Source organism: Gossypium raimondii, chromosome 3, assembly GCF_025698545.1.
Source record: "Gossypium raimondii isolate GPD5lz chromosome 3, ASM2569854v1, whole genome shotgun sequence".
NCBI classification, from domain to species: Eukaryota; Viridiplantae; Streptophyta; class Magnoliopsida; order Malvales; family Malvaceae; genus Gossypium; species Gossypium raimondii.
Genome location: NC_068567.1, coordinates 2,720,112 through 3,003,773, shown reverse-complemented (window position 1 = coordinate 3,003,773; position 283,662 = coordinate 2,720,112). Strand labels below are relative to the sequence as shown.

The 283,662-nt window shown below is 31.3% G+C and overlaps 30 protein-coding genes, 3 long non-coding RNA genes, 2 other non-coding genes and 2 pseudogenes across 63 annotated transcripts in view; 18 read left to right on the top strand and 19 right to left on the bottom strand.

Moving 5' to 3' along the window:
* LOC105796535 (cytochrome P450 CYP749A22) overlaps positions 1–2,484 on the bottom strand; it is a 2,521-nt gene extending 37 nt beyond the window's left edge. Inside the window, exons 1-5 of the mRNA XM_012626281.2 lie at positions 2,126–2,484; positions 1,816–2,039; positions 1,218–1,450; positions 702–1,080; positions 1–622 (exon numbers count right to left, since the gene is read on the bottom strand). The exon at positions 1–622 is cut by the window's left edge and continues 37 nt beyond it. Coding sequence (XP_012481735.1) covers positions 182–622; positions 702–1,080; positions 1,218–1,450; positions 1,816–2,039; positions 2,126–2,399 — 1,551 coding nt within the window. The 5' untranslated portion in view covers positions 2,400–2,484 and the 3' untranslated portion in view covers positions 1–181. The remainder of the gene's footprint in view (positions 623–701; positions 1,081–1,217; positions 1,451–1,815; positions 2,040–2,125) is intronic.
* Positions 2,485–8,667: 6,183 nt separating this feature from the next.
* On the bottom strand, positions 8,668–9,251 carry LOC105796547 (cytochrome P450 CYP749A22-like). The gene has a single exon (XM_052627964.1). The coding sequence runs from the start codon at positions 9,234–9,236 to the stop codon at positions 8,787–8,789; it is 450 nt and encodes a 149-aa protein (XP_052483924.1). The 5' UTR covers positions 9,237–9,251; the 3' UTR covers positions 8,668–8,786.
* Positions 9,252–14,708: 5,457 nt separating this feature from the next.
* On the bottom strand, positions 14,709–16,496 carry LOC105796542 (cytochrome P450 CYP749A22). The gene is made up of 5 exons (XM_012626290.2): positions 16,176–16,496; positions 15,868–16,091; positions 15,451–15,680; positions 14,937–15,313; positions 14,709–14,857 (listed from the first exon to the last, which is right to left on the bottom strand). The coding sequence occupies exons 1-4, from the start codon at positions 16,474–16,476 to the stop codon at positions 15,121–15,123; spliced, it is 948 nt and encodes a 315-aa protein (XP_012481744.2). The 5' UTR covers positions 16,477–16,496; the 3' UTR covers positions 14,709–14,857; positions 14,937–15,120.
* Positions 16,497–25,711: 9,215 nt separating this feature from the next.
* Positions 25,712–28,132, top strand: LOC105796546 (uncharacterized). 2 transcript variants are annotated; one of them, XR_001134470.2, is made up of 3 exons: positions 26,088–26,660; positions 26,986–27,069; positions 27,769–28,132. It is a non-coding gene; the product is annotated as an uncharacterized LOC105796546 (long non-coding RNA). The 2 variants fall into 2 exon arrangements; XR_008194182.1 differs by having other exon boundaries at positions 25,712–26,660; positions 26,986–28,132.
* Positions 28,133–37,107: 8,975 nt separating this feature from the next.
* LOC128039712 (cytochrome P450 CYP749A22-like) lies at positions 37,108–39,352 on the bottom strand. Its single transcript, XM_052627960.1, has 5 exons — positions 39,079–39,352; positions 38,770–38,993; positions 38,182–38,414; positions 37,665–38,043; positions 37,108–37,584 (listed from the first exon to the last, which is right to left on the bottom strand). The coding sequence occupies exons 1-5, from the start codon at positions 39,350–39,352 to the stop codon at positions 37,144–37,146; spliced, it is 1,551 nt and encodes a 516-aa protein (XP_052483920.1). The 3' UTR covers positions 37,108–37,143.
* A 3,403-nt stretch (positions 39,353–42,755) lies between these two features.
* LOC128039713 (cytochrome P450 CYP749A22-like) lies at positions 42,756–45,357 on the bottom strand. The gene is made up of 2 exons (XM_052627963.1): positions 43,589–45,357; positions 42,756–43,430 (listed from the first exon to the last, which is right to left on the bottom strand). The coding sequence occupies exons 1-2, from the start codon at positions 43,943–43,945 to the stop codon at positions 42,990–42,992; spliced, it is 798 nt and encodes a 265-aa protein (XP_052483923.1). The 5' UTR covers positions 43,946–45,357; the 3' UTR covers positions 42,756–42,989.
* A 691-nt stretch (positions 45,358–46,048) lies between these two features.
* LOC105796539 (cytochrome P450 CYP749A22) lies at positions 46,049–48,492 on the bottom strand. The gene is made up of 5 exons (XM_052627957.1): positions 48,181–48,492; positions 47,873–48,096; positions 47,453–47,685; positions 46,937–47,315; positions 46,049–46,857 (listed from the first exon to the last, which is right to left on the bottom strand). Exons 1-5 carry the CDS (start codon positions 48,479–48,481, stop codon positions 46,417–46,419), a joined length of 1,578 nt encoding a protein of 525 aa, XP_052483917.1. The 5' UTR covers positions 48,482–48,492; the 3' UTR covers positions 46,049–46,416.
* Positions 48,493–57,405: 8,913 nt separating this feature from the next.
* LOC105796537 (cytochrome P450 CYP749A22) lies at positions 57,406–60,341 on the bottom strand. Its single transcript, XM_012626283.2, has 5 exons — positions 59,984–60,341; positions 59,128–59,351; positions 58,761–58,993; positions 58,274–58,649; positions 57,406–58,117 (listed from the first exon to the last, which is right to left on the bottom strand). Exons 1-5 carry the CDS (start codon positions 60,255–60,257, stop codon positions 57,677–57,679), a joined length of 1,548 nt encoding a protein of 515 aa, XP_012481737.1. The 5' UTR covers positions 60,258–60,341; the 3' UTR covers positions 57,406–57,676.
* A 4,855-nt stretch (positions 60,342–65,196) lies between these two features.
* Positions 65,197–67,412, bottom strand: LOC105796545 (cytochrome P450 CYP749A22-like). The gene is made up of 5 exons (XM_012626292.2): positions 67,139–67,412; positions 66,830–67,053; positions 66,234–66,466; positions 65,717–66,096; positions 65,197–65,636 (listed from the first exon to the last, which is right to left on the bottom strand). Exons 1-5 carry the CDS (start codon positions 67,410–67,412, stop codon positions 65,197–65,199), a joined length of 1,551 nt encoding a protein of 516 aa, XP_012481746.1.
* A 3,783-nt stretch (positions 67,413–71,195) lies between these two features.
* Positions 71,196–74,077, bottom strand: LOC105796536 (cytochrome P450 CYP749A22). The gene is made up of 5 exons (XM_012626282.2): positions 73,701–74,077; positions 73,394–73,617; positions 73,078–73,310; positions 72,010–72,388; positions 71,196–71,851 (listed from the first exon to the last, which is right to left on the bottom strand). The coding sequence occupies exons 1-5, from the start codon at positions 73,972–73,974 to the stop codon at positions 71,411–71,413; spliced, it is 1,551 nt and encodes a 516-aa protein (XP_012481736.1). The 5' UTR covers positions 73,975–74,077; the 3' UTR covers positions 71,196–71,410.
* Positions 74,078–76,610: 2,533 nt separating this feature from the next.
* On the bottom strand, positions 76,611–79,014 carry LOC105796538 (cytochrome P450 CYP749A22-like). The gene is made up of 5 exons (XM_012626284.2): positions 78,658–79,014; positions 78,340–78,563; positions 78,025–78,257; positions 77,509–77,887; positions 76,611–77,431 (listed from the first exon to the last, which is right to left on the bottom strand). The coding sequence occupies exons 1-5, from the start codon at positions 78,917–78,919 to the stop codon at positions 76,991–76,993; spliced, it is 1,539 nt and encodes a 512-aa protein (XP_012481738.1). The 5' UTR covers positions 78,920–79,014; the 3' UTR covers positions 76,611–76,990.
* A 2,713-nt stretch (positions 79,015–81,727) lies between these two features.
* Positions 81,728–84,149, bottom strand: LOC105796541 (cytochrome P450 CYP749A22-like). Its single transcript, XM_012626289.1, has 5 exons — positions 83,756–84,149; positions 83,441–83,664; positions 83,103–83,335; positions 82,586–82,964; positions 81,728–82,379 (listed from the first exon to the last, which is right to left on the bottom strand). Exons 1-5 carry the CDS (start codon positions 84,015–84,017, stop codon positions 81,939–81,941), a joined length of 1,539 nt encoding a protein of 512 aa, XP_012481743.1. The 5' UTR covers positions 84,018–84,149; the 3' UTR covers positions 81,728–81,938.
* A 987-nt stretch (positions 84,150–85,136) lies between these two features.
* LOC105795596 (cytochrome P450 CYP749A22-like) lies at positions 85,137–87,682 on the bottom strand (annotated as a pseudogene).
* A 3,361-nt stretch (positions 87,683–91,043) lies between these two features.
* Positions 91,044–94,401, top strand: LOC105796534 (PLASMODESMATA CALLOSE-BINDING PROTEIN 3). The gene is made up of 3 exons (XM_012626277.2): positions 91,044–91,440; positions 91,549–91,582; positions 93,769–94,401. Exons 1-3 carry the CDS (start codon positions 91,128–91,130, stop codon positions 94,016–94,018), a joined length of 597 nt encoding a protein of 198 aa, XP_012481731.1. The 5' UTR covers positions 91,044–91,127; the 3' UTR covers positions 94,019–94,401.
* A 362-nt stretch (positions 94,402–94,763) lies between these two features.
* On the bottom strand, positions 94,764–99,822 carry LOC105796532 (purple acid phosphatase 15). Of its 3 annotated transcripts, none has more exons than XM_012626272.2 (6): positions 99,376–99,818; positions 97,463–97,654; positions 96,190–96,523; positions 95,695–96,103; positions 95,327–95,611; positions 94,764–95,219 (listed from the first exon to the last, which is right to left on the bottom strand). In XM_012626272.2, the coding sequence occupies exons 1-6, from the start codon at positions 99,653–99,655 to the stop codon at positions 95,091–95,093; spliced, it is 1,629 nt and encodes a 542-aa protein (XP_012481726.1). In that variant the 5' UTR covers positions 99,656–99,818; the 3' UTR covers positions 94,764–95,090. The 3 variants fall into 3 exon arrangements, with proteins under 3 accessions (XP_012481726.1, XP_012481730.1, XP_012481729.1); XM_012626276.2 differs by having other exon boundaries at positions 98,965–99,515; XM_012626275.2 differs by having other exon boundaries at positions 95,103–95,219; positions 95,798–96,103; positions 99,376–99,822.
* Positions 99,823–101,535: 1,713 nt separating this feature from the next.
* Positions 101,536–104,990, top strand: LOC105796528 (ER lumen protein-retaining receptor). Its single transcript, XM_012626267.2, has 6 exons — positions 101,536–101,846; positions 103,155–103,420; positions 103,593–103,708; positions 104,418–104,491; positions 104,649–104,712; positions 104,793–104,990. The coding sequence occupies exons 1-6, from the start codon at positions 101,756–101,758 to the stop codon at positions 104,827–104,829; spliced, it is 648 nt and encodes a 215-aa protein (XP_012481721.1). The 5' UTR covers positions 101,536–101,755; the 3' UTR covers positions 104,830–104,990.
* Positions 104,991–106,542: 1,552 nt separating this feature from the next.
* On the top strand, positions 106,543–181,297 carry LOC105796523 (receptor like protein 21). Of its 15 annotated transcripts, XM_052627940.1 has the most exons (14): positions 106,543–107,008; positions 136,142–136,373; positions 136,517–136,675; positions 136,870–137,028; positions 137,142–137,213; positions 137,634–137,792; positions 137,906–137,977; positions 138,431–138,583; positions 138,805–138,879; positions 140,949–141,104; positions 177,549–177,623; positions 178,543–178,641; positions 178,735–178,872; positions 178,976–181,297. In XM_052627940.1, the coding sequence occupies exons 1-14, from the start codon at positions 106,835–106,837 to the stop codon at positions 181,153–181,155; spliced, it is 3,903 nt and encodes a 1,300-aa protein (XP_052483900.1). In that variant the 5' UTR covers positions 106,543–106,834; the 3' UTR covers positions 181,156–181,297. The 15 variants fall into 15 exon arrangements, with proteins under 15 accessions (XP_052483900.1, XP_052483899.1, XP_052483898.1 ...); XM_052627939.1 differs by lacking the exon at positions 136,142–136,373 and having other exon boundaries at positions 106,543–107,240; XM_052627938.1 differs by lacking the exons at positions 136,142–136,373; positions 136,517–136,675 and adding an exon at positions 107,384–107,542 and having other exon boundaries at positions 106,543–107,240.
* Positions 113,837–114,925, top strand: LOC128039708 (receptor-like protein 56). Its single transcript, XM_052627955.1, has 2 exons — positions 113,837–114,623; positions 114,718–114,925. Exons 1-2 carry the CDS (start codon positions 113,990–113,992, stop codon positions 114,867–114,869), a joined length of 786 nt encoding a protein of 261 aa, XP_052483915.1. The 5' UTR covers positions 113,837–113,989; the 3' UTR covers positions 114,870–114,925.
* LOC105796527 (vacuolar protein sorting 38-like) lies at positions 122,584–125,759 on the bottom strand (annotated as a pseudogene).
* Positions 131,707–133,139, top strand: LOC128039709 (receptor-like protein 56). Its single transcript, XM_052627956.1, has one exon. It carries the CDS (start codon positions 132,176–132,178, stop codon positions 132,917–132,919), a length of 744 nt encoding a protein of 247 aa, XP_052483916.1. The 5' UTR covers positions 131,707–132,175; the 3' UTR covers positions 132,920–133,139.
* LOC105796530 (uncharacterized) lies at positions 150,436–151,373 on the top strand. Of its 2 annotated transcripts, none has more exons than XR_001134467.2 (2): positions 150,436–150,819; positions 151,116–151,373. It is a non-coding gene; the product is annotated as an uncharacterized LOC105796530 (long non-coding RNA). The 2 variants fall into 2 exon arrangements; XR_001134468.2 differs by having other exon boundaries at positions 151,110–151,373.
* LOC105796531 (uncharacterized) lies at positions 170,406–171,857 on the bottom strand. Its single transcript, XR_001134469.2, has 2 exons — positions 171,057–171,857; positions 170,406–170,774 (listed from the first exon to the last, which is right to left on the bottom strand). It is a non-coding gene; the product is annotated as an uncharacterized LOC105796531 (long non-coding RNA).
* A 7,555-nt stretch (positions 181,298–188,852) lies between the features above and the next one.
* Positions 188,853–194,746, top strand: LOC105796529 (receptor-like protein 9a). Of its 2 annotated transcripts, XM_052627952.1 has the most exons (9): positions 188,854–189,362; positions 189,506–189,664; positions 189,849–190,007; positions 190,483–190,635; positions 190,854–190,928; positions 191,026–191,181; positions 191,268–191,342; positions 192,258–192,404; positions 192,527–194,746. In XM_052627952.1, the coding sequence occupies exons 1-9, from the start codon at positions 188,966–188,968 to the stop codon at positions 194,659–194,661; spliced, it is 3,456 nt and encodes a 1,151-aa protein (XP_052483912.1). In that variant the 5' UTR covers positions 188,854–188,965; the 3' UTR covers positions 194,662–194,746. The 2 variants fall into 2 exon arrangements, with proteins under 2 accessions (XP_052483913.1, XP_052483912.1); XM_052627953.1 differs by lacking the exon at positions 189,849–190,007 and having other exon boundaries at positions 188,853–189,362.
* Positions 194,747–196,321: 1,575 nt separating this feature from the next.
* Positions 196,322–197,467, top strand: LOC128039826 (receptor like protein 21-like). Its single transcript, XM_052628446.1, has one exon. The coding sequence runs from the start codon at positions 196,322–196,324 to the stop codon at positions 197,465–197,467; it is 1,146 nt and encodes a 381-aa protein (XP_052484406.1).
* A 3,560-nt stretch (positions 197,468–201,027) lies between these two features.
* On the top strand, positions 201,028–209,943 carry LOC105796522 (receptor-like protein 1). Its single transcript, XM_052628445.1, has 10 exons — positions 201,028–201,534; positions 201,671–201,829; positions 202,014–202,172; positions 202,284–202,355; positions 202,668–202,820; positions 203,033–203,107; positions 203,205–203,360; positions 203,443–203,517; positions 207,525–207,671; positions 207,794–209,943. Exons 1-10 carry the CDS (start codon positions 201,123–201,125, stop codon positions 209,941–209,943), a joined length of 3,558 nt encoding a protein of 1,185 aa, XP_052484405.1. The 5' UTR covers positions 201,028–201,122.
* Positions 209,944–210,706: 763 nt separating this feature from the next.
* LOC105796525 (vacuolar protein sorting 38) lies at positions 210,707–217,117 on the bottom strand. 2 transcript variants are annotated; one of them, XM_012626265.2, is made up of 6 exons: positions 216,659–217,117; positions 214,962–215,168; positions 214,446–214,626; positions 213,096–213,244; positions 212,609–212,836; positions 210,707–211,028 (listed from the first exon to the last, which is right to left on the bottom strand). In XM_012626265.2, exons 1-6 carry the CDS (start codon positions 216,857–216,859, stop codon positions 210,912–210,914), a joined length of 1,083 nt encoding a protein of 360 aa, XP_012481719.1. In that variant the 5' UTR covers positions 216,860–217,117; the 3' UTR covers positions 210,707–210,911. The 2 variants fall into 2 exon arrangements, with proteins under 2 accessions (XP_012481719.1, XP_052483914.1); XM_052627954.1 differs by having other exon boundaries at positions 214,962–216,088; positions 216,659–216,792.
* Positions 217,118–220,496: 3,379 nt separating this feature from the next.
* LOC105796521 (pentatricopeptide repeat-containing protein At1g04840) lies at positions 220,497–224,076 on the top strand. The gene is made up of 4 exons (XM_012626256.2): positions 220,497–221,774; positions 221,855–222,691; positions 223,365–223,635; positions 223,734–224,076. Exons 1-2 carry the CDS (start codon positions 220,499–220,501, stop codon positions 222,685–222,687), a joined length of 2,109 nt encoding a protein of 702 aa, XP_012481710.1. The 5' UTR covers positions 220,497–220,498; the 3' UTR covers positions 222,688–222,691; positions 223,365–223,635; positions 223,734–224,076.
* A 2,302-nt stretch (positions 224,077–226,378) lies between these two features.
* LOC105796520 (uncharacterized) lies at positions 226,379–231,734 on the top strand. 2 transcript variants are annotated; one of them, XM_052627936.1, is made up of 9 exons: positions 226,379–226,846; positions 226,923–227,015; positions 227,143–227,247; positions 227,641–227,793; positions 228,769–228,867; positions 228,982–229,110; positions 230,492–230,677; positions 230,765–230,881; positions 231,312–231,734. In XM_052627936.1, exons 1-9 carry the CDS (start codon positions 226,514–226,516, stop codon positions 231,474–231,476), a joined length of 1,380 nt encoding a protein of 459 aa, XP_052483896.1. In that variant the 5' UTR covers positions 226,379–226,513; the 3' UTR covers positions 231,477–231,734. The 2 variants fall into 2 exon arrangements, with proteins under 2 accessions (XP_052483896.1, XP_012481709.1); XM_012626255.2 differs by having other exon boundaries at positions 226,380–226,846; positions 230,498–230,677.
* Positions 231,735–232,192: 458 nt separating this feature from the next.
* LOC105796518 (O-fucosyltransferase 1) lies at positions 232,193–237,876 on the bottom strand. Its single transcript, XM_012626253.2, has 10 exons — positions 237,731–237,876; positions 237,491–237,647; positions 236,362–236,440; positions 236,190–236,260; positions 235,955–236,043; positions 235,723–235,846; positions 235,331–235,614; positions 234,702–234,831; positions 233,888–234,590; positions 232,193–232,563 (listed from the first exon to the last, which is right to left on the bottom strand). The coding sequence occupies exons 1-9, from the start codon at positions 237,736–237,738 to the stop codon at positions 233,973–233,975; spliced, it is 1,560 nt and encodes a 519-aa protein (XP_012481707.1). The 5' UTR covers positions 237,739–237,876; the 3' UTR covers positions 232,193–232,563; positions 233,888–233,972.
* Positions 237,877–241,511: 3,635 nt separating this feature from the next.
* Positions 241,512–245,715, bottom strand: LOC128039825 (uncharacterized). Its single transcript, XM_052628444.1, has 5 exons — positions 245,498–245,715; positions 244,760–244,939; positions 244,446–244,581; positions 243,510–243,698; positions 241,512–242,039 (listed from the first exon to the last, which is right to left on the bottom strand). The coding sequence occupies exons 1-5, from the start codon at positions 245,713–245,715 to the stop codon at positions 241,878–241,880; spliced, it is 885 nt and encodes a 294-aa protein (XP_052484404.1). The 3' UTR covers positions 241,512–241,877.
* On the bottom strand, positions 244,773–253,165 carry LOC105796516 (uncharacterized). 5 transcript variants are annotated; one of them, XM_052627935.1, is made up of 16 exons: positions 251,891–253,165; positions 251,081–251,130; positions 249,734–250,375; positions 247,827–249,630; positions 247,667–247,701; positions 247,448–247,562; positions 247,267–247,296; positions 247,072–247,154; positions 246,940–246,988; positions 246,710–246,852; positions 246,536–246,618; positions 246,339–246,450; positions 246,046–246,137; positions 245,877–245,957; positions 245,498–245,727; positions 244,773–244,908 (listed from the first exon to the last, which is right to left on the bottom strand). In XM_052627935.1, exons 1-13 carry the CDS (start codon positions 253,023–253,025, stop codon positions 246,048–246,050), a joined length of 4,371 nt encoding a protein of 1,456 aa, XP_052483895.1. In that variant the 5' UTR covers positions 253,026–253,165; the 3' UTR covers positions 244,773–244,908; positions 245,498–245,727; positions 245,877–245,957; positions 246,046–246,047. The 5 variants fall into 5 exon arrangements, with proteins under 5 accessions (XP_052483895.1, XP_012481701.2, XP_012481702.2 ...); XM_012626247.2 differs by lacking the exon at positions 244,773–244,908 and adding an exon at positions 245,165–245,404; XM_012626248.2 differs by lacking the exon at positions 244,773–244,908 and adding an exon at positions 245,165–245,404 and having other exon boundaries at positions 247,072–247,142.
* Positions 253,166–256,890: 3,725 nt separating this feature from the next.
* Positions 256,891–259,830, top strand: LOC105796515 (uncharacterized protein At4g04980). Its single transcript, XM_012626246.2, has 5 exons — positions 256,891–257,215; positions 257,959–258,124; positions 258,306–258,470; positions 258,866–259,018; positions 259,642–259,830. The coding sequence occupies exons 1-5, from the start codon at positions 256,959–256,961 to the stop codon at positions 259,828–259,830; spliced, it is 930 nt and encodes a 309-aa protein (XP_012481700.1). The 5' UTR covers positions 256,891–256,958.
* A 1,013-nt stretch (positions 259,831–260,843) lies between these two features.
* On the top strand, positions 260,844–260,937 carry TRNAY-GUA (transfer RNA tyrosine (anticodon GUA)). Its single transcript has 2 exons — positions 260,844–260,880; positions 260,902–260,937. It is a non-coding gene; the product is annotated as a tRNA-Tyr (tRNA).
* Positions 260,938–261,972: 1,035 nt separating this feature from the next.
* On the top strand, positions 261,973–262,066 carry TRNAY-GUA (transfer RNA tyrosine (anticodon GUA)). Its single transcript has 2 exons — positions 261,973–262,009; positions 262,031–262,066. It is a non-coding gene; the product is annotated as a tRNA-Tyr (tRNA).
* Positions 262,067–263,464: 1,398 nt separating this feature from the next.
* LOC105796514 (actin-related protein 2/3 complex subunit 4) lies at positions 263,465–269,277 on the top strand. Of its 2 annotated transcripts, XM_052627934.1 has the most exons (9): positions 263,465–263,670; positions 264,024–264,089; positions 264,179–264,273; positions 264,792–264,844; positions 265,800–265,827; positions 266,447–266,521; positions 267,219–267,323; positions 267,929–268,018; positions 269,016–269,277. In XM_052627934.1, exons 3-9 carry the CDS (start codon positions 264,265–264,267, stop codon positions 269,100–269,102), a joined length of 447 nt encoding a protein of 148 aa, XP_052483894.1. In that variant the 5' UTR covers positions 263,465–263,670; positions 264,024–264,089; positions 264,179–264,264; the 3' UTR covers positions 269,103–269,277. The 2 variants fall into 2 exon arrangements, with proteins under 2 accessions (XP_052483894.1, XP_012481695.1); XM_012626241.2 differs by lacking the exon at positions 264,179–264,273 and having other exon boundaries at positions 263,472–263,670.
* A 1,169-nt stretch (positions 269,278–270,446) lies between these two features.
* Positions 270,447–273,800, top strand: LOC105796512 (protein GAMETE CELL DEFECTIVE 1, mitochondrial). 3 transcript variants are annotated; one of them, XM_012626239.2, is made up of 4 exons: positions 270,447–270,593; positions 270,710–271,334; positions 272,311–272,500; positions 273,298–273,800. In XM_012626239.2, exons 2-4 carry the CDS (start codon positions 270,739–270,741, stop codon positions 273,514–273,516), a joined length of 1,005 nt encoding a protein of 334 aa, XP_012481693.1. In that variant the 5' UTR covers positions 270,447–270,593; positions 270,710–270,738; the 3' UTR covers positions 273,517–273,800. The 3 variants fall into 3 exon arrangements, with proteins under 3 accessions (XP_012481693.1, XP_052483893.1, XP_012481694.1); XM_052627933.1 differs by lacking the exon at positions 273,298–273,800 and adding an exon at positions 272,916–273,285; XM_012626240.2 differs by having other exon boundaries at positions 270,514–270,597.
* A 1,949-nt stretch (positions 273,801–275,749) lies between these two features.
* LOC105796511 (thaumatin-like protein 1) lies at positions 275,750–277,828 on the top strand. The gene is made up of 3 exons (XM_012626238.2): positions 275,750–276,290; positions 277,047–277,323; positions 277,410–277,828. Exons 1-3 carry the CDS (start codon positions 275,801–275,803, stop codon positions 277,552–277,554), a joined length of 912 nt encoding a protein of 303 aa, XP_012481692.1. The 5' UTR covers positions 275,750–275,800; the 3' UTR covers positions 277,555–277,828.
* The last annotated feature ends 5,834 nt before the right edge of the window (positions 277,829–283,662 follow it).

Below are 283,662 nucleotides of genomic sequence, written 5' to 3'. Positions count from 1 at the left end.
TTGTGTGTTTTACCATCTTGGAAATAAGTAGCTACTTGCATTTCATTATGTATGAAGGTGGGCATACTATAGGATAGGGAAGGGGTTGCAAATGCTAGAACCTTATACATATTAAATGTCACCTTTTAAAACTAAAATACATGAACCATGTTAAACCTTTATTTCTTAACAGCTATGTACTTCAAGCATTACTATGTATCGGCTCAAGTATTACCTGAATTCCATGTTGTGGTAGAAGGGTGAGAATAGGTATTGGAGAGTGGACATAGGCAGGGGAGAGGGTAATGGTGTAATGTTGTAGAATCATGGAGAGAGCAACCTTTGTTTCTATTGATGCAAATGTCATACCAACACAAGATCGAGGTCCCAATCCGAAGGGAATAAATGCAGCCGCAGTGTAATTGGTAGCTTTGGCAATCCCTTCAGCGAATCTCTCGGGTTTAAAATGATGCACATCATCTCCCCACAATTGAGGGTCACGGTGAAGTCCAATATTTAGAGGCAGAATATCTAATTTAGCAGGCAAGACTAACTTTCCCAATTGTACTTCTCTTGCAACTGTTCTTGCCAAGCCATTTGGCGGACCATACATTCTTAGAGTTTCATTGATGATCATGGTCATCTGTTTAGGAAATAGACAAATATGTTAGATTGCATAATGTTGATGGCTATTTGAATTCCCAGTTAGATAGTTTTCTTACTATTTTGAGTTTCGCAATGCCTTCGAGATGTGGATTTTGGTTACCAAATATGTCAATCACCTCTCTTCTCGCTTTTTCTTGCCAATCTCCATGGATTGCCAAATGCAAGACTATCCATGCAAGTAAGGAATTAACAGTTTCTTGTCCAGCAAAATAGAATGTTTTGCATTCAGCTACCACGTCTTCCAATGAAATCCTGTTTTTCGCATCCGAATCATGATAGGCATTTAGAAGTAATCCAAGAAAATCACTGCCGAAGCTATTGACTTCTCCATTCACAGCTTTGTCTTCTCTTTTCTTAACAATCTTCATCAGACGATCTTTTATTTCTTTTGAAAGTTTTTCAGACTCTAGCAAATCAGCAGATTTCCACAACTTGCTGCAAAAGCAAACCAGGGTCAGCTATATATAAGGAGAAAACCAAATCCATGGGGAGTGAAAGTCTAAAAGTTGCATTCAAAAGCTAGTTGAAATCAAGGTAAAAGTTGGGATTAATTAAGCTTAGAGGGAAGATACCTGATCAAAGGAATTCTAGTCTTGGAAAGATTTCGACTCATAATTACTGTCAACTTTCTCAAGATGGCAAATATCTTCTCCCCTTCCATGTAATTGCTACCAAATGCTGTTCTGGAAATCACTTCTGAAGTTAATAACCTAAATTCTTGGTACACTTCAATCTCTTTGCCTTCTTGGCCTTTCCACTTTTCTAGCATTGTTTCAACACTAGCAATTATTGCTGGAGTCATGTTCTGCCCAAACAATCCTCCAATATGTAAGTAGTAGTGACATATATAATTGTCAACACAAAATCATGATTTCAAATTAAAAAATTTGACAAATAAACACCTTTTCAAACTAAATCTTATTTCAAACTAGATTTTAATCTTTTTTAAATCTCTGATTTAATCTTTTATTTTACAACATCAAGTTTAAAATTGACCTCTTAAGTAGTAAACGGTGTTAAATTTTTCAAAAGTAGGTTTTTACTACACTTTTTCAACGTCCATAATAAACTTATCCTTAGCTAACAATACAAAATTTTACCAAAATATTGTAGTCTATGTATAATTCTTGTAAATTAATTACACCTAGTTTATATATTTGGAAGACTTACCTTTAGGCTTTCCCCATGGAAAGTGTGATTGGCCAGCTTCCGATGCTTTGCCCATTTTCCCCCCTCAATGAATATAAGACCATTCCCCAAGAACTTCCTACCAATATCTGAAAGTTTCTTTTTCTGAAAAATTTGTTCACTATTTTTCAGAACCTCTTTGACTAATTCAGGCTCTGAAATCACCAATTCAGGTCGAGCACCGTTCCAATGAACAAAATTCTTCCCTAATAACATGAAAAGAAAAAAGGTCTACCTTTTCTTAGAACTACAAGTTATAAATCATAGTGACAAAAACAAGCATGGATCTTACCATATCTGTTGGTCCAGGTGTAAATGTGTGGATGTACTTTGGGAAATAGATCATCTGTCAAGCCCACAGATTTGCTTAAAGCTTTTTGTTTCATTTTGGTAACTTCCTTGTTGTTGCCATGGATGAATCTGTAAGGAGGTCCTTTGATCCCCTCTGAATTCAGCATATGCTGAATACGGAGGGGTATCCATAGGTAATCATAAAGTAACTTTATTAAAGCTATGAAGAAGAAACAACATGGAGCAAGAATTAGAAGCTTCATCAACGCATTCATTTTTCTTGTCTAAACCAGAACCATTTCCCCCTTTATTATTGCATAAGGACCAAAATTGCGTTTGCAATGACGCAAATGGGTGCGTTGTACGTTCAGAGTAGCTTGGCCGTATATATGTGAGAAATTAATATTATAAAAGATAATAAATTCTTTCTTGTTTTTTTTTTTTTTTAGTAAGAGTAGATTTTGAAGCTATTTTTGCATTTCTACTTCTTGAAAAACTTTCTCCCATTATTTTATTCATTCTGTCGCATTTGTTTTACTTTGAATTTGGATTTAAGTGAGAATTTAAATTTAATTGAATTCACTGTGGTCTTTTATTTGTATCCTTCAGTGGCGGATTTTGAAATTTTTATTGGGAGGTCGAAATTAAACTGTATATTTTTATAATAATAAAAAAATAAATTTATTATTTTAATAGTCTATATCTTTGTAATTTTTAAAGGGTTAAATTAAAATTTTCTCATCAGTAATATTTTTTTCACGTAATTTTAATTGAGATCTTATTCTGAATACTGTAGAGTTATACTCACTGTTTTAAAAAACTTGCAACTTCAGTTGCATCCAACCATAGCAAGCTTTAGATAGAATTACCATATTCTATTGCTCAAAAATAGATCTTTCACAGTTAAATATTTTGCTTTCAACCCCTTAATGGGGATGATGACAAAAGAAGATTACAAAGATAGTCACAATAAATTCATTTTAATAACAAGATTAATTAATAACTCAATCCTCCTTTTTTTAATCCTTTTAAAATAGATATTTATAGCAATAATGATTCATATGAAATATAAGATAAATATCTTTATATGATCCATTACAATGAATATCTTTTAAAACCTATGGATTAATTATCACAATATATTAATAAATTAGCTCTTCCGAGTCAGTAGACTAATTTTGTACTACAAAATATTTGAATAATATTTGTTTATTTCAGTACCAAATAAGATAAATATTTTATATCTGTAATAATAGAATTCATTTCAACATTCTCATATCATTCCTCAAAAATATTAATGAAACAAAATATTTGATATACGTATGTGGCCAATAATATTTCATATCATATCGATAACATAAGTTATCTTTACCCTTTGAAGAGTTATCTTTAGAACTCTCATTGTTCTCTTATTTATTACTATGTTCCCACTTTTAGTGGTCTGTGATTATATATTTTATTTTCTTTATGTTTGTATTCACTTCAAGGAATGCAACAAATCTAGTAGGACATACTTCTAAACGCCTCCATTGATTTTTTTATTTCATAATCACCATCACAAACAGGCATAGATTTCAAAACAAAATCTATCTATTCATGTTGTTATGATTAGTCTTCAATTATAATAAATATGATATAATAAATTATAATAATATATACGAGATTCTTTAACATCATTGTTACCACCACGGCTATTATCACGAGCACTATTAATTACAAGTAGTAAAACAATTTGTTTTCGTAATAACATTTATAATCTAATAGTAAAAAATCATTTAATAAACAAAATCAAAATGTTTGTGTACAATGCTTGAAAGTTATCTAATACACATTGTACCAAATTTCAATACCACATATATGTTATAAAGTCTTTGAAGCTTCTAATCAAATATTTATAAATTCAATTTAAAAGATATAATACAATCATTCAACATTAGAAAGTTAGTAAGACTCAATAGATCAACTATGGTAGGTTAATAACACTTTCCACTATAATTTTAATCAAATTACAAGAATATTTAATGACAGAATTTAACAATCAAATATTTAAACATCTAAATATTATTTTAGTTTAAAAGAAACCTTAAAGTAATAATACTTTTTTTCATAAAATAAATTTTCCGAAAATCAATAAATAAAGGAGAAAAACATACCACGGATTATATAAGTTTCTTTGCATAAAAGGACATAAATAAAATTTAGAGATTTAGTGTACCTAATTGGTTAAAAGCTCTAATGATTACCCATAGTGTGCGCAGCAGCTCTAGGAGGCAATCGGCAACAATAAATTTTTGGATATTTTTGTGACTTATGGAGAAAAATAATTAAAAAGAGAATCGTGCTAATAACGTGTTATAAAATAAAAGACAAAGAATAAAGAACAAGGAGAATGAGAATGAGAGTCAGATAGCAAAGAGAGAGCGTATTTTATTAATGACTCAATTAGAATATTTACAAAGCCTACTTCTAATGACTATTATAATTTAAAGTACATCAAAACTTATATTAGTCTTGATGGACATCCACTTAGTAATATATTCATAACACTATTTAAATAGTGACATTTTTAATAATAATTATAACTATTTATTAAAATAATCATATCTCTTAATTATTAATCGATAGATACAATTATAATTTTTTAATAATTATTAATCAATTGATAGAAAGAGTCAAAAGTTGGTTGCTGATTGTTTTAATAAATCCATCACTCGTGTAAGTTTATTGTTATTAGTGGATACTATTTCTAGGAGTTGTTGGTAGCATTAATTTCTATTTTTCAACTATATTTTTAGCTCATTTAAGTTTGAAAACAGTTTATGCAAAATTAAGATTATACATCAACTTTTACATTATTATAATTATATTCTTTAAATTTAAAGTTGGAATAAATATATTCCATTATCAAATCTATTGAACATCTAAAAAATTTAATGAACCAAGAAATTTTAATTGAAATAAAATATTAATAGTTTTACAAATTTCAAGTTAGGTCACATAACTACAAATTTTCAAAAATAAAATGACCAAATGTGTAATTTATTTAACTACTATAATTTTTAAAATATATATTAAAGGTTCTAAAATATCTAAAAGGTTTTCTTTTAAAAAAAATCAAAAATATGAAAGAAGTAAAAACTCTTTGAAATTCAATAAAAAGTAAAGTGAAAAAAATTGAAGATTATAAAAGTTTCTCAAATTTTGAAGAAATTTTTATTTCATATTTAAAAAATTATGCAATGTGAAATATGAAAAATAAAGTTGTACTTCTTTCATAAAATTATTTTCATTTCTAAAATTAATTTTCTAAAGAAATTATTGAAAAATTATCGTGAATTTGCAATTTACTCTTTTATTTTTATTTTTAAGAATTTTATCTTATTTTTGAATTTAAAATGTAAGTCTACTAGATAATACTGCTAAAATTCTTTCTTTAAATACAAATATTTCACAAACATCATATTTTGTTACATAACTATTAAATTAATAATTTCTTTTAATTTTAAAATAAAACAGTTAACAAATTTAACAATATTAACGAATAAATAAATAGGATGAATAACTATTTAAAGCCAAAACTTACAATTAACGGCGTGTAACTATGTTGAAAATAAAATGGCCTTGGCGCCATATAGACAACGTATCGTGGCAAACACTAGAATCGGCATCTTTACCACGTGGGTCGATTTTAACACGTTTATTATTTAATGATATTTTTTGAATTCTTCTGGAAATTTAGTTTTTTTTTTTATACTTTTACTGTCAATATAATAATTAATTTTAATGTATTTAAATATTTTTTAAGTGTTGATTGAGTCTTTAACTCAATTGATATGGGTATGTTGTCAATGTAGGAGGATATGCACTGAAGCGCATTATCTTCCTTTTTATGAGTTTGGGAGCGGTTATGCTTAGTTTTAGATATTGTGTTAAAAAAAATATGATCAGAACTTGTAATAAGATTATTCAAAAATTATGTCAAAATTTAGTTTAAATTTTCTATTAGGATTCTATCATTCTAAATTTTGAATTGGACAAATCGTTTTACCGTTCATTTTCGGATTCATGATTATCCTATTTAATTATGTCATTTTCAATGTTTGAACGTACATTATTTTCTTAAAAGTGTGAAATGTAATATATTTGAGATTTTTAAAAGAATTTTTTAAATTTAAAATAAATTTGAAAGAAAATCAAAACATGATAGAACATTGATTTTAAAACTTGAAGGTGAATTAGATAAGAATAGTGGTGAGGATGGAGATTTTAGAGAGAGAATGCTTCATTAAAAATAGTTAATTCAACTCTTAATAATTAAGCTAATTATTGTTTATTAATGAAATGTATTCAACATTGAGTGATGTATTATAAAATATCAATTTTAAAAGAATTTTTATAATAATTCTTTATAAAAATAATATATAAATATTAAAAGTTAGTGTGAGAACAAATAGATATTCTTTTCTAATTATACCAATTTTTATTATTGATTATTTCTTTTCTACACCCAAGTGATCTATTTGTTTAAAAAGTCAAAAAATTTTTATGATTCTATATCATGAGTTGCAAAAACTTCTGGATAGGTATCGTACATCGAAACTAAATTCTTTCTAATTAAAGAATTTCGTTCTAGGTACTCTTGAACAATTAAGAGATTCTCAAGAGAAAATACGAGATTCTGCTTTTGGAGGCAACATTATGGGGTGGTGGTCTTGCTTATGGGGTTAAATCAATACGTTCTAAGAAGAAATATTTGAATATCAATATCATTGATATCATTGATCTCATAAATATCGTACCAAATCTCATCAATCGAACCATTATTTTGAGAGATACGAGATATCTAAGTCATACAAGTAATTAGATCTATTTATTGATAAGAAAAAAAACGTGAACAATGATTGGATTGAAGGCAAAATAGAACCCCGTGAAATCATCTTTCCCGCGAAGTAAATCCTTGCCCACTATGCAAGAGGGTAGCAAGTTAAAAATTGTGTTCTGGTAGGACATATATTTCTATTACTATGAAAGTCATAAATGAAGTAATTAATTGTGGGGTTACCATTATCTTGTTTGAAGTGACGAATCTTGTATGTGTTCCTAATAAAAGAAAATAAATTTGTCAAAATTTTGATGTCTTAAATGGTCGTAGAAACACATAAGAGCTTGAATAGAATTGAAAAAGAGATGTAATTCCAATTTCTTCCGAAATGGTAAGATCTTTGGCGCACGAAGAAGGGGTTGATCTGTGTTATCTTGACTTGGTTTTGATTTCTCTACTTTTTTTTTTTAAGAATACCGCTTCTACTTTTATCGAATTGAACATGTTGAGGCAAACCTTCTTCATGTAAAACTTGCTTGATTTAGATCAGAGAATCATACGGTTTTATGAAACCATGTGTATATGACTCGAATATCTAGTCAATCCTATTTTTGATAGGAGCAGTTGACAATTTACATACAATACTTAGTTGGCATTCATAAAAAGTATCTACTAAATTATGAATTCAATACATTTTGTTTAGCAGAAAGGTGGATATTCCACTTATACAAAAATTTCGTATAAAAATATAAATGAATTAATTAAATGAATTAACATATTTATTATTTAATTTAATTTAATTTAATTCATCTTTAGAACTATTCATAGTCCCTCCCCATCCTTAATTAAGAGGATAATAACTTCAGCGCACTCGAACTCGCATTCTCCTGCATGCCAATGCCAATCGAGTTAAGACTCAATCGGTGACTTTAGATAACTTGATATTTGAATATTTGTAAAAAGAATCATATTATTACAATTTGATGATTTTAACTTGTTAAAATTATGTTTTTGTGGAACCAATGTATCCTCATGTTCGGTTTATGATCCAATGAGACTAACTTTTTTGGGGTTTGTGATTATTCCTTCAAACAATGTCGTCCTTAAAATTGGAACTTGAGTTCTCCCCTTGATATTGCAATTATCATTCCACCCAACGCTTGTTGGTTACTCTTTTAAGATTTTAAGAATATACTTTTTGTTAATATATTTTATTTGGATATCCTATTTTAGCTATAAGCTTGTTAAACAACTTTTTAAAAAGTAAATTTTATATTATAGATAATATAAGCAGAACCAATCTGAAGATTATCATAACCTTAGCCTCACACAGTCACTTAACACACATTAACCTTTTCTTTCCGAATGCTATAACAACTCTCGACCATCTTCCAACTGAATGCTTAAATGGGCTAGGAATAGCAAAAAATATAGTTTAGGAAAAGAAAACAAAGCACCAAGGTGGATTAGCTTAAGTAGTCTATTAGAACTAAATTTATCAGAAACTTGCAACCTCATTGCTTGCTAGAGTGACTTTAGGATGATAACACTGCAATTCAAATGAAATATGAGCAGAATGGTGAAGTAAAATGCACTATAATATAACTGTTTACTTGCTGGAATATGCGCCATATGAAGGATGTATTGTTTAATCACATGTTTTACCATCTAAGGAAACTAGCAAATGCATAGATTTCTTTTTGTTTAGAGGAGGGCGTAGCTTAGGAATAGGGAAGGGGTTGTTAATACTAAAAACCCCGGATATCTTAAATGCTACCTCTTAAAGGTGAATGTTGGAACAAACAGAGTTGAATCCCATGTCCTTAGCTGTTAGTGTACATCAATCATTGTTATGCAGTGGTTCAAGTATTACTTGAATTCCATGTTGCGGTTGAAGGTCGACAATAGGCATTGGTGAGTGGACATAGGCAGGGGAGAGGGTAAAGGTGTAGCGTTGTAGAATCATGGAGAGCACAATCTTCGTTTCTGTGGTTGCAAAGGACATACCAACACAAGATCGAGGTCCTAATCCAAAGGGAAAAAATGCAGCTGCATTGTAATTGGTAGATCTGGCAATCCCTTTTGCAAATCTCTCTGGTTTAAAAAGATGCACATCATCTCCCCACAGGTAAGGGTCATGGTGAAGTGCAATATTTTGAACCAGAAGATCTATGTTAGAAGGCAAGACTAGTATTCCCAACTGCACTTCTCTTGCAACTCCTCTTGGTAGGCCATTTGATGGACCATATAATCTTAGAGTTTCATAATAATCATAGTGATCTGTTTGCATAACAGGAATATGTCAAATCAAATTAAAGAATATAATGTCCTAAATGCATAGTATTTGTTGAATTAGCAATTGCGATAAACATGACCTGACTAAAAAACCTGAGATTGAGATACAAAATATTTTGGAATGTTTGACAGTATGCTTACAATTTTGAGTTTAGAAATGCCTTCAGAATCTGGATTTCGGTTACCGAATATGTCAATCACCTCTCCTCTAGCTTTCTCCTGCCAATCTCCATGGGTTGCTAAAAGCAAGACTATCCATGCATGTTTCTTCTCTTAACACTGAATCCAGATGGTCCTTTTGTTTTTTTGTTTTTTTTTTTTTGAAAAATGTAATTTTGTGATGGCACCTGAATGTCCATTACGCTACGCCATTGTTAAAAACATCAAGATTAGATGTGAAAGTAAATGTGAGACATTATTATGAGCCAAAATATCAGGTCTATTACGAGTTACAATTAATGAGGAGGACTGAACTAATTATTTAAGTGTTTTTCATCGTTGTCTTGCAAGTAAAAGTTGCCAAATATTAGAAAACACATTTTGCTGGAGATAGACGGAAACAATATTGTCGGGAACTATGGACAAAGAGCAATATCACCACGTGGGTGCGCTTTAATATTTTTATTTTTTTTAAATAATATATATTTTCTATTATTGGCTACTAGGATTTTTTCGGCCCACTTTGTCATTTGAATTTAACAATTAGGTCTATTTTAATTTTTGAACATGAAAATTTTAAAAGTTTGATGATGTGACATGATTATATATATTACTTGAAAATTAAAAAAAATTATATAAATTTTCAGGTGATGATATGATACAATCTCACAGTATTGCATTCAGTGTTTTAATAATCGGACCAATGGTTAAAAGATCAAACCATTGATTTCTTATTCAATCGGTTCGACTACTAGACCAATAATAATTAATTAATTAATTAAAAATTCCTAAAAATCTAAAAATAATTTTAAAATAATTTTTTAAATTGTCGATTTTTAACTAATTCCCGATTCAATCAATTCAACCCCTTTGTTTGGACCGTTATACCAATCGCTTTTCAGTCTAATTAATTTGACCGAATGATCTGATTTTGCTTCAATAACACCGATCACATCTTCAAAAATTGATAGAATTCAAGTTCAGTGACCACTTGAATTTACTTGCCAAGCTTAGTTATAAAATTGGACAAAAATAATACAATATTAAAGTGCATCTAATTGCCAAGTTGAGGGCCAAAAATTATATTATCTATACTATTATTTAAGTCTCTAACTGAATTGGTGTCACGAGTCAACCGAACACCAATTCAGTTAGAGAAATTACGAAAATATTCTTCCATAATTAGAATAAGTTATATTGTTCGAGGGTAGTTTAATCTTTTTATTTTAAAAAAATAATTAAAAACGAATATGAGGGGATTTGAACCTATAACAATCACAATAATAAAACTTCAAGTTTATCACCATCAAAACATTATTTTAATATTGTTTATGTATTTTTATTTTAATATGCATATTTTATTATATTCATCAATTGTATCTATAATTATTGTCGAAACTTTTTTTTTTTTGAAATTGACTTTATTTTGAAAACGAAGATGGAGTTGCCATCAACATTTTTTACTTAGGTGTGATTGGATCACCTCAAAACTCAGCCATTTTAATAAAACGTTAGATTTGTTAAAACGATAATATCCAGTCTTACAAATCTGGAAAAAAAGGGTTCAGGAGTCAGTTACGTATGAGGAAGGATTACCACTCTCATAACGCCCAAAATTGGTACCTAGTTGATTACTTGATGTTTTGATGTCGGAAGTTGAAAATTCGAAGAGAAATTAAACTATGATCCCTCTCTGTTTGCATGATGTTCTTTAAAACCAATTAGCTAAATTAAATTTTACGAAAAGGCATTATTATGAGTTAGTTGAGGAGAAAAGATCGTAACCCTTGAGTTAAGACACGATGCTTGGAATCCTCGGAAACCAGAACAATCACCATTTGATCTTATTTTAAGTCTTGTTTTTATTTTTTTAGAAAAATAAATAAATAAATAAATAAAATGGATATTCGATTACTTTGGTTTTAGAAAGATGTCATTCTCCGTAAGTTAAGAGCACAACTCCTCGAATCCAAAAAATAATGAACATTGCCTTGATTTTAAAAATTTATTATGTATTACGTAAAACGAATGTAACTTTTAAAACGATATACATTTATTTGGGCAAAGTAAAAATGATAAATACATTGTGATATGACCCATGGAATAGTGATAGCAAAATAAAATGAAATAGTCATGTAGGTAAAAAAAAGAAATGACGATATTAGGATAATAAGCAAAAAATTAAATAAAATGAAATAAAATAAATGAGAAAATTAAAATTAAAAATAAAATAAAAGAAACATGTTGGTAAATAATAATAATGCAACTATAATAGTAATAAGAATATCGATTTATAATAATAATAGTGATAATCATATCGTAACTATTATCATAATAACAGAGTAAATAAAATAATAATAACTATGATAAGATAAAAATAAAATGTGTAAATAAAAGAAAATATAAATAACATAAATGTTAAATACTAAAATAAATAATATAGTAAATAAAGAGGCAAAATTAACCAAATAAGGGATTAAATCAAAATTTAAGAGAAACTTGAAGCATAAATCGCAAAATAAATAAAGAAAACGGAATAAAGAACTAAATTTAAAATATAACAAAACTAACATTCTAAATTATAAAGAAAAAGAATTTGAAGGATTAAATTAAAATAAGATAAAAATTAGGGGGTTATATGGAAATTATCCCCCATATATAGACACGTGTCACTCCCCCAATGGGTTTATAGTGGGTCAGGGAACTAAATTGCACAAGGATTTAAATTATGGGGCGAAAATTAAAACGAATAAAAATCGATAGGACTAAATTGAAAATTACAAAAAACTGGAAGGGCCAAAGAAGGAATTAGACCCCCCATAAAAAGCGCGGATCCTGAGGGGGTCGGGTCGGGTCGGCGAATCTGGACCAAAACGACGCTGTTTTGGTTTTATGGAACCAGGCCAAAACGACGCCGTTTCAATACTCTATTTAAGTTAAAATTTTCCCAAAAAATTCATTTTTCATTTGTTTTTTTTTTTAAAAAACCCCTCCCTTTTTTTTTTCTCTCTGATGTTTTTTCTTAGGCAGGCTATGGGGACGGCGGACCTCCGTCGTGGCCGCCGGTCGTCGGCGACGGTGACCGCCGTTTCTGGTGGACGAAAAATCACAAGTTAATAAAAATCAATAAAAATATATTTATAGTGGGTTTGAACCCAATATTGATTATAACACCATGATAAACAAACTTTATGTTGTTGAGGTTGGATGATGCATTATGGTGTTTTGTGCCTTTTATGGGCCTACTGATTGGTTGAGGCTGTTATTTTATTGAATATGGCTTGTCTTTTTTTGTATGTTGTGATTATAGAATTGAATTTGAGTCTATTCATTGTGTTATGGTTGAAGGTGTCTCTCGAAGTGGATGCTTTGGTGATTTTAAAGTATGGTTATCGTCAGTCTTAAGAGCTACAGTGGGGTGGTTTGAAAGTTTTATGGGAGCCGATATGACATTGAGTTTCCTTTGCTATCGGTTCCATTGAGATTTTTTCTAGGCTGTTGGTCTTGATAAGGTGTTGCTGGTGTTGGCTCTGTTTTAGGTTTCTTATCTGCTGATAACTGATGGTGTCTAAAGCTTTTTCAAGGTTTGATGGATCGTTTTCTTACTTGGGGTGAGGCCCAATGCTTGCTCGTTGATTTATGTAAAGTTTTTTTTTTAAGCAAGGGCGATCACTATAGTTAGTTGCTTGGTTCTGGATTATGGGTGGAGCTGCTGTTGGTCATAGTTTCTGATATGGTGTTTGCCATGTTGAGAAGGGTTTCGTAGTAGTGCTTGTTTCAGATATAACTTGCTCTCTCGCTTCTTGTTTTCTGCTCCGGGCTATGGTTTTCTGGCATTGGTAAAGTGTGCTTTTCTTGTGGTGATGTCATATTGGTGTATGTTAATTGTGCAGTTCAGCAGATTTTGTAATTGCTCTTGCAAGGACTTGTATCATCCACTGTTAAGTGGTTGCCTCTTTTAATAAATTTATTATCTTATTTCGAGTTCAAAAACTTATTTCTGAATAAGAATTTTACGGGAATTACGAGTTTCATTCTTTGATTCAAGTTTAAATCATATTTAGTTCGATTTAATATTTAATTTTGATTATATATAATCACATTAATGTATTTATGAAATTTTATATTTTAGGAATTTATTTCGACTTTATTCATATTTTAGCTCTTAAACTATACTCGTTTTCTCACATTTATGTTTAAATTTTTTTACTCGAACTTTCTTCTAGTTAATATTTTTAGTCTAGAAGCCAATTAGATTTAACCATGTGTTTCATATTTTCCAGGTGTGTATGATAATTTTTAATAAAAATGAAATTATTTAATTCAATAATATTATTTCGTTTTACTTATTTCTACTTTATTTTCATTTTAATTAATTTCGGTTGTTTATTTATTTTTCAGATTTAACCCCTCTTATTTTTTGTACAGGTTCGCACAAGTCATGGGCACAAAAACTACTTGGGACACGTTCTAGTTATAAAGAATATAGATTTGGATAGATTAACTTTTGTGAGATCGATTCAACTCTCTATACTATAAATTTAATTTCAGTATCAGGCAGAAAAATTTATTTTTAGTAGATTTGACACCAATCAAGGAGAACATATCTACATCTATTATGCTTTGCCCAAAGTTTAAACAAGCCTTAGTATAACCAGTAGTTTAAGAAAAACCAATCCATTAATAAACATGAAATTGGATGTACAAAATCTTCAAGCAAATAATCAAAAATATTTATTTTAAACAAGCTAACAAATAAGGGACACGTGCCAAGTGCAGTTGTCATTTTTCAAGTCACTGCTCCCAAAACTTGCCTCAACATATTCTTCTTTATTGATTGCGTTTTACCACCTTGGAAATCAGTAGCTATTTGAATTTCATTATGTATAAAGGTGGGTATAGCTTAGGATAGGGAAGGGGATGCAAATGCTGGAACCTTAAACATATTAAATGTCATCTCTTAAACCTAAAATACATGAACCACGTTAAACCCTTAGTTCTTAACAGCTATGTACTTCAAGCATTATGATGCAGTGGTTCAAGTATCACCTGAATTTCATGTTGTGGTCTAATGCTGAGAATAGATATCGGAGAGTGGATATAGGCAGGGGAGAGGGTAATGGTGTAACGTTGTAGAATCATGGAGAGAACAATCTTGGTTTCTATTGTTGCAAATGTCATACCAACACAAGATCGAGGTCCCAACCCGAAGGGAAGAAATGCAGCCGCGGTGTAATTGGTAGCTTTGGCAATCCCTTCAGCGAATCTCTCGGGTTTAAAATGATGCACATCATCTCCCCAAAAGTGAGGGTCACGGTGAACTCCAATATATAAAGGCAGAATATTTATATTAGCAGGCAAGAGTAGCTTTTCCAACTGAACATCTCTTGTAACTGCTCTTGCCAGGCCATTTGATGGACCATACAATCTTAGAGTTTCATTGATGATCATGGTCGTCTGTTTGGAAAATAGAAAAATATGTTAGATTACATCATGTTGATGGCTATTTGAATTCCCAGTTAGATAGTTTTCTTACTATTTTGAGTTTGGCGACGCCTTCGAGATGCGGATTTTGGTTACCAAATATGTCAATCACCTCTCTTCTCGCTTTTTCTTGCCAATCTCCGTGGATTGCCAAATGCAAGACTATCCATGAAAGTAAGGAATTAACAGTTTCTTGTCCAGAAAAATAGAATGTTTTGCATTCAGCTAACAAGTCTTCAATGAAAACCTGTTTTCTCGTCCGAATCATGATAGGCATTTACAAGTAATCCAAGAAAATCATTGCCAAAGCTATTGACTTCTCCATTCACAGCTTCGTCTTCTCTTTTCTTAACAATCTTCATCACACGATCTTTTATTTCTTTTGAAAGTTTTTCAGACTCTAGCAAATCAGCAGATTTCCACAACTTGCTGCAAAAGCAAACAATGGTCAGCTATATGTAAGGAGAAAACCAAATCCATGGGGAATGAAAGTCCAAAAGTTGCATTCAAAAGCTAGCTGAAATCAAGGTAAAAGTTGGGATTAATTAAGCTTATAGGGAAGATACCTGATCAAAGGAATTCTAGTCTTAAAAGATTTCGACTCATAATTATTGTCAACTTCTGTAACATGGCAAAATCTTCTCCCTTCTAAGTAACTGCTACCAAAAGCTGTTCTGGAAATCACTTCTGAAGTCAATAACCTAAATTCTTTCAACACTTCAATCTCTCTGCCTTCTTGACCTTTCCACTTTTCTAGCATTGTTTCAACACTAGCAATTATTGCTGGAGTCATGTTCTGCCCAAACAATCCTTCAATATATAAGTAGTTGCCACATACTATTTAGACTTTGCTTACTATTGAGGTTAAAAAAATACTTTTCTACGAATACTTTCAACTTCGACTATAAACTGGTTGTTAGCCAACAATACAAAATTCTGTAGTCTGTATAATTCTTGTCAATTAATCACACTGGAGGATTTACCTTAAGGCTTTCCCCATGGAAAGCGTGATTGGCTAGCTTTCGATGGTTTGCCCATTTTTCCCCCGCAATGAATAGAAGCCCATTCCCCAGGAACTCCCTACCAATATCTGAAAGGCTCTTTTCTTGAATTTTTTTTTCGCTAGTTTGCAGAACCTCTTTGATTAATTCAGGCTCTGAAATCACCAATTCAGGTCGCGCACCGTTCCAATAAACAAAATTCCTCCCTAATCACTTGAAAAGAAAAAGGTCAATCTTTTCTTAGAACTACAAGTTATAAATCATAATGAGAAAACATGCATGGATCTTACCATATCTGTTGATCCAGGCGTAAAAATGTGGCAGTACTTTGGGAAATATATCATCTGTTAAGGCCACACGTTTGCTTAATGCTTCTTGTTCCATTCTGGCAACTTCCTTGCTGTTTCCATGGATGAATCTGTAAGGAGGTCCTTTGATTCCCTGTGAATTCATCATATGCTGTATACGGAGAGGTACCCACAGGTAATCATAAAGGAACTTTATTAAAGCTACGAGGAAGAAACAACATGGGACAAGAATTACAAGCTCCATCAAGTCACTCTTTTTTTCTTCTCTTACCACTGAATCCATATGTGCCTTTAGTTTTATAGCCAAACTGAACAAAGGATGTAAATGGTAATCTAATGTGAAATAATTTATAAAATTTTAAATTAATAAGGGTAAAATTGTACTTTGATCTCAAAATTGATAAAAATTTTATTTAATCATTTAAAATTTATAAAGATATTAAAATGATGACAGGGATGCTGCTGGTGTTTTGAGAAGTTGAGAGAGCATAAATTTGTCATCTTTCAGTTCACATGAATTACAATAATAAGTTAACAAATCAATACTTAAAAACATAAAATCAATACTAACTCTATTTGCTTTGACAAGTAAACTCAAATAAGTAGACTAAAGAAAAAAAACATTGATATCAAGATATGTGAACCCTGCTCGCACTTTAACTAGGGTTTCACCAAAAAACTTAACAGCTCACACTTTGACATGCTCGCAACTTGAGTTGAGCTCGCATCTTTAGGTAAGCCCACAACTTTGGATGAGCTCGGAAGTGTAGAGCTCACAAACTTGTTTGAGCTCGTGCCTTTGCATGTTGAGTTCGCCACTGTATGAATCGCCACTTCACAACACTCTTCCTTGGCAATAATGCCGCAAACTCCAATATCATGTCTTAGCCTCTCGAACCTCAACTTTTCAAGAGGTTTTGTGAGAATATCAGCAAGTTGAATATCTGAACTGCAATGAACAAGCTTCACTTCATTTTATTGCTCGACTTCTCTAATAAAGTGGTATTTTATCTTGAAGTGTTTTGCCTTGTCATGGAAGATAGGGTTCTTTCAAATTGCAATAGCAGATTGATTGTCACAATATATCTCTGTTGCTTCAACTTACTTAAGATTTAAATCAGACATTAACTTTCTTAGCCAAAGTGTTTGGCTTGCTGCTGCAGTTATTGTGATGTACTCTGATTGTGCAACAATTTCTTGCTTCCTTGAGCTCTAAATGAATACACTTGATCTCAAAGTGAAGAAGTACCCTGAAGTGCTCTTCATATATATGTTCGACAGAACCAGCCCAATCACTGTTTGTGAAACCAGCCAACTTTAGCTCCTTTTCCTTCACATATTCAACTCCATAACTCAAAGTTCCTTTGACATACCTTAGAACCCTCTTCGTAACTTTAAAATGGATCACATTACAACAATGCATAAATCTTGAAAAAAGACTGACAGAAAAGATAATATCTGGCCACGATGCTATCAAATAAAGTAAACATCCTATAAGGCTCCTATAATTGCCTTCATCAACTATTTCAAATTAACCATGGCTTGGGAGTTTTTTACCTTGAGCAATGGGAGTCCCTGCTGGCTTTCAATTTTCCATACAAAATCAGTTCAATATCTTCAAGGCAAAGCTCTTTTGATTGATGAAGATACCTTGATCTGACTGAAATAGTTTTAGACCAAGAAAATAAGTCATGTCTCCAAGATCAAACATTTCAAATTCAGCTCGCATTTGTTTCTTGAACTCAACTAGCAGGTTTCCACTAATGCCAATTTCTAATAGATCGTCAACATATAAGGATAGTATCAGCGTGGTGTCCTTTCCTTATTCCTTCACATATAAGGTGGGTTCGTTGATTTTATTTATTTTTCTCTTTTCTCTCACACGTTGTTTTTCCTCTATTTCATTTCCAGTTTCAATTTTTGATTCTTTTTGGCCATTGAGTTTTTGTGGTGCCTTTATTCTCTAGTTCTTTAGTTTCTCTTGTCACCATTAGGTTATTAAGGTTTGCTAGTTTTGCGCTATTTTGGCGGTTCATTGGGGCCTTGGTTTCGGTTGCTTTGTTAGGAGATTTGCATGTTCATTAGTTTTAGTGCTGAAATGTGTAAGTACTCCTTTTAAATTTTAGTTTGATTTTCTTGATTCTTTAATATTGTTGACTGAGGTTTTAAAATATTTTGTGGGTAATTGTAATTGAGTTCTAGAACAGTTTTGTGGAGGCGAAACAATCAGTTATTGGTGACCGGAGTCCCAATTTAAGGTATGTTTCTAAACTATTAGTGATTAAGGATTGTTTTGCTATTGCAAATTCACAATTTTCAGCCTATTTCGGTGTGGTTTTGTGACCACATGGGTAGCCACACGGGCGGTCCACACGGCCGTGTGTCACTACGAAATTAGGGTAATTTTTTGTCATACGAATTGGGGTGTGCCAAACGATCGTGTGGCTATGTTTGGGGATTTAATTATTTTCTACATGAGCGTATGCCTTGGACACGCAGTCGTGTTTCTTAGCCAGACGGGCATTTGAGTTGGCCATACAACTGTGTCTGTTTTGCTTCTCAAATTTTGCTAAATTTTACACAAATGCACAGTGAGTTACACGGGTTATTCACACGACCATGTAACCCTATCACACAGGCATGTGTCTCCAACACACTGTCGTGTCCCTCTTTCATACGGCCTTGTAGACCCCTCATACGGTCTGAACTCCTCCACACGGCTGTATGGCTCTGTTTCACAAATTTTTGTCCTTTTCTGTAAATTGACTCGCTTTAGTTTCTGTGTAGCCCAACGTTTGTTAAGGTCTCTGTAAGTGTGTTGGGACTTTGTTTCAGCTCAAACTTGTGTGTGTATTTGCAATTATAGGATTAAAGTTAATTGTTTATTTATGCATTAATATGATGTGATAAATGGATTTGAAATATTACCTAGTGAATGAATATAAGTATAATTGATTCTAAATGTATTCAACCGAAAATATGTCTCTATTTCGATGAGTCTGTTAGCGAATTGTGTGCATTCATCCATTTGCATAAAAATCTAGGATTTTGGTTGTGAAGAGAAGAAAGACTGATTTGGCAGTTCAACTGCAATATTTTTTGTCTAGCGGGTTACTGCATGATTTTATACATATGTCAGCTCAGCTGCACATTTGAATTCTAGTGGCTTAGTTCCACATTTGTGATGTGTAGGGTGGATGGACCTATCATGGTCCTATGTAGTGTGCTGGGTAGATAGGATTATTATAGTCTTGTGTGGTGTGCAGGGTGGACGAAGTGATGTTCAGTTGGTTGGGTGAGTTTAGTTTGCTGCATACATTTTCATATTTGAGTATAAGTCTGTTTGCAAGGATAATAGCACATCCTTGAAATAATTTAAGTAGTCCGACATGATTAAGTAATTAGTGTGTTAAGTATATTATCTTTATGTTATGTTTGGCAATGACATTGTTTATATGTCTGAGTACCGGATCGAGACTTTCACACTAGACTTTCACACTTAGTCTGCAAGATTTCTTTTAAGATATCCATTTTGGTATACGGTCTTTTGCCTTCACCACTCTTCCAGTCTCACACTGAGCTCGTATAACTCATCCCCTTAGTTTCCTCTCTTTTAGGTTAACTTGGAGCTTGGAGGTTGGACTCGGCATATTGGAGGCCTCGGATACTTAAAAAGTTTGGTTTGTTTTAACAATATTTCTTAAATTCAATTTATTATTTTCAGTTGATTTGTAAGGGAGTTTATAAAATGTGGTATGGGTTTTGTAATTGGATTGTTCGTTAAATTATGTGTTTCCAGTTTTGAATTTTGGTTTGTGATTGATAAAATTTGATGCTTTTGAAACTGTTCAAGGAAAACCAATTTGGTTTATTCCTGACTTAGTCGTTGTCGCCAAGTAAACATTGTTTCCAAAATATAACTAAGTTTTTATCTAACTTTCTATAATTAGTCATCAAAATGGTTTCGAAAAGAATTTTCAATGTTTAAATTAGAGTTTTTACTTTCGCCACTTCGAGTGGCAATGTAACCTCCAGAATTTGGTCAAAACTTCAGGGCCGAGTTTTGGGTGTTACAAAATCAGTTAATATTCATTTTCATGAACAAATAAGATACCGAAAACAATATGTAACCCATGTAATTAAAACTTAAAAAGAAGACCATCTCAAATCTTTAAACCATATATCAAGTTGATTTAATATTTTAAGATGTACTTGTTTTTTTTTTTTTTTTTTTTTGCGTTGAGTCTTGACGATTTGATCAAGAGGTAAACAAATTAAACTTCAGTAGTAGACTTTGAATCCAATCAAAATCTATAAATAGCAAGCTTTAAGAGTGGATTTTATTTTCCAGGTGTACAACAGGTACATAACCAATGACTTTTTCATACATAAGTTTTCTCTCTTGCAATTTCTCATCAGTAATATTTTTCCACGTAATTTTAATTAAGATCTTATTCTGAATACTATAGAGTTATACTCATTGTTTTAAAAAACTTGCAACTTCAAGTGCATCCAACCATAACAAGCTTTAGATAGAATTATCATATTCTATTGCTTATAAGTAGATCTTTCACACTTAAATATTTTGCTTTCAACCCTTAATGGGGATGATGACAAAAGAAGATCACAAAGATAGTCATAATAAATTCAATTTAATAACAAGATTAATTAATAACTCAATCCTTCCCTTTTTATCTTTTTAAAATAGATATTTATAGCAATAGTGATTCGTATGAAATATAATTTTTCCTCATTTACAATCTCAATATGAGATCCATTACAATGAATAGTTTTTAAAACCAATGGATTAACCATTGGGGATGATATTAATATATTAGCTCTTACGGGTTGTCGACTAATTTTGTACTACCAAATATTTGAATAATATTTGTTTGTTTCAGACCAAATAAGATAAATATTTTATATCTGTAATAACATAATTCATTTCTACATTCTCATATCCTTCCTCAAAAATATTAATGAAACAAAATATTTGGGATACGCCACATATGTGGCCAATAATATTTCATATCACATTGATAACATAAGTTATATTTACCCTTTGAAGAGTTATCTGGAGAACTCTCATTGTTCTCTTATTTATTACTATGTTCCCACTTTTAGTGATCCATGATTATATCTTTTATTTTCTTTATGTTTGCATTCACTTCAAGGAATGCAACAAATCTAGTGGGGCATACTTCTAAACGCCTCCATTGATTCTTTATTTCATAATCACCATTGCAAAACATGCGTGGATTTTAAATCAAAATCTATCTATTCATGTTGTCGTGATTAGTCTCCAATTATAATAAACATGGCATAATAAATAAATTATAATAAAATATACCGAGATTCTTTAACATCATTGTATCACCTTGGCTATTATCACGAGCAATATTACAAGTAGTAAAACAATTTTGTTTTCGTAATAACATTTATAATCTAATAGTAAAAAATCATTTAATAAACAAAATCAAAATTTTAGTGTACAATACTTGAAAGTTATTTGATACACATTGTATCAATTTCAAAACCATATATATGTTATAAAATCTTTTGAAGCTTCTAATCAAATATTTATAAATTCAATTTAAAATATATAATACAATCATTCAACATTAGAAAGTTAGTAAGACTCAATAGATCAACTATGGTAGGTTAATAACACTTTCCACTATAATTTTAATCATATTACAAGAATATTTAATGACAGAATTCAATAATCAAATCTTTAAACATCTAAATATTATGCGAATCTTAGTTTAAAAGAAACCTTAAAGTAATAATACTTTTTTTTTGTAAAATAATTTTTCCAAAAATCAATAAATAAAGGAGAAAAACATACCACGTAAGAAATATATAAATTTCTTTGCATAAAAGGACATAAAAAAATTTTAGAGATTTATGTGTACCTAATTGTTTAAAGGCTCTAATGATTACCCATAGTGCGCGTAGCAGCTCTAGGAGGCAATTGACAACAATAAAATTTTGGATATTTTTGTGACTTATGGAGAAAAACAATTAAAAGAGAATCGTTATGATAACGTGTTAAAAAATAAAAGACAAAGAATAAAGAACAAGGAGAATGAGAATGAGCGTAATTTATTGATCAATCAGAATATTTGCAAAACCTACTTCTAATGACTATTAGAATTGAAAGTACATCAAAGACTTATATGGATCTTGATGGATATCCACTTAATAAGATATTCATAATACTATTTAAATAGTGAAATTTTTAATAATAATTATAACTATTTATTAAAATAATCATATCTCTTAATTATAATGTTTTTAATAATTAAAAGAAATAACATTTCATCAGCTATAATTTGGATTCCATATAGTCTGTCACATTGAAACGTTTCCATTTGGTCAAATTTCGTAAACGTAAAAGTCCATTTACTGTTATTAAATTCATTTTATATAGAATATTTTAAAGTTAACTTCAAAATACAAATAAATATATAAAATAATTGGTAAAAAGAGTCAAAATTGGTTGCTGATTGTTTCAATAAATCCTCACTCCTGTAAGTTTATTGCTATAATTAGTGGATAGTACTCTTTCTAGGAGTTGTTGGTAGCGTTAAGTTTGAAATTAGTCTATTTATAGTTATATTCTTTAATTTTAAAGTTGGAAAAATCTCAAGTTAGGTGACATAACTACAAACTTTCAAAAAGAAATCCCTCACTCATGTAAGTTTATTGTTATTAGTGGATACTCTTTCTAGGAGTTGTTGGTGGCATTAAGTTTGAAAATAGTCTATCCAAAATTAAGATTATATATCAACTTTTACTTTATTATATTTATATTCTTTAAATGTAAAGTTGGAATAAATATATTCCATTATCAAATCTGTTGAACATCTAGAAAATTTTAAGTACTGAACCAAGAAATTCTAATTCAAATTTCGGTGATAAAAATCTCAAGTTAGGTGACATAACTACAAATTTTCAAAAATAAAGGACCAAAAGTGTAATTTGTTTAAAAGCATTTTATAGAATATAGCTTGTTCACGTAATAATTTAAAATATAATTCAAACGTGTTTCAATATATATAAAACGTGATTATTTAAATATTTTAAAATTTTAATACGGATTTTTTATATATTAAAATATTAAATATATTTTAAAAGGATAGTTTAAACAAATATTTTTAATTATATCAAAATATTCGAAATATATTTTAAATTTTAATAGTTTATGTAATATAAAATATGTAATTTCATTATTTTAATAGTTTATATTTTATAATTTTGAAAGATCAAATTAAATTTTTATCAGTTTTAGAGGAGTCAAAATATAATTTTATTATTATTAATTTAAAATTTTATAAATTATAAAAGGTGTAAAATAAAAAAATTTCCATTTTAAGTACAGTACCCGGCACCCGCTCCACCACTAACAAGTGCAGTTAGTCAACAATGGCTAGAAATAAAAAATAAAAAAATAGTGACAGAAATTTCATGGAGATTAGATAAATCATTGTTCCTTTAAATAAAGTTTACAATAAGCAGTTGAATATGAGAGGATGAATGAATAATTGGGAGCATCTCTTCTAATTTACAAGTAAAAAGGACAAAATAGCATCAAACATGATATAATTACTAAAGGAACATCAGGCTGTAATTCAGAAGCAAGAGCAGAAAAATGAGTGGCTTGATGAAGTTTGTAATTCTTGTCTCATCTTCTTTCTTCCTCTCAAAACATTATATCAAAATTTAGGTTAAATTTTCTATTAAAATTCTATCATTCTAAATTTTGAATTGAACAAATCGTTTTACGGTTCATTTTCAAGATTCGAGATTATCCTATTTAATTATGTTATTTTTCATGTTTGAACGTACATTATTTTCTTAAAAGTGTGAAATACAATATATTTTACCATTGTACTCAATAGTTATTGATTATATTTGAGATTTTTAAAAGGAATTTTAAATAAATTTAAAAGAAAATCAAAACATGATAGAACATTGATTTTAAAACTTGAAGGTGAATTAGGTAAGAATAGTGGTGAGGATGGAGATTTTAGAGAGAATGCTTCATTAAAAATAGTTAATTCAACTCTTAATAATTAAGCTAATTATTGTTTATTAATGAAATGTATTCAACATTGAGTGATGTATTATAAAAATATCAATTTTTAAAAGATTTTTTTATAATAATTCTTTATAAAATAATATATAAATATTAAAAGTTAGTGTGAGAACAAATAGATATTATTTTCTAATTATACCAATTTTTATTATTGATTGTTGACACCATTTTTTTTTTATGAAAACGGGGTCGACTTAGATTTTGAAAATAGAATGAAAACGGGAGTCGCCACCAATCTTTTTTGATGAGGTGTGATCGGGTCACCTCGAAAAGTGGTTGTTTTTAATAAACGATTTAATTTTTATTAAAACAAAGATTTTGGTCTACAAAATTCAAAAAAAGGGTTCGGAATCGGTTACGCACGAGGAAGGATTAGCACCCTCGATACGCCCAAAATTGGTACATAGTTGATTAATTAGTGTCTTAGTGTCGAAAATTAAAAATTTGAAGAGTTTTAAAAATACAATCCTTAAAAGAAACTCTGATAACGTGAATTGAAATATAAGATTCTCTTGTTCCGAAGGAATATCACATCCAGCACGTTAGGACACGATACTCTAAACCATCGAAACCAAGATCACCTTATAGTTTAATGAAACCATACTTTGAAGCTTTAAGAGGATATTTGGCTATTTAGTCGAACGAGAAATCGAAACCCAGCACGTTAGGGCACGTTTTCTCGATTTTCCAAACGCGAAATATTGCCTTATTTAAAAGTTTAAAAAGGATATTTGGCTATTTGGTCGAACGAGAAATCGAAACCCAGCACGTTAGGGCACGTTTTCTCGATTTTCCAAACGCGAAATATTGCCTTATTTAGAAAAACTTTCCTTTTGATGTTTGGTGTTAATGCTTGACAAAACAATAACGAATACGACAAGGTAAGCAAAGTAAAGTGAGTAACAACAATACAATAGGCAAAATGAAATGACGAGGCGATTACATAAACAAAGCAAACAAATAAATAAATAGAACTAACATTTTAGAAAAGCACAAGTGTACATGAATAAATAAACAAACACCAAATAACAATGATGACAATAAATACAATTATGTAAAATGTATATGCATGTATAATTTTAAGCCATAAAAATAAGAAATGCATATAAATTATAGAGTATGAAAACATAGATAAATATATACATATATAAAAAATCGGTAAGTATTATAAAATAAAATGTAAATATGTGTTTATATATATTTACAAATTGTAATAATATAAAATATATGTATGTGAATTATAAAATATGTGAAATATACAAAAAGTATTTTTAAGAATATAAAGAATATATATAAGTATGTATATGATGTAAAATATGTATAAATATATGTAAGTATATAAGAATTATGAAATATGAAAATATATTTAAGTATGTATAAGTACGTATATATACATATATATGAATTAAGATGTATGTATTTATGCCTATATCTATGTATACATAAAAATATGAAATATAAAATATAAAAAGTATATTTATAATAAATGAAAAGTATGTACGTAAATATATATTATAAAATGTATCAACAATTTGAAATTATGAATATTAAAATATTTTAATATAATAATATATAAGATGATGACATATAAATTTAAACCAAATAAATAAATAAATAAAATAAAAACTTGAGATAAATACTAGTTAATCTAAAATAGTTTAAAATAAAATATATAAAAGAAAGTCTTAAATAATAAAAAAGACAGTTTAAAAATATATAAAAATAGTGTTAAAAGGATCAAGGGTGCAATTGAAATCATAATAAAACAAAGGGATAAATATAAAAAAACAAAGAGGAAAAAGGGACCAATTCGCCACGCGCTGAAAGTATCAGGGAGCGAAGAAGAAAATATCCTAAACCCCTTAGACGCGGCATTTCAAGGCAAGTGATCGCGCATAGTCAGAGGACCTGCTTGAAGCGGAGACAAAACTCGCGGGCCAAATCGAAAGAAAAAAAATGGTCAGATTGCATCTCAGCGACGAATGGAGGGACCAAACGCGCAAATTACCCATTAGGGTAAGAATGCGCAGGTCTTCCCCTCAAATGGCGCCTTTTTATTTGGTGCATTTAAGAAAAATTCTCATTCTTGCCTCTGTTTTCTTTTTCCTTTTTTAGTTTCAAAATCATTCCCTTTTTTTCAAACACCGACCCTTGGGTTTCTTAGCCTCCAGTGCACCGCCGCCGCAGCCATGAAGACCGGTGGCCGACGACGGAGAAAAAGAGGTCAAAGACCTCGGCCTTAGAATACCCCGAGGGCTGAACCCTTCAACCTTAAAAAAGAAAAGAGGAAGATTCTCAGCACCCTCTAGATCCGGCGGTCGCAAAGGAGGAGAACCCTCCGTGAGCCGGATCCCGGCGCTTCCTCGGTAAGTCCCCTCTTCCCTTTTTATTTTCACGTTTTCTTTGTAAAAATTTCGTAAAAAATGCGTAGATAAATAAATGAAATAAATAAATGATAGATGATAAGAAACGGAAATCAGAAAAAACTAAAGAAAATAATCAGATTTCTATCAACCTTTTAGAATCTCAGTTCTGTATTTCTTGATTCACTGATGTGTGTTCGTAAAAAAAAACAACGGTGAGATTCGGGCTTTTATAGCCGAATCAAAATGATTTCTTCTTCTTTATTATCTGTTAACTATTATTATTGCTCGTGTGCTTCCTTTTTGCCATTATATTTAATTTTCGCAGGTGTCAGACGCGTGGACGACCGGTGGTAGGCGAGCCTTGGGCGGCGGCGGCGTGTGAGGAGCTGGAGCGGCGCACCTGGCAGAGGTGTGCATGCGGCTAGGGCTAGGTTTTTTTGCTGAAACAAATTTTAATTTACTGGGCTTTGGGCTGTAATTTTTGGGTTATTTTCATTTGTTTTGGGTCTTTAGGCCTAGGTCAAAATTGACCTGTTACAGCTGTTTCTCTTTCCTCATTGTCGTGTAACGAGAATGAAGCAAAGACTTTTGACGGGTCAATTTTGTTATAACTATTTAATAGAACTGGTGGGTAAGAATACAAATAAACTTATAAAAATTAACCAACGCCACTTTTTTATATTAATGAAAATAGTACACTGAACATTAGGAAAAGTATCATATTCTATAAAAACTTCTGCAATAGTTCTTGATAAAACAACCTTTGAATATTTGAAGATGAAGGAGAATGGATAAATGCTTTGTTTTTGGGTTTTAGCATATAAAATGAAATTCCTCTCTTATCTATACGAATTCTAATGTCTACTTATAAAAATATAACTATTTAATAGATGTTTATTTGTTAAAAATAAATACAATTGTTCATTATTTATTACTAAAATAATCCTAATTTTTTTTATTAATAATCAAGTAACTGCATCACTTTTGAATAAACAACTTTTATTAGTAACCAAGTCAACTTTTAATTACTTACAAATTTTCATTTACTACTATATTGGAACACTATAGTGAAAAATATGCATGGATCTTACCATATCTGTTGATCCAGGTGTAAACATGTGGCTGCACTCTAGGAAATATATCATGCTTCAAGGCCATAGGTTTGCTTAATGCTTCTTGTCTCATCTTGGTAGCTTCTTCATTGTTTCCATGGATGAATTTGTAAGGAGGTCCTTTGATTCCCTGTGAATTCATCAGATGCTGTAGACGGAGAGGTACCCACAGGTAATCATAAAGGAACTTTATTAAAGCTACGAGGAAGAAACAACATGGGACAAGAATTACAAGCTCCATCAAGCCACTCATTTTGCTTGTCTTAATTCTGAACTCAGATGCTCCTTGTAGTCTCAATAACAGATGCTCCTTGTAATTTAAGGGGTTTTTTTAATAATCGGTAGTTATCATCACAATAATTAACTCCGTCGTATTAGTCTTGTCTCAATCATTAAAAAAACAAAAGACAAAAAAAAAACGTGTCAGCAATTCCTGGATATGGGTTAGTGTCCTTTTTTCCTTTTGGATCCTTCGAACAACATAAAGATTAGTTGGAAGTATAAGTCAGACATATTATTATATAAGTTAAAACATCAATGTCTATCACGCCTTATGAGTAGTTTTGTTCACATGCCGAGTAGGACGCCCGGCTTGGATTAGACTTTAGACGGAGAGTTTTTTTTTATAGGTCTAATATGATATTAAACTTCAGACTTTAATTTTAATTCTTATTTATTTTGAATTTTGAAATTGTAGTCCTGATTTAATGGTAACAGTTAAATTTATTTGATTAAATTATGTCATTATTCTTGTATTATGCATAAAGTTATAGATTTAGTCCATATTCACCAATTAGATTTTTTGAATTTCAAAATTTTAATCTTAATGCAAATGACAGTCGTTAAATCTATTAATTAATTTTTGTGAATAAAATGTGAAAATAACAAACAAACATAGCATTACATATGTGACACTATGTTTGACACATCAATTTTAAAATAAATCATTTGGTCATGACTAAAATTTTCAAATTTAAAAGTACAAGAACTGAAAATAACCAAATTAAAATATAAGTACTAAATCCATAACTTACGCAAAGTACAAGATCTAATAGAAAATTATGCCCTTTTTAATATTAGTTTTCATTCATCTCACCTAAATTCAATTTAAAAATAAAAATAATATAAATTTAATGATCATATTAATATAAAAATATATTTTCAACATTTTATTAATAGATTAGTAATGAAACAAATTGTTGGAGCAGATCAAATTCAGGTCTAGGCTTAATTATTATTATTTTGGAGCAGCAGGTACTTACGAGTATTAAAATAATCATATAGCGATTATTGATTATTGATTTATCTTATTGATTAAATGACTTACATGTTATAGAATTTCTCCAGAGGTGCTTTTGTGATTGGCTCCAACTCCGCTACTTCCAGTGTCAACTTTGGTCAGACAACCAAGAAGGTATGGAGGCGACCGGATGAGCTACCGGATATTGACGATCAGATGGTTGGTAGGAATGGTTTGCAGATGAAGGAACCAATGATGCCTAGGACATCCTTTAAGGACACGTTTTTTGGGTTCTTCATTACATCATTCTAGTGTTTCACAAGATGATGATTTTGAGTTCCATGAGGGGGACATCACAACGACTAATGTTGATGGAATACCTTCTCTTAGTTTTTCAAATCAGGTTCACAAATTTATTGAGAAGCGTATGGTGTGGGTACTGTCAACATCAAACTTTTGGGCCGACGCATAACTTTTAATGCTTTCTCTAACAAGGTGTATGTACTCTGAAAGCTGAATAAATCCATTCAATTAATGGATTTGAAGAAAGATTTTTACTTGATCAAGTTTCAGGATGACGATGATTACTCAAAGGTGCTAATGGATGGGCCATGGGTTATATTATGGCATTACCTAGCAGTTTGGCCAAGGTTGCCGCTCTTCTCGACATCTCCATAAGCTAAAGTTTTATCAATTACATAAAGTAATAACATGTAGGCAACATCATGAATAAACAGAATCAATAACAAAAAGCATGGCAAAGAAGAAACTCCCCCTTAATTGTAGCATTAACACACTCCCCCTCAATAAGGTGTTTCAACATAGGGTGCAATGGATGCTAACTTATCAATAGCTCTGTAGGTGAGAGTTACAACTCATGGAGCAACAAGGATTTTTACCACAAGATCTCTAGAGAGCATAAATATTTTCATCTTGATTTTCAAAAGTTGTTGCGTCAGTTTCCACTTCACGATTCTAACATACATCAATCAATTGTCAATCTTTTCTCACCCATACATGTTTCTAGTTGTATCTTGATTGAGTTGCAACTTGTCTTCAAACAATTGTCATATTAGGTCATTCAACATCTTATAACAATGCGGTTTGATATGACCAACCATATTACAATAATGATAGATAACCCAGTTTCTCTTCTTATGTTCATCAAATCCTTGAGATGACCTCTCATTCTCCCTCATATAGATTTTTACCCTTGACCTGGAGCAGTGATAGGAGCAGTGGGCGTTGGTTCTGCCACTACTTGCTTCCACCATTAATCTTTCAACATGTTAAAGTATTTAGGTCTAATATGACCAAGAGCTCCACAATAATGAAAAAATAACTTGATGGTTAGAGATTTCAACAAGGATCAAAACATACTTCTTGGAACATTCCACTTGATCATCATTATTGGTAAGTAACACCCCTCACCCGGTCCGGTTGTCGGGCCCGAGCTACAGGATTCTACAACAGTTAATTGAATAAATCACATACATTTCTAACTTTAACATTCAATGAAACAACAAAACAATTTATAGTTCATTTATAATATGACCTACAAACAATTACGAGTCTCAATCAAGCTTATGAAAGCTCTTAAACCAACCTAGAAACAAATAAAGACTTAATTACAAACTTTTAAACATCAAGGAGAAATTTGCAATACAGGGTTACATGGTTGTGTGCTTAGGCCGTGTTACGATCGGTGACCGTGCGAAATTCAAGTCACATGGTCGTGCAACCTGGCCGTGTAACTCAATGAAATCGTGGGAACCTAAATGCAAAAACTTACAAACAATCACACGGCCGTGTGGCTAGGCTGTGAGAGAGACTAAAACCGTGTGGAAATTCTAATGACCAAATCTACAGTATCACATGGGCGTGTGGTCACCCCATGTAACAAATTGGAACTGTGTAACCCAAAACCTCCCAATTAAAAACAAAGCATACGACCATGTCACTTACCCGTGTGTAATATTTGGCCGTGTGTTAGCCTGTGTATACAAAAAAGGTACCTTTTTCAACAAACTATCAAAATCAATTCATCACCTAAGTTATGCATAATAACTATCCACTTGATAACTCATCCAAAATGTACAATTTCATGCCAAAATAAATCACAAACCATGATCCCTAGAATCTAATTAATATGCCTCAATAGCACCATAATATAACATGCATCAATTCAAGTAATTAATCTTATCTCATGTCAATTAGATTATGATCACATATATGCCTTATATGAAATCCAAACACCAAATTATCATCACGCATAAATGACCCTATCACCAAAACATTACATTCAAATGCTATCATTCAAGTCAAAAGTTAGCATATCAACTTGCTAACAAACATATATACAATTATACATCACCATTTAACACTCAACTTCAACAAAACATGTATTTACAAATCAACTCCTATTACATGCCACATCACTGAGTTTAATGGTTTAAAAGTCTACCAAAGTGGAGGTTGGATAGTATGACCTTCGAGATGATCCTATCACCTAGTTCTGCAAAATGTTAACTACAAGAAATAGAAAATGAAACAGAGTATGCTTTAAATAAGCTTAGTAAGTTCATAGGTTTAAAACAATGTAACTTACCTTAATTCCCACAATTACATGACAAAACAATTAACTAAACGATTTATCCTATTACCACAATTCATATCAACAGTGAGTTCATCACATTTAAGTCATATCATTCCATATTATACAAATTGATCCAAATCAATATCATGTCAACTAACCATTGAACATAAGCAAACTTTACATCATTCATCTATCATTTATTATATTATATTTATTACTATTCAACCAATGTCCCATTTATAAAAACCGTTAACTTGATGAACTATAATGAACAAATACGAATACATGGGTAACCACTTAAAACACATATGATTGCTCAAACGAGCCATACCATTGATGAACACACTTGGGCACTAAGTGTCAAGCCTGTAGACTATACATCCCTCCAGAAACACACCTGGGCACTGAGTGCCAAGCTTATAGGCTACACATCCTCCCCCCAAAATACACCTGAATCACTGTAACTATAACTTAATAATTCGCAATAAATGCTAAATTTTGATACAATCAGTGTGATCAGCACATCATTACCTCATCACATATCAAACCCATACAGCGTGCGAAATACCCCTATTGGCATGCCAATTGTATCCTATCATATGTTCATTCGGGCTTAGTACACATTTCTAAACATCATTTTACAATTCGATCCTTTCTCATCTTTGGTACCAATTTGTAAACATTTTCAAATACATTCAAATATCATGAAAATCAATTTGTAAACCGTGTACCAGCACACGTCCACAAGTCATTGCACAATTGATTTTGTGGAAAAGATTTTCAACACCAAAAATGACAAGTTTTGTTGCTTGTTGTAGTGCTAGATACGAAGGACACTACCATTGGCACTTTGGCAACTACTTCAAAAAAGTCTACCTCAATGATAAAACATTTATCAAGGTTGAACAAGCCTTCTATCGAAACCATTTTAGAAAACCGTGGATCGACTTTTGAAAATGAAAATTGGGAGCCGCCACCGATCTTTTATTATTAAGGTGTGATCGGGTCACCTTGAAAATAATTTTAGGTCTGCGAATTTCTGAGAAAATAGGTTCGGGAGTCAGTTACGCACGAGGAAGGGTTAGCACCCTCGTAACGCCCAAAATTGGTACCGAATTGATAGTTTAACGTCTTAATGTCGAAATTTTGAAAAGATTTTAAAATACGATCCTTTTCTTTTGGATAAAATGAATTAGACGATGAGATTCACTTATTTCAAAGAAATAAATCGTCACACTCAGTAAGTTAGAGTGCAACATTTTAAATCTTCAAAATTAAATTTATCTCTTGACTTTTAAAACCCATGCGTTTTGAGAAGGTTATCCGATTATTTGAATTAAATGAGAAAATCAAGACCCAGTAAGTTAGGGCTTGATTTCACAATATCCCTAAATATCGAATATTGCCTTTGTTAGAAAAATCCTCGTCTCGAGAAAATAACATGTCATATCCAATGCGTTAGGACACAACGTGTCGAATTCCCGAGAATGGGTTATTTGAAATTTGTATGTAAAGAAAATCTCGATTATTTAGATTCAACGAAGAAAATCGGAACCCAATACGTTAGGGCTTGATTCTTTCGAAGATCCCAAATACTGATTATTACTTATATTTTTTTAAATTTCTTTTTTTTGAAAATCTAAATAAAATGGGCGTAATGGAATGATGATGATGTAAGCAAAATAATACAAACGAGGGCTACGAAGTAAAATAAATACAAAGACAAACTAATAAAATACACAATTGCAAACATATAAGCAATAAAATTATAACATTCATTCTAAATGATGATGAAAATATAAATAAAAGATAAATAAAGAAATGAATAAAATTACAAGAGTAATATATATATATGTATATATAGGTATAAAAATTTGTAAGATAAAAAGCATGTAAGTATATATATATTCGTGAAATTAAAATGTGTATTGATATATTAATATATATAAATTATAGAAATATATATGAAAATATAAGTATGTACATATTTAAAACAATAGAACATAAAAATATATATTTAGGAATTGTTAAATATATGTATAGGTTATAAAATGTATACGTGCATATATATATATATTTAAAAAATTATAAAGTATAGAAGTCGCATGTATATACATATATATAAATAAAATGCATATAGATTATAGAATATAAAAATATATATATATATATATATATATATATATATATATATATATATATATAAAACAAAGTTTAAAAACAGTATAAGTGGGTAAAAATAATAATAATAAAGATATTTAAAGATATTTACATTTAGCTAAACAAATAAATAGAAATATGGCAATAATAGGTAATACCAATGGTGATAATATTAAACTTATTAATTTTAAATAAAAATAAATAAAAAATAAACAGAATAATAAAAAGACTAAATTAAAAATTAAGATGAATTTCGAGATTAAAGCTGTAAATAACTAAAAGAATGGTCCAGGGACCAAAATAAAATGCGCTAAAAGGGCGAATGACCAATCAGGAAATAATCCCCACCCTAACACCCAGCGTTTCAACACGGACTAAAATGAAACAGAAATGAAATGATAGGCCAAATTTAAAAGAAGCAGCATAAACCAACTTGAAACCAAACACAAACAAGGAGGACTTGGAGCGCAAATAACCCTCCCTTTTCAAAACATGCGGGTCAAGCCACGATCGGATCGGGTTATCGGGTCATGGCTCCAATATGGCACCGTTTTGGAGCCACTGATCAGACTCCAAACGGCGTCGTTTCACATCTCATAAGGGCCAAAGTTAAAACCCTAATCTGATAGGCATCCTTTCATTCTTTCAAAACGAAAAGAAAGAGAAAAAATAAAAGAAAAATAAAATAAATAAAAAAACAAAAAAATAGAGAACTTAAACGCTCTCCTCTCTGCGCCTCTCTTGCGCTCTCGACCCCTGCCGAGACTCCGATGGCGACGGAGATGGTCAGAGATCCGGCGGCCAGGTAAGAGTTCTAACTTCTCCCTCTTTCTGTTATTTGCTCTATATATATAGACTTATATGAGGCTAATAACAAACGATAAGAAAAAAACCATCGGAGAAGAAAAGAAAGTGGAAGGAAAAGAAAACCTTTTTTTTTTCTTTCTTTTGTATTGATTTTCTGCGTATGTTCTACAATATGCGTTCCCCCCTCCCTTACAAATGCTGGAAAATGGCATTTTTATTGCCGAAAAAATGAAAAAAGTTCCCCAAGAATATCCTACTATTTCTGCCCTTTTTGCTATCATTTTCTGTTGTTTTGCTCTGCCCCTGCTTTGTTTGTTGCGTTCGCTGCAGGTTGTTGCAGGTGCGAGGCCGTACGAGGCCAACTGGAGGCTCGTGATGGCGCTACGTGCGTGAGGTGCGCGTGGCTAGGGAGAGGAGGCCACTGTTGCGGCGGTTGGGGGGTGAATGCTGCTAAAGAAGGCTAGGGTTTCGGTGGATTTGGGCCATTGGGCTGGGGTTGGCTGATGGGCATTAGAATCGGGTTTAGGTTTGGGCTAGGATCTAGGCCAATTGGGTTGATTGGGTTTGATGTCTGTAAATGGACATTTAGACTATTATTAATTTTGTTTTTGTATTATTATTTTTTGATTCATGGGCTTTTAACTGGCTTATTTTTTGGTTTATGAGCCGGGCAAATATTGGGCCTTACACCTTCCATATTTAGAGCACAAACCCACCTTCACAAAGTAACTTTTAATTCATCTTGATTTATCAAAATCTCATCAAATCAATTATCATTAATATAAGGATATAAAATATCATAAAGTTAGTCTACATCTTCTTGGATTGCATATCTTAGTATATAAGGTAAGTAGGCCACATAAGAATCCTTGAAAAGTAATTTTATTTGATTCAATCTCTTCTTTAATAATAAACACGAGATTATCTAAACAATATTCTGATAACACTCTAGAATAATGTATTTTTATGTATTAATTATGTATTTATTCTGAGTATGATCTTGCTAATTTGAGCTATTTATGATCTTTTATCTCATAGGGACTAAATTTGAGGCAAAAGCAAAATTTAGGGCCAAAAGCGTGAATTTAGAGATAAAATGGGCCAATGTGCGACACAAGAGGAAAAGTTGGTGCCAAAAGTGCAAGCATGGAGGACACAAGGGTTGAAATGCAAAAAGAAGAGATTTTATTCTATTAAACTTTATTTTAATTATATTAGGATAATTAATATTGAGATAATTATTAAGGATTATTTTTAGGATTTTATTTTATCTTTATTTATCTTCAATTAAATGTATTTATCTTTTAGGAATTTAAGTAGGATTAGACTATCTCCCCTAGCACTATAAATAGGGGGTGAAGTGACTCAAAAGGGGATCCAGATATTTTTCTAAAAACACTTTCTCCCCAAAAGTTTAGGCTTTTGTTCTTCTCATATTTCTTTTTAATAAAATCTTTATTTTTATTTATTTATTTTCTTTTCTACCACAACCATGAGCCACTAAACCCATCTAGCCGAAGGTTGTCAAAAATCCCCAAAAGAGTTCATGAGGCTTAGAATTCGTACTTAGCCTCCTCGCTGAGTATTCTTCGTTTCTCCGCACTACGGGGCTGACGCTTCCGTCCATGTCCCTTAAAAAGTAAGCTTTTCAACGTATGCAAAGGCGACCGCTTTGTATGTTTTGGGAAGGTTGCACAGTCGGTTCGTTAGCTTACTGCGTCAGAGGTTGGCGAGCCCAAGAGACAAAATGGCGTGGGATTTGCCATTGAGAAGCGTTGATCTAGCATAAGACGATCCCACAGAAGTGATTGTTGGCTAGAGTCAAATTCCACTAAATCGTAAGTCTAAATCCTTGGAGCTGGTGGTCGTAGGCGTCCTCTTCCACTATAACTGGCTTATTGGGTTTGGGAAGGATCATCTAAAAGCCGAGGATTGAACCCAAGGCGGAACGAGACAACTGGAGGCTGGAATCTCCCATAAGAATTTCTTTTCTCTCAATTCTATTTTTAATTTCTCTAATTTTAGATTCAATATTCTTAAATTTGTTTTTATTTTATTTTTCGTTTTCAAATCCAAACATTTTATTATGTTATTTTTTTATTTTATTTTTTTCAGGCACCTAAGTTTTCTTGGGCAAGATTTTGCCTAGGATTTTACGGAGCAAGATATTTTGCAAGTCCATTCCTAAGGATTTGACCCAACTTCCTTTTACTATTCTTTTTCATTATTTATTAGGGATAAGATATTTTTTGTGCTTTCAACGACCGCATCAAATTCTAAAAAAGATGCAAGCAAAATAATCAAAATATTTGGGTCAAAATTACCAACAATAAGGAAAATTTTGTGGCTTGCGTAGTGCCAAGTGTAACAGTCACATCTTGAGTCACTACTCCTAAAACTTGCCTTAACACATTCTTTTTTATTGATTGCATGTTTTACCATATGGGAAACCGGTAGCTACTTGCATATCATTATATATAAAGGTGGGAATAGCTTAGGAATAGAGAAGGGGTAGTAAAAGCTAGAACCTTAGATATATTAATTGTCATCTCTTAATAGCTATGTAATTCAAAAATTATTATGTAGCGGTTCAATTATTACTTGAATTCCATGTTGTGGTCGAACGGTGAGAATAAGTATTGGAGAGTGGACATAGGCAGGGGAAAGAGTAATGGTGTAACGTTGTAGAATCATGGAGAGAGCAATCTTGGTTTCTATTGTTGCAAATGTCATACCAACACAAGATCGAGGACCCAATCCGAAGGGCAAAAATGCAGCCGCGGTGTAATTGGTAGCTTTGGCAATCCCGTCGGCAAATCTCTCTGGTTTAAAAAGATGCACATTATCCCCCCACAAGTGAGGGTCACGGTGAAGTCCAATATTTAGAGGCAGAATATCTAATTTAGCAGGCAAGACTAACTTTCCCAACTGTACTTCTCTTGCAACTGTTCTTGCCAAGCCATTTGACGGACCATACAATCTTAGAGTTTCATTGATGATCATGGTCATCTGTTTGCAAAATAGAAAATATGTTAGATTACATCATGTTGTGAAGGCTATTTAAAATCTTGGTTTGATTGTTTGCTTACTGTTTTAAGTTTGGTGATGCCTTCGAGATGAGGATTTTGGTTACCAAATATGTCAATCACCTCCCTTCTTGCTTTTTCTTGCCAATCTCCATAGATTGCCAAATGCAAGACTATCCATCCCAGTAGGGAATTAACTGTTTCTTGTCCGGCAATGTAGAAAGTTTTACATTCATCTACCAGGTCTTGCAATGAAAGCTTATTTTTCTCATCCAAATCATTATAGGCATCTACAAGTAATCCAAAAAAATCATTGCCGAAGCTATCGGCTTCCCCATTCACAACTTGGTCTTCTCTCTTCTTAACAATCTTTATTACACAATCTTGTATTCCTTTTGCAAGTTTTTCAGACTCTAGCAAATCAGTAGATTTCCATAGCTTGCTGGAAAAGCAAACTATGGTAAGCTATATATAAGGAGAAAACCAAAAGCTATGGGGAATAAAAGTCCAAAATTTGCATTCAAAAGCTAATTGAAATAAAGGAAAAACTTGGGATTAACTAAGGTTATAGGGAACATACTTGATGAAAGGAATTGTAGTCTTGGACATATTTAGATTAACAAGTATTTTCAACTTGTACAGTAGGGCAAAAATCTTCTCCCCCTCCAAGTAACTGCTACCAAATGCTGTTTTGGAAATCACTTCTGAAGTCAATAATCTAAATTCTTGAAACACTTCAATCTCCTGGCCTTCTTGGCCATTCCACTTTTCTAGCATTGTTTCAACACTAGCAATCATTGCTGGAGTCATGTTCTGTCCAAAGAATCCTCCAATATGTAAGTAGTAGCGATGGAAAACACTTTTCAACACAAAACCATGCATGAATTCAAATTAGATTTTATTCTAAGCTAGAAAGCCAAAAAATAATTATTTTGTTTTTTTTTTTTTTGGAATAATGCTTTCAATGAAATTACTTTTTTTAATTTATATCTAACATTTTATGTGGTAAACATAATCAAACTTTTGAAAAATATTTTTTCACGATACTTCTTAACTTCGATGAGAAACTCATCCTTAGCAAACAATACAAAACTTTACTAAAATATTGTAGTGTGTGTATAATTCTCGTAAATTAATTACACCAAGTTTATATATTTGGAGGATTTACCTTTAGGCTTTCCCCATGGAAAGTGTGATTGGCTAGCTTTCGATACTTTGCCCATTTTTCCCCCTCAGTGAACGCAAGCCCATTCCCCATGAGCTTCCTACTAATTTCTGGAAGCTTCACTTTTTGAAAAATATTTTTACTATTTTTCAAAACCTCTTTAACTAGTTCAGGCTCAGAAATCACCAATTCAGCTCGAGCACCGTCCCAATAAACAAAGTTCTTCCCTAATCACATAAAAAGAAAAAGGATCAATCTTTCTTAGAACTACGAGTTATAAATCTTAGTGAAAAAAAACTGCATGGATCTTACCATATCTGTTGATCCAGCTGTAAATATGTGGCTGTAGTCTGGGAAATAAATCATCTGTCCAGGCCACAGGTTTGCCTAATGCTTCTTGTTTCGTTTTGGCAATTTCCTTGTCGTTGCCATGGATGAATCTGATAGGAGGTCCTTTGATTCCCTGTGAATTCAGTATATGCTGTATACGCAGAGGTATCCACAGATAATCGTAAAGGAACTTGATTAAAGTTACGAGGAAGAAACAACACGCGACAAGAATCACAAGCTCCATCAAGCCACTCATTTTTCCTTCTCTCAACACTGAATCCAGTTGCTCCTTTAGTTATTCTATTGTGATTTCCATATTTAACAAAGCATTTAAATGGTAATTGAGTGGGATATGGTTGTCATCTTTCCTTTTGTTCCTTCGTAGATAAGGTAAAATATCATATCTGTGCTGTAATGTCTTACCATTAATGAGGAGGCTTGAAATAATTTAGTCATTATTTATACGTTTTTGAGGGTGAGATGATACTAATATTAATGCACCAAATTATATCAGAATTCTCTTGTGCTTGAGCGAGAATAGTATTAGGATGAATGACCTAGGTTGTTAGAAATATATTATTACAAAATAAAATTATTAGCATTGACAGGGAAAAAAAATCAATTGAGCATAAATAATAAAAGAATCATTATTGTGTTATGGAAGAACAAGCAACATCGTCAGTCACTCAATTATACTTAAGTTTTACCGATTAAGTCTTAACTCGATTAGTATAGGTATTATTGTCAATGCAGGAGTATGTTGGTTTAAGTGTGCTGAAGTGCATTATCCTCCTAATTATGGATTGATAAGAGATCACTATAGATAGTTCTAGGCATTGTGAATTGTGACACTTATTACTTGATTCTTGGATATCTTATTAGTAATAATTACTTTTGGCCACTAGAAGTGGAAAGAAATAGACAAATAAGAGAACAATTAGAGTTCTCAATACCACCCTTGAAAGAAAAGAGAATTTATGAAAAGTAGTTAGTTATTTACCTATCGTACACTTGATAAATTTATTATTTAATTAATATTTCTTAAGGAAAGGAAACATGTCTCATAGACAGCATAATTAATAATTAAATGAATCTAATTAGTAGTTAAATTTTTCTTCGAATAAAATTTGTTGCATATATGTATAACTACGATATTTTACATATTTAAAATTTGTACTGTATCACATTAATAAATTGTGATAAACACTCCTCGATACAGTTAATTTTAAAAATTTTGAATGTACGTATATATTTAAACAATTCAATCACAATGTACAAAATGAGTATTAAAAAAATTGAAAATATATAATATAAATCTCATTGTATTATTAAATATGCTGAATTTTCTCGACATCATAGTAATGGAATTTAGTGATGTCCTTGAGTTGTCGGTTGTGTTATAGCTTCGACCCCTTTTCTTTCTTCACCGATATCGGTTCCGATGAGTTAGCTAGTCGTTACTATGACAATGAGAATAGCGATTTAGATTCTAAATGACGAGAGCACAGGGGGGGAGAGAGAGAGGATATGCACTCGATGAGCAGTTCTTAGAGATGTCAAATGCGGGCGGCATAGAAACCAAAGAAAGATCTTTGTACGAGGATGCTCAGAGGTGCTTTAGTACAGCTGGGTAAAAAATTTCTAGAAATGAAGATTTATCTTAGTCAATTACTATTTAAGATACACAACGTTTTGACTTAAATGGGGAGAACATTCAAGATGGGTTCCCTTCTGACCCAAAGTTGAATGGATCAAAAATGAGGTGAATACTGATGTGGGCCAATCTTGCCTGGTGGACTATAATGCAAGGAGGGCTATGGAGAAGGTGTTCTCTTCTTCTAGTCCAGGTGAAGACATATGTGGTAACTTTTAGATTGGGAAATTGTCGTTGTTGCTACTAAGAAGGAGAGAAGGTTGAAATCCACCGACGACATTGAAGATATCTTTTGGGAAAGAGCGGATAAGAACTAGTAAAAGAAGGGGTTGGAAAACTCAAACTAGAGTGATAGATTTGCTAGTCAGATTCTCACTGACTCAGATCTGCAGAATAGGCGAAGAACCTTGAGTCAAGTGGCGAAGGAACTTGGAATGTGGGAAAGCTTTTGGGGTTGTCTGCGAATTGTGAAGACTAGGTAAAGTTGATTACTTTAGAATGCAACGATAGAAACTTGGTTAAGAATGTCGATTCAATATGCTGCAGGTCTGGTGTGTTGCAGGTTTTTGGTTGGTATTTTCATCGGTTTCTGTTTTCTTTAAATTTTGGTTGTGTTTATGCTTGCTAGTGTTTTTTGTGGCTTTATTGCCTTTGATCCAAATGTCGATCCTATCTTGGAATATCAGGGGTATTGGTGCTAAAATTAAGTACAAAGTGGTGAGACTAGCAGTAGTTCTTAATAAATTGGACACGAACTGTCTTCATGGAAGTAAAATGGTGAGTGTGAAGGATCAGAAGATTAGATCTTTGTGGCCTTATGATGTTTTTGGATTCTCTTTCTCCCCTTCAATTGGACGCTCAAGAGGTCTCTTGGTCGTCTGGGATATTGATTCTTTGAGTGTTGGATCCAAAATTTATATGCTTCGTGTTCTGTAATTGATCAAAAAGTGCTATGGTAGAAGGTCTTGGACCTGAGAAGCTCTCACAATGGTAATTGGGTGTGCTGGGCGATTTTAACGTAGTTCAAGATAGAAGCGAAAGAATAGACTGTAGTGGTAATATTGAAGGCAGTAAAGAATTTAACGAGATAATTGATCGTGGAGAATTTAGGTAAGATAATGGACTTGCGGAAATTGCAGCAATTAAGCATACTCTTGCTCTTTTTATCCAATCGAAAAGATGCTACGCTAATGGTCTGATTGTTGGTATAAAAAACAAATCTGAAAGACCATGGAAGTGTTGAAAAGTGGCCAACCATGCTGTTGTTATATTTTTTTTAAAGTGCATGCAAGCTATTTGCATGTTGCAGCTCTTGTGCATGCTGCATTAACAAGTTTTTTGTTTAGTTACATTGTAATTAAATTAGTTGAAAATGAACAAGCTGATAAAAGCTTGAAGTGTTTAGGTAGTTGAATGACTAGTTTAGGTGGCTTGTTTATGTGCACAAGCAATGTTAACAAGTTACTAGGCTACTTAGTGGTAGTAGGCAGTATTTAGTGATGTATTTGGTTATAAATGTATTGTTTTCTAGTTGAATGAATGAGCAAAATGAGCTATCAGCCATAATCTCCCTTGCTGCAAGATTGTGAGCAAGTAAAAATATTTCATGCATCTTGCTTCCTTGTTCTATGTCCTGATAACCCCAACAGGAAGCTTCGGGGTATTTTTCTGACATTCATTGAATTGTGATTGAGATTGGTTCGGTGCTTTTTCATCATGTAAATTGTGAGAGGAATGGCATGGCAGAGTCGTTCGTTAAACCTAGAATCAAGAGGAGACCCATGTTTAATTCATGGTGGTGCTTGATATCGAGTGGTATCTATGGTGTTTGATATCAAGTGGCATCTATGGGATATGTTTGCTGCTGTTGTTTGGCTAATGCTCTTGATCAAGCCTATCGTACAATGTATCGATGTTCACAACTTAGTTTAATTCTTGCTGCTATTGCTTGGTGGAAAGGCTTTAGGATGTAATACTGCAATTCAAATGAAATAAGGCATAGCTAGTAAAAATTATATATTGATCAACAATACTGAAACACACATACACACACACACACATATATATATATATTTATGGATTGCATGTTTTACCATGTTTTTGCGTTGAGTAGGGTATAGCATAGGAATAGGAAGGGGTTACTAATGTTAAAAGTGCCACATATATTAAATTTTAACACCTAAAGGTGAATACATAAACAAATTGAGTTAAACCTCAAGTCCCTTAGCTATTGTGTACTTTAAGCATTGTTATGCAGTGACTCAAGTATTACTTGAATTCCATGTTGTGGTCGAATGGCGAGAATAGGCATTGGTGAGTGGACATAGGTAGGGGAGAGGGTAATGGTGTAGCGTTGTAGAATCATGGAGATTGCAACCTTAGTTTCCGTGATTGCAAAGGACATACCAATACAAGATCGAGGTCCCAATCCGAAGGTAAAAAATGCAGCTGCATTGTAGTTGGTAGCTTTGGCAATCCCTTCTTCAAATCTCTCTGGTTTAAAAAGATGTACATCGTCTCCCCACTGGTGAGGCTCATGGTGAAGTGCAATATTTTGAACCAGAATATCTATATTAGCAGGCAAGACTAGCTTTCCCAACTGAACTTTTCTTGTAACTCTTCTTTGCAAGCCATTTGATGGACCATACAATCTTAGTGTTTCATAAATAATCATAGTAATCTGTTTGCAAAACAAGAATAGGTCAGATTAAATTAAAGAATATGTACTAAACACATAATATTTGTTACATTTGTGATTGCGATAAACAAGACGTGATTGAAACACCAGCTTTGAGATTGAGATAAAAAATATATAGGAATATTTGACAATTTACTTACAGTTTTGAGTTTAGAAATGCCTTTGGAATCTGGATTTCGGTTACCGAATATGTCAATCACCTCTCTTCTAGCTTTATCCTGCCAATCTCCGTGAGTTGCTAAAAGCAAGACTATCCAAGCAAGTAAGGAATTAACAGTTTCTTGTCCGGCAAAGTAGAATGTTTTGCACTCATCTACCAAGTCTTCCATTGAAAGCCTGTTATTTTCATCCGAATCATGATATGCATTTACAAGTAATCCTAAAAAATCATTGCCAAAGCTGTCAGCTTCTCCATTCACAAATTTGTCTTCTCTTTGCTTAACAATTTTCATCACACAATCTTGAATTCCTTTTGCAAGTTCTTCTGACTTCAGCATATCAACGCGTTTCCATAACTTGCTGTAAAAGCAAACTAATGTCAACCATATATAAGGAGAAAACTAAATCCATAGGAATAAACATCCTAAAATTTGTTGTTGGGAACTCGATGAGCCCAACACACCCATTATAGAAGACCTAAGACCTACAAGAAATATTACACCGAATTTTTTGAGCCGGTTAACCTTTTATTTTCTAACTTCTTAATGCACTATAATACTAAGGCAACAGGGCTGATCATATATTATTCAAGCGGCAGAGCCGATCATATATCATTCAAACTGTAGAACCAACCATATATAGAAGCTAACTCCTCAAGTGCACTAAGTGCTTAGAAAACTAAGGCTTAGCCGGGACTTACAATTATAAGAGGAAAGAACACTTTATTAATGCACAATACAATTACAATATGACACACACTTCTCTGTTGCACATAGGTACCAGAAATGAAAACTACTATCCCTATTTATAAGGTTTAGCGGCCATTGAATTGTTGACACATGTCAACATCCTTACCATTAATATTACAAATATCTAATAACTAAAATGTTCGTGTATAATATCTACTCTTCTAGATAATAAAAATCAATAAAAATATACTTATAGTGGGTTTGAACCCAATATTGATTATAACACCATGATAAACAAACCCTATGTTGTTGAGGTTGGATGATGCATTATGGTGTTTTGTGCCTTTTATGGGCCTACTGATTGGTTGAGGCTGTTATTTTATTGAATATGGCTTCTGTCTTTTTTTGTATGTTGTGATTATAGAATTGAATTTGAGTCTATTCATTGTGTTATGGTTGAAGGTGTCTCTCGAAGTGGATGCTTTGGTGATTTTAAAGTATGGTTATCGTCAGTCTTAAGAGCTACAGTGGGGTGGTTTGAAAGTTTTATGGGAGCCGATATGGCATTGAGTTTCGTTTGATATCGGTTCCATTGAGATTTTTTCTAGGCTGTTGGTCTTGATAAGGTGTTGCTGGTGTTGGCTCTGTTTTAGGTTTCTTATCTACTGATAAGTGATGGTGTCTAAAGCTTTTTCAAGGTTTGATGGATCGTTTTCTTACTTGGGGTGAGGTCCAATGCTTACTCGTTGATCTATGTAAAGTTTTCTTTTTTTTTTTAAGCAAGGGCGATCACTATAGTTAGTTGCTTGGTTCTGGATTATGGGTGGAGCTGCTGTTTGTCTTAGTTTCTGATGTGGTGTTTGCCATGTTGAGAAGGGTTTCGTAGTAGTGCTTGTTTTCAGATATAACTTGCTCTCTCGCTTCTTGTTTTCTGCTCCGGGCTATGGTTTTCTGGCATTGGTAAAGTGTGCTTTTCTTGTGGTGATGTCATATTGGTGTATGTTAATTGTGCAGTTCAGCAGATTTTGTAATTGCTCTTGCAAGGACTTGTATCATCCACTGTTAAGTGGTTGCCTCTTTTAATAAATTTATTTTCTTATTTCGAGTTCAAAAACTTATTTTTGAATAAGAATTTTACGAGAATTACGAGTTTCATTCAAGTTTAAATCATATTTAGTTTGATTTTAATATTTAATTTTGATTATATATAATCACATTAATGTATTTATGAATTTTTATATTTTAGGAATTTATTTAGACTTTATTCATATTTTAGCTCTTAAACTATACTCACTTTCTCACATTCATGTTTAAATTGTTTTTACCCAAAACTTTCTTTTATTTAATATTTTTAGTCCAGAAGCCAATAAGATTTAACCATGTGTTTCATATTTTCCAGGTGTGTATGATAAATTTTTTTATAAAACTGAAATTATTTAATTCAATAATATTATTTCATTTTACTTATTTCTACTTTATTTTATTTTTAATTAATTTCGGTTGTTTATTTATTTTTCAGATTTTATCCCCTCTTATTTTTGGTACAGGTTCGCACAAGTCATGGGCATAAAAACTACTTGGGACACGTTCTAGTTATAAAGAATATATATTTGGATAGATTAACTTATGTGGGATCGACTTTACTCTCTATATTATAAATTTAATTTCAGTATCAAGTAGAAGAATTTATTTTTAGTAAATTCGACACCAATCAGGGAGAACATATCTACGTCTATTGTGCTTTGCCCAAAGTTTAAACCGCTAACAAGCCTTAGTATAACCATTAGTTTAAGAATGTACAAAATCTTTAAAAAGATGCAAGCAAATAATTAAAATATTTATTTTAAACATGCTAACAAATAAGGAACACGTGCCGAGTGCAGTTGTCAGTTTTCAAGTCACTGTTCCCGAAACTTGCCTCAACATATTCTTCTTTATTGATTGCGTTTTACCATCTTGGAAATCAGTAGCTACTTGAATTTCATTATGTATAAAGGTGGGTATAGCTTAGGATAGGGAAGGGGATGCAAATGCTGGAACCTTAAACATATTAAATGTCATCTCTTAAACCTAAAATACATGAACCACGTTAAACCCTTAGTTCTTAACAGCTATGTACTTCAAGCATTATGATGCAGTGGTTCAAGTATCACCTGAATTTCATGTTGTGGTCTAATGCTGAGAATGGATATCGGAGAGTGGATATAGGCAGGGGAGAGGGTAATGGTGTAACGTTGTAGAATCATGGAGAGAACAATCTTGGTTTCTATTGTTGCAAATGTCATACCAACACAAGATCGAGGTCCCAACCCGAAGGGAAGAAATGCAGCCGCGGTATAATTGGTAGCTTTCGCAATCCCTTCAGCGAATCTCTCGGGTTTAAAATGATGCACATCATCTCCCCAAAAGTGAGGGTCATGGTGAATTCCAATATATAAAGGCAGAATACTTATATTAGCAGGCAAGAGTAGCTTTCCCAACTGAACTTCTCTTGTAACTGCTCTTGCCAGGCCATTTGATGGACCATACAATCTTAGAGTTTCATTGATGATCATGGTCGTCTGTTTGGAAAATAGAAAAATATGTTAGATTACATCATGTTGATGGCTATTTGAATTCCCAGTTAGATAGTTTTCTTACTATTTTGAGTTTGGCGACGCCTTCGAGATGCGGATTTTGGTTACCAAATATGTCAATCACCTCTCTTCTCGCTTTTTCTTGCCAATCTCCGTGGATTGCCAAATGCAAGACTATCCATGAAAGTAAGGAATTAACAGTTTCTTGTCCAGAAAAATAGAATGTTTTGCATTCAGCTAACAAGTCTTCCAATGAAAACCTGTTTTTCTCGTCCGAATCATGATAGGCATTTACAAGTAATCCAAGAAAATCATTGCCAAAGCTATTGACTTCTCCATTCACAGCTTCGTCTTCTCTTTTCTTAACAATCTTCATCACACGATCTTTTATTTCTTTTGAAAGTTTTTCAGACTCTAGCAAATCAGAAGATTTCCACAACTTGCTGCAAAAGCAAACAATGGTCAGCTATATATAAGGAGAAAACCAAATCCATGGGGAATGAAAGTCCAAAAGTTGCATTCAAAAGCTAGCTGAAATCAAGGTAAAAGTTGGGATTAATTAAGCTTATAGGGAAGATACCTGATCAAAGGAATTCTAGTCTTAAAAAGATTTCGACTCATAATTATTGTCAACTTCTGTAACATGGCAAAAATCTTCTCCCCTTCTAAGTAACTGCTACCAAAAGCTGTTCTGGAAATCACTTCTGAAGTCAATAACCTAAATTCTTTCAACACTTCAATCTCTCTGCCTTCTTGACCTTTCCACTTTTCTAGCATTGTTTCAACGCTAGCAATTATTGCTGGAGTCATGTTCTGCCCAAACAATCCTTCAATATATAAGTAGTTGCCACATACTATTTAGACTTTGCTTACTATTGAGGTTAAAAAAATACTTTTCTACGAATACTTTCAACTTCGACTATAAACTGGTTGTTAGGCAACAATACAAAATTCTGTAGTCTGTATAATTCTTGTCAATTAATCATACTGGAGGATTTACCTTAAGGCTTTCCCCATGGAAAGCGTGATTGGCTAGCTTTCGATGCTTTGCCCATTTTTCCCCCGCAATGAATAGAAGCCCATTCCCCAGGAACTCCTTACCAATATCTGAAAGGCTCTTTTCTTGAATTTTTTTTTCACTAGTTTGCAGAACCTCTTTGATTAATTCAGGCTCTGAAATCACCAATTCAGGTCGCGCACCGTTCCAATAAACAAAATTCCTCCCTAATCACTTGAAAAGAAAAAGGTCAATCTTTTCTTAGAACTACGAGTTATAAATCATAATGAAAAAACATGCATGGATCTTACCATATCTGTTGATCCAGGTGTAAAAATGTGGCAGTACTTTGGGAAATATATCATCTGTTAAGGCCATACGTTTGCTTAATGCTTCTTGTTCCATTCTGGCAACTTCCTTGCTGTTTCCATGGATGAATCTGTAAGGAGGTCCTTTGATTCCCTGTGAATTCATCATACGCTGTATACGGAGAGGTACCCACAGGTAATCATAAAGGAACTTTAGTAAAGCTACGAGGAAGAAACAACATGGGACAAGAATTACAAGCTCCATCAAGTCACTCTTTTTTTCTTCTCTTACCACTGAATCCATATGCGCCTTTAGTTTTATAGCCAAACTTAACAAAGGATTTAAATGGTAATCTAATGTGATATACTTTATAAAATTTTAAATTAATAAGGGTAAAATTGTACTTTGATCTCAAAAATGATAAAAAATTTATTTAAATGATAAAAATTTTATTTAATTATTTAAAGTTTATAAAGATATATTAAAATGATGACAAGGATGCTGCTGGTGTTTCGAGAAGTTGAGAGAGCATAACAAAATAAGAGAGAAAATAAGGAAAAATACTTGGCTAATTTATGAACTGCTATCAAATTTGTCATCTTTCAATTCACATGAATTACATTAATAAGTTAAGAAATCAATACTTAAAAACATCAAATCAATACTAACTCTATTTGCTTTGACAAGTAAACTCAAATAAGGGTGGGTTTGGATGGGCGATTGCGTGCGGTGCGGTGCGGTGCGTTTAGCTTACTTTTTGTCTCACGCTACAGTATCGCTACAGTATCTAATCTCACCACCACTGTTTCTACACTAACCGCAGATAAACGCACCGCTCATCCAAACTCACCCTATGTAGACTAAACAAAAAAACATTGATATCAACATATGTGAACCCTGCTCGCACTTTAACTGGGGTTTCACCAAAAAACTTAATAGCTCACACTTTGACGTGCTCGCAACTTGAGTTGAGCTCACATCTTTAGGTAAGCTCACAACTTTGGATGAGCTTAGAAGTGTAGAGCTCGCAGACTTGTTTGAGCTCGTGCCTTTTGAGTTCGCCACTGTATGAATCCCCACTTCACAACACTTCTCCTTGGCCATAATGCCGCAAACTCCAATATCATGTCTTAGCCTCTCGAACCTCAACTTTTCAAGAGGTTTTGTGAGAATATCAGCAAGTTGAATATCTGAACTGCAATGAACAAGCTTCACTTCATTTTATTGCTCGACCTCTCTAACAAAGTGGTATTTTATCTTGAAGTGTTTTGCCTTGTCATGGAAGATAGGGTTCTTTCAAATTGCAACAACAGATTGATTGTCACAATATATCTCTGTTGCTTCGACTTACTTAAGATTTAAATCAGACATCAACTTTCTTAGCCAAAGTGTTTGGCTTGCTCTGCAGTTATTGCGATGTACTCAATTTCAGCGGTTGATTGTGCAACAGTTTCTTGCTTCCTTGAGCTCTAAATGAATACACTTGATCTCAAAGTGAGGAAGTACCCTGAAGTGCTCTTCATATGTTCAACAGAACCAGCCCAATCACTATTTGTGAAATCAGTCAACTTTAGCTCCTTTCCTTCACATATTCAACTCCATAACTCAAAGTTCCTTTGACATACCTTAGAACCCTCTTCGTAGCTTTAAAATGGATCACATTACAACAATGCATAAATCTTTAAAAAAGACTGACAGAAAAGATAATATCTAGCCACGATGCTGTCAAATAAAACAAACATCCTATAAGGCTCCTATAACTGCCTTCATAAACTATTTCAAATTAACCATGGCTTGGGAGTTTTTCACCTTGAGCAATGGGAGTCCCTACAGGCTTTCAATTTTCCATACAAAATCTATTCAATATCTTCAAGGCAAAGCTCTTTTGATTGATGAAGATACCTTGATCTGACTGAAATAGTTTTAGACCAAGAAAATAAGTCATGTCTCCAAGATCAAACATTTCAAATTCAGCTCGCATTTGTTTCTTGAACTCAACTAGCAGGTTTCCACTAATGCCAATTTCTAACAGATCGTCAACATATAAGGATAGTATCAGCATGGTTTCCTTTCCTTATTCCTTCACATATAAGGTAGGTTCGTTGATTTTATTTATTTTTCTCTTTTCTCTTTCACACGTTGTTTTTCCTCTATTTCATTTCCAGTTTCAATTTTTGATTCTTTTTGGCCATTGAGTTTTTGTGGTGCCTTTATTCTCTAGTTCTTTAGTTTCTCTTGTTACCATTAGGTTATTAAGGTTTGCTAGTTTTGCGCTATTTTGGTGGTTCATTGGGGCCTTGGTTTTGGTTGCTTTGTTAGGAGATTTGCATGTTCATTAGTTTTAGTGCTGAAATGTGTAAGTACTCCTTTTAAATTTTAGTTTGATTTTCTTGATTCTTTAATATTGTTGACTGAGGTTTTAAAATATTTTGTGGGTAATTGTAATTGAGTTTCTAGAATGGTTTTGTGGAGGTGAAACAATCAGTTATTAGTGATCGGAGTCCCGATTTAAGGTATGTTTCTAAACTATTAGTGATTAGGAATTGTTTTGCTGTCGTAAATTCACGATTTTCAACCTGTTTCGGTGTGGTTTCGTGACCACATGGGTAGCCACACGGGCGGTCCACACGGCCGTGTGTCACTGCGAAATTAGGGTAATTTTTTTGTCATACAAATTAGGGTGTGCCAAATGGTCGTGTGGCTATATTTGGGGATTTAATTATTTTCTACACGAGCATATGCCTTGGACACACAGTCGTGTTTCTTAGCCAGACGGGCATTTGAGTTGGCCATACAACTGTGTCTATTCTGCTTCTCAAATTTTGCTAAATTTTGCACAAATGCACAGTGAGTTACACAGGTTACTCACACGACTATGTAACCCTATCACACAGGTGTGTGTCTCCAACACACTGTCATGTCCCTCTTTCATACGGCCGTGTAGACCCCTCACGTGGTCTGAATTCCTCCACACGGCCGTATGGCTCTATTTCACAAATTTTTGTCCTGTTTTGTAAACTGACTCGTTTTAATTTCTATGTAGCCCAATGTTTGTTAAGGTCTCTGTAAGTGTGTTGGGACTTTGTTTCAGCTCAAATCCGTGTGTGTATTTGCAATTATAGGATTAAAGTTAATTGTTTATTTATGCATTAATATGATGTGATAAATGGATTTGAAATATTACCTAGTGAATGAATACAAGTATAATTGATTCTGAATGTATTCAACCGAAAGTATGTCTCTATTTCGATGAGTCTGTTAGTGAATTGTGTGCATTCATGCATTTGCATAAAAATCTAGGATTTTGGTTGTGAAGAGAAGGAAGACTGATTTAGCAGTTCAACTACAATATTTTTGTATAGCGGGTTACTGCATGATTTTATACATATGTCAGCTCAGCCGCACATTTTAATTCTAGTGGCTGAGTTACACATTTGTGATGTGTAGGGTGGATGGACCTATCATGGTCCTATGTGGTGTGCTGGGTAGATAGGATTATTATAGCCTTGTGTGGTGTGCAGGAAGGACGAAGTGGTGTTCAGTTGGTTGGGTGAGTTTTTAGTTTGTTGCATACATTTTCATATTTGAGTATAAGTCTGTTGGCAAGGATAGTAGCACATCTGTGAAATAATTTAAGTAGTCCAACATGATTAAGTAATTAGTGTGTTAAGTATATTATCTTTATGTTATGTTTGGCAATGACATTGTTTATATGTCTGAGTACCAGATCAAGACTTTCACACTTAGTCTGCAAGATTTCTTTTAAGATATCCATTTTGGTATACGGTCTTTTGCCTTCACCGCTCTTCCAGTCTCACACTGAGCTCGTATAGCTTATTCCCTTAGTTTCCTCTCTTTTCAGGTTAACTTGGAGCTTGGAGGTTGAACTCGGCATATCAGAAGTCTCGGATACTTAAAAAGTTTGGTTTGTTTTAACAATATTTCTTAAATTCAATTTATTATTTTTAGTTTATTTGTAAGGGAGTTTATAAAATGTGGTATGGGTTTTGTAATTGGATTGTTCGTTAAATTATGTGTTTCCAGTTTTGAATTTTGGTTTGTGATTGATAAAATTTGATGCTTTTGAAACTGTTCAAGAAAGACCAATTTGGTTTATTCCTGACTTAGTCATTGCCGCCAAGTAAACATTGTTTTCAAAATATAACTAAGTTTTTATCTAACTTGCTATAATTAGTCATCAAAATGGTTTCGAAAAGAATTTTCTATGTTTAATTCAGAGTTTTTACTTTTGCCACTTCGGGTGGCCAATGAAACCTCCGGAATTTGGTCAAAACTTCTGGGTCGAGTTTTGGGTTGTTATAAAATCAGTTAATAGTCATTTTCATGAACAAATAAGATACCGAAAACAATATGTAAGCCATGTAATCAAAACTTAAAAAGAAGACCATTTCAAATCTTTAAACCATATATCAAGTTGATTTAATATTTTAATATGTACCTTTTTTTTTCTGCGTTGAGTCTTGACGATTTGATCAAGAAGTAAACAAATTAAACTTCAGTAGTAGACTTTGAATCCAACCAAAATCTATTAATAGCAAGCTTTAAGAGTGGATTTTATTTTCCAGGTGTACAACAGGTACATAACCAATGACTTTTTCATACATAAGTTTTCTCTCTTGCAATTTCTCATCAGTAATATTTTTTCACGTAATTTTAATTAAGATCTTATTCTGAATACTATAGAGTTATACTCATTGTTTTAAAAAACTTGCAACTTCAAGTGCATCCAACCATAACAAGTTTTAGATAGAATTACCATATTCTATTGCTCATAAGTAGATTTTTCACAGTTAAATATTTTGCTTTCAACCCCTTAATGGGGATGATGACAAAAGATCACAAAGATAGTCATAATAAATTCAATTTAATAACAAGATTAACTAATAACTCAATCCTTCCCTTTTTTTATCTTTTAAAATAGATATTTATAGCAATAGTGATTCATATGAAATATAATTTTTCCTCATTTACAATCTCAATATGAGATCCATTACAATGAATAGTTTTAAAACCAATGGATTAACCATTGGGGATGATATTAATATATTAGCTCTTCCGAGTCATCGACTAATTTTGTACTACCAAATATTTGAATAATATTTGTTTGTTTCAGATCAAATAAGATAAATATTTTATATCTGTAATAACATAATTTATTTCTACATTCTCATATCCTTCCTCAAAAATATTAATGAAACAAAATATTTGGGATACGCCACATATGTGGCCAATAATATTTCATATCACATTGATAACATAAGTTATATTTACCCTTTGAAGAGTTATCTGGAGAACTCTCATTGTTCTCTTATTTATTACTATGTTCCCACTTTTAGTGATCCATGATTATATCTTTTATTTTCTTTATGTTTACATTCACTTCAAGGAATGCAACAAATCTAGTGGGGCATACTTCTAAACGCCTCCATTGATTCTTTATTTCATAATCACCATTGCAAAACATGCGTGGATTTTAAATCAAAATCTATCTATTCATGTTGTCGTGATTAGTCTCCAATTATAATAAACATGGCATAATAAATAAATTATAATAAAATATACCTGAGATTCTTTAACATCATTGTATCACCTTGGCTATTATCACGAGCAATATGACAAGTAGTAAAACAATTTTGTTTTTGTAATAACATTTATAATCTAATAGTAAAAAATCATTTAGTTTGTGTGTACGATGCTTGAAAGTTATTTGATACACATTGTACCAAATTTCAATACCACATATATGTTATAAATTAATCTTTTGAAGCTTCTAATCAAATATTTATAAATTCAATTTAAAAGATATAATACAATCATTCAACATTAGAAAGTTAGTAAGACTCAATAGATCAACTATGGTAGGTTAATAACACTTTCCACTATAATTTTAATCATATTACAAGAATATTTAATGACAAGAATTTAATAATCAAATCTTTAAACATTTAAATATTATGCGAATCTTAGTTTAAAAGAAACCTTAAAGTAATAATACTTTTTTTTGTAAAATAATTTTTCCAAAATCAATAAATAAAGGAGAAAAACATACCACGTAAGAATTATATAAATTTTTTTACATAAAAGGACATAAAAAAATGTAGAGAATTATGTGTACCTCATTGGTTAAAGGCTCTAATGATTACCCATAGTGCGCGTAGCAACTCTAGGAGGCAATCGATAACAATAAATTTTTGGATATTTTTGTGACTTATGGAGAAAAACAATTAAAAGAGAATCGTTATGATAACGTGTTATAAAATAAAAGACAAAGAACAAAGAAGAAGGAGAACAAAGAGAGAGCGTAATTTATTGATCAATCAGAATATTTGCAAAACCTACTTCTAATGGCTATTAGAATTTAAAGTACATCAAAGACTTATATTGATCTTGATGGACATCCACTTAATAAGATATTCATAACACTATTTAAATAGTGAAATTTTTAATAATAATTATAACTATTTATTAAAATAATCATATCTCTTAATTATAATGTTTTTAATAATTAAAAGAAATAACATTTCATCAGCTATAATTTGGATTCCATACTGTCTTTCACTTTGAAACGTTTTCATTTGGTCAAATTTCGTAAACGTAAAAGGCAATTTATTGTTATTAAATTCATTTTATATAGAATATTTTAAAGTTAACTTCAAAATACAAATAAATATATAAAATAATTGGTAAAAGAGTCAAAATTGGTTGCTGATTGTTTCAATAAATGCCTCACTCATGTAAGTTTGTTGTTATTAGTGGATACTCTTTCTAGGAGTTGTTGGTAGCATTGAGTTTGAAATTAGTCTATACAAAATTAAGATTATATATCAACTTTTACTTTATTATATTTTTATTCTTTAAATTTAAAGTTGGAATAAATATATTCCATTGAACATCTACAAAATTTTAAGTACTGAACCAAGAAATTCTAATTCAAATAATATATTAATAGGTTTACAAATTTCGGTGATAAAAATCTCAAGTTAGGTGACATAACTACAAATTTTCAAAAGAAAAGGACCAAAAGTGTAATTTATTTAAAAACATGATTATTTAAATAGTATATATTACGTGTTTCCTTTTATAGAATATAGCTTGTTCACGTGATAATTTAAAATATATTTTGATATATAAAATTCAAACGTGTTTCAATATATATACAACATGATTATTTAAATATTTTAATTTTAATACGGAATTTTTATATATTAAAATATTAAATATATTTTTAAAAGGATAGTTTAAACAATTATTTTAATTACATCAAAATATTCGAAATTTTAATAGTTTATATAATCTAAAATGTAATTTCATTATTTTAATAGTTTACATTTTATAATTTTGAAAGATTAAATTAAATTTTTATCAGTTTTAGAGAAGTCAAAATATAATTTTATTATTATTAATTTAAAATTTTATAAATTATAAAGGGTGTAAAATGAAAAATTTTTCATTTCACCACTAACAGGTGCAGTTAGTCAACAATGGCTAGAAAAATAATAAAAAAATAGTGACAGAAATTTCATGGAGATTATATAAATCATTGATCCTTTAAATTAAGTTTACAATAAGCAATTGAATATGAGAGGATGAATGAATAATTGGGAGCATCTCTTCTAATTTACAAGTAAAAAAGACAAAATAGCGTCAAACATGATATAAGAAGCAAAAGCAGAAAAATGAGTGGCTTGATGAAGTTTGTAATTCTTGTCCCATCTTCTTTCTTCCTCAATAAGATTATTCAAAAAATTAGGTTAAATTTTCTATTAAGATTCTATCATTCCAAATTTTGAATTGGACAAATCGTTTTAGGTTCATTTTCAGGATTCGTGATTATCTTATTTAATTATGTCATTTTCAATGTTTGAACGTACATTATTTTCTTAAAAGTGTGAAATGTAATATATTTGAGATTTTAAAAGGAATTTTAAAATTTAAAATAAATTTAAAAGAAAATCAAAACATGATAGAGCATTGATTTTAAAACTTGAAGGTGAATTAGATAAGAATAGTGGTGAGGATGGAGATTTTAGAGAGAGAATGCTTCATTAAAAATAGTTAATTCAACTCTTAATAATTAAGCTAATTATTGTTTATTAATGAAATGTATTCAACATTGAGTGATGTATTATAAAAATATCAATTTTAAAAGAATTTTTATAATATTTCTTTATAAAATAATATATAAATATTAAAAGTTAGTGTGAGAACAAAATGAACTCTTAAGATATTCTTTTCTAATTATACCAATTTTATTATTAATTATTTCTTTTCTACACCCAAGTGATCTATTTGTTTAAAAAGTCAGAATTTTTTTTATGATTCTATATCATGAGTTGCGAAAACTTCTGGATAGATATCCTACATCTAAACTAAATTCTTTCTAATTAAAGAATTTCATTCTAGGTACTCTTGAACAATTAAGAGATTCTCTAGAGGAAATACGAGGTTCTGCTTTTGGAGGCAACATTATGGGGTGGTGTTCTTGCTTATGGGGTTAAATCAATATGATTTAAGAAGAAATATTTGAATATCAATATCATCGATATCATTGATCTCATAAATATCGTAACAAATCTCATCAATCGAACCATTATTTTGAGAGATACGAGATATCTAAGTCATACAAGTAAATAGATCTATTTATTGATAAGAAAAAAAAACGTGAACAATGATTGGATTGAAGACGAAATAGAACCCTATGAAATCATCTTTCCGGCGAAGTTTTACATGAAGAAGGTTTGCCTGAACATTACGGGTACCTAGCACTTTTTTCCATCAAAAGTTTCTCCCCTTGATACTGCAATTATCATTCCACCCAACACTTGTTCGTTACTTTTTGTTAATATATTTTATTTGGATATCCTATCTTAGCTATAAGCTTGTTAAACAACTTTTTAAAAAGTAAATTTTATATTATAGATAATGTAAGCAGAACCAATCTGAAGATTATCATAACCTTAGCCTCACACAGTCACTTAACACACACTAACCTTTTCTTTCCGAATGCTATAACAACTCTCGACCATCTTCCAACTGAATGCTTAAATGGGCTAGGAATAGCAAAAAATATAGTTTAGGAAAAGAAAACAAAGCACCAAGGTGGATTAGCTTAAGTAGTCTGTTAGAACTAAATTTATCAGAAACTTGCAACCTCATTGCTTGCTAGAGTGACTTTAGGATGATAACACTGCAATTCAAATGAAATATGAGCAGAATGGTGAAGTAAAATGCATTATAATATAACTGTTTACTTGCTGGAATATGCGCCATATGAAGGATGTATTGTTTAATCACATGTTTTACCATCTAAGGAAACTAGCAAATGCATAGATTTCTTTTTGTTTAGAGGAGGGCGTAGCTTAGGAATAGGGAAGGGGTTGTTAATACTAAAAACCCCGGATATCTTAAATGTTACCTCTTAAAGGTGAATGTTGTAACAAACAGAGTTGAATCCCATGTCCTTAGCTGTTGTGTACATCAATCATTGTTATGCAGTGGTTCAAGTATTACTTGAATTCCATGTTGCGGTTGAAGGTCGACAATAGGCATTGGTGAGTGGACATAGGCAGGGGAGAGGGTAAAGGTGTAGCGTTGTAGAATCATGGAGAGCACAATCTTCGTTTCTGTGGTTGCAAAGGACATACCAACACAAGATCGAGGTCCTAATCCAAAGGGAAAAAATGCAGCTGCATTGTAATTGGTAGATTTGGCAATCCCTTTTGCAAATCTCTCTGGTTTAAAAAGATGCACATCATCTCCCCACAGGTAAGGGTCATGGTGAAGTGCAATATTTTGGACCAGAAGATCTATGTTAGAAGGCAAGACTAGTTTTCCCAACTGCACTTCTCTTGCAACTCCTCTTGGTAGGCCATTTGATGGACCATATAATCTTAGAGTTTCATAAATAATCATAGTCATCTGTTTGCATAACAGGAATATGTCAAATCAAATTAAAGAATATAATGTACTAAATGCATAGTATTTGTTGAATTTGCAATTGCGATAAACATGACCTGACTAAAAAACCTGAGATTGAGATACAAAATATTTTGGAATGTTGGACAGTATACTTACAATTTTGAGTTTAGAAATGCCTTCAGAATCTGGATTTCGGTTACCGAATATGTCAATCACCTCTCTTCTAGCTTTCTCCTGCCAATCTCCATGGGTTGCTAAAAGCAAGACTATCCATGCTAGTAAGGAATTAATAGTTCCTTGTCCAGCAAAGTAAAATGTTTTGCACTCATCTACCAAGTCTTCCATTGATAGACTGTTATTATCTTTCGAATGATAGGAATTTACAAGTAATCCTAGAAAATCATTACCAAAACTATCAGCTTCTCCTTTCTTAAATTTGTCTTCCCTTTTCTTAACAATCTTCATCACACAATCTTGTATTCCTTTTGCAAGTTCTTCTGACCTTAGCATATCAGCAGGTTTCCATAACTTGCTGTAAAAAACAAACCAGCTGTGTCAACCATATATAAGGAGAAAACTGAATCCATATGGATAAACATCCTAAAATTTGCATTCAAAAACTAGTTAAAATCTTGGAACATACTTGATGAGAGGAATTCTAGTCTTGAAATTATTTCGACTCATAATTACAGACAACTCTTTCAACATGGAAAGGATCTTCTCCCCTTCCAAGTAATTGCTACCAAAAGCTGTCCTGGATATCACTTCTGAAGTCAATAATCTAAATTCTTGAAACACTTCAATCTCTTTGCCTTCTTGGCCTTTCCATTTCTCTAGCATTGTTTCAACACTTGCAATTACTGCTGGTGTCATGTTCTACCCAAACAATCCTCCAAAATATGTAAGCAACGATATACGATTTCGCCAACAATTATAGATCCTTAATTTTGCAGTATAAGTATAGTTCATGTAAATTAATTACAATCGATACATATATTTTGAGGACTGACCTTTAAGCTTTCCCCATGGAAAGCATGATTGGCAAGCTTCCGACGCTTCAACCATTTTTCACCCTCAATCAACACAAGCCCGTTCCCCAGTAGGTTGCTAAAATAAATCGAAGGCTTCTTTTTTGGAAATGTATTTTCATTATTTTTCAGAACCTCTTTGACTAGTTCAGGTTCTGAAATCACTAATACAGTTCGAATACCATTCCAATAAATATAATTCCTCCCTAATCAAACAAAAAAGGGTACATCTTTTCTTAGAACTGGTGGGTAAGAATAAAAATAAACTTATAAAAATTAACCAACGCCACTTTTTTCATGATTCAATTTCTTCTCATTTATATTTTGAGGCGTTAAAAATGTTACAAACAAATAAGTGTCGAGAATATAATGAAACCCAATAATTATCTACATTTTGCATTAATGAAAATAGTACACTGAACATTAGGAAAAGTATCATATTCTATAAAAACTTCTGCAATAGTTCTTGATAAAACAACCTATGAATATTTGAAGATGACGGAGAATAGAGAAATTTTTGTTTTGGGTTTTAGCGTGTCTTAATATTTCATAACATAAAATGAAATCCCTCCCTATCTATACCAATTCTAATGTCTACTTATAAAAATATAACTATTTAATAGAAGTTTATTTGATTAGTATCATCTGTTAAAAATAGATACAATTGTTGATTATTTATTACTAAAATAATCCTAATTTTTATTAATAATCAAGTAAAAAACTTCTTTCATCAGAATAAACAACTTTTATTAGTAACCAAGTCAGCTTTTAATTACTTACAAAATTTCATTTACTACTATATTGGAACACTATAGTGAAAAACATGCATGGATCTTACCATATCTGTTGATCCAGGTGTAAATATGTGGCTGCACTCTAGGAAATATATCATGCCTCAAGGCCATAGGTTTGCTTAATGCTTCTTCTCTCATCTTGGTAGCTTCTTCATTGTTTCCATGGATGAATTTGTAAGGAGGTCCTTTGATTCCCTGTGAATTCATCAGATGCTGTATACGGAGAGGTACCCACAGGTAATCATAAAGGAACTTTATTAAAGCTACGAGGAAGAAACAACATGGGACAAGAATTACAAGCTCCATCAAGCCACTCATTTTGCTTGTCTTAATTCTGAACTCAGATGTTCCTTGTAGTCTCAATAACAGATGACTCTCTGAGTTGTAAATAATAGTTGATATCACTATCGTTATTTGTAATTTAAGGGGTTTTTTAATAGTCGGTAGTTATCATCATAATAATCAACTCCGTCGTATTAGTCTTATCTCAATCTTTAAAAAAACAAAAGACAAAAAAAACCGTGTCAGCAATTCCTGGATATGGGTTAGTGTCCTTTTTTCCTTTTGGATCCTTCGAACAACATAAAGATTAGTTGGAAGTATATGTCAGACATATTATTATAAGTTAAAACATCAATGTCCATTACGCCTTATGAGTAGTTTTGTTCACATGCGGAGTAGGACGCCGGGCTTGGATTAGACTTTAGCCGGAGAGTTTTTATAGGTCTAATATGATATTAAACTTTCGACTTTAATTTAATCAATTTTTATTTTTATTTATTTTGAATTTTGATATTGTAGTCCTGATTTAATGGTAACAGTTAAATTTATTTGATTAAATTATGTCATTATTCATATATTATGCATAAAGTTATAAATTTAGTCCATGCTCACCAATTGGATTTTTTTGAATTTCAAAATTTTAGTCTTAATGCAAATGACGGTCGTTAAATCTATTAATTGATTTTTGTGAGTAAAATGTGAAAATAACAAACAAACATAGCATTACACATGTGACACTATGTTTGACACATCAATTTTAAAATAAATCATTTGGCCATGACTAAAATTTTCAAATTTAAAAGTACAGGAACTGAAAATAACCAAATTAAAATATAAGTACTAAATTCATAACTTACATAAAGTACAGGATCTAATAGAAAATTATGACCTTTTTAATATTAGTTTTCATTCATCTCACCTAAATTCAATTTAAAAATAAAAATAATATAAATTTAATGATAATATTAATATAAAATATAATTTTCAACATTTTATTAATAGATTAGTAATGAAACAAATTGTTGGAGCAGATCAAATTCAGGTCTAAGCTTAATTATTATTATTTTGGAACAGCAGGTACTATCTTATTGATTATTGATTATTGATTATTATTATTGATTATTGATTAAATGACTTACATGTTATAGAATTTCTCTAGGTGCTTTTGTGATTGGCTCCAACTCCGCTACTTCCAGTGTCAACTTTGGTCAGACAACCAAGAAGGTATGGAGGCGACCGGATGAGCCACCGGATATTGATGATCCGATGGTTGATGGGAATGGTTTGCAGATGAAGGAACCAATGATGCCTAGGACATCCTTTAAGAACACGTTTTTTGGGTTCTTCATTACATCATTCTAGTGTTTCACAAGATGATGATTTTGAGTTCCATGAGGGGGATATCACAACGACTAATGTTGATGGAATACCTTCTCTTAGTTTTTCAAATCAGGTTCACAAATTTATTGAGAAGCGTATTGTGTGGGTACTGTCAACATCAAACTTTTGGGCCGACGCATAACTTTTAATGCTTTCTCTAACAAGGTGTATGTACTCTGAAAGCTGAATAAATCCATTCAATTAATGGGTTTGAAGAAAGATTTTTACTTGATCAAGTTTCAGGATGACGATGATTACTCAAAGGTGCTAATGGATGGGCCATGGGTTATATTATGGCATTACCTAGCAGTTTGGCCAAGGTTGCCGCTCTTCTCGACATCTACATAAGCTAAAGTTTTATCAATTACATAAAGTAATAACATGTAGGCAACATCATGAATAAACAGAATCAATAACAAAAAGCATGGCAAAGAAGAAACTCCCCCTTAGTTGTAGCATTAACACACTCCCCCTCAATAAGGTGTTTCAACATAGGGTGCAATGGATGCTAACTTATCAATAGCTCTGTAGGTGAGAGTTATAACTCATGGAGCAACAAGGATTTTTACCACAAGATCTCTAGAGAGCATAAATATTTTCATCTTGATTTTCAAAAGTTGTTGCGTCAGTTTCTACTTCACGATTCTAACATACATCAATCAATTGTCAATCTTTTCTCACTCATACATGTTTCTAGTTGTATCTTGTTTGAGTTGTAACTTGTCTTCAAACAATTCTCATATCAGGTCATTCAACATCTTATAACAATGTGATTTGATATGACCAACCATATTACAATAATGACAGATAACCTAGCTTCTCTTCTTATGTTCATCAAATCCATGAGATGACATCTCATTCTCCCTCATATAGATTTTTACCCTTGACCTCGAGCAGTGATAGGAGCAGTGGGCGTTGGTTCTGCCACTACTTGCTTCCACCATTAATCTTTCAACATGACCAAGAGCTCCACAATAATGAAAAATAACTTGATGGTTAGAGATTTCAACAAGGATCAAAACATACTTCTTGGAACATTCATCTTGATCATCATTATTGGTAAGTAACACCCCTCACCCGGTCCGGCTGTCGGGCCGGAGCTATAGAATCTACAATAGTTAACGGAATAAATCACATACATTTCTGACTTTAACATTTAATGAAACAACAAAACAATTTATAGTTCATTTATAATATGACCTACAAACAATTACAAGTCTCAATCGAGCTTACGAAAGCTCTTAAACCAACCCAGAAACAAATAAAGACTTAATTACAAACTTTTAACCATCAAGGAGAAATTTGCAATACAGGGTTACACGGTTGTGTGCTTAGGCCGTGTTACAATAGGTGACCGTGCGAAATTGGAGTCACATGGTCATGTAACCTGATCGTGTAACTCAATGAAACTTTGTGGACCTAAATGCAAAAACTTACAAACATGGCTAGGCTGTGTGAGAGACTAAAACCGTGTGGAAATTCTAATGACCAAATCTACAGTATCACATGGGCATGTGGTCACCCCATGTAACAAACTGGAACTGTGTAACCCAAAACCTCCCAATTAAAAACAAAGCATACGACCATGTCACTTACCCGTGTGTAACATATGGCCGTGTGTTAGCCTGTATATACCAAAAATGTACCTTTTTCAACAAACTATCAAAATCAATTCATCACCTAAGTTATGCATAATAACTATCCACTTGATAACTCATCCAAAATGTATAATTTCATGCTAAAATAAATCACAAACCATGATCCCTAGAATCTAATTAATATGCCTCAATAGCACCATAACATAACATGCATCAATTCAAGTAATTAATCCTATCTCATGTCAATTAGATTATGATCACATATATGCCTTATATGAAATCCAAACACCAAATTATCATCACGCATAAATGACCCTATCACCAAAACATTACATTCAAATGTTATCATTCAAGTCATAAGTTAGCATATCAACTTGCTAACAAACATATATACAATTATACATCACCATTTAACACTCAACTTCAACAAAACATATATTTACAAATCAACTCCTATTACATGCCACATCACTGAGTTTAATGGTTTAAAAGTCTACCAAAGTGGAGGTTGGATAGTATGACCTTCGAGATGATCCTATCACCTAGTTCTGCAAAATGTTAACTACAAGAAATAGAAAATGAAATAGAGTAAGCCTTAAATAAGCTTAGTAAGTTCATAGGTTTAAAACAATGTAACTTACCTTAATTCCCACAATTACATGACAAAACAATTAACTAAATGATTTATCCTTTTACCACAATTCATATCAACGGTGAGTTCATCACATTTAAGTCATATCATTCCATATTATACAAATTGATCCAAATCAATATCATGTCAACTAACCATTGAACATAAGCAAACTTTACATCATTCATCTATCATTTATCACATTATATTTATTACTATTCAACCAACGTCCCATTTATAAAAACCATTAACTTGATGAACTATAATGAACAAATACGAATACATGGGTAACCACCTAAAACACATATGGTTGCTCAAACGAGCCATACCATCCATGAACACACTTGGGCACTAAGTGCCAAGCCTGTAGCTATACATCCCTCCAGAAACACACCTGGGCACTGAGTGCCAAGCTTATAGGCTACACATCCTCCCCCCCCCTAAAATACACCTGAATCACTGACCGCTTTGTATGTTTTGGGAAGGTTGCACAGTCGGTTCGTTAGCTTACTGCGTCAGAGGTTGGCGAGCCCAAGAGACAAAATGGCGTGGGATTTGCCATTGAGAAGCGTTGATCTAGCATAAGACGATCCCACAGAAGTGATTGTTGGCTAGAGTCAAATTCCACTAAATCGTAAGTCTAAATCCTTGGAGCTGGTGGTCGTAGGCGTCCTCTTCCACTATAACTGGCTTATTGGGTTTGGGAAGGATCATCTAAAAGCCGAGGATTGAACCCAAGGCGGAACGAGACAACTGGAGGCTGGAATCTCCCATAAGAATTTCTTTTCTCTCAATTCTATTTTTAATTTCTCTAATTTTAGATTCAATATTCTTAAATTTGTTTTTATTTTATTTTTCGTTTTCAAATCCAAACATTTTATTATGTTATTTTTTTATTTTATTTTTTTCAGGCACCTAAGTTTTCTTGGGCAAGATTTTGCCTAGGATTTTACGGAGCAAGATATTTTGCAAGTCCAGTCCCTAAGGATTTGACCCAACTTCCTTTTTACTATTCTTTTTCATTATTTATTAGGGATAAGATATTTTTTGTGCTTTCAACGACCGCATCAAATTCTAAAAAAGATGCAAGCAAAATAATCAAAATATTTGGGTCAAAATTACCAACAATAAGGAAAATTTTGTGGCTTGCGTAGTGCCAAGTGTAACAGTCACATCTTGAGTCACTACTCCTAAAACTTGCCTTAACACATTCTTTTTTATTGATTGCATGTTTTACCATATGGGAAACCGGTAGCTACTTGCATATCATTATATATAAAGGTGGGAATAGCTTAGGAATAGAGAAGGGGTAGTAAAAGCTAGAACCTTAGATATATTAATTGTCATCTCTTAATAGCTATGTAATTCAAAAATTATTATGTAGCGGTTCAATTATTACTTGAATTCCATGTTGTGGTCGAACGGTGAGAATAAGTATTGGAGAGTGGACATAGGCAGGGGAAAGAGTAATGGTGTAACGTTGTAGAATCATGGAGAGAGCAATCTTGGTTTCTATTGTTGCAAATGTCATACCAACACAAGATCGAGGACCCAATCCGAAGGGCAAAAATGCAGCCGCGGTGTAATTGGTAGCTTTGGCAATCCCGTCGGCAAATCTCTCTGGTTTAAAAAGATGCACATTATCCCCCCATAAGTGAGGGTCACGGTGAAGTCCAATATTTAGAGGCAGAATATCTAATTTAGCAGGCAAGACTAACTTTCCCAACTGTACTTCTCTTGCAACTGTTCTTGCCAAGCCATTTGACGGACCATACAATCTTAGAGTTTCATTGATGATCATGGTCATCAGTTTGCAAAATAGAAAATATGTTAGATTACATCATGTTGTGATGGCTATTTAATATCTTGGTTAGATAGTTTGCTTACTGTTTTAAGTTTGGTGATGCCTTCGAGATGAGGATTTTGGTTACCAAAAATGTCAATCACCTCCCTTCTTGCTTTTTCTTGCCAATCTCCATAGATTGCCAAATGCAAGACTATCCATCCCAGTAGGGAATTAACAGTTTCTTGTCCGGAAATGTAGAAAGTTTTGCATTCATCTACCAGGTCTTGCAATGAAAGCCTATTTTTCTGATCCAAATCATGATAGGCATTTACAAGTAATCCAAGAAAATCATTGCCGAAGCTATCAGCTTCTCCATTCACAACTTGGTCTTCTCTTTTCTTAACAATCTTCATTACACAATCTTGTATTCCTTTTGCAAGTTTTTCAGACTCTAGCAAATCAGCAGATTTCCATAGCTTGCTGGAAAAGCAAACTATGGTAAGCTATATATAAGGAGAAAACCAAAGCTATGGGGAATAAAAGTCCAAAATTTGCATTCAAAAGCTAATTGAAATAAAGGAAAAACTTGGGATTAACTAAGGTTATAGGGAACATACTTGATGAAAGGAATTGTAGTCTTGGACATATTTCGACTAACAAGTATTTTCAACTTGTACAGCAGGGCAAAAATCTTCTCCCCCTCCAAGTAACTGCTACCAAATGCTGTTTTGGAAATCACTTCTGAAGTCAGTAATCTAAATTCTTGAAACACTTCAATCTCCTGGCCTTCTTGGCCATTCCACTTTTCTAGCATTGTTTCAACACTAGCAATCATTGCTGGAGTCATGTTCTGTCCAAAGAATCCTCCAATATGTAAGTAGTAGCGATGGAAAACACTTTTCAACACAAAACCATGCATGAATTCAAATTAGATTTTATTCTAAGCTAGAAAGCCAAAAAAAATTTATATATATATATATATATATTTTTTTTTGGAATAATGCTTTCAATGAAATTACTTTTTTTAATTTATATCTAACATTTTATGTGGTAAACATAATCAAACTTTTGAAAAATATTTTTTCACGATACTTATCAACTTCGATGAGAAACTCATCCCTAGCAAACAATACAAAATTTTACTAAAATATTGTAGTGTATGTATAATTCTCGTAAATTAATTACACCAAGTTTATATATTTGGAGGATTTACCTTTAGGCTTTCCCCATGGAAAGTGTGATTGGCTAGCTTTCGATACTTTGCCCATTTTTCCCCCTCAGTGAACGCAAGCCCATTCCCCATGAGCTTCCTACTAATTTCTGGAAGCTTCACTTTTTGAAAAATATTTTCACTATTTTTCAAAACCTCTTTAACTAGTTCAGGCTCAGAAATCACCAATTCAGCTCGAGCACCGTCCCAATAAACAAAATTCTTCCCTAATCACATAAAAAGAAAAAGGATCAATCTTTCATAGAACTACGAGTTATAAATCTTAGTGAAAAAAAACAGCATGGATCTTACCATATCTGTTGATCCAGCTGTAAATATGTGGCTGTAGTCTGGGAAATAAATCATCTGTCCAGGCCACAGGTTTGCCTAATGCTTCTTGTTTCATTTTGGCAATTTCCTTGTTGTTGCCATGGATGAATCTGATAGGAGGTCCTTTGATTCCCTGTGAATTCAGTATATGCTGTATACGCAGAGGTATCCACAGATAATCGTAAAGGAACTTGATTAAAGTTACGAGGAAGAAACAACACGCGACAAGAATCACAAGCTCCATCAAGCCACTCATTTTTCCTTCTCTCAACACTGAATCCAGTTGCTCCTTTAGTTATTCTATTGTGATTTCCATATTTAACAAAGCATTTAAATGGTAATTGAGTGGGATATGGTTGTCATCTTTCCTTTTGTTCCTTCGTAGATAAGGTAAAATATCATATCTGTGCTGTAATGTCTTACCATTAATGAGGAGGCTTGAAATAATTTAGTCATTATTTATACGTTTTTGAGGGTGAGATGATACTAATATTAATGCACCAAATCATTGTGTTATGGAAGAACAAGCAACATCGTCAGTCACCCAATGATACTTAAGTTTTACCGATTAAGTCTTAACTCGATTAGTATGGGTATTGTTGTCAATGCAGGAGTATGTTGGTTTGAGTGTGCTGAAGTGCATTATCCTCCTATTTATGGATTGGGAAGAGACTATAAGTAGTTCTAGGCATTGTGAATTGTGACAGTACTCATTACTTGATTCTTGGATATCTTATTAGTAATAATTACTTTTGGCCACTAGAAGTGGAAAGAAATAGACAAATAAGAGAACAATTAGAGTTCTCAATACCACCCTTGAAAGAAAAGAGAATTTATGAAAAGTAGTTAGTTATTTACCTGTCGTACACTTGATAAATTTATTATTTAATTAATATTTCTTAAAGGAAAGGAAACATATGTCTCATAGACAGTACAACAGTACATACTATCCTGAGGTATGAAGCATATCTTTTGTTTGGTAATGAACAAACCCATCTTTGGTGGCACAAAATTAATTTAAAGCTCTAGAAAAATTAATATATTGTTACCCTGTATTTAATGTGATAATGGAACACGTTAATCTTTTATAAAACAAAATTAATTCAAGGCTCCGAAGAGTTAATACATTGTTATTCAAAGAACAAAGTGATAATTAATGCACTATATATAATCTAGTTAGTCTCAAATAAATTATCGTGTTTTAAAAGGATATACGTTGTAACAAATATTATATTGAAATTGTGGATGAGGAGACAAATAATTAAATCTATTATATTGAGTAAGAATTTTGCATTGAAAACTATGGTCTTTTCCTCTAATTGTTACAATGTATATATTAGTATGGTTAAATAATATGAGATGGTAAACCAAAAGTTCACATTAGTATCATTGAATCATGTGAATAGTAACGAAGTTTACTGGTCTAAATATACTAATTAATTGGCATGATTGGTTAGACCATCTCAATCAATAATGATACGATAAATAAGAATTTACATGGATATTTATTAAAGAGCATAAAGATTCTTCATTTTAAGTAATTATCATGAGTCGAATGTTCTCAATGAAGGTGATTTATTAGAACATTACTAACAAAAATTGAGATTGAATCTCTTACATTTTTATGAAAGAAATATGAGCTCATTTATCTGAAAAGTAGAATGTTTAAATATTATTTTAGTAGATGCATCTACAATATAATTACATATGAGTTATCAAATCGCAATCTATCATTTGAGAGATTATTTGTTTAATGATTAGTTTAAGAACAAAACTTCCAGATTGTGTAATTGAGACAATTATTGTTAATGTTTGTGAGTTCATTTCTTAGGCTTTTAATAATCATTACATATTAAATTGTCCACACGAGTAAGTATCACAAAATCTGATGTTTATGTATATAAAATGGTTCAGCATAATTAATAATTAAATGACTCTAGTTAGTAGTTAAACTTTATTTATTTTAGAATAAAATTGTTGTATTTATGTATAAGTACGATATTTTACATATTTAAAATTTGTACCTATCATGTTAATAAATTGTGATAAACACTCCTCGATACAGTTAATTTTACAAGTTTTGAATTACTATTTAAGAGACACAACGTTTTGACTTAAATGGGGAGAACATTCAAGATGGGTTCCCTTCTGACCCAAAGTTGAATGGATCAAATAATGAGATGAATACTGATGTGGGCCAATCTTGCCTGGTGGACTGTAATGCAGGGAGGGCTATGGAGAAGGTGTTCTCTTCTTCTAGTCCAGGTGAAGACATGTGGTAACTTTTAGATGGGGAAATTGTCGTTGTTGCTACTAAGGAGAGAAGGGTGAAATCCTCCGACGACATTGAAGGATAAGAACTAGTAAAAGAAGGGGTCGGGAAACTCAAACTAGAGTGATAGATTTGCTAGTCAGACTCTCACTGACTCAGATCTGCAGAATAGGCGAAGAACCTTGAGTCAAGTGGCGAAGGAACTTGGAATGTGGGAAAGCTTTTGGGGTTGTCTGCGAATTGTGAAGACTCGGTAAAGTTGATTACTTTAGAATGCAACGATAGAAACTTGGTTAAGAATGTCGATTCAATATGCTGCAGGTCTGGTGTGTTGCAGGTTTTTGGTTGGTCTTTTCATCGGTTTCTGTTTTCTTTAAATTTTGGTTGTGTTTATACTTGCTAGTGTTTTTTGTGGCTTTATTGCCTTTGATCCAAATGTGGATCCTATCTTGGAATATCAGGGGTATTGGTAATAAAATTAAGTACAAAGTGGTGAGACTAGCAGTAGTTCTTAATAAATTGGACACGAACTGTCTTCATGAAAGTAGAATGGTGAGTGTGAAGGATCAGAAGATTAGATCTTTGTGGCCTTATGATGTTTTTGGATTCTCTTTCTCCCCTTCAATTGGACGTTCAAGAGGTCTCTTGGTCGTCTGGGATATTGATTCTTTGAGTGTTGGATCTAAAATTTACATGCTTCGTGTTCTGTAATTGATCAAAAAGTGCTATGGTCGAAGGTCTTGGACCTGAGAAGCTCTCACAATGGTAATTTGGTGTGCTGGGCGATTTTAACGTAGTTCAAGATAGAAGCGAAAGAATAGATTGTAGTGGTAATATTGAAGGCAGTAAAGAACTTAACGAGATAATTGATCGTGGAGAATTTAGGTAAGATAATGGACTTGCGGAAATTGCAGCAATTAAAGCATACTCTTGCTCTTTTTATCCAATCGACAAGATGTTACGCTAATGGTCTGATTGTTGGTATAAAAAACAAATCTGAAAGACCATGGAAGTGTTGAAAAGTGGCCAACCATGCTGTTGTTATGTTAAAGTGCATGCAGGTTATTTGCATGTTGCAGCCCTTGTGCATGCTGCATTAACAAGTTTTTTGTTTAGTTACATTGTAATTAAATTAGTTGAAAATGAACAAGCTGATAAAAGCTTGAAGTGTTTAGGTAGTTGGATGACTAGTTTAGGTGGCTTGTTTATGTGCACAAGCAATGTTTTACAAGTTCCTAGGCTATTTAAGTGGTAGTAGGCAGTATTTACTGATGTATTTGGTTATAAATGTATTGTTTTTTCTAGTTGAATGAATGAGCAAAATGAGCTATCAGCCATAATCTCCCTTGCTGCAAGATTGTGAGCAAGTAAAAATATTTCATACATCTTGCTTCCTTGTTCTATGTCCTGATAACCCCAACAGGAAGCTTCGGGGTATTTTTCTGACATTCATTGAATTGTGATTGAGATTGGTTCGGTTTTTTTTCATCATGTAAATTGTGAGAGGAATGGCATGGCAGAGTCGTTCGTTAAACCTAGAATCAAGAGGAGACCCATGTTTAATTCATGGTGGTGCTTGATATCGAGTGGTATCTATGGTGCTTGATATCAAGTGGTATCTATGGGATATGTTTGCTGCTGTTGTTTGACTAATGCTCTTGATCAAGCCTATCCTACAATGTATCGATGTTCACAACTTAGTTTAATTCTTGCTGCTATTGCTTGCTGGAAAGGCTTTAGGATGCTAATACTGCAATTCAAATGAAATAAGGCATAACTAGTAAAAATTATATATTGATCAACAATACTGAAACATACACATATATATATTTATGGATTGCATGTTTTACCATGTTTTTGCGTTGAGTAGGGTATAGCATAGGAATAGGAAGGGGTTACTAATGTTAAAAGTGCTTTAACACCTAAAGGTGAATACATAAACAAATTGAGTTAAACCTCAAGTCCCTTAGCTATTGTGTACTTTAAGCATTGTTATGCAGTGACTCAAGTATTACTTGAATTCCATGCTGTGGTCGAATGGCGAGAATAGTCATTGGTGAGTGGACATAGGCAGGGGAGAGGGTAATGGTGTAGCGTTGTAGAATCATGGAGAGTGCAACCTTAGTTTCCGTGATTGCAAAGGACATACCAACACAAGATCGAGGTCCCAATCCGAAGGGAAAAAATGCAGCCACATTGTAGTTGGTAGCTTTGGCAATCCCTTCTTCAAATCTCTCTGGTTTAAAAAGATGTACATCATCTCCCCACTGGTGAGGGTCATGGTGAAGTGCAATATTTTGAACCAGAATATCTATATTAGCAGGCAAGACTAGCTTTCCCAGCTGAACTTTTCTTGTAACTCTTCTTTGCAAGCCATTTGATGGACCATACAATCTTAGTGTTTCATAAATAATCATGGTAATCTGTTTGCAAAACAAGAACAGGTCAGATTAAATTAAAGAATATGTACTAAACACATAATATTTGTTACATTTGTAATTGCGATAAACAAGACGTGATTGAAACACCAGCTTTGAGATCGAGATACAAAATATATTGGAATATTTGACAATTTACTTACAGTTTTGAGTTTAGAAATGCCTTCGGAATCTGGATTTCGGTTACCGAATATGTCAATCACCTCTCTTCTAGCTTTATCCTGCCAATCTCCGTGAGTTGCTAAAAGCAAGACTATCCAAGCAAGTAAGGAATTAACAGTTTCTTGCCCGGCAAAGTAGAATGTTTTGCACTCATCTACCAAATCTTCCATTGAAAGCCTGTTATTTTCGTCCGAATCATGATATGCATTTACAAGTAATCCTAAAAAATCATTGCCAAAGCTGTCAGCTTCTCCATTCACAAATTTGTCTTCTCTTTTCTTAACAATTTTCATCACACAATCTTGTATTCCTTTTGCAAGTTCTTCTGACTTCAGCATATCAACGCCTTTCCATAACTTGCTGTAAAAGCAAACTAATGTCAACCATATATGAGAAAACTAAATCCATAGGAATAAACATCCTAAAATTTGTTGTTGGGAACTCGATGAGCCCAACACACTCACTATAGAAGACCTAGGACCTACAAGTAATATTATACCAACTCTTTGGAGTCGGTTAACCTTTTATTTTCTAACTTCTTAGTGCACTATAATACTAAGGCAACAAGGCCGATCATATATTATTCAAGCGGCAAGGCCGATCATATATCATTCAAGCGGTAGAACCAACTATATATAGAACCTAACTCCTCAAGTGCACTAAGTGCATAGAAAACTAAGGCTTAGCCGAGACTTACAATTATAAGAGAAAGAACACTTTATTAATGCACAATAGAATTACAATATGGCACACGCTTCTCTGTTGCACAGAGGTGCCAAAAATGAAAACTCCTACCCCTATTTATAAAGTTTAGTGGCCATTGAATTGTTGACACATGTCAAGATCCTTACCATTAATATTACGAATATCTAATAACCAAAATGTTCGTGTATAATATCTATTCTTCTAGATAATATTTTTTTAATTTTTATATTTTAGAATGTTCTAAAAAAATTATCTCTTAAAAAGTTAAGTTTAGCTTTTATCTAGAAGTTTAATTGGCTTTCTAACATTTGCATTCAAAAACTAGTTAAAATCTTGGAACATACTTGATCAAAGGAATACTAGTCTTGAAATTATTCCGGCTCATAATTATAGACAACTCTTTCAACATGGCAAAAATCTTCTCCCCTTCCAAGTAGTTGCTACCAAAAGCTGTTCTGGATATCACTTCTGAAGTCAACAATCTAAATTCTTGAAACACTTCAATTTCTTTGCCTTCTTGGCCTTTCCACTTCTCTAACATTGTTTCAACGCTGGCAATTACTGCTGGTGTCATGTTCTGCACAAACAGTCCTCCAAAATATTTAAGCAACCATATAAGATTTAGCTAACAATTGTTTGTTCCGTCCTAAAATGCTTTACCTTTAATCTTTCCCCATGGAAAACATGATTGGCTAGCTTCCGATGCTTCACCCATTTTTCACCCTCAAGAAGCACAAGTCCGTTCCCCAGTAGCTTGCTAAAAAAGATCGAAGGCTTCTTTTTCGGAAATGTATTTTCACTATTTTTGAGAACCTCTTTGACTAGTTCAGGCTCTGAAATAACCAGTTCAGGTCGAATACCGTTCCAATAAAGATAATTCCTCCCTAATCAAAGATAGAAAAAGGGGCCACCATTTCTTAGAACTAGAAGATTGAAAACCATACTGAAAAACATGGATGGATCTTACCATATCTGTTGATCCAAGTGTAAATATGTGGCTGCACCTTGGGAAATATATCATCTGTCAGGCCCAGATGCTTGCTTAATGCTTCCTTTTTCATTTTGGTAACTTCATGGTTGTTGCCATGGATGAATTTGTAAGCAGGTCCTTTGATTCCCTGTGAATTCAGGAGACGCTGTATACGGAGAGGCACCCACAAGTAATCATAAAGGAACTTGATTAAAGCTACGAGGAAGAAACAAAATGGGACAAGAATCACAAGCTCTGTCAAGGCACTCATTTTGGTTCTCTTAATTCTGAATTCAGATGTTTCTTTTTAGTCTCAGTAACAGTTGAATTTCTGAGTTCTCAATGATAGTTAACGTCACCATCGTTATTTGTAATTTAAGGGTTTCTTTAATGATTGATAATTATCATCATTATAATTAACTCGGATCGTATTAGTCTGTATATACAAATCATAAAAATGGACATACATAAAAAGTTAAGAGCGCAGCAGCAATGAGTATTCAACTCCTAGAAATGGGTGTGTGGCCTTTTTCCTTTTTGATCGCTCCAACCAATAGCATCGAAATTAGCCAGGCAGCCGTAACATCATTATTACGCCTGATTTGGGTCAGAGATTCCTTATATCTTGAATGTGATTGGTTTGATCCAAATTCGGGCTTGGGCTTGAAACTATTTTGGAATTGGGCTGCGCTGCGGCCATGAGCAGGTACTTAGGAGGATTAAAATAATTATATATGTAATGATTCTTTTTCTCAGTAATTATATAGTGATTAACTGATTATAAAAGCCTTTTTTTTTTTTATCATTCCAAATTTGGGAGTGAGATAGATTACACATGATTCAAATTCGGATCTTTGGTGCCAACATGCAATAATTTATCACTCCAACAGTAACTATATCGATGATTAATGAAGTGATTAGATCATTGTAAAAATACAATTTCAATGTGTTAATCATTAACTTTCAAACTATATTGTCTAAACCGAATAGGATTGGCCAGTTAGATCATGGAACTAATCTGGAGAGAGGAAAAAATTAGTTGATCCATAAATCAATATGCATTAGTTGAATTAGACTAAAAAATTAGTTGAACTGGATTTTATAATTTTATAATTTTTTATGAACTTTTTAATAATTTATTTAATTTGAATCAGACGGACCGAATTGATTGAAAATCGATGTATCAACCACTTTTTCCATCAATTCGATTCAAAAACATTGCTAAAGTAGATTACACATGATTCAAATTCGAATCTTTGGTGCAACATGCAATAACTTTAATATTCCAACTATGGATATATCGATGATTAATAAAGTGATTAGATCATTGTGAAAATACATTCTCAATGTGTTAAACATTAACCTTCAAACTATGTTGTTTAGACAAGTAGGATAGCTAGTTAGACTAGTATGGATCAATTGAATTAGACTAAAAAAATCAGTTAAACTGAATTTTATAATTTTTTATTTTAAATATTTTATGAACTTTTTAATAATTTATTTGATTTGAATAAGATGAACCGAACAGATTAGAAATCGATGTACCGACGATGTCATCAATTGGATTCAAAGGTTGGGAAATAGAAAGAAAAATGGTCTTCAATCTTTCTCCAATTGCAGCATGTAAACGATAATTTGATTGGGAACCATGTACAAAGAAATATAAGCAATAATTCTAAATATATTTTAATTAAATTTAATTAATATAATTAATATTATAATTATTTGATATTACCAAATCAAGGCTAATCATAAAATTTAATAAAATATACGTCATTGACTGGATATAAAAGAAAATAGTAATACTATAGTACATGGGTGAAACCGAATCTAGTGAGGCTGGAGTGGCAGTGGTCGGGCACTAAACGTTCGGTCTAATAGCATGTTAGTCCCGTCTAAAATTTTTCAATTTTTATTTTAACCCTTTTAATCAATATCTAAACATATGATAGTTTTAAGTTTGAACCTCCCAAAATCTTTTAATTGACTTTCTTTTTTTGTTTGGTTTTCATAGTTTTTTAATTTGATTTCCATGATATAAAATTTAAAAATTTCCAGTAATAAATTTGGAAGAAAAAGGCGTATAGAAAAAAGGGTAAACTACAATGTCACTTTAAAATAGGATCTGTCTTATTTTGGTCACTTCAGTTTTCTTTTTCAATTTAGTCACTCTATATAAGTTAATTATGCGAATTAGTCATTGTCGTTAAAATTTCCGCTTTCAATTTCAATTTGCTTTTGTTTGGTCATTGACATTTGACATTTTGTGTTAACTTTAGACTAAAGTTTAAGGAGAAAAGTTTTGGACTAATTATAGCAAGGTCTGTAGAGTTTAGTCAAAAGTCAACAAAAAAATACCATGTGTCAATTACTCAGTGAACTAATGTGTCACATCAATAATCTGTCAAAAAAACGAAAATTTTAATAGTGACCAATTCGCACAATTATTTTATTTAAAATGATTAAATTGAGAACAAAATTTTTGAAGTGACCAAAATAGGACAGACCTTAAAAGAGAAATTGCATGAAAGCTTTTACACAAGCAAGGCATAGCTAGTAACTACTATAAATTGATCAATAATACTATAAACATACATTCTCTTTCGATTGATTGCATGCATTTCATTTTCCATAAAAGAGGGAAGAACTTGGGAATAATAAACAGGTTGCAAATGCTTGAACCTTAGACATATTAAATGTCATCTCGTAAAGGTGAACATGAACTATCTACATGAACCAACTAAGTTAAAGTCTGAGTTCTTAGAAACTGTGTACTTTTGTTGGAACTAAGAACAAAGATGAATGAAAACTGACAGAAGCTTGAGCTTTAAGGCTCGATGGCTTGATGAACAAACAAAAACAGAATTGATCTTGATGAACTAAAGAAAGTAAAGAATTAAGAGAGCATTAGATGAAGAATTCTTTTATGAATTTTCATTGACTTGAAAAATGGCATAATGCCAACACATATACCAGACATAAGCTGGTCAAAGAGAAACAAAATGGTTACCTAAACATCACCTACTTCCACTAAGTACACTGAAAATTGTTAAACATAACTTGTACACTTTGCAAAGCTGATTTATCGGCTCAAACATTACCTAATTACATCAAGTACATTGACAACTTAGTTCAAATCAAACTAAACTTAGTTCAAATCAAACTAAGTAACAAAACAAACACTTGAAGTAACCAAAATGAATCAGCAGCATGAGCTTTTGTCGCAGCTGCATGGCTCGGCAGCTTGGTCTGCTCCTAGTGCTGCATGGAAGCCAGCTTCAACAACTTTAAGCACCATTATGCAGGGATTCAAGTATTACTTGAATTCCATGTTCTGGTTGAAGGGTGATAATAGGCACTGGTGAGTGGACATAGGCAGGGGAGAGGGTAAAGGAGTAGCGTTGTAGAATCATGGAGAGAGCAATTTTGGTTTCTGTGGTTGCAAAGGTCATACCAACACAAAATCGGGGTCCCAATCCAAAGGGGAAAAATGCAGCCGCATTGTAATTGGTAGCTTCGGCAATCCCATCAGCGAATCTTTCCGGTTTAAAAAGATGCACATCATCTCCCCATATTTGAGGGTCATGGTGAAGTGCAGCCTTTGCAATAAGAAGATTTATATTAGCTGGCAAAACTAGCTTTCCTACTTGAACTTCTCTTGCAACTCTTCTTGGCAGGCCATTTGTTGGACCATACAATCTTAAAGTTTCATAAATGATCATGGTGACCTGTTTGCAGAACATGAAAATGTCAGATTAAATTAAGAGATAACCATACAATTTGGAATTGTTAACAGCTTACTTACAATTTTGAGTTTAGAAATACCATCAGAATCTGGATTTTGGTTACCAAATACCTCAATCACCTCTCTTCTTGCTTTCTCTTGCCAATCTTTATGGATTGCTAAAAGTAAGACTATCCATGCAAGCAAGCCATTAACAGTTTCTTGTCCGGCAACGTAGAATGTTTTGCACTCAGCTACCAAGTCTTCCATTGAAAGCCTATTTTTGTCGTCCAAATCATGATAGGCATTTACAAGTAATCCTAGAAAATCATTGCCAAAGCTATCAGCTTCTCCATTCACAACTCTATCTTCTCTTTTCTTAACGATCTTCATCACACAATCTTGTATTTCATTTGCAAGTCTTTCAGACTCCAGCAAATCAGCAGGTTTCCATAACTTGCTGTAAAAGCAAACCAAGGTCAGGCATATATAAGTAGAAAACCAAATCCATGGGGAATGAAAGTCTAAACTTTGCACCCAAAAGCTAGTTGAAATCGAGGCAAAACTTGGGATTAATTAAGCTTAGAGGGAACATACCTGATCAAAGGAATTTCAGTATTAAAAAAATTTCGGCTCATAATTATTGATAACTTGTTCAACATGGCAAAAATCTTCTCCCCTTCCGAGTAGCTGCTACCAAAAGCTGTTCTGGATATCACTTCTGAAGTCAATAATCTAAATTCTTGATACACTTCAATCTCTTTGCCTTCTTTGCCTTTCCATTTCTCTAGCATTGTTTCAACACTTGCAATTACTGCTGGTGTCATGTTCTGCCCAAACAGTACCCCAATATTTAAGCAACAGCATAAGATTCAGCCAACAATATAAAATTTGCCAAATTGATGGCTTTACCTTTAAACTTTCCCCATGAAAAACATGATTCGTCAACTTGCGATGCTTCACCCATTTTTCACCCTCGATCATCACAAGCCCATTTCCCAGTAGGTTGCTAGCATAAACTGATGGCTTCGCTTTTGGAAAAACATTCAAACTATTTTTCATAACCTCTTTGACTAATTCAGCTTCTGAAATCACCAGTTGAGCTCGAACACCGCTCCAATACACAAAATTCTTCCCTAATCACGTAGAAAACAACAAAAAGGGTTGACCCTTTTTTACTTAAAACTACAAGTTATTAACATCATAGTGAAAAACAAGCATCCATCTTACCATATTCTTTGATCCAGGAGTGCATATGTGGCTGCAATTTGGGAAACATATCATGCGTCAAGGCCTTAGGTTTGTTCATAGCTTCCTTTCTCATTTTGATAATTTCCTTGTTGTTGCCATGGATGAATCTGTAAGGAGGTCCTTTGATTCCCTGAGAATTCAGCATATGCTGTAAACTAAGAGGCACCCACAAGTAATCATAAAGGAACTTGATTAAAGCTATGAGGAACAAAGAACATGGGACAAGAATTACAAGCTCCATCAAAACCACTCAAATTTTCTTCTCTTAACACTGAATCCAGATGTTCCTTTAATATTTGTATTGTGATTTCCATATTGGACAAGGACTTAAATGATAATTTAATGTGATATTACTGTCGTCTTTCCTTTTGGATCCTTGGAACAACGTGAAGATTAGTTGGAAGTATATGTCAGACATATTATTTTAAGTTAAAGCATCAGTGTCTATTACGCCTTACAACTAATAAAGAGTGATTATTATAGTGTTATAATCAATGGCAAAGTAAAATTGCTTCGTATGTTACTCCTCGTTCTTCCATTTAATAATGGCCTTCATCTTTTGTCCCTTTGCAACACATGAACAATTTATGGAGGGAATCTTTATGTTTGGGAAGTGCGTACAAAGGACGAATATTAACAATAATGTATATATTCCATCATTATAATATTTGTCACTATTATATTTATGTTTTTTTTATCTATCTATACTTATATCAAGTTTTTTACCGTGCCACCGATTAACTAGACATATTTAAATTAAATTTTTTATTTTTCATTTTCCATATATATAAATTAATGACTTTACCATTGTAACTAAAACATCAATTAATTTTATGTAAAACACTTAATAAATATATTTATTATATAAATCATTTTATCCATATTATCGGTGTGCGATAAATCTATAATGTTTTATTGAATTTTATTATTAGAGTTGATAGTTGTTTCATAAGCTCTAAAAATTAGTGCTTCAAGTCTAATATGTAGATGAAGAAAATTTTGGAGGAATAAAAATACATCATATGGAATTTTTTACTTTAAATTAAATTAATTAAAAAGAGGTAAGTTAATAAATTAAATCCTTTTAAAACCTCTTTAATCATAATAAAGATTATTTTATTTAGGGATAAGCATTCGATCGAATTAAACCAAATCAAGTAATTTTTTTTTGAATTAGTCAAGTTAATGAGTTCTATTTTATCATCTTAACTTGATTTAAATTTTCAAATGAAGACAAGTGAAATGAAATTTGAGTTGAGTTGAATAAATTTGTTTGAGTTTAACTTTAAAAAAAATTTAAACCGATGATATTGAAAACTTGTAGACAATATAACTAAATTCCAAGATATAGAAGCTAAATGTATACCTCATGTATTTTGAAAACTATTTTAAAGTAAACTAATGCCAACAAAAAAAAAAACAAAGATAATTAGTATGATAAACTTGATTTGATAGTGTAGTTGTTTAAAGTCTCAATTTTATCATTTTGAAAAAAATAAAAATATAATTTAACATTTTTATACTATTTTATGTTTTTAAAGAATTTTAATATATGTTTTTATTTTTTACATATTTTATAAATTTATGAAAATAAATAAAATTATTTTGTAATTTGTTAGAGGGACCAATTTTAAAATTATAAGGACCTAAAGGATATTTATATCAATATGTTACTTGAGTTTTTGAATGATTCGATTTATAGAATTAAACTCGACTCAAACTCAAAAACCGATCGATTGTTCTAGTTGAATAAAAATTATTGGTTAACTCGAAATTAAAAATATTTTTTCAAATCAAATCAAGTTTTGTTAACCTTTAATTTTATCTCTAATGAATTTAATTTAATTAACACATAAATAATGGAAAAATATTTTATCTCATGTGTTTAATAAATTAAAAATTTAAGTATTGAATTTATATTATAAAACTATTTGATATATTAATAAAAATTAAATATTACATAAAATTATTTTGTTTGATAGTAAATAAATATTGATTTTGTTTGATATATTAGTAAAAATTAAGGTGGTTTGTTGTATCCCTTAAACATGGTGGTGCTTTGCCACAGAAGAGAGCTGGGTAAAGTAAATGTAGGTGTGACTGTAGATAGAATAACAAGGTCCGCTGCAGTGTGCGGTGCTAGATGCCTTGGCCATTTTTGACCCTTTCTCGTCTTTTTTTTTTTTCAATGTTTAGAATACTTCGCGTCCAAGCATGAATTGAAACCTTGATTAGGTCATTTAAAAATAGAATATTTTGGCATGGACTTAGAGAGATCTTTTTCATGTTTTTATTTTCGTACATTTTTGTGCTTTTCTCTTGACACTAGCTAATTCTTTTTAACGTCTTGTTATACATAGAGCTCGAGCTCGAGCTCGCATTTGATAGCTTAACATGGTTGTGTGCGGGTGTTGAAATATGCAATTTATTATTATCTGGATATATAATCTAATTTAAATGAACTTTATTTATGTGTTTGTTGACTAGAAGCGAGTCTCTTTAGTTTTTAATGCTACTAATAAATTAAACTTCTGAAATGCGTTATATGATTATTTATCGATAAAGGAATCAATAGTGTTCATCTTGATTATCAAGAAGGTAAGAAAAGATTGGTTTCTATGAATTTGTCAACAACTATAACCAATTTATCAAAGAATATTAAATTTTATCTTTGCATCAATTATTAGACTCATGAATCTAAAGTGATATTTTACCTTTGACTAAGTTTTCATTATATTGATTTGAAACTTCATTTCTAATTTGGCTTTTCATAATCTAACTTTTAAATTTGATTCTAACTTCAAAATCTCTTTCTTTCTTTTTTTTTACTTTGTTTTATTGAAAAAATGATTTTTACTAATCATTATGGATTAATTTGACCATGTTCATTGCTATCTACATTTTTTTTGAATCATATACTTATTTTTATTAGATTTGGCACCCATGATATTTTATTAGAGCAATAAGAGGATAATCTTGTTAAGTTCTTGCATGAAATCTTTTACACAAGGAAGACATTGTTAGTAGACCATAAATTGATCAACAATACTAGAAACATAATGCATTCTTTGTTTATTGATTGCATGTTTTACCATTTTGGTGAATAGCATTTGCATGCATTTCCTTTTGCATAAAGGAGGGAAGAGATTGGGAATAATGAATGGGTTGCAAATGCTAGAACCTTAAACATATTATACGTCATCTCTTAAAGGTGAATACACAAACCAAGTTAAACTTCAAGTTCTTAGCAGTTGTGTACTTTAAGCATCATTATGCAGTGACTCAAGTATCACTTGAATTCCATGTTCTGGATGAAGGGTTAAAATAGGTATTGGTGAGTGTACATAGGCGGGGGAGAGACTAATGGTGTAGCGTTGTAGAATCATGGAGAGAGCAATTTTGGTTTCTATGGTTGCAAAGGTCATACCAACACAAAATCGAGGTCCCAGTCCAAATGGGAAAAATGCGGCTGCATTGTAATTAGTAGCTTTGGCAATCCCTTCTGCAAATCTCTCTGGTTTGAAAAGATGCACATCATCTCCCCATAGTTGGGGGTCATGGTGAAGTGCAGCCCTCGCAATAAGAAGATCTATATTAGCTGGCATGACTAGCTTTCCTACCTGAACTTCTCTTGCAACTTTTCTTGGCAGGCCATTTGTGGCACCGTACAATCTTAGAGTTTCATATATGATCATGGTCATCTGTAGAATATAGCATATTACTTTAAAGAATATAATGTACTAAATGCGTAGTAGTATAGACCAGGATTTAAATAATAGTCACAACGCGATAATATTTGTTAGGTTGGCAATTACGATGAAGATGACGTGACTGAAAAGCCTTGGCGATTGAGAATTAAATTCTTGGACTACACTATATATTGTGGAATGGTTGACAGTTTACTTACAGTTTTGAGTTTTGCAATGCTTTCAGGATGTGGATTTTGGTTACCAAATATGTCAATCACCTCTCTTCTTGCTTTCTCTTGCCAATCTCCATGGATTGCTAAAAGCAAAAGAACCCAAGCAAGCAAGGCATTAACAGTGTCGTGTCCGGTCCAGTAAAATGTTTTGCACTCATCTACCAAGTCTTCCAATGAAAGCCTGTTATTTTCATCCGAATCATGATAGGCATTTATAAGTAATCCTAGAAAATTATTGTCGAAGCTATCAACTTCTCCATTTACAGCTTTATCTTCTCTTTTCCTGACAATCTTAATCACACAATCTTTTATTTCTTTTGCAAGTTCTTCAGACTCTAGCAAATCAGCAGGTTTCCATAACTTGCTGTAAAAGCAAACCAAGGTCAGCCATATATAAGAAGAAAACCAAATCCATGGGGAATGAAAATCTAAAATTTGCATTCAAAAGCTAGTTCAAATCAAGGCAAAATTTGGGATTAATTAAGCTTAGGGGGGAAAATACCTGATCAAAGGAATTTTAGTATTAAAAAGATTTCGGCCCATAATTATTGATAACTTGTTCAACATGGCAAAAATCTTCTCCCCTTCCAAGTAATTGCTACCAAAAGCTGTTCTGGATATCACTTCTGAAGTCAATAATCTAAATTCTTGATACACTTCAATCTCTTTGCCTTCTTTGCCTTTCCACCTTTTTAGCATTGTTTCAACGCTAGCAATTATTGCCGGTGTCATGTTCTACCCAAACATTTCCCGAATATGTAAGAAACAACATAAAATTTGCCGAAATATTTTCATTGTACATGAATAATTCTACTAAACTGATATATTTCAAGACTTTACCTTTAAGCTTTCCCCATGAAAAGCGTAATTCGTCAACTTCCGATGCTTCACCCATTTTTCACCATCGATTGTCGCAAGCCCGTTCCCCAGTAGCTTGCTAACATAAAATGATGGCTTCGCTTTTGGAAAGACATTTTCACTATTTTTCAGAACCTCTTTGACTAGTTCAGGTTCTGAAATCACCACTTCAGCTCGAATACCGTTCCAATAAACAAAATTCTTCCCTAATCATATAAAAGACAAAAGGGTCGATCCTTTTTCTTACTTAAAACTACAAGTTTATATATCATAGTGAAAAACATGCATCCATCTTACCATATTTTTTGATCCAGGAGTACATATGTGGCTGCGTTTTGGCAAATATATCATGAGTCAAGGCCTTGGGTTTGCTCATAGCTTCCTTTCTCATTTTGATAATTTCCTTGTTGTTGCCATGGATGAATCTGTAAGGAGGTCCTTTGATTCCCTGAGAATTCAGCATATGCTGTATACTAAGAGGCACCCACAAGTAATCATAAAGGAACTTGATTAAAGCAATGAGTAACAAAGAACATGGGACAAGAATTACAAGCTCCATCAAAACCACTCAATTTTTCTTCTCTTTACACAGAATCCAGATGTTCCTTTAATATTTGTATTGTGATTTCCATATTGAACAAGGACTTAAGTGATAACTTAATGTGATATTACTGTCGTCTTTCCGTTTGGTTCCTTGGGACAACATGAAGATTAGTTGGGAGTATATGTCAGACATATTATTATTATAAGTTAAAACATCAATGTCTATTACGCCTTACAACTAATGAGGATTGAGATAAACATTATCAAAATACAATTACTTTATAGATTACTCGTCGACTTTTCAATTAAAAATGGCCTTTAATCTTTGTCCAATTGCAGCATATGAACGATATATGGAGGGAATCTCTATGTTTGGGAACTACATACAGGGAATATTAACAATAAATTACTAATTATTAAATTTTCTCTCTAATTAATATAATTAGCCATATCCTTCTGTCATAATTTATGATGTTTACCATTCTCTTAATTCCAACAATTTGTAAATTATAGTTGCTTTGCACACTTTTCTGGTTTGAGGAACTTTTTTCTTTATCATTTGAAGAAGAAAATGTAATTAATGTTATAGAACTCTAAGGAAATGTTAATGATCAATTAATCTTAGCTATCCATGTGGTTCTAGTACATTTACTAACATTTACCAATGTATTGCTTATGGCCCGTAACAACATTCTTGGAGCTATAATAATATATGTTGAACAATAACAACAATAATTGTTTGAGCTTTAAGGTGTTCCATTAAAGTGTTGCACAGAGTGGTGCAAACAACATTGTTAGTGCCATAAAAAAGTTGACAATTTATTTTTGTAGTTATAAGATATATTACACTTCTAAGAAAGAATACAAGTTTGAATTTGTCGATTGAGTCTTAGTTCGATTGGCATGGGCATTGTTGCCAATATAGAAAGACATGAGTCCTTATTGTTAGGAAGATAACTATTTGATTTCCCAATTGTTCGATCCTATTTAAGGCATAGACACCCTCTCCGATGAAGATAGTTTTGAAGAGTATAATTTAATTTTGCTTGTTAGATATTACTTCTTTAAGGCGATTATATGAACAAACTGGATTGACACCTATCGGGTTCTCAGCAGTTGAATACTTCAAACATCATTATTCATTATGCAGTGACTGGAGTATTACTTGAATTCCATGTTGTGGTTGAAGGGAGTTGTTGGTGAGTAGACATAAGCAGGGGAGAGGGTAAAGCTATAACGTTGTAGAATCATGGAGAGAGCAATCTTTGCTTCCGTGGTTGCGAATGCCATACCGACACAAGATCGAGGTCCCGATCCGGAAGGAAAAAATGCAGTAGTATTGTAATTGGTAGCTTTGGCAATTCCTTCGGCGAATCTCTCTGGTTTAAAAAGATGCACGTCATCTCCCCATAGTTGAGGGTCATAATAGAATGCAATACTCGCAATCTGAAGATCTATATTAGCAGGCAAGACTAGCTTTCCCAAGCGAACTTCTTTTTCAACTTTTCTCATCATGCCACTTAGTTGGTGTTGAAGTTGGCCTGCATGCAGCCAAGTAGAAGAGAAGGTCCCCGAGCCATGCATGTTGCAGCTGAAGATGCTGCTGCAGCTTCAGTTTAGTTTTGTTACTTTAATCAACATTTTGTAACTTAGTTAGATTCAAACCAAGTTGTTAATGTACTTAATGTAATTTGTCAATGTTTGAGCTGATAAATCAGCCTTACTAAGTGTGCAAGTTATGTTTTATTAGTTCCAAGGTTTCTTAGTGGTAGTAGGTAATGTTTAGGTAACCATTTTGTTTCTCTTTGACCAGCTTATGTCTGGTATATGTATTGGCATTATGCCATCTTTTTGAGTAAATGAAAATTCATCAAAGAATTCTTCATCTAAAGCTCTCTTAAATCTTAGATTCCTTTAGTTCTTCAAGCTCGATTCTGTTATTGTACAGCAAGTATCGAGCCTTGAAGCTCAAGAAATTGCATGTTTCATTCATCTTTGTTCTTAGATCCAACAGTTGGCTATACAGTCTTAGAGTTTCATTAATGATCATGGTCATCTGTCAAAATCAAAATATGTCAGATTACATCATAGAATATAGTGTATTAAATGCATTGTATTCATCGTAATTGATTACGATAATATATGTTACGTCTGCAATCACAATAAATTGAAATGATTAGACAATTTGCTTACAATTTTGAGTTTGGCAATGCCTTCGGCATATGGATTTTGGTTACCAAATATGTCAATCACCTAGCCTCTTGCTTTCTCTTGCCAATATCCATGGATTACTATAAGCAAGATAGTCCAAGCAAGTAAGAATTAACAGTTTCCTGTCCAGCAAAGTAGAATGTTTTGCATTCATCCACCAAATCTTCCATTGAAAGCATGTTTTTGTCATTCAAATGATGAAAGGCATTTACTAGCAATCCTAAAAAATCATTTCCAAAGCCATCAACTTCTCCACTCACAAATTTGTTTTCCCTTTTCTTAACAATCTCCAGCACACAATCGTGTATTCCTTTTTCGAGTTTCTCTGACTCAAGTAAATCAGCAGTTTTCCAAATTTTGATGTAAAAAACACAAGTCAGCTCTATACATGGAATAAACAAAGATAGTGGCATAGTGCCATACATTTTTCATGGCAGAATTTAGGATTGATTAAACTTTAGAGGGTGTCAACTAGTCATTAAATATAGTGGCAAATTACTTGCATTGATTAAACCAGGACAACCCTCTCTCTCAAATAATAAAAAATTAAGGTTTAGAGGCAACATACTTGATGAAAGGAATTTTAGTCTTAAAAATATTTCGGCCCAAAATGATTGACAACTTCTTCAACATATCAAAAATCTTCTCTCCTTCCAAGTAATTGCTGCCAAAAGCTGTTCTTGATATCACTTCTGAAGTCAACAATCTAAATTCATTGAACACTTCGATTTCTTTGCCTTCTTGACCTTTCCACTTTTTCATCATTGTCTCAACGCTAGCAATTATTGCTGGAGTCATGGTCTGCCCAAAAAATAGTTTAATCTTAAGTACCAAAGGAACGGTATAAGATTTGCCAAAATTTATGGTCTAATGGGTTATGTGGTTGGAGGCTTTACCTTTAAGCTTTCACCATGGAAAGCGTAATTGGCCAACTTTCGATGCTTTGCCCATTTTTCGCCCTCAAGGAACACAAGCCCATTCCCTAGGAGCTTCCTACCATAAATTGAAGGCGTTCTTTTTGGAAAAGCTTGTTCACTATTTTTCAAACCTCTTCGGCTAGTTCAGGTTCTGAAATCACCAGTTCAGCTCGAACACCGTTCCAATAAAGAAAATTCTTCCCTAATCACATAAAATACAAAAGGGCTGATCTTTTTTTAGAACTAAAATTTAGAAATCATAGTGAGAACATGCATGGAATCTTACCATATTTGTTGATCCAGGTGTAAATATGTGGCTGCACTTTGGGAAATATGTCATGCGACAAGGCCATAGGTTTGCTCATTGCTTCCATTCTCATTTTGGTAACTTGTTTGTTGTGATGAAGTTGTAAGGAGGTCCTTTGATTCCCTGTGAATTCATCATATGTTGTACACGGAGAGGTACCCACAAGTAATCATAAAGGAACTTCATTAAAGCTACGAGGAAGAAACAACATGGGACAAGAATTTCAAGCTCCATCAAGACACTCATTTTTCTTCTCTTTATTCTGAATTCATATGTTCCTTTACCTCTGGTTTTTTCCTTTTATAAATGTTTTTTCCATTTCCATTCATTTGGTCATATTCAAAAGGTGAATCGGGGAGCCCTAAACATTTTAAGAAATTTAGTTGTTTTTTTTTTTTAATTGTATTCGGCTCCAAATTTGTTTATAGTTTGGAATATTCTTCCATCTAAAATATAAAAGTAATATTTTAATGGATATGAATTTATGAGATAATTTTGATAGTGTTAAAAGATTATTAAAAATTAATATTATCATTTTAATTAAAATAAGTATTTAGACTAACTAATAATATTATAAATTAAGATATTAAATTACATAAAAATAAAAGTATAGAGATTAATTCTCAAAGCATAATTTGACTGCAGTTATATAATCTAAAAAAGCAAATGGTTGTGACACAAGTAATGAATGCAAATGGCATTTCTTTTATATGTAACTAGTATGATTCTCGAACCATGTTTTGCGTCGGGTTAATTATTTTTAAATCTAATAATTAATTAAAATATTTAAAGTTAAAATATGCTTCAAGTCTTTATATTTTTCGTACATTTAGAATTTAATCTTTACACTTTTTATTAGAAATTTAATTCCTTAACTTTTTAATTTAAAATTCTAATTTAATTGTTAACATGTTAAATCTAGTGACATATAAAAAAAAAAAACTCGTTTGGCATATCCATATAACAAAAAAATGACATTCAAAACTAAAATTTAATCATCATCATTTCGAAAAAAAAAGAAAGAAAGAAAAGCGTTTGTATTTGAACATGTGTAAAATAAGGCATATCCATATAACATGTTAAATTATTTTTGTGTTGGGTTAATTATTTTTAATTCTAAAAATCCAAAACTAGAAATAGTGCAGAATTTTTCCCTTTCGACTCTTTAATTTTAAGAATTAGTAATTGTCTTTCTCCAAATTTTACTACCCAACTTGAGAACAAACAACTAATTTACAAATTTAAACCTTTTCAATTGCAAAAAAAAAAAACCTTAATAATAAAAACGAAACTATAACCACACTAAAATATCTCATGTAAAATATTTGAGAACTTTTAACTTTGCAACTATTATTAAAAATTTAAAAATAATAAATATAAATATAAAGGAAAATAATATTTGATGCACCATGTAATATGTAAAATTAATGAAACCACGATAAAATATCTCATCAATGAGAAAAAAAATTAGTAAAAGACTTTTAGGTAAACTATATTCAAGGTCGTTAAACTATTAGTAAGTTTATGTTTTGGTCATTCAACTTTAAAAATTACAAAATGATCATTAGAGTATTTAAAAGTTTTCATTTAAGTCACTTAGTTGTTAAAATCGCTATTACATGTGGCATTCTCTATTCGCACTTCCTGCATTAATCGAAAGCTCTCATTCTCATTCTCTTCTACAATTCATTTTTTTTCATGAAACAGTTTTGAATGTCACAAATCTACGAACTAAAATCCAAACAACTTTCTTCTTTGATCTCCAACATTGACCATCAAATCAACTTTAATCTAAAGTATGTTTTTCTACTTGCCAATGGGTACTAATCCACCATACATATCATTGAATCACTGTTTATAGCTCACTAGTTGGACTTTAAAAAGAAACTTAGCAGCTTAGTGACTTAAATAAAAACTTCATAATAGTTCAATGACTTCAATGAAAATTTTCGAATAGTTTAGTAATCAGCTTTTAAGTTTTTAAATTTAAGTGATTAAAAAAACGTAAATTTACTAATAATTTAATAACGTTGAGCGTAATTTAACCGATACGTATTTTGATAATAGTAAAATGGGCCCTAAAATACTAACAACAAAATGTACATTTAACACCTGATGAATAAAGCTCAAAACAATTGGATATGGTACCTTTAAGAGTAATCTGATTGGACATACACTTCGAACCAATCAGTTTCAAGCCCAAGGGATTTTGAAAATGAGTTTTAAGAACCAAATTAAAACCCATAAAAACTGTGCAATGATCCAAATCAAAGCTCAATCTTATTGTATTTTGAATTTTTTAAATAAAAAAATTCTATATACTTTTTTTAATATTTGCAAGATTGATATAGGCATTATTGTCAATGCAAGAGGACTTGAGTTCAAGTGCACTTCAGCGCATTATCCTACTATTTATGAATTGTGGGTGAGCTATAAATAGTTCTAGATATTGTACCAAAAAAAGCAGATATGATCATAAGATATATTATTAAAAAAACTTCTATACTTGAATCATATCAAATTTATCTTTTATCTTTTAATTTATTTCATTCAATAATTAAGTTTAGTTATGCCTCCAATCCCTCTACTTTTTGAATTTTTGAATTTTAATCCGTTTAATTTTAAGTATTAGAATTTAGGTGTCTATTTGTTTGATTTTAAAATTAAAGCCAATTTGGTAACAAATTTGGATACATGACATTTTAAAGGATAAATTTAAAATTAAAGTCCAATTAATAATATATATATATATATATTCAAATTTAACAACAATCAATTAACAATGTTATTAATTGAATTTTAATTTTAAATCAAAATTACTAAAAGAATTAAACCATATATACATGGTACAAATACCTTTTAATCTCTCTCAAATTTAATATTGAGAAAATTGGTCCATCCATATTAAATTTGAAAGTGAGCAACTAAAACAATTAATCACATCTTTAATGTTTTAGTTAATTATATATATTTTCTTAACATAATAACAAATTTAGCCGTTAAAAGTTACCCATTCTATCAATTTGGTCTTAATTTGATAGATTTAGTTTGCAACATTTACACATTTTGTCAACAATTGCACATAATACATAGATATCAAGGGCTAAATGTGTTACTATATGAATCAAAATTATGTACAATTGTCAAAAAATATTAACGTCATGATTAATTATCCTTAATTCTCATTTTCATAATTGACAGTGTAACGATCCAAATTTCCAGTACAGTAAACAATATGGTTCCAAGTCCTATATATGCTTGGCCCCAAGCACCTCCGATCACCCCACACTTTTTCTAAATAATTTTAAAATGTTTTTAAAGCTCCAAATGATTCTAACTTCATTTTATGATTTTATAAAATGTTTGGACGTGTGAAATTTTAAAGGACTTGAGATTTCCGTTATGTATATATGTATTCCGGTAACATAGTCTAATCGTACCGTGCATCAAGGCAGGTGAGAGGTGTTACAAACGATGATTAAATTGTTTCAAATTTTTTAGAGGGATCAATTTGCTTAATATCAAAATTAAAAAGGACCAAAGAAGTATTTTTACCTATATAAACAGAATAAATACAAAAAGAAACAGAAAGAGGCCCTCCCTCCAATCCCTCTATTTCTCCTTTCTCTCTCCATACTCTTCTCCTTTTTTAATTTTTTCTCTTTTGCTTTGCCAACTTAAACTCATATCCATGGCAATACCAGTCTTAAAGCTAGTATTGTTGTTCCTCCCATTGCTAATAAACGTCTTCTCGTTTGTTCAAGGCCAAACCTGGTGTGTGGCTCGAAGTGATGCCAGTAGCCAAGCTCTACAAAATGCACTAGACTATGCATGTGCCTCTGGTGCTGACTGCACCCCTATACAATCTAATGGCCTTTGTTTCCTTCCAAATACAATCCAAGCTCATGCTTCCTACGCTTACAATAGCTACTATCAACGTAGGGCAAAGGCACCTGGTTCTTGTGACTTTGCTGGCACAGCCACTGTTGCTAAAACTGATCCCAGTTTTGTTCTTTAAAACTCTTCAATTGTGTTTCTGTCTTCTTCTTTTTGTCATTTTTGAGTGGTCTTTAGAACTGGGTTTTTGATTATTTTGTTGCTCTGTTTTGCAGGTTATGGATCTTGTATGTACCCATCTCCTCAAAGGTATGCTGTATGCATGTTTTTTTTTTCTTGGATTACTTTAAAAAAAAAAGGAATTATCTTTAAATATTTTATATGCAAAAATGAAGTTGGGGGTTCCACTATTTTGAACATTAGTACATTTCCTCCTTTTTCTTTTTTTCCTTTTCTTTAATCGGTGTAGCTTTAGAAAGAATTTGGACTAATTTCTTGAGTTTCACGCATTCCTTTGATAGTAAATGGTAGCTGAGATTTACATTGGTTTAATAATGCTCTTAGTACCTATACTTTTTTTCACTTTTGAAATTTAGTCTATTACTTTTTGTTAAGAATTTAGTCTCTCTTTACTCTTTTAATTTAATAATTGAAATTTAGTTGTTAGCATAGTGAAAAAACCAATATAAGAAAATAAAGGATTAAATTTCTAGAATTAAAAGTAGAGGTATTTCATGATTATATTGATTTAAATTATTGTATTAAATATATCATATTTATGAATGGATGTTAAATTTATACTAGCGAAATTTCAGTAGATTAAGTGTGTTTGGACGAGAGTACTACTATGAAAATGACTTTTAAGAAGCTCAAAGGCGGATTTAAAATGTTCTATTTTGGCCCTTTAAATTTTAAAAATTTAAATTAGTAAATATAAAATTACATTTTGACCCCTAAAAATAATAAAATTAATTTAATCCTTTAAAAATTATAAATATATAGATAATTTAATTTCAGCCCCCTAAAATTTTTTCTTGGCTTCACCCCTGAAGAAATTTTTATGTTGCACCCAATTTATGTTCAATGTTTATTGGGTCAAGTGAGAAGAAGTTCGATATTCCTTAAATGAAATTTTGAGTTCGATTCTTATGAATATAGAAAATTATGTTCAAAGAAATTACACCTTGAAAGAGAGTATAACTTTACTCGATTTTAGATTTAATTGAAAGGTAAACTACATTCAAGATTACTAAACTATTAGTAAGATTACATTTTGGTCACTCAACTTCAAAAAAATTATAAAATGGTCATTGAACTACTCGAAAGTTTTCATTTAAGTCATTGGGTTGTTAAAATTACTGTTGTATGGCTTTCTTTGTCTGCATTGCTTGCAGCACTCAAAAGCTTTCATTTCCCTTCTCTTTTACAGTTCAATTTTTTTATGAAATAACTTTTAACGTCACAAATCTATAAACTAAAATCCAAACAGTTTTTCTCTCCGATCTTCGACACTAACCGTTAGATCAACTTGGATCTACTTGTCGGCAGGTATTTATCCACCATACCGATTGTTGAATTGTTGCTTGGAGTTCACTAGCTGAACCTCTTTTTTTATTTTAAAAAAAAAACTTAACACCCCAATAAATTAAATAAAAACTTTTAAATAGTTTAGTGACTTAAATAAAAAATTTTGAATAATTTATTGCTCATTTAATAACTTTTTGAAGTTGGGTGTAATTTATTATTGAAACCCTTGTGGCTTGTAAGAGGATCAAAGACAGAAAAACAAAAAGGCGCAAAATAAGATATTGTTTAAATCCTAATTAACTAACATGAATCAACTTTGCATAATCCTTTGATTCTCAAGTGGGTGTGAGCCTTTCATGGTGATGCTGTAATTGAGTAGATGTCTGACACGTGTTTCTCGGCATGATCTCTAACCGTCCATTTTCGTATCCTACATGCAGTCGTCACTTTGTGAAGGTTTACACCTTTTACGTTTCCAGGCTTATTTATGTCTGTTGGTCACTTCTTTGCTTGTAATGTTTTCCTACTGTCTTTTCTTGAAAGACATCTAACGGTCAAAAAACACTCTAGATATTTGGATTCCGGAGTTATACATGGGTAGTTCAAGATCAATTCGAGTTTAGATTTAGATGAAAATTTGATTTGTCTGCCATGATTTACTTACTAAAACACTTTTTTTTTTTTTTAAATTTTATAATTATTTTTACATTTTTAAATAAAATCGAGCTCAGAATAAATCGAAGCAGAGGATATAAAAATAGAGTCGAAATTGAGGCGAGCAAAAACTCGTCCCGTCTCACCATGTTCTCATCTCTATCCATGGGCGCATTGCTGGGCTCCAGCAAAAGCTAATAGCTCCTTTTGCCTATTTTTTGAAAATTACCAACCAAATTGGATTCCATCATTATTTGTAGTTTTTGTCACTGTTATTTTATTGATTTTAAAAGCTTAAGTTATGAAATTTCCAGCACATCCGGAGGGACAGCTATGCCAAAAACAGGGTCGTGGAACAATCCGAATGTGCCAACTACGACAACCACACCGATCAATGGCGGAGGTGGCGGTCCGGGGCTCAATTACCCTGGATTCAGCCCTCCATTTCTCTCTAGAGCTTCATTTGATAGTACAGTCAACACAAGCTCAATGTCTATCCTGCTCTTACTTGTTCTGTCATTTATTTTGCATCCAATATGGAACTTTTTAAACCTTGATGCATGACCCCAGTGATAGGAAGAGGCGTTTTTGTTAGAAGTTGAAGCCCTATTTCTCAGCTATTTATGGAAGGATGCTGGTGGTATCGATCATTTAGTTGTCTACTTTATGAAGACATTGTTGGTTAATCTAGAGATCACATTTAATTAGCTTAATGAGGAGCTTAAGCTAATGTCACGGCCGCACGATAATGGAGCTAAAGTCTTCTTTACCAGCAATAGAAATCTCTCTATTAGAATACAGCTATCTTTGCTCTCTCACAAATTCATTTCAATATTTATGTTACTTGGAGTACTGAGAATAATGGTATCTAAGCAAGCATATATTATTTTCAAATTATGTCTTGTAATTACGTTATCAAAACAAATTAATTATTTATTATTAACAAATGTGATTATTAAGTTTGTTTTGGTGTCCGCCATAAATGATCTGCTTTCCGATTAAGACCGATCTGACCCTTTTATTTTGGATATAGTTAACCAAACCATATAGTTCGCCTGTATAAGTCTGCACCTAATGGGTTCACACCACCATGCAGGCGAACCCATACTCAAGAGACACGTGTTGACCCTAGAGTAGGATACATGTTGGCCTACATAAGAGCCTCCTTAATCTTAGTATGTCAAACCAAGGGACCGTGTCTTATAACAAAGAAATTGACCTCCATGAGAAAGGAACTCTCACGAAAACATTCAACAAAGTTACAAATATTTATTTCAAACTTTTAAGATTCTAAGTACTACTTGCATAGTTACATCAAACTTATTTCATTTAATTAAAATTACGAACCTGCAAATTATATCACAATAATGTTCCTTTTGAATCCTTAATTATTTACTTTTCAATCTTTAGAAGCCAACATACATGCATGCATACATACGTACATAATCCCTTTGTGATTTATCAGCTGTATGATTTTGATGTTTAATGTGTATTTATAGCTTTGAAAGATATTTATTGGTATAAAAGAAATCATAGTCTGAGGACAGATGCCGAGATTCAAACCTAAACTTCCTTGGCATCACTTTTTAATGGTGACTGCAGATGAATCAACTTAATTAAGCTTTGGAATTTACTCCTAATTAATTACGTCGGGTTCAACAGGGCATCTATCAGGTTGCCTAACTATATAAACCACATCACCAGTAGTCCCATAAGCATCTTGATTACGGTACCATGTCCACAGTGCATGAGTCTCATTTTTCACCTGCAAAACACTTGCTGTTAATGTTTTTTTTGTATAATTAAAGTACCCTTTGTGTCCGTTTTACTGTCCATAGAAATTAATCTTAATGAAATATCTGCATAATATACCTCAAGGATTCCATGTCCAAAGCTGCTTTCTCTATATGCACTATAATCAGGCTGCCTATCCCAGCAGAATTTACCACTTGCCGGCCCTGATGTGAAGTTAAATGCACAGAACCCACCCATAAATTTATCCAGAGTTGTCGATGGTTTGGGGCAATTTCCGGGTTCATCAGCATGTGTAATTGCCATTTTCTCTCGGTTGCCACCATCACCAATCGTAATATGAACAGGACCGCAAGGATCCAAGTTGTAGTTATACACTCGATTCGACCTCTCGTAGGCATGAACCTATTGATTATCACCAAATGAACACGACCATCAGCTCTTCGAGTGAATGTAATTGAATTAATTCATTATAAAGCACGAATTACATGTCCATTGAAGACTATATCAACTCCGTATTTGTATAATAAATCTTCCATTGCTACCCTCATACATTCAGCTTCTCTATAATGTGCAGTATATGTACTGTACCATGGAGGATGCCATGTTGCAACCAACCATGGAGTCACTTTTCTATCAACTTTTGCAAGGTCCTTCTTCAACCACTGGTATTGATCCCCTGATTTGTTATAGTCGGTGTAACCACCGAGCATCACGAAATGAATGCCACCTGCATTAAAAGAATAATAGAATGTCGACGATGATCCGCTCTCCTCCGATGGAAATGCGAATCGAGCACTATAAGCCGCAAATGTCTTCTTCTCAATCTGTTCTTCTATTTCATGGTTCCCTTCTATCATCATCAAGGGAACCTTAGACACCAAAGGCTGCATAAACCTGCACATTTACAACAAATACTATCGTAATGTCATGTTGTGGCTTGTGACCGCTATTTAAATCCATGAAAAATCGTTAAAATTTACCGGCCCCAATAATCCCAACGAGGCTGATACGTTTCGTGAATAGGAGTATCGGAGAAAGCGCAAGAGTAGCAATCGGCACCGGTGCCATTGGTGAGATACAAGTTGGCATAGCTTGCATCGCCGATTAACAGCACCAGGTTCGGGTGATTGCTCATAAGGTGATCAATTGTTGAAGTTGTGTTATACGTGAGCCCCAAGTCTCCGATGATTGCAATTCTTCCCGGATAACTCCTTGGACCGGAGGCCGGCATTGTTCGGAAATAATGAACATCGCTCATTGCTGGGATTGAAGGGTCTCCACATTGATAGTAATAGAAGGTGTTGGGTTTTAAACCTGCAAAGTGTGAGAAGAATTATTGGGTAATTATGGGTATTGGTGTGTATGGTATATCTTCTATGATAATTTGATTCTCGGTCTATTAATTTTGGGTTTATTTTAGTTGGATTTATTTGGTTCAAGATCTATTAATTTTGGGTGTTTGAACTTATCTTGATAAATTATTCTTTGAATTTTGGATATTATTTTGTAAAATTTTTAAAATATTCATAAATATTTTTAAAAGAAACTAATTTTCAAATAAATTAATAACTCTTATATGATAATATTTTTAAATAATTTTATATAAAATTTGAGTTATTGTCACTATTTAAATATATTTTTATTTTTAAATTATAAATAAAAATTAGTTCAATTTCTTGATTTCTTTCTCAGCCCTACCAATATTGTTTGGTACATATCGGTATAAGTTGGTATTAGCTGGAACAGAAGGAAACACACCAATGTTTTAATAAGAACAAAACTTAATCTACTTGGTACCAATCTAAAATCAAGATGATTAAGGGTGAAGTTAGGATTTTTTTTGTAAGGGGAGCAGAGCTTGTTAAGTTAAAGTGTCATTTATCTTGCATTAACTTACGATTTCATTATTGTTGAAGGAACTAAATATAAATATTTTCATTTTTGGAGGAGTTAAAGTGCAATTTCACCATATATTAACTTCTTTTTGGTTAATTACAAGACAGTAACGTGACTAGCACAACTTGAACTCAAACCACACCTAGGACGGTGAACACATTGACTATCAAGTCAACACATGGGATTATTCCTACCCTTTTATCACCCTTAAAAATGACATGTATCGACTAATATTACTAATACCGAAATAGTATTGACTACCATATTGTAAATTAAAAAAGTTAGTATTAATGCGAAAGAAATGGTAAGAAAACAAATTAGCAGAAGATAAATAAGAGAAGAAATGGTGAGAAATACCAGTGAGGCGAACATGGTGAATAATTCCAGAGGTATAATTTTGGAGGCCTTTAAATGGATAAAGTTGGCTATAAACTAATGAATGCCCCATTGCTCTCTTTGTCATTCCAAATCTCCACCTCCCATATTTTACAACACTTCCCACCGTTTTTGGATCCATTTCTTTTATATTTTCTCCTATTTGAAATTCCCCTGCAATTTCAATTTAACAATTACATTTTTAAATAATAAAGATTCTCATGGCTTTAAATTGATAATAAAAGAAAACCCAATTTTATATTCCATTACAATTTTGATTTTTTTAATGTTTATGGAATATTCAAACAATATGCCCTACACTATTCCATCACAAAGTCCTAATTTTATACAACTAACATTTGCTATAGTGCCCCTCTCATTTTCCAACTCCCATAATGTCAATTATTGTTGAAAATTGAATTTATATGATAGTTTTGAATACAATATAAGCACCTATAAATACATTCACATTATTTATTTATTCGAAAAAAAAAGTCTCTTAAATTATATTTTTGGTGAATCGAATACTTTTATCATTACATCACGCGTGATGTTTTTGATTAGTTAGAATTATTTTTTAACGGTAGGGATCAACTTTGATTATGAGATAAAGTTTAAATACTTGATTCGATTAAAAATAAATTTAAATATCTAATTCAAACAAAAGGTATAATTTAAGGGTCTTCTGTTATATTAAACAAATTCATGATTGATCATGTGGGCTAACTTTATTGTCTTTTAGTAATGTAAACTTGGAAAAGAAAGTTCAATTAAGTAGGTATTTAACTTAAAAGTATGTGCGTGTATTATTTATATATCAAACAAAACATTATATATAAGCTATGGTCTATGGATAATTAATATAGTATGCATGCATTATGCATATGCAACATTTTTTATTGAGGGGTGGTGATTGGTTTTCAGCTTTTAGGTAAGAAAAATGTATCACTGTCTTGATTATTGAATTAAATGTTTAGATAAAAAAATTGTTGTTTTTGAAAGAAAAAAAAAAGGAAAGAAATTTCTCCAGAAAATATATTTTATGAAAATTTCACTCAAAATCAACCTTTTATGTGTAACTTTGAAAGGAAAATATGTCTTTTTGAGCCATAACCAACTAATGCATTCTTCCATTTTTCGAAGTGACGCTATGCATGTCAGTGGCTTTAATGCAAACAAATTTCTAAATCTTCATTACAAGTAAATAGATATTGTTTTCTTTGAATATTATAGGGTAAATTACATTAATAATCATTTAATTATGATTTTTTTGTTATATAATTATGAAAAATTATAAAATGTTCATTCAACTATTTAGTTTTGTCTTTTTTGGTCACCCAACTATCTTGAATTTTGGGTGTTTTCGTTTTTTATATTAGTCAACTCGTGATCGAAAAAGATAAAATTGAATAATTAAATAACCATTTTATAATTTTTCATAGTTAATTGAAAGAAAAACAATAATCAAATCACCGCTAATTTACCTAACTATTTTCAAGGATTTGTCACTGTCTCCCCACGTTATAGAAGGTTCCTACGCAACACTAGAACCATTTGGTTTAGCCGGAAAGATGCACGTCAGATTTCCTTAAAGCTTAAAGGAGGTCAAAAGTTAACAGTAGATTTTTGGGAAAGATGAAAGTATAAATTAACCATTATATTGTTTTGTAATTTTATAAATCCTAAAGAAATTATAAGGTGAATTTACCTTTTTTGAACGGACAAAGCTAGTGCCTACCCATGTCTCTGCCGAAGCTCAAAGCGGGTGACAAAATCTTATAAATACTTAAATAAGAGGCTACCTATTTAAGTGTAATGATTATATGAAATGGAAGTTCCAAAATCTTAAATTTTTTTGGTAAGAAAAAAAGAGAGAAAGAGAGGGAGAAATAGACCTGTAATCCAAGAAATCCAGACAGAATCATGGGTTGATGAAAGAGAGACAAAGATTTGTTCAGGCTCCCAATAACCTGTAGCAATCCTTTGAACACGAGGATCATTGTCAGGCAAGTCCACTGCATGCCCTCTGAAACTCTTGTCCAAGGGGACTGTCACCGGCTTGAATGGTCCATCAACAGCACTTGGAATTGCTGCCCCATTAACAAAGCTAAACCTTCGCATTACAACTGAAACAAACGCTACAACAATAAACACAGAAACTGGAACTGTCCCCATGTCGCAAACTTCTAAACGAAAGATGTAACAGAGAGAAACACAAAATAAAATGAAAAGAGCTTAAGACAAGTTATCTCTCTCTCTCTCTCTCTCTATAGCATAAGTAAGTTTCAAAATACGAGCGTTTTGCATTGATCATATGAAAAATACATTGGGCAGTTGAAAAAGGAAGGCAAAAGGATGTTGAAAAGGAAACCATTTGTACATTGAGTGAAGAAAGATTTATATTAATGGAGAAAGACCATAACGAACCTCTATATATTTAAAAAAGGAAAATTAGATGGCTTTTTTTTTTCTAGCCATAATACTATATATGGATTCATATTGGGTAAATATACATTTTGGTACTTGAATTTGATCTCAAGATTATTTTTTGTTCAATTAGGTATCTAAATTTGGTTTTTTTATTCAAATTGGTACCTGAATTTGATTTCATAGCTCAAGCTGGTTCGAATAATTAAGTAGTAATTTAGACCAAAAAGCCAAGTTCAAGTACCAAATTGAACAAAGAAACCAAGTTCATGAACCTAATTGGATAAAAAAAATCTTAGGTACCAATTTGAATCCTGAAACCAAGTTTAGGTACCCAAATATATATATTTAACCATTTATATTTGATGCATTTGCATGTTATAATTTTATATATCATTAAAAACTTTTAAAACTAATTTTGTTTTGTGTAAAGTTTTGGGGTTTCTTTTTAATTCTAAATTGCAACTTAAGTTGTACTTTTGAAAGAATTGGCCCATATTCTTTAGTTTATTGTATTTTTGTCCTTTCCTTTGAAGTGTTACAAACTTGTTTAACAGCTCATTCGCTTACCTTTCAACTCTCCTTTGCTTTTTGGCGTATAATTCCTTAGGATTCGCAAGTGATAACTCCTATCATTTTAGTTTGCTAATCATATTAGCATCACTCAAGTTAGCCAAAAATATGAATTCTGTATTGCTGGTGGCAGGGTGTTCGACTCATGAGAATAGAGTACATTTCATAACTAGTCATTTATTTCTTCAAAAAACACTTACAGTAAAAAGATTAATTACTGTTACTAGCGATGAATACCTTAATTACAACAAAAAAAAATTGAAGTTTAGAAGTAAAATGTTAATCTAAATTCAAAGAATATTTATTAAAGGACTACATGACAAAGAAAAGTAAGAGGCATTGGAACTTATGTTCTAGAATGCTCTCGGACATAATTCAACATTTCATTAAGGAAGGAGCAAAGTAGATGACTATAACAGAGACATCTAATTAGTAGGAATGAGAGATTTTACCTAAGATAAGTCAAAGTTTTAGTGCATAGTTGATCTTTGAGCAGCCTGTCTATTGCTCAAATCTATTGGTTAGCTAAAGATTAGTTGATGTGACATTAAATAGAATTTCTATTTCATTCAGACGTGTTATTAGTGTAAAATTTTCTCTAATTATAGGCATAAATATTTTTCGCATGACATGATTTTACCATGCCGACAAATAGGTTTCGAGTCTTAAAAAGTTTGAGCTCTTATTAACTAATAATTGATTGATGCCGCACATATTAGCTAGCTAATCCCATTCTATTCACCCATGTCACTTTATAGAATTTTCTCTCATTATAGATAATTTTTTCATGTTACGTACTTTTTAAGTTTTACAAAAAATTGATATATTCTTGAGTGGGTATCATATAATTGTAATTTTTATCAAATCGAAAATTAAACTATATTTTAGATACATGGAATTAACCCTAACCTTTAATTAACTTATTGAATGTGTGGCACAAAAGGCCCAAATTGAGGCCCCTATCCTTAAATTAATCCTCTTAGCTATTATACATTCAAAGCCCAATAATGGGCCCATTAAGTAAATACACAATTCTTTATTTTCATTCATTTTCATTCATTTTCCTGCGTTACTTTTCTGGGCAAGGAAAGGAAATAATTAATTCCCTGAAAAAAGTTAAGGAATTTTTGGATCAATCTGAGATTTTCTGTTTCTTTTTCTTTGCAGAAATAAACTTTCCCGGCTGATTCTCACACTAAAAAAAAAATTTCAAACTTCAAATTTCATTCTCTTATTTTATTTCATATTTTGGGAAATTTAGAACGATAAGCGAAAATGAATATATTTAGATTAGCAGGGGACATGACCCATTTGTTTAGTGTTCTTGTTTTGCTTCTTAAGATCCACACAATCAAGTCTTGTGCTGGTACGTTCATTTTCCAAATATTTACTTTGCTTTTTGTTTCTGGGCTTAGTTCATTTTATGTTGTACTTTTTTCCCAGTAATTTACTGCTTAATATAAAAGAATCGAATATTTAGGTTAAATTGTGTGTGGGTTTTTGCTAGTTTATTGAATACTCAAATTGGAGCCATGTAAAATGTGGAAACTTTAGCTTAATAGAAAATGTGACCCCTTTTTTTTTTTTTTTTAATTTATGGAATATAAATTCTTGTATTTTGTGAATTTGTTTTTAGTAATTTGAATTTGTATGTATGTTCATTGGAAGTTTAGAAGCAAGGAGGTCTGATCATTAGGACTTTATGTGATGCATCTATCTTGAGTTAAAATGTAGTTAGATGTTGGATTTAGTGTCACTGTTGGCATCTTATTTTGCTGATTTCCTTTCTATTTGTACCGATAAACCTTTAGAGGTTTTGAAATTAGCAACTGATTATTTTTTGTGTGAGAGTTTTTATGGAAATCAATAAGCTAATTACATTTTGTAGGATCATACAGTCGGGTTAGTGGTTTTTATGTCATGCTGGCCTATGGTTTTGAGATGAACATCATGAAATCTGTATATGATGAGGGTATTCAACTATAAACATAGCCGAGGTAGCAATTTGTTTCATATCATGCTATTGGAAGTTTTTTTGGGGTGGCAGTGTCGACTAAATTTATATTCTTTTGATCAAGTTGATTATTTCCAGTTGCACAACTAGCTTGTTGGAAGTATTTTCTTTCTTTGCTCCTGTCCTTTTCACTTTCAAATTTTATGGGTGGTGTGATGATGGGAAGATTCATGGGTGGCTAAAGCCATCTTACTCACTAGAAGTTGAGGCTGTTATTTTTAGAAGTTAGAGATGCTATATCAATTGAGGATGCAGTGAGCAAAAGCTTGCTAATAATAAGTGACTGTACACATGCGTGGGTTCTATCACATGTTGATGGAGTATTTGGTGCTCTTTCTTCACAAATTACATATGTATAGATAATTGTATAACATCTCGACGTTGATTACTGTTACGAGGGGAAAAAAAACACAGCATGTAATGAAACTCAAAAAGTAGGAATCCTAGATCCTTGTATTCATTCATAGGCATTTTACAACATTTTATTTAACTTGAGCAAGATTCCATTTTGGGCCTGGTCTTTTCCTGTTCGTTCCCTAGTTTATATACCTCCACTGTGCCATTGTGTATTTGTGTTCGACATTCAGTTCTGTCTCACAATCCCCGTCATGTCTTATGAGTGATTTTCTGGCTCTAAATAACTATGATATTTTTGTGCAGGCATTTCACTGAAGACTCAGGAACTCTATGCTATTGTCTTTGCTACTCGTTACTTGGACATATTCACTAATCATATCTCGCCTTATAACACAATCATGAAGTTAATATTCCTGGGCAGCTCTTTCTCAATTGTATGGTACATGCGGTATCACAAAATAGTTCGTAGATCTTATGATAAGGACCAGGATACATTTCGACATTACATCCTTATACTGCCTTGCCTGATTCTTGCCCTTCTTATAAACGAGAAGTTCACCTTCAAAGAGGTATCGACATCCTTTTGTTTGTTGGAATATGATAACTGTATGTTCATATTAATTACTGGTTAACTTAGAAGCTCTGTAAACTGTTGATCTGTTTTATATTAATTATTCATTATTATCCTTCTGGTTATATTTTTATATATTGATTATTGTCTTAAAAAAATTTTTTGAGCAGGTCATGTGGACATTTTCCTTGTATTTGGAAGCTGTTGCGATACTTCCTCAGCTTGTATTGTTGCAAAGGACTAGAAATATTGACAACTTGACTGGACAATATGTGTTTCTTCTTGGGTAACCACTGTATTCTTTAAAAATCCTAATCAGTTGCAAGTTTTCTATTTTATTACCTTGCATGAAGGACCCTTATTTCCTGGCTCAGTTCCCTATAATGTTGCCTCCTTCCTGAGGAAACAAAAGAGAGAAAGTCTCTAAATAGAGTTGACATCATATTGCCGCTTGGTTGCCACTGATTTCTTTTTGATGAAAAGTTGATATAATTATATGTTGGACCAAAGTTGTCTATTTTCAGATGTGATTAACTGCAGTTGAATTTTGCGAGTATGACTGTTTTTGTATAACTTTTGTTATGTGCTTTCATGTCGTTTTTAGTCTTTTACACTGTGTTCTATCTTTGTTTGCTATTATCCTAAGTTAGGAGACAAGGTGCCATTAGGAGCAATGTGACCTCAAAGTTCATATCCCTTTAGCCTTCAGTTCTACCTTTTCTTCCCTTTCTTTATGTAGTTTTTGGGAGTTGGGGGTCACAGCGATGTAGTCGGTACATGTGACTTGAAAGATGCCTAAAAACTTCAAGAGCATAGTGTTGTATAAATCCGTTGGAGAAATTTTTTTGGTACATTGATGCCAACTTACAACAACCCTTGTCACTACAACCGTGGCTTTGTTGGCTTATGTATGCACTCTCTTTGTCTTTATAGGTCACCAACTTCCTAATGTCTAATTCTTGGTTATGGACTAATATAGTTCCTTGTTATTGCAGTGCATACAGAGCATTGTACATAGTGAACTGGATTTATCGGTACTTTACTGAAGACCACTTTGTCCACTGGATAAGTATGTACTCTTCTCTGTCTCCCTTCATCTTTTACTCCAAGTCGGTAGCCATGGGTGTATGACGAGTGTGTCAATATATCTACCCCAACACATTTGTTATATACTATGCTATATGTGTTATTTCTAACACCTTGTTTACATGATTGCTGCCTTTCAGCTTGGATTTGCGGTCTTGTCCAGACATTGCTTTATGCTGATTTCTTCTACTATTACTTCCAGAGGTAACCCCCTTTCTCACGCTCTGGAAAGCACTTCATACCTATGTGAATGATTGCAACTTATTTGATTATTATGCCTGCAGCTGGAAGAACAACATGAAGCTCCAATTACCAGCTTGAGATTTTAATGGTGCAAGTTTTGTAGTAGCATACATAGACTTACATCATATGGGTTCAAATTTATCAGTATTTCAATTAATTTTAATTTCACTATGTTATATTGTAATATTATGTAAAACGAATCATAAAAGCAAGTGAAAAGACATAAGTTTTTCCACCTATTAGAACTTTTTGAAAATTGATGTGAAGCTCGAAATGACCGTCACAAGTAAGCATATTAAACGTGTGAAGAGAAGACCATATTTTTCCACATAACTAAATCTTTTTACACCATAGGAACTTTCATCGTCATCAAGTTGGACATAGATGGAACTCACGTAAAAATAATTTTTCATATAAAACCTAAAAACTAGAAATTGAACTGTAATAATTCTCAATTGACGCGGTCAGTAGTAATGAGCTTATCTTTAAAGTTTGGGTTATTTTTCTCAATTATAGATTAGTATTTTGTTCATCGTAAATTTTACAAACAAAATTTAATACATGACATGTATTTGATTTAATTTATTTTATTTTATGAAACTTTTATTATTATTCATTATTTGTTTTAGTCAATAATGAAATTTGGTGTTATTATTCATTTACCGAATACATTAAATATTACCTTTATATATTTCACTCCCTCTTACTATATCTCAATGGAGAAATTGAAGGTGGTAATGTCCATTTTCCACAAAACTAAAATTTTCCACACGACAGAAACTTTCTTGGTCAAACAAGTTGGATTTGGCTTCTCCAATAACTTAATAATCTGTACTAAAATTTTCCACACAATAGAATACGAACTCGTTCTCGTAAATATTTTGAAAAATAAAAAAAATTAATATTATGAGTCAACGAATTATCAATTTAATTAAAAAAAGTTGAAAGATACATTTTTTAAAAATTTTATGAAATTATATATTAATATAATTATAAAATTATAGTTTTAACTTTATAAAATTTATTATTTATCTTTGATCCTGAAGAGAGACAAATTAAGATACCTATTCTTGGGGCATAACGACAAGTAGGATTATGATTGCACATTTTCTAAGTCTTCATTTTCGTTAATTAGGAAAGCTGATGGGCATCTCCACTAAATTTCCACCCACAAGAATATACGTATTGATTTGTTTTTCTCAATTTCCATAAGGGGGGCTATATAAGCTCAAAGTTGACGCAGAAGTCAATAGCCAACATTTAAAAATTAATGCAATGAATTATGTGACTGTTGATATATGTAATGATATTTTCCTAACAATTTCCTCCAACTACTTCGTAGATGGTGCTATATTACATCACAATGGGTGACCAAATGTATATAATTTAGATTTTAAAGCAAATATCATATTTTCCATAAAACCAAAATTTTCTACATGATGGCTTTTTGGCTATTAGTTAAGAGGGTTTTTTAATAACCCAATTTAATTAAATCAAGAAATTTTATAATAATAGAGATGAAAAACTAAAATTTCAAAATCAAAACCTAAAACGTGCAAGAATAAAAGCAATATGAAGACTTAAAATTTCCATTAATAAAACCAAAATCAAAGAAGTAAAATTTCCATGAATAAAACCAAAAATGAAGACCTAAATTTTCCATTAATAAAGCCAAGTCAAGATTAAGTTTGTATAAGTGTAAGAAGGGTATAAATGAAACTCACAAGAAAACCACATGAAGAATTTTATAACCCCAACTGCATGATTTTATGTCCACCTCTCACTTTTCATATTTTTTTGGCCATTCATTTTTCAAGATTAACATTAACATTCTTGTGGTCCGTTCATCCTTTCCTAACGAATTTCCACCAACAGTTTTTGCAATAAGGAATTTTCGTAAATAAGAAGTCTAGATTGATCCAATTTTTGAGGAATTAATTAATTATATATTATTTTTATATTGTAGTGAATTAGTGGGATGCAGTATGTTCTGCTTGTATATAAATAATAAGCCTTTAGATTATATACATATAGAAGTTAATAAAAAGTAACATATAGCTGAGAGAGAAGTGAAAACAGAGAGATGATGATGATGGAGTGGAAATGGTTAAGGTTTATTAGGATGGCAGTAATGTTGTTGGTGTTAGAAGGATGCAGATGGTGTACTACTAATGCTTGTTTGGAGCATGAGAGAATCGCTCTCTTGCATCTCAAGCCTTTCTTCAATTATCATAATCAATTGCAAAGTTGGGTTGAGGTGAAGGGTTCAGATTGCTGTAAATGGGAAAGAGTTGAGTGTAACACCACCACTAGGAGACTCATTCAACTCTCCCTTAATTATACAAAATGGGAAGACAGTATGCGATACAACACGGATTATAGGAATCTCAATGCCTGGTATCTCAATACCTCTATGTTTCTTCCCTTTGAGGAATTGAAGAGTCTTTATTTGTCGGGGAATGGCATAAGTGGTAACCTTGAAAATGAAGGTCGTGCCTCTAGTTTTTCCTTAATTACATCTTTTATTATTCCACTACTCTCACCATCGTTAATTTGCAATTACTTATATTTTATTTTAGTTTATGGAAGAAAAGTCACTAACTTGTATATAGTTAAAAGAATATTTCTATAGGCTTTGGAAAACTATCATCCACATTGAGTAATTTGGAGATCCTTGACTTAAGTGAAAACTACTTGAATGACAGCATTTTGTTATCTTTAAGTGAGCTTTCATCTCTCCGGTATTTAGATCTATCAATCAACAAATTTGAAGGATCAAGTCATCTAAGAGGTAAATTAAGTTTGGTCTGATGTTAGTTTTTATTTGTATAGTGGAGTTTGAGGATGGTCTTCTAGGCTTGGTACCAAGTTTTCCATTCTTTTTATTCGTTGTAATTCCACTTTTGCTTTAGTAAAATTTTCATATAGCGAAGAAAGAAGAAAACAATTAACAAGTAATTATATATACATATATATATATATATCAGGTTTTCAATTGCTTTCAAGACTCAATAACTTGGAAACTCTTGATTTAAGTGGAATTCTTTGAAGAATACCATTCATTCCATATGAGAAATATTTCATCCTTGAAGACTTTAAGATTGAGCGCTAATCGGTTGAAAGGAAGGCTGGATCATATTCACGGTAGACTGATTTTGCTGTTTCTTTTAACTTTAAAAATCAATGTATGTTCAAGTTTGATTTTATCATACGATGAATATATATAGCTAATCAATATTTGGGATTGAATTTCAGGATTGAATAATTTGACAAACTTGAAGTACTTGGATTTAAGTGACAACAACATTGAAAGCATCTCAAACAAAGGTATAAGTATTTGTGCATAACTTTCTTGACCGACTCTTATTTCAAAAGACAATGACAAACTTCAAATGTATTTTCTTTAGTGAATTTTTATTGCAAAATGGAGTATTGTTATTTATTTATGTTTTGTAGTAACTAATAATATAATATATAAATCAGGTTTTCAGTGGCTCATTAAATTGGAAATTATTGATATAAGTTGGATTTGTTTGAAGAATAGCATTCTTTAAAATAAATTCATGTTGAAGGAAAAGTTGTTGCAATATGTCATATCATGAATATATATAAGTAATCAATATTTGGGATTGAATTTCAAAATTGAATAAATTAAGAAGGAAGGTATCTCAAACAAAGTATTTATATATTGAATCAATTAGTTTTACTTGTAAAATGTAGTTATCAATTCATGGGAAAGCTTCTAAATTGGCTCTTCCTTCTCAAACAATCATTTTTCCTAACTATTTATATCTTGAATGATATTAACTATACTCATTATTTTCTTCCAATCATAGATGGAACACAATTAAGCCTAACAAACTTTCTTGACCGACTCTTATTCCAAAAGGCAATGACAAACTTCAAATGTATTTTCTTTAGTGAATTTTATTGCAAAAATGGAGTATTATTATTTATTTATGTTTTGTAGTAACTAATTATATAATATATAAATCAGGTTTTCAATGGCTCATTAGATTGGAGATTATTGATATAAGTTGGAATTATTTGAAGAATAGCATTAAATTCATGTTGAAGGAAAAGCTGTTGCAATTAATAAGTCATTTGCTTTTATCATATCATGAATATATATAAGTAATCAATATTTGGGATTGAGTAATTAAAGTAGGAAGGTATCTCAAACAAAGTATTTATATATTGAATCAATTAAGTTTTACTTGTAAAATGTAGTTATCAATTCATGGGAAAGCTTGTAAACTGGCTCTTCCTTCTCAAACAATCATTTTTCCTAACTATTTATATCTTGAATGATATTAACTATACTCATTATTTTCTTCCAATGATAGATGGAACACTACTGAGGTTAACAAACTTGGAGGAACTTGACTTGAGTGATAATCTCTTTCGGAACAACACAATTTCCTTTCTTCAAGGGCTTTCAAGCCTAAAGTCTTTGACTTTGTACTACAACCATTTGCAAGGTTCATTAGATACTAAAGGTACTAAAGCTATAACTTTGTTTTTCTTGATAATTCTTTCTAGAACCTTTTAAAATTAATTGTTTCAATTTTGAACATTCACATTTCACGTTTGAGGATTTTCATCTTCATTCCAAGTTTTAGATTTACTTTTTTTTCATTTTATTTCATTAAAATATTAAGTAGAAATTAAAATTATTAACATAATGATTTTTAAATTGGACGAGGATATGTATAGGATTGAGTAATTTAACGAATTTGAAGAAACTCGATTTAAGTTGGAATCAAATTGAAAGCTTTCAATCCTTAAAAGGTATGCATTTATATTTAACCAATTACCTAAATTCTTACATATAATTAAATTTTATGCCAATTCATTTCAGTGATGAAATTATATAAATCTTTTGTAGATGGTGGTAGAAAATTGGAGTTGACCCACTTGGAAGAGCTTAATTTAGATGGAAATCTCTTCAATACTAGTGCATTTGCATCCCTTAACAAGCTTTCAAATTTGAAATCGTTGAGCATAAGGGTCAATGAATTGAAAGGATCAATAGATATGAAAGGTAAAAATATTAGTTTTTTAACAAGAATATAATAATGTTTTAAGAGAATATAATGGAGTTGATTAATTTGTTGTTTTTGTTTTCCTAGATTTGGAAGCATTTATCAAATTAAGGGAACTAGATATGAGCTATAATGAATTGAGAGATTTTGTGATCCACCAAGGTATCATTTAATTAAATTTCCTTTTCTTTTTAATTTAGAAATTTAGTTTTGATCTCGGATATTATAATAACAGATTATTGTCATAAATATTAATAAAGTTATATCATATCATACTTGAAAGTAAAATATGGGTTTGGTGAAACATTTTCTAAACCCTCCATTATAATGTGTTTCGACTTTGGTTTGAAACTAAAATTCTTTAAATTTTTCATAATTTTAAATATTAATATTTATAATTATTTTGTTTGTATAACTATATTTTTAAATAATTTATTGAATTTTATGAGATAAAAATAATTACAACAATAAAAATGATATTATAAGTAAAAATACATATATTTATGGGAAAATATGTAATATAACTATATTTTAATTTCATATATTTTAATACATATTAGAGTTAAATAAATGGAATTTTTGGCCAAAAATAAATAAATGTCAATTTTGAATAATATAAAAAAACTTCAATTTTATGAAATTTAAACATACATTTTGAGGTGCTTAAACTTCTTTTTTTTAACTTTTATATATTTCAAAATGCACATGTTGTTAATTTTTGGTTAAAAAATGTGATAGGTCTATGTACTCTTTACAAATTTGTAATTTAATTCTTGTATTTTATTTTCGAATTTGATCCCTCTATTTTTAAATTTTAAAATCCAAGTTCAATTGTTAACATTGTTATTTTTAAAAAAATAATTTATTGGTGTTGACATTTTAAAATAAAAGAACTTGGTAGCGATGTAACTAAAAGATGACGTAATGAACATAGATTTAATAAAATAATTTCAACAGTATAAATAGTTAGACTTGAATTTTGAAAAAAAATTGTAAAGAGAAAAATATGCTCATTAGATTTAAATAAAAATAATATTTTTTAGTTTAAAATTTTCTATTTTATAATAGAACCATTGATTTAAATAAATGAGATTTTGAAGAATTTCCAAAAAAAAAAAAAACTATGTAGGTGAAATTTAAATAGAGAATTTGATAAGTGAAAGTCTCTTTCGAATTCATAAATTTTAAAATTCGAAGCATGTATTTTGACAATTTTGATTTAATATGGTGAATTTAATCAAAAATTATTTATTAGATTGTAAAATATTTCTTAACATTTATAATTGAGTACAAAGTAAATTAAGTTTAAGGAAAATATTGGGTACTATTAATGAAATTCTTTTCTTTTATCAAATTTTTTTAAAAAATCTGGTTTTTTAAAAATCGGGTGGTACTATTAATGAAATTCTAAACTTCATAAGTAGGATTGAGATAATAACGAATTTCTTATATGGTATAGTAAAATATTAAAAAGAAACATTTAATTAAAATTTCACTTGTAGAGTTAAAAACTCTATTACCAGTACCAAATACTAACATTAAGGTTAAATGCTAAATTGATTTCAAACATATTTGAGTTTTTAAAACAATATGCTCATATATTTAAATCTAGATGACAATCTCTTCAATACTAGTGTATTTGCATCCCTTAACAAGCTTTCAAATTTGAAATCTTTGAGCATAAATTTCAATCAAATTGAAAGCTTTCAATCCTTTAAAGGTATGCATTTATATTTAACCAATTACCTAAATTCTTACATATAATTAAATTTTATGCCAATTCATTTCAGTGATGAAATTATATAAATCTTTTGTAGATGGTGGTAGAATATTGGAGTTGACCCACTTGGAAGAGCTTAATTTAGATGACAATCTCTTCAATACTAGTGTATTTGCATCCCTTAACAAGCTTTCAAATTTGAAATCTTTGAGCCTATGGGGCAATGAATTGAAAGGATCAATAGATATGAAAGGTAAAAATATTAGTTTTTTTAACAAGAATATAATAATGTTATATGGTATAGTAACAAATATCTTATATGGTATAGTAACAATTCTAAACTTCATAAGTAGGATTGAGATAATAACAAATATCTTATATGGTATAGTAAAATATTAAAAATAAATATTTAAAAGAAATAGGTTAGTGGCCATTTTTAACTTCACTTGTAGAGTTAAAAACTCCATTACCGATACAAATACTAACATTAAGGTTAAATGTTAAATTGATTTCAAACATATTTGAGATTTTAAAAGAATATGCTCATCTATTTAAATCTAGATCAAATTATTTTGAAATTATATTTTATCTTAGAATGCTAAAAAGGATTAGTTTATTAATTAATAAAATGAATGAATAGTTATGTTAAGATTTGGACATTCTCTATTAAACTTTTATCTTATTCATGAAAACAAATATTTATATATTTCTTTCACTTACAGAAAATAAGGGATTGAGAAATTTGAAAGTTCTTTATCTTCATCAGTTTTCACCGATGGAAGCATTCCATTACAAAATTTTGTGGAGGCTTTCTCATCAGTTAAAACCTTTTATCTACAATACCATTATCTGAACATGATTTTCTTTTCCAAAACAGATTACGTTTGATTAACATCTAATACCTCTTCTCATCCTTTAGAATTAAATGTGTCGAGCAATGTGGAGGAATTATATCTTGACCATTCTACTCTCAACACCAACATTTTGCAAGGCATTGGAGTACTCAGTTCTCTTAAAACTCTGTCGTTATATGATTGTGGACTTATCGGTCCCTTACCTAATCATGGTAAATAAATTTATGGGTCAAATTGACTTCTTTATGAGCCTTTTGGGATATAATATCTCCTATTACATTTAATAGGATCAAATTTAATTAAAATTTCTTCAATGAATTTATAAATTTTTCAGGATGGTGTGATCTAAGGAACCTTGAAGTGTTGGATGTGAGTGGGAATGCACTTGAGGATGCTTCCTCATTGTTTGATAACTTGACATCTCTTCGTGAGTTAGATATTTCAGAAACCATTTTCAAATTCCGTTGTCATTCGCACCATTTGCAAACCTTTCAAACCTCAAAGCCCTCTTGAGTAATGAAAACAAGATGGTAACGGAACCTTCCTTTTATACCTCAATCCCAAAGTTCCAATTGGAAGTCATTAGTTTGCCAAAGTGCATAACATCTCAACAGCTCAGTTGTAAGCTTCCTACCTTCCTTTACTACCAATATGACTTGAGATATGTGGATCTTTCTCATAACAATTTCAGTGAACAGTCCCAACTTGGTTGTTAGAAAACAACACAAAGTTAGAAATTCTCATCTTGAAGGGTAATTCATTTACGGTCCTCTCTCATTACCGTCGACTCCTAACTCTAAAGTGTCTTTAATTGACATATCCCAAAACAAATTGCAAGGTCGATTCCAGCCAACTTTGTGTTCACCTTTTCCACATTTGAGCCTATTGTTCTTATCCAAGAATGCCTTGAAGGTGATATCCCTCCTTGTTTGAGTGGCATGAAGGATTTATCGATTTTAGATTTATCAAACAATCAATTGTGCGGAAGAGTACCGAAGAGTTAATCACAAAAACTCGTTGACCATTTTGAGACTATCAAACAACAACCTCGGTGGACATGTGCTTCTGTGATTCTCAATGCAAATGGGTCATCAAAATTATATTTGGATGGAAATAATTTTTACGGGAGATGGCAAATGTTGATGTCTCTATTTCGAGTTTCCAACTTCACTAAGGAAATCAATCTCGAAATAACAAGTTTTATGGAAACCTCCCAAGATGGATGGGGAATGTGTCATTTTGGAGAGATTAGCTTTGTCCCAAAATGGTTTCGAGGGTTCTATTCAATGGAATTTTGCAATTTGGATCGCTTGGAATTTTGGATCTCTCTGAAAATAATTTATTTGGCTCTATACCGTCACCTTTAATACCCTAAACATAAAGCATGTCCACCTGCGGGAGTAGACTAAGTGGCCCACTACCAATCGCTTTCTATAATATCTCTTCACTTTGGTTACGTTAGATCTTAGAGGAAACAATTTGGTGGTAGTATTCCAAAATGGATTGGCACACTTTCTTCATTGAGTATTCTTATCTTGAAAGATAATCATTTTCATGGTGAAGTTCCAGTTCAGTTATGCAAGTTGGATTCTTTAAGCATCATAGATCTTTCTCAAAATATGTTTTCTGGTATCATCCCTTCTTGTTTGGGAAATTTAACCCTTCCAATGGAAACAAATAAGACTCTAACTAATGGGAGAACTATTCCAAGTTTAACAGGGGACGGATTCATGAAAACATTGGTAGATTATTCCAATCCTTCCAGCTACATAGAAGAAGTAATAGAGTTCACAACAAAGAGTAGGTTCTTATCGTACGAGGGAAACATCCTTACATATATGACCGGGATTGATTTATCTTGCAACAACTTAACTGGTCATATCCCACCAGAATTAGGGAACTTAAGTGAAATCTATTCTTTAAACTTGTCGCACAATAAGTTGACAGGAGTTATACCCTCATCATTCGCAAAACTTCATCAAATTGAGAGTTTGGACCTTTCTTACAACAATTTGAGTGGTGAAATCCCCAATCAGTTGGTAGAGTTGAACTCTTTGGAGGTTTTCAGCGTGGCATACAACAACTTGTCAGGTAGTATTCCTGAAAAAGCTCAATTTGGGACCTTTATTGAAAACAGTTATGAGGGAAATCCTTTTCTTTGTGGAGCTATATTGCATAAAAGTTGTTCCAAAACCGATTCGCCATCAACGATATCAGCTGTATCAGAAGATAAAGGAGAAGATGGTTTGATAGGTACTTATGATTTTTGTGTGAGCTTTTTGGTTTCTTTTGTAGTTGCTTTGTTGACAATTTTTGTTGTCCTCTACATAAATCCATACTGGCGAAGAGCTTGGTTTTCTCTCGTTGGGAAATGCATCACCACCTGTCGCTACTCAAATGTGGGCAAGTTTCTTACTTATCACATTTTCAAGCGATATGTTTAGCTACTCAAATTGTGATTTGATTTCCACACCTAAATGTTTAATTATGCTAAGTTGAGCGATAATGAATATTTTGTTCATTTTTGCATTTTGAATAAAAGCTCTTTTATCTTACGATTTTATCATTTTCAACCATCTATTTCTTTTTTCTTCTATGAAATTTATTATGTATATGCAATATCTCTTTAAATTAAATTAAAGTGACTACCAAGCGTTTACTAGTGCATCTTGAAAAGAAAATCTAATGTAAAATTAAACCAAAAATACTAGAAAATTGAATCTAAAACTGGAATATTTTAAAACCTCACAAACAATGCAAGTCTACATTCCTCTTTTCCTCTCAAGTCATTTTGTATCATGTTATATTTTACATAATTATTCGTATGATCAATTTTTAAAAATTTGATATATTGATATCATGTTCATATTATGCTTTAATTCACAATGTATTTTGTATAATGTGTTATAACAATTCAATTACAAAAAAAGAAATTATCTTATTTTTTGTACCGTATTATACATTTACATGTTAATAATTAGTTGTACATAAATTTTGGCATGTTAGTATATTTGAGTCGTTATAATTTTATTATTTGTAATATGACATGTTTTAATTACCTTTAATATTGTGTCATGATAATTATAACTCGATTGGCGGGTATCAAATAATTTTGTAATAAAAATAGTATTTTATTCTTTTACCAAATCTTTATCAACTTTATATTCTCACCAACAAAACATACATTCAAAGTTTCAAATAAGTTCCACACCCAATTTTTTACTGCAATACTCAAGAATATTCTCATCATCAGAAATTTGAAATATTCCACTCTAATTAACATTATGATTCTGTAAACAACAAAAAAGTGTGATCCTTTTTTAAAGCTCTTTTTTTTCTTTAATGAAATGGGATTGGTAAAAAATCCGCACGTGCCGTGTGTGAAGAAGGTCAAAATTATAGTTGATCCTACAAAATCAAAATTAATTCAGGTATCTATATATTCTGAAGACTGGACAGACCTTAGAAGCTCCTTCAAATTTGCAAGAACTTGTCGAGGTCCTAAACTCTTTACACCGATGAAATTCAAAAATTACTCTATATCCTGCAATCGCGGTAAAGATTAGACAATCGTTTCAGAACGAATAACATAACAAGCAAAAGGCGATCAAAATACTGTGATCTCGATAATGTTCTTTGCAGAAAAGGAACATTAACTTAACCTTAAAACATCAGTGAAGGCTCATCAGATTTGCTTAGCAACCTTACATACACATGTAAAAAGCTTTGCGTTTGGATGTAAGGTGTGACTATCATCACAGTCTTTCCTAATTAGCTGACAACCCTATATCTAACTATTGGGAATTATCCATATTTATGGAAAATCAAAGATATGGGTATCAAATAATAGAAAGTCAAAGATATGGGTATCAAATATTGGAAAGTCAAAGATATGGGTATCAAATATTAGAAAGTCAAAGATATGGATATCGAGATATTGGCATAATAAAATCTGAGATATTTGCAATATATGGTCCCTAATTGTAAAGTGACTTTGCAAGTTGATCCCTGAACCTCAACTATAAATAATCATGACCATCTCTCATTCTGTATCTCAAACTTGCCATTCTCTACTTAAGGCATTGTTTTCTCTCTCTCTTTGTAAATTCTCACTTGTATTTTGGAGTGAAATATATTTGGTAGTGCACGAGGACGTAGGCAAAATTCTTTGAACCTCGTTAAATTCTTGTGTTCTTTATTGTATTATTCGCATGAATTGTGTGTGTGATTGTAGTGATTTATTGTGCTATTAAATTATGATTGAGGGATATTCGGCTAGGAAAGACACGGTACTTAGCGATCCTTGTGATCCACCTCTTTTCTGGAATTGAACTTAGTGTGATTTTTTAGTACAATAATTTTACTCTTTTACACGCTTCCGCACAACAATTGGTATCAGAGCTACATTCGTACTTGGGGAATACGATCGTTCACAGTACTGTTCACGTACTGTAGTTGGGATTGAGGAGAAAAAATGGAAAAGGCATCGTCATCAATAAAGACTACTGTGACCAATGCGAAATTTGAAGTAGAGAAATTTGATGGTACCAATAATTTTGATATGTGGCAATGTGAGATCCTGGATGTCTTATGTCAGCAAGAGCTGGATATAGCCCTTGAAGAAAAACCTGAGAAGATGGATGACAAGGAGTGGGCCAAGATCAATAGACAGGCATGTGGAAAAATTCGCCTATGTTTGGCCAAATAGCAGAAGTACTCTGTCATGAGGGAGACATCAGCGAAGAAGTTGTGGGATACACTGGAAGAAAAGTTTCTAACAAAAAGTCTTGAAAATAGGCTTTATATGAAAAAAAACTTTATCGATTCACGTATGCACCCGGTATGCCGATGAATGACCATGTGAACTCATTCAATAAAATTTTAGCAGACTTGCTAAATTTGGATGAGAAATTTGAAGATGAAGACAAGGCATTCTTGTTGTTGAATTCTCTTCGATGAATATGATCATCTTACCACCACATTGCTTCATGGGAAGGATACAATCACATTTGATGCGATCAGTAGTCGTTGTATAGATCCGAGACTCGAAAGAAAGATAAAAAGATCACGAGATACAACTACGAAGTCTTAACGAAGAAGAGGTCGTTCACATGACAACAAATCTGTAGAAGGAGTAAGTCCAAAGGGAGACACGCCAAAGATGAATGTGCTTTTTGTCGTGAGAAAGGGCATTGGAAAAAGAATTGTCCTAAGTTACAAAGGGTAAAGCTATTTCGATGCATGTGTAGCGAGCATGATGAGGAGTCGGACTTTAGCTTGGTTGGCATGGCAATGGCATGTCATACGATGAGTGGATTTTGGATTCGGGATGTACATACCATATGTGTCCTAATAAGGACCGGTTTTCTAGTCTTAAAGAACTAGAAGGTGGAGTTGTTTTATGGGCAATGATAGCGCTTGTAAGACAATGGGAGTAGGTACAATCCAATTGAAGAATCACGACGGCTCAATTCAAGTCTTGACAGATGTTCGCTACATACCTAGCTTGAAGAAAAATCTTATCTCATTAGGGGTCCTAGAATCTAAAGGGCTCACAATCACTTTGAGAGATGGATTACTAAAGGTAGTAGCTGGGGTATTGACGGTGATGAAAGGCACAAGAAGGAATAATCTGTATTATTTAAATGGAAGTATAGTTATTGGATCAACATCAACAGCTTCTACGAAAGATGCAGATTCAGAGGCTACCAGGTTATGGCATATGCGATTGGGACATGCTGGTGAAAAAGCTTTGCAGAGTTTGGCGAAGCAAGGCTTGTTGAAAGGTGCAAATTCTTGCAAATTGGAATTCTGTGAACATTGTGTTCTGGGCAAGCAGACGAGGATAAAATTTGGTTCAGCAATTCACAATACAAAAGAAATTCTGGACTACGTTCATAGTGATGTGTGGGGACCTACTAAAGTGGCTTCTTTGGGAGGTATGCACTATTTTGTTACTTTTGTTGATGATTATTCAAGAAAAGTATGGGTGTATCTAATGAAAAGGAAAAATAAAGTTTTGGATGTATTTCTGAAATGGAAGAAGATGGTGGAGACCCAGACTGGTCGAAAAGTCAAACGACTTCGATCAGACAATGGTATTGAGTACAAGAATGATCTGTATGTCACGATGAAGGTATTGTACGACACTTCACTGTTCGAGATACACCACAACAGAATGGGGTGGCAGAACGTATGAATCGGACTATACTGAAGAAAGTTCGATGTATGTTGTCCAATGCTGGATTGGGCAAATAATTTTGGGCTGAGGCAGTTACATATGCGTGCCATCTAATTAATCGGTTGCCATCAGCTGCAATAAATGGAAAAACTCCTATGGAGAGGTGGGCTGGTAAACCTGCTACTGATTATGATTCTTTACATGATTTTGGTTCCACTGCATATTATCATGTAAAAGAATCTAAGTTAGACCCAAGAGCAAAGAAAGCATTATTCATGGGTATAACTGGTGGAGTAAAAGGATACCGTCTCTGGTGTCCTGATACAAGGAAAATAATTTTCAGTAGAGATGTGACTTTTGATGAATCAACCATGATGAAGAACAATGATTCACAAAAGGATACACAACCAATGGCACTTTGCAACAGGTGGAGCTTGAAAAGGTTAATGATGATCCAGCTAATATTGAAGGAACAAATGATGAAGAAGTTTCGACCCAAGAACTTCTACAGCAACATGATTCAATTGCATATAGAAGGCCAAGAAGAGAGATCCGTATGCCTGCTCGCTTTGATGATATGGTGGCCTATGCACTTCCAATTACAGATGATGATGTTCCTTCTACTTACATAGAAGCAAGAAGTAACTCTGATGGTGTAAAGTGGAAGCAAGCTATGAATGAAGAAATGCAGTCTCTTCATAAAAATAGGACTTGGGAGTTGGTGACACTACCTAAAGGAAAGAAGGCAATTGGATGCAAATGGGTATATGCAAAGAAGGAAGGATTTCCTGATAAAAATGAAGTTCGATACAAGGCTAGATTGGTAGCAAAGGGTTACGCTCAGAAAGAAAGAATAGACTACAATGAAGTATTTTCTCCAGTTGTGAAGCATTCGTCTATTCGGATTTTGCTAGCCTTGGTTACGCAATATGATCTTGAACTAGTTCAGCTCGATGTGAAGACCACATTTTTACACGGTGATTTGGAAGAGGAAATCTATATGACTCAGCCAGATGGATTCAAGGTTGCTGATAAAGAAAATTGGGTTTGCAAACTAACAAAGTTGCTTTATGGATTGAAACAATCTCCGAGGCAGTGGTACAAGCGATTTGATCAGTTCATGAAAGGGCAAAGGTATACAAGAAGTAAATTTGATCATTGCGTGTATTTTCAGAAGCTACAAGAAGGATTTTTCGTATACTTGCTCTTATATGTTGATGATATGTTGATAGCATTTAAGAGTAAAGTTGACATTGAGAGATTGAAGACTCAACTCAACCTTGAGTTTGAGATGAAAGATCTAGGTGAAGCTAAGAAGATCCTTGGCATGGAAATATGTAGGGATAGAGCTCATGGCAGAGTTAGTTTGTCTCAGAAGCAATATTTAAAGAAGATACTACAGAAGTTTGGCATGAACGAGCAGACTAAAGCTGTAAGTACTTCGTTGGCTTCTCATTTCAAGCTTTCTGCACAACTATCTCCTTCGACAAATACGGAAAAAGAATACATGTTACAAGTTCCGTATTCTAATGAAGTAGGTAGCTTGATGTATGCAATGGTGTGTACAAGACCCGACATTTCACAGGCAGTTAGTATAGTGAGCAGGTATATGCATAATCCTGGAAAAGGACATTGGCAAGCTGTGAAATGGATTCTACGGTATATTCATAAGACCATGGATATTGGATTATTGTTCAAGCAGGATACTATACTTGGTAAATGTGTTGTTGGGTACGTTGATTCTGATTATGCCGGTGATTTGGACAAACGAAGATCAACCACTGGTTATGTGTTTACTCTTCTTTGGAGGACCAATAAGTTGGAAGTCTACATGCAGTCTCTGATTGCGTTGTCAACCACGTAAGTGAATACATGGTAATGTGAGGTAAAGGAAGCTATTTGGTTACAAGGTATGGTTAAAACCTTGGGATTGGTTCAGGAGCATATTAATGTGTATTGTGATAGTCAAAGTGCTATTCATTTAGCAAAGAATCAAGTCTATCATGCACGTTCAAAGCATATCGACGTACGTTTCCATTTTGTGCGGAAAATTATTGATGAGGGGAAAATTCACCTTCAGAAGATTAAGACTGCAGATAATCCCGCAGATATGATGACCAAGGTGGTAACAACAATCAAGTTCGAACATTGTTTGAACTTGATCAATATTCTGCATGTTTAACAGTTGAAGAAGGCACTATCAAGTGTTGTTGACAAAGGCAGAGAGAATTGTGTGAAGATAAGATTACTCGAATCAAATCTTTAAGGTGGAGATTATTGGGAATTATCCATATTTATGGAAAATCAAATATATGGGTATCAAATAATAGAAAGTCAAAAATATGGGTATCAAATATTGGAAAGTCAAAGATATGGGTATCGAGATATTGGCATAATAAAATCTGAGATATTTGCAATATATGGTCCCTAATTGTAAAGTGACCTTGCAAGTTGATCCCTGAACCTCAATTATAAATAAGCATGACCATCTCTCATTCTGTATCTCAAACTTGCCATTCTCTACTTAAGGCATTGTTTTCTCTCTCTCTCTTTGTAAATTCTCACTTGTATTTTGGAGTGAAATATATTTGGTAGTGCCCGAGGGCGTAGGCAAAATTTTTGAACCTCGTTAAATTCTTGTGTTCTTTATTGTATTATTCTGCATGAATTGTGTGTGTGATTGTAGTGATTTATTGTGCTATTAAATTACGATTGAGGGATATTCTGGCTAGGAAAGACCTGGTACTTAAGCGATCTTTGTGATCCACCTCTCTTTCCTGGGAATTGAACTTAGTGTGATTTTTTAGTACAATAATTTTACTCTTTTACACGCTTCCGCACAACACTAACATTTATCAGGGCTAAGCAAATTAACATACATGATGTAAAGGAATTTGACTATAATATCCAACAGAAAACTTAATAAAAGATAATCAACAAAGAAAGTTAGAAGGCAATGCAGACTTCTTACAATGATGCAAGTGGATCAAAAGAAAGCACTTCTATAAGGAATTTGCATTCAAGGCATTGTAAACAGAAAAAAAAAAAAAGATAAAACTTTTTGGAAAGTATTTTCAAAGAGGAGACAAAAACAGGGTAGAAAAAATGTTTGGTCCTTCCTTTTTCTATTTACAATTTTATGGTGCATTCTCTACTGTGGTGAAAAAGCCTTTTTGAATTATTAAAAGTGTTTTTACACTGCAGAAGTGTTTTTCCACTCCAGAAGTGATGAAGAACACATAGCTTTTGTAGTCAAAAACCTACTGCTTTTGGCTTTTGTCATTTGGAAGTGAAAATTGTCAAAATACTCTTATTTTCATTAACTATTTAAAAGGTAAATAAAAATTAGATTAATTTATATTTTATATTTTATTATATTAAATTGTTTAAATCTTATTTATTATTATATTTAATTTTTTTCAAAATATTTTATATATAATCAATTTTACAAATAATTTATATTAATTACTTAAAAGGTATTTAAAAGTTATATTTCATGTATCATTATATTAAATTATTTAAATATCATATAATTTGACTAATTTTTTACTTTCTACTATCATGTCTAAAAAAGACATTTTACCTTTCAACCGCGTCTTTTGACAGCAATGAACAACACTAAAAATTAACAAACACACTTTTCCGCACCACATTTCAACAGCACTTTTTTCTAAAAGCACTTTTGAACTAGTCTATCATGCATCAACTCTTCATTTTTCTTTAACTACCCATGTCCGAATTCGAACATGGATATGGAGATATGACCAAGTCACAGTGACATAGTTTTTAGTTATGGGGAATGAGATTCGAGTGCTGGACCTCCTTTTAGATGCATGGTGGGAATTCACACACTTTTCAAATTTGTTGATAATCCTTCACCTAATCTACCGGTGAAGTTTATAGATAGTCTCAAGTGTCTATCACAAGAACCTGGATATTGTAAATCCAATATCTTCCAAACAATTCAACCATGATATTAATGATGATGGAAGCAAGATTATCCACTATCAATGACATAAAATGAGCTGTAAATGCTGTCGAACAAACATGCACTGTTTTTCCAACCTGTGGATTGAAGAGCATTGACAAGCTAACTTTGCAGACCATTTGAATCCAATAATATACATAAAAATGCCAAAGGAGAATAATTCATCTTGGAAAAAGAATTACTACTATGCAAAACCTTGCCTTGTTTAACAAGAACACAGCATATGCTGCTCTTGTCGTGTCTTGAACCCAAGCGCAGAGGATAACGCAAGGGAACTTGTAAATGGGATGCAATTAGTGAAACAGCCTGCAAATGATGAAATGGCAGGAAACAAGAAACAATAATAGGTATGATTAAAATTCTAGCCTCAGCATGAGAAATAAACAATCAAGATGCAGCCCACTATACCATATTACCATCCTAGCATTTAAAAATTACTACAGCATCTTCAAGCAACAAGGGATTGTAGGTGGTAGGTCAAAAAACTTGATATCCACAGCTTGATATTATCAGAAAAAACAAATTCAGTAATAAATGATAACTTCACAGAAGAAATAGAACGCACATGTGCAACATATCCCAAGGCAGTTGCAGATCTCTGAACCTCCTTTTTGTCAGTGAAAAAACTCATCTTTGTAAAAGGAAGCAAGGTGAGATTCAGACCTAAAATCGTCAACGATCCTTGATTGACGGGCTTTGATGCAGAAGGATTCCCTAGTGAAGTCAGGAACAAAGGAACTTCGTATCAGTACATCACCAGACACCACCTCTTTGTGGAAGTCAAAACAAAATTCAAAAAAATATAATCATGAAAGTAAGAGATATGTAAAAAGTTCATAATATTCAAGAGCAAAAAAAAATTGTTTTGATATGAGGAGAATTGAATAGTAGATTGCTAAAAGAGGAATAACTGAATACAACCATTATAACCAAAAGAAGAGTCAAGTGATAGGTAATGGTACTCCTTAAGCTGTTTAGGAATCATAAAAGACTTGTCCAGTTGACCAAAATAACTCATTTTATTCTCCCCTAGTAAAACATCATATTGGACCAACCATATTTGATATCAAAGGATATGCATATCCAGGCATGCCATTTATAGATATTCCCCGTGTTGCAAGAAGGAATTGTTCAAGAGAAAGAAGCTGCTATTGTTGGTAAAGTTTTCCTCAAACCATTTTGAACATCCAAAATCTCAAGAACAAAAAAGAAAACGTAGGAGGAAATATAACAAGCATCACAATGGGTTCTCGATGATATAAGTGAGAGGATAAATGTTAATTAAGAATATAAAAATAAACTACAAACTAAACAGGAAAGACATATTGATTTCAAAACGAGGAGACTGGCTGCTAATTAAAACCATATGCAGTGTTGTCTAGGGCGCAAGGCGCATTCTAGGTGCTAACCTTTATATTGCCTCGAGAGCAAGGCACAAAAGGAAGCGCTAGCCAGAGTGCAGTAAAGCGCAATACGTATATGTGAGAGTTTTTGCAAGTCTGTGTGTCTATAACATAAAAGTTTAAGATATATAGTAAACTCTAAAGTGTGGTCTGGTTTATCCACAAAACTTGCAATTTTTTTATAGGTGAATGCTCAAATATTGAGAACTATAGAGTTTGATATTATCCCTTTCTTATTAGTAAAGGTATATCAAATGAAAACAGTGAAAAATAAAATAAATTATTGAGAAATTCAACAAGGCAGGCTTTTTCTAATGCCCATTGCCTTACAAAAAAAGTGTGCCTAGGTGCACCAGGCATGCGCTTGATCAAATGGACCTCACCTGGATGGGTACAAGGCGTTTTGTTGTATAAAACTAAGGGGTAGGCATGCCTAGGCGCATGCCTTGACGACACTGACCATATGTTGGCTTTATTGCAAAGCATTAGCAATCCAAAACTACTAGCACATTACCTAATCTACTACTGCTAGAGTAGGACTCAAGTTCTTGCTTCTGTGCAGGTCCAACCAAGATCTTTACAGGATACAGTAATGAAACTTGTGATATCATATATTGTTGCCTTGCTCGAAGCTTCTTTTGCACATTTTTAAGTTAACACAACCCCTTTCTTCAGTGAGTAATCTATTTGCTTCCTGTGATAAAAACAACATATAATCAATCATGCCATGCATGCAAGACTACCAACCATCTAAAAAAAGAGACAAAGAAGTAGGAGAGCAAGAAGGGGATAGCCCTTGACTATGCAAAGGAATTCATAGAATGAGAATCATCTCATCTAAGCCCCTCAACCACCTTCACAGGGGGTGGAGGTGCAAAGAGAGAGGTCTTATTGATCCAAGAGGAGAATAAATAACATCTAAAGCTGAATAAGAAGAAACCTTCAAATATATCATAAATTCAGCATTCATGATAATATCAAAATGAAATTCCAAAGCTAATTTAAGCTAGAATATAAAAGCTTCACCTGTAATCGCTTCCTTGCTACAGAAAGAGAGGTACCAGCAACCAACAATGATCTTACTTCAGTACTAAGCATTTCCTCCTGTTTTTTAGCATCCTCTGTTGCAACTTTGCAACGAGTTGACATGTTTGCCATAACTACTTTCCTTGCCTCTAGTCTCTCACGCATTTCCTCAAGCTCGTTCAGTTTATTCAAAGACTCATTTTTTACCTGCACAGCATGTTCCCGCCCATTAATCAGTGGGCCAATTAATTAGGTCACAGAAGACAAAACTAAATTACCACTAACCAGGTCCCCTTGAAGTGTCATATGGCTTTAACAATTCAACGTGCAATATCTAGTAAAAGTAAAATAAACATAGAAGAATGTAAATGCAATTCTTAAACGCCTTTAAATGGACAACATGAAACAGTTTAAGAGCCCTATAAAACAGAAAAGTGGAAAAAAAAATCTGAAAAGTAAAAAGAAATGAATTGAAACAATAAATCCATCAGGTACAAACAGCAACAAATCTTGAAATAAGCTTTGGCTTTAGCCCATTAAAGCCCGGGCATCCAGCCAAATAAACAGTGACTGCCATGTCAACTTTTTGAGACGGTAGAAAAGAGATCGAAAATCTCAATTTCCAAAAATAAGGACATAAGAAGGAAAAAAAATGCACTTATTCTTACAGTAGAAGAGAAAAATGAAACTAAATGAAGCATAAGGGAACTGATGCGAATTGACATTGTTATTTTTGGGACTAAAAAGAATACGCAGATTGAATATTTAAGATTTTGTAAGGGAAAAGTTCCGTTCACCAACACAATTATCGTCGCCCTTCATCCTAGTAAAGCTTAATTGACAATTTTTCTGTCTCGTGTTCTTGCTAAAGCATTTGAGCAACCCAACAGAAATCATTATATTTCAAACTGAAATTATTGGCTTTATCAATTTCACAACCTATACCGCCCAACCTAGTAAGTAATTTAGGTGCAGACACCAGAAATCTATTTCCTTTGCACTATACCGCCCAACCTAGTAAGTAATGTAGGTGCAGGCACCAGTAATTTCCCACATATAATAACTAGTACGAGCACTAGTAAGATAGGCTAGAATTTCATCACTAACAGTTGAAAGTAACCAAGAAGCCAATAGCTTATCTTGTTGCACATGTAAAACATAATCAGAATTTTCTACTAATCTCCCATATTTATCCACTACAAACTGTGCTAGTACACTAATAGCACCCAAAACAAACCCATGCAGACCGTATCATTCAAGAATCAACATAATTTGGAGCTTCCATAAAACAAAATTATACGATCACCAAGCTTTATTGTATCGTGCTTAGGAAATTGTTGAAGACATCTACAAATGTTGAGGTGGGTTTTCTTTAAACATACTCATTCCAACGAAAAAAAAAAATTCTACGTTAGTATGATTAATTAGAAAGTGATTAAGTCATTATTTAGTTAGAAGTGATGGCTTTAAGAAAAAATATGACATTATTTTATTTGGCATTGTTAAAAGTGTTAGTTACTTGAAATAATTAATGAGATTATAAAAGTGAAAGAACCAAATTATGTCAAAATTAAAGTATAGGGCTTAATCTTAAATTTGAGTATAATGAAGGACTAACACCAAATAATTATAAAATTTTCAAATATTTTGAAATTAATTTTAAATATTAATTAAAACAAATTATAAAAAATAAAATAAAATCCCCAGCGTAGTGAGGGACATATTCGATATCAATAATTATAAAATATGTAGTTGTAATATGTAATTGATATAATATATAAAATTTGAGGGTTAAATTTGTTATTATACATTTTTTTAACTGTTGCGTCAGTTTACAATTTTATAACCCAAACTACACAATTTTATGGCCATCTCCCACTTTTGATAGCTCTTTGGCAATTAGTTAAGATGGGAGGGGAATGACTTATTCAAGATTAGTGTCAACATTAGATTTAAAACCTACGGAAGTCATGTTTCAATTTTTTATATAATAATATAACATTTAAAATTTTTTTGGATTCCTAGTGGATTATAGACTGAAAGCTTATGGTTGAATCCGACTCCATAGTCAAGCTTTCTTGGTGTATCAATGAGAAATCTAGGCCGTGGAAATATTGGTACATTTATGCGAGCGTTGATGAGCTTAAGATTTCCATTCGTGAGGTTGTGTTTAGAAAAATGGAAGAGATGCTAATGTTATGGCAGATTTGTCGGAGATGTCCGGGGTGTTTCGATTTCAAATGTTTTCTGCAGACTGGTGATTGATAGGAGGCTTCATATTGAGATGACAGAGCATCATTGAGCTCACTTATGATGATGGTACATTCATGAATTTTCAACCAACAATTTTGCACGAACTTATCTCTATTAATATATGAAAAAAATTCAATTTATTAGGTTATTTCTACTAAGTATTAATGAATGTAGAATACAATAATAAAATACATTATATTTTTAAAGAAAATATAAGTTCAAATCTTGAATACTATATTATTGATAGGGCAGTTAGGAATCCGAACTTAGATATTAAAATAGGTATGAAGATCAATTAAAAACAAAATAAAATTTTATTTCTAAAAACAAAAACTTTGCAGGACTTATCTTGTATCTATAAAAGAACTCATTGGATTAGAGTTTTTTTTTAATTAACTTTCCATTTGTTATTAGAAAACAAAACTAAAAATGCATCAAACAGGGCTCTGATAAAAAATTAAAAAAAACCAGAATGTTTAGGTTTGGTATCGTTTTACTTTTACTTTAAAATCAGTCTAATCTGTATCATGCTCACACCAAACATATGAAGAGAAAAAAAGTGAAATAGTAAGGATATTATTAATTTCATTCCAAGACAAATTTTAGCATACCCAATTAGGTCCTTGGGTTAATCTTATGTTTTTTGTTTAGGCATTCAGCATTGGCGTTTGGTTTAGTTAGAATTTTAAATTATGATTGATCTGAAACTTTGATATTTTTTTTGCAATGTGGGTTTTCACCTTGTAAAACCCAATGCTGCTGCAGTGCAAAACTCAACCTTAAAGCTTTATTTGTTGTCTAAATTATTTTATTGAAGCCTAGGAATTGTTGTTATTGTTTCGGCTAATTGACCTTAAAGCATCAACTGCCTTTTTTTGGATGGTCATATTCCTTCCAAGGGCTAAATTACTAAAAGCCCATGAAGTATCCTTCTTTTTCCTAAGTGAGCCTCTGTTTCAATGCCGCCAAAATTTTCTTTATCCACATGGAAGCTGACCTGGCATGATGATGTGGTAAAAAAATGAACAATTTGTATTTTTTGAAAAATATAACACTCAAGGACTTTCTTTCTTCTTGCCTCCCAACTCTCACCACCAATTCCTTAGCCCAAATCAGTTTTGGCCTCCAGCATTGATCATAACAAAAGTAAACTTTCTATTAGAAATAATTTCTTTAGGTACAAATTAAAGGGTGAGATATTGTTTGGGTACAAAAAAAGCATATGAGCTTACTTTAGAAAAGTGACAACATTGGGCTCTTTTTAGTATTCCATCCTCCCACCAACTTTGTCCAATGTTTTTTGCCTTTTCACCAGACAGTAAAAGGGCCTTTGACCTTTTCAGGCTAAGCGCCTGCCTGGTGCATGTAGGGGGAAAAGGCCTTCTAATTGAAGTTCTCTTTACTATCTCTTTAATTGTTTCTTAATTGTAACAAAGGGATAATATCGAACTCTCTACTTCTCAATATTTGAGTATTCAACACCAGGCATGGGATCATATGGAAATATGCATATGGTTGACAAAAGAAAGAAAATTTGGCATGTTCTGTACTTCAAACTGGAGCACTTTTATAGTTTATTATTATAATTATATATCTTCGGCTTATATATATACAGACATGGACATACCAAAACACGCATACATGTGCCTTAACACAAGCAAGTGTTTTTTTTTTTTTGTGCGCCATGTGCCTTATATAATAAAAGGATTCTAGCACCTAGAGTGCTCCTTGCGCCTCTGACTACACTGAATAATATATATATTTTCAAGATGGCAGAGTACAGGGTGTCCATATACGGAAGGAAACAAAGTGAATGGGACCAGTTGGCAAGTTGGTTTATTAACAATGAAATTTATAGTGAGACTACTGTTTGGTTAATCCAGGTATAGTGCCAATAGTATTTCTCTTCATTCTAGTGATTCTCCTGCTATCTAGCTTTGCAGTAGGATTCTTTCTTCTTTACATCTCCATTTGATAATGTTTATTTAAGTATTAACTGCTGGTTTTCTTGGATGCTTTCTTGTTAATGACTACTGTTCGGACATGTTTATTTAAGAATTGCCCCCAAGTAGTTTCTTGAATCATCTAAAATTGGAAAAATTAGTCTATGGTAACTCTAATGAAAAGTATTTGAAAGTATGCACAAGCTAATAACATTTTAGAAATTAAAATTTAAGATCGGTTTTTAGGGTATCATGTCCATATTAAGCATCATCTTTCCAGATTACTGTTTTCTCTCTCTCTCTCTCTCTCTGTGATATATTTCTCAAGTCAAAGGTAACCTTCTTCACTTGATTTTGACTTAATTCTGCAGTCACCACGATTGTATAATGTGTACAAGCAAATGGGAATTGTAAAATCTTTTCAGAATATTCTGGACAATGTTTTCATTCCACTATTTGAAGTTACAGTTGATCCGAATTCTCATCCTCAACTACACGTGTTCCTAAAAATGGTGAGTTCTATGTTCATCGGAGAACATACTGTGCTATAATAAGGGATTTCATTGTTATTGGGGTAACGGAAAATGTAGTTAAAAAATGCTTCTTTATTGGAATGACCTGCATTATAGCAAGCTGAATAAATGATGCCTTAACTTTATTCATTGTGTTCTCATAATTCTTTAAAACCATTCGAAAATTCTCTTCAGCCACATTATATGGTCAATTTTTGGGTCTGTACTCTGTACTGCATATTGAACATGGGTACATCCTTGCGATTTTAGATGGATGGAGTTGGACAGCAAAGCAATTGAAAAAAAACCCAATTTATGGTTTCTAAATGTTAGATCATTTATGGTTTCTAGTTTCAATTTTTTTTTTAAAAAATCCAAATCAGCCAACTAATGAAATTTCCAATGATGTTAGTTATTTTAACTAATCCACAACATGTTTGCTTTTTTTTTTTTTTTAGCCTACCAGCGGTGTTAGCCTCAGGATTAGTTACCGCCCTCCTTTTTCTCCTCCCTATTAACCCTTTTTATTTTTCTTCTTCTCATTCACTCCATGAGTCTTCGTTCTTTTCAATTTACAGATTTATTTTGTGGGTATTTTTGTTGTCTTTACAAGTTGTGATGGACAGGTGACAATGCCTATCATCATTGAAACACCACCGACGACCAACACTTTCTTTTAGAAAGTGGGTACCTCTTCGTTGATATCTTAATTTGTTTATGTTTTGAGAGTTTCAAAATAATAAATGATTTCATGACTCGTTTTAGACTCATGTTATCTTAAGTTTTGTATTTTTTTTGTTTATTTTTCCATTGTTTAACTTTTAGAAGTTTTTGTCTACTCTTGTAGTACGCTTTTTAGTCTTGCTTTTGCTAGTAATTTTAGGGTTGGTTTTGTCGCCACATCCCCTCTAGTTTGGTGGATGCTCAGTTCTTTTGCCGATTTATGCCCTCCGCTTTGGACCATCCAGGGTTGATTTTCTTACTATATTAAGTGCTTGTAATCACTCCTGATATGTTGTGCTTGAGTTGTGACGGAGCCGATTTCAACATGCCATAATGTTGTATTAATGTTGAAGCTAAAGCTTTTGTTGTATTTATGGAGCTTGTCCTTTAAGGAGTACAACGATTGCTTGTTATTTTCCCCCGAATTGTATGGTATTATTCATTGAATAAAATAATGAAGTTGTCTTAAAAAACTAATCCATAACATTAACATTAATAAGAAAACAAAATATATCAAATTAAATAAGAAAAACTGAATCTTAATTCAATTGAGTAATTATAGGATTAAAACTATAAATTGATCTATAATAATTTCTCAGGCATTAATTGTAAGATTATTTCCATAACCTAAATTATTGTAGGGCTATAAATTATTGTAGGGGCTATATAAGCTTAAGGTTGACGCAAAAGTCAATGGTCAACGTCTGAAAGTTAATGCAATTAATTATGTCATTGTTGACATATTTAATGCAAAAATATTATCATATTTGTAATGTCATATCATCTTATTATTTTCATATGTTACTAAAAATCTAGTTAACAGACTAAGGATTGTCATTTGCATCAAGACTGAAATTTTAAAATTTGAAAAATATAGGTACTTAGAATGATCCAATTGAAGAGTATGGACTAAATCAACAATTGTACGCATAATATAGGACTAGTAATTGGTTTTAATTAAATTGATTTAACTCTATTGTTTGGGTCACAACTAAAATTTTAAAATTCAAAATGTATAGGGATTAAAATTGATCAAATTGAAGAAAATAGACTAAATTTACAACTTTTACAAAGAACAGTGACCAGCAGCAGAATTTAACCTAATAAGCTCACCAAAGTCAATAGTCAATCTTTGAAAAGTAATGCAATTAATTATGTCATTGTAGAAACGCTTTCCAGACATAAAATTCCACCCACTAAGCCTTTTGCGTACATATTAGCTATGAAAATTCAACCATTGATATTAAATTCAAGACCCCACAAATGACAGACATATGTTGGAAAAAACTTTGTGTGAACATTTCTTTTTGAGTTTCCAAATTCACTAAGCGAAATTGATCTCAGTAACAAGTTGCATGGAAAGCTCCCAAGATGGATAGGGAATGCATCATTTTTGTGGAGATTAAATTTGTCCAACAATGGTTTTGAAGGTTCTATTCCAATGGAATTTTGAAAGTTGAATAGGTTGGAATTTTTGGATCTTTCTCAAAATAATTTATCTGGCTCTATACCGTCATGTTTTAATCCACCAACATAGAGCATGTCCACCTCCACGGGAATAGACTGAGAGGCACACTATCACTTGCTTTTTATAATAACTCTTCAATAGTGACTTTAGATCTTAGAGGAAACAATTTGACAGGTAGTATTCCAAAATGGATTTACACGCTTTCTTCTTTGAGTGTTCTTCTCCTGAAAGATAATCATTTTCATGGTAAAGTTCCTATTGAGTTATGCAAGTTGCATTCTTTAAGCATCATAGATCTTTCTCAAAATATGTTTTCTGGTCCTATACCTTCTTGTTTGGGAAATTTATCTCTTCCAATACAAATGAAGAGGATTCTAGAAACTGGGTTCTATGGGCCATCTATAGAAGAGGATGAATCAACACGCATTATGATAGGAAACCTGGAAATGGATTCTTACTATCCTCTAAGCTACTTAGAAGAAGTAATAGAGTTCACAACAAAGAGTGGGTTCTATTCGTACAATGGCGACATCCTTTCATATATGACTGGGATTGATTTATCTTGCAACAACTTAACTAGTCATATCCCACCAGAATTAGGGAACTTGAGTGAAATCCATTCTTTAAACTTGTCACACAATAAGTTGACCGGAGTTATACCCTCATCATTCTCAAAACTTCAGCACATTGAGAGTTTGGACCTTTCTTACAACAACTTGAGTGGTGAAATCCCCTATCAATTGGTAGAGTTGAACTCTTTGGAGGTTTTCAGCGTGGCATACAACAACTTGTCAGGTAGTATTCCCAAACCAAAAGCTCAATTTGGGACCTTTATTGAAAACAGTTATGAGGGAAATCCTTTTCTTTGTGGAGATATATTGCATAAAAGTTGTTCCAAAACTGATTCACCATCAACGATATCAACTGTATCAGAAGATAAAGGAGAAGATGGTTTGATAGGTACTTATGATTTTTTTGTGAGCTTTTTGGTTTCTTATGTAGTTGTGTTGTTGACAATTTTTGTTGTCCTCTACATAAATCCATACTGGTGAAGAGCTTAGTTTTCTCTCGTTGGGAAATGCATCACCACATGTCGCTACTCAAATGTGGGCAATTTTCTTACTTATCACATTTTCAAGCAATGTGTTTAGCTACTCAAATTGTGATTTGTTTCCTCACCTAAATGTTTAATTATGCTAAGTTGAGTGATAATGAATATTTTGTTGATTTTTGCATTTTGAATAAAAGCTCTTTTATCTTATGGTTTTATCATTTTCAACCATCTATTTCTTTTTCTTCTATGAAATTTAATGTAAGATCATAATCCATTATTATGTATATGCAATATCTCTTTCAATTAAATTAAACTGATCGCTAAGCGTTCACTAGTGCATACTTGAAAAGGAAATCTAATGTAAAATTAAACCAAACATACTAGAAAATTGAATCTAAAACTGGAATATTTTAAAACCTCACAAATAATGCAATTCTTTATTCCTCTTTTCCTCTCAAGATATTTTGTATCATGTTATATTTTACATAATTATTCGTATCATTGAATTTTAAAAAATTAATATTTTGATATCATGTTCATATTATGCTTTAATTCACGATGTATTTTGTATAATATGTTATAACAATTCAATTAAAAAACAAGAAATTATCTTATTTTTATGTGCCGTATTATACATTTACATGTTAATAATTTGTTGTACATAAATTTTGACATGTTCAGTATATTTGAGTCATCATAATTTTATTATTTATAATATGACATGTTTTAATTACCTCGATTGGCAGTGTACCAAATAATTTTTCTAATAAAAATAGTAATTTACTCTATTTACCAAATCTTTATCAACTTTATATTCTCACCAACAAAACATACATTCAAAGTTCAAATATTATCCGAATTTGTAAGATTTAAATTTACGAAGAGCCGATCAAATGTGTACAAATATTCAAATCTATAGTAGTACAATCATTGGCTTATCACCAGGACCAGCAATGGCCTTGAATGGCCAATGCTTCATATTGCTGTGTACCAAAGGGTCAGTGAACCGACGACCAATCAGAAGTTTAGCATCGGAAGAGACTTAAAACATTTTTGTTCAAAAACATCCAAAGAGAGGAGACTAAGAAATTTCCAAGATTTCCAACATTTCCATGAATTGAAACCTTATACCTATATTTTAGGCATCAAATCTCACAGGTTCATGTTGAGTTCAAAATCTACTTCTTTTGACGTGTAACAGGGGCATACTCCAATTGGCTTGAAAGTTATGTTTCAATTCTTATAATTGAAAGTATATATATTAATTAATTAAATATCAATAAATTAGATGATGCCTAGACTTACATCATATGGGTTCAAATTTATCAGTATTTCAATTTAATTATATAGTAATATCATGTAAAAAGAATCATAAAAGCAAGTGAAAAGACGTAAGTTTTCCACCAATTTTCCACATAACTAAAACTTTTTACACCATAGGAACTTTCATTGTCATCAAGTTGGACCTAGATGGAACTCACAAGGAAGTCACGTTAAACACACACATAAAAGAATCATAAAAGCAGACATAAGTTTTCCAACTTTTTGAAAATTGATGTGAAGCTCGAAATGACCGACACAAGTAAGCATATTAAACGTGTGAAGAGAAGACCTTATTTTTCCACATAATTAAAACTTTTTACACCATAGGAACTTTCATCGTCATCAAGTTGGACATAGATGGAACTCACGTTAAACACACACATACATAAAATTTATAGCAAAGATGGAATGTAGGTTTTGTTGGTATATTTTATTGTAGGGTGTAATTGAATCTATTTGAACTCAATACTGTTAAACTCAAGTTTAATTTGAAATTCAAAGCTTGATGCTCGATCGAACATATATTTTTAAGCTCGAAATTAAATATGTTTATCAATTTTTGTACTCGAGTTTGAGCTCGCCTCTATAATTAAACTTAGAGTTAATAATATATATTAATAGCAATAATGTAATCTAATAATATAAAAATATAAAAAGTTCAATAAGGCTCTCAAAATACTCGAGTTAAGTATTACTAAGCTCGAATCTGGATCGACCTATAGCTCGGCTCAATAATTACCAAATCAATTTCAAAAGTTTTTGAGCCAAATTCGAATAGCTTGCGAGTACGGATGTCTCATTTGCACCCCTATACTTCATTAGATAACAAGTGGCATTTTGAATTATTATAGGTATAATAATTACTTTGTTAATTACTTTATTAGTATCTTAAACAAGAAAGCATTTATATAGCTGCAATGTATTATCTTAAATATTTGTGATTTTAAAAAGTATTATTTTACCTGCAAGGGTATGTTTGAACAGTTGAGACGACGTTGTTGAAAGGGGATAGTCATAAACCTCGATCATAGACCATAAAATAAAAATAAAAAAATATTATGCCCATGAATAAAACAAAAAATGAAGACCTAAAATTTCTATTAATAAAGCGAAGTCAAGACTAACTTTATATAAGTGTAAAAAAGGCATAAAAAAAATATAATGTCTACATGAAGAATTTTATAACCCCAACTACACTATTTTATGTCCACCTCTCACTTTTCATATTTTTTTGGCCATTCTTTTTTCAAGATTAACATCAACATTAGATTTAAAATCAACGTTAAGCCATGTTTAAATTCTTTAATAGAATGTCAATACTTGTTTTTATGAGTGATTAAAATTGTGTAAACTTAAATGACTTAAAACTTATCATTCTTGTCATCCCATCTTGTCTCCATGAAGAAATTTTAAAATAAATTTAGCATTGGACGCCAAAGTCAAGAGTTGATAAGCATTCTTGTGGTCCATTCATCCTTTCCTAACGAATTTCTACCAAGAGGTTTTGCAATAAGGAATTTACGTAAATAAGAAGCCTAGATTGATCCAATTTTTGAGGAATTAATTAATTATATATTATTTTTATATTATAGTAAATTAGTGGGATGCAAAATGTTCTGCTTGTATATAAAAAAGAAGCTTAGGCTTCTTTAGATTATATACATATAGAAGTTAAGAAAAAGTAACATATAGCTGAGAGAGAAGTGAAAACAGAAAGATGATGATGATGATGGAGTGGAAATGGTACTTATGGTTTATTAGGATGGCAGTAATGTTGTTGGTGTTAGAAAGATGCAGTTGGTGTACTACTGATGCTTGTTTGGAGCATGAGAGAATCGCTCTCTTGCATCTCAAGCCTTTCTTCAATTATCGTAATCAATTGCAAAGTTGGGTTGAGGTGAAGGGTTCAGATTGTTGTAAATGGGAAAGAGTTGAGTGTAACACCACCACTAGGAGACTCATACAACTCTCCCTTAATTCTACAAAATGGGAAGACAATATGGAATACGTCATGGATAATAGGAATCTCAATGCCTGGTATCTCAATGCCTCTATGTTTCTTCCTTTTGAGGAATTGAAGAGACTTTATTTGTCGGGAAATGTCATAGGTGGTAGCCTTGAAAATGAAGGTCGTGCCTTTAATTTTTCCTTAATTACATCTTTTACTATTCCACTATTCTCACCATTGTTAATTTACAATTACTTATATTTTATTTTATTTTATTAAAGAAAAGTCACTAACTTGTATATATTTAAAAGAACACTTCTACAGGCTTTGGAAAACTATCATCCACATTGAGTAATTTGGAGATCCTTGACTTAAGTGAAAATTACTTGAATGATAGCATTTTGTTATCTTTGAGTGAGCTTTCATCTCTCCGGTATTTAGATCTATCAATCAACAAATTTGAAGGATCAAGTCATCTAAGAGGTAAATTAAGTTTGGTCTGATGTTAGTTTTTATTTGTATAGTGGAGTTTGAGGATGGTCTTCTAGGCTTGGTACCAAGTTTTCCATTCTTTTTATTCGTTGTAATTCCACTTTTGCTTTAGTAAAATTTTCATATAGCGAAGAAAGAAGAAAACAATTAACAAGTAATTATATATACATATATATATATATCAGGTTTTCAATTGCTTTCAAGACTCAATAACTTGGAAACTCTTGATTTAAGTGGGAATTCTTTGAAGAATACCATTCTGTTCCATATGAGAAATATTTCATCCTTGAAGACTTTAAGATTGAGCGCTAATCAGTTGAAAGGAAGGCTGGATCATATTCACGGTAGACTGATTTTGCCTGTTTCTTTTTAACTTTAAAAATCAATGTATGTTCAAGTTTGATTTTATCATACGATGAATATATATAGCTAATCAATATTTGGGATTGAATTTCAGGATTGAATAATTTGACAAACTTGAAGTACTTGGATTTAAGTGACAACAACATTGAAAGCATCTCAAACAAAGGTATAAGTATTTGTGCATAACTTTCTTGACCGACTCTTATTTCAAAAGACAATGACAAACTTCAAATGTATTTTCTTTAGTGAATTTTTATTGCAAAAATGGAGTATTGTTATTTATTTATGTTTTGTAGTAACTAATAATATAATATATAAATCAGGTTTTCAGTGGCTCATTAAATTGGAAATTATTGATATAAGTTGGATTTGTTTGAAGAATAGCATTCTTTAAAATAAATTCATGTTGAAGGAAAAGTTGTTGCAATAAGTCATTTGTATAGTGGAGTTTGAGGATGGTCTTCTAGGCTTGGTACCTAGTTTTCCATTCTTTTTATCCGTTCTAATTCCACTTTTGCTTTAGTAAAATTTTCATATAGCTAAGAAAGAAAGAAAAAATTAACAAGTAATTATGTATATATATCAGGTTTTCAATTGCTTTCAAGACTCAATAACTTGGAAACTCTCGATTTAAGTCGGAATTCTTTTAAGAATAGCATTTTGTTCCATATGAGACATCTTTCATCCTTGAAGACTTTAAGATTGAGCGGTAATCAGTTGAAAGGAAGGCTGGATCATATTCAAGGTAGACTAATTTTACCTGTTTCTTTTTAACTTTAAAAATCAATGTATGCTCAAGTTTGATTTTATCATACGATGAATGTATATAACTAATCAATATTTGGGATTGAATTTCAGGATTGAATAATTTGACAAATTTGAAGTACTTGGATTTAAGTTGGAACGACATTGAAAGCATCTCAAACAAAGGTATAAGTATTTGTGCAAAACTTTCTTGACCGACTCTTATTCCAAAAGGCAATGACAGACTTCAAATGTATTTTCTTTAGTGAATTTTTATTGCAAAAATGGAGTATTATTATTTATTTATGTTTTGTAGTAACTAATTATATAATATATAAATCCGGTTTTCAACGGCTCATTAAATTGGAAATTATTGATATAAGTTGGAATTATTTGAAGAATAGCATTCTTTAAAATAAATTCATGTTGAAGGAAAAGTTGTTGCAATATGTCATATCATGAATATATATAAGTAATCAATATTTGGGATTGAATTTCAAAATAGGAAGGTATCTCAAACAAAGTATTTATATATTGAATCAATTCATGGGAAAGCTTGTAAATTGGCTCTTCCTTCTCAAACAAACATTTTTCCTAACTATTTTTATCTTGAATGATATTATTTTCTTCCAATGATAGATGGAACACAATGGAGGCTAACAAACTTAGAGGAACTTGATTTGAGTGGTAATCTCTTTCGGAACAACACAATTTCCTTTCCTCAAGGGTTTTCAAGCCTAAAGTCTTTGACTTTGTCCTACAACGATTTGCAAGGCTCATTAGATACTAAAGGTACTAAAGCTATAACTTTATTTTTCTTGATAATTCTTTCTAGAACCTTTTAAAATTAATTGTTTCAAAGTTGAACATTCACATTTCACGTTTTAGGATTTTCATCTTCACTTCAAGTCTTAGATTTACTTTTTTATTTTATTTTTATTTCATTAAAATATTAAGTAGAAATTAAAATTATTAACATAATGATTTTTTGAATTGTACGTGGATATGTATAGGATTGAGCAATTTAACAAATTTGAAGAAACTCGATTTAAGTGGGAATCAAATTGAAAGCTTTCAATCCTTTAAAGGTATGCATTTATATTTAACCAATTACCTAAATTCTTACATATAATTAAATTTTATGCCAATTCATTTCAGTGATGAAATTATATAAATCTTTTGTAGATGGTGGTAGAAAATTGAGTTGACCCACTTGGAAGAGCTTAATTTAGATGGAAATCTCTTCAATACTAGTGCATTTGCATCCCTTAACAAGCTTTCAAATTTGAAATCGTTGAGCATAAGGGTCAATCAATTGAAAGGATCAATAGATATGAAAGGTAAAAATATTAGTTTTTTAACAAGAATATAATAATGTTTTAAGAGAATATAATGGAGTTGATTAATTTGTTGTTTTGTTTTCCTAGATTTGGAAGCATTTATCAAATTAAGGGAACTAGATATGAGCTATAATGAATTGAGAGATTTTGTGATCCACCAAGGTATCATTTAATTAAATTTCCTTTTCTTTTTAATTTAGAAATTTAGTTTTGATCTCGATATTATAATAATGATTATTGTCATAAATATTAATAAAGTTATATCATATCATACTTGAAAGTAAAATATGGGTTTGGTGAAACATTTTCTAAACCCTCCATTATAATGTGTTTCGACTTTGGTTTGAAACTAAAATTCTTTAAATTTTTCATAATTTTAAATATTAATGTTTATAATTATTTTGTTTGTATAACTATATTTTTAAATAATTTATTGAATTTTTATGAGATAAAAATAATTATAACAATAAAAATGATATTATAAGTAAAAATACATATATTTATGGGAAAATATGTAATATAACTATATTTTAATTTCATATATTTTAATACATATTAGAGTTAAATAAATGGCATTTTTGGCCAAAAATAAATAAATGTCAATTTTGAATAATATAAAAAACTTCAATTTTATGAAATTTAAACATACATTTTGAGGTGCTTAAACTTCTTTTTTTTAACTTTTATATATTTCAAAATGCACATGTTGTTAATTTTTGGTTAAAAAAATGTGATAGGTCTATGTACTCTTTACAAATTTGTAATTTAATTCTTGTATTTTTATTTTCGAATTTGATCCTCTATTTTTAAATTTTAAAATCCAAGTTCAATTGTTAACATTGTTATTTTTAAAAAAAATAATTTATTGGTGTTGACATTTTAAAATAAAAGAACTTGGTAGCGATGTAACTAAAAGATGACGTAATGAACATAGATTTAATAAAATAATTTCAACAAGATAAATAGTTAGACTTGAATTTTGAAAAAAAATTGTAAAGAGAAAAATATGCTCATTAGATTTAAATAAAAATAATATTTTTTAGTTTAAAATTTTCTATTTTATAATAGAACCATTGATTTAAATAAATGAGATTTTGAAGAATTTCCAAAAAAAAAAAAAACTATGTAGGTGAAATTTAAATAGAGAATTTGATAAGTGAAAGTCTCTTTCGAATTCATAAATTTTAAAATTCGAAGCATGTATTTTGACAATTTTGATTTAATATGGTGAATTTAATCAAAAATTATTTATTAGATTGTAAAATATTTCTTAACATTTATAATTGAGTACAAAGTAAATTAAGTTTAAGGAAAATATTGGGTACTATTAATGAAATTCTTTTCTTTTATCAAATTTTTTTAAAAAATCTGGTTTTTTAAAAATCGGGTGGTACTATTAATGAAATTCTAAACTTCATAAGTAGGATTGAGATAATAACGAATTTCTTATATGGTATAGTAAAATATTAAAAAGAAACATTTAATTAAAATTTCACTTGTAGAGTTAAAAACTCTATTACCAGTACCAAATACTAACATTAAGGTTAAATGCTAAATTGATTTCAAACATATTTGAGTTTTTAAAACAATATGCTCATATATTTAAATCTAGATGACAATCTCTTCAATACTAGTGTATTTGCATCCCTTAACAAGCTTTCAAATTTGAAATCTTTGAGCATAAATTTCAATCAAATTGAAAGCTTTCAATCCTTTAAAGGTATGCATTTATATTTAACCAATTACCTAAATTCTTACATATAATTAAATTTTATGCCAATTCATTTCAGTGATGAAATTATATAAATCTTTTGTAGATGGTGGTAGAATATTGGAGTTGACCCACTTGGAAGAGCTTAATTTAGATGACAATCTCTTCAATACTAGTGTATTTGCATCCCTTAACAAGCTTTCAAATTTGAAATCTTTGAGCCTATGGGGCAATGAATTGAAAGGATCAATAGATATGAAAGGTAAAATATTAGTTTTTTAACAAGAATATAATAATGTTATATGGTATAGTAACAAATATCTTATATGGTATAGTAACAATTCTAAACTTCATAAGTAGGATTGAGATAATAACAAATATCTTATATGGTATAGTAAAATATTAAAAATAAATATTTAAAAGAAATAGGTTAGTGGCCATTTTTAACTTCACTTGTAGAGTTAAAAACTCCATTACCGATACCAAATACTAACATTAAGGTTAAATGTTAAATTGATTTCAAACATATTTGAGATTTTAAAAGAATATGCTCATCTATTTAAATCTAGATCAAATTATTTTGAAATTATATTTTATCTTAGAATGCTAAAAAGGATTAGTTTATTAATTAATAAAATGAATGAATAGTTATGTTAAGATTTGGACATTCTCTATTAAACTTTTATCTTATTCATGAAAACAAATATTTATATATTTCTTTCACTTACAGAAAATAAGGGATTGAGAAATTTGAAAGTTGTGTCTCTTGATCACGTTTTCACCGATGGAAGCATTCCATTACAAAATTTAGTGGAGGCTTTCTCATCAGTTAAAACCTTTTATCTACAATACCATTATCTGAACATGATTTTCTTTTCCAAAACAGATTACGTTTGATTAACATCTAATACCTCTTCTCATCCTTTAGAATTAAATGTGTCGAGCAATGTGGAGGAATTATATCTTGACCATTCTACTCTCAACACCAACATTTTGCAAGGCATTGGAGTACTCAGTTCTCTTAAAACTCTGTCGTTATATGATTGTGGACTTATCGGTCCCTTACCTAATCATGGTAAATAAATTTATGGGTCAAATTGACTTCTTTATGAGCCTTTTGGGATATAATATCTCCTATTCTGTTTAATAGGATCAAATTTAATTAAAATTTCTTCAATGAATTTATAAATTTTTCAGGATGGTGTGATCTAAGGAACCTTGAAGTGTTGGATGTGAGTGGGAATGCACTTGAGGGGATGCTTCCTCATTGTTTCAGTAACTTGACATCTCTTCGTGAGTTAGATATTTCAGGAAACCATTTTCAAATTCCGTTGTCATTCGCACCATTTGCAAACCTTTCAAACCTCAAAGCCCTCTTGAGTAATGAAAACAAGATGGTAACGGAACCTTCCTTTTATACCTCAATCCCAAAGTTCCAATTGGAAGTCATTAGTTTGCCAAAGTGCATAACATCTCAACAGCTCAGTTGTAAGCTTCCTACCTTCCTTTACTACCAATATGACTTGAGATATGTGGATCTTTCTCATAACAATTTCAGCGGAACAGTCCCAACTTGGTTGTTAGAAAACAACACAAAGTTAGAAGATCTCATCTTGAAGGGTAATTCATTTACCGGTCCTCTCTCATTACCGTCAGCTCCTAACTCTAAAGTGTCTTTAATTGACATATCCCAAAACAAATTGCAAGGTCAGATTCCAGCCAACGTGTGTTCACCTTTTCCACATTTGAGCCTATTGTTCTTATCCAAGAATGCCTTCGAAGGTGATATCCCTCCTTGTTTGAGTGGCATGAAGGATTTATCGATTTTAGATTTATCAAACAATCAATTGTCTGGAAGAGTACCTGAAGAGTTAATCACAAAAAACTCGTTGACCATTTTGAGACTATCAAACAACAACCTCAGTGGACATGTGCTTCCTGTGATTCTCAATGCAAATGGGCTGTCAAAATTATATTTGGATGGAAATAATTTTTCTGGGGAGATGGCAAATGTTGATGTCTCTATTTCTGAGTTTCCAACTTCACTAAGGGAAATCAATCTCAGAAATAACAAGTTTTATGGAAACCTCCCAAGATGGATGGGGAATGTGTCATTTTTGGAGAGATTAGCTTTGTCCCAAAATGGTTTCGAGGGTTCTATTCCAATGGAATTTTGCAACTTGAATCGCTTGGAATTTTTGGATCTCTCTGAAAACAATTTATTTGGCTCTATACCGTCCTGCTTTAATACCCTAAACATAAAGCATGTCCACCTGCACGGGAGTAGACTAAGTGGCCCACTACCAATCGCTTTTTATAATATCTCTTCACTGGTTACGTTAGATCTTAGAGGAAACAATTTGACTGGTAGTATTCCAAAATGGATTGGCACACTTTCTTCATTGAGTGTTCTTCTCTTGAAAGATAATCATTTTCATGGTGAAGTTCCAGTTCAGTTATGCAAGTTGGATTCTTTAAACATCATAGATCTTTCTCAAAATATGTTTTCTGGTATTATACCTTCTTGTTTGGGAAATTTAACCCTTTCAACGGAAACAAATAAGATTCTAACTGATTCGAAAATTAGACCAAGGTTAACAGGGGATGGATTAGCGAAAACATTGGGAGCTCTTGGAAATTATTACTATCCTGAAGGCTACTTAGAAGAAGTAATAGAGTTCACAACAAAGAGTGGGTTCTTATCGTACGAGGGAAACATCCTTATATATATGACCGGGATTGATTTATCTTGCAACAACTTAACTGGTCATATCCCACCAGAATTAGGGAACTTAAGTGAAATCTATTCTTTAAACTTGTCGCATAATAAGTTGACAGGAGTTATACCCTCATCATTAGCAAAACTTCATCAAATTGAGAGTTTGGACCTTTCTTACAACAATTTGAGTGGTGAAATCCCCAACCAGTTGGTAGAGTTGAACTCTTTGGAGGTTTTCAGCGTGGCATACAACAACTTGTCAGGTAGTATTCCCGAACCAAAAGCTCAATTTGGGACCTTTATTGAAAACAGTTATGAGGGAAATCTTTTTCTTTGTGGAGCTATATTGCATAAAAGTTGTTCCAAAACCGATTCACCATCAACGATATCAACTGTATCAGAAGATAAAGGAGAAGATGGTTTGATAGGTACTTATGATTTTTGTGTGAGCTTTTTGGTTTCTTATGTAGTTGTGTTGTTGACAATTTTTGTTGTCCTCTACATAAATCCATACTGGCGAAGAGTTTGGTTTTCTCTCATTGGGAAATGCATCACCACCTGTCGCTACTCAAATGTGGGCAATTTTCTTACTTATCACATTTTCAAGCAATGTGTTTAGCTACTCAAATTGTAATTTGATTTTCACACCTAAATGTTTAATTATGCTAAGTTGAGCGATAATGAATATTTTGTTGATTTTTGAATTTTAAATAAAAGCTCTTTTATCTTATGATTTTATCATTTTCAACCATCTATTTCTTTTTCTTCTATGAAATTTAATGTAAAATCATAATCCATTATTATGTATATGCAATATCTCTTTGAATTAAATTAAATTGAATACTAAGCGTTCACTAGTGCATACTGTAAAGGAAATCTAATGTAAAATTAAACCAAACATACTAGAAAAATGAATCTAAAACTGAAATATTTTAAAACCTCAAAAACAATGCAATTCTTTATTCCTCTTTTCCTTTCAAGTTATTTTGTATCATGTTATATTTTACATAATTATTCATATCATCGAATTTTAAAAAATTTAATATTTTGATATCATGTTCATATTATGCCTTAATTCACAATGTATTTTGTACAATATGTTATAACAATTCAATTTAAAAACAAGCAATGATCTTATTTTTGCATACCATATTATACATTTACATGTTAATAATTCATTGTACGTAAATTTTGACATGTTTGCAGATTTGAGTCATTATAATTTTATTATTTGTAATATGACATGTTTTAATTACCCTTAATATTGTGTCATGATAATTATAACTCGATTGGCGATGTACCAAATATTTTTCTAATAAAAATAGTATTTTATTCTATTTACCAAATCTTTATCAACTTTATATTCTCACCAACAAAACATACATTCAAAGTTCAAATAAGTTGCACACCCATTTTTTTACTGCAATACTCAATAATATACTCATTATCAGAAATCTGAAATATTCCACTCTAATTAACATTATGATTCTGTAAACAACAAAAAAGTGTGATCCTTTTTTAAAGCTCTTTTTTTTCTTTAATGAAATGGGATTGGTAAAAAAATCCGCACATGTGTCGTGTGTGAAGAAGGTCAGGTTGTCTATTCATACTGTAATAAGTAGCTAATTATAGTTGATCCTACAAAATCAAAATTAATTCAGGTATCTATATATTCTGAAGACTGGACAGACCTTAGAAGCTCCTTCAAATTTGCAAGAACATGCCAAGGTCCTAAACTCGTTACACCGATGAAATTCAAAAGTTCCTCTATATCCTGCAATCACAGTAAAGATTATGCAATCGTTTAAGAACGAATAACATAACAAGCAAAAGGCGATCAAAATTCTGTGATCTCGATAATGTTCTTTGCCGAAAAGGAACATCAACTTAAACCTTAAAACATCAGTGAAGGCTCATCAGATTTGCTTAGCAACCTTACATACACATGTGAAAAAAGCTTTGCTTTTGGATGTAAGGGGTGACTATCATCAGTCTTTCCTAATTAGCTGATAACCCTATATCTAACATTTATCAGAGCGAAGCAAATTAACGTACATGATGTAAAGGAATTTGACTATAAGATCCAACAGAAAACTTAATAAAAAGAAAATGATAAAACTTTTTGGAAAGTATTTTCAAAGAGGAGACAAAAACAGGGTAGAAACAATGTTTGGTCCTTCCTTTTTCTATTTACAATTTTAGGGTGGATTCTCTACTTAGGTGAAAACCCGTTTTGGGTTAAAAGTGTTTTTACACTGCAGAAGTGTTTTTCCACTGCAGAAGTGATGAAGAACACACAGCTTTTGTAGTCAAAAACTGTTTTTGGCTTTTGCATTTCGAAATGAAAACTCTTATTTTCATTAACTATTTAAAAGGTATATAAAAAATTAAAAAAATATTTTTTCAAAAAGAATAACTTTGCAGGAAATTTATATCTATAAAAAATTCATTAAGTTAATTTTTTTTTAAAAAATACCTTTTCGTTTGTAATTTAAGAAAAAAAAAAGCGTCAAACAGGGCTCTTAAGCAACTCATATTTTGAAAGATGAAGCAAGTCCCTTGATCAACTTGCTTCATCATCATAACACATAAGACATTAAAATCTAGTTAAACTAATTGGATTGATTTGGACTCATAATTTTAAAAACCAGAATGGTTTTTGTTTGATATCGTTTTACTTCAACTTTAAAATCAGTCCAACCTGTACTGACGCCAAACATATGAAGAAAAAAAGTGAAATAATAAGGCGATTATTAATTTCATTCCAGTCAATTACAACTTCTCTGATTAAAAAAAAAAAGAGCATTAGAGGAAATGAGATTGAAGAGTCTTTATTTACACTTTTCACATATTTTTAATTCATTCACTTATAACTTAATATTGAAACCATTTTTTTTAAAAGGGTCGGTGTTGGTTTGAAAACGGAAATTAAAACGGGAGTCGCCACCAATATTTTTTTTACGAGGTGTGATTAGGTCATCTCATAATTTAGTTGTTTTAATAAAATATTTTAATTTATCAAAACAGTGATTTTGGTCTGCGAAATTTGAGAAAACGGATTCGGGAATCAGTTACATGCGAGGAAAGATTAGCATCCTCGTCACGCCCAAAATTGGTACCCAATTGATTAATTAATGTCTAAATATTAAAAATTGAAAAACTTCGAAAGAATTTAAAACACAATCCCCCTTTTGTTAACGCTATTTCAATTTAAAAGAATTTGCTTGAATAAATCTAAACAAATGCCAAAGATCCTCTCGTCTCAAGATAATAAATGTCACATCCCGTAAGTTAGGACACGACACTTGAAACCCTCGAGAATAAGCTAGCCTTTAACTTTATTGGAATTCGTAAATTTTGAAAATTAGAAAGATATTTTGCTATTTAGGTTCAATGAGAAAATTGAAACCTCGTAAGTTAGGGTACAATTTCTCGAATCTCCAAAATGCGAAATATTGCCTTATTTTAAAATTTTTCTCTTTTTTGAATAATTGCGAGTACAATGCTTGAACGAGGTGCATTTGTTTTATTTGTGACAAAATAGAACGGTTTATTATGGGTAAACACAAATTGAAGGCAACTTAATTTCAAAGTGATGAAGTGAAATGGAATGATAACATAGAACATAAAATAACAATTTATGAAAAATGTTATATATGTTAATGAGTGATAATAATATGAAAACACGAAGAAACTAATTATAGTACACATGATGGTAATAGTCACACAATGTATATCATTTTTATACTAATATTAACAATCAAAGAAAACAAAACAAAATAATATGCAAAAAAAAATTCAAAGAATAATAATTTAAATTAAATAATTTATAAGAACAATTCAAAAATAAATAATAAAAGGCTTCAAATAAACAGTATATAAAAACTTAAAATGAATAATAATAACAGTTTAAAATAAATAAATAAGAAACATACAACAGTTTTTTTTAATATATATTGTAATACCCAATTTTTCTGCCCGGGCCCATATAAAATAAAAACATAGCAGACCCAATTACCCATCTACAGACTAAACCCAAAAATTTAGCCCAATTACATTAACCCTAGCCCAGTCCAGAAACCCTAGCCCTTTCTGCTTCAGCGCCGCATCACCCTGCGCACCACCCCTCCGCAAGCGCCGCACATCGCGCTTGTCGCTCCCACGCACTCAACAGCCACCACACCTGCGAAAAAGAAGCATATGGCGCAGCAATAGCAGAGTAGTAGCAAAAATCGCAACCAATATTGAAGGGAGATATGATTTTGTTGCTTATTTTGTTGTTATTTTCGACTATTTAAAAGCCGTGGGGGGAGATCTGAAAAGGGGGGTCTTGAGTGTAAAGACATACGAAAATAGAGAGGAAAATACGAAGAAAAAAGATTTGAAAAAATAAAATACAAAACGGAGGTTTTTTTTTCCCTTAGATTCGGTTTTTTTTTTCCTTGTTTGCTCTTTCTGTTTGTTTTTTTTACGCATAATAAATAAGAAGTAAAAGGGGAACGGGCTTACCTGATTTGCCTTGCGGGTTCACCGTCGGAGGGCTCTCCTCCTTCAAGAACGTCGGATCCGAGAGGAGAAGGGGCCAAGGGTCATCCTTTTGAGCCAAAGCAGTTTGACTATTGAACGGGATCTAAAAACAGTTTAAAAAAGGCGAGATTTTTTACTCCCCGCCGCCGTGAACGGCGCAGTGGCCACTCGCCGGAGTTTGGCCGGATTTTGGGCCTGCTTGAGAGAAAAGGAAATTTTTTTTTTGTTTTTTTTTTGAAATAGAAAGAACAATGAGTTTTTTAAAAAAAAACATTGTATTTATAGCTTACTAAAAGCAGCCTTTTTTTTGGGTCAAAGGTAAGCACAAAACAGCGCCAGCCATTTCACCCTACGACCGTCAAGGTGACCCGACCCGGGGAAGGATCCGCGCATTTCTGTGAAAGGGGACAATTTCACATTTGGTCCTCTGTTTTATGAGGGGTGTTTAAATCCGTCTTTTTATTTTTTTAAATTAGGCCATATGTTTTAATACTGTTTCAATTTGGTCCATGTTGCTGCGCAGCATTTGGGAGGTTTGGGCAAATTATCTTTTCGATCCTCCTACTGTTGCGCGCATCTTAATTTGGTCCTTATTTAATTCCCATCTTTAAATTTAGTTTCAAAACTTCGCTTATTTCCAATTTAATCCTTAATTTGTTGTTTTTTATATTATTAATTATGTCATATATTATTATTATTATTATTATTATTATTATTATTACTATTATCATTTTATTATTATTATCATTATTATTATTACCATTACTATATATATACATATGCTTATTCTCTACAATAATATATGCATACATTTTTCTTAAAATAATTTTATAAACCCATGCACCTTACATATATATATTTTTATTATTCTACTTGCATAACTTTTACTTACTTTTATATACATTTATATTTTATATAGATATACATTGTTGTAACATATTTATTTCCTATATCTTATAATTTAAAGCATACATGCATTCTCTGTTACATATACGTACACATTTTTCTTTATTATTTTATATATTTCATGGTTTTATACATATTGTACATATATACATATATTTAAATGCACACATATTTTCATGACATATCCATACATTTATATTTATTTTATTTTCGCGATTTGCAAATACATATATACATACGATTTAAATTAAAGTATTGGTTTCATGTTATGCATTAACATTTTATCATGCTTTTAAAGAAAATATATATTGGCTTCGTCAAGGCATTAAAATCATCATATTTTACAAATTTCCAAAATATTTGGCATTCATGATTCTCGAGAAAGATCGTGTCCTAACTGACTGGATCGTGATTATTTTTCGATGAATTTAGAAAGCCAAGTATTTGTTTTGCAATAAATTCGTAAATTTTAAATAAAAGCTTATTCTTGGGAGTTCAAAAATGTTGGGTCCTAACTTACTGGTCCTGATATTTTGACTTCTCGAAATAAGAATTTTCAAAAGCAAAAGGTAATATTCGGGTATTTTGAAGATTTAAAAATATTGTGCCCTAACTCACTGGGTGTGGTGTTTTATTTCTTTGAAATAAGAATGTCTTATTATTTTGATTCATTCATGAAATAAAAAGTTTCCTTTTAAAATCTTTTCAAATTTTCGACACCAAGGCATTAAAGAATCAATTTGGTACCGATTTTGGGTGTTACGAGGGTGCTAATCCTTCCTCGTGCGTAACTGACTCCCGGACTCATTTTCTCAAATCTCGTAGACCAAAATTGTTTTTAAGGTGAGCCGGTCACACCTCAATCAAGGATCGGTGGCGACTCCAGTTTTTATTTTTAAGTCGAAACTAAAAATTTTTGTTTTCAAAAAAACGGTTTCGACATATATATATGTATATAAGAATTTAAAAGATAATGTACATATAATGGTTTAAAATGAATAATATAAAAAAATTTTAAATAAATAGTATGTAAAACAGTTTAAAGTAAATGATAAATAAAAAACTTAAAACAAATAATAATAAAAGAGCTTTTTAAATAAAAAATAATAATGAACAAATAAATTAAATGGACTAAGGATGATACTGAAATCGACCCAAAATTTGGGGTTCAAATTGCAAATAAATAAAAAAAGCCTAGGGACTGAAATAGAGCGTGCTTAAGGAATGAGGGACCGACTGGCAAATATTCCCAGCCCCCATGCGTAGCGTTTTAGCTCGAACCAAAGTAAAACAATCAGAAAATTATGCGGCCAAAATATAAAAACAACGAGGACCAAATTGCACTATATTGCAAAAGCGGAAGGGTTGAATATGCAAATAGCTCCTCAAAGCTAAAATGCGCTAGGATCCTGACTGCATTCGGGTTGGCTTTCGGGTCTGATGCAAAACAGCGTCATTTTGGCCACTGATGCTTAAGTCCAAAACGACGCAGTTTTATACCCTATATAAATAGCAAAAAGAAAAAGAAAAAAACAGTTCAACTTTTATTTTTCTAAAAAAATAGAGAACTCTCTCAGTCTCTCTTGGTCTCTCTCTCAGCCCACCCCTTGGCAGGCCAGGGTTGCCGCCGCAGCGCCGCTGTGGCCTGTGGCCGGTGGCCGGCGTTGCGCAAAAGGTCGTTTTTAGCCCCCGTTTCACAGCTCCCTTGGAAGCCCAGCCCTCTCGACCCAAAAAAAACAAAAGAGGAGTACTCCCGACCCTCTCTCGGATTCGATGGCAACAATGGAGAAGAGCCCTCCGACGGCGCGGTCACGGGGCGTCTCCGGTGAGCCCTTTCTTCCTTTTTTTATTTTATTATTTTATTATATATATAAAATCAAATAAAAATATGAATATAGAATCAAATAGGTATTTAAAACAGAAATAAAAGTAGAAATTCACCTTGAAAGTGTTGTTTTTGTTTTTTTATTTTCTAATGTTCTTGAAAAAATTACAAGGGTGAGATTCGGGCTTTTGTAGCCAAATCAAAACTGTTTGTTTCTTCCTTTTTTGTCTGTTTCCTTGTTGTTTCCTCTATTTGGCCTTTGTTGTTGCATGTTGCCTTGGTTTTGCAAGTGTTAGACGCGTGGATGGTCGGTGATAGGCAAGCCTTGAGCGGCGGCGGCGTGCGGCACAGGTGGTCATGCGGCGTTGGAGGCTTAGGGGGCTAGGGGTTTTTTTGTTGTGTTTAAGTGTTGAGCTAATTGGGCTAGGGTTAGTTTTGAGTTATTGAGTTTTAATTTGTATTTGGGCTGCTAATTTGGGTTTGTTTGTAAAATGGATGGATTGTTTTAATTATTTTGGACTCTTTTATTATTTAATTTGGGTTTTGTTTTGAAATCTGGCCCAGGTCAAAATTGACCTATTACACTTGCCTCCTCACATCAATTGCTCTATTTATTTTATTATTTTATAATTAGGGATAAGAAATGAGATTGTTCGAGATTAAACTCAAACTTTATACTTGCAACATAATACTTTTATCAAGGCGAAGTCAAGGGACCTGGCAGGGCCCCATCTCCCTAAAATGAAAAATTTCATCTTTAGTCTTTTTATAATTTTAAAATTTTTAAATTAGTATATGATAAACTTATACTTTATCCCCTCAAAAATAAAAAAAAATTTTATTTAATCTTTTAAAAATTATAAAAATATAAATTATTAAAATAATAAAATTTCATTTTTACTATAATAAAAAGATATAACTTTATTCACTCCTCTCAAAAAACTTTCTGGCTTGCCTCTGAATCTTTTGCCATCATGCCAAGAGATTGGTGGCAGCTTTATACAATTCTATTAGTCGGTTAATGTGGATTTTTTAAAGAAAAAAAATTCATATCATTATGATGAGATAAATTTATTTTAAATAATAATTTAATAAAAATAATTCTTTTTAATAACCACATAATTTTAATTTTTAAGTCTTAGAGAGCCAACTAATGAATTTTTAATGAAGTTAGTTATTTTTAATGCTTGAGACATCATTATACATCAATTTATAGTTTTAATTCTTATACTTACTCAATTGGAATAAAGATTCTAGACAATGTATTAAAAGAAAATAAAAACTAAATCTTTATTCCAATTGAGTAAGTATAAAATTAAAACTATAAATTGATGTATAATGATGTCTCAAGCATTATTTGCAAGATTATTTCCATAACCTAAATTATTGTAGGGGCTAGACTCTAATTTCCAATCCTCACTAACAATATTTGTTAAATTCGGCTATTTTCAAATGTGGTGGAATAAACATATTATCATATGTGTAATGTTATACCAGTTTGTTATTTTCACATATTACTCACTAAAAATCAAATTAATGGATTAATAATTGTCATTTGCATCAAGACTGAAATTTCAAAATTCGGAAAGTATAGGTACTTAGAATTGCCCAATTTGAGAGTATAGACTAATCAATAATCGTACGCATAATATAGGACTAGTAATTAAATTTAATCAAATTGATTTAACTGCTACTGTTTGGGTCAAAACTAAAATTTCAAAATTCAAAATGTGTAAGAAGTAAAATTCAAAATTCAAGGCTGGTTGAGTCTTAACTCTGTTGGCATTAGTATTATCATCGGTGTAGGAGGATGTGAGTTCGAGTGTGCTGAAGCGTGTTTATCCTCCTATTTAAGGGTTAGGTGGGTGTTGGGGTAGTTCTAAACATTGTATCAACTCAAATACTTTCAAATACTTTCACAATTTAATTAAATTGTAAAAAAAAATTCAAAATTGAAACCCCACAAATCACATACATATGTTGGAAAAAAATTGCAGCGACACAAAAGTTTATATACCTTGCATATAAAACCAATTAGAGTAAAAAATAAATCTAGTTTTCTTTTTCCCACAAAACTAAAATTTTCTACAAGAGTATCTTGGTCGAACTAAACCTATTTTGAAAGGCTTTTGGAAGGAAGGAAATATCTAATTAATTAGAATATATTCCAAGAATTTAAATCTATCAATTAATAAAACATGCTAATAAGAGCAACCAAAAATTCGAGAAGAAACATTAATAGAATTACAATCTTCGTTAAACTAATTCATCATTTCCAATTATTTGGATTAATGTAAATAAAACAATACCATTGAAAGCTAATCTCCCATAAATGGGATAAATATTAAATTTATACATAAATTTTGGCTTAATGTGCAATTTGATATATGAACTTTGATTTGGTACAATTATATGTATGAAACTTGAATTGTGATCCATATGTATACATGAAACTTTTATTTTGATTCAATTGTACACATTTAAATAAATGAATACATATATTTATTTTCATATTGGTTTAGTATACTGTTTGTGCATGCAATATATCAATGTAATATAGTACTAATTCGATGATGTTGTTAATGATTTGTGAAAATTAAATCAAATCAAAATTTCATTTAAAATTACACAAAATCAAAATTTATATATAATATTACACATTAAATTAAAATTCATATATAATTTTGATATTTATCCCACATAAATAGAAGGAAAAATTAGTGTGAAAGTAATGTTGTTTGCACTTTGTAAATAATTTCGGCGTAAAGAGTAAATTAGTGCAAGTTTTGTCGACTAACTACTTGTATAGTGTTAAGACTTTTAAAAGTCTCATTTGATTGTGATACTAAAATCGTATGGTGGCGTAAAGAATGATCTTTTCTTATTTATCGGAAATAGAAAAAAAAATAAGATAAATATATATATTGAATGTTTAATTCAATTGTGAGTATCTCAAAGCTTCTAAGTTAATACAATTCAAAGAATTATTCATAATCCACCCTAATCCTTAAATAGGAGAAAACACACGTTTCTGCACACTTAAACTTACGTCTTCTTTTACTGACAACAATACCAATACCGATTGAGTTAAAACTCAATTAGCTACAATAACTATTTTTACAAAGGTTTATTAATTTAAGGGCTAACAAAAGGTTTATAAAGTAATTTTAATTTCAAATGACATTAATTGGGTTAAAATTTTTTCTACAGTCTAAATTAAAATTAGCAGCCTATTTCAGTCGAGGATGGTCGGCAAAGTCAAGAGTTCATTTTCCACAAGGAATGCAATTAATTTTGTTATGGAAAAGTGCATTTGATTAGATTTTCTTTTTACTATTTATTGTAACTCTCATTTTTATATAAAGAATAAAAGTTAAAATATGTCGAACAGGGCTTCTACATAACTCATATTTTGAACAGTTTTTGATATTTTATTTTTATTATAATTAATTTGATTGATTTGAATTCAGTTTCATTCCAAGCAAATATAGTTAACTACAACTTCTAAATAAAACAAAAAATTGTGTCAACATTTATTTCCTAACGTATAAGTTAGAGCAGCACAAGTCTAGATTCATTCAATTTTTGAGGAACTAATTAATTATATGTTATTTTAATACTACAGTGAATTAGTGGGATGCATAGGTCCTGCTTAGGCTTCTGCAGATTATATACATATAGAAGTTAAAAAAGTAACATATAGCTGAGAGAGAAGGGAAAACAGAAAGATGATGATGATGGAGTGGAAATGGTTATGGTTTATTAGGATGGCAGTACTGTTGTTGGTGTTAGAAGGATGTAGGTGGTGTACTACTGATGCTTGTTTGGAGCATGAGAGAATCGCTCTCTTGCATCTCAAACCTTTCTTCAATTATGGTAACCCATTGAAAAGTTGGGTTGATCTGAAGGGTTCAGATTGCTGTAAATGGGAAAGAGTTAAGTGCAACTCCATCACTAGGAGAGTCATACAACTCTCCCTTAATTCTACAAAATGGGAATACAACATGGATTATTGGTATCTCAATGCCTCTATGTTTCTTCCTTTTGAGAAATTGAAGAGTCTTTATTTGTCAGAGAATGCCATAGGTGGTAACCTAGAAAATGAAGGTCGTGCCTTTAATTTTCCCTTAATTACATATTTTATTATTCTATTTCTCTATTCATTGTTAGTTTGCAATTACTTATAATTTATTTTATTTTACTGAAGAAAAGTCATTAATTACTTGTATATAATTAAAAGAACACTCCTACAGGTTTTGGAAAGCTATCACCCACATTAAGTAATTTAGAGATCCTTTACTTAAGTTACAATCACTTGAATGATAGCATTCTATTATCTTTGAGTGAGCTTTCGTCTCTCCGATATTTAGATTTATCACACAACCGGTTCGAAGGATCAAGTCATCCAAGAGGTAAATTAAGTTTGGTCTATTGTTAGTTTTTATTTGTATTGTGACGTTTGACAGTGATTTTCCATTCTTTTATCCCCTGTAACTTAGTTTTTGCTTCAATAATTTTTCATATGGTTGAGATGAAAAAAAGACTAACAAGAACTTACTCAAATTAACTAAAAAATGGAGTATTATTATTTATTTATGTTTTGCAGTAACTTATTATATGGTATATAAATCAGGTTTTCAGTGGCTTTCAAGGCTCACTAAATTGGAAACTCTTTATTTAAGTGGGAATTCTTTGAAGAATAGCAATATGGTCTATATGAGAAATCTTTCATCCTTGAAGACTTTAAGTTTGAGATACAATCTTTTGGAAGGAAAGTTGATTCATACTCAAGGTAGATTGGTTTTACCTGTTTCTTTTTTACTTTAAAATCAATTTGGTTTAAGGAAAAGTTATTGCAATATGTCATTTGCTTTTATCTTGTCCTGAAAATATAACTGATCAACATTTGGGATTGAATTTTAGAATTGAATAATTTGACAAACTTGAAGTCCTTGGATTTAAGTGGGAACAAAATTGAAAGCATCTCAAACAAAGGTATAAATATAGTATTTATATATTATTTCATATTCAAGGTAGACTTATTTTACATGCTTCCTTTTACTTTAAAATCAATTTGGTTTAAGAAAAGCTATAGCAATATTTCATTTGCTTTTATCTTATCATGAAAACATAACTGATCAACATTGGGATTGAATTTCATCAGAATGGAATAATTTGACAAACTTGAAGTACTTGGATTTAAGTTACAACAACATTGAAAGCATCTCAAACCAAGGTATAAGTATTTGTGCATGACTTTTCTGATAGACTATTATTCCAACAGGCAATGACAGATTTTAGTAAATTTTTATTGTAAAATTAGAGTATTATTATTTATTATGTTTAGTAGTAACTAATTATATAGTATATAAATCAGGTTTTCAGTGGCTTTCAAGACTCACTAAATTGGAAACTCTTAATTTAAGTGGGAATTCTTGGAAGAATAGCATTCTATTCGATATGAGAAATCTTTCATCCTTGAAGACTTTAAGATTGAGTAGTAATCAGTTGGAAGGAAGGCTGCTTCATATTCAAGGTAGATTGATTTTACTTGTTTCTTTTGTACTTTAAAATCAATTTATGTTGAAGGAAAAGTTGTTGCAAACTTGCAATATGTTATTTGATTTTATCATATCATGAATATATATAACTAATCAATATTTAGGATTGAATTTCAGAATTGAATAATTTGACAGACTTGAACTACTTGGATTTAAGTGGGAACAGAATTGAAAGCATCTCAAACAAAGGTACAAGTATGATTTTATATATTGAATAAATTAAATTTTCAAAGGGATGAACTTATAAAATATTCAAAGCCTATAATATTAATTAGAAACTATTCTTCTTCCTACTATAGATGAAAAACAATTAAGCATAATAAACTTGGAGGAACTTAAAATTTCTACAACACCTAAAAAATTGCCTAACAAACCAATTTTTGTTTTTATTTTATGAAACTCATTCAAATATTCGGTAAAAATTAAATTATTAACATAATTATTTGAATTGGACGTGAAAATATATAGGATTGAGTAATTTGATAAACTTGAAGAAACTTGATCTAAGCGAGAATCAAATTGAAAGCCTTCAATCCTCCAAAGGTATGTATTTATATTTGATGAGTTATCTAAGTTTTTATATATAATTAAATTTTATGCTAATTTTTTTCAGTGATGAACTTATGTAAATCTTTTGCAGATGGTGGTAGAAAATCGGAATTGACGCACTTAAAAGAGCTTAATTTAAATTCCAATCTCTTCAATAATAGTGTCTTTGCATCTCTTAACAAGCTTTTGAATTTGAAAACTTTGACCATAAGCAATCAATTGAAAGGACCAATAGATGCAAAAGGTAAAAACATTTTCTTTTCCCAAAATCTTGACTCAATTAACAAAAACATTAATAATGTTTTAAGATAATATAATGAGGTTTATATGTTACCCTTTTTTTTCCAGATTTGGATGCATTTGAATATGAGGGCAAATGAATTGATAGATTTTATGATCCATAAAGGTATCATTTGACTAAACTTTCGTTTTGTTTAAATTTTATTTTTTCCTTCAACTTTTATTTTTAAGAATTTAATCTATTTAAAATCCACTTTTAAATAATATATAACTACATAATATTTTAATTGAAAAGTTAATGAATTAACTATTTGAACTAACTAGTAAAATTATAAAAATATAAAGCTTAATTTAAATTAGAAATAAAGGATAATAATTAAATCTCAAATTTAAGCATATTAAAAATGTCCAAAACTAAAAATTAACATTTTTCATAAGATGAAGAAAATAAAGAAAAAGAGTTGTTGCAATATCAACAATGTCAATTAAACTAATGTTCAATTGGTGTAGAGGAAAAGCCAAAGGGGTAGACAGAGGTCTTGGCCCCCCTAGGCTAACGGGTATAGGTTAAAATATAACATAAATCCTTATACTCTTTGTAAATTAGTCTCTATATTTTTATTTTTACGAATTTAATCCCTCTACTTTTTAGATTTTAAAATTTAAGTTTAATTGTTGACACTATTAAGATTATTTTGTTAAATTTAGGTTCATTATAATGCTATTTTTTAGTTACATTGCTACCAATTGAATATTTTCTTTATTTCAAAACATTGGAAAAAAACTAATGTTAACAATTGAACTTAAATTCTAAAATTTGAAAATGTAGAGGGCCTAAATCCTTAGAAATAAAAGTATATCGACTAAATTACAAATTTTGAAAAGTACAAGGACCTATGACATATTTTAATCAAGGGTATAATACCCTTTTAGTCCTTTTAAAATTTAATTATTCAATATAATCCTCTGTAGCTTTTTAATTATATGCATAAAATTGCATTTTGAGTCACTTTAAACATTAAAAATTCAATTTCAACAATTTTAACACAAATAATTTTAACTTTAGTCCCTCCAAAAAAAATAATTTTATATCGATCCTCCAATACAAAGTTGTTGCTTGGCCCCTGAATCGGTGCTCCCCACTTCATCGTTGAAAAAGGTTAAAAAACAGAATATTTGTTAATACAAGGTTTGGATTATGTTATAACACAATTAATTATTTTTCAACTAATTAATGTTTTTGTTTCTTTGTTTTACATGGATGAACCTAAATAAAATCAAAGCATAACAGGAACATGATTGAAACTGCTAAATCCTTAAAGTAAATCAACAAACTACCAAATAATAATTTTCTGTCTTTGTGTTGCTCATCCTTGTCTTTATGTTTTATATCATACATGGAAAAATTCAGCTTATGGGTTCGGTGAAACATTTTATAAATCCTATGGTCTTCGGTTTGAAAGTAAAATATTTTAAATTTTGCATAATTTTAAAATATTAGAGTTCATAATTATTTTGTTTGTATAAATATAATTTCAAAATAATTTATTAAATTTTATGAGATAAAAATAATTATAAAAATAAAAAATAATATTATAAATAAAAATACTCATATTTATGGAAAAATATGTCATATAACTATCATTTTAATTTCATATGGTTTTAATAATATAAAACATAAAAATATATATTACAGTTAAATAAATGGAATTTTTGGCCTAAAATAAATAAATGGCATTTTCGAATAATTAAAAAACTTCAAGTAAATTATATTTCTTTTCATTCACAAAAATAAAAGACTGAGAAAATCAAACATTATTTATCTCAAATGATTTTTTTGACATGGGATGGCGATTGCTGTCCTCGGCATTTCTCGTCAATATGAACTTCTTTCTCATGATCAATTATAATTTTCTATTTACAATATCGTTATCTAATATCTCTAGACATTGCTTAGAATCAAATGTGTCGAGAAATGTGGAGGAAATATATCTTGACTATTCTACTCTCAACACCAATATTTTGCAAAGCATTGGAGTACTTGTTTCTCTTAAAACATTATCTTTATATGATTGTTGACTTATTGGTCCCCTACCTAATCAAGGTAAATAAATTTATGGCTCAAATTGAATTTTGTATGAGCTTTGTGTAATATCTCATATTCTCTTAAATAAGACCAAATTTAATTAGAATTTCTTCCACCAATTTTTTCAATTTTTCAGGATGGTGTGATCTAAGGAATCTTGAAGTATTGGATGTGAGTGGGAATGCACTGGAGGGGATGCTTCCTCATTGTTTTAGTAACTTGACAGCTCTTCGTGTGTTAGATATTTCAAGAAACCATTTTCAAATTCCGTTGTCATTCGCACCATTTGCAAACCTTTCAAATATCAAAGCCCTCTTGAGTAATGAAAACAAGATGGTAACGGAACCTTCCTTTTATACCTCAATCCCAAAGTTCCAATTGGAAGTCATCAGTTTGTCAAAGTGCATAACATCTCAACAGCTCAGTCGTAAGCTTCCTACCTTCCTTTACTACCAATATGACTTGAGATATGTGGATCTTTCTCATAACAATTTCAGTGGAACGGTCCCAACTTGGTTGTTAGAAAACAACACAAAGTTAGAAGATCTCATCTTGAAGGGCAATTCTTTTACAGGTCCTCTCTCATTTTCGTCAGCTCTTATTTCTAATGTATCTTCAATTGACATCTCTGAAAACAAAATACAAGGTCAAATTCCGACCAGTATATGTTCAACTTTTCCACATTTGAGTCGGTTATTCTTATCCAAGAATGCTTTTGAAGGTAATATCCCACTTTGTTTAAGTGGCATGAAGGATTTATCAATTTTAGATCTATCAAACAATCAATTGTATGGAAAAGTACCAGAAGAGTTGATCACGAAAGGCTCACTGACCATTTTGAGACTATCAAATAACAACTTCAGTGGAAATGTAGTTCCTGCGATTCTCAAAGCAAATGGGCTGCAGAATTTATATTTGGATGGAAATAAATTTTCAGGAGAGGTGACAAATGTTGATGTGTCTACTTTTGAGTTTCCAAATTCACTAAGCGATATTGATCTCAGTAACAACCAGTTGCATGGAAAGCTCCCAAGATGGATAGGGAATGCATCATTTTTATTGAGATTGGCTTTGTCCAACAATGGTTTCGAGGGTTCTATTCCAATGGAATTTTGCAACTTGAATTGGTTGGAGTTTTTGGATCTTTCTCAAAATAATTTATCTGGCTCTATACCGTCATGTTTTAATCCACCAAACATAAAGCATGTCCACCTCCACGGGAATAGACTGAGAGGTCCACTATCACTTGCTTTTTATAATAGCTCTTCACTAGTGACTTTAGATCTTAGAGAAAAAAATTTGACAGGTAGCATGCCAAAATGGATTGACACACTTTCTTCTTTGAGTGTTCTTCTCTTGAAAGATAATCATTTTCATGGCAAAGTTCCAATTCAGTTATGCAAGTTGTATTCTTTAAGCATCATAGATCTTTCTCAAAATATGTTTTCTGGTCCTATACCTTCTTGTTTGGGAAATTTATCTCTTCCAATGAAAGAGAAAGAGAGTCTAGCAACTGGGTTCTATCTTCCATTTACAGAAAAGGATGAATCAACATCCATTGCGATGAGAAAATTGGAAAGGGATATAAATCCTTACTACCCTGACAGCTACTTAGAAGAAGTAATAGAATTTAGAAGAAGTAATAGAGTTCACAACAAAGAGTGGGTTGTATTCGTACGAGGGCAACATCCTTGCATATATGACCGGGATTGATTTATCTTGCAACAACTTAACTGGTCATATCCCACCAGAATTAGGGAACTTAAGTGAAATCTATTCTTTAAACTTGTCACACAATAAGTTGATCGGAGTTATACCTTCATCATTCTCAAAACTTCATCAAATTGAGAGTTTGGACCTTTCTTACAACAACTTGAGTGGTGAAATCCCCAATCAGTTGGTAGAGTTGAACTCTTTGGAAGTTTTTAGTGTGGCACACAACAACTTGTCAGGTAGTATTCCTGAACCAAAAGCTCAATTTGGGACCTTTATTGAAAGTAGTTACGAGGGAAACCCTTTTCTTTGTGGAACTATTTTGCATAAAAGTTGCTCCAAACCAGATGCACCATCAACTAGATCAAATTCGTTAGATGATGAAGGAGAGGACAGTTTGCTAGACACATATGATTTTTGTGTGAGCTTCCTGGTTTCTTATATAGTTGTGGTCTTGACAATTTTTGTTGTTCTTTACATAAATCCTTATTGGCGAAGTGTTTGGTTTTCTTTTATTGGAAAGTGCATCACAACCTGTCGTTACTCAACAATGGCCAATTTTCTTACATATCACATCTTCAGGCAATGTGATTAGCTATAGTGAAGATTTCAACAAAGTCGGTTGGTGTTGATTCAAGGAAAAAGGAATTTACTATTTGATTTCCCCACCTAATTGTTTTACTATGCTAAGTTGGATTGTGAGGACTATTTTGTTGATTTCTGCATTTTGAATAAAAAGCTCTTAGGTTTGTGGGGAGGAAGTTTGTAGCTTTATCTTTCCATTTTATCATTTTCAACAATCTATTTCTTTTTATTTTCTGTGAAATTTAAAGTTTAATCATAATTAATTGTTATGTGTATTCAATAGCTCTTTGAATTAAATTAAATTGAGTAATAAATGTAATTATCCATAAATCATCGAATTTAATTTGTTGGTTGGTATCGTATTCACATTATGCTTTAATTTAAAATATATTTTGTATAATGTGTTATAACAATTCAACTAAGAAAAGTGATTCTCTTTGCATAACATATTATATGCTTATATAAAATTTTACATAATTTGTTATAAATACATTTTAATAATTGAATGATCACACTAAAAAATGTAATATCATAATAAGTCTACATTTCTTACATTAATATAAATTTTGCCTAAATTTTTTCTTCTTTCTTAATTTTTTTCTCCAAGCCGTTTGTTTATTATGTTTTATTTTGCCCAATGGCATTGACAACCTTCGGATTGGCTATCGCGACCCTTTTTCTTCCTCCCACCAACCTTTTTTTCTTTCTTCTTCTTATTCACTCCACATGACTTCTCTCTTTTCAGTTTGCAGATCTATTTTATGAGTATCTTTGTTGTCTTCCAAGTTATGATGGACAGATGACGATGCTTGTGCTTACTAAAACTCCATTTGCCAACCAGCCTCTACACACCATGTGGGGATATAATCAACCCACCCATTCCTACACTTCAAGTAGTATTGAATATTGCGGCACAAAACAGTAGTTTGTAGCTAAGATTCCAGTAAATTAGGCTTAAAGCCTTTTAGTACATTTCCTCCAAATAACAACCCTCAACCCAATGCAATGCAACATACCATGGATGATATGCTATTATGCAATTTCAGTACATATATTCAGTTTAGATATTAACATGCTCAGTACAAATATCATTCAGTCAATTTCACACATTTAGGGGTTTAAGTAGCACTTACCGACCTTACAGTAGGTTCACAGTCGACTTGGGCAACCTGTGCAGCCTTAGAAACATTTTGGTAAAAATGGACCCACACGCCCATGTGCCCGCGTGGCCCACTCGGCCCAAATTGGCCTTGGCCGTGTGATCCATTTTTAATGTAACCCATGCTAGCTAAATATTCATATATGTTTCCACTATTTACTAATATGATCATTCAGAGTTGTCTACTTGAGTCATTGTCACTAAATTATTTATAACTAGAGCTACAGAATTCAAAATTAAGATCCGCTTGATTTTCCCGAAAAACAGACTCACATATCTTCTTACCTTAAAATTTTTAGAATTTTTGGTTTAGCCAATGAGTACAGTTAATTCTTCAAAATTGTCCCTGTTCTGCTGTCTGATAATTTCGACCCTTCTTCTCTAAAAATTAATTATCTCTTAGTACGAGATTCAGATGATGTTAAGGTTTGTTTCTCTTGAAAATATACTCATTAAGAATTTTAATCATATAAATTTTAACCCATAATCATTTTTATACAATTTTTAATGATTTTCCAAAGTCAAAAAAGGGAAACCTGAATTCATTCTGACCTTGTCTCACAAAATTTATTATATCTCACGATTTACAATTCCATTACTTACACCATTTCTCTATGAGAAACTAGACTCAATAATATTTAATTCCATACTTTTTTCATCCTTTAATTCAATTTTCACAATTTATGATGATTTTTTAAAGTTAGCCCACTGCTGCTGTCCAAATAGCAAGCAATTTATGCTTTTCGCCGAATCTCATTTTCTGCTTTTCGGGTACACACCTGGTATCATTTCTAATGCGTAAGCACTCCTAAGCCTCCATAACCTAAAAATCGACCAACAAATCTCCAGATTAATCACTTAATTCATTTTTAATTAACCAATTTTGGAAGGAACTCAACTAAAAACCTAACAAAACCCTTACCTCGCTTGAGTAATCATGACTTCACACAATCACAGCATCGATTCATAACCACTAGCCCCTTGATTAACTCCGAAACACCAAAAAGGAATCCCCCTTTCAGAGATTAACTAAGAACAATTAACAATAGACAAAACCGTTACTTACCGAACACACGCAACCAACGATAAACAACCAAATCAATTGGAAAATAAAAGAAAGAAATGGAAGGGGAAAAAATAATGGAAATTTTGGCAACAACTAGGGGAAAGAATCGACAGCGGAGGGAAAAAAAAGAAGAAAACGTCAGAAAAAGTTTGGGTAATTGGAGAGAAAACCGAAACTCTACTTTTTTTATGCAATAAAAAGACAATCAGATTATTTTCTGATAACCTCTCCCCCATTATTTCCAAAAATCACTCCCTATTAACCCACTAAAACACAACTACTCAGAATTTTGCCCAAACACAACTCTTAGCCAAAATTGGAGCAAAAATACTATCTCCATGCCACCATAGAGAATTGAACACAAAACCTCCTTCACACCAACACTCCACTTATCCACCAAACGAACAAGCTCATTCTTTTAATTATTTGTCGACTCTTACTTAAAAGCCTACTGACCAAAGATAGAGCTTATTCATAAAAATACCAAAATTTCGCCAAGTCTTGGCTTGAACTTGAGACCTCTCATACACCCAAAACACTTAACCACTAAAGTAGATACACAATTGTGTTATACCTTTGCAAGAACAAAAATAAAAATTCTGGGGCGTTACATTGTGTTTACGTTTTGAGGGTTCTTTGTTTTTGGGGTTTTTTGGGGTTTAGCTTTTTATCTCCATCTTTTGTACTCTTCATTCTTTTGTCATTATAGTAAAATTATTTTTGCCCGTGGTTTTTATCCTCTTTGGAGGGGTTTTCCACGTTAAATTTGTGTGTTCAATTTCTCAATTTACTCCACTATTTTTTGTTACTTGTTGCTTAATTGAGTCGATCCTAACAGCTTCAACTAACTTTTGGTTTCAAGGGCTTATATCTCATGATGAAGCGATTGTCTCTCTTCTTTTTCTTTTTTCTTTTTTCTTTTTTCTTTTTTCATAACATATTATACGCCATGATAATAAATTTTGATATGCTTATAAAGTTGAGTTTTTATTATTTGTAATATGACATGTCTTAATTATTTTTGATATTATGTCATGATTTGGTTCACTCCATAAGTTATATAAATTTATTATAATAATTCAATTAATTTTAGATTATTTTTACATTTTTGCCCGAACTTAGTTTTTAATAATTGAATCATCCCACCATTATATTCAATTAAAAGTGTAATATGATTTTGCGAAACTTAGCAAGCCTACATTTCTTACATTAATATAAATATCGTATGCTCTTTACTTCGGAATTCATAAATTTTGAAATTAAAAATGCATGTGTTTTGACATATTAGGGTAATGGTTTAGTGGTTTAAATTTTTTATTTAATCGTAAAATATCTCTTATCATTTACAATTAAGTTTAGGTTAAAATGTTGTGAATCAAACGTATTTGCAACGAGCAAGTAGAATAATAAAAGAATTGAAAATATTAAATACACATATTTTACGTGGAAAAACTTCTAAAAATAGATGGAACTCACAAGGAAATCACATCAAACACACACACGCACACATATATATACACCCGTATATAAAAATAATGTCCAATACTAGGGGTGAGCAAAATTCGATTTGATCTGAAAATTTTGATAAAAATTTTAAATTTTGAATTAAATAGTTCGAGTTATTTGAGTTAATCAAGTTATTCGGATCAACCCGAATAAAAAAATTAAGTTTTTATATTCAACTTGAATATGAATTACACAATTCGAGTTATCTGAAAATCTGAATTTATCTTTTCCAAAGTTAAAAGTCAAAACTATTAAATTAAAAGACAAAACTATATCGTTTTGATAAATATTTACTCATTAAGTTAAAAGGCAAAACCATTATATTGTTTATGTAGTTAAATAATCTTGTACTTCATCTACTAGTTAAATAATCGGTCCATGTAAATATAAGTTTTGAGTATAAATAATAGGATTCTTTAGCTCGACTCAACTTGACTCGAAACTTTTTGACTCAATATGATTCAGAAAAAAAATTCAAATTGAGTTCGGTTACTAAAATAGGATTCGTAAACTCGACTAACTTAAACTTTTTTGACTCAATTTAACTCGACTTGATCGAATACTCACCCCTATCATGACATTCCCTTTCTAACACGTAACCTTAGCTTTGGGCCGTGTTTTTTTTTTTCTGTCATAAGCTTGGGCTGCTTCACACAACTTTTTTATTTTTATTTTATATTACATGGAAATTAATGGTCAAATTTTAGTATTAGCCCCTATATTATGTTAAAACTTGAGATTTAATTTATATTCCTTAATTTTTGGCATAATTTCATTATTTTATTTTGTAATGTCATTAGTTAGTCTAAATAATTAACATTGTAAACTATTCCAATCAAAATATTGACGTCAATTTTCTTAAAAACACTATTCCAACAAAAAAAAGTCATTTTATCATGATCGGTTTGGATGAGTATTTTAAATAAAATCCACATCATTATTTTTAACGTTATTCTTTATTATTACATGACTACAAAATGATTTTTTTTGGTAATTTCAAAAGGTGACACTAGTGAGTTTAATAGAAGAATTTTAACAGTGAAAATAATTGGGGACTTGAATTTTGAAAACCAAAAATAGAAAGACTAAATTCATAAAAATAAAAACTAGGAGAACTAAATTCTAAAAGTACAAAGTGTATAGGGACTTAGAATGTATTTTAACTTTCAAAGTTTTACTTTAAAATTTGACATAAACAAAACACAACACAAAATATAGATTGGAAACCAAACTAGTTCTAAAATGATTATTAAAATGGAAAGAATTTTATAATCTAAATTCATGATTTCACGCCAATTTTATAATCTAAATTCCAATAATTGTTGGGTTCAAATCTTCTCATCCCATCTCCTCTTATGAAAAAATTTAATTGTACTTCCAACTTATCTCCTGACATCAATTGCTCCATTTATATTGTACAACCTAAAATAAATTTAGCAGTGTATTTAAGCTAAGAGTTGACCCAAAGATAAGAATTCATCAAGAAAAGGGAATGCAATTAATTTTGTGGACCATTCCTACAATCATCCTTTCCTAACAAATTTCCACCACAAAGCTTATCTCTATTAAAAAAAAAGGGGTAAATTGCAACAACAATCACTCAACTTTGATGCAATTGACAAAACAGTCACTCTAGTTCCAATTCAATCACTTAATTTTTGAAAAATAACAAATCAATCTTTTTAACCATTTTCCGTTACGTTTGTAACAGAAAAGTGACATGACATTTAACGGTAGGCTAGCTGTCATTTAAACAACCCCATTTAAGAGCCTTGGGCAGTAGAAGAAGAAGAAGAAGAAGAAGAAGAGAAGAAATGGAGAAGAAGAGAAAATGGAAGGAGCTTCATACTAGCGATTCCCAAGGGTCAAAATCCGAGAACTCAAAGACAACTATGCTGCCATGACACCAACGCCTCCATGGCCAATGCCCTCCATCGTGTCATGATAGCCGAGGTTCCCAACATAGCCATCGACCTCGTCAAAATTGAAGTTAACTCTTCCGTCGTCAACGACAAGTTCATTGCCCATCGACTTGATCTAATCCCTCTCACTAGCCGACGCGCCATGTCGATGCGATTCTCGTGTGACTGTGACACCTGCAACGGTGACGAACAATGCGAGTTCTACTCTGTCCAGTTTCATCTTCACGCCAAATGCATGAGTTTCATCTCCATCGGTTTTATTGATTCTGTTGGCTACGGATCCTCTGAACAAAGGTATTTAGGGTTTAAATTTGTAATTTGTCACTATTTAGGTCTAATTGTGAATGTCATCCATGTAATTTACAAAAAAATGAAAAGCTAGTCCTCAATTTTGATATAAATTACTGAATTGTTGATTTTCACTAATTTCTTACATACAATTTGTTGAAATGATGATTTTTGGGTCAATGGACAAGATTTAATATTGATACTCAATTGAAATAATTTTTATGTTTTCATAATGTACAATGACCAAATTCTTAATTAGACCAATTTTAAATGCATTGCCATGTCAACGTGGCAAGTTAACTAGCCATGTCACCTGTCCCGTTAGGTCTGTAACGGAAAATGTTAATGGGTGATTGATTTGTCACTTTTTGGTAACGTTAGTGACTGATTTGTTATTTTTTGAAAGTTGAGTGACTGAATTGAAACCAAATCAACTATTTTGTCAGCTGCATCAAAGTTGAGTTACTGTTGGTTTAATTTACCCTTAAAAAAATTAAACTTCATTTGATTCATACAAAATTAATAAAACAAAAACAAAATTTTATTTTGAAAAACAAGAGCTTTGCAGTAAGCTTATCTTATATGTATAAAAGAAATTCATTGGTTTGGATTTTTGTTTTTTAAATTGACTTTTCATTTGTTATTAAAAAACAATAGTAAAGATGTGTCAAAGAGAACTTCAAACGAACCTCATATTTTGAAAGATGAAGCAAGTCACCTCATCAACTTCCTTCATCATCATAACACATAAAACATTCAATTATAATTAAACTAATTCGATTGATTTGGATTCAAAATTTTGAAAACCAGAATGTTTTGGTTTGTTATCGTTTTATTTCTACTTTAAAACCAGTTCAATCTGTATCATACTCACACGCCAAACATATAAAAAAGGTGAAATAGTAAGGATATTATCAATTCATTCCAAATCCAATTAATTACAACTTCTCTGATAAAAAAATTAATTACAAGTTCTAAATGAAGCAAAAATGCTGAGAACATTTGTTTTGGTCATTTTTTCTCTCGATCAAATTATTACACATTTTAAGCACTTGTAAACAATGTTATAATCTGCAAAATGTAGCAATCCCTCACGAAAAGTGTCCCTTTATCAAGTACAAATCACCAAAATCTCATATTGATAACATCATAACTCCATACCACCAGACCCCCAAAACCCCCCTCTACTATTCTGCCCTCTGAAAAGCAATTGTTCAAGCAACCGAAACATAAGCCCCATATAACTAAAGATCCTTTAGACACTAATAGCTAGCCAATTCTTCAGAAGAAACTCAGCAACATCGCTCATGATATATTCACCACCATGCCTTAAACATTCCAGACGAATTAATTATATATTATTTTATATGATTGAGAATTAGTGGGGATGTCATAGGCCCTGCTTGTATATAACTGGTTCTGGAATTCTTTTCCACGGTCCTTAAATCTGTGATTCCTCTTGATAATTTATGTAGGGTGAATATACTTAACATGAATCTTTTGTCAGCGAGAGAGGTGAGGATAAATGGTATGCCTAATTTTGCATACTTCCTTCAGTGATGAATAAACTATGATAAAATAATCAGATTTATGTAGGGTGGTCTGCCCGACATGGTCGGCTCTACCAAGGTTAGGTTTAGACTAATTTCATCCTATGTGTGAGAGAGACAAGTTAACGTGCCTTCTCTTGGGGCCATAACGACGACTTTGATTATGTTTAGATATTTGCAACGACTTAATCTGTTTAAGTGAGGAATGTCATTTGTGTGATTACATTTGACTGTAAATTTTTTATGTTATGAATTTGCAGGTTAGGTTCTTAAGAGAATAATTTAATGGTGAGAGACCTAATCACCAATGTACAAGCGGGGACTCTAAACATTAACATTAATAAGAGGAACAGAATATATCAAATTAAATTAAATAAGAATAACAAAATTTTTAATTCAATTGAGTAATTATAGGGATTAAAACTATAAATTGATCTATAATTATTTCTCAGGCATTAATTGTAAGATTATTTCCATAGCCTAAATTATTGTAGGGGGCCTATATAAGCTCAAGGTTGACGCAAAGGTCAGTAGTTAACATCGGAAAGTTAGTGCAATTATTGTTGATATATTTAATGATATTTTCTCAATAATTTCCTCCGACTACTTGCTAGAAAGCTAGGGTTAGCTGGATGGTGCTATATTACATCACAATAAGTGAGCAAATGTATATATATATATATATATATATATATATATATTAGAGATTTTAAGCAAATATTGTATTTGATCTTTGTCCTTAAATCATGAATAGTATAATAATTAAGAATAATAGTTGGTACATTGTCATTGAAGTTTTTAAATTTCATAAGCGAGTCGGAGGGTTGACACGTGTTTTATAAAGGTGTTGTATAATATTAAAAAAAAATCAATAGCATTAAGTAGATTATCAGTGTACTAATTACTAACCCTATAATTAAATAATATTTTCATTTTTGTCAAAGGAACTTCTGTATTTTGAAAGAAAATTTTAAAATATAATCCATCCGGACCCAACAATTGTCTTGAATTATTAGCAGGTTGTTAATGAAATTGATGGATTTAGTGACTGTATTAAGCTTGTGTCTTTCGTTAATGTGTTCCGTGAGGCGAATGGCTTGCTCACTCTATTTAATATTCTCCATTTACCGAATACATCAAATATTATCTTATATATATTCCACTCCCTCCGATTATATCTCAATGGACAAATTGAAGTTCATTCAAGGAAATGATAATGTGCGTTTTTTTCACCAAGGAAATTATTATATAAAGGTTAAATTCTACCATTAATTCCTGTATTTTATTGAAGTTGTGGATTTAATCCCTATAAGTTAATTTGATATTTTAGTTATTGTACTTTTCAAATTTTAAGATTTCAATCACCGTAAACGATATTTGTTAAATTCATTAAGTTCTGCTATCTCTAAAATTTGGTGTGACAAACATATTATCATTTGTGTAATGTCATATCGACTTTGTAAGGCCCAATTTTGGCCCGGGCCTAAAAAATAAAAACTATTCCAGTCCATTTACAGCAAACTTAAACCCAAAATTACAATGGCCCAAACGTCCCAATAAAAAAAAACCCTAGTGGCTCGACTGCCCCACAACTTAAACAATTTCAGCCAAGAGCAAACCCCAAAGCGCCGCACGCCTCTGCCCAATGCCCAGCGCCGCATGTTCTGCCTCCTCTGCCACTCCTCACGCAGGCCGTTACTCGCCTATCACCGACCGTCAGCCTCTGACACCTGCAAGGCAGTAAACCACACGCAACAGCAGAACAGGCCAAACAACAAAACGACAAAAAATAAAAATTTAGGGGTTTTTAAATCGGCTATAAAGGCCAAAATCTTAACATTGTATTCTTCGTCTGTCATTTTTTTACGAATTTCAGAAATAGAAACAAAGGTTGCTGTCTTCTCCGATTCTTTTTTTTTGAATTATTTACTTATTTTATTTATCATTTTTTTAAAAAATCTGATTTTAAAACTAGTACTAAAAGAAAGGACAAAAAGGGAAGGGTGACTCACTGGAGTTGGCCGTGACTGTGCCGCCAGAGGCTCTCTCCTCCATCGTTGAGTCGGGTCTGCCAAGGTCGAGGGTCCCCCTTTTGTTTCACTCCTCGCGGGTTGAGAGAGCCTGGCTCTCAAGGACTCCACAAAAGGGGTTTAATGGCCTTTCATTTCCGGCGCCGACCTCCGGCTACGAGGTGGCGCGACGGAGGCCTAAGAAGGTCGTCGGCCGAATATGAGGGATGGGGGTTGAGAGAGAGTTAGGGAGACTCTCAGTTTTTTTGAAAAAAATAAGGGATGAATTTTTTTTTTGTTGATTTTTTGAGTGTTTATATAGTTTAAAAACGGCGACGTTTTGGACCTTAGCATCCATGGCCAAAACAGCACCGTTTGGCATAAAACCCAGGAGCCGATCCGAGACCCGACCCGAATGCGGTCAGGATCCGCGTGTTATGCCTGGAGGGGCTATTTGCGCGTTCAGCCCCTCCTCTTTTATAGTTCAGTGCAATTTGTCCCTTTTGTTTCTTTCATTTTGGCCCATAAATTTTTTTCTGATTTCATTTTAATCCTTGCTGAAGTGCTGCGTTTCAGGACTAGGGAATATTTCCCTGGAAGTCCCTTGCTCCTTCAGCGCATTTTGTTTTAGTCCCGAGTCACCCTCTTTAAGTTATTTTTATTTGACCCCAAATTTTAGTTTAGTTTCTAATTTAATCCTCTATTTGTTGTTTTAGTTATTTTATCATTAAATTAATTATTTTGATATTATTAATACTATTGTATGGCATCATTGATTTTGTATTTTAATTCATTGTTATTATTATTCACTCATTTACATCCTTAATTCCAAATTTTGTTATATATTCATACATTTTCTAATATATACATATATACACGTGCATTTCATGATTCATTTATATATATATACGTACTTATATGTTTTATATTTTATAATTTATAAACATATACATATATATATCTTATATACTTTATACTTTCGAAATACACATATACATATACTTTTAATATATATACATGCATACATTTTATAATATCATATATATTTTTATAATTTATATATATATATATGCACATACATATATGTCTTTTTTACTTTTTTTCATTCTATTCATTTATTTATTTATTTACATTATCATAATTGTTATTCTGTCATTTACAATTTTTACTCAAATTCGTAATAAAGAGAAAATTTTGAAAATAAGGGTAATACTCGGTATTTTGGATCTTCGAGAAGATTGAGCCCTAACGTATTGGGTTCTAATACGTTGTGTCCTAACGCATTGGATATGACATGTTGTTTTCCCGAGATGAGGATTTTCCTAAAAAAATAATAAAAGTGATATTCTGTATTTGGGAAATTTGAATGATCGTGCCCTAACTCACTGGGTTTCGATTTATCTCCTTTGATCCAAATAATCGAATATCCTTTTGAAATTTAAATGCACGAGTTTTGAAAATAAAAAGATAAGCTTGTTCTCGAGGATTTAAAATGTTGTGTCCTAACGTACTGGATTGACATTTTATTTACTCTGAGACAAGAAGGTCTTTAGCATCCACCTCGATTTATCCAAGCATCGTTTATAAATTTAACATTAATAAAAAGGAATGATTGTATTTTAAATTCTTTTCGAGTTTTCAATTCTCGACATTAAGATATTAATTAATCAACTAGGTACCAATTTTGGGCGTTACGAGGGTGCTAATCCTTCCTTGAACGTAACCGACTCCCGAACCCATTTTTTTAAATTTCGTGGACTAAAATCGTTGTTTTAATAAAATCAAATCGCTTATTAAAAACAATCACTTTTTGAGGTGACCCGATCACACCTTATCAAAAAGGATCGGTGGCGACTCCCATTTTCGTTTTTATTTTCAAAATCTAAGTCGACCCCATTTTTATCAAAAAAATGGTGTCAACAAACTTGTTATTTTCACATATTATTTACTAAAAATCCAATTAATAGACCAGTGATTGTCATTTGCATCAAGACTAAAATTTCAAAATTCAGAAAGTTTGGACTAAATCGATAGTAATAGAATTTAATCAAATTGATAACTGCTACTGTTTGGGTTAGAACTAAAATTTCAAAATTCAAAAGGTATAGAGACTAAAATTGATCAAATTGAAGTTTAGAGACTAAATTCACAACTTTCGTAAAGTACAGTGACCAACAGCAGAATTTAACCTTCTATAAATAAGTTCACCAAAGTCAGTAGTCGATCTTTGAAAAGTAATGCAATTAATTATGTCATTGTCCTTTTAAAGGATTTGCTGACTTAAAATTCACACCAACTTTTTGCATACATATTAGCTATGAAAATTCAACCATTAAAGTAATGCAATTAATTATGTCATTGCCCTTTTAAAGGATTTGCTGACTTAAAATTCCCACCAACTTTTTGCATATCAAATTCAAGACCCCAAAAATGTTGGAAAAATTTGCAACGACTCAAAATTTATAATTTTTGTTTGATTTAGTATCTATATTTAATAAAATTTATACATTTTGATATTTAAAAGTAATAATGTTAATTTTTTAGCATTTAATTTGAATTTTAGGATTAATTTGATGAGAACTCATAGTTACCTAATAATATTAATAATTAACTTTAATTAAATCAACACTAGAGCACAAAAAATCATTAGATTACATTTAACAAATTAAATATAAAATTGAATAAACTCACTTTTAACACTAAATTTATTCTATTAATACAATTACGAAAATTTGAATTTAATAATATTAACAATTAACTTTAAATAAATTAACTCTAAACCACAATTAAACATTAAAAATTAATACCCTTACTTTTGGTAATAAAATGTATAAAATAGTTGTCAAATTCAAATATCATGATATATCAATGATTCCATTTATAGTAGCCATCATCTTTGTTTACAAGTTGAAATACACTGACAATGGGAATGAGAAAATATAATTTAAAATCTTGAAAATGATGATGAATGATTTCATTTAGGTTGATTTATTGTATTTCTAAATTTTCTTGGCATATATTATATACATATATGTTGTATAGGGTGCTATTTATGCATAATCAAAATTCATAAAGTATGCGAAATTGAACGATATTGATTAATACCAACACAATGGTAATTTGAAAGTTTGGAACATTGTTTTCATTTACTAAAAGTATGTGATTATTGAGGACGTGCTGAGTATGTCAAATGAATGTGTAAACCTCAAAATTAGGATCGGACTTGGCATTCGAAGAATCACCTTGGACCTCGGACTATTTTTAAAAAGTATTAATCAGATTCTATTAGTTTTGGTTTGTAATTTTTAATGACTTGTGGTTTGTGGCTTAGTAACTTTTCTTTTGGGATTTTTGCATGCATGGATTACTCAAGCATAATAACTGAATAATGCATGATATCGAGCTTAAGTAAAATTTGATATTGTTCCCTAGTTTCCGCTGCATTAAAAAGGAATTGTTTCTGAAAAACAAATCGTTAAGGCAACTAAGTTTCCAAAATGACTTGAAAAATGGTTTTTCCGCACATTAGTTTACCATCGAGTTTTTTTTAAAAGAAGAGCGATAAGCAAACTATTTTTGTAAAACAACACTATCAACAATAAAATGAATCCTAAGTATACACGACCTAATGAATGAATGCTTTTAAGCTAACTCAAAGTACAACTACGGTTTTCTCTAAAATGAGTTTATTTAAGGTCTTCAAAAGTAACGTAAGTTAGCTTAGCCATTTCGGTGGCTATTGTAGCCTTCTCAATCTAGTCATAACATCTAGGCCGGGTTTGGGAGGTTACAATTTTCAAAGCTACTCTGCGTCACAAGTTCATGTGCACCACATTGATGTGTAGTTGGCCGTGTGCCAGGCCGTGTGGAGCACTTAGGCGTGTGCAATTACACAAGTTGAACAGGTAGGTCATGTGGGCCCTTTTTGGTCAATTTGATGTCCCGATTAGGGGCTGATAACGGACTCTAAAATTGAATCCGTGATTATTTTGTAGGCTTATAAATGCGTAAATCACTACAGCAAAATAGGTTTTTAGCGGTGTTTTTTTGGCCCTATGGCGGTGCTTATAAGTGCCGCTAAAACAGATTGCGGCGCTTTGATAAGTGCCAGTAAAAAGTCGCTTTAGATAGCGCCGCTAAAATTTGCGGCGTTCATTTGGAAAAACACTATAAAAGAGTCAAGCATGTTGTGGCATTTATAGCTAGAAGTACCACAAAAAATCATGTTTTTTAGCAATGTTTGTAGTAAAAGCGCAGCTAAAGATCATGTTCTATAGTGGCATTTGTGGGAAAACGCCACTAACATTAATAGATTTTACCAACCCATTTTATTTAATATTAAACCCAAATTTTCAACATATTTTCCTGTAACTTCAAATCCAACAACAAACTTCAAATCTAAATGAGACTATCACGAAAGAAATTTGTATATGATCTAAATTAATAACTGAAATAACAAAATATATTCAAAAGTTATAATGTTAAGATATTCTCACAATAAGAAAACAAAAGTCAAAGATGGCGGATTCTGCGATTTATTCTACTAAAACATCTTCATCATATTTTGAAGCTGTAGCTGGAGTTCGTTATATTTTTAAAATATTTTTTTCATAATTTTAAAGCAGACGTAAATGATAATTTAATTATAAAAATTTGATCTTAAATTATATAAAAACTAAACCTTCAAAATGAATTTTGCGTAGGGACTAAAACCAGAAATTGACCTTTAATAATTTCTCAAGGAATAGTATTAATTTGGAGGATAGGTGTTTAGATTATTTCCACAACCACACTTTGTAGGGCCTATATATCGTCACATTCAGTGGACTATTTCAGCGTGGACTAGTGGGTTGCCTTCAGCCTTAGGTCCTTGTCTTTAAATAACAAGTTTCATGAAGGCTAATGCAATAGAAGTTTGAAGTAGCATACAATTGAGAGAGAAGCAAAAACAGAGAGATGATGGACTCCAAATGGTTGTGGTTTATGAGGATGGCAGTGATGAGTGTGCTGCTACTGTTAGAAGGATGCAGGTGGTGCACTATTGATGCTTGTGTGGAGCATGAGAGAGTTGCTCTCTTGCAACTCAAACCTTTCTTCAATCACTATAATGAGTTCGACAGCTGGGACGAGGTTAAAGGTTCAGATTGTTGTAAATGGAAAGGGATTGAGTGCAACACCACCACTGGGAGACTCATTGGACTCTCTCTTGATTCTATGAGGTCCGGATACTTGGATTATTGGTATCTGAATGCCTCTTTGTTTCTTCCCTTCAAGGAATTAAAGAGGCTTTATTTGACAGGGAGTGGCATAGCCGGTTGTGTTGAAAATGAAGGTTCTATATTTGATTTGCCCTTCATTTCATCTTTAGTTACTCTATTATGTACACATATTTTCAACACAACTTACTGTTAATTTTGCGATTACTTGTTATTATTAACTCTGCAGGTTTTGAAAAGCTATCATCCACATTCAGAAATCTGCAGTTCCTTGACTTAAGTCAAAATCATCTGAATGATAGCTTTATATTATCTTTGAGCCAATTTTCATCTCTCCAATATTTAAATCTAGCTTACAACCTATTAGAAGGAAAGTGGCCTCATATTCAAGGTAGATTGCCTTTCTCTGGTTTTGTTTCTACTTTAAAGTTAAGTTTTGTTTGAGGGAAATTTTTGGTCAATTTTTGGGATTGAATAATTCTATTTAAACTTCAAGGTTGAAGCCTTAGTAATCACAATTTTTTTATATTATTTATTTATTTTTTGTTGGCCAAATAAAAAAGGTGGAATCCAGCAAACAAGGATTATAATTAGATCCCATGGAAACCACACATTTTCCTTCCTTGAAGGCTTTCAAGCATAAAGTCCTTACTTATGTAGGACCCTTTATAATTATTTGTTTCAAATTAGTACTTTCACTTTTGGGGATTTTTCAACTTCCTTACTTTTACCCTTTTCACTTCAGCCAAGTTATTAAAATATTTGTTCAACTTGAGTATATATAGGATTGAATAATTTGAAAATTTTGAAGACGTTGGATTTAAGGTGGAATCAAATGGTAAACTTTCAATCCTTCAAAGGTATGTATTTATATTTTGGTCCGTTAATTAAGTTTGTTTTTTTACACAATGATAATTCGAACACTTGAACCATTAACCCACAATTTAGGGTTCAGTTAAATAATTTATTACACATAATTAAATTTATATCATTTTTTCATTGATGAAATTACGTTAAATCTTTTGTAGATGAAGGTAAGAAATTGAGTTAACCCATTTAGAAGAGCTTAATTTAGAAGCAAATCTCTTCAATAACAGTGTATTTGCAACTCTAAACAAGCTTTCAAATCTGAAATCTTTGAGCATAGGTTTCAATCAATTGAATGGATTAATAGATATGAAAGGTAAAATTATTATTTTTGACAAATTATGCCTCTATAGACAAAAATATTAATCATGTTTTGGAATGATTTAATGAAGCTTATCTGTTTCTTTCCCAGATTTGGATGCATTTACTAACTTACAGAAACTAGATATGAGTGGGAATCAATTGAGAGGCTTTGTGGTCCACAAAGGTATCATTTAAATAATTTTTTTTTATTTTTTAAAAAATGAAAACAATCTTCTAAATGGTGGTTTATGTTGACATGGCAATTAAGGCTTGTGGATTATAGTGTGTTTGTACTTTAATTTGAAAATTAAGACATTTTAAAAATGTGGAATTTTAAAATAGGTTAATATACTTAAAAAGTCTTTAAACGAGTCTTTTTAAAAATATTATAAAATGTAATACAATAAAAGCTGAAAAATTTTTTAGCCATAGGAGATGAAGTATTTATGGTGAAAATTTGAAAGCTCTAGGCAATTTATTTATTTATTTTAGTCTGAATATTTTCCCATATTAAAATCTGAAAAAAAAATTGGGCCCCTTCCAGCCCTGGGCGACCGCACTCTCAAATAACCCCTAGGATCGAGCCTAAAACAACTACATATTTTTTAAATAAATTCTTAAATTATTTTTGTAATTAAATAAACTCATATAATTTTTTTTACCCACAAAAGCTCTTCATTTTAATATTAAAGTAATATTTCTGTTGAAATTATATATACTTTTTAAAATTAACATAAAATTTAAAAGAGTAATTAGAATTTTCAAAAGAGTGATTAAGTGTAATATGTATATAAACACTTTCAAAAAATTTAAAATATTTCTCTTATTTTACTTTAAGAAATATACTTTTATTTTATATAATAAATTATTCTCATCAAAATCACCCAGCATAAACAACATTTAAGTAATAATAAATTTAAAACTTTGATTTAATAATAATTTTCTATTTAGTGGTGATAAATTTAAAGTAATATAATGATCTCAATAAAGGAAAATTCTATTTTACACATTATTTATCTTAAAATGCTAGAAAGAAAAGAAAAACAATTAGTGCAATCATGTTGAAGTTTTCACAATTTTTATCAAAATATTTTCGCTCACAGAAAACAAGGGATTGAAAAAGTTAAAAGTTCTTCGTCTCCAAAGTATTGTCACCGACGATAGCATTCCGCTAGAAAACTTAGTAGAGGCTTTCTCATCAGGTAAACACCTTTTCTTGATTAACATCTAATACTTCTTCTATTCCAAAACAACTTACGTTTCATTAACACCTACTACCTCTTTTCATTGATTAGAATTAAGCAACTTGGAGGAAATAAATCTCGATTATTCTCGTCTCAACATCAACATTTTGCAAAGCATTGGAGTATTCACTTCTCTTCAAACTTTGTCTCTATATAGGTGTGCACTTATTGGTTCCTTACCTGATCACGGTAAAATTTTCTATACGACCTTTTCTTTATCTGATTTCTCCTATTCTGTTTTAGAAAACCAAATTTAATTAGAAATTCTTCCATGATTTCATAAATTTTTCAGGATGGTGTGATCTAAGGAACCTTGAAGTGTTGGATGTGAGTTGGAATGCACTTGAGGGGATGCTTCCTCATTGTTTCAGTAACTTGACATCTCTTCGTGAGTTAGATATCTCCAACAATCGATTTTCCGGAAATCTAACTCCTTTAGCAAGTCTTACATCACTCAGAGCCATTTCTCTTTCAAGTAATCATTTTCAAATTCCAATTTCATTCGTACCACTTGCAAACTTTCCAAACCTTGAGGTCCTCTTGGCTGATGAAAACAAGTTGGAAATGGAACCTTCCTTCCACACCTTAGTCCCGAAATTCCAATTGAAATTCATTAGTTTGTCCAAGTGCAGAACATCTCAACAACTCAGTCTTGAACTTCCTACCTTCCTTTACTACCAAAATGACTTGAGATTTGTGGATCTTTCTCAGAACAATTTCAGTGGAACTGTCCCATTTTGGTTGTTAGAAAACAACACAAAGTTAGAAGATCTCATCTTGAAGGGTAATTCTTTTACAGGTCCTCTCACATTACTGTCGACTCCTAATTCAAATGTATCTTCAATCGACATGTCTGACAACAAAATACAAGGTCCGCTTCCAACCAATATATGTTCAACTTTTCCACATTTGGAGCAGTTATTCTTATCCAAGAATGCCTTTCAAGGCAATATCCCTCCTTGTTTAAGCGCCATGAAGAATTTGTCAATGTTAGATCTATCAAACAATCAATTGGCTGGAAAAGTACCTCAAGAGTTGGTCAGGAAAAGCTCACTATTTCTTTTGAGACTGTCAAACAACAACCTCAATGGAAATGTAGTTCCTGTGATTCTCAATGCAAATGGGTTACAAAAATTATATTTGGATGGAAATAATTTTTCTGGAGAGATGACAAATTTTGATGTCTCTACTTTTCAGTTTCCAACATCACTAACAGATATTGATCTCAGTAACAACAGATTGCATGGAAAGCTTCCAAGATGGATAGGGAATATGTCACTTTTGGAGAGATTAGACTTGTCTAACAATGGTGTCGAGGGTTCTATTCCAGTGGAATTTTGCAACTTGAATAACTTCAAATTTTTGGATCTTTCTGAAAATAATTTATCTGGCTCTATACCATCTTGTTTTAATCCTCCAAACCTAGAGCATGTCCACCTGCACAATAATAGACTGGGTGGTCCATTGTCACTTGCTTTTAATAAAAGCACTTCACTAGTGACATTAGATCTTAGAGGAAACAATTTTACTGGTGGTATTCCAAAATGGATCGACACACTTTCTTCTTTGAGTGTCCTTCTCTTGAAAGCTAATCATTTACAGGGAAGAATTCCAGTCCAGTTATGCACCTTGTATTCCTTGAGCATTATAGATCTTTCTCAAAATAGGTTTTCCGGTCCTATACCTTCTTGTTTGGGAAATTTAACTCTTCCAATGAATAAGGATAAGACCATGACACCAGATTTAATGTCGCCAACATTTTCAGAACTGGATGAATTGAAACTATTAAAGACGGGTATACTTTTCGAGCACATGATGCATTCCTATAGCTACATGAAAGAATCGGTAGAGTTTACCACAAAGAGTGGATCTTTCTCATATGGAGGCGACATCCTTGAATACATGTCTGGGATTGATTTATCTTGCAATGAGTTAACTGGTCAAATCCCACTTGAATTAGGGAACTTGCGTGAAATCCATTCTTTGAACTTGTCACGCAATAAGTTGGTCGGAGTTATACCTTCATCATTCTCAAAACTTAAGCAGATTGAGAGTTTGGATCTTTCTTACAACAACTTGAGTGGTGAAATCCCAAACCAGCTGGTAGATTTGAACTCTCTGGGGGTTTTCAGTGTTGCACACAACAACTTGTCAGGTAGTATTCCAGAACAAAACCAATTTGGGACTTTCATTGAAAGCAGTTACGAGGGGAACCCTTTTCTCTGTGGACCTATACTTCATATAAGTTGCTCCAAAACCGGTTCAATATCAACAATATCAGATGATGAAAGAGAAGATAGTTTTCTAGACACATATGTTTTTTGTGTGAGCTTTTTGGCTTCTTATGTAGTTATGTTGTTAACAATTGTTGCTATCCTTTACATAAATCCATATTGGCGAGGAGTTTGGTTTTCTTTCGTTGGGAAGTGCATCACCAACTGTGGGCAATCTTCTTGGGTATTACATCTTTAGAAGATGTGTTTAGATGAATTTTAGGGAGTATTTTGCTAGTTTTGCATTTTGAATAAAGATCTTGTCTTTGGGGTAAGAAAGCTTAAGTCTGTCTTGTTTGTTTTATTTTTGTATATAAATATTCAATTATCTAGTTTTTTTCCTTTTTTGAAATTTCAATTATTATCATAATTCTTTGAATTAAATTAAATTGATAAATGGAGTATTTTAGTGTATAGTTAGAAATTGCATCATTCAAAATGTAGGTAAAAATAATTATTTATAAATTTTATGTTTGAAAAACTAATGAATGTTTGAAAGAATAGTGAATTATTAAAGAGAAGTTGTATGATAATGGGTAGTTTTAAAGTAGTGGTTTAGTAGAAATAAATAGTTTTTATAAAAAGATTATATAAATAATTAATTTTGATAGTTACTCCTATTTTTAAAAAATAGTGAATGTAATATTCCATTTTTAAATGCTAAATTAAGTCGTGATATCAAGTAAATCAGGAAATTTTATAATAATAGAGATGAAAAAAGTAACACAAAATTAACTTTTAAAAAATGTTAGTGCACGAGTATTCAACCAAGGATTTTTAAATATTTTTCATATGTATTTATGACATGGTTTCCAGTTGTTGAATATAAATGTTAGATACAACATATGCTGATCTTGTTGTGTCTTGACCTTCTAAAAACAGCGGAAATTCTGCTGACCAATGACAAATGAGCTGTAAATGCTGATGAACAAACAAGCACTGGCAAGCTAACTTCACAGAACATTTGAACCCAAATAAAAATGCAACAGGAGAATAATTCATCTTGGAAAAAGAATCGTTAATATGCGAAAACTTATCTTGTTTGACAAGAATACAACATATGTTGCTCTTGTTGTGTCTTGACCTTCTAAAAACAGCTGAAAATCTGGCGGCTTTACATTTGCTGAAAGTGTAGTATCCAATGACAAATCAGAAGATGCTGGCTGGCTTTGCATTTGCTGAAGGCGCATGGTGATTAATATATGAACAAGAACCACCCTAGCACAGTGGATAACGCTAAGGAACTGTAAATAGGATGCAATTGGTGAAACAAGAAAAAATAATAAGGAACCTCAATGTAAAAATTTGGATGTAAGGTGTGACTATCATTACAGTCTTTCCTAATTAGCTGATAACCCTATATCTAACATTTATCAGGGCTAAGCAAATTAACATACATGATGTAAAGGAATTTGACTATAAGATCCAACAGAAAACTTAATAAACGATAATCAACATAGAAAGAAGGCAATGCAAACTTATTACAATGATGCAAGTGGATCAAAAGAAAGCACTTCTATAAGGAATTTGCATTTAAGGCATCGTAAACAGAAAAAAAAATGATAAAACTTTTGGAAAGTATTTTCAAAGAGGAGACAAAAACAGGGTAGAAACAATGTTTGGTTCTTCCTTTTTCTATTTACAATTTTAGGGTGCATTCTCTACTGTGGTGAAAAAGCCTTTTTGGGTAAAAGTGTTTTTACACCATGGAGAAGTGTTTTTCCACTGCAGAAGTGATGAACAACACATAGCTTTTGTAGTCAAAAACTGTTTTTGGCTTTTGCATTTCAAAGGGAAAATTATCAAAATACTATTATTTTCATTAACTATTTAAAAGGTATATAAAAATTAGATTAATTTATATTTTATATATTATTATATTAAATTGTTTAAATCTTATTTATTATTATATTTATTTTTTCAAAATATTTTATATATTATCAATTTTACAACTAATTTATATTAATTACTTAAAAGGTATTTAAAAGTTATATTTCATGTATCATTATATTAAATTATTTAAAATCATATGACTTGACTAATTTTTTACTTTCTACTATCATGTCTAAAAAGAACATTTTAACTTTCAATTGCGATTTTTGGCAGCAATGAACAACACTAAAAACTAACAAGCACACTTTTCCACACCTCTTTTCAAGAGCAATTTTTTCTAAAAGCACTTTTGAGCTAGTCCTTAGTCTATCATGCATCGACTCTTCATTTTTCTTTAACTACCCATGTCCGACTTTGAACGGAGATATGACCAAGTCACAGTGACATGGTTTTTAGTTATGGGGAATGGGATTCGAGTGCTGGACCTCCTTTTAGATGCAGGGTGAATTTTTGGTATTTATTTAAAATATTTTTAAAATACTTTTTTTAAATTTTTTTAATTTTAAAATAAATTTTTGGTATTTATTTAAAAAATGGCCGGGCTCGGGCTTATGAATTTTTTACCGGGCCGGGCTTGGGCAAAATTTCAGGCCCATATTTCGGGCCGAGCCGGGCCCGGGCTAAAATTTTTTCTGGGCCCGGCCCGGCCCATAAGCACCTCTAGGCATTAAATGTGAGATTATTTCCGTGAGGGGGGCCTATATAAGCTCAAGGTTGATGTAGAAGTCAATAGTCAACATTTGAAAGTTAATACAATGAATTATGTGAGTGTTGATATATGTAATGATATTTTCTTAACAATTTCCTCCAATTTTCATTATTATTCATTATTTGTTTTACTCATTAATGAAATTTGGTGTGAATACATTAAATATTACCTTATATATATTTCACTCCCTCTTACTATATCTCAATGGAGAAATTGATGGTCATTCAAGGAAATGGTAATGTCCATTTTCCACAAAACTAAAATTTTCCACACGACAGAGACTTTCTTGGTCAAACAAGTTGGATTTGGCTTCACCAATATCTGTACTAAAATTTTCCACACAATAGAATACGAACTCGTTCTCATAAATATTTTGAAAAAAAAAATATTATGAGTTAACGAATTATCAATTTACTTAAAAAAGTTGAAAGATACATTTTTTAAAATTTTATGAAATTATACATTAATATAATTATAGAATTATGGTTTTAACTTTATAAAATTTATTATTTATCTTTGATCCTGAAGAGAGACAAATTAATATACCTATTCTTGGGGCCATAACGACAACTAGGATTATGATTGCACATTTTCTAAGTCTTCATTTTTATTAATTAGGAAAGATGATGGGCATCTCCACTAAATTTCCACCCACAAGAATATACATATTCTACCACTAAATTTTTATTAATTAGCTTGTCGGGTGCACTTGAATTGTGGTTCATAGAAGGAAATTATTATATAAAGGTTTAATTCTACCATAGTTCTTGTACTTTACTGATGTTGTAGCTTTAATTCCTAGACTTTAATTTGATATTTTAGATATCTGTTAAATTCATTAAGTTCTACTATTTTCAAATTTGGTGTGGCAAACATATTATCATACATGTAATATCACTGAAATTTAAAAGAATGAGAAATTTGTACATATTATCATATGTCAATATCAAGTTGAACATTTCAAAATCTAAAGTAATAGGTCAAGTCTTTATTTTTCCAACAAACCAGAATTTTCTACATGATGGCTTTTTTTTTTGGCTATTAGTTAAGAGGATTTTTTAAAATAACCCAATTTAATTAACTAATTACAAAAATGATTCAAGTAAAAATCAAGTCATATTAAAATAAGGGTAAACTACACCCATGGTCACTTTTATTTACCTTAGGTTACGTTTTAGTCACTTATGTTTAAAATGTTACGTTTAGTCATTTATGTTATCATGTTGTAAAATTTTAGTCATTGAGCGATTAATCGTCGTTAATGGTGTAACAGTGGTGACGTGTACGTTAAATCATCATTTCAAACAAAATTTTAGGTTAAATTATACAATTGATCCCCATATTTTTTTCGTTTTAAGTAATTTAATTTTTTTTCTTTTATGTTCTTTAAACTTTCCTCTTTTTTTCCATTCTTTTTTGTTTCTCTCTCTGTTTTCATACTTTTCCCATTTCTTTTAACATATTAGGAAGTCGAATTGACAGTGAAAAAAGAAGTAGGAAGTCGACTGTCATCATTTGCCCATAACCAAAGCCCATAAACCCATACCATGCTTCTTTCTTCACTACCAATTCGACTTCCTGATATGTTAAAAGAAATAAAGAATGTAGGAAAACAGGGAGAAGCAGAAGAGAATGGAAAATAAAGAAAAAAAAGAAAGAAAGTTAAAGAGCATAAAAGAATTAAATTGCTCAAAACGAAAAATTATGGAAACCAATTGTATAATTTAACCTAAAGTTTTTGTTTGAAATGATAATTTAACGTGCCACGTCAGCCATTAACGACAACTAACGGCTCAGTGACTAAAATGTTACAACACAATAACTTAAGTGACTAAAACGTAACATTTCAAACATAAGTGACTGAAATGTAACCTAAGGTAAACAAAAGTGACCATGGGTGTAGTTTACTCTAAAAATAATTATTTATAAATTTTATGTTTCAAAAACTAATGAATGTTCAAAGAATAGTGAATTATTAAAGAGAAGTTATATGTGTCGAAGCCATTTTTTTGTAATTTGAAAAATGGGGATCAATTTTGAAAATGGAAATGGAGTCGCCACCGATCTTTTATTGTGGTGTGCGGATCACCTTGAAAATAATTTTAGGTCTGCGAATTTTTGAGAAAACGGGTTCGGGAGTTGGTTACGCACGAGGAAGGGTTAGCACCCTCGTGACGCCCAAAATTGGTACCGATTGGAATGTTTAATGTCTTAATGTCAAAATTTTGAAAAGATTTTAAAATTTGATCCTTTTATTTTGAATAAAATGAATTGGACGACGAGACTCACTTATTTCAAAGAAATAAATCGTCACCCTTAGTAAGTTAGAGTGCAACATTTTAAGTCCTCCAAGTTAAGTTTATCTCTCGTCTTTTAAAACCTATGCATTTTGAGGAGGATGTCCGATTATCTGGGTCAAATGAGAAAATCAAAACCCAGTAAGTTAGGGTTCGATTTCACAAAATTCCTAAATATCGAACATTGCCTTAAAATCCTCATCTCGAGAAAATAATAGTCATATTCAATGCGTTAGGACACAACGTGTCAAATTCCCGAGAATGAGCTTTTATTTTGAAACTTCTATGTTCAAATTAAAAAAGGTAAGCCCAGTAAGTTAGGGCACAATCCTCTCGAGAATTTTTAAATACCAAGCTTTTTGAGAATTTTGAAATAAAACAATTGTAATGCTTTAATGAAATGCAATTTTACAAACAATATAATAAAATATCAATATACTAATCAAATGGTGAATAGCAAGCTAAATTTACAATTTGGAGCAACCAAACATATAATACATCAACATTGATAATCAAATAAACTAATAATCAATCTAACAAAAAATCAAAAAAAGAATAATCAATGCAATAATAATTTAATCCCAAGTAAACCAATCAACATAATCGAAATGATAAAAATTTTAAAACGTAGAATAAAATTTTAGAAATTACCAGTTACAATACGTTTTATTCACGTATATATATATTAAAGCAATTCCATACATATTAAAATAATGTGTAAAACAAGTTAAAATGAATAATCTTCAAAGCATTTAAAAAAAACATATAAAACAATTTAAAATAATATGTAAAACGTTTAAAATAAGTAATGTGTGAGAAGGAATCCTAAATGAACAATATGCAAACAAATTCTATTATTATTATTTTTTAAAATGATAATGCATGATGTGCATAAGAACAATTCCAAATAAATAATATACATTTGTAGTTTAACATAAATAATATATATTTAAAATGAATAATTGATTAACATAATTTAAAACATATAATATGTAAAAAGGCTTAAAATAAATAGTAATAGAACGATTTAAAATAAATAATATAAAGTTTAAAATAAATAAATATATACATTGCATAAATAAAGTGAAATCTAACAGTTTCGGGACTAAATTAGGGTGAAAATAAAATAGGAGGGTAAAAATCATAATAAAAAATAACAGAGAGGACTAAAACAGAAAATAAACACAAATGTTCGGATGCTCAAATCCGATTAGTGAAAACGGCGCCGTTTAACTGTGGATCAAATTGAAAACAAAATAAAATACGCGATTCAAATTAAAAACAATGAAGAAAATCAAACCGAAACGGCACAAAACAAGAGGGACTCTTCGCGAAATTTCCCCTCCCCCTACCAAACACGCGGATCTAGCCGCCATCTGGATCGGGTCATTGGGTAAGGCCTCTAAACGACGTCGTTTGGACGCTAGGAACCCTAGCCCAAAACGGCTCCGTATTGTATCATTATTTAAACAAAATTTACCCTAAAAAAAACATTAGCAGACTCGTTTTTAAAAAAAATTGCTTATTGTTTCCTCTGCTAGGGTTTCACCCTAGTCTTCAGTGCCGTCAGTCCGCCCCTCCGCCTTGATTCCACTGCGAATGGTGGTCGGAGCCTCACCATTCAAGGCTTTTTGGCTTCTTCGCGTGGATTCAAAGGCATCACCAGGTACGTTTTAACCCCCCCTTTTTGTTATTATTTACTCTATATATATCTATACTTATATGAGGCTAATAACAATCGAAAAAGAAAAGAAACAATTGGAGAAGAAAAGAGACCTGAAGGAAGAGAAAACCTTTTCTTTTTTTTTTTGTATTGATTTTCTGCCCCTTGTTTTTTTGCAATATGCGTGAGTTCCCCCTATGATACAATCTGCGTGTTTGGCTTTTATAGCCAGAAAAATCAAATAAAAACTGAAAATCCCCTATTTTTCTACTGCTATTTTCTCTTTTTTTTTGTTGCTTCGCTGCTTCTTGTGTGTATTTGCAGGTACTGGTACAGAGGTGAACGGGCGCGCATGTACGGAGGCTCGCGTGGCACAGTACAGGCGTGGTCCCTGGCGATGGCGTTGCTCGGTGCGGCGCATGAATGAGGCTCGTACGTGAGGAGCGGCTTGGCTGCAGCGCAAGAGCAGAAAGCTGCTGAAGGCTAGGGTTTGTCTCAGCCAAGCTGGGTATTGGGCCATTAGGTTTAGTGGGTTTTGGGCCTGTTTAGGTTTAGATTCGGGCTTGGGTAGAGATTTAGGCCATTGGGTTGGTATTGGGTCATTGTAAATGGACTGTTTTGGGACTATTTTTTATTTGATTTTATTGGTTTTATTTATTTACCGGGCCCGGGCAAATTGGGCCTATTACAATATGATAATGGATAGTTTTAAAGTAGTGGTCTAGTAGAAATAAATAGTTTTTTTAAATATTATATAAATAATAAAATTTTATAGTTACTTTTATTTTTTAAAAATAGTGAATGTAATATTTTATTTTTAAAGTATTAAATTAACTCATGATATTAATTAAATTAAGAAATTTTATAATAATAGAGATGAAAAAACTAAATTTTCAAAATCAAAACCTAAAATGTGCAAGAATAAAAGCAAACTGAAGACTTAAAATTTCCATTAATAAAACCAAAATCAAAGAAGTAAAATTTCTATGAATAAAACCAAAAATGAAGACCTAAATTTTCCATTAATAAAGCCAAGTCAAGACTAAGTTTGTATAAGTGTAAGAAGGGTATAAATGAAACTCACAAGAAAGCCACATGAAGACTTTTGCAATCCCAACTATACGATTTTATGTCCACCTCTCACTTTTCATATTTTTTTGGCCATTCGTTTTTCAAGATTAACATCAATATTCTTGTGGCCCCTTCATCCCTTCCTAACGAATTTCCACTAAGAGTTTTTGCAATAAATAATTTACGTAAATAAGAAGCCTAGATTTTGATCCAATTTTTGAGGAATTAATTAATTATATATTATTTTTACATTATAGTGAGTTAGTGGGATGCATCTGCTTGTATATAAATAAGAAGCTTAGGCTTCTTTAGATTATATACATATAGAAGTTAAAAAAAAGTAACATATAGCTGAGAGAGAAGTGAAAACAGAGAGATGATGATGATGATGAAGTGGAAATGGTTAAGGTTTATTAGGATGGCAGTAATGTTGTTGGTGTTAGAAGGATGCAGATGGTGTACTACTGATGCTTGTTTGGAGCATGAGAGAATCGCTCTCTTGCATCTCAAACCTTTCTTCAATGATGGTAATCAATTGAATAGTTGGGTTGAGGTGAAGGGTTCAGATTGTTGTAAATGGGAAAGAGTTGAGTGTAACACCACCACTAGGAGACTCATACAACTCTCCCTTAATTCTACAAAATGGGAATACGACATGGATAATAGGAATCTCAATGCCTGGTATCTCAATGCCTCTATGTTTCTTCCCTTTGAGGAATTGAAGAGTCTTTATTTGTCGGGGAATGCCATAAGTGGTAATCTTGAAAATGAAGGTCGTGCCTCTAGTTTTTCCTTAATTACATCTTTTATTATTCCACTACTCTCACCATCGTTAATTTGCAATTACTTATATTTTATTTTATTTTATGGAAGAAAAGTCACTAACTTGTATATATTTAAAAGAATATTTCTATAGGCTTTGGAAAACTATCATCCACGTTGAGTAATTTGGAGATCCTTGACTTAAGTGAAAACTACTTGAATGACAGCATTTTGTTATCTTTGAGTGAGCTTTCATCTCTCCGGTATTTAGATCTATCACACAACAAATTAGAAGGATCAAGTCATCTAAGAGGTAAATTAAGTTTGGTCTGGTGTTAGTTTTTATTTGTATAGTGGAGTTTGAGGATGGTCTTCTGGGTTTGGTACCTAGTTTTCCATTCTTTTTATCCGTTGTAATTCCACTATTGCTTTAGTAAAATTTTCATATAGCAAAGAAAGAAAAAAACAATTAACAAGTAATTATGTATATATATCAGGTTTTCAATTGCTTTCAAGACTCAATAACTTGGAAACTCTTGATTTAAGTTGGAATTCTTTGAAGAATAGCATTTTGTTCCATATGAGAAATCTTTCATCCTTGAAGACTTTAAGATTGAGTGGTAATGAGTTGAAAGGAAGGATGGATCATATTCAAGGTAGACTGATTTTACCTGTTTCTTTTCAACTTTAAAATCAATGTATATTCAAGTTTGATTTCATCATACGATGAATATATAACTAATCAATATTTGGGATTGAATTTTATGATTGAATAATTTGACAAACTTGAAATACTTGGATTTAAGTTGGAACAGAATTGAAATTTGAAAGCATCTCAAACCAAGGTATAAGTACAGTATTTATATGTCAATTCATATTAAAGGTGGACTGCTTTTATATGTTTCTTTTCACTTTAAAACCAATTTTTGTTTAAGGGACAGTTAATGTTGCAGTATTTCAAAATAGGAAGGTATCTCAAACAAAGTATTTATATATTGAATCAATTAAGTTTTACTTGTAAAATGTAGTTATCAATTCATGGGAAAGCTTGTAAATTGCCTCTTCCTTCTCAAACAATCATTTTTCCTAACTATTTTTATCTTGAATGATATTATTTTCTTCCAATGATAGATGGAACACAATTGAGGCTAACAAACTTAGAGGAACTTGATTTGAGTGGTAATCTCTTTCGGAACAACACAATTTCCTTTCTTCAAGGGCTTTCAAGCCTAAAGTCCTTGAATATGAGGTCGAACAGTTTGCAAGGCTCATTAGATACTAAAGGTACTAAAGCTATAACTTTGTTTTTCTTGATAATTCTTTCTAGAACCTTTTAAAATCAATTGTTTTAATTTTGAACATTCACATTTCACGTTTGAGGATTTTCATCTTCACTTCAAGTTTTAGATTTACTTTCTTTTCATTTTTATTTCATTAAAATATTAAGTAGAAATTAAAATTATTAACATAATGATTTTTAAATTGGACGTGGATATGTATAGGATTGAGCAATTTAACAAATTTGAAGAAACTCGATTTAAGTGGGAATCAAATTGAAAGCTTTCAATCCTTTAAAGGTATGCATTTATATTTAACCAATTACCTAAATTCTTACATATAATTAAATTTTATGCCAATTCATTTCAGTGATGAAATTATATAAATCTTTTGTAGATGGTGGTAGAAAATTGGAGTTGACCCACTTGGAAGAGCTTAATTTAGATGGAAATCTCTTCAATACTAGTGCATTTGCATCCCTTAACAAGCTTTCAAATTTGAAATCGTTGAGCATAAGGGTCAATCAATTGAAAGGATCAATAGATATGAAAGGTAAAATATTAGTTTTTAACAAGAATATAATAATGTTTTAAGAGAATATAATGGAGTTGATTAATTTGTTGTTTTTGTTTTCCTAGATTTGGAAGCATTTATCAAATTAAGGGAACTAGATATGAGCTATAATGAATTGAGAGATTTTGTGATCCACCAAGGTATCATTTAATTAAATTTCCTTTTCTTTTTAATTTAGAAATTTAGTTTTGATCTCGGATATTATAATAACAGATTATTGTCATAAATATTAATAAAGTTATATCATATCATACTTGAAAGTAAAATATGGGTTTGGTGAAACATTTTCTAAACCCTCCATTATAATGTGTTTCGACTTTGGTTTGAAACTAAAATTCTTTAAATTTTTCATAATTTTAAATATTAATGTTTATAATTATTTTGTTTGTATAAATATATTTTTAAAATAATTTATTGAATTTTTATGAGATAAAAATGATTATAACAATAAAAAATGATATTATAAATAAATAAAACATATATTTATGAGAAAATATGTAATATAACTATATTTTAATTTCATATATTTTAATAGTATAAAACATAAAATACATATTAGAGTATTGGTAAAATACCTGTTTTATTTTTTAAAGTAAAATACATATAAATTTTTAATTTCATATATAAATATATTTTTGAATTTTATTTATTGGTGAGTAAAATACCTATTTTTATTTTTTTTAAAGTATTGGTAACTTTAAAGGTAATATAATAATTTTAGTGTAGAAATGTTTTATTTTATAAATATTATTTATAGTGTTGTTGATTGGAGTTTGAAAATTATACAAATTAGCCATATCAGTTAATTACTTATATTAAAAATAATATAAGAAAATACTAAAAAGAAAAAAATAGTATAATTAATAAAATGGATGAAGAGTTATATTAAAGTTTCAACATCTTCTCTCCATCAAAATTTATCTCAGATAATCATGAATAGTCTAACACTCATAAAAAAAATTTATATATTTCATTTCATTCACAGAAAATAAAGCATTTCACTTAGTAGAGGCTTTCTATAATACCGTTATCTAATACCTCTTGACATTGCTTAGATTCAAATGTGTTGAGCAATTTGGAGGAAATATATCTTGACAATTCTACTCTCAACACCAACATTTTGCAAAGCATTGGAGTATTTGCTTCTCTTAAAACATTGTCTTTATCTGATTGTGGACTTATTGGTCCCTTACCTAATCAAGGTAAATAATTTTATGGCTCAAATTGATTGCTGTATGTGCTTTCTGTAATATATTATATCCTATTCTGTTTTATAAAACAAGATTTAATTGAAACTTCTTCCATGAATTTATAAAATTTTCAGGATGGTGTGATCTAAGGAACCTTGAAGTGTTGGAAGTGAGTGAGAATGCACTTGAGGGGATGCTTCCTCATTGTTTTAGTAACTTGACATCTCTTCGTGTGTTAGATATTTCAAGAAACCATTTTCAAATTCCACTGTCATTTGCACCATTTGCAAACCTTTCAAACCTCAAAGCCCTCTCCAGTAATGAAAACAAAATGGTATTGGAACCTTCCTTTTATACCTCAATCCCAAAGTTCCAATTGGAAGTCATCAGTTTGTCAAAGTGCATAACATCTCAACAACTCAGTCGAAAAGTTCCTACCTTCCTTTACTACCAATATGACTTGAGATATGTGGATCTTTCTCATAACAATCTCAGTGGAACTTTACCAACTTGGTTGCTAGAAAACAACACAAAGTTAGAAGAACTCATCTTGAAGGGTAATTCATTTACAGGTCCTCTCTCACGTTCGTCAGCTCTTATTTCTAATGTATCTTCAATTGACATATCTGAAAACAAATTACAAGGTCAAATTCCGACTGGTATATGTTCAACTTTTCCACATTTGAGGCGGTTACTCTTATCCAAGAATGCTTTTGAAGGTAATATCCCACTTTGTTTAAGTGGCATGAAGTACTTATCATTTTTAGATCTATCAAACAATCAATTGTATGGAAAAGTACCAGAAGAGTTGATCACGAAAGGCTCACTGATCATTTTGAAACTATCAAATAACAACTTCAGTGGAAATGTAGTTCCTGTGATTCTCAGCGCGAATGGGGTGGAGAATTTATATTTGGATGGAAATAATTTTTCAGGAGAGATGACAAATGTTAATGCCTCTACTTTTGAGTTTCCATATTCACTAAGCCAAATTGATCTCAGTAACAACAAGTTGCATGGAAAGCTCCCAAGATGGATAGGGAATGCATCATTTTTGTGGAGATTAGATTTGTCTAATAATGGTTTTGAAGGTTCTATTCCAATGGAATTTTGCAAGTTGAATAGGTTGGAATTTTTGGATCTTTCTCAGAATAATTTATCTGGCTCTATACCGTCATGTTTTAATCCACCATACATAGAGCATGTCCACATCCACGGGAATAGACTGAGAGGCCCACTGTCGCTTGCTTTTTATAATAGCTCTTCAATAGTGAGTTTAGATCTTAGAGGAAACAATTTGACAGGTAGTATTCCAAAATGGATTTACACGCTTTCTTCTTTGAGTGTTCTTCTCTTGAAAGATAATCATTTTCATGGTAAAGTTCCTGTTGAGTTATGCAAGTTGCATTCTTTAAGCATCATAGATCTTTCTCAAAATATGTTTTCTGGTCCTATACCTTCTTGCTTGGGAAATTTATCTCTTCTAATGCAAACGAAGAAGATTCTAGACACTGAGTTCTATGGGCCTATAGAAGAGGATGAAACAACACGCAGTATGATACTAAATTTGGGAATAGATTCTTCCTATCCTGACAGCTACTTAGAAGAAGTAATAGAGTTCACAACAAAGAGTGGGATCTTTTTGTACGAGGGCAACATCCTTTCATATATGACCGGGATTGATTTATCTTGCAACAACTTAACTGGTCATATCCCACCAGAATTAGGGAACTTAAGTGAAATCCATTCTTTAAACTTGTCGCACAATAAGTTGACAGGAGTTATACCCTCGTCATTCGCAAAACTACATCAAATTGAGAGTTTGGACCTTTCTTACAACAATTTGAGTGGTGAAATCCCCAATCAGTTGGTAGAGTTGAACTCTTTGGAGGTTTTCAGCGTGGCATACAACAACTTGTCAGGTAGTATTCCCGAAAAAGCTCAATTTGGGACCTTTATTGAAAACAGTTATGAGGGAAATCCTTTTCTTTGTGGAGCTATATTGCATAAAAGTTGTTCCAAAATCGATTCGCCATCAACGATATTAACTGTATCAGAAGATAAAGGAGAAGATGGTTTGATAGGTGATTTTTGTGTGAGCTTTTTGGTTTCTTATGTAGTTGTGTTGTTGACAATTTTTGTTGTCCTCTACATAAATCCATACTGGCAAAGAGCTTGGTTTTCTCTCGTTGGGAAATGCATCACCACCTGTCGCTACTCAAATGTGGGCAAGTTTCTTACTTATCACATTTTCAAGCGATATGTTTAGCTACTCAAATTGTGATTTGATTTTCACACCTAAATGTTTAATTATGCTAAGTTGAGCGATAATTAATATTTTGTTGATTTTTGCATTTTGAATAAAAGCTCTTTTATCTTATGGTTTAATCATTTTCAACCATCTATTTCTTTTTTCTTCTATGTATATGCAATATCTCTTTAAATTAAATTAAATTGACTGCCAAGTATTCACTAGTGCATACTGAAAAGGAAATCTAATGTAAAATTAAACCAAACATACTAGAAAATTGAATCTAAAACTAGAATATTTTAAAACCTCACAAACAATGCAATTCTTTATGTTATGCTTTAATTCACAATGTATTGTGTATAATGTGTTATAACAATTCAATTAAAAAACAAGCAATTATCTTATTTTTGCATACCGTATTATACATTTACATGTTAATAATTCGTTGTACTTAAATTTTGACACGTTCGTTTATATTCAAAGTTCAAATAAGTTCCACACCCATTTTTTACTGCAATACTCAAGAATATGCTCATCATCGAAATCTGAAATATTCCACTCTAATTAACATTATGATTCTGTAAACAACTAAAAAGTGTGATATTTTTTAAAATAAAAGAACTTGATAACAATGTAATTAAAAGATGATGAAATGAATATGGATTTAATAAAATAATTTCAACAGTATTAATAGTAGACCGGATTTTGAAAATTTATTTTTGTAAAGAGAAAATATGCATATTAGATTTAAATAAAATAATATCTTTTTAGTTTTAAATTCTCTATTTTATAATAGAACCATTGATTTAAATAAATGAAGTTTTGAAGAATTTCTAGAAAAACTATGTAGGTGAAATTTAAATAGAGAATTTGAGATCTTGAAAGTCTGTTTGAATTCATAAATTCTAAAATTCAAAAGAATGTATTTGACAATTTTAGGTGCTTTAAAATTTTTATTTAATATGGTGAATTTAATTAAAAATTTATTTATTAGATTGTAAAATATTTCTTAACATTTGTAATTGAGTACAAAGTAAATTTAGTTTAAGGGCTAATGAAATTCTAAACTTCATAAGTAGGATTGAGATAATAACAAATATCTTATATGGTATAGTAAAATATTAAAAATAAATAGGTTCTTGGCCATTTTTAACTTCACTTGTAGAGTTAAAAACTTCATTTCGAGTACCAAAAACTAACATTAAGGTTAAATGCTAAATTGATTTCAAACATATTTGAGTTTTTAAAAGAATATGCTCATATATTTAAATCGATATGAATCAAGATCAAATTATTTTGAAATTTTATTTTATCTTAGAATGCTAAAAAGGATTAGTTTATTAATTAATAAAATGAATGAATAGTTATGTTAAGATTTGTACATTCTCTATTAAACTTTTATCTTATTGATGAAAACAAATATTTATTTATTTCTTCCACTTACAGAAATTTGAAAGTTGTTGATCTTGATCAAGTTTTCACCGATGGAAGCATTCCATTACAAAAGTTAGTGGAGGCTTTCTCATCAGTTAAAACCTTTTATCTATAAGGCAGTTATCTGAACATGACTCTGGCTACTCAAGGTAAGTGAAAGTCATTATTTTCTTTTCCAAAACAGATTACGTTCGATTAACATCTAATACCTCTTCTCATCCTTTAGAATTAAATGTGTCAAGCAATGTGGAGGAAATATATCTTGACTATTCTACTCTCAACACCAACATTTTACAATGCATTGGAGTATTCAGTTCTCTTAAAACCCTGCCTTTATATGATTGTGGACTTATTGGTCCCTTACCTAATCAAGTTGCATGGAAAGCTCCCAAGATGGATAGGGAATGCATCGTTTTTGGAGAGATTAGTTTTGTCCAACAATGGTTTCGAGGGTTTTATTCCAATGGAATTTTGCAAGTTGAATAGCTTGGACTTTTTGGATCTTTCCCAAAATCATTTATCTGGATCTATACCGTCATGTTTTAATCCACCAAACATAGAGCATGTCCACCTCCACGGAAATAGACTTAGAGGTCCACTATCACTTGCTTTTTATAATAGCTTTTCTCTAGTGACTTTAGATCTTAGGGGAAACAATTTGACAGGTAATATTCCAAAATGGATTGACACACTTTCTTCTTTGAGTGTTCTTCTTCTGAAAGATAATCATTTTCACGGTGAAGTTCCAGTTCAGTTATGCAAGTTGCACTCTTTAAGCATCATAGATCTTTCTCAAAATATGTTTTCTGGTCCTATACCTTCTTGTTTGGGAAATTTATCTCTTCCATTGAAAGAGAAAGAGAGTCTAACAACTAAGCTCTACCTTCCATTTATAGAAAGGGATGAATCAACATCCATTGCAATGAGAAAATTGGTAAGGGATATAAATCCCTACTATCCTACAAGCTACTTAGAAGAAGTAATAGAATTCACAACAAAGAGTGGGTTCTATTCGTACAAGGGCGATATCCTTTCATATATGACTGGGATTGATTTATCTTGCAACAACTTAACTGGTCATATCCCACCAGAATTAGGGAACTTGAGTGAAATCCATTCTTTAAACCTTTCACACAATAAGTTGACCGGAGTTATACCCTCGTCATTCTCAAAACTTCATCAAATTGAGAGTTTGGACCTTTCTTACAACAACTTGAGTGGTGAAATCCCCAATCAATTGGTAGAGTTGAACTCTTTGGAGGTTTTCAGCGTGGCATACAACAACTTGTCAGGTAGTATTCCCGAACCAAAAGCTCAATTTGGGACCTTTATTGAAAATAGTTATGAGGGAAATCCATTTCTGTGTGGAGTTATATTGCATAAAATTTGATTTTCACAATTTATGGTGATTTTTTAAATTCAGCCTACTGCTTTTGTCCAAACAGTAGGCAATTTTAGCATTTTACCGAATCCCTTATTTTTGCATTACGGGTACACACCTAGTTTTGTTTGATGCTAAAACAGTCCCCGAGCACTCCAAATCCTATAATTAAAAAAATAACATCAATTTAATCTCATATAACGTGATCCTAAATCGAACTCGTATCAAGATTTTAACCCATAAGCGACTAAATCTTACCTTCAACTGATGAACAAGAATTCCCACAAAAACTAAGACTCCAATTGGTGATTACGAGCCATTGAATCCTTCCTTATTTGGCATAAACAAAACACTTCAGAAGAAAGTTAACAAACAGAGACAAATCACTTATCTAAAACTTACAAAACGATCGCAAATAAACATGGAGTGACACGAGGCAGAGTGGGAAAAGAAAAATCAAGAAGATAAAGGGTGAAAGAAAGCAAAAATTCTGCAGCAATGAAGAGAATAACGGCAAGAGAGTGGACGGATTTTGGGGAAAGTAAAAAAAAAAGAAAGAGAGAAAAAAATGAACAAAATATTTGATAACCACCCCAATCCCTTATTTTTCTCCATCAAACTCCCCACTAAATCCACTACTCAGATTTTTAGTCCATCTCAAACTCTCCTGGACGCACGAGCAAAAATAATGTCCACGCCAAGATTTGAACACAAGACCTCCAACACTCTAACACTCCACTTATCCATCAGATCAGCAGACCCATTCTGTTAATTATTTGCTAACTTTTACTTAAAAGCCTACTGACCAAAGATAGGTCTATTCATAAAAATACCAAATTTTGCCCAAGTTCTGGCTAGAACTTAGGACCTCCCAAACACACCTAAAGCACATAACCACTAAAGTAAACAGATATTTTGTGTCACACATTCACAATACCCAAAATTAAAATTTTAAGACGTTACATGTATGTTTGATAAAAAAAATTAATTGATCATTCTGTTAAAAATTATATTCATTTCTGTTGAAAAATTTAGAGTTGTTGCGATGTGTGTGAGGAAGTGCCCACATCCTTTACCATTGCGGCACATAGGCACATTAAACAACTTCCCACATTTAGGAGTTTGGCAATTTATTGAACCATATCTTTGGGTTGAGTTGATATCGTGGGTTATATCAAGTCCATCAATGAATATCATAGTACTTGGAGAAACTTATTTGAAGGATCAAGTTAAATAGGATCGGATCAAGCCTATCTAATCCCTTAGATTGAGGAAGTTGGATCAGATCGAAACATTAATACCTTATTTGCCAACAGCTCATATTGCCTTAGTTGTTATTATTATATTGTATTCAACTATTTTAGCTATCTTTTAGAAGGGATTGTGAATGATCTTCATTAGGTTAGCAAATCTTAAAATCTTTATATAATTAAGAGACTTGTATAGGCTCTTGTATTAATCATTGAGAGCACTTAATTTGATCGAGGAACATTATTTATGTGAGTAAATATAGGGATTAAAACTATAATTTCATCTATAATAATTTCTCAGGCATTAAATGTGAGATTATTTACACAACCTAAATTATTAGGGGCCTATATAAGATCAAGGTTGACGCAAAGTCAATAGTCAACATTTGAAAGTTAATGCAATGAATTATGTGATTGTTGATATATGTAATAATATTTTCTTAACAATTTCCTCGAACTACTTAGTAGATGGTGCTATATTACAACATAATGGGTCACCAAATGTATATAATTGAGATTTTAAGCAAATATTATATTTTATCTTTATCCTTAAATCATGAATAGTATAGTAATTGGACTAATTAATATTTAGTACACGATGAGGTGGAGTTTTTAAACTCTATAAGAAGGATCAGATGAGTGAGACATGTCTTGTAGAGGTGTAGTATATAATGTTAAAAATGAATATTAAAAAAGAAGAAGACACATACCAATTTTTAATGTTATTTATGGAATGTACTTGAGTTGTGGTTCACATAACTAAATTATTATATAAAGGTTAAATTCTACCATATAGTTTTTGTACTTTATTGAAGTTGTAGATTTAATTCCTAGACTTTAATTTGATATTTTAGATCTTATGCTTTTGAAATTTTAAAATTTCAATCCTCACTAAATGATATTTTGTAAATTCATTAAGTTCTACTATCTCCAAGATTTGGTGTGACAAACATATTATCATATGTCTAATGTTATGCCCACTTGTTATTTTTACATATTACTCACTAAAATCTAGTTAATATAAGTTTTGTACATATAAGTCGATTCGCTATCAATTTTCAGATGTTAATATCAAGTTCAACATTTCCAAACCTAAAGTAATATTTCAAGACTTTATTTTTCCATAAAACTAATTTTTTTACATTGGAAACTTTAATTTTTTTCGACTATTAGTTAAGAGCGGCTTTTTAAAATAACCCAATTTAATTAATTAATTGTAAAAATATTCAAGTAAAATTTTAAGTCATATAAAAAAAATCGATGTCTTTTTCAAATTTCGAATTAAATGAATTTAAAGGTTTGGAGAGGTTTATGTAGAGGTAGCAAATCCTGAACTGTCCGATGAATTTTGAAACGATCTACTTAGAATGGAGTGGATTTTTTTTTAGAAAAGTGGAAGCAAGGTGGGATGGGTGGATTTTTTTTTCCATTGGACAATGACTATGGAGCCGTTACGGTAATTCCTTGTTCCATCCCATCCCACTCTACTATATAAAATTACAATTTCATCCTTCTATATATATAAATATTAAAAAAAGTAAAAATGTATTATAAAATAAATTCATATATTTTATGTTTAAATATTTTCTAAAAAAATATGCTTAAATATTTAATTGGTTTTAAAATATTAAAAAGAAAGTAGTAAAATTATATAATCATATTTGGTTTAAACTTACAAAATCTTCCGGGAAAAAAAACTTTCAAAACCTAAAATTTCCATTAATAAAACCAAAATCAAAGAAGTAAAATTTCCATGAATAAAAATTTCCATGAATAAAACAAAAATGAAGACCTAAATTTTCCGTTAATAAAGCCAAGTCAAGATTAACTTTGTATAAGTGTAAGAAGGGTATAAATGAAACTCACAAGAAAACCACATGAAGTATTTTATAACTCCAACTACATGATTTAATGTCCACCTCTCACTTTTCATATTTTTTTGGCCATTCGTTTTTCAAGATTAACATCAACATTAGATTTAAAATCAACGTTGAGCCATGCTTAAATTCTTTAATAGAATGTTAAGACTTATTTTTATGAGTGATAAACTTAAATGACTTAAAACTTATCATTCTTGTCATCCCATCTTGTCTCCATGAAGAAATTTTAAAATAAATTTAGCATTGAATGCCAAAGTCAAGGGTTGATAAGCATTCTTGCAGTCCTTTCATCATTTCCTAATGAATTTCCACCTAGAGTTTTTGCAATAAGGAATTTATGTAAATAAGAAGCCTAGATTGATCCAATTTTTGAGGAATTAATTAATTATATATTATTTTTATATTATAGTGAATTAGTGGGATGCAGTATGTTCTGCTTGTATATAAATAAGAAGCTTAGGCTTCTTTAGATTATATACATATAGAAGTTAAAAAAAAGTAACATATAGCTGAGAGAGAAGTGAAAACAGAAAGATGATGATGATGATGGAGTGGAAATGGTACTTATGGTTTATTAGGATGGCAGTAATGTTGTTGGTGTTAGAAAGATGCAGTTGGTGTACTACTGATGCTTGTTTGGAGCATGAGAGAATCGCTCTCTTGCATCTCAAGCCTTTCTTCAATTATGGTAATCAATTGCAAAGTTGGGTTGAGGTGAAGGGTTCAGATTGTTGTAAATGGGAAAGAGTTGAGTGTAACACCACCACTAGGAGACTCATACAACTCTCCCTTAATTCTACAATATGGTTATACAATATGGAATACGACATGGATAATAGGAATCTCAATGCCTGGTATCTCAATGCCTCTATGTTTCTTCCCTTTGAGGAATTGAAGAGACTTTATTTGTCGGGAAATGCCATGGGTGGTAACCTTGAAAATGAAGGTCGTGCCTTTAATTTTTCCTTAATTACATCTTTTACTATTCCACTATTCTCACCATTGATAATTTACAATTACTTATATTTTATTGAAGAAAAGTTACTAACTGCTTGTATATATTTAAAAGAACACTTCTACAGGCTTTGGAAAACTATCATCCACATTGAGTAATTTGGAGATCCTTGACTTAAGTGAAAACTACTTGAATGACAGCATTTTGTTATCTTTAAGTGAGCTTTCATCTCTCCGGTATTTAAATTTATCAAGCAACAAATTTGAAGGATCAGGTCATCTAAGAGGTAAATTAAGTTTGGTCTAGTGTTAGTTTTTATTTGTATAGTGGAGTTTGAGGATGGTCTTCTAGGCTTGGTACCTAGTTTTCCATTCTTTTTATCCGTTGTAATTCTACTTTTGCTTTAGTAAAATTTTCATATAGCTAAGAAAGAAAGAAAAAATTAACAAGTAATTATGTATATATATCAGGTTTTCAATTGCTTTCAAGACTCAATAACTTGGAAACTCTTGATTTAAGTTGGAATTCTTTGAAGAATAGCATTTTGTTCCATATGAGAAATCTTTCATCCTTGAAGACTTTAAGATTGAGACGTAATCAGTTGAAAGGAAGGCTGGATCATATTCAAGGTAGACTGATTTTACCTGTTTCTTTTCAACTTTAAAAATCAATGTATATTCAAGTTTGATTTCATCATACGATGAATATATAACTAATCAATATTTGGGATTGAATTTTAGGGTTGAATAATTTGACAAACTTGAAATACTTGGATTTAAGTGACAACAACATTGAAAGCATCTCAAACCAAGGTATAAGTACAGTATTTATATGTCAATTCATATTAAAGGTAGACTGGTTTTATATGTTTCTTTTTACTTTAAAACCAATTTTGTTTAAGGGACAGTTAATGTTGCAATATTTCAAAATTGAGTAAATTAAGTAGGAAGGTATCTCAAACAAAGTATTTATATGTTGAATCAATTAAGTTTTACTTGTAAAATGTAGTTATCAATTCATGGGAAAGCTTGTAAATTGGCTCTTCCTTCTCAAACAATCATTTTTCCTAGCTATTTATATATTGAATGATATTAACTATACTAATTATTTTCTTCCAATGATAGATGGAACACAATGGAGGCTAACAAACTTAGAGGAACTTGATTTAAGTAATAATCTCTTTCGGAACAACACAATTTCCTTTCCTCAGGGGCTTTCAAGCCTAAAGTCTTTGACTTTGTACAACAACCGTCTGCAAGGCTCATTAGATACTAAAGGTACTAAAGCTATAACTTTGTTTTTCTTGATAATTCTTTCTAGAACATTTTAAAATTAATTGTTTCAAATTTGAGCATTCAGATTTCACGTTTGAGGTTTTTCATCTTCACTTCAAGTTTTAGATATACTTTTTTTTTATTTCATTAAAATATTAAGTAGAAATTAAAATTATTAACATAATGATTTTTGAATTGGACATGGATATGTATAGGATTGAGCAATTTAACAAATTTGAAGAAACTCGATTTACGTTGGAATCAAATTGAAAGCTTTCAATCCTTTAAAGGTATGCATTTATATTTAACCAATTACCTAAATTCTTACATATAATTAAATTTTATGCCAATTCATTTTAGTGATGAAATTATATAAATCTTTTGTAGATGGTGGTAGAAAATTGGAGTTGACCCACTTGGAAGTGCTTTATTTAGATTACAATCTCTTCAATACTAGTGTATTTGCATCCCTTAACAAGCTTTCAAATTTGAAATCTTTGAGCATAAATTACAATCAATTGAAAGGATCAATAGATACGAAAGGTAAAAATATTAGTTTTTAACAAAGAATATAATAATGTTTTAAGAGAATATAATGAAGTTGATTTGTTGCTTTTTTTCCTAGATTTGGAAGCATTCATCAACTTAAGGGAACTATATATGGGATATAATGAATTGAAAGATTTGGTGATCCACCAAGGTATCATTTAATTAAACTTCCTTTTTTTTAAATTTAGAAATTTAGTTTTGATCTCGATATTATAATGACCGTTATTGTCATAAATATTAATAAAGTTATATCATATCATACTTGAAAGTAAAATATGAGTTTGGTGAAACATTTTCTAAATCCTCCATTATAATGTGTTTCAACTTTAGTTTGAAATTAAAATTCTTTAAAATTTTCTTAATTTTAAAATATTAATGTTTATAATTATTTTGTTTGTAAAAATATATTTTTAAAATAATTTATTTAATTTTTATGAGATAAAAATAATTATAACAATAAAAACAATGATATTACAAATAAATAAAAACATATATTTATGAGAAAATATGTAATATAACTATATTTTAATTTCATATTTTTTAATAGTATAAAACATAAAATACATATTAGAGTTACATAAATCACATTTTTTTGCCAAAATAAATAAATATGAATTTTGAATAATTTAAAAAATCTTCAATTTTATGAAATTTAAACATACATTTAGAGGTGCTTAAACTTCCATCGCAAACTTTTATAAATTTCAAAATGCACATGTTATTAACATATGTCTACATACTCTTTATAAATTTGTAATTTAATTCTTATACTTTTATTTTTAGGAATTTAGTCCTCTATTTTTAAAAAAAATTAAAATCCAAGTTCAATAGTTAAAATTGTTAATTTTTTTAAAAATAATTAGTTGGTGTGACATTTTGAAATAAAAAAACTTTGGTAGCAATGTAACTAAAAATGACATAATGAAAATGGATTTAATAAAACAATTTTAACAAGATTAATAATTAGACTTGAATTTTGAAATTGAGTAAAATAAATGGCATAAAACATAAAATACACGTTAGAGTTAATTAAATGGCATTTTTGGCCAAAAATAAATAAATGTCAATTTTGAATAATTTAAAAAAACTTCAATTTTATGAAATTTAAACATACATTTTGAGGTGCTTAAAATTTTTTTCCAAACTTTTATAAATTTCAAAATGCACATGTTATTAACTTAAAAATATGCACATTAGATTTAAATTAAAATAATATTTTTTAGTTTAAAATTTTCTATTTTATAATAGAACCATGATTTAAATAAATGAGATTTTGAAGAATTGCCAAAAAAACTATGTAGGTGAAATTTAAATAGAGAATTTGAGAAGCTGAAAGTCTCTTTCGAAATTTATAAATTTTAAAATTCAAAAGGATGTATTTTGACAATTTTAGGGCAATGATTTAGTGCTTTAAAATTTTGATTTAATATGGAGAATTTAATTAAAAATTTATTTATTAGATTGTAAAATATTTCTTAACATTTATAATTGAGTACAAAGTAAATTAAGTTTAAGGAAAATATTTGGTAAAATTATTTTCTTTTATCAAATTTTTTAAAAAAATCTGGTTTTTTAAAAAATTGGGGTGGTACTATTAATGAAATTCTAAACTTCATAAGTAGGATTGAGATAATAACAAATATATTATATGGTATAATAAAATATTAAAAAATTAAAATCCAAGTTCAATAGTTAAAATTGTTAATTTTTTTAAAAATAATTAGTTGGTGTGACATTTTAAAATAAAAAAACTTTGGTAGCAATGTAACTAAAAATGACATAATGAAAATGGATTTAATAAAACAATTTTAACAAAGATTAATAATTAGACTTGAATTTTGAAATTGAGTAAAATAAATGGCATAAAACATAAAAATACACGTTAGAGTTAATTAAATGGCATTTTTGGCCAAAAATAAATAAATGTCAATTTTGAATAATTTAAAAAAACTTCAATTTTATGAAATTTAAACATACATTTTGAGGTGCTTAAAATTTTTTTCCAAACTTTTATAAATTTCAAAATGCACATGTTATTAACCTTTTGGTTTAAAAATGTGATAGGTCTACGTACTCTTTACTTAATTTGTAATTTAATTCTTGTATTTCTATTTTCGTCAATTTCCTCTATTTTTAAAATTTAAAATCCAAGTTCAATTGTTAACATTGTTATTTTTAAAATTAATTTATTGGTGTTGACATTTTGAAATAAAAAACCTTGGTAGCAATGTAACTAAAAGATGACGTAATGAACATGGATTTAATAAAATAATTTCAATAGTATTAATAGTTAGACCTGAATTTTGAAAATTTATTTTGTAAAGAGAAAATATGCACATTAGATTTAAATAAAATAATATTTTTTTAGTTTAAAATTTTCTATTTTATAATAGAACCATGATTTAAATAAATGAAATTTTGAAGAATTGCCAAAAAAACTATGTAGGTGAAATTTAAATAGAGAATTTGAGAAGTGAAAGTCTCTTTCGAATTTATAAATTTTAAAATTCAAAAGGATGTATTTTGACAATTTTAGGGCAATGATTTAGTGCTTTAAAATTTTGATTTAATATGGAGAATTTAATTTAAAATTTATTTATTAGATTGCAAAATATTATAATATGTAATATAACTATATTTTAATTTCATATATTTTAATAGTATAAAACATAAAAATACATATTAGAGTTAAATAAATGACATTTTTGGCCAAAATAAATAAATTTCAATTTTGAATAATTTAAAAAAAACTTCAATTTTATGAAATTTAAACTTACATTTTGAGGTGCTTAAACTTTTTTTCAAACTTTTTATTAATTTCAAAATGCACATGTTATTAACTTTTGGTTTAAAAAATGTGATTTAACTTTTTGTAATTTAATTCTTGTATTTTTGTTTTTGGGAATTTGATCCTCTATTTTTAAATTTCAAAATCCAAGTTCAATTATTAACATTGTTATTTTTCAAAAATAATTTATTGGTGTTGACATTTTGAAATAAAAGAACTTGTTAGCAATGTAACTAAAAGATGACGTAATGAACATGGATTTAATAAAATAATTTCAACAATATTAATAGTTAGACTTGAATTTTGAAAATTTATTTTGTAAAGAGAAAAAGATGCACATTAGATTTAAATAAAAATAATATTTTTTAGTTTAAAATTTTCTTTCTTATAATAGAACCATGATTTAAATAAATGAGATTTTGAAGAATTTCCAAAAAAAAAAAACTATGTAGGTGAAATTTAAATAGAGAATTTGAGATGCTGAAAGTCTGTTTGAATTCATAAATTTTAAAATTCAAAAGGATGTATTTTGACAATTTTAGGGCAATGATTTAGTGCTTTAAAATTTTGATTTAATATGGAGAATTTAATTAAAATTTATTTATTAGATTGTAAAATATTTCTTAACATTTATAATTGAGTACAAAGTAAATTAAGTTTAAGGAAAATATTTAGTACTATTAATGAAACTCTTTTCTTTTATCAAATTTTTTTAAAAAATCTGGTTTTTAAAAAAATCGGGTGGTACTATTAATGAAATTCTAAACTTCATAAGTAGGATTGAGATAATAACAAATATATTATATGGTATAATAAAATATTAAAAAAGAAATATTTAAAAGAAATAGGTTACTGGCCATTTTTAACTTCACTTGTAGAGTTAAAAACTCCATTACTAGTACCAAATACTAATATTAAGGAATTAAATGCTAAATTAATTTCAAACATATTTAAATCTGATATGAATCAAGAAAAAATTATTTTGAAATTATATTTTATCTTAGAATGCTAAAAGAAGAAAAAAAAGGGATTAGTTTAATTAATAAAATGAATAAATAGTTATGTTAAGATTTGGACATTCTCTATTAAAATTTTATTTTATTGATGAAAATAAATATTTATATATTTCTTTCACTTACAGAAAATAAGGGATTGAGAAATTTGAAAGTTTTGTTTCTTTATCACGCTTCACCGATGGAAGCATTCCATTACAAAATTTAGTGGAGGCTTTCTCATCAGTTAAAGCCTTTCATCTACAATACAATTATCTGAACATGACTCTGGCTACTCAAGGTAAGTGAAAGTCATTATTTTCTTTTCCAAAACAGCTTACGTTTGATTAACATCTAATACCTCTTCTCATCCTTTAGAATTAAATGTGTCGAGTAATGTGGAGGAATTATATTTTGGCGGATCTACTCTCAACACCAACATTTTGCAAAGCATTGGAGTATTCGCTTCTCTTAAAACATTGTCTTTACATGATTGTGGACTTATCGGTCCCTTACCTAATCATGGTAAATAAATTTATGGGTCAAATTGACTTCTTTATGAGCCTTCTGGGATATAATATCTCCTATTATGTTTAATAGGATCAAATTTAATTAAAATTTCTTCAATGAATTTATAAATTTTTCAGGATGGTGTGATCTAAGGAACCTTGAAGTGTTGGATGTGAGTGGGAATGCACTTGAGGGGATGCTTCCTCATTGTTTCAGTAACTTGACATCTCTTCGTGAGTTAGATATTTCAGCAAACCGTTTTCAAATTCCACTATCATTCGCACCATTTGCAAACCTTTCAAACCTCAAAGTCCTTTCCGGTGATGAAAACAAGATGGTAATGGAACCTTCCTTTTATACCTCAGTCCCAAAGTTTCAATTGACCAGCATCAGTTTGTCAAAGTGCATTACATCTCAACAACTCAATCTTGAACTTCCTACCTTCCTTTACTACCAATATGACTTGAGATATGTGGATCTTTCTCATAACAATTTCAGCGGAACAGTCCCAACTTGGTTGTTAGAAAACAACACAAAGTTAGAAGTTCTCATCTTGATGGGTAATTCCTTTACTGGTCCTCTCTCATTTTCGTCAGCTCTTATTTCTAATGTATCTTCAATTGACATATCTGAAAACAAATTACAAGGTCAAATTCCGACTACTATATGTTCAACTTTTCCACATTTGTGGCGGTTATTCTTATCCAAGAATGCTTTTGAAGGTAATATCCCACTTTGTTTAAGTGTCATGAAGGACTTATCATTTTTAGATCTATCAAACAATCAATTGTATGGAAAAGTACCAGAAGAGTTGATCGCGAAAGGCTCACTGACCATTTTGAGACTATCAAATAACAAGCTCAGTGGAAATGTAGTTCCTGTGGTTCTCAACTCAAATGGGGTGCAGAATTTATATTTGGATGGAAACAATTTTTCAGGAGAGATGACAAATGTTGATTTGTCTACTTTTGAGTTTCCAAATTCAATAAGGGAAATTGATCTTAGTAACAACAAGTTGCATGGAAAGCTCCCAAGATGGATAGGGAATGCATCGTTTTTGGAGAGATTAGCTTTGTCCAACAGCGGTTTCGAGGGTTCTATTCCAATGGAATTTTGCAAGTTGAATAGGTTGGAATTTTTGGATCTTTCCCAAAATCATTTATCTGGATCTATACCGTCATGTTTTAATCCACCAAACATAGAGCATGTCCACCTCCACGGGAATAGACTGAGAGGTCCACTATCACTTGCTTTTTATAATAGCTCCTCTCTAGTGACTTTAGATCTTAGAGGAAACAATTTGACAGGTAATATTCCAAAATGGATTGACACATTTTCTTCTTTGAGTGTTCTTCTCTTGAAAGATAATCATTTTCACGGTAAAGTTCCAATTCAGTTATGCAAGTTGCATTCTTTAAGCATCATAGATCTTTCTCAAAATATGTTTTTTGGTCCTATACCTTCTTGTTTGGGAAATTTATCTCTTCCACTGAAAGAGAGAGAGAGTCTAGAAACTGGGTTCTATTTGCCATCTATAGAAGAGGATGAAACAACACTAAATTTGGGAATGGATTCTTACTATCCTGATAGCTACTTAGAAGAAGTAATAGAGTTCACAACAAAGAGTGGGCTCTTTTTGTACGAGGGCAACATCCTTTCATATATGACCGGGATTGATTTATCTTGCAACAACTTAACTGGTCATATCCCACCAGAATTAGGGAACTTGAGTGAAATCTATTCTTTAAACCTTTCACACAATAAGTTGACCGGAGTTATACCCTCGTCATTCTCAAAACTTCATCAAATTGAGAGTTTGGACCTTTCTTACAACAACTTGAGTGGCGAAATCCCCAATCAGTTGGTAGAGTTGAACTCTTTGGAGGTTTTCAGCGTGGCATACAACAACTTGTCAGGTAGTATTCCCGAACCAAAAGCTCAATTTGGGACCTTTATTGAAAACAGTTATGAAGGAAACCCTTTTCTTTGTGGACCTATACTGCATAAAAGTTGTTCCAAAACTGATTCACCATCAACGATATCAACTGTATCAGAAGATAAAGGAGAAGATGGTTTGATAGATACTTATGATTTTTGTGTGAGCTTTTTGGTTTCTTATGTAGTTGTGTTGTTGACAATTTTTGTTGTCCTTTACATAAATCCATACTGGCAAAGAGCTTGGTTTTCTCTCGTTGGGAAATGCATCACCACCTGTCGCTACTCAAATGTGGGCAATTTTCTTACTTATCACATTTTCAAGCGACGCGTTTATCTACTCAAATTGTGATTTGATTTCCATACCTAAATGTTTAATTATGCTAAGTTGAACAATAATGAATATTTTGTTGATATTTACATTTTGAATAAAAGCTCTTTTATCTTATGGTTTTATCATTTTCAACCATCTATTTCTTTTTTCTTCTATGAAATTTATTATGTATATGCAATATCTCTTTGAATTAAATTAAATTGACTGCCAAGCGTTCACTAGTGCATACTGAAAAGGAAATTTAATGTAAAATTAAACCAGAAAATTGAATCTAAAACTGGAATATTTTAAAACCTCACAAACAATACAATTCTTTAATCCTCTTTTCCTCTCAAGTCATTTTGTATCATGTTATATTTTACATAATTATTCGTATCATCAAATTTTAAAAGAAAATTAATATTTTGATATCAAACTCAGATTATGCTTTAATTCACAATGTATTTTGTATAATGTGTTATAACAATTAAATTTAAAAAAACAAGCAATTATCTTATTTTTATGCATCAGATATACATTTACATGTTAATAATTCATTGTACATAAATTTTGACATGTTCAGATATTTGAGTCATTATAATTTTATTATTTGTAATATGTCATGATAATTATAACTCGACTGGCAGTGTACTAAATAATTTTTTAAATAAAAATGATATTTTATTCTATTTACCAAATCTTTATCAACTTTATATTCTCATAAACAAAACATACATTCAAAGTTCAAATAAGTTCCACACCCATTTCTTTACTGCAATACTCAAGAATATGCTCATCATCAGAAATCTGAAATATTCCACTCTAATTAACATTATGATTCTGTAAACAACAAAAAAGTGTAATCCTTTTTTAAAGCTCTTTTTTTCTCTTTAATGAAATGGGATTGGTAAAAAATCCGCACGTGTCGTGTGTGAAGAAGGTCAGGTTGTCTATTCACACCGTAATAAGTAGCTAATTATAGTTGATCCTACAAAATCAAAATTAATTCAGGTATCTATATATTCTGAAGACTGGACACACCTTAGAAGCTCCTTCAAATTTGCAAGAACATGTCGTGGTCCTAAACTCTTTACACCGATAAAATTCAAAAGTTGCTCCATATCCTGCAATCACAGTAAAGATTATGCAATCGTTTCAGAACGAATATCATAACAAGCAAAAGGCGATCAAAATACTGTGATCTCGATAATGTTCTTTGCCGAAAAGGAACATTAACTTAACCTTAAAACATCAGTGAAGGCTCATCAGATTTGCTAGCAACCTTACATACACATGTAAAAAGCTTTGCTTTTGGATGTAAGGTGTGACTATCATCAGTCTTTCCTACTTAGCTGATAACCCTATATCTAACATTTATCAGGGCTAAGCAAATTAACATACATGATGTAAAGGAATTTGACTATAAGATCCAACAGAAAACTTAATAAAAGATAATCGACATAGAAAGTTAGAAGGCAATGCAGACTTATTACAATGATGCAAGTGGATCAAAAGAAAGCACTTCCATAAGGAATTTGCATTTAAGGCATTGTAAACAGAAAAAAAAATGACAAAACTTTTTGGAAAGTATTTTCAAAGAGGAGACAAAAACAGGGTAGAAAAAATGTTTGGTCCTTCCTTTTTCTATTTACAATTTTAGGGTGCATTCTCTACTGTGGTGAAAAAGCCTTTCTGGGTTAAGTGTTTTTACACTGCAGAAGTGTTTTTCCACTGCAGAAGTGATGAATAACACATAGCTTTTGTAGTCAAAAACTGCTTTTGGCTTTTGCATTTCGAAGTGAAAATTATCAAAATACTTTTATTTTCATTAACCATTTAAAAGGTATATGAAAATTAGATTAATTTATATTTTATATATTATTATATTAAATTGTTTAAATCTTATTTATTATTATATTTAATTTTTTTCAAAATATTTTATATATCATCAATTTTACAAATAATTTATATTAATTATTTAAAAGGTATTTAAAAGTTATATTTCATGTATCATTATATTAAATTATTTAAATATCATAAAACTTGACTAAATTTTTACTTTCTACTACCATGTCTAAAAGAGGCATTTTAACTTTCAACCGCGATTTTTGGCAGCAATGAACAACACTAAAAACTAACAAACACACTTTTCCACACCACTTTTCAATAGCACTTTTTTCTAATAGCAGTTTTGAACTAGTCCTTAGTCTATCATGCATCAACTCTTCATTTTTCTTTAACTACCCATGTCCGACTTCGAACATGGATATGGAGATATGACCAAGTCACAGTGACATAGTTTTTAGTTATGGGGAATGGGATTCGAGTGCTGGACCTCCTTTTAGATGCATGGTGGGACTTCATCACATTTTTCAAATTTGTTGATAATCCTTCATCTAATCTGCCGGTGAAGTTTATAGATAGTCTTAAGTGTCTATCACAAGAACCTAGATATGTAAATCCAATATCTTCCAAACAATTCAACCATGATATTAATAATGATGGAAGCAAGATTATCCACTATCAATGACATAAAATGAGCTGTAAATGCTGACGAACAAACATGCACTGTTTTTCCAACCTGTGGATTGAAGAGCATTGACAAGCTAACTTTGCAGACCATTTGAATCCAATAATATACATAAAAATGCCAAAGGAGAATAATTCATCTTGGAAAAAGAATTACTAGTATGCAAAAGCTTACCTTGTTTAACAAGAACACAGCATATGCTGCTCTTGTCGTGTCTTGACCTTCTAAAAACAGCGGAAATTCTGCCGGCTTTACATTTGCTGAAAGTGTTGTATCCAATGACAAATCAGAAGATGCAGGGTCTATTGAAGATGCATGGTCATTAATATATGAGCGAGAACCACCCAAGCGCAGAGGATAACGCAAGGGAACTTGTAAATAGGATGCAATCAGTGAAACAGCCTGCAAATGATGAAATAGCAGGAAACAAGAAACAATAATAGGTATGATTAAAATTATAGCCTCATCATGAGAAACAAATAATCAAGGTGCAGCCCACTAGACCATATTACCATCCTAGCAATTAAAAATTACTACAGCATCTTCAAGCAACAGGGGATTGTCGGTGGTAGGTCAAAAACCTTGATATCCACAGCTTGATATTATCAGAAAAAACAAATTCGGTAATAAATGATAACTTCACAAAAGAAATAGAACGCACATGTGCAACATATCCCAAGGCAGTTGCAGATCTCTGAACCTCCTTTTTGTCAGTGAAAAAACTCATCTTTGTAAAAGGAAGCAAGGTGAGATTCAGACCTAAAATCGTCAACGATCCTTGATTGACGGGCTTTGATGCAGAAGGATTCCCTAGTGAAGACAGGAACAAAGGAACTTCGTATCAGAACATCACCAGACACCACCTCTTTGTGGAAGTCAAAACAAAATTCAAAAAAATATAATCATGAAAGTAAGAGATATGTAAAAAGTTCATAATATTCAAGAGCAAAAAAAAAATTGTTTTGATATGAGGAGAATTGAATAGTAGATTGCTAAAAGAGGAATAACTGAATACAACCATTATAACCAAAAGAAGAGTCAAGTGATAGGTAATGGTACTTCTTAAGCTGTTTAGGAATCATAAAAGACTTGTCCAGTTGACAAAAATAACTCATTTTATTCTCCCATAGTAAAACATCATATTGGACCAACCATATTTGACATCAAAGGATATGCATATCCAGGCATGCCATTTATAGATATTGCCCGTGTTGCAAGAAGGAATTGTTCAAGAGAAAGAAGATGCTATTGTTGGTAAAGTTTTCCTCAAACCATTTTGAACATCCAAAATCTCAAGAACAAAAAAGAAAACGTAGGAGGAAATATAATACGCATCACAATGGGTTCTCGATGATATAAGTGAGAGGATAAATGTTAATTAAGAATATAAAAATAAACCACAAACTAAACAGGAAAGGCATATTGATTTCAAAACGAGACTGGCTGCTAATTAAAACCATATGCAGTGTTGTCTAGGGTGCAAGGCGCGTTCTAGGTGCTAACCTTTATATTGCCTCAAGCGCAAGGCACAAAAGGAAGTGCTAGCCTGAGTGCAGTAAAGAGCAATACGTATATGTGAGAGTTTTTGCAAGTCTGTGTGTCTATTAACATAAAAGTTTAAGTTATATAGTAACTCTAAAGTGTGGTCTGGTTTATCCACAAAACTTGCAATTTTTTTATAGGTGAATACTCAAATATTGAGAATTATAGAGTTTGATATTATCCCTTTCTTATTAGTAAAGGTATATCAAATGAAAACAGTGAAAAATAAAATAAATTATTGAGAAATTCAACAAGGCAGGCTTTTTCTAATGCCCATTGCCTTACAAAAAAAGTGTGCCTAGGTGCACCAGGCATGCGCTTGATCAAATGGACCTCACCTGGAAGGGTCCAAGGCGTTTTGTTGTATAAAACTAAGGCGTAGGCATGCCTAGGCGCATGCCTTGACGACACTGACCATATGTTGGCTTTATTGCAAAGCATTAGCAATCCAAAACTACTAGCACATTACCTAATCTACTACTGCTAGAATAGGACTCAAGTTCTTGCTCCTGTGCAGGTCCAACCAAGATCTTTACAGGATACAGTAATGAAACTTGTGATATCATATATTGTTGCCTTGCTCGAAGCATCCTTTGCACATTTTTAAGTTTAACACAACCCCTTTCTTCAGTGAGTAATCTATTTGCTTCCTGTGATAAAAACAACATATAATCAATCATGCCATGCATGCAAGACTACCAACCAACTATCTAAAAAAAGAGACAAAGAAGTAGGAGAGCAAGAAGGGGATAACCCTTGACTATGCAAAGGAATTCATAGAATGAGAATCATCTCATCTAAGCCCCTCAACCACCTTCACAAGGGGTGGAGGTGCAAAGAGAGAGATCTTATTGATCCGAGAGGAGAATATATAACATCTAAAGCTGAATAAGAAGAAACCTTCAAATATATCATAATTCAGCATTCATGATAATATAAAAAAGAAATTCCAAAGCTAATTTAAGCTAGAATAAAAATGCTTCACCTGTAATCTCTTCCTTGCTACAGAAAGAGAGGTACCAGCAACCAACAATGATCTTACTTCAGTACTAAGCATTTCCTCCTGTTTTTTAGCATGCTCTGTTGCAACTTTGCAACGAGTTGACATGTTTGCCATAACTACTTTCCTTGCCTCTAGTCTCTCATTCATTTCCTCAAGCTCGTTCAGTTTATTCAAAGACTCAGTTTTTACCTGCACAGCATGTTCCCGCCCATTAATCAGTTGGCCAATTAATTAGGTCACAGAAGACAAAACTAAATTACCACTCACCAGGTCCCCTTGAAGTGTCATATGGCTTTAACAATTCAACGTGCAATATCTAGTAGAAGTAAAATAAACATAGAAGAATGCAAATGCAATTCTTAAATGCCTTTAAATGGACAACATGAAACAGTTTAAGAGCCCTATAAAACAGAAAAGTGGAACAAAAATCTGAAAGGGAAAAAAAATGAATTGAAACAATAAATCCATCTAGTACAAACAGCAACAAATCTTGAAATAAGCTTTGGCTTTTGCCCATTAAAGCCCGGGCATCCAGCCAAGTAAACAGTGACTGCCATGTCAACTTTTTGAGACAGTAGAAAGAGCTCGAAAATCTCAATTTCAAAAAATAAGGACATAAGAAGGAAACAAAATGTACTTATTCTTACAGTAGAAGAGCAAAATGAAACTAAATGAAGCATAAGGGAACTGATGCGAATTGACATTGTTATTTTTGGGACTAAAAAGAATACGCAAATTGAATATTTAAAATTTTGTAAGGGAAAAGTTCCATTCACCAACACAATTATCGTCGCGCTTTATCCCAGTAAAGCTTAATTGACAATTTTTCTGTCTAGTGTTCTTGCTAAAGCATTTGAGCAACCCAACAGAAATCATTATATTTCAAACTGAAATGATTGGTTTTATCAATTTCACAACCTATACCGCCCAACCTAGTAAGTAATTTAGGTGCAGACACTAGAAATCTATTTTCTTTGCACTCTACAACTAAATAGCCTACCAGTTATCAATCAAACACAGCTGAAAACTTCAGTGAGGAAACATTATGTAAACTGAAAAAACTATAACTTCAACTTGATTTATAGCTCGGCAAGTTCAGGGAATTGGGACTGCCACCACCACGATCCAGTTCGATGTGAAACAGTGATCCATATCATGCATATCGGTTCCCGGAACAAGAGGTAAAACAGCAAATTAGGTAAACAATGGTCCTACTATAATTCAGAATAGCACCATTGAGCATGAAAGCTAAAATTATAGCATATTATGGGTCCTTGCTCTCTACAACTACATATAAAATTACTAAACAATATTACTACATTAAGGATCCAGAAAAACTTTGTTTCAATCGTTGATCACTTGATCCAACTATTTTACAAAGTTTATTCTTCTTTTTCCTTTCCCTTATTTTCTAAATCAGGAAAAACAGTAGCATATAAACTGGATTACTACTCCAAGTTTCTAAAATTTCAGCAATATCCCTGTTACCTTTTCACTCAAGTCACTACCCCCCAATTAAAAAATATATTCCCAGTTTCCCTTTCACGTCAAACCCCTCTTTTTTTTTCTCTACCCAAATTCAGCTTATGTTCAAAAACCCAAAATTGGTTTGCTAAAATAACATAATTTTCAAACACAAAGATAACCTAATCTTAATCAGAAAAAAAAAAAAGCATTACCTGAATTAGTGACTGGAGTTTCTCTTGAAGACTTTGTTTCTTCTCATTAGCTTCCTTAAGGGCAGAAGTTAAACTCCACAATCTGGCTAGCTCGTTGTCGAAATCTTCCCATTCAATTAGTTGCACATTTTCATGTGCAGCATTGATTTTCTTCGGGTCGGTAATTAGGGTTTTGTCTCGGCCTTGCTCTCGATTTTCCATGAAATAATTGAAGAGGAAAGCTTTCGATTCTGTAAGTTTAAGAAGGGATCATAGATCGACCTCATGGTACTGGGTCTCGCCCGGTTAGAGTGTTCTTTTTCACGCCGATCGAATCATTTTCTCGGGAAACTTTGCTAGCTAGGGGTAATTTTCTCGGGAAAATGCCGGGGTGGGGGTGGAAACAGTTTCGGGAGTTTTTATTTGGGGGAGTCTACGGTATAACAGAGAATGACAGGTGGCGGTTAACGGAGGAATCTCACGATTCATGTCATTTTCACTTTTCCGATAGAGAAATTGCTTAAATACTTTTAAAAAATAGATAATAAGATAAACTTTCATTTTACACATTTATCATGTGTTTTAAATTAATAAATTAAAAAATATTTGATGATTTTTAAGTAGGTAATTTTTTTTTATAAAAATTTGATAACTTCTTTCAAAGTTGATATAAAATGTACCATGACCCGGCTTGAAATTTAATTTGTCCTCGTCAAAAGTCCGACCCAAACAATGGAATATGACTTGCCACTCACCAATTTTCTAACCTTCCAACTTGCCAGCTTTATGTAGCAACTCGGCACCTCGCAACACTACCTCACATACAGTGGGATTTTAGTACAGATATCTACGGGTGTTTATTCGGTTAACCGACTCGAAATAACATTAACCGAATTAACCGACCTTTCAAAATCTTTAACCGTTAACTGAACTGAAATTTTTTTCAAAAAAATTAACCGAACCGAAATTTTTCGGTTAATTCAGTAGGTTAACCGAATTAACCGAAAATTATATGTTTTTTAATTTTTGGTTAAAAATTAACCAAATTAACCGAATTAATCGAATCAACCGAATTACCTGAATTAACCGAATTAACCAAATTGAATTACTACATAATTAAATTATTTTTAGACTTTTAAACTTTAGTTTTAGTCTTAGTTTTTGAATTTTATTTTTATTTATTAAATTATTTGTAACTTTTATTATTGGGTTGAGTTGGGTAATTGGGTTGGGTTGAATACTTGGGTTTAGATTGGGTTTAGGTGAATAGTGGGCCTATTTATATATTATAATTTTATTTATTAATTTTTTCGATTAACCGAAAAATTTCTGTTAACCGACCGGTTTCGAACTGAATTAACCGTTAACCGAAAAATCAAAAAATAATTAACCGACCCCCGACCGAAAAAATTCGGTTAACCGATCGATTAACCGAATTCGGTCGGTTAACCGAATTTTTTCGGTTTTACCCGAATTTTGCACACCCCTACAGATATCTCTAAGGATATGTGTCAAGCTTAAGAGAAATAATGTATCATTATACATGTTATTTAGTTACCCCTAACATGTCATATCAAAAATCATACTATAAAAATAGTCCTCACAAGAGAGGATAGAAAAAAAGTCATCAACAAAAGTAATTAAGTAACTTTTTGTAAAACAAAAGATTTTTTTTGAAGTAAATTAATCCTCCAACTTATATAAGAAATTAAGTAAAACTTTTCAAATAATAAGACATAATTTCTCGGAAAAAATAATCAAATGAGAGCTAATCAAAATAATTTATTTTTTAGGCCAAGCAATTTTACTTCAACTATTTATAGACACTTTTAATCAAATTTCATTTAACTCCCATTATAAATTTTATAAAAGGATAATATATTAAAAATACCCTTAAATTATTAGATTTTGTATAAATAAACTCTTATTTTTTTAGTTAAATAAACTCCTAAATTATTAATTTTAGTCATGAAAATGCTGATATAAAAGTATGAGAATAATTTATTAAATAAAAATTTAATTGTTTTAAAATATTTTAAATATTTATATACATAATACACTTAATTAAATTCTTTAGAAAAATTTTATATTTTTAAAATTTTATGTTGATATATTATTTCTATTTGTCTAATAAAGTGCATAACGAGGCAATAACTTTTTTTATGTATAAATTAAACAATACTACAACTTCCGAAGTTAATAAGATTATATCTATACTCACCATCACAATTAGAGATAGGGTGAGTATTTGATCGAATTGAGTCAAAAATTTTGAATTAGTCGAGTTAACAAATCTTATTTTAGCAATCGAAATCAATTTAAATTTTTTAAATCAAATCGAATCGAGTCAAAAATTTCAAGTCGAATTAACGAATCATATTATTTATACTCAATATTATGTTTACATAGACCGATTATTTAACTGGTAGACGAAGTACAAAATTATTTAACCACATAAACAATATAATGGTTTTGCCTTTTAACTTAATAGATAAATATTTATCAAAACGAAATACTTTTACCTTTTAAGTTAATGGTTTTGACTTTTAACTTTAAAAATGTAAACATTTATCAATACGACGTAGATTTACATTTTCTTATTCGGATTTTCGAATAACTAGAAATGTGTAATTCATATTCGAGTTAAATAAAAATTTTGATTTTTTATTTGAATTGATCCGAATAACTTGATTAAATCGAATAACTCAAATTGTTTAATTTAAAATTTGATTTTTTATCGAATTCTTTAGATCAAATCAAATTTTACTCACTCTTAATTAGTGATCATAACTAAATTAAAGTTGCCCCATTATGCAATTGCAAGTCTTCAAAGCCTAAAAGTTGTAACAATTCAAAATTTCAATGGAAATTAAAATTAATATTTTTATCATATATTAGTCAAAGTTTATTGCATCAACAATAAGTTAAGATAAAACCTCAAATTTTAAAATATTTTTACCTCAATATAAAATTTAAGAGCTTTCATGTATAAAAACTAAAGGTTAGAGCTTTCATGTTTAAGGGCTTATTTAGACTTCATCTTTATAAAAAAACTTAAATAAAAGTTTAAATTATATAGTTAATCACTCAATTTTAGCAAGTTTTCATTTTAGTCACTCGTTATTAATTTGGCTAATGTAAATATTACATTACACTCATTTTAGTCACCTAACTTTCATAAGATAGAATTAATTTTATTTTTCGGTAAAAAGAAAAGAAAAACTCAAAATTTGACAAGCAAGTACCTAGGTTTTATAGAAAAAAATTGAGTTTTATATGAAAAACCTACGTTTTTATTGGAATAATCATTTTTCATTTATAAAATTAATTTTAGCTTTTCAATGAAAAGAAAAACGGCCTACTTTTTACAAGAAAATCATTTTATCTTTTTAATTTCTTTTATTTTCATATTTAGAATTAAATCATTTTATCTTTTAATTTCTTCTATTTTCATATTTAGAATTAATTTTAATTTTTTTCCAATAACAATGAAAAAAACTTGGATTTTTACAATGGGTTTGTTGGGTTTCCACGGAGGATTGCTTGAGTTTTATGAATAACTCAATTCCTTAAAAAATCTAAAAAAAATTAGAAAAATAAGATTAATTAAAAAATGGACCAAAATGAAAAGTTACTAAAATTAGATAGCTAAAATGAATATATAATAGCATTTTCGTTAGCCAAATTAACATGCGACCAAAATGAAATATTATTAAAATTGAGTGATTAAAATGAAAAACTATTTAAGGAAAGTGATTTATTTAAAAAATATATATTTTTAGTGATGAAAATGAAGACTTACTATTTATTTACCTAAATAAAAGAAAAAAAGAAAATGGTTATTATACACACCCTGATTTTATGAGCAAATTCCCCAGCACAAAGCCTATTTTGACAATAACAGTTCAAATGAAAAGTCTTCGCTTACTCTTTGAACGAAACTCTTCTCCCGCTAAAACCACCTCTTCTTCCTCCAAATTCAAACGCCCAAAGCCTTCTTCCATCTCTAATGGCTCTGATTCATCACAATCATCATCATCTCAAGATCCCCTTAAAACCCATTTCTCCTCTCTCATCAAATCCACCGAAACCACCCTCCAACTCCGGCAAATCCACGCTCAAATCCTGCGCCGCCACCTCTCTTCCAGTGCCAATCTCACCACCCTCTTAATCTCCGTTTCTTCTTCCCTCAAATCCATACCATACGCGCTCTCTATTTTCAACAATTCTCACCACAAAAGCTTATTCCTTTTCAATGCTTTGATTCGTGGCTTGACGGAGAATTCTCATTTCCAATCCTCAGTTTCACATTTTCTTCTCATGTTGAGACATAGAGTTCGCCCTGATAAACTTACATACCCTTTCGTGCTCAAGTCTGTTGCGGGATTGGGTCTTCGTTTCCTTGGTCTGATCCTTCATGGGAGAATAATAAAATCTGGGGTTGAGTTCGATTCATTCGTTCGGGTTTCGTTAGTGGAAATGTATGTGAAGCTCGAGGAAATGGGTTTTGCGTTGCAAGTGTTTGATGAAAGTCCTGAGAGAAACAAGAGTGAGAGTATATTGTTGTGGAATGTGTTGATTAATGGGTGTTGTAGAGTGGGGGATTTGGAGAAAGCTACGGAGCTTTTCGAGGCTATGCCTGAAAGGAATATTGGGTCTTGGAATAGTTTTATAAATGGGCTAATGAAAAATGGGGATTTGAACAAAGCTATGCAGCTTTTTGATGAAATGAAGGAGAAGGATGTGGTTTCTTGGACTACAATTGTTAATGGGCTTTCACAGAATGGAGATCATCAGAAGGCGTTATCCATGTTCTTTAAGATGTTGGAGGTCGGTTTAAGGCCGAATGATCTTACTCTTGTTTCAGCTCTTTCCGCTTGTGCTAAAATTGGTGCACTTGAAGCTGGAGTCCGTATCCATAACTATTTTGTGGAAAATGGGCTTCGGTTGAATAAAGCAACTGCTGCTGCTTTGGTTGATATGTATGCAAAGTGTGGGAATATCCTGTCTGCTAGTAAGGTTTTTGAAGAAACAAAAGAGAAGGACATTCGTACCTGGAGTGTCATGATATGGGGTTGGGCAACCCATGGATTTTATGGACAAGCTATCCGATGCTTCAAAAAGATGATGTTTTCAGGTGTGGACTTAGTAGTTTTCATTGAGCTCAACTCTTTATTCTAATCTTTCTGAATAAACTCAAATTTGTCGTATTTGCAGGAATAAAACCCGATGCGGTGGTCTTTCTTGCCCTCCTGACTGCATGCTCACATTCTGGACAAGTAGATCTTGGGCTTAACTTCTTTGACAGCATGAGGTTTGATTACTCCATTGAGCCAACCATGAAGCATTATACGTTGGTCGTTGATTTGTTAGGCAGGGCAGGCCGACTGGATGAAGCAATGAAGTTCATACAAAGGATGCCTATAAGTCCCGATTTTGTGGCATGGGGAGCACTTTTTTGTGCTTGCAGAGCTCACAAAAATATTAAAATGGCAGAACTAGTGTCAGAAAAGCTCCTTCAGCTTGAACCTAAACATCCTGGGAGCTATGTTTTCTTGTCAAATGTTTATGCAGCTGTTGGTAGATGGGAAGATGTGGAGAGGGTAAGAATGTTGATGCAGAATCAAGCTGTTGGCAAAGATCCGGGGTGGAGTTATATTGAAGTCAATGGACAAGTGCATAGTTTTGTAGCTGGTGATCATGATCATAAGCGTGCAAGAGAAATATACTTGAAATTAGAGGAAATAGTGTCTGGTGCAAGAGAACAAGGATATATGCCTGAAACTGGGTGGGTTCTTCATAATATTGAGGAAGAAGAGAAGGAAGATGCATTAGGAAGTCACAGTGAAAAATTGGCGCTTGCCTTTGCCTTAATGAACACTTCTCCGGGGACAACTATCAGGATAGTGAAGAACTTAAGAGTTTGTGGAGATTGCCATTCTTTGATGAAATGTGCTAGTAAGATGAGCCAAAGAGAGATCATATTGAGAGATATAAAGAGATTCCACCATTTCAAGTATGGGGTCTGCTCATGTGGAGATTATTGGTAAAATGGTAAGTAACAGCAGCATTAATTTGCTTTGCTGTTAAGAACACATGATTCGTGTTTCTACTTGGTTTATTTAGAATAATGCTTTTAGTTAAAACATGGATGTAGCTACAGCAACACAAGTTTTTTTGTTTGATAATTGGTAGCAAGTACATTAAATTGCTCCAATGGACCTTTCTGCACATATGATATATGTCCCCATAAAGAACTTGGTGCTCACGGTATTGCATGACATGTAGCCGTAGGTTATTGGCTCTCTTGACTGGTATCTTACATTCCTCAAGGTCTAAAAGTTGTTCCTTCTTTTTGTCTGAAGTCCATACCTAAGAAAAGCATTGATGGGCCTTTAAAACTTTGCTCATTTCATTACATGAACTATTGGATGTTTTGTGTTCAAATTAGTTTATGCCAATAGTGAAAGTACATCCCTTTCTCCTTATCCAGTTATTCTTTTCAGTTGTCATCATCTTTCTGTGTCTTGCCTTCTGAAGTGTTTAGATGACTGCATTTCTCAATATAATTTTCATTTGACCTAAATAGTCGAAATTAAAGTCCCTTATCATGCCATTCATTACTTTGCTTCTATATGGTAGTTATTCTTCAATGTCCATGAATTGACATATATCACTGGAAGCATAATCTTACTTCTAAGCATGGGATTGACCTTCTTTAATGCAGGTTCTTCTGTAAGACTCAAACCATAGATGGGCAAGGCTTGAGAAAATAAAGTTGTAAGTGTTGAACCAGGAAGGACGATGTTGGCCATGTTATAAACTTTCCTCCAGAAAGACTAAACATCGAGGAAAAGGTTCAACCATGAGTGGCCAACTGAAACGTGCTTGGTCGAGCACATGCCAATTATCAGCTACGTGTCAAATCCCACAATTATAAATGTAGATTGGGTTCCATGCTCTAGTTAATCCATTAGATGACACGGTCCATTGAAAAGGTACTAAATTACTGATGTTTGGTCCATATATGAATCTGTTTATTTAATGGCCAGCATTAATTGTTAATTCTCTTGTTTGCGGGTGACTTTTCCTCTAGCATGCCTTATGGAAAGAAGTGTCAGTGACAACCTTTTAATCAACAGCAACTTACCCTACTAATGAGCATTTGGAGCATTTCACATCTTTGCTATGGTGAAATTGAAGCAGTTCTTGGGTGGTTTTTTAAGGGGTTAAACAAAGCTTTGTGAGACCCCAAAGTGAAGCACAGTATCTTCTAAGCTCATTTTTCTGTTCTTCTATTCTTGATTCATTTATTGAGGTATTTGCATGTATCTAATCATTAGATTCTAATGTCAGTTATTAGAATTTATAACGAAATAGAAATAACAAAATGATTCAGTTTAATTCCCATTATAACAATTATCTGTGTTTGGTTCAAAGTTCTTGCCTAACAAAAGTTGTAGATGGGATTTTATTTTTTTATGAGTCCTTATACTCTTTGCAGATTTGAATTTAACCCCTCTACTTTTATTTCTAGGAATTCAGTCCCTCAGCTTTTTGTGTTTAAAATTTAGATCTAATTATTAACATGATTAAAATTATTTTGTTAAATTTGTTGTTGACATTTTGAAATAATAAAAATACTCACTTAACAGTCATGTAGTCGAAAAATGACGTAATAAATATGAATTTGACAAAAGAATTTTAATAAAGTTAACAATTGGAGTTGTATTTTAAATCATAAATGGAAGGGATTAAATTCCCAAAAATAAAAATAGAATGATAAAATTCCAAACATACAAGGAATATAAAGACTCATGCTTATTAGACCATCTAGTCAAATCGAAAATTGATAATTTATCTAGTCTTGTGATCATAAAAGAACCTAATCCTAAACGAGCAAACCAATAAAAATAAGTGGTTTTATATATTTTCTATTTTTATTCATAATTAATGAAATTTCACCCATTTAACTTCTTTTTAATCTTACATTTAAAAAATTACCAGAGCATTACGACATGCAATTATATTCAACACCAAACAAGATTATATATATGATTTCAATCAATAATCATTCATATGGAACTTGGAACAGAACCAAAGTCCAAACCAATGAATACAATCTTTTGCATGATTAAAGGACCCCCCAAAGACTTTATCATAACAACATGGATTAACTTTGATTTTTTTTATTTTTTATTTTGTGATGGATGTAGCTTAATCAAGTGTCCCACCTTTCTTCACAAAAACAATGTAATAATATAAAACATGGTGACCAAAAAGTTTGTATTGTCAAGAACAACAATGTAAAGAAACATGGGTCCATGTTTCATGTTCATGTATGCCTTCAAACACATAAAACCAACCTCATCTTTTCAAAAAGCAACAGCTAATCTCAGTGTCTTGTTAATGGATCTTTCTTATGGCTTGGATATCTCAAAGGTATCTTGTCTAGCTGTATCTAATGTTTGTGAGTAATGACTCTATTTACTACGTAAATGTTGATGGAAGGTCCGAGTTTCATACTCTCAACCAAAAGTATTGTTTCGACCAAAGATTTTATGGTAAATTGGTCAAGTTACCAATGTCGATTCCACTTGTGAATCCGATTTTATTTAAATAAATTATTAAAATATTATAAAATCATGTTCCACCGATGGTTCAATCTGTTTTTTCTATCTCGGTTCAACTAGTTTAAATCAATTCGTGGGTTAATCTCTTTTTTGTTTTACTTTGGACCAAATTATCGATTGATTCTTGATCCAACTTTGCTTTTGAGTTTTAGACTATATTTTAAAGTTAAGTTATTTCAAGTTTATAAATTATTAAAATTAAGTATTGGCCGTTAGGTGTTTGTTAAGATATATTTCACTTCTAAGAGGAGGACTTAAGTTCAAACTTAATGCGTGTTTTTACGAATTTTGATCGGATTTAAATACTATTGATTTGTTTTTTATCAGTTCAATTTTATTTAGGATTAACTCTTTGTTAAGTTTGTTTTTCTTTTAGGATTAAAATCACAGTAGTGGATACCAGCTTTATATCGATCGTATTGGTTGGCACATATCATTCTGAACTTAAAGCAGTGTCAAATAAATTAAATTTTATTCTGGTCAAATTTTTTATGTGTTTTGATTTTTTCAACCAATTTCGAATTTTGTACTAATACATATTGATTCAATGACCTGTATCAATTAATAATAATTTTAATATTTTAATTAATTTTAATATTTTATCTTAATTATTTTTATAATTACATTTTAAAAATAAAAAAACAATCAGTTACTAAATTATTCAACTTAATTAATTTAAAATTTATATGTATATAATTGAGCTATATTTATATATATATATATATATATAATATAAAAATATTTAAAAGTTACTGATAACTCAATTTATTTAAAATTTTATTTTGTTTTATTTTTATCTTTTAACTATCTTTATTTTTTGTAATTGATTTTCTATATGAATTTTTATTTATTTGTAAGACTTTTAAAATTTTTCGCACTTTTTAAGAAAATTTTCAAAATATGAGATTAATTTTTAATTATAGCTTAGGGACTAAATTAGTTATTAAACCTTAAAATTAAGGTGCAATGTTATTTTTTAACTGAAGATATCAGCTAAGTGAAAAAAATGTAAATTTGTTAATGTTAGTGATTATTATGTAATTTTTGAAAGTTGAGTGATGGAAATCTAATTTTAAATAAAGTTTAGGGACGGTGTAGTTTACCCATTCCGAAATCAAACCCTCGAACGTTCTTCGACTTTAAACACCCGATTTTCACAACCTGTTTATTACAAATTTCTCAAATTTTGATTAATCTATTCGTTTATTTCTTTGAAAGATCAAATCTCCATTCCAATCTTGAAATGGTGAGGAAGCGAGTACCTGATTGGCTCAACAGTTCTCTCTGGTCTACAACTCCGGCGGACGATGGTCTCCACCGCTATTCCCCTTCTCCCACCACCACAACCACCACCTCTTCCGCCACCGTTTCCGAGCCAACTCTTCAGCCTCCGGCTACAGTGCCTCCTCCCGCTGCAGCCTCGAAACCTCAGTCCACTCCTACTTCTCCGAAACTCGAAATCAGAGATCCAGTTAATAAAAATAGTAACAACAATAGCGGTGGTAATGATCAAAACGGCGACTCTTCTGGCGTTTCTCCCGATGATATCTCTCGCCAGGCTCAGCTCTTGGCCGAGGTTTTTCACTTATTCTGCTTTGCTTACTGATTTTCTCCTTGTCCTTCCTTTTGGTTCTAATTTCTATTTTTTTCAGTTATCTAAGAAGGTGATAAATATGTGGGAATTACGGAGGATTGCGTCGCAGGGGATTCCTGATGGTGCAGGAATCAGATCTACTGTCTGGAAGGTATTCTTTCCCTTTCCCTTTTTGCTGTTTGTTTGCTGAGAAATTTGAAAATTGCGGAAATTCCTAGGAAAATATGGTTATTTTTTGGATTAATAGTTCAATGGGAGTTGTTTGGTTGTTGTGGCAGTTGTTGTTAGGGTATTTACCACCTGATCGTTCGCAGTGGTCTTCTGAATTAGCTAAGAAAAGGTCTCAGTACAGGCATTTTAAAGAAGAGCTCTTGATGAATCCTGTAAGTCATTTTCTTTACCTTTTTAATGATAAAATCGTGTATATAACCGTGTATGCTACTATGACCTTCATTATGTGGCTGTGCTAGTAAGTATGATATAGTTAGTTGCTTTGATTAATTCTAATGTAAAATTCCAATTTCCAACAGCATTTATATTGCATTAAGTGGATAAGGAATGAAAGAAAACTGATATTAGCAGAAAACTAATTTGGCTGTATTTTTTTTTTCTCCTAATAATAGAATGATTTCACTTGAGTATTTTTTATTTCTTTAAGTTCTCTAGTTTCTTGCATTATCATCCTGAAAAGTACTGTTATCTTGTGTGGTTGTTGCATTTCTCTTCCTTTTTTCTGTAAGAGTTTTGGGTTTCTGAATGTTTCTGTGGCTAGTCAGTCAGAAATCACAAGGAGGTTGGAGAAGTCTGTGGGTTGTGACAATGATGAATCAAAACCTGAAGGCAGGGGTCTGCTATCAAGATCACAAATAACTCATGGAGAGCATCCTTTGAGCCTTGGGAAAAGCAGTGTCTGGAATCAATTCTTCCAGGTACCTTCTTAGGCTTGATTGAAAACAAGTTTTTTTAAGCCATACTTCATCTCATGTGTTTTTAAACTTTTAATGTTGAATGCATGAAATATGACATTGTAAACACTTGGTTCACAACTTCCCATCAAATTAGTTCATTTCTTTACATCAGAGCCTGACTTCTAGGGCTTGCTTGACATTGGGGAAAGAATAATTTGACTGATAGATGGCAATTATACATTCAGAAGCTAAAAAACAATTAAGGGGTATTACAGTTAATTAAAATGCCACTGTTATGAAAATGATTCAGTAATATCTTGCAAAGTGGGACTCTGAATTCTCTGCAAATAAAAATAATTCTCACTCTGTCACGTGTTGCATTTGAAAATCTATCAGTCTAGTTTGCATTAATTAAGTTTTAACACATGAGCCAGTCCAGGAGTCTTTATGCTAGCTATTCTGAGTCAGTTTCCGCAACATGCGACCTTTAGGATATTGGCTTTAAATCTGTCGGGTACCTTTAGCTTTAATTTACTAAGAATATTGGTCTCTTTGTTATTGGCTTTCTGTATCATTATTAGAGGTTGGGGTTTGGTATTTTTATTCTTATTGTTGTTTACCAAAATAGTAGGAATGACAACAGCATCTAACTTGCAGCTCAAGCAAATCGTTTTCTATCAATGCTTGGTTGAGCATCTGTATCATTATTAGAGGTTGGGGTTTGGTATTTTTATTCTTATTGTTGTTTACCAATATAGTAGGAATGACAACAGCATCTAACTTGCAGCTCAAGCAAATCGTTTTCTATCAATGCTTGGTTGAGCATATATGAACTGCATATTATTTCCATGTTCTTATACTAGTTTATACATGACCGCAATGTAATGGAGTTCTCATTTTCAGTTAATAGAATCTGTGAATGTAATTTTTATTGATCTCATGCTTTTTCCGGGTTTTTTTTTTTTTTTTTTGTTCTGGGGGTGGTGTTATTTGTAGGACTCGGAAATCATAGAACAGATTGACCGAGATGTGATGCGCACTCATCCAGACATGCACTTCTTCTCTGGGGATTCGCAGCTTGCAAAATTTAATCAGGTAAGCATCTTCCTTCTTTTTTTTCTCTTTAATGTGATTGTTCCACTGTTTTTTTACTTTAGCACGGATGTAAATCGAAACCATTTCCGACTTATATGTCTCTTGCTTATTCAGGATGCAATGAGAAACATATTAATCGTATTTGCCAAGTTAAATCCGGGTATAAGATATGTTCAAGGGATGAATGAAATCTTGGCACCTCTATTTTATGTATTCAAAAATGACCCTGATGTGGAAATGGCGGTAAGGTCTCGTTATATTCCCTGTGCAATTCTTTTACATCAAATCTCTAACATGCTTGTGTTTTTCTTTAACAATGTTTTCTGTTTTAGTAAACATTATCTAAATAGACTAATCTATTAAATTGTAAAGAATAATTCAGTGTCTCTATGGTATCATTGCCATTTCTCCTCTTGTTTGTCTGCTTTATTATGGGTGCCAATCCATTTTTGAAAAAAAAAGGACATGCAAAAGAACAGTCATAGTTTTGATATTCATGTATTGAATATGGAAGTTTCAGAAATGGATATAAACAAGGAAATATTTTGATGAATAAAAGACTGAAAGAAAATGAACCTTTCATTGTGCAATGAGTAATCCTCACAACTCAGCATTTACTAAGCCTACTTGTTTTGTGTCCTTAATGTAAAAGGTTAAATTCTGCTATTAGTCTCTGTACTTTGCGAAAGGGTTGGATTTAGTCCCTATAATTTTATTTGATCATTTTCAATCTCTGTACTTTTTGGAGGGTCAAATTTAGTCCCTGTACTTTTCAAATTTTAAAATTTTAGTCTTGACCCAAACAGTAGCGGTAAAATCCATTTGGTTAAATTCAATTACTAGTACTATTCATACAGTTCTAGATTTAGTCTATTTTCTCCAACTGGATCATTCTAAGTCCCTATACTTTTCAAAATTTGAAATTTCAGTCGTAACATAAAATGACTGTTGTTAATCTATTAACTGGATTTTTAGTGAGTAATATGTGGAAATAATAAGCTGACATGACATTACACATGATAATATGTGTGGTGCATCAGATTTTGGAAATAGCAGAACTTTACTTAATGAATTTAACGATTATTGTTTGGTGAGGATTGAAATTTTAAAATTTGGGAAGTACAGGGACTAAAAATGACCATATAGAAGTATAGGGATTAAATTCTAGCTTTTGCCAAGTACAGGGACAAATAACAGAATTTAACCAATGTAAAATGAATCTTCCTCTTTTTTTCAGTTTTAACACCTACATTTCCTTGATCCACCAAGGCTCTTACAAACATAGCTTGATAATTTCTTTCTTGTTTCTGTTTGCGACTCCATTGCATCAACTGTCTCTTTTCTTGCCCCAAGGAACCCAAAAAGTTGTAACGAACAAAACTTCCGAATAGATTTCAGTTTTTGGAAAACGAAATATGGTGAAGCTCTTCAATCATTATTGTTATCAACTTACCTGTGTCTGAATTTTTTATTTGCACCAAAACTTATGGAGTATATACACCAACAGATAGCCGTAGACCAATTACAAAGTACCTTTGTGAAAATAACATGGATTATTTTCTTTGTTATTATGATTTATGATCAGAGTTTTGGTGTATTTTCTTCTTCATTTTCCATATTTAAGTTGCAGGCTAATGCTGAAGCCGACACATTCTTTTGTTTTGTTGAGTTATTGAGTGGATTCCGAGATCATTTCTGCCAGCAACTTGACAACAGCAATGTGGGAATTCGCTCCACAATTACTAGGTTGTCACAACTTTTGAAGGAACATGATGAAGAGCTTTGGCGTCATCTAGAGGTCACAACTAAAGTAAGATATCATTGCAAATTTTAAACATCTTTAGCGGATGGTAATTTTTTCGGCTTAAATGCTAACCGTTATGTAAAAATATCACAGGTCAACCCCCAGTTCTACGCATTTAGGTGGATCACTCTGCTTTTGACACAGGAGTTCAATTTTGCAGATAGTCTTCACATATGGGACACGCTTCTTAGTGACCCTGAAGGTCCTCTGGTATGATTGAAAATTTTACCTCACTCTTATCTCTAGAACATTGCTCGAAGCTTGTTAGCTTGCTGGATTAAATGTTCCAAATTTTACTATTATTTAATTTTTTTTGGGAAATCAAGGGAGGAGATTTGTGATTAGGGGGCGGTGCCACTCCCCGGAAATGGTGAAATTATAGTTTGGTCCCTTTAGAAGCTATAAAGTTATAAGTTAAATACAAATGATAAAATTGCATTGACCAAAAAAAATTCTGGCATCGAGAAAAACTTTTTGGCTTCACCCCAGATTTATTTAGGTGTAAAAAAAAGTATAGGAGTGATAAAATTTAGGTGCTTTTTTTTAATATTTTTTCAATAACACTTGATTTTTGCTGTTTTTAGATTGTATTTGAATTTATTCAAACACCAAACTGAACCAAACATGGATGTATTTGCAGGAGACATTGCTTCGGGTATGCTGTGCGATGTTGATTCTCATCCGTAGGCGGCTGTTAGCCGGGGATTTTACTTCAAACCTTAAGCTACTCCAGCACTATCCGTCAGCAAATATCAGCCATTTGCTGTACGTTGCGAACAAGTTGCGCACACAAGCCATAGGGTAAAAAAGCTTTTAGTAACCACGTATTTGTGTCGTGTTTTCGTCATTAGTCCGTCCCCCTCCCCTCAAACCCCATTTGTTCTTTTATTTGAGAGAGAGAGAAAAAAGCATTCAGTGCTTGTAATGTAAATTGGTGGGTGTAAATTGGTTGGGAGTAACAGCTAACATGCAGGCAGGGAGAACATTTTCTCTCTGTTTGTGTTTCATTAGAATTGTTGTGTTGAAGTTATGTAGTGTTTTGTTTTTATGGTGGATTGATTCATTTTTGCAGTGTAGTATTTTTTTTTTTAAACATTGCTTTTATCATTGGTAAACAAAGTACTTGTGCTTGCAAAATTTTCAGATTTGGCATTAAATTTTTGATGTTGATTGGAAAATTTCTATTTCGATTGTGCACAGGGAATTATATTTTCGTACTTATTTCCATGTAGCATAAAATAAATAAAGACATGTATCTAGTTCGTGCAGTTCTCAAATGTCAAAATTTCAAACAAAAACAATTAATGAATAATTAAATTCACTAAATCAAAATTTAGCACGTCTCTAACCAATCCATAAGTCATGTAATTTTAATCCTTAATTTGATTTTTTTGTGAATAATATAAGAAACAAGTTAATGTGATATTAACTTTAAAAATAATAATTTTAATAATAATCAGGATAATTTAAAAAAATACAAAAATTAAAAATAGCAAATTAAAATATAAAGCCAATATCTAATAGATTTAACTCTAAATACCTCAAATAGTATTGAAGTCAATTCCTTGTCATAACATAGTCCAATATAGTTTGCTTTTTGTTCTTTTCATTTGCAATAGAATAGACCATCCATTAAAAATTTAAGATAGCATATATGTGGGTGATATACAAACTCAATACATATTTAAGAAGCACAATCGTAATTCTGAAGATATTTTAGGTCAATCAGATATCACACAACACAATAACTCTTCTTTTTGGTGGAAAACTAAAGTGGTAAAGTTCAGTCGTAAAACAGTAACTCGAATATAGTAATTACCTCCTCAATTACAAACTCCAACTAATTTGCTCCCATGACCTGTCAGTGTAGTCCACATTGCGAGTAAAATAGCCTGCAGAACCCAATGATCTCTCAGCATCTCCAACCAAATATTCAGAAAAATAATTATTAGCTATTCTATCAATTTTTAGCATTCTCTTCTCACTATATAATGTGCTAAAACCAATCCTTTTAGGTAGAATCAGTACAATCATTGGTCTGAGTGATTCAAATTAATAAAAATTAAAAGATCATTAAAACTGATTCTATCAATCAATACCGATCCCATACTGTTAATGACCATGAAAAAAAATGGGAATAATATAACTTTTGACCCTTGAACTTGGCAAATAAGTCCACATTAGCCCTTGAACTTGATAACTAAATCCATTTTGATCCTTGAACTAGAAAATTTTAAATGTTCGTTGATGTGGTACTCTCGGGTTTGAAAAATAAATATTTTTTAGATGATGTAGTACAATTTTAAAGTGTCATATTCAATACTTTAATAACTAAACCAATGGTTGAACAAGTTACACCACCAGTTCTCGATTCAATCAATTCGACTGTTCAACCGCCGGACCAATAATAATTAAATAATTAATTATAATTTCATAAAATTCTAAAAAGAATAAAACCAATTTTACTTCACTTTTTAAATTTTTATGAATTTTTAATTAATTATTGTTAGCCCCAAGGTTGAACTGGTTGAATCAAGAATTGATGATCTTACCTGTTCAACCGTTGATTCAATTATTAAAACATTGAATATGACATCTTGAGATTGTATGACATCATTATCTATTTTTTTTATTTTTCAAGTGACGATATGGCACAATCTCAGAGTGTCACATCTTCAAACTTTTAGATTTTTCAAGTTTAAGGATCAAAATGGACTTAGTTGTCAAGTTTAAGTGCCAAGGTGAATAAAAAAAAAAATACAGGTACTAAAGCGAACTAGGTCTCAAGTTCAGAGGCCAATGTGGACCTACTTGCCTAGTTCAGGGGCCAAAAATTACATTATCCCCATTTTTTTCACGATCATTAACAAAATGGGCTTAAATGAATAACAATTTTCAAGTTTAGGGGTTAAAGTGAATCAAAAAAAGTTAAGGGGTCAATGAGGACCTATTCGCCAAGTTAAAGAGCCAAAATTACATTCTCCCTAAAAAAAAATCAAGAATCTGAATTCATATTTGAATTGACACTAACCAAATCCAAATAACCCAAAGTTAAACATACTTGACTCAAAATAACTAAAAATTTTAAAATCCTAATTGATGAGATCCAAATTGACCTCAATCAAAACTAACCCAACCATCTATATTGACAGATTAACTTGCAAACTGAAAAGTACTACAATGGTGCATTAAGGAGATATCAGTCATGAAGCTTACCTCAAAAATTCAACATGGCCAGATAAATCACTTCCTTTCTCTAGTTTCTAAGATGTATGTCACAGAATAATTCAACGCAAAATTCTCATATTTCCGTTCTACGTGTTGAATTTGTTTCCATCGAGGCTTCTAGGTCTCTATTCACTTCGTTCTCTAACTGGCTTTCTAAAATTTCCAAAACATTATCCGGAGGGCATTTGTCTGCAGGATTGCTAGGTGACATTTGACAGAAGCATTCCGGCCAAGAATTGGTATAAAATGATTCCGGTGGCACCCGCTTGTGAGGCCCACCGAAATTCGTTTTGAGCATGACACGCCTAACTGCTTGTTCAAAACCAGCAGTCTGTCCATTCTCTCGATCAATGAATATTGGAGCAAGACCTTTTCTGTCCGGTCTTATTGTAGTTCGAAAGCCATAATAGAGACGGTGACCAAGTAGGTTGTTGGCAAAGTTGCTCGGTCCATCATACGTTGGCATAAAAATGTCTGAAAGAAGACAGACCATGTAATCAACAGCCGAGCCTAACAAACCCCGTGTGTTTGCAACTAGTTCCTCTGAAGAGTCCACAGAACTGTGATTCTCAAGGCAAGGGAAAAGATCCCGAAACGGTTTCATAAAACGTTCTCCACCAAATAGTTCACCAGCGGCTAAGTATATCCGTGTAGAGTTGTCAAATCCCACAGCACGCAAGACAAGACCAACCTGCAGTTCAAACATTCATTTATGTATAAGCATCATCTCTCTATTGCCACTCTGTGTATAATAAGTCGAGAGAGGGAAATCATTGAAGGAATGATTAAGAAGATAGATTACCTCCTCTGGAGTTAGAGGGCATTTGCCAATGGCCCTTCTTTCATTATAAACAAGTCTTTTCTCTGCAAAATTTTCCTTTCTATACTTCTTCAATATACTTTGCTCTTCTGGGCTAAATATATCAAAGCACCTATAAAACATTCAACCCCATCAGCCAATCAAGTTCATTATGTATATCAAGAGATTTCTTATGTCAACCTATGCGTTTTTGTCAATAATCATTTGCAAGTATGACTTTCACAATTAATTTGGGGTTTATACATGTAAATGGTAAAGATGGCTGTATTGGAAAATAAGTCACAGAAAAAATTAACAGATTGGATTCTAATCCAAGTCATTGAGGATCAAAAAATAATGAAAAATAACTCTAGCAAAGTGCATGTTTATGTTGTTATTTCGACCAGACAGTGTGCAGGAATAATAATCATTTTATATGTTTGAACAACAGGTGCATGCATGCCTGTACTACCCTTTCCGCCTCATGTCAAAAGACCTCTTACATTATATTTTATCTAATGTGTAAAGATAAGCACAAATCCCGAGAAAAAAATTATGATCATTGCCCTCAACCTATGGCAGCTATAATGAAGTAATAAAAAAAATACACTAAGATAAGGGAAATAACATACCCGGCAAATGCAAGCATATCCATCTCAAAACGAAGATGTATCGACATGAAATGACCTTGTGCACGGAGTTTATCAACTATTGACTCACTCAACCTCATAATATTTGGCTTGAACCTTAAAGCATGATAATTAACTCTACACCTCAAACGTTGATACTCAGCATTGTCGATTTCTTCGGCAAGGCGATGTGAAAAGGGAGTTAGATAAATAGCACCGTGTTCCTTCATTTTCTTGAGAGCAACTGTTGTATACCAACTTATAGGAGCATCCCTAGGGGGGCGAATCTAAACAAAGTGAGAAAGAAGGAAGATCAGAAAAAGCAAAAAAATTCAACAACTTTGAAGATAAAATTATCTGCATGATTAATACCATTAAAGCTATCAATATTTCACCTGATGCGCTTTTATCTTCTTGGTTTTGCCATTCTTGTGAATTTCAGGTATGCTTTCCACAATTCGTACATCATACTTCAATGTCTGGATAAAATGCTCAACATCATAGATACCTTGGAAGCCACTGGAGAAATAAAGATGGTATCAGTACATTAAATTTGCAGAAGATCCACAAGGAACAAAGACAAGTGGCCATCTAATTTCAAATAAATTGAAAGATTGACAAGATTACCTGTCGTCATGCCAAAAAGAGTTTGCATCCAGCTCAGGCAGTACAAGTGTGGCATTCATGATTCGTGCAGCAAGAACCGCATTACAGATCTAAAACATCAAAAGTGATAAAATTACTATTTTATTGAGGCACACCGTTGAAGCAGTATCACCAAAATCTAATTATAGTTTAAACTTGGAAAAATTTAACATAACAATTCATCAGATTAGAGTTTTTGGACAAATTTAAGACGAACCGCACTGCGTTGCTGATTCAGACCGCCATTGCAACGAACTCGAAGATAACCATTAGTTTCCTTTGGAGGAGCTGCCAGAATATAACAATTAGAATTCTAAGAAACTTGCATCTTTAGCAAAAACCAATTCAAATAGATTTGTTTTTCTTCCGAGAATGTTTTGAGCAGTTACGGGGCCAATCAGATCGTGGAGCAGATGATGGCCTCCAGCCACCGGACTTGGCACTTTCCCAAAGCTCTTCGACATTAATCTGAATAAATATATCAGATGAAATAAGGATCAAAGGGTCAACTGATCAATACTGCTGCTGAACCAGTAAAAGTTAGAAAGGATGAGAATATATCCTAATCACTGGCTTAGCTTACACATGCAGAGAGTTCAAATTAATACAACAACCAGTCTCATGCACCATTATCCGAGTACAGAGCACCCTAAATTGGTAACAAAAGCCTATCAATAAATCTGGTTAGAGTAACCATGCATAAAAACAACTTCAGTTTCAGAAAACTGACAAATGATACTCTCATCCTTGCAATTAGCATAACACCAGAGTAAAGCAATAGATAAAGCATTTTTACTTTGACAAATTTCATGTAATAAATAGGTCAATGCAAGAATTATATGCAGATTACAAAAGCCTACAAGAGACTATCCACTACCGGCCAAATGAAGGTTTTCACAGACAGCATCCAAGAGAATCTCCTATAGCATCTATTCAATGCATTACATAATAGAAAACCCTCTCTTTATATTTAGGTCCCAGCACTCTAATAAATTTATGTTCTTCACTGGGACCGTAAATAATTAAATAGAAGGGGTGGGTTTCAAAAGAAAAAACTGAGACATTATCTAAATATTAAAACCGCCGGTCAAACTGTCAAACATCATAAGTACCAGGCTTTCTACCATCTTTTTAGCATTGAATATGACATTAGCATTACTTTATACTCATTCATCCGGTAAACCTAGCTGCCAATTAAATCAAACAATTCATTTTAATAGCATATCTATCTTTAAGTTTTAACAATCCAAAAACAAACTCAATACACTTTCTAATCAAACAGAGGAATTAAAGCTACAAACAATCACTAAGCAACATATCAAAATCAAAGAAACAAGAACAAGAAGCTTAAATTTACTCCATTTTAACTCATTAAATTTCCAAACTGAACCACAGACATCATTGCAAGTTCAAACTCTCTGATCTTTCGCCTAGCATTTTTCTCAAAAAATAAAAACAAACATCAAAATCCACAATCCAAAAATCAAAACAGATCACACTCTAAACACTACTACTAACCTCAGAAGGCTCGAGAGATCCGCGATTTCCACTAATCGTAGCCAAAAATAAAACCGAGAACGTGCAGATCAAAAGCACCACAACAACAACCGTTAGCTTAGCGTAAATTCCCTTCGATCCTCCTCCTTGCTTCCCATGCTGCCTATGTAGCCCCGGCCTACAAAAGAAATAAAAAAAAAGGAATGTTCAACAATATGCCTGTTTGGCTCAATGGAAAACGAAAGAAATAGTTAAATTTACCTCCGCATAACTAGGAATGGAAAAAGAGAACAGTGTTTCCTCCAGATCTGAAGGTTTTAGATACTATGTTGAATGCTATTTTGGATGGGATTTTAGTAGTCGCAGTGCATTTTGAGTGTAGTTTTGGAGAAGGTAAGGATGGTAATTTGGCGGTTGTTGGGTAAATGTGACACTTTATTTAATAGGCCTTCGTTTAATGGGCCGGGTCGGATTTTTACCCGTAACCTTCAAATTCAATACGGGCACTTTATATGTAACACTTGTCACTAGATAAGTGGTGCTGAGGATAATATAGATTCAGATTGGCTATAGGGGCGAAGCCAGAAAATTTATTTAGGAGGTTGAAATTAAATTGTAATTTTTACGATAATAAAAGTACAATTTTATCATTTTAATAGTTTCTATCTTTATAATTTTTTAAGGATTAAATCAAATTTTTATTATTTTAGGGGAGGTAAAGTATAATTTTACCTTTACTAAATTAAAATTTTAAAAAATTCAAAGGGCCTAAATAAATTTTTTTTTAGGGGAGCTAGAGCCCAGCCCCCGGTTTCTCCCTGATTGGCTAATTTATTAAAAAGTTTTTTATTCTTCCTTGAAATGAATTGTAATTTACCTATAAAAATGTATAAATATCAATGTAAAATGACTTAATATCTTATTAATTTTTAAAAAGTATTTGAATTAGTCAATTGAGTTTTAGTTCAATTGGTAGGGACATTGTTGCCAATACAATAAAACTTAGGTTCGAGTAGTGCATTACCTTCTTATTTATGCGAAAATGAGGGGCTATAAAAAATTCTAGGTATTGTATTTAAAAGAGCAGATACGATCAAAACCTATGATGAAATTGTTAAAAAAAATTATTTGAATTATAAATACAAATCAATTTAGGTTTTTGTTAAAAATTTATAATATTTAAAAATAAAAAGTAATAAATACCTTAAAAATCTGATAAATCGGTTGGTTACCTTTACTAGCGACATTTACTTGTTATTTTTGTTTAATATATATTTTATTATCTAAAGTAGGCAGGTGTCACAAGTGAACATGCAGTCATGCAACCACTATGCCATACATATATGGTAGATATGGCCTTCTTGACTTGTGTCTTCAGTTGTGAAGGCTCCATTTTTTATTTAACGAATGACCTACTATTCCTTACTCTCTATACAACATAAATGAAAATATTCTCAAGCCACCTCCTAAAATGATGATTATCAAAGTAATATATTAAAAAACAGGGAATAATTTGCTAAAAAGTATAGTAGAGAACCTTATATTAGGGTAAATTGCATTTTGTTAATTTACTTAGTAAATTGATAAATTAACTTTTGTATGTTAGAAAAAGTGTAAATTAGTATTTTCGTTAAAAATTCTATCTATATATGCGTTAAGTGATGATTTAGATTTTTTAAGTTTTTTTTGTGTAAGTGATGTGGGATTAAAAGATATGAGTAGGCTAAGTAAAAGAACGATGGAGACATTTGTAATAAAAGTCGGATTGAATTTTGTCCCTACTTAAAAAATACGTAAATTAATCATTGTGCTTTATACAAAGAGTAAATATATCCTTTTGCTAGAAAAACTATCTATTTATACTTTTAAGTGATGACGTGATTGATAGAGCAACTAAACACTTATGCGTGGTTTGCCACATGTGTCTTATACTGATGTGGTAGATTTTGTCACAATGTCACGTCAGCAAATATTTAAAAATGATTATAACCATTTGTTCAATATTATTTTGGACTTTCTTTATAATTTTATTAATTCTAAAAAGATTCTTAATAAATTTTAAATAATTCTTTTATGTTTCTATAATTTATTTGAAAGACCATATCCAGGATGAAATGAATTAGGACAACCATCTGTCTCACTTCATCTTGAAGGTGTTTTTAAATAATTATAAAAAATATTTATTTTTTAAGGATTTTTTTAATTTTTAAAAATATTATCACGTTAGCATGAGGTACACATGCCATGTCATGTGTTAGTATTTAGTTCTTCCGTTAGCCACATCAACATTTAATAGTAGAAATGAATAAAATTTTTAATAGAATAATACAAATGTCTTCATGGTACTTTTATCTTATCGTGCTCACCATTTAATTCCAAGGCACTTATGTTAAAAAAAAAAAATTGAAAAAGCCAAATCATTACTTAACAACATGGAAGGGTCAATTTGCACTTTTTATATGGATTAATTTGCTCATTTTTAGTAAAGGGGGCAAAATGAAATCCGCATCTTACAATAGGGCTCTCCATGGTACTTTTATCGAAATAATTTACATTATGATGATTCTAAAATTCAAGATTTTTAGGCTGTAAACATCATCTAAATTTAAATATATGAAATTATTATTATACATCCATCCGTATTCAACATATTCTCTAATTCTAGTTAAATTATTTAAAATATAAACAATTAAAATAAATATATATTAAATAACACTGAAACATTAAAAATTAAACAGTTCTTATTATTGAATATTTAATGCAATAAAATTGTTACTTTTCAAAAATATACTTAATCCTTTCACTTTTGCAATACAAAATTATCAAAGAAATAAGATTCATTAAAATAGATGAAAGTTCCTTAAGATAATAAACAGTTTTATTGCATTGAATCTGAACTGTCTAACTTCTAGAGCACATTTGGTTCACTGTAATGGAATAGAGGCGTAATGAAATAGAGGCGTAATAGGTAATTCTTTTGTTTGGTTGAATGGAATGGAATTAAGGCGTAATGGTATTCTTGTGTTTGGTTGAATGGAATAGAGGTGTAATAGCATAAGGAAAAAAACTAAAATGACTAGAATACCCTTAACAGAATTTTTTTTAGGTAGATGATTATTGTTATTGTTATTAAATTTTAATAAGATTATTAATATAAATAATAAATAATTTAATCATATTTTAACATAATTATTATTAAATATAATTTAATAAAAATATATAATTTAATAAAATTCTTAATATTAAATATTCTTATATGAATTTAATAAAATCATAATATATAATACTATAAAATATATTTTTAAAAATAAAAAATCATTTAATGTAAAACTCAATTTTTATATGAAAATAAAATTTATAAAAAATTATATTTTCTGAGAAAAATATTTATATTTATAAAAACAACATATTATCTAAAAATTTAGAGTCTATTTTATTTGCAGATTTTAAAATTGATGAAAAATAGATTTCATTCAAAAAGAAATATTTCTAAAAATTAATTTACACTTTCTTAAAAAGATAAAAGCCCGATTTCGTGTTTCATAAAAATATATTTTAGCAATTAATTTGTCAAATAAATGTATATTAAAAAGTTTATAATGTTGGTGTAAGAACATTTTCGATTTAAATATTGAGTCAAAAACAAATACATTATTTGAGTAGAAACTTTTTTTAAAATTTGTTTGAACTATTTAATCGGAGGTAAATATATAATTTTAAACAAAAATAAAAACCTTTTAAATTTAATAATTTATACTCAAACCAATTGCCGATCCTCCTTGAATGGTTGAAATGATGAAACCAAAATGAAACAAAATACGACCATTAAAAACATAAGTACCAAAATGAACATTAAAACCAAAAATAGGGACTAAAAAATATATTTACCCATCGATATAGTACCAAAATGAGATGAGCCACCAGTTCACGACCGATGGTTAAATCCTGTCTTTTCTTTTTAAACTCTGCTCACATATACAGATTCACAGGATGAGAAAATGCATCAGATTGTCTCAGCAAGTTTCAAGACATTATCCCACACTTATCCAACTATATTCCTTTTTCCTCATTTTGGGTTAAATGTTCCAAGGTATTTTCTACAATGAATCCTGTGGAATATGTAACTAACTATCCAGTCTTTCCAAATGCAAAGCTGGAATGAGATGTTAATATATACAGCATACATTAAATAAAAATAAACCAACAATGGCAAAAATCTTGTTTGTCCACAAACCTCAACATGCTGCATTCCAAAATAAGTTGCATGAGGCAAAATCTCTTATATCAATGCACATTGAGCAATAGCCAAAGCAGCAGTAGACACACTACATGGTGGTTTGCCTCTTTCATGAAAATTTTGATTCCATCAAGAAAACCAAATGATCTGAGTTTTGAAGCCAGTGTCATTCTACAACTCGACTCCTACTTCTTCCAGTGTGGCTGCCATTGAAGTAGATGCCTCTTCAAGTGTTCGCTTCTTTTGAACAGTGTTGAAGGCCTCAAGAATATCTCCTTCCTGCCATTGATCATAATCTTCCACTCCCATAGCACACTCCAAACCAGCATTTACCTGTCCACAAAATTATCAACTAAATATGAAACCAAGGAGAATTCCCGCATCCCCTAAATTATCAACCATACAATTTTAGTAAGAAAGCTGAAGATATTGATGCTGATATAGCCATTTTGCAAGATGATTGACCTAGCCTCTCTCGAAAAAGCATCTTCAAACATGATCTAGAAGTACAAGACCACAATCCAACTTTACCAAACATTAAACTTCCTATAACAGAAGTAACTTCCATAAACATTTCTCAACATAATGAAAAGGATTAACAAAACCAAGGCAAAGGCATTAAAAGCAATGCCACTGGATCTTACATTACAAAAATCAGGACAAAGATCGGCTCACTGACAAGTAAAATACTAAGATCAAAAGATGTTCCAAGGCATTGAATTAGAACCATTTCATCAGACAAATGAACAGGAGAAGCCCACTACAATTAGATGCATCTACTGTTGATACAATATATATACTATAATCAAAATCTATCCTTGGCATCCCATGAAACTGAAAAGGATTAACAAAACCAAGGCAAAGGCATTAAAAGCAATGCCACTGGATCTTACATTACAAAAATCAGGACAAAGATCGGCTCACTGACAAGTAAAATACTAAGATCAAAAGATGTTCCAAGGCATTGAATTAGAACCATTTCATCAGACAAATGAACAGGAGAAGCCCACTACAATTAGATGCATCTACTGTTGATACAATATATATACTATAATCAAAATCTATCCTTGGCATCCCATGAAACTGAAAATTCCTAATTATTATAGAAAATAGATTTAAAAAACACTTTTTAAATTTAAGAAAATTCCTAATTGTCAATCATACCATTCATACTAAAATAAATTTAAAAAAAAAACACTTTTTTTGGTTGGGGAAAGGATCCAAAAATACACTCAAAGGCAAAACACTTCCAACCACAAAGGCAATCAAAGATGAACATGAGTTCAGTCTATCATTCAAAATTTCAGTTGAGGATCACCCAGCTTCTAAGAAAATCGTCAATGCAGGTTGCTATCTTTACAAAACAAACCTTACCACACTTCATATAGTCCAAGTTGGAAACAAGTACAAAGAATTCAATATTTTGTTCATCCCACTGCTTAGCTAAACTTGACTTATTATTAATCAAATATACAATGATCTCCCATCTAAATATTCAACATAGAAACTTCTGGTTGCGGATCTTTTTATATGCAATTTTATCCATTATTTTGATTTTTTTCTCTCATCTTTATGTCAAATTACTAGGCAGCATATCAAACCCATCAAATCCTCCCAAGCACAATTATTAGATAATATTTACATACTTATCTGTAGTAGCCAATATGCCAGCAGATACATATGAGAAAGACATGAAAAAGTTTACTGGAAGAGTCAGCATGCATTAAAATTTCATATTAAAGAGAGCTGATGATAGAAACGTGAACAAAGAAAAAAAAACGGTACTATCAATCAGCAGTATACCTCTTTAACAATTTCCTTAACCCTTCGCAATGAATCAAGAACACTGACATGGACTGTGCAACCATTTCGAATGACACGGATGCCACAACCATCCACTATCTTTCCCTCTGTTACCATACATCCAGCAACACGACCACTACCACTGCTGAAAACAGCCCGAACCTCTGCAGAGCCAATTGGTACTTGTTCCTATCAAAAGAAGAGCAGTATACTGAAAGCCAGCAAGATTTTAAACAATCAGAGTATTTCACCAAAATCCGAGTATTTCACCACATGGATATATCAATAATCACACAAACTTTCCATTCAGCTGATATACAGAGATACCATGGGTTTACCTAAAACTTCCAATCAAAATCCATTTGCAAATCATACCCAACAGAACACGAACAATCCCAACTATTTTAAAGAAAATATACCTGAATGTAAGCACCTAGCAGTATGAAAAAGAAAACATATATGCATACACGAATCTTGACAATGTCCACCGTATATGATCATGAAACCCAAATCGAAAAAAACCTTAGCAATTAGCAAATCGGTTGAAATTCTCCAATTCTTCAATTACTATCAATATTAACAAGCATCCTAATTGTTCATTGGAAATGATGCTTGAGGCATAAAGATTTATACCCAAATCAAAACCTAAAACTAATAAACTAAGTACCGATCATAATTTCTAGCTACTCCCAATATTTTTATTCAAGGTAAATAAACACTTAATTAGTTTCAGAGTTTGTACGAATTTAAGGTAACATTAAATCACCCGTATTCCAATACATCAACATCAATTCTGGAAGCACATAAAGAAAGAAACCCCACTAGTCAATCCGAGAAATCTAGTTGCAATTTAGACTTAGGAACAAAGTTAACAACAAAAACGAAAAGCACAATAAACGATCTTGATAACAAAGAAAAAGCGGACGAGGCACTTACATGTCCTCTTACGAGCAGCAGGGAAAGCACAGGCAGAGCAACGGCTATTCTGGAGATGGAAGCCACGGCGGCCACACCTAACGCAGAGAGTGTGGGTCTTGTTCCTTCTTTTACCAAAACTCCCTGTTCCCTTTCCCTGCACATTACCACTTTTTTTAATTTCATTTTCAAATATACAAGTAGATCAAGGGGTGGAAAAAGAGAAATAACAGAGAAATAAACAGAGATAATCCATGAAGAAATAAAATGAAGAAAGTAAAAGAAATGAACGATCAGAACCGATGGCAGAACCGATGGAAGGGAAATGAAATTACCTGGAAGGGAAACGTGGGAGACTCGGAAGCTTGATGAGGGCAAAAAAATGGAAAAGAAGATGAAAAGCAAGCAGAATCCCTAATCCGCGCTGAGGGGCCGTAATAGCTATTACACGCAATGGAGGTAATCGGCCAGTAACCGATTCGGGCTGTAATGTGATTACAGCGAACCAAACACCCCTTTAGTTAATATTATTATCAAATATACAAATTTTCTTAAATATATGTACTAAATTGAACTAATAAATAACACTGATATTACATTAAAAATAAGTCAAATTCAAGTACCAAATAATTTATTAAGCTTGTAATATTTAATTTATCAAATTGAAAATAGTTTTACTTTTTGACATAGAAACTAAACCTAGATCCCAAAGTGAAAATATCATACATGCATAAAAAAAGTAATAAAAAAACCCAATAATTTCCATCAAATTTCAAAAATTTGAATTCACGTCCTTACAACTTTGAGTTCCTAAACAATGCATCAATCTTTGTTTATTTTTTTTATGTATTATTCCACGGTATATATCAACAAAGATGCCACGACGGAAATGAACCATGTCTTCTTGTTTGAAAGGAAAGCAATCACCATGTGTAAGACAATCACCATATTTCATCACGAACACCGCACAATCAACCAAGCTTTACGTTGTAGTACAAAAGAAAAGAAAAATAAGATAACGAGTAAATAAAAGATAAAAAAGCTACAGATTTTTTTTAGAGATGAATGCTTACTTTTTTTGCTCTGGAATATCATTACGCACTAAAAATGGCCATTCCTTTGCATCAACATAACCCAACTTTGGCAGTAGAAGAGTTGTAAACCATTGTAATATTATGTCTTTTTCGACATTATAAGACCTTATTCGAGAAGATGCTATTGGATCCAACCATGAAATCTTCTTCTCTTTGGTATCCACATAGAAAAGAACCCAATGTTTTGATAAACTCATTGGTAGAAACATCTACAATCACATATCCAAAAAAGAAAAAGGAAAAACAATTATTGTTAGTAACAATCCACGATTTAAATTACGATTGATTTTTCTTACTGTAATGTAAACAATTACATCCCAAGTATAAACTAAAAAGAAAAAAAAAATCAAGAGCTTACTTTATGTGCACCCCTTAGCTCATCAACTTTAACCCAAGCTAATACTTCTTGTTCTGTTCTTGGTCCTTCTATCAATTGAGTCTGATGATTGCAAAAATATGATACTTTATATATATATATATATATATATAGAAATATTGATAAATTTTGGCAAGATAAAAATTCTTACAGCTATTTGTGAGCCAAATGAATAGTGATTGATGTATATATTTGGAAATTTGTCAGATCTCTTCTTAAGCAATTCAAAAACGTATTAACAACCTGCATCATAACATAAAAATCAATACCATCGATTTATTTACAATCAGATTCATACTAGATTGTAGACATGATAACACTGAACACAACATGAGAAAAATATATATAATGCATAACACAAATATATGATTATGAAAATGATATAAATATACAAATTATCGAATTAATTTGTCCTTGATCATTATACATTCGATAATTACTTACCAAATCCTCAATATAGTACTCTTCTCGAGTTTCATCACCTTGGGGCATCATGAGTAGAGGTGCTAATTTCTCACCCTGGATTTTAAAATATTTATCTCGTCCAATCATTTTTCTGTGAGATATAAACGTCGTTATATAGCTAGATTATGATCATCACTTCATATTCTAATATTAACTTATCAAAACTAGCAACATACCCCTTCAACTCATTCTTTTGCCATGTATCTATCAGTTCATTCTCCTTTTCTGTAAACTCCGAGAGTAAATATGCCTTAATATCCTATAACAACAATAACCAAATAAAATCTTGATGTATGAATAAAACTAGAAGAATGTATGTATATTTATAACCAAATAAATGAAGTATGAACCTGTTCAGACCATGATCCTTGCTCTTTTAATGTTATTTCAACATCAGACTCGGAAGATGAACTCTGAAGTTGATCTGATTGATCATTGTCGGATGATGAATCACCACTCGAAACGTCCTCAACGTTTCTTCCATGATTAAGTTCTGTAACAAAAAGCTTTGTTTAATAATTTAAGCCATTCCAATGTTGAAGAAAATCATTATTCAAGTAGTTGATTTAGTTGAAAATACCTGATGATGACTTTTCTTGGTGAATGTCCCGTAAAGAAATAGTTCCCATCTTTTCATTTCAAGTAAAATAATAACATTTATTCTTTAAATAAAGAAAAAAAAAAGAGTAAAAATCAACATTCAACCTCCTACCATTTTGTTGGAAGCTTTGGATTTGTTTCCACTACTAGTTTCTCCATAACACCCATTTTTGCTACTGTTCTCTGTTTGCAGCTCTTTCAGATTCAGTCCAAGATGAGAAATAAAGAGAAAAAAAAAAAACCTTGTCAAGAAATTCAACTACAATTTAATAGCAAATTAAATAAACAAATTAACTAATGTACTTACTTCCTATTGAAATTTCTCCAGCAGGTTCATCTGAAAACATTGCAACACCATTGAATTAAAATTAAATGTATTACCATATGATATTTCAACAGTTTAATTAATTTTAAGTTAAATACTCATATTAAGATTGACATTCGAGTTTGAGTAGCATAGTAGTTAATAATAAGTATAGATTAATTACCATTGTTGTTGGAATCTCTGGCAATATCTTCAGTACTAATAGCTTTCTCACAATTCGAAGGTTTGGGTTTTTTTCTGACACAAGTGTCTTCATCCAGCTTCCTTTTTCCTTTATCCTATGAAATGAAAATGCATTAAGGTAATTCAGTTTTCAAGGCAGGCATACGAAAAAAAATTCAATGGAGACAGCTTCTAATCATATTTTATGTACAATGCCTACCATAGTTTGTGTGGGTTCATGATTTTCTCCATCATCTGTGATGGCAAATCAACACTGGTAAGTGATAAGATAATGTAATACTAAAGAACAGAGAAGACCCTAAATAAAGTGTAGGAAAATATAATTGAAGGATCTAAACAAATTAAGAGTAAAGACTTACTTCCTTTTGGAGTTTCCAACCAGTTTTCACTGCATACCAAAGCTTCCATGCTCTCAGGATTCAAGATATTGTAGGCTGGATTATTGATCGTGGCCTTAATATTTGAACATGGTATGAAAATTGATACCGGAATCGCGAGGAAATCTCGAGCCATCTTTGCAAGTATTGGAAACTTTTGAGATTTATCAGACCACCAACCAAGTATGTCAAAGATTGCTCCATCCATGGGAATTAAATGTTCATCTAAGTAAATCTCAAGCTCTGACTTCGATGAGGCCTCGCTTGCAGTTACAAATTTACTGAAGGAGTCCCAAATAGAATTATTTCCAAGCCAATTGATATCATCCAAGACTGAAGCGGATGTAGTTTGATTTTTGGTTTCATTGGCATACTCATTGTAGACATTCGTAAGAACTTCACGAAACGTGTTCAATTGCACCTTACTATCATGGCCATAAATCACTATATATGAGAACTCCACAACTTTAAATTTTAACCTTGGATCAAGAACAGATGCAACAGCTAATGCCGAATTGCATAATCTCCAATAGTGGTCGAATCTCCTCTTCATCAATGTAACAAATGAAGGATTGCTTCTTTCCAACTGAAGAAATTTCTTGTATATGTCACAAAGCTTTGGAAGGTACAAGCTTACAGTAAGGGATTGAGTTCCTTTGATATCATCAAAGCATCTCAAACAACTCTGTAGAGCTGCTGCATTCTCCCATTCCTCCATTGATGGGTTTAGTTTAAAATTGCCATCAATTTGCTCCAGTTTACATAAGATTTCTCTTGATCTCAAAGCACTATCAAGTATGCCAAAGTCTGATTCCAGCTTGAGAGAAAGATCATCCCATGATTTCCCATCTTGTAGCTTCACTTGATCTACAGCTTCTTGGAATTTCAATCTTCCATGTTTTGTTTCAGTGACATATTCAATGGACTTCTTTAACTTAAAAAGTAGGTCATCCATCTCACGAAACCCATCCTCAAGAAGAGTGCAATTGATGAACCAATGAGTTGAAGAAAGGGAGACTAGATTACTGAGACAATTTTCTTTTATCTGTTGAACCATACTGTCATCCAAAAAAGAGTTATCCACAGTTATGGAACGTACTTTATTGCCTATATTCCACTCCGAAACTAAGCTCTGAATAATCCCACCAACAGCTTTTGTGTCATTGATATGCTCCAAAGTTCTCAAACCAAGAGTCTTCATCTTTAGTTCCCAACTATCATCAATAAAATGTGCTATCAAACAACAATATGCAGTCTTTCCATGATTGTTCTTCGACAAACTTACTGTCAAATTTAATTTGCAAGCAAGCTGATCAAAATACAACTGAAGTTTCTCTCTCTCTTCATTATAGATGCGATGTATGCCAGATAACAATTTATCTCTTGATTGAAACTCATACATTGGCTGCAAACCTTTCACAAAATTCTTGAAGGCTTCTTGACCAGCCAGATCTAATTGATACTGCTGCCTAATAACCATTTTCACAAGAGCCAAGTGACTCCTTTCTTGATCAAATGTTGAGCTTCTTTCATTGGTATCAACTGGAAGTATCAACTGGCTTTCTTGATTTTGTTTTTTCTTTCCAGGACATACTTTCGAGTGGTTATTCAAGTGTGTGGTTCCACTCTTACTTGACCCAGTAAGCACCTTGGGGCAGTGTTCACATTTGGCTACTTGTTTTCCTTCTTCTTCAGACTTATGAAAGTCCACCCAAACCTTTGACCTCAACTTTCTCTGTTTGTTTCGTTTTGTTTCCACAATCTGAGAGTCATCATTGAAAATAATCTATGAAAAATGAGAATAATAAATCATGTATATTACTTTATATGATTTCAATATTTTATCCAAAGGGAAAATAATATAAGAATATATAAGGTAATGTAATTACCTGCTCAATATGCGCATTTATTTCTTTTGCATGAATGCCCCTTGCTTCTTCAGCTATTTTCAAAGGCATTGCCGTGTTTGAAGATGTAGGAATGCTTGAAATGGCTTCTTCTTGGAACTTAATTTCGGGGCCTTGAACTTTTACTGTTACAAACGTTGTCTTCATATGTTTCAAGTCATCGAAGATACGAAGAGCTACGGATTTTGATATTTCACTCTCAGTTGGAGGCCAATAAAATTCTACGACATAAACTTCATCACTTGTGTGACGATTTTGTAGACAGATGGCAAGAGCAACATCTATGTTACAATCCTTTAACATGAAATATTTGAAGTCTTCTACCTCAGTAAGAGATGGTTCAAAATGATAGCCATCCCTTGATTCAAATGCTTTCTCAAAAAAGGGGACACTGATCATGCGTTCAAAACCAAACATAAAATCATAAGATTTCCGATCTTTCACATAACAATAATTACTTTGGATAAAAAAAGTGTGTTTCTTGTTTGGATCCGAGATAGTTCCATTCATATTGTTAACCTTAGAAGCCCATGTTAAAGCCAATGAAAGTTTGTATTTACAACATAAATCTTTTGATATATTATGTATCTCGGCAAGTGCAGCTAATCGATTCAATATCAAACCCTGTAAAATTATTAAATAAAAACAATTACCACAAATAAAATTTGAAAAATTGAAATAACACTCTAAATGAAAAGAATTTTGACATTGTACTTTTAATTTGATAAAGATAATTAAAATTGAAAGGTGACTTTTTCAGTTAGTTATTCATAAATTTAAACAAATTAAAAACATAATGTCATAATTATACTTATTCAAATAATTTGATTTTCTCTTACATAGATAGGTATTCATAAGTTAAAGTTGGATTGAACCAAAAAAATTAAAAGCTCATCTGAGTCAAGTCTAGGCTACCTAAAATAGTTAATTTTATTATTTTAAAAATTAAAATATTTCAAATATGAGTATATAAGTATTTTTATTTTTATAATTAAATTTAAATAAAATTATACTTTTATTGTAAAAGAATAATTCAAGCCGACAGGCCCAAATGCATTTAAACATGTACAAAGATAGACTATATTTGCTTAGTCTTGGATAACGTGAATCTTAATAAGGATTAAATAAATTGAATTAAAACTTTTAATAAAAAGCTAATATTTTTTATTTAAAATTTAAATATTTTGGTATACTAAAATATAGTAGTTGAGAGTTGGCTCAAACTTGACTATTAATATGATCAATAATTTATTTACAAAATTTATCAATAATGAACAGTAAATATTTTGTATGAAAAAGAAGAAGAAGAGGTAAATGTAAAAGTAATACCTCTAGAAAAGGTTGAAGAGGTTGAAGAGGCAGAGGATTTGGATTGAAACCTACAAACATATTACATTCGATGAAAATGCTATAATTAGTCAAATAAAGAAAGGACAAATGAATCAACTTTTATTAATTTGGTTACTTTCTGTTTAATTCAACTTATAACTAATAATGTCCTAAATTATAAATTAATTTTTATTTATTTATCATTATATTTATATTTATATTTTTCAGAATATTTAAGCTATAATCAGTAAATTAGGCTGGAAAGCTTCTTTTTTCTTTAGATGTAAATCCGGTTAGGTTGTGAAGATACTTTTGCAAAAAAAAAAGATAAATTATAAAAATAGTCACTTTTATTTGCTTTAACTTACATCTTAATTTCTTATGTTTGAAATGTTACGTTTTAATCACTTACATTATCGTTTTGTTACAAAGTAGTCACTCTACCGTTAAGCTCCGTTACCTCTCTAACGGCGATCCTACGTGACAGCCGAAATGAGTTTTAAATGCCAACTTGGACGTCCTATGTGGCGGTCCAAATTAAATTTATTTAATTAAAAACCTATTTTTATCTCAGCAACTGGATATCCAAGTTGGCATTTAAAATTCATTTGGACTACTACCGTTAGGGAGGTAACGCAATTTAATGGTCTACTTCGTAACAAAACAATAACATAAGTGACTAAAACGTAACATTTCAAATATAAATAACAAAAATATAATTTAAGACAAAAAAAATGATTATTTTTATAATTTGGTGGTTGAACCATCAATTCAATTGTAAAATTATTATATAATTTAAAAAAAAAATACCTTGTTCAAACTTATGGTTGGTGGAATTGGAATTGAAGTGTCCATCTTCAACTTTGGGTTTCCATGCCGATAAGAAAAACATTGGACATCCCTTGTAACCTAAAATCAAACACTCTTCTTCCTCCCTCATTATTTTTAAGGAACTATTATCCTCAACGCTAAGATTATCTTTCCTGTGGTTTAATGGAATTCGACTAAAGCCAGCACTTGAAAAGAGATGTTGCCATTCTGGCAACGTTGGGTGCCGCCTAATTATATTATTACCTTCCCCTGCCTCTATGTTGAACTCCCACTCCTTTTTCCCATCAAGATAACGGTCCAACTCCTGCCAGTAATCAAGAGTCTTCAAGGAATACTGAAATGAATCCTTGAAACATGTCAAGAAATCGGAGTCGCTATGATTAGAATAAAAGTCTAGAATGATTACAATCGTCGGATTTATCTCCTTCAATCTTACTAACTCTCTCTTCATTGCTTTTGCATCTCTTACCAACTTCTCAAGTTTAAATTTATAGTAAATCACCACCATTTCATCATCTCTTCTTCTTTTGAAATCTATTTCACATTCATCCACTTCTGCCAAACTATTGCCATAAACCACTTTCAACTCATCCTCCAACTTTACATTAACTTCCTTGGCATCCTTAGTCAAAAACTCCATTTGGCGTGAGAACTCTACATATTCTTTCAGAAATGGTGGAAGTATGTAACTTACACAGACGGGTAGACAATAGCCGACGAAGTTCGGTAGTGTACTAAGAACTGAACCCTCAAAACCGTAATACGGGATGTTGAAATCAATGAGGTGCAATCGCCTGTTTCCCATCAAAGCATCATTGATAACTTTTTTTATGACGCCATTAATATGGCAGCTGTTATATTGATAATATGGTGCAGGGTCCACCGGGAAAGTGAAGTAGGAAGAAGCGGGATGCAGTCCGTAGGCTCGGCGAACCAGAGCGTACGCAAAGTATTTCACCACTATGCTGTCATCTCGAAACCAGTAGTGTCTCTTATCAGCAAGAATCAAGATAACGTGAAGGAACACATCGGCGCTTTTCAGATCCCGATTTTCAATAGCTTCAGCGCAGAATAGTAACAATCTCAAGGCGGTGTCGGAAAAAGAAGAATCCATGAAAGAAGGTGAGATTCAACAGAGTTTGAGTAAAGCAGAAGAGAAATATGGTAGAAAGGTAAGTGAAAGCAGCAAGATGATCACTCAGGTTTCCGCATAACAGAGCGGCTAAGGGTTTTGTTGGCCTGTTTTAGCAGCTAATGGCGTGTTTAGGGTTTATTTTTTTAGTTTAAAACAAATTCTTAAAACGGTGCCGCATTGGAACTGACCCGCTCGGTGACCCGACCAGGGGAAGGATCCGCGCGTCTAGCCTTGATGGTCTATTTCGTTCCAAGTCCTCCTTTTTTGTGTTTGATTTCAATCTAGTTTATGTTGCTTCTTTAAATTGGGTTGTATAGTTTCCTGCGAATTTCATTTCGGTCCTCATGTAACGCTGCGTTTTGGGAGGATTGGAAATATTCCCGTTTTGTTCCCTCATGTTATTCGCGCTCTGCACTTTAGTCCTTTTTATTTATTTATTTCAAGTCTGTTTGTTGCTCTTTAATTTTATTTTAATCCCATTTTGACCCATCATTTTATTTTTTTTTATTTTTTATTTTTTCCTTTTACTTCTGTTTTAATTCAAATTCAGTTCTTATTAGTGTATTTTTTAAATTTAATTGGTTCTTGTTTTTAATATATTTGTTTTTAAATCTAGCATTACTTAATATTTAAAGTTAACATCGTTTTAAAATTTATCATTAGTATTATTTTAAATTATTATTAAAATTATTTAAATTAATCATACATTAACATTTCAAATTCATTATGTATTATGATTTTAAACTTAACATATTATTATTATTTAATTCATCCTTAATTATTTTATATTTTTATGAAAATTTGATATATTTTGTATACGGTTCTGATATCTTATAATATGTATTATTACTATTATGTTTTACTTTATATGTATTACCAATGTAAAATTAATATATCTATGTTATTTGCTTCAAACTTATTTCAAATACTATTATTCAACGTTTTTTATTCTATTTCGAATCTATTTTATACTCACCTATATAATTTATTTTAAAACTTTGGTACATAGAATCTATAAATTAAAATTTCTCCTTTGTTATTTTTAGTGTATCTTTAAAATTTTTTATTAATAATTCATTTGATGTTTGATCGTTGATATTGGTATTTACATGATATATGATTGAAATTATTGTTGTTATGCTTGTTTGTATCTGTTTATTAATTGTTTGTTATTCATTGGTGTACATTTTGTTTTCGAATAGTCCTTTTTGCGTTGCACGTAAACATTTAATCACATTACATTGTTTAAAAGAATATATTTTATTAAAATATCGAAATTGTTTTATTTATAAGTTTTCAAAATACCCGATGTCTAAAGATTCTCGAGAAAATTGTGCCCTAACTTACTGGGCTTCAAATTTTTTTGTTGGATTTAGATGGCCGAGTATCTCTTTTCCAACAAAATTATACACATTTCAAAATTAAAACTTATTCTCGGGAATTCAAAGTATTATTTAATCTTTTTTTTAATCACTTAGGTTTTAAATAATTTAACTAGAGTGGGAGGATTGGTTAAATATGGATGAGTGTGTAATAATAATTTCAGTTTAAAGTCCTTAAAAATTAATGAATGATGTGACCAAATTTTATTAATACCTAAAAATCTTGATTTTTAGTATCATCTTAAGATAAAAACCAAAATGCGCGAGAAGAATAATTTTAATCATAAAGTAAACTTTCATATCAACTGGTAAAATATATTGCACTCTTAAAAGAACGTAAATTAGAACTTTGAAAGTTTTAACTTTAAAAGACAGCATTATTAAAAATGGCAACATCAAACCCCGAGCATAAACCGTAAAAAGGAATATTAACAGTAAAAAAATAGATTAAACTTTTATATAAAAGTTCCTTCTTCCCTTGCTTCCCTCCTCCATCCCAGCCAAACATAGCATGATGCTTACAGCTGAAGATGCATAACTAATAAGTTGTCTTCTTTTTTATGAATATTTATTTTTGGGTTCCCCATTTCTCTCGGCTCCAATCACATTTTTACTTTTTCTATTTTTGGGTTTACATTTATCTAATTTGAAAAATTACCATCAAAGATACAAACCAAAACCTTCTTTCTAATTCATTTTTAGATTCAAAGTTGCCCCATTATGTGTTCTTGTTTCGTTGGTACAGAAACTGGGGTGGGGGGAGGGGCTGGGGGGTTTCATGCAGCACCCTATAGGAAAGCTTATTTTCATGTTTTTAATCTTATTTTCTTTTAATTTCGTCCACAACGGGAATCAAGAGGAAAGCTTCATGATATGTCAATTGTATAATTCATGTTGAATTTAAATGGAAAATCTATATATCTGCAGCTACCATAATATATTGGTGGATTTTCATTTCTCACCAATATTATGTTTATTTTAATGTCTTTGAAGCATTAATTTTTTTTGTTTATTTTTCCATAATGATTTTATTTTATTTGAGTTGAGATAATTTTGAGTATCAATGACCCACCCATCATAAAATAAAAATAAAAATGTGAAGCATCATTTCCTTTTCCAGCCATGAAAGAGGTTGTTCTCGGTCATGGGTAGGTCAAATTACGCCTATAATGCCTAGAGGTATTGATTTTTTTTAATAATTTAAGGAAAAAGAAAAAGATTTGGCCATATTGCAGAGATTGAATCCAGCCTGAGTTGAGCAGAATTAGGTATATATATTTTATTTTCAAAATTATTATTTTAGATGAAGTATATTTATATATTTGTCTGGACTTCATATTAAATATTTATTTTTTAATAATTAATTTATTGCTTTTAAAGGTTTTAAATAAAATAAAAGAACTATGATACCACATGTGAAAAAGAAAATTTTAATATGCCTTGATTGAATTTTAAAATTTTTAATATTGTATCAATTACTTTATTTTATCAATTTAATCATTAATTTAGATTTAACATATTAAAAATAAATAAACGGTGTTTTTAAATTTGATTGATACTGTCTTTTATGTGAATTCAAATTATACATATATATTTATAATTTGATCCATATATTTTAAATATGCTCCACATAATATTTAAATTGCATTTAGCGCTTAAATTGAGGACTAAACTGATAAAATGATTTGTTGATACAATACTTTAAGTACTCAATTAGAACATTTTAAAATTCATGGGCCAATTTAGAATATGAGTTGTCTGTTTTTTTTATCAACTTCTTTTATTTTCCAATTTTTATAATATATTTTCTTTGTTGTAAATTTCAAACAGATATGATGGGTTGAAAATTGACTATTGTTTGAGGTAATTTACCTTATTCATTAGATTTATTTTACATTTTATAATAAACTAAAATACCAATATTTTACATCTAAGTTTCATTTTATTATATAGTTGGATTGACATAAGCATTATTGTTAATGCAGGAAGATACATGAAGATATTATGAGTAGTTCTAAGTAGTATATTTAAAAAGATCATTAAAACGAAATTATTCATAAAAAATATATTAAATATATATTTATTAAAAAGGATTTACTTATCTTAATATTAAATTATTTTACATATTTTTATAATTTTTAAATATGATATATTTGTTATATTGATATATTAATCTTTTAAATTTGAATAACATATTGTGTGGTTGTATCATATTTTTGTTGCTAGGATCAAAGCAAGGAGCCCATTGAATTTTATAGCTTATTGGGTAAAATAGAGCAAAGCTTAACCAAATAATATGCAACTTCTGCAATAAAATAGCAGGTGAGGATCACATTTTTAGATTTGATATTCAACTTTATTTTATAATAATTCTCCAAATTTCCCAATCTTTTTAAAAAAAAAAAAAAAAAACACTTGGGTTCCTTCCTTTTGATTGATTTTTCTTTGTTAAAGTTGAACACAGAGCAAAAGCCATTTTTGCTTTCTATTTGAGGCGTCATCATCCTAGTTGCCTTCAAACGGGTCAGCTATGGCACCTAAAAGGAGCATTGGAGTGCCGCCGCCACCGCCACCATCCGTCCCTGCCGGAAGATTGTTAAGTCGACAACAATCCGTGGGTAAATTGAAGAAATCAAGCATAATGAGTAGTCTGTTTAGAGAATTGAAAACAAAGTTGGAAGGGTCAAGATTGCAAATTAAGTTGTCTAGTAGGACCAAGAAGCAATTTGGAGGTTCTGCTGGTGGTAAAGAAGGATTGGCTGTTTTTTTACGAGAGCTAACAAAAAGGTAACATTTCTTACTTTCTTAGTACATAATATATAGAAAAGCACGAGTTAAAAAACACATAGAAAATTCTGTTAATTTTATAATTTAATTTATTTAAGTGATTTCATCTCCAAGAATGAATAGTATGAAGGGCAAAGCTAGAAAACTGCTTTAGGGGCAAAGATGAATCAAAAATATTTTGAGAGTTAAAAGTAGATTTTTACCATTATATTAATTTATAATTTCGTAAACTTCAAAGGGACTAAAAAGCATAATTACCATTTTTTGAGACCAAGGCTACTGCCTATCCCTATCTACTCCCATAAATAACATCAAACCGTGTCTTAAAAGCTGGATTATGTTAGGATTTTTGATTCACTAGTAAGATTGTATCATTGATTGTGAGATCATATTACTAAGTTATTTATTACGATCTAATTATGCACCAATCCCTAATACCCTTAGACTTTTAAACTTTAGTCCTTCTGCTTTTAAGTCTAAGAATTTTGAATCCTTATACTTGTCTCTTTTAAAATTTAAAGTTTAATTGATTACACTGGTCAGACCTTAATTTTTAAATCAACCCTTTGAATATCAAAATATACTATATTCAAATTTAATGAAACTATATTAATAATATTATAAAGTAACTAAATTATCCCGAAGTAAAAACAAAAAAGATTGAATTTCAAATGCTTGAAAAGCACAGGGATTAAATGAAGAATTAAACATTTATCTGTTTGTTTAATTGGTTATGGTCTTAGATCACCATTCTTCCAACAAATTGAAGAAGATGCTCAAAACCATGCCAAGACGATATTGGAATTAAAAGCAGCCATCAATTCTTTTCAAACAAAGGACATGACTGAACTCATTAAGTTCCAACAACATATGGAAGCCATTCTTGAAGTTCTAACCGATGAAAATCAGGTCAGTATATATATATATATATAAACATACATGTATGTGTGTGTATATATATATATCAAAATTTTAACAAATAATTCATTATTCATTCCATATATGCATAGATCATTTTGATGTTATAATGAATATCCTCCATAGCTGAACTTGTTTAATCAATCATGATTCTTAATGCATTAAGGTGTAGGTGCTTGCAAAGTTTGAAGATTTCCCTATCAAGAAATTGGAAACAATAAGGGCAGCTGCAGCATTGTACTCTAAATCAAACTTGGTTGTTTCCAACTTAAAGAATTGGGAAGTGAAATCACCTGCTGCACAACTGTTGAACAAATTTGATTGCTATTTCACCAAGGTCGATTTTGCTCCCATTTTTCATTTTTCTCTTGTATTATTTGATTTTCCAATTAAATGGATTTTTTTTTAAAAATAAAGGTTAAAACAATACCAACATTTTTTTCAATTTAGTCCCTGATTTTTTTCCCAATAGTCCTAAAATTATCACTTAAAAATTATAAAAAGAATTAAGTGATTACGAGACACAATCTTTAAGTACCATGCCATTACAAGGGATAAAATTGTAAAAGTTGCCAATTTCAAGAATTAATATGGATAAAAAATATTGAGGATCAAATTAAGAGAAATTATCAAATTTAAGGAGTAATAATACATCATCCCAAAATTAAATATGTTCATTCAATTTTTGTGATAATTTTATTCCATTTCCATATATATATATGGGTGGTAAAGGTTAAAGAAGAATTGGATGCATTTGAAAGGACAAAGGATGAGGAATCAAGGAACTTCAAGAGCCATGGGATTGATTTTGACTTCAATATCTTTGTTACTATCAAAGAGTTGATGGTGGATGTTTCTTCCAACTGCATGGAGCTTGTCCTTAAGGTAGCCATTTCTTTGGTATTTTATCCAAACTTTTTAATGTATTCGTATACTATACATAAGATATTAGTATAGATTTCAATTCTATAAAGATATAAACAAATTTGATAAAAATAGAGTTTATTCATACATCACACGTACAAACTTCACTTAATCTAAATAATATATATCAAATACCGATAAAAGTATTATGAAGACCTCTGTATTAAAAGTCAAATTACATTATTTTCTGCTCAAAAAATAGACAAATTAGTCTCTAGACGTTTGATCAAAAAGCAAAATGGTCCTTCTTATTAAAAAAAAAAACCATACATTTAAAAACCGAGTTAGCTAATGGAATAACAAGACAATAACACGTAATGTGCTACGTTTGTCTTATGTTGACGTACAATGATTAGTTTTGAACAGTGAAAACTGATCAAAATTTTAACAAAATGATCAATTTGTTCTTTGATCAAACATATAGGGATTAATTTATCTATTTTTTGAGTAAAAGCGACAAAATACAATTTAACTTATAGTACAAAGACCTCTATAATACTTTTATCACCGCTCCACTTGAGATGAATAATATCCTTGAACAGGTCTATTTGTCCTAAATATGTTTGATTATCTTTTCCTTCTAGGAATGGGGAGAAACAAAAGGTGCAAATGATGCAGAAAAGAAAGCAAATAAAAACTTGCTGTGGAGAGCTTTTAAATTGGCATTTAGGGTTTACTCATTTGCTGGTGGGAACGATGAACGTGCCGACAAGTTGGCTAAAGAATTGGCTAATGAAGTTTTGTGTTGTTCTTCTTCACCTCCCAAGCCCTAAACAAATACCCCAATATTCCATCTTTAATTTATCTTTTTTTTACAAATTATTGGTTAGTTAACTAGCTGAAAACAATTTCTACACTTGTTTTCATTTACCTATCGATATGTAAATATTATTTTCTAAAATAAATTTCATGCAATATATAAAATTTGATTTAATATATAACACGTTTTGATGTAAATTTCAATGATAAACTCCAACGGGAGGAGGTATTGTGGTGTAAATTTCAATTTTTATAAGCATTTCATTGGGACTAATCATTGAAGCTTGGAAGTAACTTGTTGAAATTGTTGGTATTGGTTTTTCAAATGTTTAGAATAATTGTTTGAAAAAAGCGACGAGTTCAATAAGGTAGGAATACTTGAAGAAGTAGACTCTAAATGTGTGCACGATTATTTATCAAGAGAGTTTTAAGCTTAACGCACTTTAATATTGAATAACATAACACAAATGATGAGTTTTGTCAACTAAATCCTATTTTACAATTGGATATTGACAATATTAACCTTGGGAGAGAGATTGCTATAGTTGGATTTGAATGGAAATACATATTCCACCATTGATTTTAATCTCGTTTGTACAAATACTCAATCAAGTTATTGTAATAACTAATTTCATTGTCACCAATATTTTTTTATCTCATTAGAGCTAATCTCACCACCAATCTAAGCGAAATCTAATAAATATTTCGTACAATGGGATCCAATAAATGATTTGCTTTGAATTCATTTAAATTTGTTTAATATATTCTCAATGAGTTCAACTTGCTTCATTGTTTTATGTTTTTTCAAGTGTAGTGAAGGATCTTATACTCACTAAACTTCCAATAAAAATAATTTTCATTTTTTGCCCCATTGAAATTATTATTATTCAAAATTCTATACATTGAAATATTAGATTTAATAAAACATTTTTCTTTATGTCAATGTAGAAACTAAAATGAATGAAAAAGAGTTTACTCTGACAGAATTTAAACTATTAAAAATACACGTTAAAAGCACTAATCAAATCCGACCTTAGCTCAGTTGGTAGAGCGGAGGACTGTAGTTGGCTTAAGCCTTCAGTTAAATCCTTAGGTCACTGGTTCGAATCCGGTAGGTCGGAATATTTTTGTTCATTTGAACAATTCAACATTTTTCGCATTTGCTTTTTTCTCTGATCAAAACAAGTGTGGAAAGAAGACTTCATTAGGCAAAAATTTTGTTTATTGGTTAAGAATAGATTCGAAGAGTTTAAAGTTTAATAGTATTACCATTTACTCCTTATTTTTAAGGTCAAGTTACGCCAAATCCAATTGCTAATAGCTAGTCTAAAAAAAATAAACTTACTTGTAAGTAGCACAAGTATCAGTCAAGAATATATTTGAAGAATCGCGAAAGGACTGACCCAACTTATCTGCTTGATAATCTGCCCCCTCACTCGTTTAGGGCGACGAAGTTGGATCGGTGGGGGATGGACCAGCCTGATTGATTATCTCTTTAGAATGTTGTTTTCGTCTCTTCAAAAGCCGAGTTCTATTTGTTTTTAAGGTAGGAATGTTTGAAGAAGTAAACTTTGAATGCGTGTATGATCATCCATCAAGAGAGTTTCAAGCTCAACACACTTTAATATTGAATAACACAAAACAATGGTGAGTTTTTTCAACTAAACCCTATTTTTCAATTGGATATTGACAATATTAACCTTATGCGTAAAAGATTGCCATAGTTGAGTTTGAATCAAATTACATATTCCACCATTGATTTTAATCTAATCCATATAATACTCAATCTCGTTATTATAATAACTAATTTCACTATTATCGATATTTTTATCTCATTAAAATTAATCTCACCATTCATCTAAAAGAAATCTAATAGATAACTTAGTAGAATGGGATCCAATAAATAAATTGCTTTGAATTCATTTAAATTTGTTTGGTATATTCTTAATGAGATCAACTTGCTTCATTGTTTAAATGATTTAATGTATTCACGAGACTACAAGTGAAGATAAATTTCATTTTTTCTCCTTTGAAATTATTATTATTCAAAATGCAGATATGAGATTTAATTAGAAACTAAAATGTGATGTAAAAGAGTTTATTATACTTGACAGAACATATCTATTTAAAATTTATGTTAAGTCAAACAATCAATTCCGACCTTAGCTCAGTTGGTAGAGCGGAGGACTGTAGTTGGCTAAAGCCTTCAGTTAAATCCTTAGGTCACTGGTTCGAATCCGGTAGGTCGGATTGTTTTTCCTTTCTTCCCATTCAACATTTTCGCATTTGCATTTTTCTCTGATCAAAACAAATGTGGAAAGAAGACTTCATGGGGCAAAGACTTTTTGTTTTAGATTTTCTGGGTATTTTTTTTCATTAACAAAACAAAAAAAATAGCAGAGCACAACCTCAAATCTAATTGTTAATACCGAGTTCAAAAATAAACTTACGTATAAATATCATAATTATTATATTTAAAGAATCGTAAATTTTATATTGTTAATGATTAAACTTTTTACATTTAAGGTAAAATTGTTCATCACTACAATTGCCTCTTGAGATTTCAAAAACGCAAACTCAAATAATTACATACCTTTTGACAGCTCTACAAACTTATAAAATTTAATTTAATGTTGTCAAAGTTTTGAACTATATAATTAAAAAACATAAAATAAATTAAAGAAAGTTAAGTTTGATGTATATTAGCATTTATTAAACATAAGTTAATAAACGTTAAAACTTTAATATTTTGTTTATTAAACATAACTTATATAATTTAAGCAATTAATAATTGTAAGTTTATTAATCTTAAAAGAAATAAACTTCAACGTTTTATTTTTTCTATCTCAAAAACTAAATGTAAGTTAGAGAAACTTATATGAATAAGGAATGAAGTATAAAATTCTCATTCGCATTTAATTTTTGGATTTTATAAAATAAAATAAAAATTCCATTAAACATCATTTTGTAAAACCAAATTTCAACAGTGTTTACATTAGTTTCTTTTTTCTTTTTTATTCTCACTCTATTGTCATAGTTGGGTTTCAATCAATATATATTTTACTGTATCTCACTATTTATTTTAATTTCAGTTGATAGTTTTATGGTCTATATTCGAGGTTTGTGGTTATTCCTCTAATAATGTCGTCTCCTTTCTTTTGGGAATGTAATGTTCCCTATCATTACACCCAATCACTTGTTTTTTTTTTAATTTTTAATAATTTTCTTATATTATTTTCTAATATGATTTATTATATAAAATATTTATTTTAATCTAATATCATTAATCTTTATTTTCTATTCTCAATTTAACTTATTAGTCCATCCCTTAATCATGCAATGAAAATGGCAAACGATGCATTAACTGAGTAATGCCCAAGGATTATCAGGATTAATTATGCTTTATAAAATGTAAACTATTAAAATTAAACTTTAAAGCATTTTAAACAAACCGACCTTAGCTCAGTTGGTAGAGCGGATGACTGTAGTAGGTTGCAACCTTCCGCTAATCCTCAGTTCGCTGGTTCAAATCTGGTAGGGCTGAGGGCTGTAGTCGGTTGTAAGCTTTAGCTAATCCTTAGGTCACTGGTTCGAATCCCGTAGGTCGGATAATTTTTCCATTTTTTATTCAACTTTTTTTGTATTTGCTTTTTCAATATTTCTCTTTTTGATATATTGTTTTCTCTAATCAAAACAAAAGTGGAAGAAGATTTCATTAGCAAAAGATTTTTATTTTCTTCATTAACAAAACAGAAAATTAGCATAGCGCTAACGCCAAATCCAATTGCTAACAGCCAGTTCAAGAAATCGTTTCCTTTTATCAATCAGTTGCTTAAATCCAGGAAAAAGAAATGGTAAGAACACCTAATCTTTCCTTTTCTCTACTTCAATCTATTTGGTTCCTAGAAAGTAATTAGGAAGTAAATAAAAATTGATTTTTACGTCACGGACCAGTAGTAGATCAATTGATTTACGTTTTTCTTTTCTTATTGAAGGCAAAATTTGTCAATTTTATCTTTCTTTTTCCCTTCTGTTTTCCTTTCAACTTTTTTACTGTATTATTTTTGGATCCAATTGCTTCTTCTAGCTTAATTTTTTAGAAGATATAATTAATTGATTATATTGAATGGATTCTTTATGTCATCGCAAAAGCTTAATGCAGTCTTTAGTAATTCTTCTTATTGATTTAAACTTAAAAAAAATTTAGGCAAGCACATTGAGGCTGTATTTGACTTGCATAAGGAACACGCTTGAGGCTGCTATGTGTCTCCAGGTATGCAAATCAAGTTTATCTTGTGAATTTTTATGAATAGATTTTGTGGCTGTTACCTGATCGAACTTTGTTTTTATATTTTACTATAGAATGGCTTGGAAAAGGATGTTTAGCCATCAACTTTTTGCTTGATATAATGCTCATAGATTAAGAGCAGAGGATTCAACGTAGTCAGATGGGAATGGTTAGAGATGTACTATGTTTGTTATCTTTCCTAGTGTTGGTTTATAAAATGTTGTATAAATCTGCTCACTACCAATGACTAATGTGGTTTATTGGGAGCTCTTTTGATTCACAATCTTTGGGTCCTGAAGTCCTTCTGGGTGTGGGTTTTGAATAGAGGAGGCTTCCTCCAATTTTCAGTGCATGTATTAAATTTCCTCATCTTCACAAAATTTAAAGCAATTCCAACCTATATTTTTCGTTCTAGATTACTTTTGGTTTAAAATTTGAAGATCTTTTTGTTGTTATGGAGCTTTTGGATATAATCTTTTGTGTCTACTAAGATAATTTATCTTTACATTAGTTACATGGTGTATTTAATCTTTACGGACTGTTGTTTCCTTTGAACAACCATATGCGTAATGAAAGACATTCGAATTATATGTGTTGGCTTGGCAAAGACCTTCATATGTCAAATTTTGTTTTCTATGTGGTATTGTGCTCATTAATCTTGCTCTGTTATTTACATGTTGGTTGCAGAATTTTCCTTGTCAAGAAGTTGAGAGGCACAATAAGCCAGAAGTTGAACTAAAGTATCTCTATTGATTTCTCTTTCATCTTTAATTTAATATTTTAGAATTCGACATTTTATGACTGGATAAAGCTATGTGAAGCGAAAGTGCTCAAAGTACTAAAAAGGTGTGAAAAATGAAAAAGAAATGCTGATAAACAATGCTTTGTTGTGTGGAATTATATTTTCATTCTATAATGAACTTGCCACTTATCATATGCTGATCATAGACTAGTCTTAACTGATTTAGTTATGCTCTTACATTTAATTGGCAAGTTCTTCCTCAATTGACAAGGTCTTGTTCATATTTGGTATTCATAGATTTTCTTCTTCCTTTTTTTTCTAAATGGTACTAATGTCAAGGTGTAGGAGCTCCAGTTAATTTTGATTCATTCAAGCTAAATAAGCCCTTTGGTCTTTTCAGAATGATTTTTTATTCTTAGATGCAGGCTTTGTTTCAAGTCTTTGATGCCATTCATGTATGCAAGCCTTTTATCATGTTGTTTTACTCTTGCAATTCTCTTATCCTGTCTTTTTCTTTAGATTGCTTTGCTCCCTTCCCTCCCAAGACATTAGTCTATTCTGAAAACTCTAGTTTCTTCTTTTCAGAAACAAGACTTTCGGCAAGGGGCTACATGGACCTTTGCTAGCATGTCAATAGTTTCCACTCAATCTTTGTTTCTATATTTTACCTGATATTTCAAGCGTTTAAAGCTTCTGATCTGCATGTTTATTCTTGTCAGTAGGAATTCATATGATACTATCTCCATTTTGATGGTCAATTGACAAGTGTAATGAATGATGCCTCAAAAGAAATTCACTGAAAAACTTAATAATTTGATTGGAATATTTGTTGTTGACTAACAAGCAAAGTGGAGAATTTACCTCTCTAATCTAATTATGAAAGCTTTCATGTTCTGCACCCTTGTATTCTGCACTTCTGGACATACTAATATTTTTTCTTTCATATTTTGCAGGACAAGCCCAGAACTTCTGCTAAATCCTGTAAGAACCACCTTCCTGAGTTAAGAGACATAGGCATAGTTTTCCATGTTCCTTTTTTTTCGTTAATTTCTTATGTCCTTTATATATCCTATTGGTATTTTATTTTAATTCCTTTGCTCATCTTTAGTCCAAGATGATTGTCTCTTATTACCATATACTTTTGCTTTATACCAAATGAACAAAACAGAAAGAAACAATATAAATCAAGAAGCAAATGCAAACATTATAAAGCAAGTAGCCAAAGCAACAATGAAATGGAGCTATGTTGTGTGTTCTTCATTTTTCACTGTTACTTTTGTAGGTTACTTTGGGCTCTCCATGGTACATGAATCCACCTAGTATGAATTTTTGTTTTTATAGTAATCACTTAATTTCTTTAAGTACATTTAACTTGTTCTGAGCTTGGAGGATTCAAGATTTTAATTTGGACAAATTAAGCCTGAATATTGCCTTTTCTAAAATTATGAGTCCATAGGAGTTTGACATCACCGAACATGCAATTTTATGGTTTCTGGTAGAAATGATTTTTTGTGGCTTATTGGTAGAATGAGAAAATGGCTTGTTAGTTGTTTTATGTTGCTGGTTATGGATCTTTTTAGTATGCTCGCTTGCAATGCAGGTTTTGATATGCCGAAATGAGGCTGAGAAATGCTTAATAGAAACATCTATCAACTCACTACGGATAAGCCTCAAGGTAAAATATTAATAATCTTTCCCTGGATGTTTCTTGGTAGAGTTAATTGCTGCAAAGAGGTCCGAGTATTTTTCCTGCTTTTAGATTAAATAAGCAGCATTGCATGCATGATGGTGATGACTATTTTAGTTTTAGTATGATCATATAGAAATTTTCAATACAAACCGTTGGGTACCTTTTTCTTTTACTCTCCAAATTAGTTAAACTCATTATTAACTCTTTTTTTTCTCTCTCTTTTAATGCAAGTTCTGGACTAACTCATATGGATGCTAATTAGCTTTGTTTGAGACATCAAGCAACAACCTGTGACCAATGGTTCACCTGGAATACAGAAAATGGATTTGATTTGGCTTAAACAATTCTTTTTGCTTCTTAATTTTGAGAGGACCTTAGAGCACAATCTATCATCTTTTGATGGGTGCTTGCCTGAAGTTAATGGAAAATGTTTGTTTTGCAATTTGCATGGTACCAAATTTGGTTAGAATGTTTCATTATTGATACTCAGCTTACATGCAGAGGCATTAACTGGTCTGGAATAACATAGCATTTTATATCCTTTTCATTTGAATTTATTTCTTTGAAAGCTTAGAATTGACCTATCATTCTTACAGAAGTTTGATCTTAACTAAGATCAGGGTAAATTTGCAATCTTTCTTCCATTTCATCCTTATGTATGGATTATCTTTGTCTTATATAGGTAAAACAAGCAGATGAACTGGAAAACATACTAGCTAAAAAGTTCCTTAGATTTTTGTCTATGAGGGCAGAAGCATTTCAAGTTTTGAGAAGAAAACCAGTACAGGTACTTGCATTTGATCTCATAGTTGACACCTGATTTGCCATATAAATTTATGTTGCTTGAAAAATTCATGTGATTAACGACCAATTTACCTTGAAGAATATGATTATTTTTACAACATTTTGTAAAAGCGATCATGAAAATCATTATATTTTGCCAATTATAGGTAAAGATTTTTAACTGTTTCCTTTTTATACACACTATAACCTCTTAAACTGGGTTAATATACGTGCCTTATATCTCAATAACACAGCTCTTAAATTTTTATTTCATTCATGAATTGACGCTGCCTTATGTATAAATTTGATTTCCTTTTCATTACCATTTTGATACTTATTCTGGAAACACTTTATGTTTGATTATAATTAACATACTCTAATTGGATGAAACAGTGAGCAGAGAAAACATTATCATGATGAAACTGGTTTGTCTGTCATTATCTAATTCATTCTTTTACCTTTGTTTAAGTTAATAAATGTTAAGCTGGTAATAGGTTTTTGTAAATGTAACCCCGAAATAGCTCTTATTTCTTCCTTATGCTAGTAAAATTTCTAGTTTATTTTCTAGAGTGTGCGTGTTTTTAATTTTAGTAGTTGTTTCATTAACAGGGTTATGATATCAGTTTCCTTATCACAAACTACCACTGTGAAGAGCTGCAGAAACAGAAGCTCATTGATTTTATTGTGCAATTCATGGAGGTAAGAACATTCTTAACCGTATCTGTTTATCTTTGTCTTCCAATTATAGATAGTGGATCCCTATAAAAAATATTGATAAACCCATGACTTCTTTTCCTCTTTAAGACTTCCAAATGGTCTAAAGTTTCTACTCCAGAGTGTGCAACCTCATTATCTTTTCACACTTTTATAGATGCATTCCCTGAAAAAGTTTAGAAGGATTTAAGGAAAATTGCTTCGAGTGACATGTGAAATTATTCTGTTGCCTGATATTTATGTTCGCTACTGCTTGCCACTCTGCATTCTACTCCCTCTATCAATTTGATTCTGGAACTTGTGTATTTAGTGTTTTGTGGAATTCTAGCTAAATATGTCTTTCAATCTTTCTTATATATTCTAAAATTTTTCTTCCTTCCTCTGTGTTGTATATGATAATTGGATCTGATTCCTCGTTGCAAAATCATATTCATGCTAAACCCTCTATAACCCCCTAAATATTTCATAGCTACCATTGAACTCGTTTTCTTTTCTTTTCTTTTCTTTTTTCTTTTTTGAATATTCAACCATTGAACTCTGGTATTTTGATTTAAGGCCACCATTTTGCTATCCAAAATTTAACTACAATTTCCAGCTTTCCTCTTGTTAGAACTGAGCTTAAGAACAGAAATGCTTGTTTGTGGTTTTGTTATTCTTTTACCATTTCTATGTTACGACTGGATGAAAGTGTCTGATAGCAGTATGTGTCAGATATGGTCGACCTTCTACAAGTTTCCTTTGTATTTCGAGAGTCTCTCAAGGGTCATATCTCTGAACCTGTAACCAAATATGCATTTGATACAAGTACTTCGAGAACAATAAAGAACTTGACCAACATAGATATCAGCGCCATGCCTGGTTTTGCTAAGATGGATGTAAACTAAATAAACTCTTGGCCTATCACTATCGGAGTTCTATATTTTGTCTGTTCGAAGCATGCTTATGTCGATAACCTTTGAATGCTGTTCTTTTTAAATCTCAGGATATCGATAAAGAGATAAGCGAATTGAAAATGTCGGTGAGTACGCGAGGGAGGTTGGTGGCTACGGAGTTTTTAAAGCAATTCTAACATCTTAAATATTACCAGTAGTATTATATCTGAATGAATTCTGGGTTTCATTGCCCACAATTGTCATCCTTCATAGATCAGTAGCCATTGTTAGGTTAAAACAAAAAGACAGAAGTCTCTTCCTCTTTTATGTACTCATGTTCATATGTTTTATGTTGATAGACTTTGGGGGATAGCATCTGCCTAAATATAAAATTGAACTCGATAATATTATTAAATGATATAAAAAGTTTTTTTTTTAAAAGGAAACATATATAAATTGTTAATTCCGTGGGATTTTGTAAGTTTTCTTATTTCCAGGAAAATTAAGCAGAATATATGTTACAATGAGTTTGGGAATTGGGATTTAAGTGATTAATCACTGAAATAAAGTTCTTGTTCTTACTATATATTTCAACAATTATGATTTATGATTTTATTTTGCTGGTTTTAGGTTCAAATATTGGATTAAAAAACATAAATTTATTGAATACAAGAGTAGAATTAGCAATTTGTATATTTATATTGTATTTGCGTCGCCTATTATATAACATACATTGTTAATAAACATAATATATCATACTCATAATACCTTATATTTTGTATAATTGAATCATCTAAAATTATTGATTTAAAAGACAAATTACTTGATAAACAATACTGTCCACGAGGTATGTCGAGTTATTTGTTTAACTTGAAAGTTTGTATTTAAACTATTAAATTTGAAAAAATAGGCTTAAAAAACGCAAAGATATAAACATTTAATCCAAAACTATCTGGAGTCGATAGAAAATTATGACACGTTAGTAACTAGTTTTGTCATAATTCAAGTATAATATATCTGGAGTGGTTGCAATTACTTAATATGATAAAGAAATTAACTTCCGATGATCCACAGCGACAAGCAAAAATTAGTGGTGAGCAAAAATTGATCAAAAGAATCGAACATTCACCAAACTATAAAGAGCAACAACAAAACCATCACCAAAATCACTTGTAAAATTAAGATTACATGCATAATCAAGACTAAAAACTCAATTAACAAATTATGAAATAATTTTTCTTGTATAATATATTTATAATCTATTACATTATATTTATACAAATATATATTTGGGTCTTGAATTGTCATGTGTGAATTTAGTTCAATTTGTTGACTTTAGTTTGAACTATATTAATTTTTAGTATGATCGTGTTGTAATAATTTTATTTTACTTTATGATTCTCCAAACAATTTCTGTCTGTAATAGTTTAATAGTTACGATTTTTCATACATATATTTATATTTATACTTAAATACAATTTATAACGCTTTTAGAAAAAACATTACTAAATTGCTGAACATTAAAATTAAATGGATTTGAACCATCCATCCACAAATATAAACCAGCCCAAACCCAATATGGATTACAAACACCTAGTATAGGGTTTTGAAGGGGTTTCCTTCTCCTTTAACCTTTTATCCCTTTTATCATTTTTTTTTTATTTTCTGGTTTTGCAATCGATTTTCCGGTAGGTAATTCTGATTTCAAGCTCCGCTCCTCCTGTAATTATTATTGGTAAACTCGCAAATCAATGTAAAGTACCAAGTACTAATTTTTTTTGCTTTATTGAATCTCTGGGTGCAGCTAAATTTTGTTCAAAAACTGGTGCAAAAATGCATAATCTTCGCCACCTGATATCCCGTCTTTCATCCACAAAGAAACCTATATCCCTTCAATTCGAGCCATTTCAAGCTTTGGGTTCACGCGCTTTTTCCTCAACATCAGATGGTTCCGATAATCTAGGCTGGGGCACTGCTTCCTCGTGGTCCAGTCGCTTGACCAAGGACCATTTCGACGGAACCATAACTCCCCAAGCTGGTACTGGAGATGCCGATCAATCCATACAGCTTATGGATATTGAAAATGTATCTGATGCGGTGAAAAAATGGAATGCCGACGACAAGAAGTTCAAGGAGTTCACTGATGGATGGGAAGATCGACTGCTTGAAACAAGTGTTTTGTTGAAACAAGTGCTTGAACCTGGTGCTAGAGGGTCTTATCTTAAAGACTCTGAAAAGGCTGAAATGTATCGTTTGCATAAAGAGAACCCTGAGGTTTATACTGTTGAGAAATTGGCCAAGGATTATAGGATTATGAGACAGAGAGTGGAAGCTATTCTTTGGCTTAAGAAAGATGAAGAAGAATTGGAGAAAAAAAATGCTCTTCCTCTTGATGACTCTGTTGAGATGCTTCTTGACAATTGCCCTGAGTAATTTCCTCACTTCTTTTCCTTTTATTTTGTTGCTATTGTTTGGAATTTCTATCCTTGTTTCGTGATTTCAATGGCTCTTTGATGCATTAAATTGTAAAAATTTTTACTGCTAAAGTTATGGTCTGTTTAGTGATGATGATGGTATTGAAAATGATAGAAACACAACATTAGTGCATCTTATGTGATCGTACTTATGGGGTTTTTTGTCTTATCTTTTTCATCTGTACTTTTAGGTTGTTAAGCTAATCTTGATAGGGTATTAGGTGTTATCGTGTCTGCTATAGCTTGCTGTTTTGCTCTAATCTAGGTTAGATTTGGGTGTAAGTGCCGGAGATGGATATATGTATCGTACGGGTATGTTCAACATTTTTTGTCTAAGTTTCTGGTAAATTTGGAGGGTGCTTGGAGGGTTATTTTCCATAAACATGTCTGGATGTGCTTAAAGAAAAATGATAAGTCGGAACAAGATATGCTCTGGGTTCATTGTTGTTTGGTCTCAAAGTCGTGATTGTTTTTGATTGTTGAAATTACTCTCCGTCATATATTTGTGCTTTATAATTTAGATTGGGGCTGAGAAATAGTAGAACCTTTAAAATGATTAGGGACCCTTTTGCCTAATACGAGTGTAGTTGAAATTACTCGGTCATACATTCATGATAGCTAATTCTTGAAAATTTACGAAGTCCTCATTTTAGGTGCCTTTGTCCTACAAGTGGCACATTCACGGTTCTGCTCTCCTTTTTTTTTTCTTTTTGGTAAATTTCCTCATTTTTCTGCTAGGGACCTTTCTTTCATGCTTTTAATGTACTTGGGTAGCTCCTGATTTTGCTTTCTGTGATAATTTCTATCATATGATGTATTTATAGATGTTGTATTTTTGCACTTAAAAATAGTTTTTGAAGGTATAAAGACTATAAATAACTAAAACTTGTTAATAGCGTAGTTGTGAATGCAATCCTATTTCCTGCTGCAGATTTTTAAATGCCCACGATCGGGAATTTCATGTAGCATCCCTTCCTTACAAACCTGAGTTCAAAGTTATGCCTGAAGGTTGGGATGGCACCACCAAGGATCTGGATGAATATCATTATGAGATCTCCAAAAAAGAGGATGACATGCTGTATGAAGAATTTGTTCAGAGGTTTAACTTTAATAAAATGAAGGTATGCTGCTGCTTTACTCCATCCGCCTGCCTTCAAAGAAAGAAACATATTAGAATTGCGATATAAATTTTCATTTTCCATTTTGCATGTTGGAACTTTTTATTTTGCGGCTTTGGTCACATTCACATTCTTGTTTCTCTCTCATACACACATCCCGGTGTTTGTGCATGGACTGCTTTGGTTTGGCTAGATTTACTTTTATATAGGCTAAGTGATGCATTTATCTGGGAAATGTGTCCGTATTGAGAAATATATAGAAAGAAAAGAAGTAAGGGTGATTAGATATTGACAAACTAATAGAATAGTGGTTAGCTATGTTACCCAGACTCATGCATGAGCGGCGGGTATGAGTATGTTCAACCTTTTCAAGTTTTCCAAATCTCTTAATAAAACTAATCAATGGAATTTTCACTAGGGATTCTCTTCTGTCCACGAAGTTATCTCGACTACCAATGAAATGAATCTTTACCACCCTCCCTACTTTCATTCTATGCCATCTTGTTTCGGCTTTCGGATTAAGCCCCTTCATCTTCGTTGAGAGGTTGCCTTCCTTCCTAGGATATTCCCAAGACCAGGAGCTGTTTTCTCAACAGCTAGGTTAAACTTTTTACATTGAGGCCAAAGGGTGGTATAAGGAACTGGCCGGACAAGATAACACAGTGCTGGTAGGGCAAAGGATGGTGTCCTCATTTCTCCTTCATTTATGCTTGCTTGACATACAGCAATTTAACTGTCTAGCTTACTGTTAATTCTGTTTACATTTTTCGATAATCCCCATCTGATCTTTGTATATATAGATGGCCGGTGAAGTGAAGCGACACAAGTATAGTAGGAGGCGCCCCACAGAAGGTTGGAACTTCACAGTGGAGAAAATGGGAGCAAAAGGGAAGCGCGGAGGTGGTGGCGGGTGGAAGTTTGTAAGTTTACCAGATGGATCAAGTCGACCACTCAACGAAATGGAGAAAATGTACGTAAGACGAGAGACACCACGCCGAAGACGTAGAATTCTCCCATGATGATTTAGCCTCTGTTGTGCCACCGTCTGCAGATTATAGTCGTTCTCGACATATTCTGTATGTATGATTTAGAGTCCAAGCTGGTGTCATTTTTATATCCCAAAAGGTAAGCATCTTTTAGGAACAAACATATACAGGCCATAAGCACTTTATGCTAATTTTGAAGTTCAATTTGAGGTTAACATTTGATCCTTTACATCGTTTCCTATAATTATTTGTTAAAATGCAGCTGTGGACTAAATTTGATTATTTTGGAATCTGAATGTTGGTTAGACCTTATGAAACTCATGCATCAAGGCATATGCTTTATTTGTTCATTCTCCATTCATATTCTGTGCCTTAGCCAGTCTCCCACGCATGGAATAAAAAATGGAACCGGCCCATCAGACCAGTCGAATCAGAACCGGTAGATTGTTCAGTCCTAGGTCATATTTGAATCCATCAAAAACTGGATTCACTGAATCCTCAAGGAAGGAAAAAAAATCCGGAGATAATCACAAACTTTAAATATGAATCTGAATAAATATGAACATGATATGATTACGTGAAATAAGTGATTTTTTTTTAAATATATATATTAAAAATAGTAATTACATGAAAAAAAAGAAGAAATATGAACATGTTAAAATCTTTTAAGTAATAAATTATTAAATTGTCAAAATTATGTAAATATAAAATAATTTAAACACCATTGAAATAAGATAAAAGTGCATGTAAGTGATACATGTTAAAAATGAATATGAAGTATGAAATATAATATTTCAAATATATGATTTTTTTAAAAAATTGAATATATTATGGGATATATTCGCATTTAATGCTTATCTGAGTTTGTATAATATAGGTTAACTCATAGTACTACTAACCATGCTCATTGCAGACCAAATTTTTGGTTCTCCTCCCGTCAAACTTTGATAACACATCTTTTTATTAGTACGACTTATCGAAAACAAAGTAAAATAAAAAAGATAATTTAAAAGTGTTAAGTATTTGTTTTACTGTGTCTTCCTAATGGTTCATTTATATTTTTATATAACGCACAGTTTGTTGATGTAATGTGCTAGAAGTAACTAGACGTTATGCGTGGTGACACGTTACCTCCTTAAGGGTTGCACGTGTCTTAGATACTCCTTAAAAGGTTATGGGCAAGTAAAGTGATATCATGCAAGTGGTGGACATTCATAACAGATAAACTCTTGGGAAACTCGCCAGATTGATTGACGAGCCTACGTGTCAAACGTGCAGCTACGTTTTATAAAATTTTATATTATTTATATAATAAGATGCTAGAAATTCTATACAACTTTATATACATATAGACATTCATAAAAGTCTACAAAGATTATTGTTATCTTACCCTTGGTTGCTTTTATTTATTTATTTTTGAACTTGTGATCGTTAAATTGGGTGAATTACAATGGTATCACCCCACTCTCTTTTGATTTATATTTTGGATTAAAAAATGATCCCCATTACCATGTTCTTGGGCTTAAATGGCATTGGTACTTTTGACCTTTTAACAATCTCTTTTTATCAAATTGCAATGAACAAGAGATGGGCAATGGAAATGAAGCAATGGTAGCTATGATTCCTCTCAATAATTTAATTTAAATTTTGTTGGAAGTTACTAAAATCAAATAATTCTATATGAATAAAGTTAATAAATTTATTCATTCAAAATTTTTAGATATTCAGTAGTCGCATTGAATCTCAATTAAATTTAAAGTCGAGTTAATTCTGATATTTAAACAATAGATAAAGCTCTTTCAACATTATTCTTTTTCTCTATTCACATAACTTCAACTCGAGACATTACTTAAAACAATCAAATTCCTTCCTATACACCCTTTATTGAAACTTAAACTATAGGCTTTAGCTTAGATTCATGCAATTTAAAAACAACATTCCTTCCTATAGCTTTTTTTCCCCTATTTTGAAGCCACAATACCCATGAAATTTGTTCACAATGAAAAGTATTTTTAATTATTAAACACTAAAATTCCTACATTAGTTTATAGTCATGGTATTTCCTACACAAATCCCAAAGCAAAGAATTGCTTCTTAAAGAGGCCATGCATCGCCAATCCTGTAAACAATAAACAAGAAAAAGAAATACTAAATCCCCAAAAGGCTATCTTGCAGCTAATTACAACCTCATCAAAAGCAACGTATATACATACATACATATATATTTACACACATATATACATAACCATGATTTGAAGATCCAAAAACACCTTAATTTCCCTTCAACACCCAAACCCAAAGCCTTAAATTGTTTAATATGTCAACTCATTGTCCCATTTTGCCTAGTTTCTTCCTCATTTTCCTCTCATTCTTTTGTTACACCTCATATGCTTACACTTTCACTGTAACAAACAACTGCCCTTACACGATATGGCCTGGAACGCTGTCTGGTGCAGGGACACCACAGCTTTCAACGACAGGGTTCCAGTTAGATTCAGGCCAAAGTGTGAGGATCCCATCGGTTCCTGCAGGTTGGTCTGGTCGGATATGGGGTCGGACAGGGTGCTTGTTCGATGCCGCCGGTGTCGGGCTTTGTCAAACCGGGGATTGCGGGGGGAAACTTGCATGTAATGGAAATGGTGCAACTCCACCGGCATCGTTGTTTGAAATAACATTTGGGGTTGGGAATCTACAAGATTTTTACGATGTTAGCTTTGTTGATGGTTATAATTTGCCGCTTGTTGCTGCTCCTCGTGGTGTTTATGGTGCATGTAATGCTACTGGATGTGCTTATGATCTTAATATGGGTAAGAAACTAAATTTTTAGGTTTGTTAAGTGGAGAGACATAAACTAAATTCAGGATTATAATAATATTTTAAGCTAAAAAAGTGTGAAATGAGCTTCAATGCCTTGGAATTCTAGACAAAGATAAGTTAAGGGCACTTGTGCCCCAAATCCTACACTTAAGTTAATCATAAAGGAAAAAAAAGGATCGTAGAAGAAGATAATAGGAAAGAGAGAAACCTATCGCGAGATAATACTTGTTATTTTATCAAGAATGAAGTCGGAAAATTTTTTGGAGGAGTCAAATTTAAATTATAAATATTTGAGAGTTAAAATTTAATATTGTAAAATTTTATAATTTCTCAAAGGATTAAACTATGAACTTTTCATTTTGGAGAGGACATAATTGAAATTTAAATTTTAAGAGAGATCGAAACAAAATTTTATCGTTAAATTAACTAAAAATTTTACAATTTTTAAATGGACTAAAAATAAAAAATTTCATCTTGAGAGGCAAAAGCCGTTGCCTACCCCTCTAGCTTCGCACTTGGATTTTATTCTTCCTACTTTTTATTTATTCTTTGATATTTAAGTATCTTGACATAATGGGTTGACTTTATAGTATCTTGATAGGTTTCATTAATGCTTGACAGCTAGCATGGTTAGTAATGAGATATAATAAATTTAAAGAAATAAAATATCTTTATATGAACAATATGTTTGGAATTTGAACCCTAATATGTATATGTATATATGTATATGTGTGTGTGTAAGGCAGGTTGCCCTAAAGAGCTACAAGTAGTGGGAGGTGATGGGGAAGGGTCAGGGAGAGTAGTGGGATGCAAAAGTGCATGTGAGGCATTTAGACAAGATCAATATTGTTGCAGTGGGGAATTTGCAAACCCAACAACATGCAGGCCTTCCTTTTATTCTTCAGTTTTCAAGAAAGCTTGCCCCAAGGCCTATAGCTATGCTTATGATGATGCTAGCAGCACTTTCACTTGCAAGGCCCTTGATTATCTCATCATTTTCTGCCCTAATTCTCAATCTCATAGGTACCTATTTGTATACATTTATATATGTATGTATGTTCATCTCAAATCAATTATAAATCTCTAGCTAAGACTTAATGGAAATGCAGGGCAAATAGAACAAATGGTGGGTTTACACCACCATCCAACGATGATGGTACCGAAGGCAAAGTGCAGATAGTTTCCAACTCATCAAATCTACCATTTCCCTTTCCAATCCTCATCCTTCTTCTACTTGTCAATTTGTTCTTTTAAGAACGCCTGCGCTTAGCCTTTGAGGTTATGTTACTTGAACTCGAATTTGAGTGTTAGGGATGACGTATATCCTTGAAAAGTCATATCTGTACATGCATATTTCAATACGATGGAATAACGCTGAACATGATGAAAAATTTGGAGGAATATAGCATACATCCCCCACTTGTTTATTTGATGGGCAAATTGTTCAACCACTCATTTGTAATGCATACAATTCCCATTGAGAAAATGTGTCCTCAATATAATCTTACCTTTTAGTTGAGTTGTTCAAGAGTCAGGTTACCGGTTAAGGCCCGTCTGAAAGTTGAAAGTATTTGAGTAAAAATATTATAATCGAAAAATGAGCTTGGGCAAAAAAATTAAGCCCGTTTAAAATATGGATCTGGCTCGAGCTTGAACATTCAAGGCACAAGCCCAGTCTGGCCCATTTTTAAGTTTATAATACTTTATATCATGTTATTTTTATATGTTATGTAATTTAGAACACATTAAAAAAATAAAATCATACTAAATATATAATACTACTCTAATGTAAACATTAAAATAATGTTAAGATAACTATATAAAAAATGTCAATAAATAAAAATCGTATAAATTTATTAAATATTAAAATAAAATAAAATATATATTTTTAAAAAATAATATAAACGAGCTTAAAATGGACTTGGGTTAGCCTTTTGCAGATATGGGTGTGTTTGGGAAAAATTTTTAACCCATGTTTTGGGCCGAGCTGAGCTTGTACAAACATAAAGTATGTTAATGTTATGCTTAAACTCGACCCGATCCGGCCCATAAACACCTCTACCTTTGAATTGGTTTTATGGAATATTTAATATTACAATAGATTTATTCCGAGAAATAATTATGGGATAATTAAAAGAAAGCTCACAAAAGATCTTTGAATGGGCCGAATTAGAGTCCAATTTTTATTATTGAAAAGTTTTTAGAGGATTTTTGATACAATGAAAAAATTCAACTCTTTAATCTTTTATGGTTTTTGTCAATTTAATTTAATTTTTAGTTAAATTTATTCATTAAATTTTAGAAAGAATTAAATTATTTTTCTAATAAAAATATTGACAAAATATTAATTTTTAATGACATTGACGTAATAAATTCACGTGTATTTCATGATGACATGACATGACACTATTTATCTTATATGTAATGTCAACAAATAATTTAAAATTTATAAAAATATTCAGAATTCCAAATTCCAAATATATATATATAAAAGAAGTTTGAGTTTTAAACAATCAATATGTAATAAATGTAAATTGAAATGTTTAAAATTTTAACATTTTATTCTGTATTTTAATTAAAAATAATAATTTGGCTCTTTTAAAAGGTTGTGATCAAATTTAACTTTTTAAAAGGCTGAAAGTCAAATTTAACTAAAAATATAATGGTCAAATTGAAAAAATATGTAAACATTAAAAGCTAAATTTTACATTATTCTCATTTTTTAAAAACTTTAAAAATATATTATTTATATTTATAATTAATTTTTAAAATATATATTTTGATACTCTTGTTTTACCTATATCCGAGGTTGAAAAAAGCACACCAAAAGTCAAAATCGGTGAACACATTTTCTTTCTGGAACGGGGTAAAGGCTTTTTATTCTTGATAAAATTAGCTGATCAATTAAGACTATAAATAAATAATTTTGACATTACAGGAGTAACTATATTGTAAATAATCAATTTTCAGTTCAATTAAAATATTAAAATTTTATATAAAATACGAAAAATTATTTACTGGATTCGTCGGATAATTGAGAAATAAAAAGAAATTAAAGAATTTTCTTTTAAATCAATTCAAATTGACTTTTACCAACAAAAATATATTTGGGTTTAAATGATTTCTGTATTTTTATATTATTTTTAGTTAATTTATAATTATTTATTTTATACATACAAACTTCAATCTTCAAGTATATAAAAATAATTTTTAATTGTTAAAGTTTTGTTGATTGGGGCACTGTTTTTGTTTTTAGAGTATGTTCAAAGAAGTTCTGATTTTTTTGACTAATCTTGGACCCCCACTTGCTGTTTAACCATTGATTTATCTTAAAAGCATCGTTGTTATCTTTGAAACAATAATTAGAGAATAAATTAATAAAAAAATTGGGTACTGAATGAAGCAACAAAGGTCAAATCTGGATCATATTTTTTAAATAATAAAAGCATTGATCTGATATTTTGAAAGGGGCTGCTTTGTTTTGTTTTGATTTGTTCAGAGTGGTTAATTAATTTTGATTAGACAGTGAAGAATTTTAATTAATAATTTTATATTTATTCTTCTAACAATGATTAGATTAGAGGAAAATTAGAACTGTTTTGCTTACTAATCCTATACTGTTGATTAGTCCACAAATATATATATATAAAGAAAGATTCTCTAACATAATTGTAAATTTATTAAAAATAAAATATTAAATATTTTAAAAGCATTTTTTACCAATATAATAGAAATATTAAATTGTTTTTGAAGCTTTACATTATTTAAGAGTAACAAATCAACAATCATATTGCTGAAACAAATGATGGATTTGTAATAATATTATAGAAAAATTAAGTAAAAATAAAATATAACAAATTGATTTTTTTTTAGAAATTTGACTGTTATAACGAAATATTGTTATAACGAATGGTTGTTATAGAGTGGGTCAACTGTATATTTATAACTTTTAAAAGAGTAAAAATTTAAACATGTGCTATAGAAAAAATTTATGTTTTATGTTTAAAACATTTTTGTTGAAGAACTATTCTTTTATATTTATTTGACTTTTAAAAAATTGAAAGCATTAGAAATAATTAATAAAAAATTAAATTGAAGCAGGGTGGTACAGAGCGGGGATGAATGTAATTAATATTCATAAAGATGTTAATGGCTTTTAAAATTATATATCTGTAGTGAGTGGCGTAGCAAAACATACCAATTGTGAAGTGGTAATGAATTTGACAACATCTGTCCCGTCTCACTCCATTGTGGAGTCGATTTAGCATAGAACACTGTACCTCCTTAATAGTTTATATCTTTATAAATTTTAAAAAATTAACTCACTTTTTTATAATTTTAAGGAGACGAAATATAATTTTATTTTTACTAATTTTAAATTTTAAAAATTTTTAAAAAATTTAAATAATAATTTTTCATTTTATGGGAACTAAATTCGCCTCTGTATAATATCCAACCAATCCACTAATTTCAAGAAGTTCAAAAACTTTTTTTATTGAAAATATTTAATTTATAAATTAAATAATAAAAAATGATAAGTGTCGCATCATGTTACAATCATAATTTTCATTAAACCTTGGTGACGATGGAACAACAAAGTTAGCTTTTATGCAGGGGTAGCCACCAACCGAAGCCCCCACCACCACACTCAACTTCTACATGATTTTACGTTCATTATGTGATGTGTTGAAAGCAAAATATGAAATCATATAAAACATTATATTTCCAAAAATAAACAAGTTTTTAGGGTTTTTAAATGTGGTCCGTTGTTGGTCGACATATATTATATGATATAAGCTTAAGGAAAACCCACTTATATATATGCCCATCAAATTATTAATTTCAATGACTCATACTTCCACTTTGGTTTTTCCCTTTCCTATATTAGACAACTCATTATAATCCATGCATAATAAAGTTCAATGGAATTTTGTTCCATTTTCGAAAGTTTTGGTTGAAATTATATTAAGTTTAAATAGAATTTTATAACATGGTTAAATTTTGGGTTTCCATTCTTCTATTAGTATTGATGGTATGCTTTAATCAAAATCACTACCATCACTGAAAATTTCTAATTACTTAATTGATATACTTACGATTCATTTTGAGATTTGTAATTGTCCCTTTCAATAATGTTTTTTTTAAGGTTCGATTCTTGTTCTCCCTTTGAATATGTAATGTGTCTTACTATTGCACCAAACACTTGTTAGTTGAGTTGAATTTTTTTATAACTAAAATTTCATCTTTTAGATAGCGTAAGCAAGCCCTGCCCTGAGATTATTTGAGAGCGCAACTGCCTAAAACCCAACATGAAGGAGCCCCGAATTTTTTTTAATTTTTTAAATGTGGAAAAAAAACTAAAATAAATTAATTAAATGCCTAAGATTTTAAATTTTCACCATAAATGTTTCATCTCCTAGGGTCCTAAAAATTTTCCAACTTTTATTGTATTACATCCTATAATTTTTTTTAAAAGGGGCTCAATTTATTGTTTCGCCTAAAGTCTCAAAAATATCAAGAACGAGTTTTGACATAAGTTTTTTGTTAAATTTTTTTAAAAAGAGTTGAATTTATTGTCAAATATGGTGCAAACCAACCCGAATAATAATAATAATAAAGCCATAGTATATTTCAACTTAATTAATTTTCATAATTATAGTTTTTATTGATCTTTTTTCAGTGAAATACAACTTATCGGGAGCTTTTTCTTTGCTTTATTCTTCTTCTATTTGGGAAATGAGTTGGGAGTCATTTAAAAAGAGAGAGGGATCCGATGCTTTAAGATAATATGGTGGGATGGATGGGAATAAATATCCCAATTTCTAACCCTAATATTATGCCTACGGTTAAAACAAGAACAGCCCTATTTTTGCTTCTATTTTTGTCCTTTCCTTTTTCCTCCTTTTGTTTTTTTCCAATGCAAAATAAAATGATATTAAAATTTTACTCGTACATATTTAATATAGCAATTAGTCCATTATCATAATCGAATCCTTAAGAACTTTAAAATATCATGTTTGAGTCTCACTATGCGTAAATACTATATGAAAATTTCAGCTCAAATTTTATTTTGATTTAAGTTTTATTATGTGTAAAATTCATCCAAATTTATTTTACTTTAAATCCGAATATAATTACGATCAAATGTATATTATTTGTACTTAAAATCGTACAATTATCAATTATGATATTTCTAAATATAAGACTGAATCCAATTGACAATTCAAAACACTTACGAGCTAATTTTCCATTTAGATATATTTCATATAAATTTTTTAACATTAATTTCATTATAGTTTCTTATCATATATATTTTTGATACAATGTCTAGAACTACTCATAGCTCCTCCTCAACCCTTACATAGAAGAATAATGTGTTTTAGCATATTCGAATCCATATCCTCCTACATTGACAACAATATCGATAAGAGCTGGATGAAAAATATTAGTATACTTGATTGAAATGGTATAATTTAGGGTCTTTTAATATTTTAGGCATGCTTTAATTCAAATCATGTATAATCTTTGTTATATGGAATAATTTGGACCATCCATATTAAAAATTTGATAATTATCTTCATATCTATTTATTTAGCAAAATAGTCAATAAAATTATTAATTTAGTCAAGTGATGTATATATTGTTTAAGGTTTAATCTTTGTGAAACTTATTTCCCATAAAAATCAATGGAAGCTTTATTTGTATGAAAAGAATTGCAAAACCTTATGCTAAAAAGGATGTTGTTTAAATTTGATTCCTTGATTTTATAAAAATATAAAATTATTTTAATCCTTGAATTTGTATTGTTTATCAAATCACCTTAAAATGGATGAAAAAATTAATGTTTGTTAGCTTTCTTGATGTAGCATACATATGGATTGCCACGTGTATGTCACATTAATAATTAAAATTTTAAATTATTTTTTAATTTTAACAATTAAATTATTTTTATGTGACATTCACGTTATACCACATCAACAAAGTTACAATGTTAACTTTTCTATCCATTTTAGAGTAATTGACAAAAATGCAAGTATAAGACCTAAAAAATTAAACAAGGAACTAAAATAGATTTTTTGATAAAATTAAAGGGCTAAATAAGTTATTATTCCATTTGATTTTAATGTAAATCATGAACTAAGCTTATCATCTAAATCTCAAACCATTTCTATGCTTGCTTTTTAGATTAAATCCTAATTTCTTTTTTTAATAATATAATATAATATATAAAAATATTGAATCAACCTTTGAATTTTGCTTTAAAATTGTAACATGATTTAGATGAAATTTCGGTGTAAAACTTACTGAAATTTAGAACATGTGCACTTTTTTCTCTCTTTTTAAGGTGGTCCTTGCGAATCT

Excerpts from the sequence above, each read along its gene's own strand:
- LOC105796545 (XM_012626292.2), bottom strand. The coding sequence starts at position 67,412 with ATGAGTGGCTTGATGGAGCTTGTGATTCTTGTCGCGTGTTGTTTCTTC. Across the intron at positions 66,467-66,829 it reads TCCATGGGGAAAGCCTAAAG|AACATGACTCCAGCAATGAT; the intron begins GTAAATCCTCCA and ends TTCTTTGGACAG. Across the intron at positions 66,097-66,233 it reads ACTACAATTCCTTTCATCAA|CAAGCTATGGAAATCTGCTG; the intron begins GTATGTTCCCTA and ends TTGCTTTTCCAG.
- LOC105796539 (XM_052627957.1), bottom strand. The coding sequence starts at position 48,481 with ATGGATTCAGTGGTAAGAGAAGAAAAAAAGAGTGACTTGATGGAGCTT. Across the intron at positions 48,097-48,180 it reads CACCTGGATCAACAGATATG|GGAGGAATTTTGTTTATTGG; the intron begins GTAAGATCCATG and ends TCAAGTGATTAG. Across the intron at positions 47,316-47,452 it reads ACTAGAATTCCTTTGATCAG|CAAGTTGTGGAAATCTTCTG; the intron begins GTATCTTCCCTA and ends TTGCTTTTGCAG.
- LOC105796532 (XM_012626272.2), bottom strand. The coding sequence starts at position 99,655 with ATGGGGACAGTTCCAGTTTCTGTGTTTATTGTTGTAGCGTTTGTTTCA. Across the intron at positions 96,524-97,462 it reads TCACCATGTTCGCCTCACTG|GTTTAAAACCCAACACCTTC; the intron begins GTATTTCTCACC and ends CACACTTTGCAG. Across the intron at positions 96,104-96,189 it reads CGTTGGGATTATTGGGGCCG|GTTTATGCAGCCTTTGGTGT; the intron begins GTAAATTTTAAC and ends GTAAATGTGCAG.
- LOC105796528 (XM_012626267.2), top strand. The coding sequence starts at position 101,756 with ATGAATATATTTAGATTAGCAGGGGACATGACCCATTTGTTTAGTGTT. Across the intron at positions 103,421-103,592 it reads AGAAGTTCACCTTCAAAGAG|GTCATGTGGACATTTTCCTT; the intron begins GTATCGACATCC and ends TTTTTTGAGCAG. Across the intron at positions 104,713-104,792 it reads TTCTACTATTACTTCCAGAG|CTGGAAGAACAACATGAAGC; the intron begins GTAACCCCCTTT and ends TTATGCCTGCAG.
- LOC105796514 (XM_012626241.2), top strand. Across the intron at positions 265,828-266,446 it reads CAGAACTTCTGCTAAATCCT|GTTTTGATATGCCGAAATGA; the intron begins GTAAGAACCACC and ends CTTGCAATGCAG. Across the intron at positions 267,324-267,928 it reads TGAGAAGAAAACCAGTACAG|GGTTATGATATCAGTTTCCT; the intron begins GTACTTGCATTT and ends TTTCATTAACAG.
- LOC105796511 (XM_012626238.2), top strand. The coding sequence starts at position 275,801 with ATGTCAACTCATTGTCCCATTTTGCCTAGTTTCTTCCTCATTTTCCTC. Across the intron at positions 276,291-277,046 it reads TGCTTATGATCTTAATATGG|GTTGCCCTAAAGAGCTACAA; the intron begins GTAAGAAACTAA and ends TGTGTAAGGCAG. Across the intron at positions 277,324-277,409 it reads CCTAATTCTCAATCTCATAG|GGCAAATAGAACAAATGGTG; the intron begins GTACCTATTTGT and ends ATGGAAATGCAG.
- LOC128039826 (XM_052628446.1), top strand. The coding sequence starts at position 196,322 with ATGTGGAGGAAATATATCTTGACTATTCTACTCTCAACACCAACATTT.
- LOC105796525 (XM_012626265.2), bottom strand. The coding sequence starts at position 216,859 with ATGGAAAATCGAGAGCAAGGCCGAGACAAAACCCTAATTACCGACCCG. Across the intron at positions 215,169-216,658 it reads AACTCCAGTCACTAATTCAG|GTAAAAACTGAGTCTTTGAA; the intron begins GTAATGCTTTTT and ends CATGCTGTGCAG. Across the intron at positions 211,029-212,608 it reads CTGTGTTCTTGTTAAACAAG|GATATGGAGCAACTTTTGAA; the intron begins GTAAGCTTTTGC and ends CTGTGATTGCAG.
- LOC105796523 (XM_052627937.1), top strand. The coding sequence starts at position 135,962 with ATGATGATGATGATGGAGTGGAAATGGTACTTATGGTTTATTAGGATG. Across the intron at positions 136,374-136,516 it reads TGGTAGCCTTGAAAATGAAG|GCTTTGGAAAACTATCATCC; the intron begins GTCGTGCCTTTA and ends ACACTTCTACAG. Across the intron at positions 177,624-178,542 it reads AGGCTTTGTGGTCCACAAAG|AAAACAAGGGATTGAAAAAG; the intron begins GTATCATTTAAA and ends TTTCGCTCACAG.
- LOC105796542 (XM_012626290.2), bottom strand. The coding sequence starts at position 16,476 with ATGGATTCAGTGGTAAGAGAAGAAAAAAAGAGTGACTTGATGGAGCTT. Across the intron at positions 16,092-16,175 it reads CGCCTGGATCAACAGATATG|GGAGGAATTTTGTTTATTGG; the intron begins GTAAGATCCATG and ends TCAAGTGATTAG. Across the intron at positions 15,314-15,450 it reads ACTAGAATTCCTTTGATCAG|CAAGTTGTGGAAATCTGCTG; the intron begins GTATCTTCCCTA and ends TTGCTTTTGCAG.
- LOC105796547 (XM_052627964.1), bottom strand. The coding sequence starts at position 9,236 with ATGCAAACAGATCACTATGATTATTATGAAACTCTAAGATTATATGGT.
- LOC105796518 (XM_012626253.2), bottom strand. Across the intron at positions 236,441-237,490 it reads GATCTCTCGAGCCTTCTGAG|ATTAATGTCGAAGAGCTTTG; the intron begins GTTAGTAGTAGT and ends ATATTTATTCAG. Across the intron at positions 236,044-236,189 it reads TGAATCAGCAACGCAGTGCG|ATCTGTAATGCGGTTCTTGC; the intron begins GTTCGTCTTAAA and ends TTGATGTTTTAG.
- LOC105796522 (XM_052628445.1), top strand. The coding sequence starts at position 201,123 with ATGATGATGATGATGGAGTGGAAATGGTACTTATGGTTTATTAGGATG. Across the intron at positions 202,821-203,032 it reads AGGCTCATTAGATACTAAAG|GATTGAGCAATTTAACAAAT; the intron begins GTACTAAAGCTA and ends GGATATGTATAG. Across the intron at positions 203,518-207,524 it reads AGATTTGGTGATCCACCAAG|AATTAAATGTGTCGAGTAAT; the intron begins GTATCATTTAAT and ends CTCATCCTTTAG.
- LOC105796541 (XM_012626289.1), bottom strand. The coding sequence starts at position 84,017 with ATGGAGCTTGTAATTCTTGTCCCATGTTCTTTGTTACTCATTGCTTTA. Across the intron at positions 82,965-83,102 it reads ACTAAAATTCCTTTGATCAG|CAAGTTATGGAAACCTGCTG; the intron begins GTATTTTCCCCC and ends TTGCTTTTACAG. Across the intron at positions 82,380-82,585 it reads GCATTGCAAAACTCAAAACT|ATGACCATGATCATATATGA; the intron begins GTAAGTAAACTG and ends TATATTCTACAG.
- LOC105796537 (XM_012626283.2), bottom strand. The coding sequence starts at position 60,257 with ATGAGTGGCTTGATGGAGCTTGTAATTCTTGTCCCATGTTGTTTCTTC. Across the intron at positions 58,994-59,127 it reads TCCATGGGGAAAGCTTAAAG|AACATGACACCAGCAGTAAT; the intron begins GTCAGTCCTCAA and ends TTGTTTGGGTAG. Across the intron at positions 58,118-58,273 it reads GCATTTCTAAACTCAAAATT|ATGACTATGATTATTTATGA; the intron begins GTAAGTATACTG and ends TTATGCAAACAG.
- LOC105796534 (XM_012626277.2), top strand. The coding sequence starts at position 91,128 with ATGGCAATACCAGTCTTAAAGCTAGTATTGTTGTTCCTCCCATTGCTA. Across the intron at positions 91,441-91,548 it reads TGTTGCTAAAACTGATCCCA|GTTATGGATCTTGTATGTAC; the intron begins GTTTTGTTCTTT and ends TCTGTTTTGCAG. Across the intron at positions 91,583-93,768 it reads ATGTACCCATCTCCTCAAAG|CACATCCGGAGGGACAGCTA; the intron begins GTATGCTGTATG and ends TGAAATTTCCAG.
- LOC105796516 (XM_052627935.1), bottom strand. The coding sequence starts at position 253,025 with ATGGATTCTTCTTTTTCCGACACCGCCTTGAGATTGTTACTATTCTGC. Across the intron at positions 249,631-249,733 it reads TAAATGCGCATATTGAGCAG|ATTATTTTCAATGATGACTC; the intron begins GTAATTACATTA and ends CATTTTTCATAG. Across the intron at positions 247,297-247,447 it reads CAGAGATTCCAACAACAATG|ATGAACCTGCTGGAGAAATT; the intron begins GTAATTAATCTA and ends CAATGTTTTCAG.
- LOC105796520 (XM_052627936.1), top strand. The coding sequence starts at position 226,514 with ATGGTGAGGAAGCGAGTACCTGATTGGCTCAACAGTTCTCTCTGGTCT. Across the intron at positions 227,248-227,640 it reads AAGAGCTCTTGATGAATCCT|TCAGAAATCACAAGGAGGTT; the intron begins GTAAGTCATTTT and ends GTGGCTAGTCAG. Across the intron at positions 228,868-228,981 it reads AGCTTGCAAAATTTAATCAG|GATGCAATGAGAAACATATT; the intron begins GTAAGCATCTTC and ends TTGCTTATTCAG.
- LOC105796529 (XM_052627952.1), top strand. The coding sequence starts at position 188,966 with ATGATGATGATGATGAAGTGGAAATGGTTAAGGTTTATTAGGATGGCA. Across the intron at positions 190,008-190,482 it reads AAGGATGGATCATATTCAAG|ATGGAACACAATTGAGGCTA; the intron begins GTAGACTGATTT and ends TTCCAATGATAG. Across the intron at positions 191,343-192,257 it reads AGATTTTGTGATCCACCAAG|ATTCAAATGTGTTGAGCAAT; the intron begins GTATCATTTAAT and ends GACATTGCTTAG.
- LOC105796521 (XM_012626256.2), top strand. The coding sequence starts at position 220,499 with ATGAGCAAATTCCCCAGCACAAAGCCTATTTTGACAATAACAGTTCAA. Across the intron at positions 221,775-221,854 it reads CAAAAAGATGATGTTTTCAG|GAATAAAACCCGATGCGGTG; the intron begins GTGTGGACTTAG and ends TCGTATTTGCAG.
- LOC105796515 (XM_012626246.2), top strand. The coding sequence starts at position 256,959 with ATGGCACCTAAAAGGAGCATTGGAGTGCCGCCGCCACCGCCACCATCC. Across the intron at positions 258,125-258,305 it reads TTCTAACCGATGAAAATCAG|GTGCTTGCAAAGTTTGAAGA; the intron begins GTCAGTATATAT and ends ATTAAGGTGTAG. Across the intron at positions 258,471-258,865 it reads TTGATTGCTATTTCACCAAG|GTTAAAGAAGAATTGGATGC; the intron begins GTCGATTTTGCT and ends TGGGTGGTAAAG.
- LOC105796538 (XM_012626284.2), bottom strand. The coding sequence starts at position 78,919 with ATGGAGCTTGTAATTCTTGTCCCATGTTCTTTGTTCCTCATAGCTTTA. Across the intron at positions 78,564-78,657 it reads CTCCTGGATCAAAGAATATG|GGAAGAATTTTGTGTATTGG; the intron begins GTAAGATGGATG and ends CTACGTGATTAG. Across the intron at positions 77,888-78,024 it reads ACTGAAATTCCTTTGATCAG|CAAGTTATGGAAACCTGCTG; the intron begins GTATGTTCCCTC and ends TTGCTTTTACAG.
- LOC128039825 (XM_052628444.1), bottom strand. The coding sequence starts at position 245,715 with ATGAGTTTATCAAAACATTGGGTTCTTTTCTATGTGGATACCAAAGAG. Across the intron at positions 243,699-244,445 it reads TGCTGCTCGTAAGAGGACAT|GAACAAGTACCAATTGGCTC; the intron begins GTAAGTGCCTCG and ends TTCTTTTGATAG. Across the intron at positions 242,040-243,509 it reads TTAAGGAAATTGTTAAAGAG|GTAAATGCTGGTTTGGAGTG; the intron begins GTATACTGCTGA and ends TTTTGTGGACAG.
- LOC105796536 (XM_012626282.2), bottom strand. The coding sequence starts at position 73,974 with ATGAGTGCCTTGACAGAGCTTGTGATTCTTGTCCCATTTTGTTTCTTC. Across the intron at positions 73,618-73,700 it reads CACTTGGATCAACAGATATG|GGAGGAATTATCTTTATTGG; the intron begins GTAAGATCCATC and ends ATCTTTGATTAG. Across the intron at positions 73,311-73,393 it reads TCCATGGGGAAAGATTAAAG|AACATGACACCAGCAGTAAT; the intron begins GTAAAGCATTTT and ends CTGTTTGTGCAG.
- LOC105796512 (XM_012626239.2), top strand. The coding sequence starts at position 270,739 with ATGCATAATCTTCGCCACCTGATATCCCGTCTTTCATCCACAAAGAAA. Across the intron at positions 271,335-272,310 it reads CTTCTTGACAATTGCCCTGA|ATTTTTAAATGCCCACGATC; the intron begins GTAATTTCCTCA and ends TTCCTGCTGCAG. Across the intron at positions 272,501-273,297 it reads TTAACTTTAATAAAATGAAG|ATGGCCGGTGAAGTGAAGCG; the intron begins GTATGCTGCTGC and ends TTGTATATATAG.
- LOC128039709 (XM_052627956.1), top strand. The coding sequence starts at position 132,176 with ATGTTTTCTGGTCCTATACCTTCTTGTTTGGGAAATTTATCTCTTCCA.
- LOC128039708 (XM_052627955.1), top strand. The coding sequence starts at position 113,990 with ATGTTTTCTGGTATCATCCCTTCTTGTTTGGGAAATTTAACCCTTCCA. Across the intron at positions 114,624-114,717 it reads AGGAGAAGATGGTTTGATAG|AGCTTGGTTTTCTCTCGTTG; the intron begins GTACTTATGATT and ends ATACTGGCGAAG.
- LOC128039713 (XM_052627963.1), bottom strand. The coding sequence starts at position 43,945 with ATGCTGAAGTCAGAAGAACTTGCAAAAGGAATTCAAGATTGTGTGATG. Across the intron at positions 43,431-43,588 it reads GCATTTCTAAACTCAAAACT|ATTACTATGATTATTTATGA; the intron begins GTAAGTAAATTG and ends TTTTGCAAACAG.
- LOC128039712 (XM_052627960.1), bottom strand. The coding sequence starts at position 39,352 with ATGAGTGGCTTGATGGAGCTTGTGATTCTTGTCGCGTGTTGTTTCTTC. Across the intron at positions 38,415-38,769 it reads TCCATGGGGAAAGCCTAAAG|AACATGACTCCAGCAATGAT; the intron begins GTAAATCCTCCA and ends TTCTTTGGACAG. Across the intron at positions 37,585-37,664 it reads GCATCACCAAACTTAAAACA|ATGACCATGATCATCAATGA; the intron begins GTAAGCAAACAA and ends TTTTGCAAACAG.